The 259810-nt window shown below is 42.7% G+C and overlaps 2 protein-coding genes across 8 annotated transcripts; both read right to left on the bottom strand.

The window, feature by feature from the left end:
* Positions 1–7579: 7579 nt before the first annotated feature.
* On the bottom strand, positions 7580–98164 carry ZDHHC2 (zDHHC palmitoyltransferase 2). 5 transcript variants are annotated; one of them, XM_075258782.1, is made up of 14 exons: positions 97915–98164; positions 73279–73305; positions 49222–49316; positions 38166–38286; positions 33858–33927; positions 31894–31926; positions 28619–28739; positions 26955–27087; positions 20968–21094; positions 20063–20155; positions 19006–19032; positions 16156–16268; positions 8183–8253; positions 7580–8045 (listed from the first exon to the last, which is right to left on the bottom strand). In XM_075258782.1, exons 1-13 carry the CDS (start codon positions 98042–98044, stop codon positions 8213–8215), a joined length of 1131 nt encoding a protein of 376 aa, XP_075114883.1. In that variant the 5' UTR covers positions 98045–98164; the 3' UTR covers positions 7580–8045; positions 8183–8212. The 5 variants fall into 5 exon arrangements, with proteins under 5 accessions (XP_075114883.1, XP_075114884.1, XP_075114885.1 ...); XM_075258783.1 differs by having other exon boundaries at positions 7580–8037; XM_075258784.1 differs by lacking the exon at positions 19006–19032.
* Positions 98165–116008: 17844 nt separating this feature from the next.
* Positions 116009–244719, bottom strand: MICU3 (mitochondrial calcium uptake family member 3). Of its 3 annotated transcripts, XM_075258738.1 has the most exons (15): positions 244384–244719; positions 202793–202946; positions 201493–201524; positions 198655–198733; positions 181686–181733; positions 177464–177546; positions 156329–156400; positions 146566–146604; positions 137965–138060; positions 135269–135369; positions 134114–134285; positions 128416–128524; positions 126528–126685; positions 123863–123931; positions 116009–119325 (listed from the first exon to the last, which is right to left on the bottom strand). In XM_075258738.1, exons 1-14 carry the CDS (start codon positions 244690–244692, stop codon positions 123863–123865), a joined length of 1521 nt encoding a protein of 506 aa, XP_075114839.1. In that variant the 5' UTR covers positions 244693–244719; the 3' UTR covers positions 116009–119325. The 3 variants fall into 3 exon arrangements, with proteins under 3 accessions (XP_075114839.1, XP_075114822.1, XP_075114831.1); XM_075258721.1 differs by lacking the exon at positions 137965–138060 and having other exon boundaries at positions 244384–244714; XM_075258730.1 differs by lacking the exons at positions 137965–138060; positions 146566–146604 and having other exon boundaries at positions 244384–244714.
* Between the last annotated feature and the right edge of the window lie 15091 nt (positions 244720–259810).

The raw sequence follows: 259810 nt of genomic DNA, 5'->3' as shown, positions 1-259810 counted from the left end.
GTCCCAGGCGTTTTATTGCAGGCAGAAGTACAGCGCAAGCCGCCCAAGCCTTCAACGGCCTCATCTATAAACTGCCGGCCCTGGAGATGTTGGTGTTTATGCTTCTGGATACTCAGGCCTTCCATCACCAGATGGCAGCTGTGGCACCTCCCTATGCTGGGCCTAGCCGTTACTACTTCTCTTGGTGTGCTGTCCCTGCCTTGCGCCTGCACGTGTCCCATAACATCAGTCGGGCCCAGAGTTCCACGCTTTGCTGCAAGGTCCACTTGACCACCGACGCATCGAAAAGCGCCTGCGGTCAGGGATGCTGCTTATCTTTAATGACAGGCCGGGAGAATGTAGTGGAGCATGGGGAGATGTCAGCAGGCCATGCTGAAGCTCATCAGCTTGGGGGACAGACATACTGCCTCCGAGGTGAGAGATGCCATCCTGGATGATATGGCAATATGGTTTTCTCCGCTGCACCTGGGCCCAGGCATGTTTGCGTATGTGATAATGGCCGTAACCTGGTAGCAGATCTGGAGCTTGCCAGACTCAAACATGGTCCACACATGGCCCACATTTTCAACTTGTTGGTGCACAGGTTCTTTGAAACCTACACCATTGTGCCTGATATACTGGTCAAAGTGCGGCCATTTTCGTAAGTGAAAAGTAGCCTGTGCTAGACTGAAAACATTCAGAGCACACTCCTGTCATCTTCGCACCGTTGGCTGGTGGAGGAAGACGAGGGGGATGAAGTGGCATTTCATGTCACTGTCCCACCCGAGGCTTGAGGGTAAAGTTCAGTGTATCCCATTGCTTCAGCACGGATGGTGTGAAGGGGAGTGGAAAATGGAGAATGACCCTTACAGTTGGGGGCAGCGAAGTCATGCCAAGTAACACACTGGCACACATGGCTGACTTTATGTTGGGTTGCTTTTAAAGAGACAAAGGCATAGTTTATTGAGTTTAGACAGCTTTACTGAATTGCTGAGTATCCCAGGTAGGTTTGGGGGGGTACAGCATTAAAAAATTGGATTGAGCTTATATAGCGTGACTGAATTGCTGTGTATCACACTTAGCTTTTGGGGGGTAGACCCTTAAAAATTGGATTGAGCATACATAGCCTGACTGAATTTCTGTGTCTCCCACCTAGGTTTTGGGGGTACACACCGTGGATATCTTGATTGAGCATACATAGCCTGACTGAATTTCTTTGTCTCCCAGATAGGTTTTGGGGGTACACACCATGGATATCTGGATTGAGCGTACATAGCCGGACCTAATTGTTCTTTTTCCCTGTTTTTTTTTTTTATTTTTGGGGGGGCACCACCTGGAAAGCTGGTTTGAGCGTATATTTTTGGACTGAATTGCTCTGTATCCCTGTTAGGTGTTTGGGGGGACACCGCCTGCAAAGCTGGGTTGAGCGTATATCGCTGGACTGAATTGCTCTGTATCTCACTTTGGCGTTTGGGGAGACACACCGTGCAAAGCTGGATTGAGCGTCTATCGACTCCTCTCCCTTCAGTATAGCTCTGAAAAGAGCTGTTGTTTTTCTTCCGCTTTTCCCTGCCTATCTGAAGCTAATCCCTATCTAGCCCTCAGCAGCACATCTGTCCCTATGTCTGAAAGCTGGAAAATGACACGAAGATGGCGGCCGCTATTCTTATAAATCAGAGGTCACGTTTTCAGCAGCCAATGGGTTTTTCAATTTTTTTCAATGCCTCCGTTGTCGTAGTTCCTGTTCCACCTCTCCTGCATAGTTATTGGTGCAAAAAAAAAAAAAAAAACCCAGGGAAGGTGGGAGGGGATACAAATTTTTACTGCGTTTGCCGCGTGGTATTCGATTGAATACCTATTCGATCGAATACCTATTCGATCGAACGGCGTTCGCTCATCTCTAGTTGTATGCAATCTTTTTGATACGGATGATAAATCCATTGCTGCCTTGTTTTTTACAACAACTTTATACCACAATAATACATCAAAAACTTGTAAAATACAATTTGTTGTCTAAAGATTAACCATAAGTTATAACCAGGATGTAGGATGGGGTAAAGCATCTGTGACCCTTACCCAGCTCTGTCATTTGTTATATGTAGTTATGAGACACACCAAGTGGGCCCTCAGACTGCCTGTCCAAGTTTACACCTCTGAGCATTAGTAAATCTGGGCTGATGTGTTTTGGTCAGTGATGGTATACCATAACCAAGAGAGGGGACTACACAGAGACATTGAGATACGCTGCGGAAACTCAGCTTTTTTTGTTGCAGATTTTGTCACATTTTTTTTTTATCCAAAGCCAGGGAAGGATTGATCAGAAGGTAGAAGTATAAGAGCTTCCTATATATTTCTCATTTCTTTTGTAGCCATTCTTGTCTTTGGCTAAAAAAAAAAACAACAAAAAAAGCTGTGTTTCCGCAACATGAGACCTTAGCCTAATGGAAAGATTTGCACCTGCTCTGTCTTTTTGACCCACTTCTGGTTTTGACTTGCAATCATTTGAAGAAAATACTGTGACCTATAGTAGCAGAGGATTGGATGCGATCTGCTATTAAAAAAAACCTGCAGTGTCAAAATGGTTGTTATAAACCTGCAGCTGGCCAGTTTCTTGCTGTGGGCTAGCAAAGATTAATACTGGCCCAGGTAATTTCTGCTGCTTTTTGGTATGGCGAGGTGCACTGCGAGATGATACCTTACCAGTTACATGTGGTGTTAGGTTAAGGTTACACAAGGGTCTGTGGGAAAACAACTAGGATAGTTCTATGCTACCCATGCCTACACGGACTCCTTCATTTCCCTCAATGAGTCTGAGAGAAACAGAGAGGAATAGGACTGACCCAGTCATGTGTATGGGGCCATTGGATGATAATGGGTTGGTGTGCTAGAATAAAGCACAACTCTTGTACATGGAGCAGAACAGGGATGTCACCTATGGCAGATTTGTTGCAGAGATTCATGTGCTCATCTCCAACTCTATTCCCATGAATAGAACACATTTTTAAGTTGCAAAAATCTCTACAACTAATTTGCTGTGTGTAATAAGACAGGAAAGTTGAAATCCTATTCTCAGTAAAGAAAGTAAATCCTTTACATACACCAAGGGTTTACGGTTTGCAATGGATCGTATTGGGGTAGACTAACATTCATCTCTAGAAACACTTTGAGTTTTTATTTTATGTGTTCCATCCCTATCCTGCTACTTGTTGATATATATCAGCTACAGGCAAGTATTTGTACTAGGGATCTGTGTGCAGGAGCCCTAAGGCTGTATGGCAGCACACAGAGCCCCCTGCGGCATAGTACTAAGCAGCCAGAAATACTGTGTGCTGCCATATGTTGCTATGTGCCGTGCTAGAGGATTATAGCTTCATAATACACAATCCTAAAAAGCTTGCCATGTATGAAATAGAAGGCTTACCCACGTACAGTACAGCCCCATGGCTTAGTGCATGTGCTGGTAAGTTTGATATTTGGAGTGTAAGGCCGCTCTTTATAAGTATTCTGTCCTCATCACGCACCAGGTAATTTAAGAAAAACACCTACCGGTAACCGGCATCTGTACGGCTCACAATTCTTCATTATGGCGGAATCAGATAAGGGACTCTGAGCGTCCTCAGTGATGTGGAACCGAAGCCATTCTTTCTCATGCATACGGCTTTTTTAGCTGAAGAATTTCATTACACATTCAGAGATTGTGATCTAAGACGCAACTTTGTAAATTCACTAAACATGAGCCATATGCGATCGCCAGATGTTACAATTCTAGGCAATCAATCTGGAAGAAAACTACTTTGGTAATATGTCCTAAAACTTTGCAGAATTTTTCATTTTTTTTTTCCAAGAAATATCTCACAATGTTCAGAAATTTTGCAGCATTTTTTTTTATATATATAGGTAGACATTGGGGGGAAAATTTTGAAGACTGGCATTTTCAACACCAGTTTTTATATACTGTGCCATTAGAGGGTGCACCTGATTTAGGAGGAGATGCACACCTCTTCATAAATCAGATGCGACTTCCGCCATGCCTGGTGCTTACACTGACATCTACGTCAGCTGACGCTAGGTTCACACCTGCGTTCGGGTCTCCGTTCTGTGGTTTCCTGTCAGAGCGGGTCCGGCCATGAGCGGTGGTGAGCGTTTTATGCTTTCCGCCGCGAAACTGTTTTTTTTTTTAAAGCGGACACTGAGTACTGCATGTCCGACTCTGTGTCCGGTTTAAAAAAAAAATGGTTTTGCGGCAGAGAGCAAAAAACGCTCACCGCCACTCACGGCCGGACAGCTTTCAAACCCATTCAATTCAATTGAATGGGTTTGAAAGAGTCCTGCAGGTTTCCGTCTCCTGCTCTGTTTTGTGCAGGAAACGGAAACCTGCAGAACGGAGACCGGGCGCAGATGTGAACGAGCCCCGAGGAAGCTATTTAGGTATTATATAGCAACAACAATCTGCAAGGTCTGGTGGACTTCCTCGCACCCACTATACCCTTGCCATTTTCCCTTCTAGGAAAGTGATATGGGCACCATATAAATGCCACAACATTCATGCTGCAGATTTTATTCTGCAATATGTCAATGGGATTAACCTAACCACTTTACAGGTACAGTAAAACAGCATTTTTCACTGCATTTCTCAAGGTGGGGCCCAGCCATAAAGGGGTTTTCTGGTTGCAAACTTTTTTTTTTTTATACTGATGACCTATCCTGTGGCTAGGTCATCAGTATGTGATCTGTCAGGGGTCTAACACCTGAACACCGCACATATCAGATGTTCTAGCAGCCTCTGGTCGCAGGAAGCTGCTAGAGCAGCACCACTCCTATTCATGTAACAGGAGTAGCACTGTTATGCAATGGAGGGGGCTGCTGCACTGCTCGTATTGCTTGAATAGGAGCAGCCTCCATGAACTTACTGTTCAATAGTTAGCTATTGGTACCCAGAGGCTGCTAGAACAGCTAATACATGTGAGCGTTGGACCGCAGTAGATCACATGCTCCTGTGGATAGGTCATCAGTATGTAAAACAGTTTGCAGTCAGAAAAACCCCTTTTCAAGGTTACAAATATGAAGTCAGCTAATTACAGTTTTCTGGTAAAGGTTCAGACAGTTGTCCTTATCTCCCTATGTAAAAAGAAAGTTAACACTGAGTCCACTCTCTGTAGAAGCATGGCAAGTGTTCTGTACAAACCTGTGTAATGTAATATACATTTGCTGTGTATATTATTTGACATGGATATATCTCTCATGGTAAAGGCATTATCTATATCTACTGAGAAATACTTCATAGTGTACTGTTCATCAAACAGTCACCTTCCACCAGTTTGTGGAAGAATACAGGAAGTGAGAAGAAAAGACAGCAGGCAAAGCTGCTGAGAAAGGGAGATGGGGAAAACCCCTTTAGGCCGGGGACCCACGTGGCCTAAACGCTGAGGCAAGAACGTTTTACAGTCACTTCAAAGTGGAATCCCATCCACACATTGCAGTAAAATAGTGTACATGCAGCAGAACTGGTGCAATTTCCAAAACCACTTTGCTTTTGGAAATCGCAGAATGTCAAATTATACCTACGGAAACGCTGGGTGTTTTCCAATAGGTATAACTGAAGCAGAAAGTCTGCAGAAGAAACCACTTTGGATTTTCTGTGAAAAGAGATGTGGGAAAAACCGTGGCACATTTTCGCTGCAGCCATGAGGCCTTAATGTCACATCACTAATATGGGATAGATCATTGTTTTACACATTTGTACAGACCCCTGCATTTTTAGTCTCTATTACGCAGACATGTAAAATGGACTGTGTTAAAATTTTTTGAAATGTTCAGAAACCAGAAAACTTGATGGTCTTTTTTTTTCTTTCTAGCTATGGCACAGCCGTTTGGTTTTGTGTTGGTCACTTGTAGAGATCACAGATGATGTATGTTGACTTGTACCTAACCAGAATATCTGTTCAGGAATACTTTCCGACAACAAAAGCAGGAAAACATGAGGCAATCAATACAGTCAATGTATGAGAAAATACAAATTTTTATTAGTATACACAAATATACTTATCATACTTTCCTGTATTTTTGTTGTCTATCCTCCCACTAGAGGTCAGCACTGGGGTGAAAATATCCCAATAATGTTAATGTATAGTACTACTTTTGTAACATTTATACATGGATATAAATTACTATCCTTAAATATAATGAAGGTAAGTATTACCCATGTAAGGTAGTGACCAAGTAACAGCCAGTGACAGGGATACCCAGGCCGACCACCCGACGGCCTGGCCGACCTCCCCCTGATGAAGGCAACACGCCGAAACGCGCGTCGGGCGGTAGCCTGGGTATCCCTGTCACTGGCTGTTACTTGGTCACTTCCTTACATGGGTAAGCTATTCATTTATGGTGTATGGCTCGCTGTTGGCTCACTACTACACTCACTCTGAACATGAATTTCAGCATGGCATTGTATAGACGCTAGTGTCATCACTGCAACTTTGGGGCAGATAGATACACTTGTCCTTTTTAGCAATTGCTAAATCTTGCCCTTCATGTAGATGCAGAGCTATTTTTCATATGCTTTCATAACCTGCAGAACGTTATAAAATACTTGGGTATAATTATTTTGTTGCCATCTTGTCCCCCTGCCATGGGAATACTTGTTGTCTGATTAATTATACTTTCAACTGTGGGTTACCGGAGTAAGAACGAGTCAGGATATACTTACCTTCATTATATTTAAGGATAGTAATTTATATCCATGTATAAATGATACAAAAGTAGTACTAGTGTATATATTAACATTATTGGGAGATTTTCACCCCAGTGCTGACCTCTAGTGGGAAATTTCCTGCATTTTTGTTGTCTATCCTTGTCCTTGTTATATATATTTGTGTATACTAATAAAAACTTTTGTATTTTCTCATACATTGACTGTATTGATTACCTCATGTTTTCCTGTTTTTTGTTGCCGGTCTCTATTCTGAGGTAAAATACGATTTTTAGAGGGGTATAGATTGAACTGGGGACTTTCTACTTGGTACATGTAAGTTGCATCTTTCCCCCAATTGTGCTGTTTTTGTTTTTTACCAGGAATACTTTACCTAACTGGTACACGAGTTTAGGGTCCTGACTTGGCCTCCATATTCCGCAGATATGATCAAGCATTCCATATTTTCTGTGCTAGTAATACAAGTCCCATTCACCTCACAATTTGCTGCTCCTAATCTGCTAATGCCTTGGCACCATATACCACTGGACACCCGCAGGGGTCTTCTAGAGCCTCAAAGTTTTAGCATGAGGGGGAGTATACAATATTATATGGATTTAACATTGGCCAATAGTATATGTTTGGTACACCTTTTTTATGATGTACAAAGTATACCAATGTATTCTATTCCATTCCCAAAAATTTCGATGGGACAAAGATTTGGTGTCAGCTGCCCAAACGAAGAGAGCCTGAGAAAGCAAAGTAAAATGGTGGATGTGGTTCACTTACTTCTAGACACTACTACAGAGAACCGAAGTCTTAGAATTTGGAGTTTTGAGTCCTCTTCCAAGTTCTGTGTTCCATTTTTTGCCTGTGGCGCAGGCCCTAAGCAGTAAGGGTATCTGGACTCGGTTGGTGTAGATGTTATTTAATGAGATCATCAATAACATTTCATTGGCCTCATTATGTAGATAAATATGGTTTCCTTTACATATAAAATATGCTGCCATCATTCTTTTCAAAAAAGTGCTTTGCATTCGAGAAAGAGAGAAGAACGTTCCTTCTTGGAAGAGGAATGACGATAATACTTGTTTGTGCTATAATATCATAAACACGGTAATATACAACCTTACATTGTGTACAACACATGACTGCCGACAGGTTACTACAAAGGATTCCTCTTCCATCCGTGACTTCCCGCGTGTTCAAATTCCCTGCGGTTTGCAGTTTTCCACAGGGGAGGAAGTGTCTTTCTGCATGGTTTATAGCGGTAATGGAGAGAGCCAATCAGTGCTGTCGTCTCTGGAAACAGATGTAAAGCTAGCCAATGAGAGCATGACTTCTTCCTCACATGAACATCTGCCTATGGTCTGCAAGCCTAATGGGAGAACACACAGTGAATAGTACAACCTACACATCAAGATGGCGGCTATATATATATTTACTGTGTATATATATACATATATATATATATATATATATATATATGTGTGTGTGTGTGTGTCAGTCTCGTACTTTTTAACCCTCTGCAGCACTTCCATAGCGCTAGGTTTCCTTCTCGATGGTTAATGCTGGGTTACTCATACCTGGAAAAAACAAGTAATGCAAAAATATTAGTCAGGTGTTTAACTTACATTGTATGTTGTATAGTACAGATCTGCACTTTTAGACCACACTGACGTATAAGGATTTCCAGTTCTTGAAAGGGGATATTCAGAATCACAGGATAGGTCATCAGTCGGGGTTCGGCACCTTGGTCCCACACCAATCACTGATGCTATATGTAAGGTATATGGCTGGAGGCAGTCTTCCTATTATTCAAGTGTATGGGAGGGGGGCTGCAGTTCCTGGCGTCACCGCTACAGTGTATATAGGATGGTACACTATAGTGGTGACACTGAGGAACTGTAGCCTTGATCCCATAGACTTGAATATGAACTGGGCTGTTTCCAGCTTCAAGCGGCATCAGCTGATCGGTGCGGGGCCTATGTTGTAACTATCAATTATCTTCAGATCCTGAACAGCACCTTTAAAACGATATGTCTAGGCCTAGGATAAGCCATCAATAGTAGATCAGCAGGGGACAGACTTTCTGTCACCAGTTTTCTCCATTGAGCACTGCACCCCTTTATTTTTTACACTGCTCCCATACTTAGTAGTGGCTGTTCCTGGTATTGCAGCTCAGTCTTATTTTCTTGAATGGGGCCATGCTGAAGTAAGGGTATGTTCACACATCAGTATGCCATCCGTCCGTTTGAATTCAGTTTGACGCTAGGTTCACACCTGCGTTCAGCCTTCCGTTCTGTGCTTTCCGTCTTCTGCATGCCAGAAGACGGAAAGCACAGACCGGGTCTGGCCATGAGCGGCGGTGAGCGTTTTATGCTCTCCGCCGCGAAACCGGATTTTTTAATCTGGACACAGAGTCCGACTCTGTGTCCGGATTAAAAAACCCAGTTTCGCGGCGGAGAGCATAAAACGCACACCACCGCTCACGGCCGGACATCTTTCTCACCCATTCAAATGAATGGGTGAGAAAGACTCCTGCAGGTTTCCGTCTCCTGCTCTGTTTTATGCAGGAAATGGAAACCTGCAGAACGGAGACCGGGCGCAGATGTGAACGAGCCCTGACAAGTCTTAAGTCTTTCTTAAGGCTATTCCTACGTGTCAACCAGAAAAAAATTGTGTTTTAATGATAGGATCCCTTTAATGCACCTTTCACCTCTTCTTCATCAGCCGCTCCCCTCTGCCAATCCCTCCACTGGCTACCCGTTGCCCGGCGAATAGAGTTCAAAATGTTAACGCTGACATACAAAGCCATCCACAACCTGTCCCCTCCATATATCTCTGATCTAATCTCCCACTACCTGCCCACACGTAACCTCAAATCCTCCAAAGACCTCCTTCTCCGCTCTGCTCTTATCCACTCGTCACACAACCATCTCCAAGATTTCTTCTGTGCATCCCCCATACTCTGGAACTCCTTACCAAGACACATAAGACTGATCCCCACAATCACAGGCTTCAAGAAGGTCCAGAAGACTCCCCTATTCAGGAAGGCCTACAACCCCCAATAACACTACTGTCACCTCATCACCATCAGAACAGTCTCTCCTCTCACCTTCTGTCTCTATCCCTCTTCCCTCATAGACTGTAAGCCCTTGCGGGCAGGGCCTTCTATCCCACTGTGCCAGTCGGTCATTGTAAGTACAGTATATTTGTTTGTATATTTTGTGTACTGTATGTAAACCCTCAAATGTAAAGTACCATGGGATTAATATAATAATGTACAGCACCATAGAATTAATATAATAATGTACAGCACCATGGAATTAATATAATAATGTACAGCACCATGGAATTAATATAATAATGTACAGCACCATGGAATTAATATAATAATGTACAGCACCATGGAATTAATTGTGCGTTATATAAACAAACAATAATAATAATAATGATAGCATGCAGAATTGTAAAGAGGAAGCCACTGCTCAAGAAGAGGAATACCTGAATGAACCAGAAATCTACTGTAAGGTACAACCACGTGAGAAAATATTTGCAGTGAAAAAATTTGCAAGAACGTGTGACCAAAAAAAGCCCAACACATAAATTACATGCAGAGACTGCAGCAGATCTGCCCCAAATTTCATCCCACTGACAAAGGAGTGAAATCTGCTGCAGATATTTTCTGCTGCGTGTGAATGGAGATTTGTTGATCTTTCACCCACTTTGCTGGTTTTCCACCTGTGTTCACTTCCAGCTGTATACATTACATATTGCTTCCTGCAGCTGAAACAGTTAATCATTATGGGACCAGGTTTTGGACCCCACCGAGCAGATATTTACAACCTATTCTATGTATAGATAATCAGTATCCATTATGCCTTGGACAACCCCTTTAAACAACCAGTCACAATGTAGGTAACATTTCTGTAGAAATTCAGAAAATTCATTTTACGGACTGTGCTGGATACTTGTCTGTAAAGTTAGATTGACATTATATTTGCTCTCCTGGAGAACATAATTGGGTTTCTGTATATATTTTAGTACAGTGAGGCATGCTGAGATGAAACTACCACCACCGAATCACCTACAATACTATATAATTGTAATAGTATATTGTATAGATTCGGAAAGTAAAACCTATAATACGGTTGTTTTATCCCCCAGTGGTAAGTGAATGGACACGGCATGCATTCATTTGTATGGAGCGCAGAACCCGGCACAATTTCTTCTACAAAGCTGATTAGTAAACTGCGAGGCTTTAGGCGCGGACCAGACTGCAGAAGGTTAATATTCATGTCCACAATGAAATGCTTCGACTTGTAGGACGTTCAGGTCATAGCTACCACCATCTGGCTAGACAGAGAGCAAATATCAGCAAGATTGATGATATTGTTTGGGATGTTCTTCATCAGATCAGCATTCTGTCAATGTAATGGACACCACACTGAATCGTAGACAAGGCAACAACTGTCTGAGTCTTAGATACGGCTGCTCTTGTTTAGTCAGTTCAGCACAGAGCAGGATGTGTTGACCACGTACCTCTTGGCAGTTCTATAAAAAAAACATCTCCTACATAATATTTAGTAGACGTATTGAAGAGGTGCTAGGGTTGCATGTGCTAGATAGTTCCTGCAATATACATCAAATGCTTCACAAGTCCCCATTTACCTGGCAGCGCCAAAAAAGTGCAAAAAAAATCAACTATATTAACTATATTATTAGAGTGGCTTCTAGCAAAAAAAAAAAAAAAAGTATACTATACAGCAATACACTATATATATATATATATATATATATATATATATATATATATATTACATTGAGCGATGTACTGCATGCTACCATGCCTATACCATAGCCTAAGACTGGGGCATTAGGCTAAAGCCCCATGTTGCAGCAAAATCTACAACAAAAAAAGCTGCGTTTTTTTGAGCTAATGGAGAGGAAACATCTATGAATTTCCTATATGTTATCCATTCCTTTTCAAGCCACTCCTGACTTTGGCTCAAAAAAACGTGGCAGGAAATCCTCTACAAATATACAGTACTGTGAAAAAGTTTTAGACGGAAGGATCTGAGCAAGTCTACATCCACAGAAGAGCTCTGCTTAGTTCTCCAAGATGTCTGGAACATCCTCCTTGCCGAGTTTCTTAAAAATGGTGTACAAGAGCACCTGGAGGGATTAATGCTAAAAGCAAGGGGGAAGGGGGGGTCTCACTGCATACTGATATGATTTGTGTTTTCACAACAATTACTGACATGACCAGTGAACCCGAGGGTGATTTTAACGGGACAAAGATACAACAAGCCAGATATATTAAGACTGGTGCTTTGTCCACCTGTCTTAGAGCAAGGCATGCCTAAATTATCAAGAGACTCCAACGTCTTAATATAACAGGTGCATACCCGTGAGCCACAATAGAAGTCTACACTAGTCAGAAACTGGAGTACAATTCCTGTATAACTCATGGCAAGTTTTCTGGCAAGTAGTTGCTGGCTCTTCTGTTTGTCTTAAGGGACACCACCATGAATGCGCAAGGACTCATATAGGCCATGCAACACTCATCTTTGGTAAAAAGGTACGAAACTAGCTCTCTCTGTTGGATGGTAGAAATTCTATAAGTCAATGACCAACCCTACAGATTGGCCTTTGAACATAAGCTTGATGTACATTAAACCAGATACTCAACTTGGCTGCATCAGTGTGAATGCACTTCATCTATACTGGTTTAATAGAGTGAGAGGCTCTAAGATATTTGATGGGGTTCTTACAAAGGAGAAACAGTAGGCCCCAGACCACCATAAGGATCTTTAATCCAGCCAAACTGGTACTCTGCTCTGGCTTACATCCACGTCATGCTTTCACGCCTGTTTGAATGGTCGGACATTGTCTTATAGTACTGCTTCATTCCAAGAGGTGGTGGAAGAGGCGCAGTTCTCACCATTTTCTTTTTTTGAAAGAAAGCTACGGTAATTTATGTGATATTTCTAAATAATACAGATTCTAAATAGTAAACCCATCAGTAGGACTGTAATAGTAGACTGTACAATATTCACATAGGTCATATTTTATGAAGACAATCCCTATCCATATGTCCATATAGACATTACTGTAGAGGGTCTCTGCTCAGGACTCTGCTCTAGGGTGTAGGACCGGGCATACGAATGCTCAGACCTCCACTGATCAGGAAAATAGGGAAGTTTTGTACTCCATTGTGAATGGAGCAGTGGTCAGGCAGCATGGACCCTACTCCATTCACTTCATTGGGAACACCAGCACTGTACTTCCAGAAGTGGCTATCTCCCAAACTCCTACTTAAAATAATGGAGTAGTGTACACACTGCCCAACTATCACCCCTTTCAGAATAAGGGAAATAGGAAATCTCCCATTTTCCTCAGTGGGGAGTGTTTTTTTTCTCAGACCCATAAACTTTCATTGGTGTGAAGGAGCTATTGTAGGTGGGTGGGGGGAGGGTGTTTAGATTGGTGTAGAGATTTCCAGTTATCCCAGACAACCCCTTTAATGCAGAACCTGTGAAATTCATGAATAATGTAAAAGTCACAAATTTTATGCAGAAATGGAAATTCACTAAAAATACAAATCTAAAAAAAATACTCTCCTAAACATTGCAGCAGATATTAGTAGTAAGTCTACTGAAGTTGATGCTGCAGGAAGGTACACCAAAACCAAACCAGTCCTATTGTGCAACAACACAAAGCTTTGCCAACCTTGATCAACTCTGCTGATGTGACAGGACGCTTGGCAGGTTATACCGGGCATGTTGGCCTGTACAGCAAATTATAATTTCTGATAGATGACTGCAGATGAATACAAGATATGCCAAGAGTTCAATAAGATGTTTCTATTGGAAAGCTGCAGGGTACGGTCACAAGCACCTTAACTGGCTTGTACTAACATCTGAAGAATTTATCTTCTTGGAAAAGGTAATATATTTGTTGAAAGGCAACTTAGCCCAACACATTTTAACAGGTTAGCAATATTAAGAAGTGGATTGATGGAGTGTGAGGAATAGATTAACCCTATACACTGATTTACAGCTGTCATTACCTTGCACCCCCAACCCATGACTCTACATTCTGTGCTGCATTAAGTCTCCCAGTATGTGGACTTTCCACAACACCCTCACATATAGATATTAAGTCTCCTTCTAATGTTATGACCCACTACTTCATACAACATGTATCTAGTACTCATATCTTCGTATTGGTGAGAAAAGCGCTAGAAATAATTGTTATTTTTGTTTAACTCCCAACCAAAGAAAGATACAGACATGATTTTGGCCAGTGAACTACTCTGTGGAAGTCAGAAGATGTTATTGTATTTTAGAATAAAGGTTCTGATTGTAGTATTTTCCAAAAACAGCACCATTCTTATCTATGGGTCTTGTTGGTATTGCAGCCCAGCTCTATTCACTTGAAGGCATTGCCCAATGCTTGCAAATTATAAAATGTCCAAAGGATATGTAATAAATGATAAGGACACGTAATAAGGATGCGTAATAAGTTACTTCTTATCGGGGGGGTGCAATCATAAAGACCCCCAACCAATCACTGTGTGCCCTCATTTGAATAGTTAACAGGGATTAAGTTGTAATCTTGGGATAACCTGTTTAAATGGGGCTGAGGTGCAATACCAGGACATCCCATGCTCATAAGTCCCGCTGTTCCTAGGAAACAAAAATGCAAGAATTGTAGTTATTGTACTTTGTTATAATATTTTACTATAAAACAATTAAAGGAGTTTGAAATGGAATTTCCTGCCCACATCTGTGTATGTACAGACAACTCTACATTGCAGTTTTCTCCCCACACACCCAGATTTTTATATATATATATATATATATATATATATATATATATATATATATATATATATATACACTCACCGGCCACTTTATTAGGTACACCTGTCCAACTGCTCGTTAACACTTGATTTCTAATCAGCCAATCACATGGCGGCAACTCAGTGCATTTAGGCATGTAGACATGGTCAAGACAATCTCCTGCAGTTCAAACCGAGCATCAGTATGGGGAAGAAAGGTGATTTGAGTGCCTTTGAACGTGGCATGGTTGTTGGTACCAGAAGGGCTGGTCTGAGTATTTCAGAAACTGCTGATCTACTGGGATTTTCACGCACAACCATCTCTAGGCTTTACAGAGAATGGTCCGAAAAAGAAAAAACATCCAGTGAGCGGCAGTTCTGTGGGCGGAAATGCGTTGTTGATGCCAGAGGTCAGAGGAGAATGGCCAGACTGGTTCGAACTGATAGAAAGGCAACAGTGACTCAAATAGCCACCCGTTACAACCAAGATAGCCAGAAGAGCATCTCTGAACGCACAGTATGTCAAACTTTGAGGCAGATGGGCTACAGCAGCAGAAGACCACACCGGGTGCCACTCCTTTCAGCTAAGAACAGGAAACTGAGGCTACAATTTGCACAAGCTCATCGAAATTGGACAATTGAAGATTGGAAAAACGTTGCCTGGTCTGATGAGTCTCAATTTCTGCTGCAACATTCGGATGGTAGGGTCAGAATTTGGCGTCAACAACATGAAAGCATGGATCCATCCTGCCTTGTATCAACGGTAAGGCTGGTGGTGGTGGTGTCATGGTGTGGGGAATATTTTCTTGGCACTCTTTGGGCCCCTTGGTACCAATTGAGCATTGTTGCAACGCCAAAGCCTACCTGAGTATTGTTGCTGACCATGTCCATCCCTTTATGACCACAATGTACCCAACATCTGATGGCTACTTTCAGCAGGATAATGCGCCATGTCATAAAGCTGGAATCATCTCAGACTGGTTTCTTGAACATGACAATGAGTTCACTGTACTCCAATGGCCTCCACAGTCACCAGATCTCAATCCAATAGAGCATCTTTGGGATGTGGTGGAACGGGAGATTCGCATCATGGATGTGCAGCCGACAAATCTGCGGCAACTGTGTGATGCCATCATGTCAATATGGACCAAAATCTCTGAGGAATGCTTCCAGCACCTTGTTGAATCTATGCCACGAAGAATTGAGGCAGTTCTGAAGGCAAAAGGGGGTCCAACCTGTTACTAGCATGGTGTACCTAATAAAGTGGCCGGTGAGTGTATATGTGTGTGTGGTGTGTAACGCTGAAGACTAAGATTTTCCCCTTGATTGTCTCATTCTTGCCACATGGTAGCACCCTAGCAGGTCACCTCTGCTTACCCCTCCTCCTTGTTCTGCTTGTCCGACTTTGTGTCCTTGCAAAAAAAAAAAAAACAACAGTTTCATGGTGGAGACGCTGCATACGAACATAGGCGGTTTGCTTTAAAAACCCATTGAAATGAAAGGGTTTTTAAACTGACCGCCGACAAGCCGCCCCCAAGCAGTTTTTCCTGTTTTTTTTCGGGGGAATGACAACGGGTAGAGAGCAGTGCAAGTGTGAACGCCCCCTTAGGATCACACCTGATATATTAAGGTTTCTTACCAAGTTTCCCCTTTTCTTCATTGCAGCTGCTCTCGGTCCAGGACTGTGAGTCAGTTAGCAGGTGACTCTGAGACTCACGAAGAGGTTTGGCTGGGAACTGATGATTGTCAGCACTATGATAGAGAAGGAAATGAAATTTGTAACATCGAAAATTCAGACTAATGTATGTAAATTTCAAACACAGTCTACGTTCAATATTTCAGTAGATTAGCCATTTCCCTAACAACAATGTATACATTACGGTCTTAAATTACCCTTGAACACGTTTAGATTCTTGAACACTGCAGTCTGTGGGTATAAGTTTGCTAGTCTGTCGTTTTCTAATCTTTGACATGTCTGTACAAATACAAACAGGATCTCTCTGCACAGACACTGGGGGGGGGGGAATGTATCAAAACTGGTGCAAAAGAAAAGCAGTTATTGATGGCAACCAATCAGGTTGATATTTAAATTTTTTAAAAAATATTAAAAATGCAGGGCACCTGCTATAGGGCAACCTGAGACCATTGCCTCAGACGGCACCTTCTGGCACAAACTGAGGGGGTGGCTTTCTTTTGTTAATCAGACAATAGCAGACAATATTTTACTCACCCATTATCCCTTCAGTCCAGGCCAACCTCCAGAGCACACTGCACAGTATGTCCCGATGCTCAAGAACATCAGTAAGTAACATATTGGCATGTTTCAGGATTGCAATGTAATGTGCGGCACCCTCTGAAAGCCAAAGCAGAGGCCAGCCTGGACACGAGCAGGGATGGGTGAGTAAAATATCAGCTAACATGTCACTGTGGGACTAACATGTCATTGCAGCGATATTGTGGCGGTCACCACGATGGCCAGTGATTGACTGCAGTTGTTTCTTGACCCAAAAAAATAAAAACAGTCAACTGCTCACATCAGAAGGGACCAGCAATAGAAGAGAACAAGCAGCAGCTTCTGGGCCAGGAGGACCTTGGCTTCATGTTTAAGTTTTCCAATACTATCTACAGCAAAGAGGAATATTTTTAAATGAGTCAGAAACCCTTTTTAACAAAGATAGAATTCTTGCACTATTCCAAATACTTGCCCCTGGGCAGTGCAACCGTGTGCACTAGGTCTCTCACTGCTCATTTAGGCCAGGGCTTTGGTTGCTTGACCAAAAATCACCAGGTTGCCCTGTGACTCATTCACTAATGTTAAAGGGGCTCCATCATTAGAAAAAGTCATTTTTAACTAATCACATCCTTGCATAGCCTTTAGAAAAGCTATTCCACACCTACCTTTTGTATGTAAATTGCCTCAGTAGTCTTTGAATAAGTATGTTTTTATTCATATGCTAATTAGCTTCTCCATGCACCCCAGAAGTCTCTTCATGCACTGTCTTCTGTATATGCAGCACAGGCTGCTGCTGCTGACTCCTCCTCCCTGCTCTAATACACAGCACACAGCTAGCTGACAACTTCCTGTGCACGAAGCTTACGCTGGGTTCACACCAGCGCCCGATCTCAGTTTCCAGGTTTCCATCTTCTGCCGACAGAAAACAGAAACCCGGCAGACCGTGTCCGGCCGTGAGCACCTGTGAATAGTTTTGTGCTCTCCATGGCGAAAACGTTTTTTTTAACTGGACACAAAGTCCTGCATGTCCGAGAGAGCACAAAACACTCATAGGTGCTCATGGCCGGACACTTTCCAAACCTATTCAAATGAATGGGTTTGAAAAATGACTGCAGGTTTCCATCTCCTGTCCAGTTTCGGACAGGAAACGGAAACCTACTAAAAAGGAGACCAGGGCGCAGATGTGAACGAGTCCTAATTAGCATATTCAAACACTACTGAGGCAATTTACATACAAAAGGTATGTGTGGAATAGACTTTCTAAAAGCTATGCAAGGGTGTGATTAGTTAAAAATGACTTTTCCAATGAATAAAGTGATATTGTGACCCCCTAGTGTGCTTAGACCACCGTTTCTAGTCACAAAAAATGTTAAGCAGTGTCCGACTCGCGGTCACATTATTGTGTGAAGCTAGTAGTGTTTAAACTCTGATTTTTTTGAGGGGGACGTTTAGTCTGAATGGTACAACTCCAATTTTCTTTTGCCCCAGTTTTGATACATCGTCTTGAGTTACTACTTACCTAAGTAGTGAATGACGCACTGCTTGGTGGAGGCAGGATACAGAACCTCTGGTACCATGACAGGCACTTTTTCTTTTGTTATGGATCAAGTTTTGATAAAACAAAATGAATGATAAGGGTGCAGCAGGGAAGGAGAAATAGAGTATACCAGGAGCAGAACTGTGGGAATACTCATGTACTGGAGATGACTTACAAGGCTCTATATGCCACAATTACATGTAAGGCACACCCATGAAAAATGGACCTGACAAGGAGAGGAGGCAAAGTCAGTCTCTGGGGGTTCTTTATTTTACCAGGAAAATGCCTTTCAAGAGGAAAACTTGGATAGGTGGATTTGTTACTGCTTTCTAATGATGGTTCCTGCCTGCCTCGACAGCAGTGGAAACGGAGATTGGTGCAGGAAGAGGAAGTTACATATAAGTAATGAGATAAGCTCCTGGAGAATACTTGACGAATAAGACACTAGTTATACCTACATTGTGGTCAGCTTCCTACCAGATATGCTGTACATCAGACGTTGTGTTGACCAATGGGCTGAAAGTTGGGTCCATTGGGTTCTGTTGCAGCTAAGCGGACACTATATATGAGCACTATGGTGGATACTGTAGTATGGACACTATCAATGGCAATGAATGTTCTTCAGGATACCGGAGCCTGATTTATATCACTGTGTACTTACAATAATTGTTTGAGGGTGGGAGAATGCTATTGGGTAAAGGGGTACAGTGACCACCTACCTCCAGTGTTGTTTCATCAAAGCAATGCTTGCAGGTTTGAATTTCACAATATTAACAATCTTAAATATAAGTATCCATATACACAAAAAACCCAATAGTTTGGAACATATTCTGAATCTGTAACAATTAAACTAATTATATGTTTAATTTCATTATCTAAATCGCACAGCAAAATTGAAAAAAAGGGTTTCCCTGGCCAAAAACGTAAAAAAAAAAATCTTATATACTAACCTTTCAAATCTTGAGTTGACTAGACTACACATTACCACAGTAACCTGCCACAAATGGTCAGTGTAGTGATGTGTGGCCCAACTAGCTAGAAATAAATGAGTTAGGGTCAGGGAACCCCTTAAAAGTCTACTGTGGAATGTAGATAATGCAACTGAAAATAAAAACCTCTCATAGATTAAAGTCTATGGACACTTTAAGTCAAAGTTTTTTCATATTTAAAAATTAATTTTTGTAATAAATTTTTATTAACGTTTGACTTCATCAGGTTGCATGTATTGCAATACATAGAAAGCTGCAAAATGCCGTTCACAATCATATTCATCAGACTGGTTGTGTCATGGTTTGATCTCAATCTCCTGTGATCTTTCTTAAAACATCTAAGCTGATTCATGACCAAACAGAAGGAAAACAGTGATTTGGTCATAAATCATCTCAGAAGATTGTTCAAGAAAGGAGAGAGAGGGCTGGAGACCGAGTGGTCAATTGTCTAGTCTGACAGATTTGCTAGAGAACGGCATTCTGCAGCTTTCTTTGTAAAATTCTTATTAAATACCTAGTACAAAAATTATTTTTATTGCACCATACAATGTGATTAAATAATAAATTGCTATAAAGGGGATCATAACTTTTAAAATCTTTACAAATGAGTAAAACCCCTTAACTAGTGAGCTAAGGCCATCTGCCTACCTGTATATTCTGTTCTATATACAGAGTATTACAACTACGATATATTATCAGGTTTTTCTTTTTGGTCCTAGGGTATTTCAATAAATGTTATTATGAGGACACTAACCATAACATGTGTAAAGGTGAAGCGGATATCTACCTTTTAGCTGCTACATTAGTTCCTGAAGGTGTAGTCGCTTGCTCAGGATCCTGGTTCACCAGACATGTAGGAAATGAACAGCCATCCCCTAAGCTGGAAAGTAACAGAAATAGTTAATTTAATAGCTAAAACATTTTTTATCATTATAATGCAATGACAATGGTATAATTCACTAGGCCCTAAAATATCTCACTAGAAAAGCTGAATAAGTCCCAGTAGAAGGGTGTGAAGGATACGAACATAGGAGGTCCAAAAAAAGACCCATGAAACCATAGGTTTAGTACGGTAATTAAGGTATATATTAGATATTGAAAGGGAAGTCCTCAGACCTTCTACACAACATAGTATATAGAGATGGAGCAGAGTTCACCCAAACTTCTGCAATTGGTTAAACTTCTGTAGCGGGAATCTTTATGACAACAAAATCCAAATACTTATTGGAAAAAGTTTTCAATTACTTTTTATTGGTTTGTGTTCCTTTCTGTGATAAGATATCATGCTGCAGAAGGCTAACCAATTACAGATATTCGGCTTAACTCTGCTAATGCTAGGTTCACACTAGCGTTCAGGTTTCCGTCCTTTGGGTTTGAAAGGGAGAAACCCTATACACTTAAAAAGCAGTTATGTGCGGATACTAGACTATAGTGGCGTCTACCGAGTTATTCTCTCCACTGATCTGAGACTGGGTCTCGTACAGAGACTTGAATGCTAGTGTGAACCTAGTGTACGTCTGTATAGTAAGATAATACTGAGTCAGGTTAATATATAAAAAAATTATTTCACTCATACACCATATTTATCAAGACCACTCACTAAAAAAAAAAAAGTGTCAGGGCATCAAAGTTTACTTAAGTACACATGTCATCATGGTATGCATTCTTTAATGTAATTACTATTTGCTATACCTTGTAAATATAGGCAACAGCCAGTATTTCCTCTCATCGCCAAATACTTGTCGCAGATTTTTACTAAATCCGAGGCTGAAGCCATTTTTGTCCGTGCCATGCCTGAATACTGGTGATCTGAAAGCCTCTATCAGGAAGAGAAGACACAAATAGTTACACAAGCCATGCAGGGCAAAGAATATGACAACCTTCTTTAGGAAATTTGTCCATACAGAAAGAGTAGATTCACCAAATACACCGATGAGCCAAAGGGTAACAATGTTTGGACCTTTTGACTTTCAGGCTCCATACCTCACCATTCTCTACAGCGTCAAACATGAGACTACCATCATTTTATATATAATTATCTTGGCTAACTCATACATAAATTGTAGTAATATTGAATACTATTTAGCATATGATTAGTTATGCAGATTCTTATCATGTAACTGCATTGTTACTAATTTGCTCCAAAAATCAAAATAATTTTTTTTTAATTATTTTATAAATCCATCTTTGGCTTTCAATACTGTCTGAATCCTTACGGGCATGCTCTTGATCAGATTCAAGCATGTCTCCACTGTAATCTGTTCCCAGGTCTCTTTTACACTTTTCCAATGATGGCGCATACTGGTCGACTCACTTGGATACAAATAAAGCTGTTTCTTCCAGTGTTTGATTGGGTTGAGGTCTGGGGACTGTGAGGTAAAACCAACACCTCTACTTTATAGCCTCTGAACCATTGAGTCGCTAATTTCGACCTATGCATTGGGTCATTGTCCTGCAGGAACACAAAATCTTTTCATAACCATAGTTATATACTCATGTATATGAAGTAACTTGTCTTGTAGGGTAATCACATATAGTTCAGCATTGAGACCACCAGCAATCCTGGTCAAGTATCCAACACCTTTGGCTGTGAAACAATCCCATATCACCAGGCTTTCTCCACTTGACAGGTTCTTCAATTTCTCTGTTAGCCTCAGTGTCCCGTGGTTTTCCAGACCCATTTGCATCCATTAGAGCCTAGCCTAATGACCTTCCTCTCATCATTCCAAATCACCCATTTCCAATCTTCTAATGTCCACTTTTCATACTTTTTTAAAAACTCAAGCTGACACTTCTTATGACAACAATACTGACGAGGTTTCTTCACCTTTTTTCGAGCCACCATTCCAGACTTGTGTAATGCACATCCTATGGTGCTTGAATGAACGTCTGGGATCTCAAGCCACCTCCACTGCCAAGTTTGTTGCGACACACCTGATAGACCTTGTTGACTCTGATATCTTACCTGGACGTCCACCTCTTGGCTTTTGAATGGATGGACAGACTTCATGTTGTATTCTTCCAACTATCCTGGCATTCACATGATGCAGTTTGTCAATTTTCTTGGCCAAGAGATCGCTAGCGATGAGTTGGATGGCTCTGTTTCTCTTTTCTTGGGAAATCTTCTTCATGGCTGATCCTCGATTTGAACCAGAGACCTTACACTTCAAAATCAACCTAATCACACTCTCAGCTATTAGGGAATGGGAAAACTGTCTGTAATTTGTAGTATACTAGAATTTTTTTTCCATTCCCAGGAGCAAAACAGTAACAATGCAGTTACATGACAATAATCTGTATAACTAATCTTATGCTAAATAGTTACAAGTCAAATTGCTGTATAATATAGCCAAGATGACTGTCTATAAAATGATGGTGGTCTCACACTCAGCTGTAGTGGATAGTGAGATATGGAGCCTGAAAGCCTTTTGCTCATCAGTGTTTTAACCATAGGGTAAAAGGTTCATCTGCACTGGCCCTATGGTAGCAGTGGCCCCCTCTGCTGAACTAGACTTAGCGGGAAAGTCCTGCATTTTGAGTGCTGTCTGCCTATTAAGGGCAGCAGGCAACAATTTCAACTTTATCCGCCTCAGCTATTGATGTCTACAGCAGGGAGGTAAACTGGGCACCGAGCCACAGACTACTACAGCCAGAGCCTGCATGAAGCAGCATGGGAACGGGGTTAGGGTATAACTTAATTTTTTTTTCATTTGTATATAATATACTGTATATCTATGGTTACAGAGGGGGCAGGGGGCATTATGTAGGGGGACATACATTATAGGGGATCACACTTAGGAAACTTTTGAACTTCACAAATACCGTGTTTGTGCGCATCTTGAGTTACATCCTATATCTCATCGTGCATAGTTGTAGAGAGCTATCCAAAATTGTGCAGACTCCTAAGCCAAAGACTCCCAGCATTCCCTGCCTGTTCAGTGTTGTATTATCATTATCTTACAAAGGCTTCAATATACTTGACGTTATACAGTTTGTAGAAATAAGAAAACCAGTTTGTAAACATGTAGAATTTCCCAAAACCTAATTTCCATAGTAATTTGATTTTCTTCTAGGTCAAGTAGATTATTCCATTAGGAAGCAAGCAGAAAGCATGAAAGATGTCCCATTTAACCAATCTGTTTCATCTGTCAACTAAGCAATTCCAAGATCAAAGCTGAATACCTTGGAAATAATAATTTCCTCTATATAGCACTAAACATACATTATTGTCACATTGGGAATGTCAAAACAGCCGTGACTCATAAAACTAAAATGTATTATGTACAGCAAACACCTTACTTCTCACACTCTGCGCTCGGATCTCATAAAGCAATGGCACAATGCTAAAATATTCCATCTTTTCATGGCTAATGGGGCCCAACCCCGGGGTCACCCACCATTCCAGAGAATGAAGGGGCTACAGAGCTGCTGCAACCCCTCCAAGTATTTCCCGTCCACCTGCCTAGTGTGCAGAGGACTTGTACCACAAACGGGGTTGGGTGTAGTTTCCTACCGCAGTTCGGAATCAGTGATGTACCCCCTTCAGTCACAGGATCTTGGGCTTCCAGAGGTCAGGCCCGCCACTGATCATAAAATGATTTTATATTAAGGAGCTGCCTAGAATTCAGGGCGCTGATAGGCGGCTCCTGCACAGATTATCTGCACGGGTCCGCTTCCAACCCAGTACTATACCCTATATCAGGTGGCTGACAGCAGTGACTGGGTGCCAGTACTGGAGCTCAACCTTGACTTGTATCGATCAGATATTTATGGCCTATAAAAACCTCAATCCTAGGTTAAGAAGTAAAGGGCTAAGGAACCTTTCAGTAGATGTTTTGTAGAACGTTCAACTAGCAAACAGATACATAAAACTAAATATAACTTGTATTTTATGTAATGCTGAATGTACTCATTCATACAAATAGGTCACCAACACCTCCTCAAAGAAAACCTTGTTCTCCGTCAGCTGATAAAAGAATTCACTTTTTTATTGCAACTTATCTGGATTATACTTGGGGCTAAGTGCCGAAGGGCTGTTAAGTTTTTTAAGTGATTCATCAAATCTTTCATGGAAATTTTGCTTTTCTAGACAGTTTTCCATCACAAATCAGAGACATAGACACATACTAAACAGTACAGACTTTTGTTTTACATCATGACAAAAATGCAATAGAAACAAAAAGACCTCGGACATGAAAATGATGGTTTGTAAATGGGAACTCACTTAAATATCTGGGAAAGCTAAGTGGCAACCAACATGGCCGCCTTTGTAGCTTCCACACAGTAGCTGCATTTCTTTTGCTTCTATAATACTGCAGAATTGTAAAGAATTTCCATTATGGAAGCCAAATCCTAACGATATTGTCTGACACCTACTGAAGCTACTAACCACTACCGATTGTCATTCAGCTTTCCTAGAATTTTAGGAACTTGATAAAAAGATGTCAAATTTTTTTTATTTTAGAGGGAAACTCCTGGTCTTATACAGCTATACATCAATGTGAATTATTCTATAGACTCAAAAGATTGTACACAATATGGTGGCTGTGTAAATCACAGTTGCCATGGTTATAAAAAAAGTCATCCATATTGGCCAAGTTTTTCTTCTGGCTATTTTAACATTCAGTGGTTTGGTGCTTCTACATTCTACATATGCATCTGACACTGGAAAAATATATAAAACATAGTATCTATAGGTCTTTCTATACATTTCTAATTGAAAACCGTAATTTGGAGATTCGTGGTACTTTGACTATAGTGATATTTTTCCAGTTTTTTTTTTAAAGGTTTACAAAAGCGGATAACAACTTGGATGTGCAATGGTGGCCAACTGGTTACCACCCGGAAGTACTAAACAATGGATAAAACTAGGAATTGTTTAAATAATTTTTTCATTTTGGAAAAGGTTTATCTATATGTTACAATGAGCAATATTGTCCCCCATCTTTGACCGCACCCAGACCACACCGCCATCCACTGCTGGGAACCCATTCTAGCTAATAGAACCCCTATGGCCAAAATAAGATTTTGCGTCTTATGAAGTGTACACAGATAACTAACAGGGCAAGTACTCTGACATTTTTGTATCATGTTGGTATTTATCATTTTGTGTGTTGTCTTGATGAGTTCACTGTCTTCAGTTTTTCATTTTTTTCAGATTTATGCTCCCTTATTTGGTCCATTACGTCTGCAACAACATATGCTTCTTGTTCGCGGAGGAATTTTTACTATTTATTTTATTTTATATTTATGGATTAAATATTATATGGTTTTATACATATTTTGTGTGCTCACCTCACTATTTTTTCACTTTCACTCGCACTGCGCACTTTCACCCATCACTATTTTTTTATTTTTATTATTTTTTATTTTTTTTATTTTTATTGCATATTGTGCTTTTTCAATCAATGTCCTTTGTTTGTTGGACATCCTATATATTATATTTTATATGAGTACACTATATGGTTCAAATCATGTCACTTGCTTATACAATATAAGTGTATATTACTTTTGTTCACTTGCCATATATATTTATTCGTCCAGTTTTTTTATTCATATAGTTATTCCTTTGGCGCATATGGATTCGGTTCTTGGTCTTCATATATACTAGATTGGCCACTTATCTACATACCCCTGTTTAAGATCTTTTAACATCATGTACATTGGTCGGGGTTTCACGCGTGCGCGAGCTGAGCTGCCACTCAGACCTTTGTATATGGTTTTGCTCCGTGACTCGCATTCTCTTCTTCGCACATGCGCATTGATCATTTGATCGCGCACATTTATTTAGTTTTTGCGCATGCGCGAATCTAGCGGCCATTTTACCTTGGTCCACAAATGTAGTTTTTCCTCTAGTGGCTCAGATTCTTTATTCGCGCATGCGCACTGACCATCAATGCGGCCATTTCCTGCAGTATTCTCCTTGAACAAGGTTTGCCTCCGTATGTATGGGCCATATTATTGTAATTATATATTATTTCACACAGCTGTGTATTGTAGAGCACTATATATACCCCCATGATGCCCTAGTGCAATATCCCTTGACAAAGCCCTAACGGGCGAAACGCGCGTCGGGTGTGGAAGTGGAGTGGGATATCTGGCCTTAGGGCCTATACGGTCTGTATGCTATCACCTTTATTTTTCACTTTTTCATCTCTTATGGGCCTCTAGGTTTTTTACATTGGCAGGTGGCTAGCAACTGTGGTATGTGGCTGTTGCAATTCTAGCATTATATTCTGCCCTTTCTGTGCTGCGGTTGTGATATATCTGCTGCTTATATTTTTATATACATCTACTACCTTTGGCCTATCATGATGTTTTTTATATTTGTCTTGTATTGTGCATACTTACCGTAGTCCCTATCTTCACTCCTATTTATTGGGTATTTCAGTTCCCCCTCCTTTGTATTTTTGTTTTTTGTTATAAGTTGTATTGTCTTTTTTAATAAAGATTTTGTCACTTTTGTTAAAAATTTTGTTACCTGGTGGTTTTTATGGTTTTCTGTTGAATCACACCAGAGGTTATACCCCTATGTGGTATATTTTTGTATATTTTTTAGTTTTTTTTTTACCCAATTTCCATTGAACTTTTTTCATTGTAATCACCGGGGCAGGGCCAAGTCAACCGATACCAGTAGTTCCACTGAAACCATTACAGAGAGTGATAATACTATGACTTACCCAGTGTTGAGCGGTTTTTACAAACAAGCCAGCAATGATAACCAAACAAGGAGGAAAGACTAACAGAGAACATGGCGGCAGCAAAAAACAAAAACATAATGTGGAATTTGGCTTGTGTGTCAGGCAGACCGTTCTGTAGGGAGAAATAAAAGGGAATGGTCAGACAGAGAAAGGGCAGAATAAAAATACATTATCTATTAGAAGTTCTGACCTTTTCCATTTCAGAGGGAGCAGAAGGGAAGCTGCTGAGCAGTGAAAGGTCATCATTAGCACAGGGTATATATGATACAAGGGCTCCAATTAGAACAGTCCGCATATAGATTTTTATGGCAATTAAGTTTTATATGAAGATGAAAATACATATTTGGTAAAATATCACAGACTGCAAAACTAGATCCACACGGTTATAATACACCAGTATTTCACGGACCATAGACCATAGTCCAACAGCTCGGATTTGTGGCTCTACAGCCAAAGGATGTGAATCAAGCCTAATATTTGCAAACGGTTCCAAAGCATAAGGAGGGCACCAAAATGAAAAACTTTGTCGTAAAGTTGTGGGCCAACCTTGATATTTATTGGAAAAATGCCTATAATTCAGGATGTTTTTCCTTCTCATCAGATATAACGATGAACTTTTTCACACGGGGTGCAGTATGGCATATTTTGGTCCTAATTCTGACACGCGTCAGAATAGGGCCAAAATGCGCCTGCCACGACTGTCGCGGCTTCCTGCTCCAGAGTAGGCCCAAATGAATGAAATGAATGGGCCTAGTCCGGAGGGTGCTGCCGTGAGGAGGACGCCGGGGCTGAATCAGCCGCTGAATCCGCCTAAAGAAAGGGCAGCTCGCTTCTGTTTTCTGTGAGCGGCAACATGCCGCTCATGGAAAAAAAGTAAGCTAGTGGTCTACACAGACCTCTATTGTGAGGGGGTGGATTATGATGTGGATTCAGCGCCAAAATCCGCCCCCTCTTGCCCCGTGTGAACGAGCCCTTATATGGAGACAAACTAAAGAGTAGTTTAAAAATAGAATTTGGAACAAACAAAGCTCAATACAGTTTGCTCCTCTCTGTTCTACTCTACGAGACAATCTAGTAGACATCCGGTATGTTATTGTCGGCCAGATTTGGCCAGCAGGCCACGGTTTGACACCTATGTTCAATGGAGTAGTCATCTCTATGAGCATGGCCAGTATGCATAATATATAGCGGAGCTGAAAATCTGTCAGTTTGTTTTGGATAAGATTGTGATCTTCTCACAGACATGGTCTTTTGTAGGTTTATAGGTTCTCATTGTAATATTTAACATTTTTTACTATTCATAGATGAAATGAAAGGCAATGTAATGGCAGAAAATTACAGACTGCTCAAATCAATGTTTTACAGTTATTATATATTAAGCTTTCCTTACGATTGCAAAAAATATTGCAGTTTTCACACTGACCCTCAAAACAGTCTGACACTTCCTGTTCTGTAGAGAGTACTTTTCAACAGTCATCTCAATATCATTACAGACAGGATCACCATTGTAAAACTGGAGATGGAAAACACATGATCCAGATTAGAAGAATATACTTTAAATTATAAGAAAAATAATAAGGGAATATATTCCCTTTTGCTCAGAAATAAGCAATGCTTTCAGATAGATTATAAAAAAAACTTACTGTCCAGAACTTGATGAAATACTGCAAATCTGTGGCAACAATAAAAAGGCAATACAGTAATGAATAGGCCAAGAAGAGTAAGAAGAACTTATAATTGGAGAATCCAACGCAGTTGTTAACCCTGCAGTAAAAACAGAAGAAGGAAAAAGCTTTTACAAATTACTAAAGAAATCACTACAAGAAATGTAAAACACACTATAACAACCGATCAATACAAAAGACTTTCACAACTTAAATGAGAAAATCTTTAAAACTCAGCAAAATTGTTCATTATTTCTAAATGCATAAATGTTAAACTTTTAATTGTCTACAAATTTAAATATGGTTAATTTTGTCAGAAACCCCCTTAAGCTTTAACAAAAAATATTAAAATAGTAATTATGTAGCTTTCACTGTCTGCTGTCAGGGAACTGAAGCATTCATTATTTACAGTCAGTTGCTGGAAACCTGACCTGATCATGTCCAGATGACACAGCAGAAGGGCTTACTAGTATACACCAACCAAGCCATGCAGCTGGCTGAGCGGCACACCTAATAGACTCATTTGCATCATGTGAATTCACTAGAAAACCGCTCGATGTGCCTTTCATATGGAATCACCATGGCTGCATACAAAGAATCTACAGTGCACCTCTCATGTGGACATAGTCTATATGTGAGCTCTTGTGGTTACTAGCTGGGCCTCAACTGACCAAACATTGATGGCATTAATAAGGGATCTATGTACTGTGCAGTGGCTGCAGCTTAGTCCCCATTCAAATTAATAGGAGCTGAGCTGTAATAGAATGGCATGGCCACTGCACAATGTATGGAACCATTTGCTTCCATATTGTAGAGAACAGCTGATCAATGGGGGTACCAAGCTCCAAACTCTCACCTATTTTAAATTAAAGTGGACCTTTCCCCAGCTTCAACTTTTTGCATCCTTGAATATGTGCCACTCTATTGATTCCGACACAGATGGAAATTTTTCCTCTAGCCCTCACCATTCCAGAGCAAATAATTTTGTTACTTTCAACACAATTATGCTCTTTGCAGTTAGGTGGGTGGTCCCTGTCTGTCTGCTCCAGTCCAGGACTGCCCACCTGACAATAAAGAGCCTAACTGCATTAATTGCTTGGGAATGGTGAGGGCTACAGAAAAATTTCCAACTACCCCAGAGTCAATGTATCAGTGAAGGATGTATAGAGATGGATTTGGTGGAGGTAGTAATAGGTCCTTTTTAACATAAAGATCCTGGACTACAAAGATAGATCCACAGGGTTTTATAGCCATCAGTAGGTTTTGGCTGGAATTTTCCCTAAATACATTTGCAATTATTTAGCAGAATGGTTGCCTTGGATGGTTTAACATTGGGATAGATTCTCCATTTCCCCCATGTGGCCTGGGGTTGTGCAAATAAAAAAGGGACCTAACAGGGGTCTTTGTCACATACCACACTGAAGACCGAAAATCTTGGATCTTGCTCTACCCTACCATATTTTATGTACAGTGAAGTCTCTCCAAAAGACCACCTCTTTGAGAAGACCACTCCTTATCAACTGGATTTTCAATTTTCTATACGAGTCATCTTCTTTGAGAAGACCACTTTTTCATGCAATTTTGGGTGGATGTTTCAAAGAGGTTTCACTGTATATGACTTCTTCATTACTTGGGTAAATCTGCTTTTTCATAGCAATTTTTTTAATATCATGTTTAAGCTCATGGCTGTGTATATGGCAGGTTGTACTTCTTGTAATTGAACTACTACACAGTCCAGTCATATTAATGTGACCACCGCCTTCTTTTGACGCCAACGTTAAATAACCAATCGCAGAAGGCACATGTCATCAGCCATCTGGGTGCACTCATCATTGTGGAAGGCACGATGGATCAACACAAGTATGCATCTATCCTTGCGGACCATGTTCACCCCTACATGCAAATTGTTTTTCCTCAGGATGATGGCATCTACCAGCAGGACAATGCGACGTGTCATAAAGCTCGCAGTGTATGTGTGTGGTTCATGGAGCACCAGGATGAGTTTACCGTACTCCCTTGGCCAGCAAATTCCCTGGACTTAAACCCAATCAAGATCAGGTTGTTCGCGCCATGGATGCTCAACCGCGTAACCTAGCTCAGCTGGCCACAGCACTGGAGTCGGCATGGCTCAGCATCCCAATGAACATCATCACAACATCCCCTCTCTTCCTGCACGTCTCGCAGCAGTCCGCTCTGCGAATGGCGGTCATTCTGGATTTTGACAGGTGGTCACATTAATGTGACTGGACTGTGTATTAGTTCATTATTCTCATTGATTTATTGGTTATTTTTTATCTAAGGTTAATAAATAAAGGCCGTGGCCAATTCATTTTTTTCCAGCTAAAAAGCATTGTGTGTTTATTTCGTTCATGTTCTACCTTAATAGATTTTAAAATGATTTATAATCCCATTGCCTATTTTAAGAATAGATCATTAATTTTCAGTATCGGATCTCCCTATTAATAACCAATTTGTTTGCGACTCACTCTGTAGTTGCTCCGTGTGGCCTTATCCCTAACTTTTGTCATGCATGAACAAATCGAAGACTTTCAGTGTGGTGGAAACACTATTAGGTTAGCCGAGGACAGGATCATTACATTTTCTAATAGTATAGGACAATGTGCAGCCTACCAGTGTCTAAAGGCAGCACGTAAGCAGAATGTCATTGCTTTCCTGCTTATGATGATAATTGCTGCATATGCCAACTTCAAAAATAAACATAATAAGCCGCCTCAGTGAATGTGGCTCCGATTCAGCCAGACACATTACTTTCCTTATGACTCACATGATAAAACTCATGTACCATCGCGCTGTGAAAATCACAGAAATATTCACAAGGCGTGAAAAGCTTCTTGTACTCAAAGCCATGTTATTAGAATTTATTATTATAATTTCTACAATCTCAAACACAGCCGGGAAATTGTCAAACCAGAAGCAGCTTATAACTAATAGGTCCGTATTCTGTTCACACATCTAAAAACTGATAATTAAAAAAAAAACAAAAAAAAAAACTTTCATTATCAAATAAGACCGAAAGGGTCTTAAAAAAGGTTATTTCTTGACAAATACCTCGAATGGAAACCTCCAATGTGTAGTATGTCACTGTACAGACATGTATTGGCCACTAACTCCCCAGACACCATACAGTAAAGGTTTATATGGTAGCTTAGCAGACTACATTACCAAACTACAAAAAAAAGATATGGTGATGCAGACAAATAGTCATTTCTAGGAAATGTTGTGCTGCTACATACCAAGGACAATGATGATCCATTTTCAGAATGCACCTATAGAAAATGAAAAAAAAAGCAAAAAAATAAATTAATAAAACGTACATAACCCTACAGTAGAAGATAATCAAACACAACTAGAACCTTCTATATGGTTAGGGTCAATAATACCCTGGGGCACACACAAATCAGACATAGAAGGTTAGTTTTCTACTACCATCCTTCATACAGAGGGCCTTCACTAATTCAATAGAGGAGCTGATAGCCCATTCTGACGCCCCCGGTCTCTTAATAAGGCATTATCTGACGTTGCTGTTGGTGCATCCTGGAGGTGACCATAAAGCCAGCCATTCATTCATCTTCTCCATACACAACACCAACTTTTAATCCGTATATACACAAGCTGTTCATGCACCTGTGAGGAAGGCCACATCTGGTATAACCCTTGTCTTCCCAGTGGTCATTGCCCAATAACAAAAACATTGACAGTTCATAATGTGTGGAAAGCAAAGGTGAATTTGGTGCACTGCCTTCTAATATTGGTGGCCTATCCTTAAGATCAATATGAGATCTGTGAGGTTCCTCTGCGAGAGACCCCTGCAGATCAGCCGCTCACAACAAGGCTATCAGTAATGTTTACATGCCGAGAATCGCGCTGTTCACTTACTGTACAAAGTGTAGCTGTAGTATTGGCTGCCATATGAAGTCTATGGCTCAGCGCCGCAGTATCCAAAGCCACTGCTACACTTTATAGGGTACGTGAGCCACGTAGCTTCAAAGTGAGTCTATCATTGGAGATTTCCAAAGTCTGTACAAGGCTGTACAAAGTCTATTCTAGTCCTACCTCTCTTTCCCTCCTGCTCACAGCCATTTTTGAAATATATTGTTTTAGGCAAATATGTAAATGAAGCTCAGAAAGCACAGAGGGCATTCCCCTGTGTTCCGAGCGCAGCAGTATCATACCGTTGATGCCGCCTCCTGGGCCGTTCCTTCATGCAGATTAGCTCTTCTCATCATACTCTATACTGCCTATGCAGCCAACTCTGTCTTCAGCGGTATCCAAATCCCGTGCATGCACTGTATGAACAGTCACTTTGGGTTTGGGCTGAGCGTACAGCGCATCATTATATTATTTTCCTACAGCAGTGAACAGCGCATGCGCAGGATTTGGATAGCGCTGGAGACAGAGGGATCTGCATACTCAGTGAAGAGGATGACAAGAAGAGCTAATCTGCAGGAAGGGGATGTGAACGAACGGCCCAGAAGGCAGCATCAACGGTATGACGCTGCTGTGCTAGGAATACAGGGGGAATGTCCCCTGTGCTACCTAAGCTTCCTTTACATATTTTCCAAAAACGCTATATTTCAAAAACGGCTGTGAGCAGGAGAGAAAGAGAGGTAGGAGTGGAACAGCCTATTCCAACATGGGTTTACTTAAAAAAAATTGAATCCCCAATGATAGACTCCCTTTAAGCACATTACCAGAAGTCAGGCTGTTCAGGAGCAGCTGATCTGCAGGGAGCTGGGTGTCGGACCCTCGCAGATGTAATATTGATGACTTATTCTAAGCATAGGCCATCAATATTAGAAAGTAGATAATGACATACAAGTTGCAGAACACTAGAAATGTATAAGCCATCAATGTGTGCATGAAAAACTGTGTAATACATTTCCTTCTTTTCGATGGCACTCAAGTGTTTCCGTCCTCATTCATGTAGGCTGTATGAAGCACCCTTGTGTTGTGTCAGGTATAGATTTCCTCTCCTACATAACCCAATTATTCACTGGGGCTAATTACAGCTTTCTGGCTTCCATTCAATTCAAGGAAATCAACATCAACAAAGACCAGCGCTGTCAATATGCCATCCAGCTGAGACAGACCACTTCATTGAGAGAGGCACACACTGACAGCAATAAGAGCTCGGCTTCTCCTACATCTCCGAGGCTTCTAATCTTCAACAAATGATCAGAGAGAAATGGGTTCATACTTATCACAGACAGAGCAGTGATGACAGCGGTCAGGCTTCACAAGCTGGCATCTGTCACAGTATCTGATAGCTGCGGAAAGAAAGTCAGGGTTAATGCGCATTTTGGCAGCAAATTCAGTCCATGGATTTCAAAGTTTTAAGTAGATTCCATCGCTGTCCAGGATCTTATTATATTCTCACTATCTTTGTTCTGGCAAGGGCTACCAGTGTTTTATAGCAACGTATCTCTTAGTGACAAAGTGAAAAGCTGAGAATTTACAGCATATTGTCACACTGACGCTACAAAGTCAAAGGATATTAAAGGCACAGGGGATTGAAAATAGGCTTTTACACCAAAACATGAAATACTATAAGGAAAATAAATAATAAAATATTTAAGACTTTGTATGAATTGTTAACCGAAGGTATTTGAGAAATATTTTTTTTTTACTGAAGAACCAACCCAGTAAGAAGTTCATCACTGCAAATAAAAAATGGTGAAAATTGCTGGCACCCCTAAGATGTTGCGAACATACAAAAAAATGCCTAAAGTAGCTTAAAGAGGACCTTTCACTATTTTTCACACAGGCAGTTCTATATACTGCCGGAAAGCTGACAGTGCGCTGAGTTCAGCGCACTGTCGGCTTTCCCGATCTGTGCCCGGTGTGAAGAGCTTACGGCCCGGTACCGTAGCTCTTCTATGGTCAGAAGGGAGTTTCTGACAGTTAGCCAGAGACGTCCTTCTGCCTCGCGGCGCCTATTGCGCTGTGCTGTGAGAGCCGGGAGGAACTCCCCCCTCCCTCTGCTCGCAGTGCTCATCCATAGACGAGTATTATCAGGGAGGGAGGGGGGCGTTCCTCCCGGCTCTCACAGCACAGCACGATTGGCACCGCGAGGCAGAAGGACGTTCCTGGCTAACTGTCAGAAACTCCCTTCTGACCATAGAAGAGCTACGGTACCGGACCGTAAGCTTCACACCGGGCACACATCGGGAAAGCCGACAGTGTACTGAACTCAGCGCACTGTCAGCTTTCCGGCAGTATATAGAACTGCCTGTGTGAAAAATGGTGAAAGGTCCTCTTTAATGGCCACTTTCAGACCAATATTGACAAACAAATGTACAATAAAAAGATATACAATTTTCTTTTTTTATGTAGATTGTGAGCCCCACAATATACTTTCTGTATGAATTCCTCGCGGTTTTCTAGATCTCTGCTTGCTGTCATTCATTCTGCTTACCTCTAGAGGATAAAAGTCTGACCATGGTCATGTGATTTACGGTCCATGGTCATGTGATGACGAGCGGCACCTGTGTACTCATCACATGACCATGGTCAGAGTTTTATCCTCTAGAAGTAACGGAATGAAAGTATATTGGAAAATTGTATATCTTTTTATTGTACATTTGTTTGTCAATATTGTTTATCTGAAAGTGGCCAACCCTTTTACCACAAAAAAAAATCTAGCACAATTTTAAAGATCACTTTCCTTTATATATATATTTTAGTATCTTTTTAAATTGGTATAATTTCTTGACTACAATTCTACTCATCCTTTTGTCAGCTACCTCCTTATGGACACAGTCCTTGCCATTCCTTAGGGCCAGTTGCAGACGACCGTGGTCGTGTTCAGTGTCCTAACCGTGTATTTCACGGATGGCACACTGACCCATTCATTTCCGTGAATTACACAGTCACATGTGCGGGCCGACAGTCCAGGCCACAAAATAGATAACAGGTCCTATTTCTGTCCTATTTTGTGGCCCTTGCTTCCATGGCTCTTATTCTTTTAATGAAAGGAGTTGTGGAAGCATGGCCTGTGCATGGGGTCATCCGCGTGCCCCCCTATGTGCCGCCTGTGCCTTTAATTCACTCCCGGCAACACATGGTCATTTGCAGCCCGCCTAAGGCCCCGTTCCCACGGAGTAATGCGCCGCTCATTCTGACACGTAAACACGTGTCAGAGTGAGCGCTTCAAAACAGAATCCCATTGAGTTCAATGGGTGCCAGCTTACGCGCGCTACACATTGAAATCAATGGGAGGCTTTTTAACCCATTGATTTCAAAGTGTTTCACCTGCGTTAAACGGAACCCATTGAAGTCAATGGGATTCTGTTTTGTGGCGTGTTACTCCGTGGGAACGGGGCCTAAGGGTGCAGCATTTTTTATAGTTTGTTTAGTCTTGACATTCCAAAAGCCTTTTTTTTTTTTTTTTTGTCAACATAACCATATGATAGCTTGCATTTTGTAATGCCACCATTTTTGAAACTTTTGACTTCTGTAATTTATTTTAGCAAATTCACCATGTTTTTTTGTTTTTCTATGGGGGGGGCATTTTGTTTTGTAAGGCACTAAATAACATTAACATTATTATGTAGATCAGTAAGATAACAAACTTGTGAACAACAGCATACAGTTTTTTATGTTTTTTTTTCTTTTTGCATAAATAAATAAATATATATACCGTATTTTACGGACTATAAGGCGCACTGGACTATAAGCCGCATTGCCCATGAGCGCCTTATAGTCCGTCTCGGTTCATATATAAGGCGCACCAGACTATAAGCCGCAGTCCGGTGCGCATTATATGTTATTGAAAGCGGCGGCAGGCAGACTTTGCCAGCGGCCGCTTAACCCCCCGCGTGCCAGCCGCTTCTATTGGAAGCGCTCGGCAGGCGAGGAGGGGCTCTATCAGCAAAATCATGCTGATAGAGCCCAACCGTAAACGTTAGATTAAACTACCCCTCCCCCCCCCCCCCCCCCGTTTTAAAATAAAAGCCTGAAATAGAATGTGAAACTTACCGAGCGGTGCAGGGTGGGCGGGCATTCAGGCCTCCTCTTCCTCCGATGTTCCGTCCTCCTCCGGCGCTCGCAAGCTGATAATGGCCAGGGCACATGCGCAGTAGCCGTAGTAGAAGCATTATGATATTGCGCATGTGCCCCGGCCATTATCAGCGAGCGCCGGAGGAGAAGGACGGAACATCGGAGGAAGAGGAGGCCTGAATGCCCGCCCTGCACCGCTCGGTAAGTTTCACGCTCTGTTTCAGGCCGGCGTGACAGCAGGGCTGCCGGACACTTCCCATTCATTTCTATGGGAGCCGGCATGCGAGCGCTCTCCATAGAAATGAATGGACTGCTTTTTTCCATTCATTTCTATGGGGAGCGCTCGCATGCCGGCTCCCATAGAAATGAATGGGAAGTGTCTGTCCATTCATTTCTATGGGGAGCGCTCGCATGCCGGCTCCCATAGAAATGAATAGGAAGTGTCCGGCAGCCCTGCTGTCACGCCGGCGTGTACGGCTGTGATACATGCCGGCGTTCCATAGTGTGAATGCACCCTTACAGTGCCTTTTATGTATGTATGGAAGCGGCACGCAGTCTTTGCCGCCGCTTCCATCCATATATAAGCCGCACCGGACTATAAGCCGCACTTACGATTTCTGAGGAAATCGTAGGTTTTTATGTGCGCCTTATAGTCCGGAAAATACGGTATATCTATGAGACATACATAAGATAGTTATAATGCAAAAAGTGGTACATTCCATTAAATACGTTTTAACATTTTAATTAACTTTTCATTTATCCCACTTGGCGACCTGACCAATGTGATCGCTAAATGTAACATAACATAAGAGTGTTAGAGTTGGTTCACACTACAGTTTTATAATATCCACTGCTCTCTTCTGTCACAGGATGAGAGCAATAGACATTAAATGACAAATGCAGAGGGAGCTCCTTCTGGCTGGATCCATCCCCATATACATATAACACATGATAGATGATGGTCACGTCAGGGTCACGTTTTTACTTTTCAGATGGAAGAGAAAGTTTTGCATTCAGGCCTTTTTTCTTCAATTACAAAAGCAAACAAGTGTATTTTTTACATTATCGTCTATGGGAACGGACGCAAACGGAAAGTGTTCTTCACATTATAGCCAATGGTAACAGACATAGGGAGAGGCAGCTGTGTCTGTCACTTTACCACTAATGTCTGTTGCTTTCATCCCATGACAGGTGACAACAATGGACTGTAGTACCTATAGTGTGAACATAACCTTAGATTTTTTACACTGTGAACGTGTTTTAATAGTCCATAAGCGTGAAAATAAGAATTCCTCCTATGGCAAGCATACTACTAAAGCATCAGAAGAGGCTCTCACCTCTAAAAGTCCCTTATCTCAGATTCCTGGACCCCTGTGACATGGGGGAGCTGTAATACTTACATTTACTGCAGTTTTTTTTATATTTCGTTACAATACAAACACATTGTAGCAGCAGATATATTTATATGATCCAACAGAGAACCTGTCTGCCTGGATGAATTACATACCTCCCGACATTGTCCTGGTATAGACAGGAAGGTCCTTGGCTAGTCTTCTGAGGACATCTTGCTGAGATTCTCCTCTGGGTTCTCGCTCTATAAGTTCTTTGTCAGCATAAGACAGATGAAACTAAAACACAAATTAACAGTAAACCTATAAAACAAAGGATCGGGCAAGTGAAAACCAACTTCCCAATCCTCTCTCAGCATCTACTGTTGAAGGACAACTAGGGGGTCCCTAAACACATTTCATAATGATTTCGAGTACCTGTGGTTACAGATTCCATCCAAAGAAAGTCTCATTTTTCCCACAAAAATGGGACTTCCATTAAATAGAAGCAAAAACTGTAGATACTTGCAGATAGTTATGAATAAACTGTAGAGAAGCCAAAGCCAATATACATTAAATGCTTTTACATAATATATTAAAACAAACTATGCTGCAAAACCATACTGCAGAAAACCATAGTACCATGACAGGCCAAGATGAGAGAACTCCTTGACGCTGAGGTCCAACATTGCGGAATTGCAGCTTTTTTGGTTGCAGATTTTACTGCATGAAGGGAAGAATAAAAGCAATTCCTTTATATTTCCTATTCCTTTTGTAGCCACTCTTGGCTTTGGCTCAAAAAAGCGCAGCAAAAGTTGCAACATAAAGAAGCTGCATTGTCGCAATGTGGGGCCTCATCCTCAGAGAACTCTACCCAGGATCCAAACAAAGAAAAAAAAATTCCATATGACGCCTCATAATATAATCAGATTTTTCTGGGTCTTCTTTAGATTTACATCATAGTTACAGAGAATGAAAAATGAATGATAAAAACAAAAGGTACCCCTTTTTAGGGCAGTACCCATGCACCCCTTCCAATGCTAGTGTGCATTAGCCAGGAAGTATGTGAGGAGTGGGCTGAAAGTAATCTGCACACCTTTTCTCTATACAGAGTGTGTGACTATTTTGTTAGAAGAAATCCTGCACATAACCAACCATATGAAACAGATAAGACATATACAGTAGTAGTGATAACAGTGCCAGCAGTAGTGCCAATAGTACCAGCAATAGTAGCAACAGCACCAACAGTAGTGCCAATAGTACTAGCAATAGTAACAACAGTACCGACAGTAGTGGCAACAGTACCAGCAATAGTAACAACAGTGCCAGCAGTAGTGCCAATATTACCAGCAATAGTAGCAACAGTACCGACAGTAGTGGTAACAGTACCAGCAATAGTAACAACAGTACCGACAGTAGTGGCAACAGTACCAGCAATAGTAACAACAGTGCCAGCAGTAATGACAATAGTACCAGCAATAGTAGCAACAGTGCCAGCAGTAGTGCCAATATTACCAGCAATAGTAGCAACAGTACCGACAGTAGTGGCAACAGTACCAGCAATAGTAGCAACAGTGCCAGCAGTAATGACAATAGTGAATATGAAAGTCCAGCTACGCGTTTCGGGATCCACTCCCTTCCTCATGGCCATGAGGAAGGGAGTGGATCCCGAAATGCGTAGCCATTATCTGTTATGTTGACCTCTGTAGTCACGATGTGACTGTTTTTATTTTGAAAAAATAAAAGTTAAATTTTATCCTTCACGTACGACTGATTTGTAACGAGCTGTGCACCTGTGTGTACGTCACATGACCATGTACTTTATATTATCACATGACCATGGTCATTATTTCCTGCACTAGAGGTAAGCAGAATGAATGACAGCAAGCAGAGATCTAGAAAACTGTGAAGAACTGATACAGAAAGTGTATTAGAATATTGTATAGCTTTATTATACAAACAGTAACATTTGTCTCTCAATACTGGTATTGGTCTGAAAGTGGACAACTCTTTTAATCTATCGACTGCATGTCAGCGTTCAGGACTCTTGCAGGACAGAAGTCTTTAATATTGGAATCTGACAGCTCTCCCCCTTCATAATATTTAGATGTAGACAACTCATCTTCAGGCCTCTCAGGGAACTTACAGTCAAAAAAACCTCCTATTATGTAGGTCAATACTAACAAACTGTTATTAAATACATTCTGCTCATTCAATACACAAATACATCAATCGTTACAGCTATTTGTGTAATGCAGGATGGCACATGGGTGGTAATGTTTGTCTTCCCTCTGGCAGATAAATCCAGCAAAAAGTGAAGACTTGGAAGCTCAGCGGTTTCCGTTTCTGGCATCTGATTTCCATTTAGCAGGCAGAGTAAATATTTAATGCTGCATGAGCATTACTAGACATCTATTTAATTCGATAGGGGAGAGTTACATAAAATACCAATGTCCACCTTCTCAGAGTGCTCAGTATAAGGTTATACTTCCTTACTGAAAGGAAGTCTGTCAGGTCCAAAAAATGTCTTCTAAACCAGTAACTGTGGTATGTTGGGACTTAGCAGCAGAAGCAGCTTTGTGCCAATAAACCTTATGGAGCAACGCAGAGATCTTCTTTTTTTATGGCTACATAAATCAGCCTGCAAGTGAATCAGGGGAACCAGATTTGCCTACAGACAGCTGCAAGTATTCCACTTCTCCCATAGAATTGGTGTCCAAGTTTCCATTTCAGCTGGGACTTACATTTTAAGCATCTACCTGCATCATGGTTATCTCTAAGCAAATTTGGTAAATCAGTCCTGCGCTCAATACACTTGCAGGCTGATTTGTATATATCTATAAAAAGATGGTTATCACTGCATCGCTTCAGTTTGCGGCCATATTTCTGCTTCTATTAAAGCAACAAATATGGAGCTGTCACTGGTTTGGGAGGCATTTTGGACCCAAAAGATTCCCTTCCACCAAATGCAGAGTGTAATAGATGAGGCACATCCTATTAATATTATAAAGGTGAAAGTTTGTGAATGTTTGGATGTTTGTTCCTCAATCACACAAAACCCGCTCCACCGATTTGGCTGAAATTTTCCACAAACATAGTTACTACACTCGATTGCGCAATAGGCTACTTTTCGTCACAATAGCGCACATACGTTTTTCTCAGGACCCCCACAAAACCCAAACTCACATAACTATATCTGCAATCTCACACGCTTTGGACCATAGCAAGCCACAAAATTCATATTACGCTCTACAGCAGAGGTCGGCAACCCCTGGCACACGTGCCAAGAGTGGCACTCCTGCCATATTTCACTGGCACGCCAGCAGCACAGGACCTGCAAGAGTTAAATGAAGTCGGAGCGTCCCTTCAGTGCTCTGCTAGAGCTGAGGCATAAGGACACTCCCCTTTGAGAGGGGTGCAGGAAACCCAGGGGGTAGAGTTTAATCGCTCAGGTCTCTGCCTGCTATAGTGATAGCTCCTGCCGTCTGCATCCTGCAAAGGTTCCCCGAGGAGAAGAGGAAGCTGCTAGCAAAGTGAAAGTAAGAAACACACAGGTCCCTTCCTTTAGTTCCTATTCTCATTAATGTCAGGCATTTGGGGTTATTAGTTTAGTGTTAGTAACTCCATGTGCCTCACATTAATAGTAATAAACCCCATCATGTCCCTCATATTAACCCCTGTGTACCCCATATAAAGGTTACTAATATGTGAGACATATGGAGGTACTAATAAAAGACCTCAATAATGAAGATACTTAATTATTACCTCCAAGTCTCTCACATATCAGTAAATCTTACACAAGGGTTAATATGAGGGACATGATGGGGTTAATTTCTATTAATAAGAGGCACATGGAGTTACTAAACTGTCATACACAGGGCCAGACTTTTACCTACAATTGTGGATACAACTATGTTGCTGTACATTTCAATGGGCCCATACACATAGATCCTGTTTTTGCGGCTGTGTGTCCGGGACAAATTGAGCTGTAAAATATACAGCAGGTCCTACATTTGTCCTATACTTTTCCTACACCTGTCCGTATTTGCAGCCCTGTCAAGAAAACCTTACCCGTGCCTGTATTTACCCACTTCTACAATCACTGCAGACGAAGTCGCGGGTACCAGCTAGTTCCTCATAAGTCAGGAACATTCTCCAGGAATCCATGCATTACTCTGAAATCTAGGCCAGCTCATAGACGATTTCAGGCATCATCTATGACAGATAGCTGGGGTAAATTATGAAAAATCTAGCAGGGGTCCTGCCCCCAGCAGGACCTTGGCACACCTGCGCTTCACAAAGCAGTGATAGGGGTGTAGAACCCCCCCCCCAAAAAAAAAAAAAAAAAACAAAACAAAAAAAAAAACAGTGTTTACACAAATCACAAACCCCTGGTTTGCAACTTTTTTAGTCCAGAAAACTGGCATGGGCAGATAATAACTCTGCCATATTGAGTTTTTGTTGCTGCACATTTTACTGCAATAATTTGAAGGAAGGAGTCACTTCCAAAGTAATGTAATGGAAATGTAAAGGAAGAACTGAATCTTCTCCAGATCACTCAAAGAAACACGGCAAAATCTGTACCAAAAAAGCAACTAAATATAAATGGGTTATCCACTTTCTAATATTGATGGCTTTTCATGATATCATGATATCGCAATATACCAGCAATATATCAGCACTGTTGCAGTCAAGCAATGGGATCCCGAGTACAAATACAGGGGCCACATTTGCATGGTGTTCTCCCTATGTTTCAGCTGGGTTTATCACAGAGCTCCATTCTGTTTATTTGGCTTCCAATAAAACTGATCCTAGTGAGTATGTGTTAGATAGGGAATTAGACTGTGAGCCAAATTAGAGTTGGTGATGGCTGAGAATATTGGCAGTCTCTACAATGCTGCAGAATATGTTATCACTATACAAGCAGCAGGTTATAAAAACACATTTTTGGATTATTTTCTGTTCATCAATGGAAGTTCTACTTGCCTGGCTACTATTAAAAAAAAACAGCTGGATTAGCCTAAATGGGCCCTCAAGTCCACTGTAATCTGTCAAACCCTAAATAATACATACATTATCATTAATAACTACTTACCTGTCTCTAACCTCCCTTTCATCCCCAAAATCTTGGACCGCCTGGTCCATTCTCATCTACACCGCTATCTTTCTGCTAACTCTCTTCTTGACCCCTTACAATCTGTCTTCCGTAGTCTGCACACTACTGAAACAACCCTTACAAAAGTCTCCAATGATCTCTTGACACCTAAATCTAATAGTGACTAGTCTCTTCTTATTCCTCTGAATCTCTCAGCAGCATTTGGCATTGTTAACCACTAGAGATGAGCCGATCCGAACAGCACGCTCCCATAGAAATGAATGGAAGCACCTGGCACGCAGACTTTGCCGGCGGCCGGCCGCTTAACCCCCCGCGTGACAGCCGCTTCCATTAATTTCTATGGGAGTGTACTGTGAGCGTGCAGTTCGGAACGGCTGTTCCGAACAGTGTTCGCTCATCTCTATTAACCACCAACTCCTCCTCAGTCTGCACCAGTCATATGCTCTCTTGGTTCTCCTCATATCTTTCACATCGCACTTTCAGTGTATCATTTGTAGACTTTGCCTCTTCCCCTTGCTGTTTGGGTTCCTCAGGGCTCGGTCCTAGGCCCCCTGCTCTTCTCTCTCTCTCTACACAGCCCTATTGGACTCACCATCACCAGATTTGGCTTCCGGTACCATCTTTATGCTGATGACAGCAACTATATACGCCATCCTGTAACATCACTGCTGCACTGATACAGTACACCAATGACTGTCTCTCTGCTGTCTCAAATATCATGTCTTCCCTTTATCAGATTATCTGAAACGTAATCTCTCAAAGAATGAACTACTGCTGTTTCCGCCATCTAACAGACCTAATCGTGATATCTCCTATTCAGTCTTACCATAACTACTAGGCAGTATGCACGTTGCCTCGGGGTTATGTTTGACACAGACTTTTCCTTTATCCCCCATATCTAATATACTTGCATGCTCATGTCATCTCCACCTCAAAAACATCTCAAGAATCCACCTTTTCCTTACCATGGAAATATAAAAGACCCTAATTGTCGCCCTGATTCACTCTCACCTTGACTAGTGTAACTCCTTACTAATCGGTCAACCCCTTACTAAACTCTCCCCTGTTTAGACTGATAGACTGCCTATTCAATACAGAATACAATAAAAATCAACATTTTCCCCCTCATCTGTCTATCACTCAACCCATGCTCTTTGTTCAGTCAATGACCTAAGATTAACCTCCTCTATTATTAGAACCTCCCACTCCTGTATACAAGACTTCTCCCGAGCTGCACCACTTCTCTGGAATGCTTTACCTCAAACAATCAGATTAACTCCCAATTTCTACAGCTTCAAGTGCAGAGTAAAGACAAATCTCTTGACCAAGCCTATCACAAGTCCTAATCTAAAACCTTCCACAGTTAGAATCCCTAAAACGAACCCTCCTTTGTTCACGTCCCCGCATTATTCCACAGGACACGATCTTGTTGGACTGTAACCTTATATGTCCAGGCACCATCTGCACAGAAAAGGACACGACTGGTGGCGGCTCATACAACTTATTTATATGCATAATAAAAAATAACCTTTATCACAAAAGACGCCAGGACCACTGTTAATGGTACCTCCTGCTATCACTTGTGTCACCCCCTCTACCTCACACATTGTAAGCTCTTACAAACAGAGCCCTCAATCCCATTCTGAGAATTGACTTATTACTCTGTAAAGTCTCATTCTGTCTGTACTTGAACCCTACAATTTGTTAAGTGCTGCAGAATATGTTGGCGCTATATAAATAACATTTATTAACATATTATTTTTATTTCTGCTAGGGCTCTTGAGGACTTTTCGCTAACTGGCATTACCTGAGCTACAAATATTAGTCATATCCATATATGAAAACTTACCGTAGTTTTTTTGTTTTAGCCCTTACGGGACAGATTTACCACCAGATTTGTCCATACGTATCTATCAGTAGTGGTGTGTATAGCAATGCATAAGCATACTAGACATACTCAGCAATATGTCAGTTTGCAGAAATAAAGCTTTTTTTCTTTATGCGAATGAGCTACATGGTGCATTATGGGCTTTCAGGAGGCTCAAGCAAACCTTTTGTGTAACATATAGTTCATTTACATAAATAAAAGCCTTATATCTGCAGACTGACATATCGCTGAAGAACAGGCAAGGTATATATAAAAAGTTTACATTGCATTTCCCTACACACCGCCGCTAATAGCTACATATGGACAAATTTGGTGGTACACTCCCGTTGCAGTGTTTTGCATTTATTATTATTAAAGGGGCTGTTATTAGAACGTGATCCATCGGGCCATAAGCACATTGTGCCAAGTTTCATTGCCAGCACACCTCACAGCAAAGCATTATACAGCATTATATGATATTACATGGTACTATATGGTTTCCATTCAGATGAATGACTGTCCTTGTAATTCATACAAGATGGCTTCAGCCTGCCAAAATAGGAACAGCTCATATAAGGCATCTCTTTGTTCGATGTCAATAAGCCCTTATGATAAGTTTTATGCAGGCAGATTCCACCTCAAAATCCTCCACAAAAAATGACTGACCCTCTCTTCCATTCATTTCAATGAGAGTCAGTAGCAGATTCTTCCATCTAGAGGGAAATATAAATGATCATGTTTTATCTTCAGGTGGATTCTGCCCAAAAAATTAATGAGAGGAAGAAAACACTAGGGGTTTTAGGAGACAGAGCCGTGTGTGGTTGGCAAAAACTATTTGCAAAAACTGCTTTAGGCTAAGGCTCCATGGGCCGTATCCGCAGCACTAAAGCGCTGTGGGAAGAACCGCTGCGTGAACGCATTGCGGTTCTTTCCGCGGCGCTTTGAAGAGAAAATTCACAGAGTTTTCCTCTCCGGACTTTCTCTTAACATTATATCTAAGGGAAAGCTGCCGGCGTTTCCGTAGATATAATTGACATGCTGCGATTTACAAAGCCGCAACGGCTTTGCAAATTGAAGCGTGTCTGCACTGCGTTTTTTTCTGCAAAGTAGGCATGGGATTCGCATGAATCCCATCCACTTTGCAAGCACTGTACAACGCTGTGATTTTTCCCACAGTGTCTCCGCTGCGGGAAAATCATGGCGTTTACGTCTAGTGGGGCCCCGGCCTTAAAAACCTCTTGCAGAGTATGTTCACTCAGAGTTTTTGCAGACGGATTTTGACGCGGAATCCGCCTCAAAATCTGCCTGTGAAAACGTCTTGCATTCATTTTAAGGGGAATCACTAGCTTTTTTTTCAGCTAGCGGAAAAAAGAAGTGACATGCTCTATCTTTCCGTGGCTGAGTCAGGCGGCTCGAGACACCCCCCTGATTAGGCCCATTCATTTGGGCCTAATCAGGTGCGGGATGCCGATGCACTGCATCAGCATTCTGTTACGGCTAGCCGTGCGGAGAAGTCATATGGTGGAAAAAGTTTCTGCCGTGTGAGTATACCCTAAAAGATCACTCAAAAATGCTTCAAAACTCTGTGCAACCACATTATTATTTGTTTTAATAATAACTTGCTGACTAAAGGTACATTCAGAAGACCATAAAATGTCTGTATTCCTCAAACAAAAACCCATCCGCGCAGGTGTGAACTGGGTCTTATACAATCCACATTACGGTTGCCAATCCCATCCATACAACGAGTCTACTGGTCCGAAATAGCAGCATCATAAGGATCTATGATGTATGTTCAGCTCAACAGATCAGTGATCAGGGTGGAGTTTGTGGCTGTAATACAGAACATATACACAGTCCGGTCATATTAATGTGACCACCGCCTACTTTTGACGTCAATGTTAAATAACCAATCACAGAAGGCACATGCCATCAGCCATCTGGGTGCACTCATCATTGTGGAAGGCACGATGGATCAACACAAGTATGCATCTATCCTTGCAGACCATGTTCACCCCTACATGCAAATTGTTTTACCTCAGGATGATGGCATCTAGTAGACTAGTAGGACAATGTGACGTGTCATAAAGCTTACAGTGTACGTGCATGGTTTGAGGAGCACCAGGGTGAGTTTACCGTACTCCCTTGGCCAGCAAATTCCCCGGATTTGAACCCAATTGAGAATCTGTGGGACCACCTCGATCGGGTTGTTCGCGCCATGGATGCTCAACCGCGTAACCTAGCGCAGCTGGCCACGGCACTGGAGTTGGCATGACTCAACATCCCAGTGAACATCATCACAACATCCCCTCTCTTCCTGCACGTCTCACAGCGGTCCGCTCTGCCAAAGGTCGTTATTCTGGATTTCGACAGGATTTTGACTGGACTGTGTAATATAGGCATATTATGGTTGTATGAATGTGATCTAACAATGTAACACAATGCACACAATACAGTTGCCCCAAGAGGGTCCTGTTCTGCCTTACTAAGTCCATATAACAGAGTTCTGTGGACAATGCTGTGCCCCCACCACAATAAAATACATGAGCTGGTCAATAAATTACAGAAAATGAATGTTAGTTACTTTCTTCTATTCTTAGACTAGAAATAAGCATTACCATTAATAATCATTATACCTTCTAGACGGAGGATCCCGTCAATCCTGGTATTATGCGGTAACGGGGAAGCGGCACAGTTTGTTATTTACAAGTGAAACAGCTGAGCAATCCTTTCTCGCTACATCAAAGGGAACAGATATGGAATAAATTGCCTCTGGGAAGAGCGTCCATCGAGCGTGCCAACAGAGAAAGTATTTCTACAAACAATCCCAGATTCAGTATAATTTCTTCATCAAAGGAACAAAGCCAAACTGTGTAATACTCAGCCAAGGCGACAATGGAATGCCAGGCCAAGATCTGACAAGGAAAATACTCAAATTAAATTACCGTATTTTTAGAGGTTTCAAAAAGGATTAAACACAAGAGCTGCTTCTCGAGACACCTCCAATATATTACAAGGTAACAGCTATCTAATCCTCCAGCCTCCTCCAAGGAGAGAAGTTGTTGAATTCTCTCCAGGAAGTTTTCCTCTGTATATACATATTCAGTAAAGCGCCAACCTATTCTGCAGTGCTGCACAGAGATTGTCATCTATCACATTGTCATATTGGGACTCACAATCTAAATGCTAAATTAACCCTTTAGAGTGTGTTTTGTTTTTTGAAGAAAAGAGGAGCATCCAGAGAAAATGCATGAAAACACGTAAAGAACATACAAACGCCATGCATATGAGATAAAAGGTAAGATTACTGAACACGCTTGATACACGAGAAGTGTATGTCCACATGAAACGGATTCCAAGATCAATGTATCCACATGACTATATCTTTGAAGATGCTTCAATAAACAAAGAATTTCCATTATCTGTTATGGGTGAGTGCTATAGGCATCTTTTTCTAGATAAGCACTTACAAAGAAACACTTAATACAGCACCAATACTTAATATATTAATACTGGTCTGTTAACAGGGTTGGGCACCAGGGAAAAAAAATTCTTAAGGCGTCAAAAATAGATTAACCACATGAAAGACGTTCTCACCTTACATGAATCCTTTTTTCAGGTACCGCACTGTTCTGTTTCCTGGTCCCTTCTGACACACAGTAACCAATAATCACCAGTCAGCCACTGGCTGCAGTAGTGACTTGTATTACGCCCGGTTCCGTCTGCACTCGGGTTTCTGTTTGGGACCCCCCTACCCCCGAACGGAAACCTATATGCATTAAAAAGTGGTTACCTAAAGGAAAACCGCGGCCCCTATAGACTATGATGAGGTCCAAATGGTTTCCGCACAAAACACGCGGAGAGAAAACTGCTGCTTGCAAGACTTTTCTCTCCACAAGTTTCATGTAGAAACCGAGCGGAAACCATACGGACCCCATTATCGTCTATGAAGTCCGCGGGTTTCTGTAGGTAACCGCTTTTTTTTGCGTATAGGTCTCTGTTTGGGGGTCCCCAAGTGGACTCCCCACACACAAACCCGAACGCAGATGAGAACCGGGCCTTAGACTGAGCAAGCATTCTCTGTGTGTCAAAACAGGTCAAAGTAGTAGATCATTGGAGACCTAGTAAACAATGAAACGGGTAGTTGCTAATAGAGGATGGATGTGAGCACGGGGGCCATGGTGTGGCAGACCAATGCAATAGAGCTTGAATTTTATCTATAGACCACGTCGATTTAAGCGCTCTAACTTACCTCTTTAGTTGGATTCATCGGTAATGTGAAGATTGTCTTCCAGTAAGACCAAACAAACAGAAGAACAAAGAAGTGATACGATATCAGGCAGAGAACTGGAAAAAATGGGAAATAGACAATCATTTTATTTTTATACACAGGTCTTATCTGGAAGAAATCAAGAAATACAGAAAATGGTGCCATAAGTAAATCGTCCACTGCTGCAAGACATGTCTAATAATTCTTTCCCAGAACATCATATGCCAGATGACCGTAATGCATAAGATACTTGACTGGTCGTCAATGCCCTGTCATCGTCACAAGAGCCTGGTTACAACTTCAGAACTTGGAGCCATCAGAGGATCTTCCATTCTGTCCTTGTCTACCTGACAGTATCCCTTGGTGCTTACAAATAAAAGGCATTAAAAGGGTTGTCCCATCACAAGGATCCTATCTATACTGCTAGTTTATGTGGATACATTGCTTTATCAAAACTGCTTTGTTTGGCCTCTATCTTAATTTATTCACTTCATTGTTGATACTGCGTTTCCATGGCCCTTGGGATTATCTGCTCATTTGTCAAGTGATGTAGCTGCCTGCTCTCAGAGGGGGAGGGAGGGGCTGGGAGCAGCTCTGAGCTGTTTGTGTCTGATAAGTAGCGGAGCTTCTCAGATAGGGGAGGTGGGAGCTCCAGGATTTCTGAGCTCTTATCAGTCGGTTTAATTGAATTTGGCTGATAAGGGCTGAGATAGGGAGTCCATTACCTCTGTATGTAATGCAAGTTGACTCAAATCCAGCTCTGCTACATCAGCTTCACACTGTGGTAATTCATTTACAACCAATCCCGTGCAAGAGTAACCCCGCCCACCTATGTGCCGAGAAAAGCAGGAAGTGAAGAGAGCACAACAGCCTGCAGGTTAGTGAACAAGTGTCATGGGAATACCCCTTTAAGGGCTTGCTGCCAAAAACAGTGCCACAGCCCTCCACAGGTTTTGTGTACTATTGCCTCTCCACCTAATTTACTTCAATGGAACTATAATACAATACTAGACACCACCCATGGATAAGTATGATGTTGTTTCTGGAAGAAAGCAGCCATGATTTCTTAATTGTGGACAACTCTTTAATGAGAACCTTTCACCACATCCACCAATGTAGCTCTTTATACCTATTAATGGGCGCCACATCACACATTCTGGCGCAGTTGGTATTTTTCTTTACAAAAATGGAATCACCGATTAAAGGATGCAAAGAACTACCTTGGTGGAGGTGGTGAAAGGTTCTCTTTAATACAGTGGGGAAATATCTGTACAAAAACCATTGTCCAGAAAATGCATGCAGGAGACCACATGATGAATAAAGGAACAACCTCTTTGGTCCAAAAACATCCTGTCTTGTCGCTTTCCCTTGTTGCTAGTTTTGCAATAAAGCCTGATGTTCCTAAAGGCTCCACATAAACTTGTTTTTGCAAAAACCTGCTTATTATACCGGTAAGAGATAGAGAAAAGTGTGAGCCATAGAAAGTAAGTGTTATGAAGACGCCATAAGTGTTATCACCGTGCCATATGTTCTTAATCCTTATATACTAAAAGTGAAGGAATCTAGAATCTGATTATTTCTATGGGCAGCATCATTTCAGAAGAACATACAGCATGCAAGCAAATATATAGCAAAAAGCCTGGGTTCATTTATCTCTGCATCATATTCACTCAGTCAATAGAAAGGGCAAAACAAATTAAAGTAACAAACAGCAGCAAAAAGTTTCACAGCGAGCGTGTAAGTATTAAACAGATGTTACAAATGCTTTCTGTGCAGGATTCAGACAGACAAGATCTTGCTGTAGTAACTGTAATAGCACGGCATCTGGACACAAAGATTACAGAGTCACAAATAACATGAGCAGGCAGAAATCCAGCAGAGGCTTTTATAGCAAAGCAATAAAAATATAAAGGAGAACTACAAAGATGACTAAAGGATGTTCATAAAATAAAACATGACACAAATGTGCGACACAATAGTGCATTATTCCTGATAAGAGACGCTTGATTGTTGTATTCAGGTTGGTTGCAGGAAAGTGTCCTAATTCCTGACCTAAATACCTACTAGATTTTTAGAGGAAAATCAATAGATACAATAGTTCATTCAAGGTAGTAGTTGAAAGACATAATGCTTGTGCCTTGAAAGTCTAGCATTGTGTATATATATATATACTGTATATATATATATATATATATATATATATATATATATATATATATGGGAATCGCTCAGCTAGGTGCTTGTAGCAGTGCAGGAAACAGGGACACAGACGCTGGATTGCACACAGGTTCAGGCTTTATTCACATGAAGCGCATGCAAAGCCGCAGGATAAACAAAACAAAATCCTTCTCGGCTGAGAAAACTAACTTAAGCGTAAGGAAACTTTTCCCTGACTATACAGGAGACTGGCTACCGGTCTCCCACCTTGACAATAACAATGGGTGGCACAACACCTGCTTCGGAGGTCCGGTCTGGACAGGTCAGCTTTGTCAGTGTGGTGCCACACTGCTAGTCTTCCCACTCAGACTGTTATTAGGGCCAGATTAGTCAGCTGACCTCCCTGGTGTGAATCTTTACCAAACACCCTTTAGCTGCCTAGCTGGGACATAGCTGTCTTCCAAGACCACACCCTTCACTCTCTCTCTCTCTCTCTCTCTCTCTCTCTCTCTCTCTCTCTCTCTCTCTCTCTCTATATATATATATATATATAGTGAAGTGGAGAGGAGTATAGTGTGGGAGAGCCGCTATTTTTCCCCAAGACTGATGCAGTATGCACAGGCATTTAGCTTGTAGGTCCCGGACTGGAGTAAAGTTCAGGCCAGTTCTGCAGGGCAATCCATTCCAGGCTTGGAAACAGACCAGCATGGCATTGTAAGTAGCACAGGTGTGCAGGTTAGTGAGAGAGAGGAGAGAGACTGAAACACTGACACAGTCAGCCAGCCTGAAAAAACTCTGCCAAAAAGGACACTGTTAAAGTGCCGGGTATGTGTACCCCTTGTTTACTTGTAAACCCTGTTTTGTTAGGAGGTCAGCAGTAGGCTGACCCCCTGGTTAGTGAGGGAAGAACTCGTTTAGTAAGCCGCCGGACAGGCGTAGGTCTTTATTTGCATTTGTTTGTTTTGACATGCTGAGCTGCTGAGCAGCACTACCTGTACCTTTAAGCTTGTCTGCTGCAATAAAGACTGCTTTTGGGAAAGAAACCAGAGCTTCTGATTCCCCCGTACATCACAATATATATCTATATATATATATATATATATATATATATCTATATCTATATATATATTATATATAACATTACATATATATGTATTTTTATATATATATATATATATATATATATATATATATATATATATATATTCTTTTTTTTAACGGCGGAGTGTACACTCAATGGAAGTCTGTTTCCACGGATCCCTCACAGTCAAAAGTCTATAGAGGGATTTGTGAGATCGGGCCAAGAAATAACATGTTCTATTTTTCTCAGATCATTCGCACAGGCTGTTAAAACAACAGTTGTGTGAAGGAATCCATTAAAGTCTATTGGGCTGTTGGGCATTAATCCTGTAGTGTGAATGAGCCCTTGGAGATTGTGCCCTTGATTTTATTTTTTTAATACCTCTGCAATGCCCCTGAAGTGCTAGAGACGCATATTACAGTTCTCTGATCGCTGCCTTTTGAAATCACGGAATATCACTATGTTGATGATACAATAGTTCAGCATATGGGGCCTGCTTTTAATTTCGCCCAAGGCCTCGCTCTGTCTAAAACCAGCCCTGTTTCCCAGCACAGCACATCCTGAGCTACTGCTGGGAATAGTATTGTGATCTTATTTCCACACATTTATTCCTGCTACTACATGGTTTAAATTCATTTGCTCAAGTATTCTGTTTTATGAGCTCTATATTTTCATTTGTGGTTTGGGGCCTCCTCCACCCATTTAGGCAATACGGAAATGTCCTCTTTGATGTGGTTTTTCTTTGTATGTCGGTTTTGTAAAATAGTATAATTTCCCCAGACTTCATAAAAGTCACCAAAAGGAATTCTAATCTAGCCTTTCATTTAGATGTTATTTCTTCTCTGTTTCGTGCAGCCCCTGCAAATGGCATAGTACAGTATATTCAGGTCGGTGACCTTCCATAGGCTTCTCTACAAGTTTGGAAATATTTGCGAGATGTTTGGCTACATGCTTTACTCTTCAGTAGGTGATACCTTTTTTAATGGCTAACTCATTCAGATATAAGAAGAAGCAGCTCAGAGGAAGCTTCGAAACGTCATATTCTGTCATCATTATGAGTTAACCATTAAAAAAGGTATCACCTACTGAAGACTTGCTAAGTTTTTTTGTTTTTTATATTTTATAACCACTGGCTAACACGGTACCAAAACAAACATTTTCCTTTTTCCATTTATCTTGGCAATCAGACACAAAGCACCTCAAATACTGTTCCAAAGATTGATTCAATCTCTCTGTTTGACCGTTAGTCTCTGGGTGGAAGGCTGAGGAAAAAGAAAGCGAGACTCCCAACCTGTTACAAAAAGCTTTCCAAAACCTGGACACAAACTGTACGCCCCTGTCCGACACCACATTTGAAGGAATACCATGCAGACGTAAAATGTGGCGGATAAACAACCAGGCCAACAATTTAGCTGAAGGCAATTTTTTCAAAGCAACAAAGTGGGACATCTTAGAAAAACGATCTACTACAACCCAAATTACCGATTTCCCTTTAGAGGAAGGGAGATCGGTAATAAAATCCATGGAAATGTGTGACATGGGTCTATTGGGTAGCGGGAGTGGATGTAAAAGACCCTCTGGAAGTTCATGGGGCACCTTAGATCTGGCACAGGTCTCGCAAGAATGAACAAAATTTTTAACATCTCGTTGCCAAGATGGCCACCAATACGTATGTGATAACAGATTCCCAGTACCAGTAATGCCTGGATGACCTGCCAGAACAGAGGAGTGGATCTCCTCTAAGAGCTCCAAGCGGAGGTGGCTAGGGACAAACAATTTACCTGGTGGTAGCGCACTAGGGGCAGCATCCTTAGTATTGAGTATACGGGTTTCAAGATCCGAGGTCAAAACTGCCACTACCACCCCAGGAGCAAGTATATTTTCAGGTTCCCCATCAGAACTACCACTAAGACCAAAACTTCTAGACAAGGCATCTGCTTTAGTATTCTTTGAGCCGGGACGGTAGGTAATTACAAAGTGAAACCTAGTGAAAAATAGAGCCCACCTGGCTTGACGGGGATTTAATCTTTTTGCCTTGTCTAAATATAATAAGTTTTTGTGGTCAGTCAGTACAGTAATTTTATGTCTGGCCCCCTCCAGGAAGTGTCTCCACTCTTCAAAGACCCACTTAATCGCCAGAAGCTCTCTATTGCAAAAATCATAATTGGCCTCGGTAGTGGAGAACCTCCTGGAAAAGTAGGCGATAGGTTGGAGGTTGGTAAATGGTTCAGTGCCCTGAGACAGGACGGCTCCTACACCTACTTCTGAAGCGTCAACCTCTACAATAAAGGGCAATTCAGGATCAGGATGGACCAGGACTGGGGCAGAAGTAAAGAGTTGTTTTAAGGTGGTGAACGCTACCTCCGTCTCTGGTGTCCAGGAGGCAGGATCCGCCCCCTTTTTTGTCAAATCGGTGAGAGATTTAACAATAGAAGAAAAGTTTCGGATAAATTTTCGGTAATAGTTGGGGAAACCTAGAAACCTCTGAACTTCTTTTAAGGTAGTAGGTTTCTCCCATTCAAGTACTGCAGATACCTTTCTGGGATCCATACCAATGGTACCAGGAGTAAGGATGTATCCCAAAAAACCTATCTCCTGGACTCCAAATTGACACTTGGATAACTTAGCACAGAGGTGGTTTTGACGTAGCCTAAGAAGAACCTCTTTTACATGTTGCTGATGTGACTCCCAGTCCGGTGAGAATATGAGGATGTCATCTAAATAAATTACTAGATATCTACATAACAGATCCCTAAAAATGTCATTCACAAAACGTTGAAATACCGCCGGAGCATTGCTCAAACCAAAAGGCATAACTAGGTATTCAAAATGACCTTCAGGGGTATTAAATGCGGTTTTCCACTCATCCCCGTCTCTTATCCGAATCAAGTTGTAAGCTCCGCAGAGGTCAATTTTAGAAAACCATCGAGCCCCCACCACCTGGTTAAAAAGATCCGGGATGAGTGGCAGAGGATGTTGGTCTTTGACCGTAATTTTATTTAATTCCCTGTAGTCAATACAAGGTCGGAGGCCACCATCTTTTTTTTCAACGAAGAAAAACCCCGCCCCCACAGGAGAAACTGAAGGTCGGATATGTCCTTTAGATAGGCTCTCTTTAATGTACTGGCGCATGGACTCGCGCTCTGGAGCTGAAAGGTTAAAAATGCGACCTTTGGGTAGTTTAGCTCCAGGAACCAAATCAATTGCGCAGTCATAAGGTCGATGTGGAGGCAAGGTCTCCGCACTGAGCTCGTCAAAGACGTCTTTGAACTCGGTAATAAATTCCGGAATTTTGATATCATTTTTGATATTACAAATAGTATTAATATGAGAAGTACAGGAATCTCCCCATCTAACCAACTCCGAAGTTTCCCAATCAAACACTGGATTATGTACACGCAACCAGGGTAAACCAAGAATAACGTCTGCAGCCAGTTTTTTCATAACAAAAAATGACACTTTTTCAACATGTAAACTGCCGACAAAAAACTGCACCTCAGCAGTACGGGCTAAGATTTTCCCTTCAGACAAAGGGGTTAGATCTGCTCCAGATACCTGAAATGGGTATTTCAAGGGAATTAATTCAATTCCTAGAGCTTGCGCCACCACTTCATGGATGAAGTTCATGGCGGCACCTGAATCCACGATCGCCTGACATGCAAAAGTTTAATTACCATTAACAAGAATAGCAGGGAGTAAAAATTTCTCAATATTATTAGGAGGCACCTGTGTGCCTGAGTGACCCTCCCGGAAATCACTCAGGCATTGGCGTTTCCCGGCGGTGGTTTAGGTCTGGTTGGACAGTTTCTCAGGATATGTCCAGGCTTGCCACAATACAGACACAGAGCGTTTTCTAGGCGATATTTTCTCCTAGAGGCGGATGTGGACCCCAATATCATTGGTTCTTCTTCAGGAATAGAACAAGAGGTAGGAACAGCAGAAGGAGGTATAGGTTCCGAAAGAACAGACCAGGATTTAGCTGAGGACCCAGGTTTGCTTAATTTCTCTCTACGCCTTTCCCTAAGCCTCCTATCAATAGAAATAGCCAAGGACATAAAGTCTCCTAGATTTTCAGGGACTGGATGACTTACTAGAGCATCTTTTACAGAATCAGATAAGCCTTGTCTAAAAAGGGTTAACAAAGGTCTGTCTGTCCACCCTGACTGAGAGCTCCACTGACGAAACTCCGTACAATAGTCCTCGGCCGTTCTAACTCCCTGCTGAATAGACAACAGATGGGACTCGGCCAAGGCAACTCTATTAGGGTCATCATAAATCTGACCTAATGTTTGAAAAAACTTATTTAATGAATTCCATTCAGGAGCTCCAGCAGGTAGAGCCAAGGCCCAGTCTTGTGGTGACCCTCGTAGAAGGGACACAACCAGCGCCACCTGCTCTGCTTCAGAAGAAAGGAAATTAAAACGAAAAAATAAATGGCAAGATTCCCGAAATGTTCGGAATCTGTCTGGTTTACCGTCAAAATGGTCAGGCAAGAGCATTTTAGGATCCTGACGGGTATTCAATATGGGAAAAGCTGGTGTTTGAATAGAAGAACCTGCAGCGGCTGATGCTGGATCAGGCATAGCATCCAGACGCTGCGAGACTTGGTTAATTAACCCAGCCATGCCCTGCACCTGCCTTGACAGTTCGTCCAGTCGGTCAGTTACGGAGTGTTCGGCATCCATACTAAACCGCCGGGCGGTCTGCCTAGGGTAAGGGCCAGCCATTATGTAAGGATTGGAGTCAGAGTCAGGCAGTGCTAAGTGACACAGCTGGGAAAGCAACACTGTGCAACTAATGACAAAAGGGGTCGTAGGCCCTGCGGCTATGACTATGATGTAGTATCTGAGATGAGGCAGACCAATGCACTTCCTAATTGAAGTGTGCCTACCACGGCTCCTAACCTTCAATCCGGCAGCTAGGATAAGGGGAGAGGAGGCCCTGAAAGTCCTAGGGACTGGAGTCACGGGGTCACACCTAAACAGAAAGCAAAGTGTAAATGTAATGCAAAACAAAAGACTAAACAGCATGGAACCAGGGAGGACCACAAGTCCCAGCAAGATACAGAAGAGAAGGCGAGGTCAGACGAGCAAGATGTCAAGCCAGGAGATATAATAAAGGTACCGAATCAAAAGACAAGGGATAGCCAAAAATACAAGCCAGGTATATAACCAAGGAACTGACCGAATACAAACAGACAGGGAAACAGACTGAGCAGGGGGACCAGGAAACCCAAAATGAATGGCTGGCAAGGATCCATGCCTGGGTGGGCTTTAAATAGCAGCAGAGAACACACCTGATGGCTAATGACATGGAGACTGAGAGCAAGGAAAAGATTAACCCTAATTAATTAGGGTTATTAATTAATTAATTAATGACCTAAGCACACCCAATAGAACTCCTAACACGTCTCCCAGGGAGACGCCGCGCAGCAAGGAGACCGCGGCGACTCCGTATCCTGACAATCTACTTTCCTCTCCGCATGATTCGTGCGAGAAGCAAATGTCAAGCACACGGACCCCATTATACTCTATGGGGTCCATGTGCTTTTACTGCACCAGCACTTGCAATTGTGTTTGATATTCTGTTCGGGGGGGTCCCCATGCAGACTTCCCCGGACCGAATACCACACAGATGTGAACCAACCCTTAGGCTCCTGTGACCATTGCGGCCAATCATTGACCTCAGCAATCACATGTAGGGTATCGGTGACACAGCAGCAGTGACATCACCAGTATTACATTAGCAAGACAATAGGAACTTTCACAGACATCAATTGAGAACAATCTTAAGAATTCACAGTAGATACCAGTAGCACATTTCTATACCCAATAGCTATTTGGCTCCTTGAATTTGTAGGGACACTGGATGGAACAACTACACACTACAACGACAGGAGCTTTTAAGATGCTCCATTACAAATTGAGAGGCATTAATATGGAGTCAGCCCGCTCTCTGCAGCTAAAAAATCTTTAACATTGGGAAAGGAGAGGAATTTTTGCCCATTCATCCAAAAGAGAATCTGAGAAGTCAGACACGGATGTTGGACTAGAGGGCCCAGTGAACCATCTTCATTCTGGTGTCAGATGGGATTGAGGCCAGGTTTCTGTGTGCGCCAGTGAAATTTTATCACATCAAATTCACCCAACTATATAGTTATCATCCTTGCTTTGGGCACATTCATGCTAGAACAGAAAAGGGTCTTCCCCAAACTGTTCCCACAAAAATGGAAGCACATAATTGTCCAAAATGTCTTGGTATACTGAAGCATTTCCCTTCTAAATAAGCAGCTTACGGATTACGGTTGCAACCTACTGACTGGTTGTAACCTTGGCATGTTATTACAGTGCCATGCTGGAATTCGGTACACGCATGATCCATTGTTTGATAAATATTTCTACAGACACACCGCATGTCATTTTATAAACCAGGGGCTGAATGAAATACCGAAATTCAATGATCAAGAGGTATGCCCAATACTTTTGTCCATGACCTTATACACAGCTGTTTAATACTATTCTGCATGTATTTGCAGTGACCCAGAGCGGCCACTGATAGTGAGTTAGGGCCCTTGTGCGCCTGTGGCCAGTAGCTTACTCCTGGGCACTGCTCCCCAGCACCTCTGTGGCACCCCTGTCAGTATTTAGGCAGATGTATCTCTCTTTTATATAGGTTCTGATGTACTTTGCATTATAAATGTATTGTTATGTACTGTCACTTTAAGTTTCCTGTGTCTGCTAAACATGTGAGTTGTGAGCACCAATCCCTATCCAGTCCTCTCCCTGGGAGGAGCTTCCTTCCTCTCAGGCCTGGAGTCTAGACCTAGAGTCTAGGTAAGGCAGACATACCTGCCACCAGCTCTTAGCTCCTGTGTAGGCCTCAAGCCTGAAGTCTAGGCCTACTTGTTTTCTCTGAAGTTGCAGTGAGACTGCAGGTCTCAGCCGAGACCCCTGACAAGCTGAAATCCGGGTCTGGAAGATATAGCTCGCCGGTACAGCTGGGCTGAAGTGCCTGCACCCCTGAAATCAACTCCTGCACCTTCTACCTCTCCGGACAGAGCCCCGCGAGCTGCGGAAACTCTCCAAGGTCTCCTACCCCCTAAAGTATTGTGCATACTGTTTGCCAGGAGGGGCAACTACTTCAAGGACCCTCCTGCCTTGCTAGTGGCCTTTCATCGGTCCCCGAGCCACTGCACCCCGACATCACCAAACGTGAGTCTTTATCCGTAACGAGCCAAGTTACGAAGCCGCAGTTCTCGTTGTCTCCCACAAGGGCTGGCCTGTCCTATCATCTACCTTCCTACTGTATTTGTACACCTTCACATTGCTAATAGCAACCGTCCTCCCAACTACTGCTAAGGGACATAAGGATTGGTGATTGGTGCCTCACTTAACTCTTCAGTGCCTGTACTGGACTTTGTCACATTGCACTGTGAACCTGCTGCTGCAAAGCACTGTAAGACTGTCGGTTTCTTCAGTAAAGTTAACCTGTTCACCTTAACCCTGTGTGGTCGACTGTTATCCTGCACATCGCACCTGGGTGAATGGAAGAGTGGAAAGGGTTGTGGATAATCAGGGATACACCGGGACACCACTCTGCCCAAACGTGACAACACTACATTGCCCATTGCCCCTGGTTACCACAAGACTCCTTTTTCTGGCGTCACGAACAGGATTTGAACTTTGTGAAAATTGGGCCCCAATTTTTTGCTGGACATTATACTCCATCTTCGCTACCTCTCCTGTGGACTACCAGCCATATCAGAGTGAGTAACGAACTGTTGTGTATAAAGGGGTACTGTACTTTAAAACCGCCGCCATTGGTGTGTGGCCGGTGTGTCTGTGGACTGTATTGCCGCGGGCGCCAAAATCCTCAGGCAGCGCCAGAACCGCCCCCTGGATTGGCGCCAAAAGCCCCAGAGTGTCGCCGCCCCCTCCACAGACTGTGTACTTGCTTTCTGCCAACTCCTCCTCTTGTGGCCTCCGCTCCGGCCGCCATCTTGCTGAAGCCCTGGGCTTCCCCTCTAGTGTTGGGAGGCGTGCCTTCATCTCAGCCGGCCGCAGTGCACTCCTGGGAAAGGAGTAACGTCACGACCAGCCGCGCAGTGAGTAAGCCAGCAGCGCTGGCGAGAGGATGAAAGAGTGAATTGATTGACCACCCGGCGCAGCGCCGCAAGCACGAGAAAAATTTAAAGAGACAGTACCACACTATCCTACTATCATGTCTGACGCGGACAATGCTCAGTTAAATGTTATTCCTGATGATGGATCAGCTGCTGCAGCTACCAGAGTGAACATTCTTCTGGGGGCTCCGCACCTACCCAGTTATCGGGGGGACCCCCACACTTTAACAGACTTTAAGGAACAAATACTCCGGGCTTTTCACTTGTTACCTTTATCCCCACTGCAGCAGGTGAACGTACTGCTGGGCCAGCTGGAAGGAGTCGCCTTCCAAGAAGCTCGCTCCTGGCCCACAGCTGATAAAGACTCTGTTGAAAAGATCTTCACCCGGCTCAAGCGGGAATTTGAACCAAAATCTTCTACAGAGGTGAGACTGGGATTCTTCAATAGAAGACAACAACCAGGTGAGACATTGAGAGACTATGCCTTAGCCCTGCAAACTGCTTTCCGGGCTGTACAGCAAATTGATTCCATTAGTGCGGTTGAAGCTGATAAGATGCTCAAGGACAGATTTATTGAAGGCGTAGACTCCCGGCTAGTGCAAAGCCAACTCCGCATGCTAGCGGTGCAGAATCAGGACGTTTCATTTGCAGATTTCAAGTCGCTAGCCATCCAAGTCTTAGGGACCGAGTCACCTTACAGCCCCCTCCTGTACTCTCACCCTTCCAACTTAGAAAGTGGACCGGTTGTCGCACCTACACCTCTGTTACCTGCCGCTCCAGCTGTTCCTGCTGTTACTCAGGCTGCCCAAGCTTCTACACCTGATCTGGTGGCCTGTCTGAAAGATTGTATGGACAGAATAGTTGAAAGTGCTGTTAAAAAATTAGAGGGACTGACAGTGCAAGCCGCGCCTCCCTCCAGGGAGCCTTCCCTGTCCCGCTCTTCCTCACCTGAGCCACGACAGTACTATCCACGTCCCAGGCGTCCTACGCCTGACAGGCCACCACCTGCAAATAGAACTGTTTGCTCTTATTGTAAGAAATTTGGCCACCATCGCAACCAATGCTTTCAGTTAAACGGGATGCCCCCGAGGCAGAGGACCAACCCTCGGGAGGAATATACAGAGGTCCCTCCAAGGCGCCCAAATTCATTGCGCCCTGTCCGTACATCACTGTCCGAATCAATGGAGTCCCGTTCGAGGCCCTTATAGACACTGGCTCTCAAGTCACTACCCTAAAGAAGTTTGCTTATGTTCAACACTGGGACCTCATCGACCTATCCAAAGACATTGGCGGCCAAGGATTTGATCTCTTAGCAAGTAACGGTCAGCCTATTCCTCAAGTGGGTTATTGGGAACCCACCATCCAGATTGGCGACTGCCGTCTCCCTCAACAAGGTGTCATTGTCACAGGGGTAGAAGAAGAGGGCTCTGCTGCCTTAGTGCTAGGCATGAATGTCCTTAAGAACTGTTTTGATGAAATAATCAGTGCCTTGCACGTGTCTCTCTCCACTGCTTCTTCTTCCCACAGGAAAGCCATACAACACCATGTCAAGGTGCTGGTGGCACATCAACGGTTCGCTAACCGCAACGGAGAGATCTGCCGTGTCCGGATCCGGGACACTCACCCTGTGACTCTGTCTGCCAACTCTGAGACGATCGTCTGGTGCCACGCACGCCCCGGTGTAAAGAACGAAGATTATCAGGCTCTTCTGGAACCCATCCAGCTGGAGACTCAACCTCTGGTGAAAGCTGCACGCAGTCTTGTGACTGTCACCAACGGTAAGATTCCAGTACGTCTCATCAACATGAGTGACACACCTGTGAGCCTTTACAAATTCACACCGGTCGGCCAATTGCACCAGCTGTGCCCTGCAGATATCCTTGCTGACACAGCTACGGCAAAACAACGGGCTGCTGCCACCACACCTTGCACAGATAGGACCAGCCCTTCACCCTGGTGGATGGAGCTTAACGTGGGAGACGCTAACACACCTCCAGAATACATCAATGGTGTCATCAACCTGGCCAAACGTCATCACCACGCTTTTAGCAAACACCCCTCTGATTATGGGAAGACCTCCTTAATTCAGCATCGCATCATCACTGGCGATCATCCTCCCATCAAAGAGAGGCACCGGCCTGTTCCTCCTGCAATGTACCAACCTGTCAAGCGGCTGTTGCGGGAAATGAAAGAGGCCAATGTCATCCAAGAAAGTCAGAGCCCCTGGGCCGCTCCTCTTGTGCTAGTCAAAAAGAAGGATGGGACTATCCGATTTTGTGTGGACTATAGAAAATTGAATAATGTGACCCACAAAGATGCGTACCCTCTGCCACGTATAGAGGAGTCCTTGACTGCACTGGGCTCTGCTGCTTACTTTTCCACTCTGGACTTGACAAGTGGCTACTGGCAGGTCCCCATGGACCGCGAAAAGACTGCCTTTACTACTCCCATGGGCCTGTATGAGTTCAATAGCATGCCATTTGGGCTTTGCAACGCACCAGCCACCTTCCAGAGACTGATGGAGAGATGCTTAGGGCATGTGAACTTCCAACATGTGTTGCTCTACTTGGATGACGTCATCATCTATTCCAAGTCTTACAAAGACCATCTACATCACCTTGCTGAAGTGTTCCAGGTGCTCACACAGCACGGTCTCAAGATTAAACCCTCCAAGTGTCACCTCCTGAAACCTCGTGTCAACTACCTAGGCCATATCGTCAGCGCAGAAGGCGTATCACTTGACCCGGACAAAGTCTCCGCTGTCACGGATTGGAAGACACCCTCTACTGTCAAAGAAGTCAGAAGTTTTCTGGGTTTCGCTGGCTATTATCGCCGCTTCATCCCCCACTTCGCACAGATTGCCGAGCCTCTGACAGAGCTGCTTCGGGGGTGCCCCAAAGAAAGTTACAACAGAAAGCTGCCAGTAGAGTGGTCCCAGAGACAAGAAACCGCCTTCCAGGCGCTGAAGGCCTTGCTCACCCAGCCTCCTATCCTAGCTTACCCAGACTACAGTCAACCCTTCCGGCTGTATACTGATGCTAGTTTCCAAGGACTTGGTGCTGTGCTGTCTCAGGTGCAAGACAACCGTGAAAGGGTGATCGGCTATGCCAGTCGAAGTCTCCGAGGAGCTGAGAAAAACGATAACAATTATAGCTCCTTCAAGCTCGAACTCCTGGCTCTTGTGTGGGCTATCACTGAAAAATTTAAGGACTATCTTGCTGCATCGTCCTTTGTAGTCTACACTGACAACAATCCCCTGGCGCACCTGAACACCGCACGGCTTGGTGCACTTGAACAAAGATGGGCTTCTAGGCTGGCAAACTACTCCTTCACTATAAAATATAGAAGCGGAAAGACGAACACAAACGCAGATGCCCTGTCACGACTCCAAAATGGAGAAGAGTCTGCTGTCCCAGATGAATGGGAAGAAGTCGAGATGCCACCTTTCTATAACAGATTCGCCCAGCAAAATGTCATTACTGCTGCTGTAGAAGCAGAAGCGTCACCATCTAACTCAATTGATCCTCTACAGGAACCTTCCAAGTGGCTGCTGTTGCAGCAAGAGAGCCGCAGCCTAGGTGAGATACACGACTACCTGCTCACCGGAAGAACTCCTGTCCGCCTACGTCAATCTTGTCCAGACCTCGAACTCCTTCGTTTGTGGTGGCAAAGAAAGCGTCTCTTCCTCCAAAAGGGGCTGATCCTCCGAAACACCCTAGATCCAGTGTCCAACCAACGACTTCATCAAATTATTATCCCCAGGAGAGATGCCAACATGGTGCTGGACGCCTACCATGACCAGTCTGGTCACTTCGGGGTCTATAAGACCGAAGCTACAATCCGCCGCCGATTCTATTGGATTGGGATGAGATTCGACATTGAGAAGTGGTGCCAGGAGTGCACCGCCTGCAACTTGACCAAGGCAGGAAGAAGAGACCAGCGTGCACCACTTCACCCCATCCAGACTCAAAGGCCTAACGAACTCGTTGCCCTGGACCATGTAAAATTGGCCCCTACTAGGGCTGGCTACTCCTATGCTCTCACAATGGTAGACCACTTCTCCAAATGGACTGCAGTTGTCCCTGTCAAAGACCTTACCGCCCGCACAACAGCTGCTGTCTTCTACCATGAGTATGTGAAGCACTATGGCTGCCCGGAGAAAGTCCTGACAGATCGTGGTTCTGCCTTCGAATCCCAGCTGTTCCAGGAGTTATGCCAGTACCATGAGTGCAAGAAGTTACGAACAACTGCCTACCATCCCCAAGGCAATGGGCTGTGCGAAAAGGTTAACCAGGTGTTCATCAACATGCTGCGCACAGCCTCAGTGGCAAAACAACAAGAGTGGCCTAATCTCCTTGCTGAGCTGGTGGAAATCTATAACAACACCGTCCACTGTTCCACTGGCTTCACGCCCTTCTACCTGATGTTCGGGCGACAAGGACAACTCCCAAAAGACCGAGCTCTTGGGATACAGATACCCGACTCTACAAATCCCCTGCCAAGGGATGACTGGGTTACGGAACATCAGAGGAGAATAACAGAGGCACAAGAAATTGTTAATCTCCGAATGGAAGAAGCTCGCCGACGTCAGGAGGAAGATTTCGACCAGCGAGCGCATGCTGTTCCCCTCCAGATTGGAGACAAGGTCTGGCTGAAGAAGGAGCACCGTAGCCACAAGCTAGAACCTCTGTGGGAACCAGAACCATATATCCTCACAGCTGTGCCTTACCCTGATGTATGTGAGATCTTTAAAGAAGGAAGAGCTCCCCAAGTCGTTCACCGAAACCGGCTAAAGCCCTGTCACAGGGAAGAACTGTACATTGCACCGGTGCTGCCACCGAGTGAAGCTCCTATCAGGTACCCTCTTCCTGCTCCAGAGGTATCTCCTCATCCTCCTTCTACCGCCTTCAGAACTATCATTCCCATCAGTGAACTGTGTCAGGAAACCCCTTTTCTCCTGACAGGGTACTACCCATCTGCTCTACAGCCTGCAGCCATGCCTCCGGCTGTACCAACTTTGCCGGCTACACAGCCACTTCTGCCTGCTGCAGAACCTCACGGACTTCCCCCTGCTGCGGAGATTGCTCTCAGGAGGTCTGAGAGAAGCACAAGAGGTGTGCCTCCTGCCCGCTACATGGATTAAATTCTTTATCTCCTGCATGGACTCTAATGCATCTGAGCCTGCAAAGACTTGCCCTTGTTATGGACTTTTTCTTTGTTATGCAACGTTTAAGCTGTGTGCCTGGCTCTGCCATGAACGTTATACATCTACTGACCTTGCCCCTTTTACATGGACTCTAAAGACTATGAGCCCCCTTGGATCGGCACTTTGATTTTTATGCTTTTATGTATTTTTCTATTGTTTACACATCTATGCCAATAGGTATACTTTTGATATTTAAAGATGTATACCTTGTTTGCATTACAACTGTTTACATATATTGGAGTGCCTAACTTCTTCCTTCCTCAGGTTCTCTTAGGCCTAGCCTGCAGGACCTCTAGGGGCCTGATGGTCACAGTAAATCCTGAGTCGAGGTGACCCAGAACCCCTGCCTTCTAGTTTGGGGACTAGACTGTCCACCAGTCGCCCTCGAGCCCTGCGCCGAGGCCGGCTTTTGTCAAAGCCCGGGGGTGTGCAGTGACCCAGAGCGGCCACTGATAGTGAGTTAGGGCCCTTGTGCGCCTGTGGCCAGTAGCTTACTCCTGGGCACTGCTCCCCAGCACCTCTGTGGCACCCCTGTCAGTATTTAGGCAGATGTATCTCTCTTTTATATAGGTTCTGATGTACTTTGCATTATAAATGTATTGTTATGTACTGTCACTTTAAGTTTCCTGTGTCTGCTAAACATGTGAGTTGTGAGCACCAATCCCTATCCAGTCCTCTCCCTGGGAGGAGCTTCCTTCCTCTCAGGCCTGCAGTCTAGACCTAGAGTCTAGGGAAGGCAGACATACCTGCCACCAGCTCTTAGCTCCTGTGTAGGCCTCAAGCCTGAGGTCTAGGCCTACTTGTTTTCTCTGAAGTTGCAGTGAGACTGCAGGTCTCAGCCGAGACCCCTGACAAGCTGAAATCCGGGTCTGGAAGATATAGCCCGCCGGTACAGCTGGGCTGAAGTGCCTGCACCCCTGAAATCAACTCCTGCACCTTCTACCTCTCCGGACAGAGCCCCGCGAGCTGCGGAAACTCTCCAAGGTCTCCTACCCCCCTAAAGTATTGTGCATACTGTTTGCCAGGAGGGGCAACTACTTCAAGGACCCTCCTGCCTTGCTAGTGGCCTTTCATCGGTCCCCGAGCCACTGCACCCCGACATCACCAAACGTGAGTCTTTATCCGTAACGAGCCAAGTTACGAAGCCGCAGTTCTCGTTGTCTCCCACAAGGGCCGGCCTGTCCTATCATCTACCTTCCTACTGTATTTGTACACCTTCACATTGCTAATAGCAACCGTCCTCCCAACTACTGCTAAGGGACATGAGGATTGGTGATTGGTGCCTCACTTAACTCTTCAGTGCCTGTACTGGACTTTGTCACATTGCACTGTGAACCTGCTGCTGCAAAGCACTGTAAGACTGTTGGTTTCTTCAGTAAAGTTAACCTGTTCACCTTAACCCTGTGTGGTCGACTGTTATCCTGCACATCGCACCTGGGTGAATGGAAGAGTGGAAAGGGTTGTGGATAATCAGGGATACACCGGGACCCCACTCTGCCCAAACGTGACAACACTACATTGCCCATTGCCCCTGGTTACCACATATTGCTCCATAGAATTCATAATTGTTTTGCTTGCTGAAAAACCAGAATTACTGTAATAAAAGCTTATAATAGTTCTACCAACGGAAATAAAGAAAGCTCCTAAAGCACTTATATGGTGGTGAATGGAGTGACAATCACTAAGTGCTTTGTTACTGTCAAAAAAATAAACCTTTATTCCATATACTAGGACTGAGTGATTATAACTTACGGTAAGTTAAAATCACAATTGAGCGAATATTTTACCTTGATTACGATTAACAAACGATTATTTTAAGACACTCCCCTTTTTACATGCCAGAACCCCCCCCCCCCCCATTTATATGTAACACCATGCCACTGAATTCTGGTTTTGGTTATTCATACCAGCAATCCTTATTGGATAATATACAGTAGAGATGAGCGAACACTAAAATGTTCGAGGTTCGAAATTCGATTCGAACAGCCGCTCACTGTTCGAGTGTTCGAATGGGTTTCGAACCCCATTATAGTCTATGGGGAACATAAACTCGTTAAGGGGGAAACCCAAATTCGTGTCTGGAGGGTCACCAAGTCCACTATGACACCCCAGGAAATGATACCAACACCCTGGAATGACACTGGGACAGCAGGGGAAGCATGTCTGGGGGCATAAAAGTCACTTTATTTCATGGAAATCCCTGTCAGTTTGCGATTTTCGCAAGCTAACTTTTCCCCATAGAAATGCATTGGCCAGTGCTGATTGGCCAGAGTACGGAACTCGACCAATCAGCGCTGGCTCTGCTGGAGGAGGCGGAGTCTAAGATAGCTCCACACCAGTCTCCATTCAGGTCCGACCTTAGACTCCGCCTCCTCCGGCAGAGCCAGCGCTGATTGGCCGAAGGCTGGCCAATGCATTCCTATGCGAATGCAGACTTAGCAGTGCTGAGTCAGTTTTGCTCAACTACACATCTGATGCACACTCGGCACTGCTACATCAGATGTAGCAATCTGATGTAGCAGAGCCGAGGGTGCACTAGAACCCCTGTGCAAACTCAGTTCACGCTAATAGAATGCATTGGCCAGCGCTGATTGGCCAATGCATTCTATTAGCCCGATGAAGTAGAGCTGAATGTGTGTGCTAAGCACACACATTCAGCACTGCTTCATCAAGCCAATACAATGCATTAGCCAGTGCTGATTGGCCAGAGTACGGAATTCGGCCAATCAGCGCTGGCCAATGCATTCTATTAGCCCGATGAAGTAGAGCTGAATGTGTGTGCTAAGCACACACATTCAGCACTGCTTCATCAAGCCAATACAATGCATTAGCCAGTGCTGATTGGCCAGAGTACGGAATTCGGCCAATCAGCGCTGGCTCTGCTGGAGGAGGCGGAGTCTAAGATCGCTCCACACCAGTCTCCATTCAGGTCCGACCTTAGACTCCGCCTCCTCCGGCAGAGCCAGCGCTGATTGGCCGAAGGCTGGCCAATGCATTCCTATGCGAATGCAGACTTAGCAGTGCTGAGTCAGTTTTGCTCAACTACACATCTGATGCACACTCGGCACTGCTACATCAGATGTAGCAATCTGATGTAGCAGAGCCGAGGGTGCACTAGAACCCCTGTGCAAACTCAGTTCACGCTAATAGAATGCATTGGCCAGCGCTGATTGGCCAATGCATTCTATTAGCCCGATGAAGTAGAGCTGAATGTGTGTGCTAAGCACACACATTCAGCACTGCTTCATCAAGCCAATACAATGCATTAGCCAGTGCTGATTGGCCAGAGTACGGAACTCGACCAATCAGCGCTGGCTCTGCTGGAGGAGGCGGAGTCTAAGATAGCTCCACACCAGTCTCCATTCAGGTCCGACCTTAGACTCCGCCTCCTCCGGCAGAGCCAGCGCTGATTGGCCGAAGGCTGGCCAATGCATTCCTATGCGAATGCAGACTTAGCAGTGCTGAGTCAGTTTTGCTCAACTACACATCTGATGCACACTCGGCACTGCTACATCAGATGTAGCAATCTGATGTAGCAGAGCCGAGGGTGCACTAGAACCCCTGTGCAAACTCAGTTCACGCTAATAGAATGCATTGGCCAGCGCTGATTGGCCAATGCATTCTATTAGCCCGATGAAGTAGAGCTGAATGTGTGTGCTAAGCACACACATTCAGCACTGCTTCATCAAGCCAATACAATGCATTAGCCAGTGCTGATTGGCCAGAGTACGGAATTCGGCCAATCAGCGCTGGCCAATGCATTCTATTAGCCCGATGAAGTAGAGCTGAATGTGTGTGCTAAGCACACACATTCAGCACTGCTTCATCAAGCCAATACAATGCATTAGCCAGTGCTGATTGGCCAGAGTACGGAATTCGGCCAATCAGCGCTGGCCAATGCATTCTATTAGCCCGATGAAGTAGAGCTGAATGTGTGTGCTAAGCACACACATTCAGCACTGCTTCATCAAGCCAATACAATGCATTAGCCAGTGCTGATTGGCCAGAGTACGGAATTCGGCCAATCAGCGCTGGCTCTGCCGGAGGAGGCGGAGTCTAAGGTCGGACCTGAATGGAGACTGGTGTGGAGCGATCTTAGACTCCGCCTCCTCCAGCAGAGCCAGCGCTGATTGGTCGAGTTCCGTACTCTGGCCAATCAGCGCTGGCCAATGCATTCTATTAGCCCGATGAAGTAGAGCTGAATGTGTGTGCTTAGCACACACATTCAGCTCTACTTCATCAGGCTAATAGAATACATTGGCCAATCAGCGCTGGCCAATGCATTCTATTAGCTTGATGAAGCAGAGTGTGCACAAGGGTTCAAGCGCACCCTCGGCTCTGATGTAGCAGAGCTGAGGGTGCACAAGGGTTCAAGTGCACCCTCGGCTCTCCTACATCAGAGCCGAGGGTGCGCTTGAACCCTTGTGCAGCCTCGGCTCTGCTACATCAGAGCCGAGGGTGCGCTTGAACCCTTGTGCACACTCTGCTTCATCAAGCTAATAGAATGCATTGGCCAGCACTGATTGGCCAGAGTACGGAATTCGGCCAATCAGCGCTGGCCAATGCATCCCTATGGGAAAAAGTTTATCTCACAAAAATCACAATTACACACCCGATAGAGCCCCAAAAAGTTATTTTTAATAACATTCCCCCCTAAATAAAGGTTATCCCTAGCTATCCCTGCCTGTACAGCTATCCCTGTCTCATAGTCACAAAGTTCACATTCTCATATGACCCGGATTTGAAATCCACTATTCGTCTAAAATGGAGGTCACCTGATTTCGGCAGCCAATGACTTTTTCCAATTTTTTTCAATGCCCCCAGTGTCGTAGTTCCTGTCCCACCTCCCCTGCGCTGTTATTGGTGCAAAAAAGGCGCCAGGGAAGGTGGGAGGGGAATCGAATTTTGGCGCACTTTACCACGTGGTGTTCGATTCGATTCGAACATGGCGAACACCCTGATATCCGATCGAACATGTGTTCGATAGAACACTGTTCGCTCATCTCTAATATACAGTAGTCACATATCCTTTATCCAACGCAGTGAATGGGTTTGAAACATGACTGCAGGTTTCCGTCTCCTGCCCAGTTTTGTGTAGGAAACGGAAACCTGCAGAACGGAGACCCGGGGCGCAGATGTGAACGAGCCCTTAATTGCATGGTGGCACTTTTGTCCATCAACACAAAAATGCAACGCAGTTGCATTCACTTGATTCAAGCTGTGTAACTGATTCCAGCATACTGTGCTGCTGTGCTATGCAAAAATCAGAGGAAACTAAGACCCTTCTTTCTGGTGAACACTTTTAATAAAGTATAACGACAACGTTTCAGTTTTCTGGTAGGAGTTCTCATTAATATATTTTGTAGCATACTGGAGCCATGTGAAAAATACAATTTCCAACTTTTAATATGATACCAAGATAGCAGTTCTACCAGATGGAAACACAGGGGAAGAGCTGCAGATGTCTATAAATATGCTAACTGTTTTCAAATAGTAATCTCTCGGAAAAATTTCACATAGAACTGCAATCTTGGTGTCATATGAAAGCTGACATTTTTTCATATCACACCAGAAGCTTCCTATGTGTAATAAGGGCCAAGAGATAACTTTTCTTCAAAGTCAGGGTGATCCAAAGGTATGGAGATACCTGAATGAATGGAAAATGGTGATTGGAAACAACAACCTGTGTGTTGCATTCCAGGAATCTGAAGGGGGTAAGTCTGTATGGGACGGTATCCAAAACGGTGGCAATTTTGAAAGCTACCATCTTGGAACCAAGTTTACTTTTAAAAATGGGAAAGGGTACATGTGAGATATGTATCTGATAGGCATAAATACACATACACAACAGTGTCCATACAGCAACATGCCACACACAGGGATAGCGATTCCAATCACTGCTTTCCATTTATTCAGATGTCTCCATACCTTTGGACCACCTTGGTGTCCATGCCCTTACGCTACCCTATATTATTTTGGCTACAATAAAGGCATGAAGATATATTAAACTAAATCCACAAAGCTATGGTACAATACAAAGAACCACTGAAACATGTAAGCTATACTATAGTAAAACAGGTACAAGCTTTCCATAGAATGCACTAAACACAGATATATAAAAAGCATTAGGGAATATATGTGACCTTTCAGAACAATGCCGTTGTCAATGAGTTGCAGCTTCTCAGTTACTGCTGTATAAATAACCTTAAAAGTCACAAAACCAATCAATAGCATTAAAGTACAGAAACTAAACTTCTCGCAATCTCAAAATCATACTTTATGTACTCCCTTCACTGTGAGAAATGTCAGTTTAGAAGAATATAATTATATGACACACGAGCCGAGGACATATAACAAAATGTTCACTAGAAGATAGAAAAAAAACTCTTCAAGTATATTTCATCGAGTTGGCTAAACAATCATGTAAACCTGTAAAAAACCTTGAGGGGGCAACATGGTGGCTCAGTGGTTAGCACTGCAGCCTTGCAGCGCTGGAGCCCTGGGTTCGAGTCCAACCTGGAACAACATCTGCAAGGAGTTTGTATGTTCTCCCCGTGTTTGTGTGGATTTCCTCCTATTCTACAAGACGTATTGATAAGGAAAAAAAAGTACATTGTGATCCCTATATGGGGCTCACAATCTACATTAAAAAAAAACCTTGATGAAGCTAGAGTGTTGACTGTCCTTATTAAGAGAAGTGGTGGTAAGATAAAGTACTGTATTCAGTTCTCTTCATTAGGAGCACAAACAATGACAGTTCCATTTTTTCATGGCCAAAATTACAAGTCAGAGATGTTCATCAAAAGATTAAAAAATATGGAAAAACAAGTCTAGGATAATTTGGAGGTAATTTGAGGTAGACGGTCTCAAATATGTCTTGAAGTTCTGATTAATCTCACAAGTACTGGGAATAATCAGCCGGAGCCTCACACATGGAACCAGCCAGAGAGTCTTTGACAAGATGAAGGACCCTTCTTTTTTCAGTGCTCTCAGTTCACTGCAGCAGATTCTGGAAGGATTTTGGAGCTGATTTTGAGATGGAAACCATAAAACAACTGATCCATTAGGTTACCCAAAATAAAAATAACCCCATCTATGTAGGGTCTCAATATCAGATCAGCGACATCTCCACCAATCACCTGCACAGTTCAATCCTTGTCTCTACGCTATCCATGGTGCTGTGCCCAGTGACCAGTGAAAAGGTCGCAACACTCGCCCAAGTACCACTGCGACTTCAACCGGCTGATCGGTGGGGCTGATGTTGATAACCTGATATCGATAGGAAAAGTTCTATAAAATATGGCTGGGTCTCAAAGACCTGAAAACATTTTGATCATAAAAGGGATACTAAAACTTTATTGTTATTCTGCCATATGTTTGTACCATGGGTGATTCATGAGTCCTGGTAACTTTGGAAATGTGCCACATGAACATTGTGTAAGCAAAGCAATGGGTGCTGGAATACTAACTCACCTTTCTCTCCAATATTGTCCATGGACACTGAAAAGACAAAAGCAGACATTGTAACATTACCCACCACTTAATACACCGAAAACTAACAAAACTGTAAATCAATAAAATATTATTGTAACTTTAATACTGCTAAAGGACAAAACTGATGGTGAACTTCAATAGCCAATGGAACCAATATATTTATCATAGCCCTCTATGGAAAAAGGAAAAAGTGAAGGTCACGGGCTAATGGGCCAAATGGACCTAATACAAGAAAACAAGTGCTTATGTATGCTTTAAATACAATATATACAAATAATTACTATATATATATATGGAGTCATTGTATAACCCCTTTTCCATATATGCAGTCATTTTACATCCCCTTTGTCTTCCTACATACAGTATATAGGTATAAATCCAAAAGTCAGATTATCCCTTAAAAAAAAGCAGAAATCTGTGATGATACTACATGCAGCCTTTTACATAAGTGAAATATGGTGACTGGGGGTGACTGTTGCCCCTAGTTCACACCTGTTGTCTAGTCGCTGACTGTGGGCAGATACTTTTTATAACTCCTGATACAAATTCATCTTCTTTTAACACCCCGCACAGTTACATGTGAATTATATTTATCTACCCCATCTGCTAGCCGCGCCGAAGCAGAATGTTTAATCCCAGCCTTTTAAACAAATGAATATTATGATTCATCTGACAATTAAGTTATTACAATTGGATCTTGACCAGGAATCTTGACTCCTGCACAAACAGAGGAAAAGCTGGCGACAACGCCATATTAAGCCTGCCAGCCCCATGCAGATTCCTGGTTGCCAAATCCAGTTTCTCATATAAAAGAACCTATTCTAGAGGTGAATAGTTTACAATATGTGTATTAGTTATTGCATTGTAGGATAGCTATAAGATGCTCTGGTAAAAGCCTGCCACCACTGAATATGCTATCTGTATCTTCCCATTACCAAGGTGTCTCATAAAAGCCTTAAAATAAAAAATGGAGTGTGTAATATTGTCTGCCACGGCTTCAAACATGTCATTTTGGGATTACCAAACATTTATTTTTTAAAAGGTTATATATATATATATACAGTCCTATGAAAAAGTTTGGGCACCCCTATTAATCTTAATCATTTTTAGTTCTAAATATTTTGGTGTTTGCAACAGCCATTTCAGTTTGATATATCTAATAACTGATGGACACAGTAATATTTCAGGATTGAAATGAGGTTTATTGTACTAACAGAAAATGTGCAATATGCATTAAACCAAAATTTGACCGGTGCAAAAGTATGGGCACCTCAACAGAAAAGTGACATTAATATTTAGTACATCCTCCTTTTGCAAAGATAACAGCCTCTAGTCGCTTCCTGTAGCTTTTAATCAGTTCCTGGATCCTGGATGAAGGTATTTTGGACCATTTCTTTCTACAAAACAATTCAAGTTCAGTTAGGGGGCGTTCACACTACCGTTGGTGTCCGACATGTAGTGTCCGCTCCTAGTGTCCGCTCAAAATCTGTCACGGACACTAGGAGCGGACACTAGATGTGTCCGTGACACCTGTCATTCACTTTAATGGGCATCGGGTGCGTTCTTTTGCACTCCGTGCCCGTCCTTCCCTGTCCGCAAGAGAAGATGTCCGACTTCTCAAGCGGACAGAAAAACCCTGCATGCAGGGTTCCTCTGTCCGCTTGAGAAGTCGGACATCTTCTCTTGCGGACAGGGAAGGACGGGCACGGAGTGCAAAAGAACGCACCCGATGCCCATTAAAGTGAATGACAGGTGTCACGGACACATCTAGTGTCCGCTCCTAGCGTCCGTGACAGATTTTGAGCAGACACTAGGAGCGGACACTACATGTCGGACACCGACGGTAGTGTGAACGCTCCCTTAAGTTTGATGGTCGCCGAACATGGACAGCCCGCTCTCAAATGATCTGAAAACAAAGATTGTTCAACATAGTTGTTCAGGGGAAGGATACAAAACGTCTCAGAGATTTAACCTGTCAGTTTCCACTATGAGGAACATAGTAAGGAAATGGAAGACCACAGGGACAGTTCTTGTTAAGCCCAGAAGTGGCAGGCCAAGAAAAATATCAGAAAGGCAGAGAAGAAGAATGGTGAGAAGAGTCAAGGACAATCCACAGACCACCTCCAAAGAGCTGCAGCATCATCTTGCTGCAGATGGTGTCACTGTGCATCAGTCAGCAATACAGCGCACTTTGCACAAGGAGAAGCTGTATGGGAGAGTGATGAGAAAGAAGCCGTTTCTGCACATACGCCACAAATAGAGTTGCCTGAGGTATGCAAAAGCACATTTGGACAAGCCAGCTTCATTTTGGAAACAAAGATTGAGTTGTTTGGTTATAAAAAAAAGGCGTTATGCATGGCGTCCAAAAAGAAACAGAATTCCAAGAAAAACACTTACTACCCACTGTAAAATTTGGTGGAGGTTCCATCATGCTTTGGGGCTGTGTGGCCAATGCCGGCATCGGGAATCTTGTTAAAGTTGAGGGTCGCATGGATTCCACTCAGTATCAGCAGATTCTTGAGAATAATGTTCAAGAATCAGTGACGAAGTTGAAGTTACGCCGGGGATGGATATTTCAGCAAGATAATGATCCAAAACACTGCTCCAAATCAACTCAGGCATTCATGCAGAGGAACAATTACAATGTTCTGGAATGGCCATCCCAGTCCCCAGACCTGAATATCATTGAACATCTGTGGGATGATTTGAAACGGGCTGTCCATGCTCGGCGACCATCAAACTTAACTGAACTTGAATTGTTTGTCCAAAATACCTTTATCCAGGATCCAGGAACTGATTAAAAGCTACAAGAAGCGACTAGAGGCTGTTATCTTTGCAAAAGGAGGATCTACTAAATATTAATGTCACTTTTCTGTTGAGGTGCCCATACTTTTGCACCGGTCAAATTTTGGTTTAATGCATATTGCACATTTTCTGTTAGTACAATAAACCTCATTTCAATCCTGAAATATTACTGTGTCCATCAGTTATTAGATATATCAAACTGAAATGGCTGCTGCAAACACCAAAATATTTAGAACTAAAAATGATTAAAATTAATAGGGGTGCCCAAACTTTTTCATAGGACTGTATAATGACTAGAAATATACAGGGAGAATAACTATATTAAATGGATATTCCAGCCATAAGAATGCATCAACTATCAAGTGGAAAAGCGATAATGCTGTATTAGTACGGGCCAAAGACTGGGGGCTCACTGATCAGGAAGGGGGACTCCAGAATTTTAATGAGGCTCATGCTTGACCACCCCTCTATTCAAACTCCTTCTATCAGTGATGTAGCTGGGGAAGACACGCATGACCCCCTTACTGGAATCAAGGGAAGTCCCAGTGGTTAGAAGCTCACAAATCCAGTAAACGGGTAACAAATGCTTTTAGGCCGGGTTCACACGATGTCTTTGGCACGTAATGTGCCACGTAGACGCCGCGGGAGCTTTTGCGGGCCATATATGCTCCCATTGTTTTCAATGGGAGCCAGTACCATATATGCGGCGCTATTTTGCGACCACCGCAAAATCACAGCCGCAAAATAGCACCGCGTATACGGTACCAAAAGACACCGTGTGAATGCACCCTCAGGCTGCAGAAACAAAGTGTTTTTTTTGTTGCAGATTTTGCTGCGACTTTTTGAGCCAAAGTCAGGAGTGATTCAATAGAGGGGAAGAGTGTGCTTCATGTTTTCTAAGAGCATGCATCATATTTTCCACTCCTTTTTATTCTTACTGACTTTAGCTTAAAAAAAAAAAAAAAAACCTCAGCAAAATCTGCAACAAAAACACTGTGTTTCCCCTAAGTAGGGCCATAGCCTAAGGGAGCCTTCACACGGAGTTACGCTTCAGTCATTCTGAACGTAAAACTCGTTCAGAATGAGCGCATAAAAACCAGATCCCATTGATTTCTATTAGAGGTCCCATTATAAGAACCATTAAACTTGAAAAACAGATGAGAACACAATATCATAGTATATGGGTCAACTGCAAAATACCGTGCCAGCCATTGTAAAGACAAGTTACATTTTCTTAAACTGTGACTATGACTTTAATTCTGTTCTTCCCTTAGTTATATATTAGACTGATGAGAGGACAATGTATCAGACGTTCTTATTCCTGTGAACTTCTTGGAACGTATTCCACATACTAATGGGAATGTGAAACATGAGGAGCATTTCATCGAGGAACCTGATTGCTTAAAATAAGTCCTCGGCTACATGAAAAGTGACATCCTGCTAATCTGTGCTAATGAGCAGAATGAGGTGAGAAGTCGCTGGTGTCAAAGTATTTATGCACGACTGAAACCGCACTGCTGGATCAGGATCGCTATTTAATGCAAATGGATATTTTTCATTGTCTACCATCATTCTAGTGTTTGCTGAATACTACGAAATAGAACTATCCCCTCAGAGAAATTGGAAACCATTTCCAGGGGTATAAAACACCTAAGACCTATAATAATTCAATCTTTGTAAATGCAGACCTAAAGTATAGGTTGCATCTGATATTCTGGCAATAGACTAGGTCTCCAAAAGACTAACTTCTTGAGATGACTAGCCACTTATCCTGGCCAGACTTCCTATGATTTTCAGTTCCACCATATTTGTTCTATAATAGTCATCTTCTTTGAGAAGACTATCCCAATAAAGACCACTTATCAATGCAACTTTAGGTGGTTGCGTCAAAGAGGCCTAAAACCCCAAAAATAGACAATTAAGTTGTATGATTTAAAAGGAATGTGTCGCCATTTTTTTTATTCCTTTATTAAAACCATATAGTGAAATATATCAGTATATCTAATGCTAGGTTCACACTAGTGTTGAGCTTTCCAGTCTTTGGATACCCGAAAAAATGGAAGCCTGTCCGATTAAAAAGACTATATAGAGTATAATGGGATCCGCTGGGTTTCCGCCCGTTTTCTGATGATTTTCCAGTTTGCAGCATTTTTCTCTCAGCTATATGGGGGACACTAAATGCTAGTGTGAACCTGGCGTAATCTGGTTTTATTTTTGGATTGTAGATTTTTTATTCTATTTTTGCATATGTTTATGGGGTCTGCCATCTCGTCTGAGCTTCTGCACTGCTAACATCATTTCGTCATATGCTTTACAGCATAGTCATGGCCATTGACATCAGCAGACTGGAGATGACTGATTGAAGTATATGGGAGAGTTTTCTAGACATGCTCTATGTATGGAGTCGGAGTAGATAAGAAGTTACATTGTCTACTGTCAGTAGTAGATGCAATGATGTGGTAGTATAAATAGAGGTGTTAACTTCTATTGTAATACGTTCTGTCTTATTTGTGATGTAAATGAGGTCATTGCTGCAAAGAAAACAATTAGCACTGGTCAATCTCTTATTAGATTTAGTGAGCAGACTGAAAATTGGATGATATATTACCTAAAAAGAATTAATAGTGACAGATTATTTTTTAAAAATGATCAAAAAATCTTTAAAAATATGTCGATCTAAAATAAAAGACATATTCCCTTTAGCATAATATATTTAGAACACCTAAAGACATCTACTATTTTTCCAAAATTGCATCTTTTAAAAGAAAAATAGGTTTGGAAATAAAACAACTGGAATATTCTGTACAGTAGGTTTAGCTATGCTTGTAAAAGCGTGCAGTCTAAAACCCTGAATCATGGCACAGCTGTGACTATAATCCGACACTATCAGGACAAATGTTGGATTAGTCACGTCAGCGAGGTTAGATATATAATTATGTGAAGGCGCTCATCTTCAAAAATTAGCTTCTGACTCCGCATTGAAATCACAACTACAAGATGTCACCGCGAACCTATAATACAGAACAATCAGCTAACGCGTGGCAAGATTCTACAGCTATTTTTAAGATTTCTATATTTGTTCCAACTACAAATATATGCAGCAGTACAGTATAAAATAATACTCTCAAATTTTACCATACCCAATTTGCTTCAGTTTAGGAGGAACAAGGAAACCAACAGAGAGAAACGTTTGAAGATCTTTTACTTGGGATCTTTAATCCAAGATTGTCACCAAAAGATTACGTAGTCTAGCCAGTACCATGCTCCCTTGCCTTACTTTGGATATTTTTCTTCTAAATGAAGCTGATGAAACATCCTAACATATTGTTACCAATGCCACTGAAAAGCCATCAACTTGATAGACGACAGAAACCAAAGGTTCATGGCTCTGCAATCACCTCTAATCTTTTTTTATCACTCCGCATAACCTTTTACTAGCTCCTGAAACATGGTAAAATTGCAGAAATACAGGACTGCTCTGACTGCAATGCTAAAATAGTCTGGACTTGGCTTGGGTTCAAATACAGGCAGAGCAGGGGAGGTGCAGGAAGCCTCAGCCCCGCCCATGCTTATTGTTTCCATGCTCTAAAACCAACAGGTAATCATAGAAAAAGCAAATTAACGTTTCTGTTTTCACTTCCTACCATTTGGTTTGCAATATTAGCAAACTTAGGGCCGTTTCATTTGTAGAATTAAGTGAATGGACAAAATAGAAATCTAACTCAAATCAGTATTTGGTGTGACCACCCTTTAGAGGAGATGTCCTGGAAGTCATGATATGGCCCCCACAAAGCGCTGATCTCATCATCATCAAGTCTGTCTGGGAATACATGAAGAGACAGACAGATTTGAACAAGCCTACATCCAAAGAAGATCTGTGCTTAATTCTCCAAGATGGCAGAAGCAACCTCCTTCATAAACTGTCTGCTAGTGTATCTAGAATTGATGCTGTTTAGAAGACAAAGGGTAATGACACCAAATATTAATGTGATTTAGATTTCTCTTTTGTTCATTCACATTATTTTATTAATTGACAAAAATAAACTATTAGCCTTTCTTATTTTGAACTTGCTTTGCAGAATTTGTTTCCACACCTGCCTAAAACTTTTGCATGTTACCATATAAATATATGTTTTGAGTCATTACAAGCATCACTTTTATTAAAGGGGTTGTCTAAGATAAATTGAAAATGAACCCCTAAACTGAACCTCCTTCCCCCATCTAACTTCTAATTTACTTTGTTTAAAAAAAAAATAAAAAATCTATAATTACCCATATCCCTGGTGCGGTAATGTGACCGCCCCAGGAACACTTTCTGATAATCCGGTGACGTTCTGTTTCGCCATTTACAGAACATCACCAGTACTCCCCCCCCCCACCCCCTCCCCTTGATACGTAAGTGTCTTCCTGTGTAGGAACAGCTCCTCCTCCTGATTTCATGCTGCTGGCGCTTGTGCCATCTGGAGGTACCTCTGACACATGCGCAACTGAGATTGTGCGCGCACCGAGTTGCCATCTGTACTGCACAGGCATCTCCAGCCTGCACACAGCCAGGAAAGCAGTAATAATAGGAGGAGCCTTTCCTATCTAATGAGGAAGATAAAGGAAGGTATGATGTGGTGGTGGTGGTGGGGGGGGGGCTGATTTAATTAGTTGGGAAGGGCTAGTAGTGTGCAGAATAGGAAGTGAGAGAGGAGGGGGGGAGCAGTGACAGGGAGGTAGTTTGGAAGCTGGGCAGGAAACTACGTAGCAGGAAGCTACACCAAGTTAACAAATGCAGAGGCTGCCAGGAGCTCCCAGAGAAACCCAGAAATCACTCAAAACACGTATAAAGGTATTTGGGTGCATTTTTAACCCATTAATAGCACTAGATCTAATAAACAGCTGTATGGGGAAATAAGAAAAAGTGAGCAGGCTTGACCTGTATGAAGATGGACTATGGGACGTATAGGAGATATACAATTTGGCTAAATACTTACAATGAATAACAATGATATTTTGCAAATGACTTTTCTATGACTTTTGTTGTTGATTACTCCTTTAAGCATAAGAGCTATGTGCATTCTCTTCTCTATGCATCATGTCTAAACTCCTGGAGAACCCTTTTATAAAATGTTTCACCTTGTTAACATAAGCTATTCAGTGAATCTGTCATTCTTGCTGCCAGACAGAAGCTGCCTTATTGAGAACAAAGTCAGTTTCTGCTTCGGAAAATCCTTTGAACAATTCAGGATATTAAAGGTTGGGTGTTTTGTGAAATAGCAATATAGATACAGGAAAACCTCTTGAGGCGGACAGATCATTTTCATGCATTGGAACATAATGAAGACATATTATTTGGCTATGAAAGTGTAAGAGTGGTCAAGACAATGTGAACAATAAGGACTATCTGCACTTCAGAATTGTTCAAAGAGGTTCATGCAAAGCAACATAAAGAACGGTAGCCGTGAGGAGGATGCCAAGATTTTGGAAATGATACATACTCATGGAAAGAGAACTAGGAAACAGTGGGCTTCCCAACATGCATAAATCTTCAGTGCAGCCCCCAACTAAGCCCATTGTATACCAATACACTGTATACCAATACACTGTACACAGCCTATACATGGTACACTCACTGGTAAGGATATAGCTGAATAGGAATTGTCAAACTATAGACAAATATTCTTTGTCCGTCCTGCCGCTGACTCAACAGAAAAGCTAAGCTATATCCTTGGGGCGGAACCGAAAATACAGTTTTCAAAGAAGTCTGGTTTTTACTACTTTTTAATTTACCCTTTCAGGGCACAGTGTAGTTTAGTTCTTAACAAACAGGGTTCTGGTATTACAGCAATGCCCCATAGCAATGGTGTAGCATTGCAATACCTAAAGCTGCCACTACAGTTTTCCCAGCAAGTGGGCAGTAACGCTCCTGACATGTAAACATTACCAGGGGCCAAGCTGTCCCTGAGTAAGAGATCTGTGAGGGTTAAGGGTGTTGGGCCATCACAGATGTAATATTAAAATATTACAAACTGATTAACCCCTGTGATGTTTTGGGGGGTCCAGAAGTAAAAAAACAAAAAACAATTTTTTTGCGCTTTGCTTTTATGACATTTCCTGCATTAAAAATGCAACGGTATCTTTGTCTATTATTATTACAGCAAGATAATAACTATATAAATTATCATTATATTTTCCATTTTTACTGAATAAAATATCATTTTGTGAAAATAAATGGTTTGGCTGGGGGCACTGAATTCTGAGAGCCAGAATTTTTTTTTTACTTTTTTTTGCTAACTCAGCTTTAAGTATCTTTTTTTTGTGGGCAAGCTGTAAGTGGTACCATTGTCTAGTATATACACGTTTTTGATCACTTTTTCTTGCTATTTTGGGGAAGGCAAAGTGATTAAAACACATTAATTTGTGAATTACATTTGTTTGTTTTTTTACTGCATCCACCATACAGAAAAAATAACTTTATTTTTGGACAGTTCAGAATTTTGAATTAAATATTTATTTATTTAATATCCGAAACTTCTCAATTTATTTATATTTTGCACTGTCCCACACAGGAACTGGAGACTGCTTGATCCCCTATACCATATACTGAAAGAATTCTGTACTGAAGTATATAGTATATGATTGTCTATATGTATTAGGCTAAGGCTAATACACATCTAATTATGGCAGCTAGGAAGTCTTGATCGCCATCCTAGCTGCCATGTCAATCCCTCGGAACCAGGGGGTGACAGAAGGATTTGGATCTTTTTGCATTGTACTTTAAAGTAATGTCTTATCTTCTGTGACATAAATGTGTTAATCACTTGTTCCAAATATTACAGCCATTTGGACTGTGCACAACAACTTGTAAATGTGTAGTGAAAAGTAAGTGTGCCCAGGGTTTAGATCAAGGGTCGGCAACCTTTTTTGTAGGGTATGCCGATTTTGAAAAAAAAGTAGTGAGTGTGCCATGCAATAATTCAAAGAACATCGAGCCCTACATGAAGGTCATAGAATACAAACCATAAGAATAATAGATTTGTCTATCAAACTTCAGTGTGGTCCTTGTCCCTGACTTGTTTTTTTTTTTTTTTTTTAGCAATGATGATCCTTATCTGATGGATAACACTTTTGGTTGAACATAAGGCTGCAGTAAGCCTGTTCTGTGGGTGGGGCAGGTGTGCATCGTCCATAAGGTAATCTGAGGTGATGGTCTCAGGTGGCGCCATATGGAATAACTTGGAGAGTGGCATTTTTTTTAATCGGCCACTACCTATTGAAAATATGGTTTTATTTCAATAAGCAGCTGACAATAATTTTAACTCACCTGTCCACGCTCCTGTTCTGGCCACCCTCTACAGCAGTCTCTAAGCAGCGCTACACTTACATCACAATGCTAAAGAATTCGTGACTTTACGTACAGCGTCCTGGCATTCTGCAGCATCGGCTATAGCGCACCCTGGAGGCGGCAGGACAGGAGCGTGGATAGGTGAGTAAAAATTATCAACTGCTACTCTGTATGGGGAAAAGGGGGACATATGCTGTGGTTGGGCTATTAAAAAAGAAGTCATAGTGTGTGTGTGTGTGTGTGTATCATAAATTGCATGAGGGTACTATATGCTGTGTACTATATGGGTAAAAATAATGGGGTCATACACAGTGTGGGGGTCATAAAAATGAAGTCAAATACTATGTGGGGGGCAGAAAAGGGTCATATATTGGGGGGGGGGCATAAAAAGCGTGGTCATATACTGTGGGTGGTCAAAAAAAGGGGGTTAAATACCATGTGGGGGCTAAACAAAAGGGGATCATAAACCATGTGATAGGACAAAAAACGTGTGATTGGCCAGAAAAAAAGGGGTAATGTATCATTTTGTGGTCCAAAAAACAAAGGGAGTCATGGCACAGTGGGGCAATAAAAAAAGGGGTGTGTTATACTATATAGGGGCCAAATAAGGAGATTTTTGATCTGCCAATGGGAGGGTGTACTAATGAGAGAGGCCTCATCACATAACCAAAAATAGCTGGGTGGGTATAATTTTTTAGTGGGGTGGGCGCCTTTCTATAGTTTGCCTCAGTCAACAGGTTTGGTTCACCCCTGGAAGGAGGGGGGAGAGGAGATGTCTCATACAGCCCAGTCTATAATGAGGAACTCTAAAGAAATATTTCCAGCCTTGTTGAAAAGAACAAAGGCAAGTTTATCTACCATATTATATTTAAAAATTAGATTTTTATTGAAGAAAATTTTTTCAAAATACAACAAAAGCAAAATAACAATGGGCCAAAGGGAGGAAAGACAAAAACCTGTGGCCGAATCGGGCCGTACAGTACTATGCGTCAAGTACAATAATCCGAACAACCTCTTATCTAATATAGACACTCAGGAGCATACACGGTGGTTACAAAAGCATGAACAGTAGTCTTATCAGTTCTCGAGTGGCAGCCAATAACGTTCCAAACAGGGCCTGGGGCAAGGTAAGGGGTGTGTGTGTGTGGGGGGGGGGACGAGAGGGAAAGGGAAGGTAGTGGAAGAATAGGGAAGGGTGGAAAACAAACATTGTTAAAAGTAAAAACAAATTTGGCATAATAAAGTCAATAAGTATCTAAGGACCCCTTCACACGGCGTAAGCGTGCCGCTCATTTAGATACGTATACACGTGTCTGAACGCGGCGCTTCAAAACAGGGCCCATTGATTTCAATGGGAAGCACGCGTATATGCCGATATACATACGCTTCCCATTGAAATCAATGGGCTCTGTTTTGAAGCGCCGCGCTCGGACACGTGTATATGTATCTAAATGAACGGCGCCCTTACGCCGTGTGAAGGGGCCCTAAGAGCAAAAAAAAAAAAAAAAGAAACACAGCACGTTCAGAGCAGAATGGTGCAATTCAAATGGGAATGGCAATGATAAGGAGGTCAGTATACAAATAGAAGTGCAAACGGCCATAACAATTGGAGTACCAACAATAATATTAGCAACAATGATCCGATGCACGTGACCCGTTATGGAATTGCACTAGGGGTGGAGAGGGGAGTCTTGGCCTGGGGATTTCTCCTATCTTCCATAAAAGCGGACCAGAGGGCCCATCTGGAGCAGAAACTGGAGAAGGTATGGTTTTTGGTGGCCAACATCGGCTCCAGGGTGAAAGCCAAGTCCACATGATGGATCAGCTCATTTATTGTCATACACGGTATAAACTTCCACTGCCTCACTATCATGGATCTGGCGGCTAGAATTATCTGACCCAGCACCACATGCATACCCGTGGGGAAAGGCCCAGTATCTAGAAAGCATAACGCCAGCCCTGGGGAGGGGGAGATGGGGAGACCAGCTACAGAGGAAATGAAGCCGAAGACAGCGGTCCAAAAGGCCTGAACTGGGGGGCATTCCCACCACATGTGCAATAGAGTGCCTTCATGTGCATCAATATGTGCCAACTGTACAGCAGATCTGTACCAGCATAGAAGGAATTTTTTGAGCCGTCTCCCAGTGGGCCGCACCCTTCGACACTCGCTTAACAAACCCACAGGCCTCATACCAGTCAGGCAGAGAAATAGATTTGGCAAGGTCCTCCTCCCACCTTGAAAGGCATAGAGGTTTGATCCGCTCTGTGGGGGTGGAGAAAAAAGTATAAAAAGCTGAGGTGCCACCTTTAGGAGGTGCGGTTCGTCTCCACAGTCTCCATCCAAGTCTGGGAAAACAAGTCTCGATGCTCCGTGGGTTTGAAGAAGGTGCCTAAGTTGCAGGAATTTGAAAAAATCCTTGTGAGGGAGATCATATTCCTCCCGCAATACAGAGAAGGATTTATCTACCATATTATACTTTGCACAAGCAGTTGCTATCCTCTGACTAGACTACCCCACAGCCCAGTCACATAAAGCCTCACACTCACCTCCCCCATGTATCCTCCCTTCTGCCTGAGAGAGATTGCTGAAGCAGCACTGCCATGTATTATGACAGCAGAGAGGGCCCTGTGCCAGGCATTGCCGGGGTTGTAGACCCCTGATTTAGATCATGAATTGCAACTTTTTAAAGATTCACTTTATTAGGTGTTGGCATAAAAATCTGTAAACAGATTTAAAGATGTGACAAATTTATTAACATTATGCGACATTTTGATAAATTTGTTGTTCACAACGGCAATACTGTCTTCAGCAGAACTGACATAAAATAATAAGTTTCCCCTACAACTGTATACACTAGACACTCCTTGTTTTTGTGTATCTACATACATTTCTTCACTTTTAGGGTATCTAGTAGGGGACCCGGGACTGGGAAATGGTGGCCAGGACTGAAGAGGGTTGACATGGAGAGAAAGGAGTATCCCAAGGTCTGATATGGGGGCTGTAAGGGCTGGTCTGGTCTCAGGCCCCTAAGAAAAGGAGGTCTACTGTCTGTATAAAGGAGGATCTGGTCTGATCTGGTCTGGGTTCAGTATTAAAAGGCTTACCTAAATTCAGAAAAAAACATATAAGAATAGAAAAAGTTGTTCTAATAGTCCCCTGGTAGTTGTTCAAAAAAGCCCATAGTATCAATGCTGCAGCCATTCAGATGCCAAAAGGTGACCTTGCACATGGCCACTGAGTGCACCGACTGGTTGTATCTAGTTGTGTGCTGACCACTTGTAAGCAAATGGAAACCATCAGAGCATCTGCGCTGGACCAGCAGAGTTTTAAAATGGGCAATATAAATATTATTGTTATTTTATAAAATTGGTTGTTCTTATTTTAATTTTTTTTAACTTGTTGAATAACCCCTTTAAGAGGAATCAGGTCTGTGTTACGTATTAATAGGGGCCTTTAGGGTGTTTATAAGCAGGCATGTGTAATTAGGGTAACAAATGGCAGAATAATTATTAAAAAAAAAGAGTTATTATTGGCACTTCCTCAAACTGAGTCACAGATACCATTGGGGTACCATAAGATGCAGTGTTTGACCTCCTTTTTAATATGTTCATTTAATGGGGTTATTTCCCCACCAGTTCAGTTTTGGTTATTTCAACCAGCTCATATCTCTGGAAATAGTAATAGAAAGCATTGCAATCTCCTCTTTCATATGACACCATATGTCTGAGATATAGTATGAATCAACCCTTGCCCACCCTACGTTTTACACAGCCCCATACTCCATACATAATAACATTCAGTGAGAGGTAGAAACTAGAGATGAGTGAGTAGTATTCGATCGAATAGTCGAATATTGAGGTCTACTCAAATCGAATTTCGAATTTCACTACTCGCTCATCTCTACTGTATAGGTTTTTTTTTAATGCCTACATTGTCCTAGTTCCTGTCCCACCTCCCCTGCATAGTTATTGGTGTAAAAAAAAAAGCGCCAGGGAAGTTGGGAGGGGAATCAAATTTTTACTGCGGTTACCGCGTGGTATTCGACCGAGTACGAGTATTTTGAATACCGTAGTATTCGATCGAATACCTACTCGATCGAATACTACTCGCTCATCTCTAGTAGAAACAACTCTCAATATAGAAACAAGTGAAAGAGTGAAAAAAATGCAGGATTTCACAGAAAGTAAAGAAAATCCAAAATTTGTTAATTAATAAAGTCATAAATTTATTTATGACACAAATACTGGCAGAAAATCAAAAGTTGGGGGCGTGGCCTGACCGTGTTAGCTTACAGACGCTCGTTTCAGAAGCTCCTGGACCACAGGCAGTTCTAACTTACCTTGGGGTAGTTCAGCCTTCATCTCTCCCTTTCTGCAGCAATGGTCCGACGCCTGGGCCACAAGAGAATCACCTCTGCCTGTGTGGAGTCGCAAATCGCAAGGTTCCTGCAGTCCTCGGTCTCCTCTTCTACTCCTGCTGGCGATTCCAAGATGGCGCCGGCGCGTGCAAGTGCTGCCACGGAAGAACCATCCCCCCTGCAGCTGCCGGCAAGTCCTCCGCTTCCTCAATCGACCTCTCCGACAGAGCCTGCACAGTCCATGCCTCCGCAGCAGCTTGAGGGAGGACCGGCTCCCTCGCTCCAGGTACCGGTCCCCCTCCCTTCCACCTCCCAAGATGGCGGCCGCCATGTGAGTGAGGCACCACGGCCCTCTGCCTCCATCCTGCACTAATCACCTCTTGTGTTGCTGCCCTGCACCCTCAGTGACGCTGCCAGGAGGCCTTCCCATTAACTCCTTGTTGCAGGTCTCAGGGACCCTCTCCACCTCCACCCTGCCACTCTCAGTCCCATGGGGAGACCTCAGTTGTTGGCCTTAACAGTTCACTCCACAGTGCCTGGAAGCCTTCTGTGGGCCCCCCCCCTTGTCAACTATGGGGGTTATTGACTCGGTCCACTCTGGGCAACCTCAGCGCCCCTTTATATCTGGCACCCCTGGCGTGATCTCTGTTCTGGCGAGCTTGGACCAGGACTTCTCCTCCACCCTGGCGGCACTGCGCTCGCCTCCCTCCTCCGACCTGTCCGATGCCTCGTTGCAGGGCACTGTCCCACTGTCTCATCATCAGAAGCGCCCCAAACTGGCGGATGTATTGGATCTAGTTTGCACTATGCCTACTAAGTCGGATTTGGAGGTGATTATCCATAGAGTTGAGGAGAAGCAAGAGAGACTCCTGTCAGAGTTTAAGTCTGAACACCAATCCTTGTCAACCCAGGTTGCAGCTCAGCAACAACACACTGCTTCTATTGATCAACGCCTCACCACTGTGGAGCACTCCTTGGCCTCTCAACGTACCCTTAACCGTCACATCCTCCTCCAGATGGACGATCAGGAGAACAGTGGTCGGCGCAACAATATTAAGCTGAGAGGCATCCCTGACTCGGTTCCTCCTGCTGAGCTCCGCACTGTCTCCTCTATCTTTAACAAGGTTCTCTCCTGCCCCATGGATACGGACATCACTCTGGACAGAGTTCCCCGTGTGCTGGGCACTCGACGCTCAGATACTTCTGGGCCGCGGGACGTCCTGTGTCGAGTTCATTTCTTCCGAGAGAAGGAGGATATCCTACCAGCGGCCTGGTCCTGTGGCTTTCATGGACAATCCAGTGCAGCTGCTCTCTGACGTTTCCCGTCAAACTTTGTCTATGCGCAGACTCCTCAAACTGGTTTTGCAGGCTATTCTGGACTCTGGAGCCACTTACTGGTGGGGCCACCCCTTTCACCACTAGATCAGGCGTAATGGTGCTCTGTTTGTTTTTCAGTCTCCTCACCAAGCTGCTTCCCTGGCACAGTTCCTGGATATACCTGACTTGGCCTTGCCGGACTGGTTGGACCATCCTCTGCCCTCTGTTTCACTCATAAGTTTTTATTTCTGCCCCGGCGGTGACTGTGGCGGGCCTTGGCTCGTCTTAGTCCCGGACGGTGAGATTCGCCCTCCTCCTTTTCTTCCTGTGGTGCTCCGTGCAGCATTTTGTGGTCCCCTGGTTCTGGGGCCACTTCTCGCCGCATGGATCACATTTTATTGACCAAGTGTCCCTTTGGTGCTGTCCTTTCGTCTTTTGCATTGGACCCCCATGTTTCATTGTTCCCCTCTTAGGCCTGTAGTTCTGCTTACTGGGGAATGGGTGGCACCCTGATGCTGCTCCACCTTCTCCCGTTAGTTAGGTTTGGCACCTCTCTGGTAGCGTACTGCGGTGTGCTCCCAAGAACTGCTTTAGTGGGGTTTTCCCACAGCTTTTTGTGACCCGGTCTTAGTCTAGCTTTGACTGGGAGTCAGTGTTTATTGTAGTGAGGTATTTTTATGCTTTACTGTCTCCTTTCCCCGAGTCTGTCCTTTGTCCCCCCCCCCCCTTTTATTTATTTTTTTGGATTTTTCTTCTCCTTTCTTACTTTCCTCCCTTTCTTCCTACAGTACCCTCTCAGATGCCCTGCTGCGCATCATGGTTGTTCTCTTGAGTTCAAACCTGGGGAGATTACTATTCTCATTTTCTCTCCTCCCTACCCACTTCCCTGGGATTTGAAAGTTCGCTTACGAAGTTTGAGGAGGTTAGCTCTGAGTCCTCCAGATTGTTGTCCCTCCTTCCTGGCCCCACAGAGCTTAGGGATGCTACCCCCCCCCTCCTTTTTTTTTTTTTTTCTCTCTCTTTCTTCTCTCTTCCTTCCTCCCCTCTCTCTCTTCTTCGTTCTCTTTTATCTCTCCCCCCCTTCTCTCTTCCAGTGTGATCCTACTTATGTCAATATCTTATGTTTTCCATTGTTCTGTTTTGTTGTGTCCGCTTGGACGTGTCCATTTGTGTCGTTGGTTTTGCGGGCCCGATTGATTGGGTCCTGCTTTGTCATTGTTTTGTGTTTTTGCTTATTTGTAAATTGTTTACAAATAAAGAATTTATAAATAAAAAAAAGAAAATCAAAAGTTGTCCGAAATTTTAGTTTAAGTGTATATGCACACAACTGTAAGCATCCGGTCCATGATGAAATGGGACGGACAGCACACGGATGATATCAAGTGAATGCCTATACCAGTGGCGTAACTACCGCCGTAGCAGCAGAGGCAGCTGCCACAGGGCCCGGGAAATTAGGGGGCCCGGCGACAGCCGCTACCGCTGCGTTTTTTTCTTTTTTCTTAATAGGCCGTTACCGGCTGGAGTTACTCCAGCCGGTAACGGACCCTATTTACTTACCGATCCTGGCTGTACACCTGTATTTGGACACCTGTGGTAGAATAAACCCAGCAGATGCTTCCTTACGGATGGTATTGATCGAAACAATACTCCCAGATGCCTGGTGAAACTCCTGGTGTATGTGAGCCATCGGTTGGGTGCGGTTTCTCTTGCCAGCACTCGTCGGTCTCTATCTTCCAGTTTCGGGGGTTTGCCGACTCGAGGCACATTCCAACAATCACCGTTCACCTTCCACTTCGTAATCACATAGGCCACTGTCGATTTTGGGTAATTCAGTTTGCTTGCTATGTCCCTTAAGGATCGACCATTTCTGTGGTACCCCACAATTATCCCTTTCTTGAAATCGGACAACTCTACACTTCGTGGCATCTTGCAAGCGACCAATACCAATGCACTAATGCCAAAGCTGGTTCCTATTTAACGTCAGAAGGCGTGACGTACATCACAACCGCAGATATCTTCATTTGCATGGGTGTCCAAATACTTATTGATAGACAGTGTATGTACCAACCGTGCTGTTCAATCACGGCCCGGCTACATGAACATGGTAATGTCCATGTAGCCTAATGCTGATTGCAAAACTGCAGCCGTATCGCCCACGTACAGTTAGGGCCAGAAATATTTGGACAGTGACACAATTTTCGCGAGTTGGGCTCTGCATGCCACCACATTGGTTTTGAAATGAAACCTCTACAACAGAATTCAAGTGCAGATTGTAACGTTTAATTTGAAGGGTTGAACAAAAATATCTGATAGAAAATGTAGGAATTGTACACATTTATTTACAAACACTCCACATTTTAGGAGCTCAAAAGTAATTGGACAAATAAACATAACCCAAACAAAATATTTTTATTTTCAATATTTTGTTGCGAATCCTTTGGAGGCAATCACTGCCTTAAGTCTGGAACCCATGGACATCACCAAACGCTGGGTTTCCTCCTTCTTAATGCTTTGCCAGGCCTTTACAGCCGCAGCCTTCAGGTCTTGCTTGTTTGTGGGTCTTTCCGCCTTAAGTCTGAATTTGAGCAAGTGAAATGCATGCTCAATTGGGTTAAGATCTGGTGATTGACTTGGCCATTGCAGAATGTTCCACTTTTTTGCACTCATGAACTCCTGGGTAGCTTTGGCTGTATGCTTGGGGTCATTGTCCATCTGTACTATGAAGCGCCGTCCAATCAACTTGGCAGCATTTGGCTGAATCTGGGCTGAAAGTATATCCCAGTACACTTCAGAATTCATCCGGCTACTCTTGTCTGCTGTTATGTCATCAATAAACACAAGTGACCCAGTGCCATTGAAAGCCATGCATGCCCATGCCATCACGTTGCCTCCACCATGTTTTACAGAGGATGTGGTGTGCTTTGGATCATGTGCCATTGCCTTTCTTCTCCAAACTTTTTTCTTCCCATCATTCTGGTACAGGTTGATCTTTGTCTCATCTGCCCATAGAATACTTTTCCAGAACTGAGCTGGCTTCTTGAGGTGTTTTTCAGCAAATCTAACTCTGGCCTGTCTATTTTTGGAATTGATGAATGGTTTGCATCTAGATGTGAACCCTTTGTATTTACTTTCATGGAGTCTTCTCTTTACTGTTGACTTAGAGACAGATACACCTACTTCACTGAGAGTGTTCTGGACTTCAGTTGATGTTGTGAACGGGTTCTTCTTGACCAAAGAAAGTATGCGGCGATCATCCACCACTGTTGTCATCCGTGGACGCCCAGGCCTTTTTGAGTTCCCAAGCTCACCAGTCAATTCCTTTTTTCTTAGAATGTACCCGACTGTTGATTTTGCTACTCCAAGCATGTCTGCTATCTCTCTGATGGATGTTTTCTTTTTTTTTCAGCCTCAGGATGTTCTGCTTCACCTCAATTGAGAGTTCCTTTGAGCGCATGTTGTCTGGTCACAGCAACAGCTTCCAAATGCAAAACCACACACCTGGAATCAACCCCAGACCTTTTAACTACTTCATTGATTACAGGTTTACGAGGGAGATGCCTTCAGAGTTAATTGCAGCCCTTAGAGTCCATTGTCCAATTACTTTTGGTCCCTTGAAAAAGAGGAGGCTATGCATTACAGAGCTATGATTCCTAAACCCTTTCTCCAATTTGGATGTGGAAACTCTCATATTGCAGCTGGGAGTGTGCACTTTCAGCCCATATTATATATATAATTGTATTTCTGAACATGTTTTAGTAAACAGCTAAAATAACAAAACTTGTGTCACTGTCCAAATATTTCTGGCCCTAACTGTACTTGCTGTCTTCTTTTTATACTAGACGGGTCTTTTGAGGACTAACAAAGATCTGGCAGATTTACAGATAATTTGCAGGTCGAGAAGTACGTGAACCAGAGGCTGCAGAAACGTGAAGAAAATGGCACTCTCAAAGTAAAGACCTAATAAAAAGTGTCATGTACAGACATGTACTCCTGACTTATTAAAGAGATTTATGCTGTAAATAAGACCATTAGAAGATGAAGAAAAGGCCATACTATATAACTTCCAGCAACAGGAAACACTTAAGTAAATATTTGTTAAGGCGTGCATGCCATGGCATATACTTAGGTGCCAGAGGGCATACCTAATAGTGCCAACAATGCCCCTAAATCAGAGCCAGCAAGGAGAAGTAGAACATGAAGAAGTGCTCCACCTTTTATAAGGGTCCCTAGGGTACAAGTTCTACAAATGTGGAGACTATACAATAGACAAGTGGTTGTACTGTACTGTATTAAGTAGCACAAATAAACACTGATGCTGTAACAAAGTATCTGGTCATGTAGAAATAACTTGTGTCTAGCTCGGATTCCGCTTCATGTTTTCTGATGCATCCCATGTAATCTAACATGTTGTATACAGAATATTCTGGCACCATACACAATGTATGAGGAATACAGAATCTACAGCCTGGCGTATTAGCATTACCGCATATCTAAGTGTTTTAAGACGATACAATGAGGAAACATCCTTGAGTGCAGAATATTTCATTTTAATGGAAGCCATTTACAAAAGCTGAAGGGGCCTGGAATTAATGGATGACTACAGAATGTAATTTTCTTAGTGACAGTAAAGGCTGCATCTACTCCTAAAAGGCTTTACTACTCTGACGTTATATTCACACAAGTTCACTAGAGTTCATTCTAGAAAACAGTGTTAATAATCTGCGTTATATTGCTAGTACATGCTCTGTTCACACTAGTGGGATGCTTCTGGTAAGACAAGTTATCAATATGTGGGGGCAACATGGTGGCTCAGTGGTTAGCACAGCAGCCTTGCAGCGCTGGAGTCCTGGGTTTGAATCCCGACAGGAACAACATCTGCAAGGAGTTTGCATGTTCTCCCCGTGTTTGCATGGATTTCCTCCCATTCTACAAAGACATACTGATAGGGGGCTCACAATCTACATTTTAAAAAAAAAAGGTATCAGTATGTCATTAGTTGGGGGTCCAATGCCCAGGACCTCCCCCAATCAACTGCTTTAAGACGCCACAGCGGGACTATTTACTGTGCCAATGACATCGCGTTGATAGGTCACATAATACAGCAGCAACTCAGTCCCATTCAAGTAAAAGTGGCTGAGATGCAATACCAAACACTATCCCTATGCAATGTACAATCAGGTGATTTGTGGGGGGTCCAGGGTATCAAACCCCCACCGATCACATATATAGATGACCTATCCTAAATAAATAAATATGTAAGCCTCAGAAAACTCCGAATGAATATCATTAATATGACTTAAAATGTTGTCCATTTCCTAAAAGGTCCAAAGATTTCTACACATGGAACGCATACTCTATGCCAAAAATTGGAACCTAAACGCCCCAGTTGGCTCAGGAATGCCCTGCCCAAATGCTCACTTTTGGGTGAGGTTTACATAAACCCCATCTCTTTTTTATTTTGGTTCATAGTACAATCCCTGCAAAATCGGAGCTGTTGCCAAGTATAAGAGGGGAATTTATTAATTTCAGCGTGTGCTGTGTGATAAGTAGTAGCTGGGCTCTTTCCCTGGTGATGGCAGCTGCCAGTGGGTCAGAGCTTCTCTGCTGTCTAGTGACAGCTCTCCTGAGTGACCACTTGTTGGACAACAGTACCTACCGTATCAGAATAGTTAGAGTGGGTCACATTTACCAGTCAATAATTTTTACCTGGGACTACCAGTTTTATTATTCATCATTCATCTTTCCCTTCATTTCAACAGAAGGGATGGAACCCAATGGACCCTACTATAGTCAATGGAGTTCGCTGAGCTGTATTAGTGGTCCGCCTCTCCATTGCTCAGGTCCCCAGGTGGAGCCAAACAACAGAGCAGCGATGCTAGTGTGAACCTAGCATAAGCCTATTTTGATGATAACTGTCCGGTGTAAACAGGCCTATAGTCTGAGGCTAGAGTCACATGTATTGGAGTCTCCGCCGCAGAATCAGTGAGAAAAGTCCTGCACAGAAAAACCTGATGGACACCCTGCAGACACCACCATAGTCTAGTGGAGTCCGCGGGTAAACACTTTTATTCTTAGCCGACTCTCAATCTTTCGGGTCCCCATGCAGACTTGAGCAATGGAGAGAAGAATGCTAGTTGGAACCTGGCGTCAGTCATTCAGCAATGAGAGGAAAGTCACAGGCAAGGACAGCCAGCTGAAATATCCTCCAGCTACAAACCTATGTTTCATGGGTCCACATACTTCCTTACAGATGCCCATACAGAATAAACTACAGTAGTCTCGTGGCAAATGTTTAATATAATTTCTTAAAGTTAATGCCAAATCTAAATCACAGAAGACCTGCAGAATACCAACAATATAACCAAGGGAAAAGTGGAGCAGTTGTCTGTAACGGCCAATCAGGTTGCTGCTTTTATTTTCTCATGCGGCTCAGTAAAATGATAGCTGTTATCTGATTGGTTGTTATGCTCCAGTTCTCCCTTGCACTAGTGTATACCCCTTTATGACCATGGTTACAGGGTAGAAGCTGCTTTATAACCAGCACACATACAGCGATGTATCTATGGATGTATATCATGCCCATAGGTATCTATATGGATAATGTGAAACAATGCTATAATCCTTCTGCCATTATTAGTAACAGATAACTCAGCCAAAATAGTGATATTTCCTGGATAATACAAGCACCACCTCCAGGAACAATAGACCCTCCTAAAAAACAGCAGTCCACTAAGACTATGTTCACATCTGTGCTAAGTGTCCACCCAGAACAGATCTGTCAAAAATCACCAGACGAAAAAGTGCCACAAGCCCAATTTTTTCGTCCAACAATTTCAGTTAAAAAAGCAGACACCCATAGGACCCCAGTATAGTAAATTGAGTCCCTCAGGCTCTGTTTGCGTCTATTATTTCTGGGGTCTGTTGTTCATTATCCAAAATAAAAGCAAAGATGTGAACATAACGTAAACTAGAACAGTACTGCATCCATACAGAAGGCAAATGCTTAAATATTGCTATGTTTTCCTACTAAGGTATGGGGGGCACAACAATATCGGAACAATTTTGGAAGTTAATATAGAAACCATGATATGTAAAATTGCAAGCTTATATCAATTCTCTTTTCAGATCCAGTTGCTTTTCAAGATAGCATGCTTTAGTTTGACCTGCCCCCTCACCCCAGAACTCTCCCAGGATGCCCTGACCGCACCATAGCAGCACATGAGTATACAGTATATGGCTACAGATGTACCCCGGGACCTAATTATAGCAGGTGTTATAGGGGATACTGGACAAGTAAGATATGCACCAAAGCTATTTATCTATACCAGCCCTTCCTTGCAATCCCAAAGACATACCAACCCTAATAGTGACAAATACTTGTGCATATCCAGCCTAATGAACCCCTGCAAGTAACAGCTGGGCCGGAGTACACTAATTCGGTCGTACATCTTTGTGTGTCAGCCAGCTCATGGCGATGTTGTAGTCCATAGAAGGGAATAGATAGCATCATTAATGCAACATACAGCAAAGCTAACCTGTCTAAGTGGCAAGCGGGTTGTCTCGGTCTCACAGCTGTATTTTAACACCATATAGGCTAGAGAGAAATGAAGTGTTTGCCTAGCTAGGATTGTGGCTACTTGCTTTCTTGATGTAATATGGTAACTATTCCACTGCAGTTCTGCCGCCCGTTACTATGCCACACGTAGGTGGGACACAATGTGACACCACAGTTAAACTTGAAAGGATATTTCCGCAGCCATTCATCACATAAAAACTATTCCAACAAAAGCTACATGTGACTCCATGTAAAGCAATAGCTGAATGCTGCTATTACATAAGAGAAGAAGTGAGGCTACAGCTACATGAGTATACACACAATATGCATGACACAAGTTTTATATACAAGTTATGTGTCCAGGCTCCATGCGCGCGACCATAGTACTGATCAGTGTGCTATCCATTTTTATTTTGGTTGCACTCTATGGCCCAATACACATGACCCTATGGCCGCGACTACAGACAAAATCTCAGGACAAGTCCTATGCCTGGTCATTTTGCCGTCCGGGCTCGTTCATTGAAGTATAGGGGGTCCATGGAGAATATGAACTGCATATGAAAGCCACCCATGTGCCATCCCATCCGTTTCTCACGGGTCTATACAGGTCTCACCTGGTCGTGTACATGTAGCATTAGGTTAGATGCAGATTGTGATAAATGCTATGCGTGTTCTTACTGCATGAAGATTTCACTTCCAATAACTCTGCAGCATGTGGCATATGCAGATTCTGTTGAGGTTTTACCCTGGGCATTGCATAAGAAAGTACTGACACATTGCAGGTTTTACAATCCACACCGCAGGTCAATGTATGCAACATGAGATATACGGTATACAGTCACATCTACATCGCTGGCCCTGGGTTATACACACATGTAGTATATTCACACTCAATAAGTCAAGGGAATTGCTCCTATACTTGAGGAACACTGTATGAAGTAGCATGCAACTAGAGTGTTGTGTCACCTATTCTAAGGCTGGATTCACACAGGCAGTTATTGATGCAGTTTTATTTTATTTCAGACATGTAACAGAAGGGCTTGTACTGCTCCTGCCTGCTGGATCCATGTCTTGCTGTGCCTTCCAAAACTGCATGAAAACTGCCTGTGTGATTCCAGCCCAAGACTAGAAGTGTTGACTTTAGTAAGAGGCAGCAGCCCCAGCAGTGACATGATGTATCACACGGGCTGTGTCAGCACAACTTGTGTACACAGCAGGGCATAGGGTGAGGGGTGTCTAGGGGGTCTCACCTATACAGAGCTGGATGACATAGGCGTAGTAGGACCAGCACACGATGATGGAGATGAACAGCACCGGGATCCAGTACAGGCACCTCCTGCACCTTCTCTTCACGCTGCTAGGGCCCGACGGCGCCATCATACAGCCGGGGCCTCTTCATGGGCAGGGGAAGATCAGGTGTGATGCCCGCTGTCTGGTGCCCACAGCCCGGGCAATGCAGGAGCGGTGCAGCGTATGAGTGTGTGTGTTTGTGTCTGTGCTGGCCCCGCCCCGCGCTCCTCCCCCTCCCTCTCCATACACCAGGCTGCTGCAGCCTCTGCTGCACCTCAGTGACGGCTGTTATGTATAGTAGTGCCCACCTCGGTGCCCTCATCTGTGCCACCTAGTCACCATCAATATTACTCACCTTACTCTGGAAAATCATTGGGATTGCAGGGCTGGAGCAGAAGGGCAGACACACTCCTAAGGCAGAGTTCACACGGAGTAAACGCGCCGCGCATTGTGGCGCGTTTACGGCGCGTGTACGCCGCGTTATTTTACGGTGCGCGATTACGCCGCGTTAACGCCGTGTTTACGCGGCGCTAACGCGGCGTAATCGCGCACCGTAAAAAACGCGGCGTACACGCGCCGTAAACGCGCCACAATGCGCGGCGCGTTTACTCCGTGTGAACTCTGCCTAACATTGGCACCAATTCTGTCACATTGGGAAGGGACTGTACAAAATGTGGGGGTCGTGTATTGGGTCTGGTAGTAAATATCTTTCTTGTTAGGGGCGTAACTTGAGGGGGAGCCGGGCATGTGCCCCAAGAAGCTGGGTGAGGGGATACCATAAGGCCACTTTTATGTATTTAGGGATAGACTAAGGCCAGTGAGCTCATTTTTGCGCCAGGTGACACTAAGTTCACACTAGCTGTCTGTTGACGGATCAGAGCAATGGACAGGCGGACCGCTAAAATTTTATGATTACATACAGAGCCCATTGGACCCCATTGTGTATAATGTCTATTGGTTTTAAACCAAAAGCAGGGGACGTACATTTGCGTGCGAGGACTTTTTCTGATGCTGATTTCAGGTGGACATTGCGATAGAGTCTCTTAGGGCTAGTTCACACGGGGCATGGAATGGCGTATTTTGGTCCTGATTCTGATGCGGGAAGCTCAATCAGAATAGGACCAAAATGCATCTGCCGCGACTGTTGCAGCTTCCGACAGTTGCGGCTTCCGACTTTGGAGTAGGCTCAAATGAATGGGCCTAGTCCGGAGGGTGCTGTCACGAGGTGGATGCCGGGGCTGACTCAGCTGCAGAATCCGCCTGAAAAAAGGACAGCTCGTTTCTTTTTTCCGTGAGCCGAAACATACCACTCACGGAAAAAAAGGAAAGTTGCGGTCTACATATACCTCTATTGTCAGAGGGGAAATTCTGAGGTGGATTCGGCGTCAGAATCCACCCCCTCTTGCCCCTTTGTGAACGAGCCCTTAGTCTCCTACATAGCATGACTGAAAGCTCAACTGTAGCTCTCCCTCTGAGAAAATGTTGGAAATTTACCTCAGTCCTATAATATAAAAGTATTAAGTTAGGGCACATATTGCACATACAAAAATCCCAACACCTAATGAAAGTTCTCGTGGTCATGTTGCGATATGTGAGTTGACAGAAAACCAGCAGATTTGGGTCTCTGGCAACTGTTGTGTCAGAGTTACAGCATCGGAGGACCAGAACAATGGTCAGACAGGCTGCTAAAATAGCAGTTAAGGAGCTTGATGGACCCTATGCATTTGTCCGCCGATTTCAGGAGATTCCAACGCAAATGTGAACATAGCCTTAAGTCAGAGATAGTTCCTGTAGCAAGTAAATCAGTTTTTATATTGACAACTTTTATGGATAGATAGATAGATAGATAGATAGGAGATAGATAGATAGATAGATAGATAGATAGATAGATAGATAGATAGATAGGAGATAGATAGATAAATAAATAGATAGATAGGAGATAGATAGATAGATAGATAGATATTGGCATCTTTAACCCTTAATCGCTGATATAATAATCTCACATGAGAGCAAATAATGCTATGAGACCATGTGAGGACAAAGGGGTAGGTGCCTGAAGGCCTCCACCATTCACATATAAGTCACTCTTTGACATTTTATTTCCCTGATGTTGTCTCCCGTGAGGCACTGTCACATATACATCATAGCTGTGAGTACACAGGAGCACAGCAGCAGCTGCCGCATAATACACTGAGACAGCAGCAGCTTCATGATAGGTCATACTGAGGACCATTCATTAGGATTATCAGTAGGTTATCCATATAAGAATACCCAGCATCTCCTCCAATAAGCTTATTATATTAGGAGCCGCAGTCATTGGAACCAGCACAGTTAGACTGAGTGCAATGACCATAGAAACACCAAACACCTCCCTCCCGGCACCTGAGATATACTATCTACAAATGAGGCACATGACAACTTGTTGTGGGTAAATTGTGGGGGTCAGCCACAGCTTTATTAACAATAAACATATTAGCAGAACCCTGCTACCCCATGACGAAACATAAGGCACGTCACCAGAATGCCCCGCCGCCGCTGCGGTGGGCATGTGAGAGATGTTCCACGGGTGACACGCCTCTCCTCTTCTCACCGTCTTCCACAGGGGAGGGTACAAGGTCCTGCCAACATGTCAGCTGTGACACCTAAGAAAACAATAAAGACAAATAAACACAAAAACGGCTGGAAAACAGCAACAAAAAAAGGAAGCACAGAGCACAAAACAGCAAGACTAAATAACCAATAAATATCCATCGACGGAACAAAAAAAAAAAAGAGGAGGGAACCAAGTCCATCGGCGCTGGCGGGGTTCCGAAAGGAAGTCTCCGCCCACCGCCGGAGGTTAAACACTCCTCCTGGGGCTTCGCCCCCTCCCCCGCCCACAGCAGCGTCAGCCGAAGGAAGGGGGAGGCGGAACTGAGCAGAATTACGCCCAGCCGGCCGGCAAACATGCTACATTCAGACTACTGAGTTGCCCAATGGCTATGAAAAAGGTTAATTTTTCATGACCATCTTGCTTCAGAGGGACACCTTTTTCACCCATCCCCAATACATCCAGGGTCGGACTGGCCCACCGGTGAATCCCCCAGTGGGCCCCTCCCCCGACTATACTGCAGCTCATTTTAACAGTCTAAAATCATAGGCAGGGGCCCGATCTGCATGATCATGGGATGGTTAGGGGCCCGATCGGGGCCCTGACATTCCAATCGGGCCCCTGCCTATGATTTTGTGTGTGTGTTTGCAGCATGGGCTAATAGCAGCCAGCGCAGGGCTGCAGCTGTGATAGAGGACGCTCCGTGCTCAGGAAGCTTTCCCCTCCCCCCTCCTTCTCTGGCTGCTCTCTGCCCACCAATGAGAGGGTGAGGAGAGCCCAGGAGGCGGGGCTTATCCCTACACAGAAGATGGACCCTGCCGAGCTGCTGCCATTTCCTCCTGCACAGAAGAGAAGGAGCCGAGGAGAGCTCCAGCAAAGTGAAAGTAAGAAAGAAACCACCAGGTACATGAGGTTACTCTGCCTAGTAATGTCAGGCATTTGGGGTTATTATTTTAGTAACTCCATTTGCCTCATATTAATAACAGTTAACCCCATCATGTCCATCACATTAACCCCTGTGTGCTTCACATAAGGGTTACCTCCATGTCTCACATATCAGTAAAACTTATGTGAAGCACACAGGGGGTTAATGTGAGGGACATGATGGGGTTAACTGCTATTACTATGGGGCACATGGAGTTACTAAACTGTAATGTACATGACCAGACCTTTTATCCTCAATTGTGGCTTGTTTTGTTACTCTGTTTACGCTGGGTTCACACCAGCGTTCGGGTCTCCGTACTCAGGTTTCCGTCTTCTGCATGCAGAAGACGGAAACCTGTAATGCCGACTCCGGCCGTGAGCGGCGGTGAGCAATTTATGCTCTCCACCGCGAAACCGCTTTTTTTAAACTGTACACAGAGTACTGCATGTCCGACTCTGTGTCCGGTTTAAAAAAGCCAGTTTCGCGGCGGAGAGCTTAAATCGCTCACCACCGCTCACGGCCGGAGACTTTTCAAGCTCATTCAAATGAATGAGCTTGAAAAGGTGTCGGCAGGTTTCCGTCTCCTGCCCCTGTTTTGTGCAGGAAACGGAAACCTTTCAGAACGGAGTATGGGCGCACGTGTGAACGAGCTCTTATTTTCTTATAAAGAATTTATTAAAAAAAAAGTATGGACTATTATATTTCAATGGTCCCGTACATACGGCCATTGTTTTTACGGCCGTGTGTCCTGGCCAAATTGAAGAGCTGTAAATTATGGAGCAGGTCCTATATCTGTCCTATACCTAGACCTTTCATGTCCTCAGAGATGGGTGGTATTATATACTACTAGAAAGACGACCGTGCAATGAATTCACTGCGCTGCCAGTAGACGACCGTGCACTGAATTCACTGCGCTGCCAGCTTTCACGGTACGTGCCCCTGTGCTGGAGGTATTGGTGCTATTAATTTCGTTCAGCAAGATCTCTCCACTGTCAGAAGAGTGGGTCTCATAGCTCAGCGCCATTGCCGGGAAGAGCCAATCGCGCTGTGCTGTGAGAGCCGGGAGGAACTTCCCCCTCCCTCCCTGATAATACTCGTCTATGGACGAGTACTGCGAGCAGAGGGAGGGGGCGTTCCTCCCCGCTCTCACAGCACAGCGCGATTGGCTGTGCTGTGAAGAAGGACGTGTCAGAAACGCCCTTCTGACCATAGAAGAGCTACGGTACCGGACCGTAAGCTCTTCATACTGGGCCCAGATCGGGAAAGCCGACAGTGCGCTGAACTCAGTATATAGAACTGCCTGTGGGCAAAATGGTGAAAGGTCCTCTTTAAAGGATTTATCCATGTTTCTAATATTGATGGCCTGTCCTTAGGATAGGCCGTCAATATTACATCTGTGATGATACAACAGCCAGGACATCTGCAGATCAGCTCTCTTCCAGGACAGTGTGGCTACAGGTAATGGTAACATTTCTAGGAGCTGCGCTGTTCACTTTCCATACAGTGTGTAGCAGTAGGTTTAAGTAGTATGTTGTTACACATTGTATGGCAGGTGAGCAGCATGGCTCACAAGATGGTATTACCTTTAGCTGCCCTGTCTTGGTATCGCTGGTCTGCAGGGTCCTGGTGGTGGGCCCCTAGAAACAATTCCACTGGTGGGCCCCAGACACCCCAGTCCGACCCTGAATACATCACAGTGAAAACAGACAAAAATATGACCATCAAAACAACAGTCAGTGAATACCCTCCATTCACTGAATTTAATGCTGCCGTGTGACGCCTATTAAAAAAAAAACGGACATTGCACGGCTATGAATCCCTGTGTGAATGTAGCTCTATGCCGGGGCCCCAAGTAACGTTAAATAGTCCACGTGGCCACAGCGGAAATGCCGCAGCAAAAACCACTACATTTAACAGCCACTCCAAAGTGCAAATCCCATCCACACATTGCAGAAAAATAAGCGTAGCGTAAACGCTGTAATTTCCAAAACCAATGCGATTTTGGAAATCACAGTATATCAATTATACCTATAGAAACTCTGGCAGTTTCCCTATAGGTATAATGGAAGCAGAAAGCCAGTGAAGGAAACCTTTCTGTGAAAAGCTGTGATGCGTTGTTGATGCAGTTTTTCCCACAGTGCTTTTATGCTGTGGCCTATTACATGGCGCCTTAGCCTTAGGGGGCATTCACACGGAGTAAAGTGGCGCTGAATCTGCCACGATAACTCGCAGAAGAATCAGCGCTGATAAAAAGCCTCCCATTGACTTCAATGTGTTCCACGTGTTAGTCTTTTTATCAGCGCTGATTCTGCCGCGAGTTATTGTGGCAGATTTAGCGCCACTTTACATCGTGTGAATGCCCCCCTAAGGTTGCCTGTTAGCCACTGACACACCTGCCCAACTGGTTTTTAACTCAGGAGACAGGTGTAAGTAAAAAAAAATTGAAAGCTAAGGCCCCATGTAGTGAAACAAAGCTAAAAAATGCTGCTGAAAGAAATGCAGTGGAAACACATTTCACATTCCCCTATTAAATCTATTGGAAAAAATGTGATTGTGCAGCTAAAATTAACATCCTTCGATTTTCAGCAATGAATCAATGGAAGATGTTTTCAGGTGGAATTTGAAGCTGATTTTGGCCGGGGCACCACAGAACAGAAATGCTGCAATTAGCCTGCGGCGGGAAAAATCACAGTGTTTTACAGTACAGGCAAAGTGGATAGGATTCTAGCGAATCTCATGCCCACTTTGCGGTAAAAACCGTCGTGGAGACACGTCACGACCTCCATAAGTTTTGGAAATTGAAGCATGTCAATTATACCTACGGAAGCGCCAGCAGTTTCCTCATAGGTACAACTGTAACAGAAAGTCCGTGGAAGAAAACTCAGCAAATTTTCTGTTTAAAGCTCTGCGGGAAGAACCACGATGCATTGCTGCCGTGGTTTTTCCCGCAGTGCTTTATTGTTGTGGGATGTCCCGTGGGGCCTTATCCTTTGAGGCAGAATCCGCCTTAAATTCAACACCAAATTCCATCATGTCAACATATCTCAAGTGGCTCATTCCCATATAGTACCTTGTCTCATTCTATAGCATACACCGGGCCTCACATTGTGAAAATGCTGTGTTTTACATCACCTGCAAAGTGGATGGGATTCTGTCTAATCCCATCCTCATATTGCCATATTGCAGAAAAAAATCATTAACGGCACAGTTGGCCCATGGCGAAAAAGGCCGCTGAAGAAACCGCAATGTTTTACAGTCACTGCAAAGTGGATGGGATTTTAGCAAATCCCACTTTGTTGGAAAATATGCTATGTGAACACGCACCGATTTCCAAAACCGTCACAGTTTTGGAACTTGCAGCATGTCAGTTCTATCTATGGAAACATCGGCTGCTCCCCTATAGATATAATTAACCCCTTCCCGCCGATGGCACTTTTTGACTTCCTGACCAAGCTCGATTTTTCAAAACTGACATGTGTCACTTTATGTGGCAATAACTTTGGAATGCTTTAACTTACCAAAGTGATTTTAAGATTGTTTTTTCGTAACACATTGTACTTCATGTTAGTGGTAAATTTTGGTTGATATGTTTTGTGTTTAATTATGAAAAAATTGGAAATTTGGTGGAAATTTTGAAAAATATGCATTTTATAAAGTTTTAAATGATGTGCATTACATACAGATAGTCAGACCGCCAAAATTATATCATAAATCTCATGTCCCAGATCTCTGCTTTATGTCGGCATCAAACTTTAGGCGCCCTTTTAATTTTTACGGACATTAGAAGATTTACAAGTGAAACAACAATATTCAAAATTTTCAAGAAATTTCCAAAACCCATTTTTGAAGGGACTAATCCAGTTATGAAGGGGTTTTGAAAGACCCTTGTATTAAAGCCCCACATAAATCACCCCATTTTCAAAACTGCACCCCTTAAATAAGCCAAAACAACATATACCTAGTACTTTAACCCTATAAGTGCTTAACAGGAATTAATATAAAATGGAGGTGAAATTTTCAAATTTGAATGTATTTTACTAATATTTTCGTTTAGCCCTAGAATTTGCACATTCACAAGGGGTTAAAGGAGAAAACACATCCCACAATTTGTTAGGCAAATTCTCCCGACTACCACAGTACCCCACTTGTGGGTGTAAACTAATATATGGACACACAGCGAGACGCAGAAGGGAAGGCCAAAGAGCTTTTAGAGGGCAGATCTGGCTGAGATCAGTTTCAGGAACCATGTCGTATTTACAAAGCCCTTGAGGAGTCAAAACAGTGGAAACCTCTAGAACAGGGCTGCCCAATACGTCGATCGCGATCTACTGGTAGATCGCAAAGGACGTATGGGTCGATCGCGGGATGCAGGGATCCCCGGTGTCTGCTTGCTCACAGTGCAGGCTGAGTCATCTCCTGACACTGGCAGGCGGGGCTGCGGCAGCCACAGCCTGCCAGTGTCCAGAGATAACTCACAGCCTGCGCTGTAAACAGACACCGGGGATCCCTGGGCGGCCACAGAACGCCGTTTCCTGCTCTCACGATCAGTTCGGCTCCGCCCACATGCCCGGCCCCACCCGGCCCATATGCCCGCCTCCGCCCCGCCCACAGGCCCGTCCCGCCCCCGCCCACAGGCCCGGCCCCGCCCTAGTAGATCTTTTGCCTTGGTCAGCTAACAAAGTGGCTCACACACTGAAAAAGTGTGAGCACCCCTGCTCTAGAAAGTGACCCCATTTTGAAAACCGCACCCCTCAAAGAATTTATCAAGTGATGTAGTGAGCATTAGTAACCCAGAAGTGAATGTGTAAGCTGTGCAGAGTAAATTGGGTACACCAAATCCCATTCTATTTTCCCACTAGCTCCTATGACGCGGACGGGGAAGAGGGGCATTCTGGGGATCAGCGTTGGTGTATTATCTCTCATAAGCTATAAATATGGGGTGTCCCCTGAAAACGCTCGCACCGCTTATACATTTCCTTCTAGTCGCAGCCACTTATGTCCTAATGATTTGGCAACTTTTAGGGTTTTTGTCTTCACATTGTACAAGGTAGATTTTTATTTTTATCTTCTGGCAATGTGGCCATATGAGGGCTTGGTGTTTGCGGTATTAGATGTACTTCTCAATGCCACCATTTTGGGCCCTGTAACTTATTGACTACATTTTATTAACTCTTTCTGGGTGGGATATAAAAGGAAACATCAATTCTGGCATTGCTTTTTAGCATTTTTTTTTTTCCCGTGCAGCGTGCAGCATAAGTAACATGTTACCTTTATTCTGCGGGTCGGTACGGTTACGGCGATACCTCATTTATATTATTTTTTTAATGCTTTGCTATTTGTGCAGAATAAAATTCAATTTAGAGAAAAAAATCAATTATTTTTGCATCGCCATCTTCTGAAAGGCATAACGTTTTTATTTTTCGCTAGACAGAGCTGGTTGAGGGCTTATTTTTTGCGGGAAGACCTCTTCTTTTTATTGGTACCATTGTGGTTTTCATCTGACAATTTGATTACTTTTTATTGAACATTTTGTAAGGGAAAGGTGGTGAATAATCATTATTTTGTGCGGTTTTCTACGTGTTTTTTTTACGACGTTCGCCGTTCAGGTTAAATAATGTTTTAATTTTATTGTTCAGGTTATTACGGACGCGGCGATACCAAATATGTAATGTTTTTTTCTATTTTTCTTTATTTTACATAATAAAACATTTTATATGGGGAAAATGGGATTTTGGGGGCTTTATTTATTTCTATTTTATTTTAAACTTATTTAAACTTTTTTATTTTTACTTTTTTCCAACTTTTTTTTTCCTGTCCCCATGGGGGATTGAAGCAGTGATCGGCTGATCACTGCTTCACTACATATACGCTGCAATACACGTGTATTGCAGTGTATAGGAAGCTGTCAGCCTGTGTGGACGCACAGGCTGACAGCTTCCTTTACGGCAGGATCAACCAGGTGCGTGAAGGGGGTAAGTGATGGGTCAGACCCCGGGCTGCCCCCTACGAACACGGGCACCCCCCGAAACTGGCGCGGGGGGTGCCAATCGGCACCATTTTAGAACGAAACCCCGGAGGTGCCGGCGGTCATGTTGACCGCCGGCATATCAGGGGTTAACACCCGCGATCGGACCCGGTTCCGACCGCGGGTGTTACGGAGCATTGTCGGCCGTAACATACGGCTGTCACCCGCAGCGCATGGTGCGCACACAGGTTCCGCATAGGTATAACGCAGTAATAGTACGGCGGTTTGCGGGAAGCCCTTCCCGGCAGCGCCGTACTATTACGGCGAATGTCGGGAAGGGCTTAAAGCAGAAAGTTCAGATAGGAAACCTTTGCAAAATTTCTGTGCAAAGTGGGGCCACACATTGGTTCAGTGGTTAGCACTGCAGCCTTACAGCACTGGAATCCTGGTGTTCAAATCCTGCTCAAGGCCAAAAAACCATCTGTAAGGAGTTTGTATGTTCTCCCTGTGTTTGCATGGATTTCCATCCCATATTCCAAAGACATACTGATAGGGAAAAATGTACATTGTGAGCTCTATGTGGGGCTCACAATCTACATTTAAAAAAAAAAAATAAAAAAATGCTGTGGGAAGAACTGTGTTGCTTTGCTGCCGTGTTTTTTTCCTGCAGCGCTTTTTTGCTGCAGGACGCCACATGGGGCCTTAGACTAAAAGCTACTTTTTTTAAATTGTGAACATTTTTGAAAATGTATGGCAATTATATTTACGGAAATGCTGGTGTTTTCCGCATAGGTATAACGGGGGCAGAAAGTCCGCAGAGGAAAACTCTGCAGACTTCTATTAATCTCATTATTCCATTAATGGCCTCCTTACTACCCTAAAGATATGATTTACCAAATATTGCTCTATAACCATCTGGTGTAATACTCTGTTGGACATTAGGACATAGATGATGATAGAGATTTACGCTGGGTTCACACCTGCGTCTGGGGTCTCCGTACTATGGTTTCCGTCTTCTGCATGGCAGAAGACGGAAACTATAGATCGGGTCCGGCCGTGCGCGGCGGTGAGCGTTTTAGGCTCTCCGCCGCGAAACCGGATTTTTTTATCCGGACACAGAGTACTGCATGTCCGACTCTGTGTCCGGATTATAAAACCCGGTTTCGCGGCGGAGAGCGCAAAACGCTCACTGCCGCGCACGGCCGGACAGCTTTCTCACCCATTCAAATGAATGGGTGAGAAAGTCTCCTGCAGGCTTCCGTCTCCTGCATCTGTTTTATGCAGGAAACGGAAACCTGCAATAAGGACCGACGACGCAGATGTGAACGAGCCCTCACATAGTCCAATCAGGCAGTACATACATACTGAAAAGAAAAAAAAACTACACATCATCTAACAATGAACTCTAATGAGAGAGAACCTTGCCTTTACAAATGTGAATAATATACATGAACAGTTTACAACAGTAAATCATCGAAACCTTTCCTTAGAATATATTAGTGAATCTATATTTGGATGGTGGAAAATAATGTATTTATATATGCACGTTTTCATTCTGCTAAAAATACATTCTTGCCTGCAGAGTTAATTATTACCAATTGTACGCTTCACCAGCACCGTCTTATAGGTGGCACTCCGCATCTCAGACTTGGTGCGCTTGCTTTTTGCATTTGATAAAATAAATGCTCTTTGGGAAAAAAAGGAACGTTAAAAACCAATAGTAGAAAAGATTTAGGGTCCATTCACACTGAGTTTTCTGGCGCAGGTTCTGACGCGGAATTTGCATCAGAATCTGCACGGGAAAAAAAGCCTCCCATTTACTTCAATGGGTTCCTTCTTCTGCGAGCAAAATTGATAAAAAAATGGTAACAAAATAAAAAAAAAGAGGTTTTTCTTAATGTATGTTTGTACCATGTTGGAACCATTTGTGAGGCAATAGGCTTTATAGCTTTCAGATTTCCCGGAGAGTGCCACTAGCATGGTTTGGGGACTTCAACTTCCACAGACTTTTCACCAGAAGAGCTTACCCAGGATAGTTCTGGCCATGACTGCTTGGTTATGTGTCTGTTACATGTCTTTGTGCTATCCATTACCACATAACATGCAAAGGATAGAATCACCACCTCCGCCAGAGGCGTAACGTGAATCTCCAGGGACCAATGAATAATCTGGAATTGGACCCCCACTTAGCATGCGTTATCTATAATTCTGGTGTCTTCCTATGTTATACAGAGACATTTGGGATTCCAGAGCACAAAAGTATTTGCTACATGGCATTTAGCACCTTTGGGGTCACATTGTTAGCATACTCCTCCCTTTCATGTTTTACATGTTTACTTCTGGCAGGTTATATCATGTCACCATTTTTCTTCTGTTGAATACATATGGAATTGGTATACATTATAGATTAAATATAAGGAGGCACAGTATGGCTATGTGCAATATATATATAGTGAAAAGGTACATTCACATGTAGGAATCTACATGTTTTCAATGGAAGGCAGAAATCGCAGCAGGACGTGTAAAATAATCAGTGTAGTGCTGGATGTTGCCGCAGATACTCTCCGCTCATTACACCTATTCATCAGGGCCTAATCAGAATTTGAAAGCTGCAATGCAATGCCGATGCCTTGTCGCAGAAAACCCAAGACCAAATACGGCAGTGAAAAATGAAGAGGAAGTTCTCTTCATTTTCCACTGTATGAACATACCCTAAGATTACTATGAAGTTTACCTTATTGGGTATAGGAGATTATTATACATAGGTATACTGTACTAGAGGAGGAAAGTCAGCAGAGGAGAACTCTGTGGAGATTCTCTGAAAACTGCTGTGGAAAGCAAACGTGAGGCGTTTCCACCGCAGACTTTTCCACAGCGCTTTTTGGCTGCTGCTCTCTACGTGGGGCCTTAGCCAAAAGCAGTTTTTTCCTCTGTGTTTTTTAGGTTCATTTCACTACGTGGGCCCTTAGCCTTAGGCTAAAGCCTTGTATTGCTAAAATGCTGTGTTTTACATTACCTGCAAAGTGAATGCGGTTCTGGCTAATCCCACCCACACGTTGCTGAGTTTCGCTATGTGGGGCCTTAACTTGAAGGGGTTTTCCAGAAGTTTATTATTTATGATCTATCAGAACAGATCCAGTTTGGACACCCCCAATAAGAAGCTATCCTTCACAGAAACATAGCTTTCTCTTCACAGACCAGACCCATTCAAGTGAATGGGACTGAGCTGCAATATCAAACAAATTTGCTCCACAATGTATGTTGCTGGGACAAGGCATGAAGTGACCCAATAGTGGTTACATGTGTAGGACTGATTTCTATATAACCATAGCAAGAATATGGCCATTATCACATCTACCTGGGCAGACATGACATTATTTCCAGCAGTGTCATTATGTATGAAAATAGGCCCATAGAGTAAATGTTCTTGCCCTTGACAGCCCGCAAGTGTCATGTATCTATCTGTACATCATTCTGTCTGTATTGATATGTATTCAAAATGATATAAGATGTAATATAGAAAACATTGAGAAGTAACATTACTTCTGGTGACAAGGACAGGGCGCACCAGAACACTTGTAATAAACTGACTTGGTGCAGGAAGGCTCCTTGAGTTCTGCACACTTGCAGAAAGCTCGATCTAATGTTGTGTGACAGCATATTTCATTGAGCTTCCAGGCCTGGAGATGGCACATTTGAGCCCAAGAAAGCCTGGAGTCTGGCTTTTAACCCATAATGTATAAAAAGCACCATTATATGCATTCAAGATCATATTCTCATTTTCAGACCTTTTTCAGACCATAATAATTCTTGTCTATATTAGGAAAATGATACTTTGATGTCTAATGGAGGTGCCAATATAAAAGTCATATTATACTAAACCTTGCCAGCTATGTCAATTGCATAAATAGCTATCACCCAATATAACAAGATATTACATGGTGTTACTTATACTTAGCCTACATTCACATGAGAGTGATAATTCATCAGTCACATGGCTGCATTAAATTCAGTGCACGTGAATGGGGGGTTTTCACATGACTATTTTAATGGACCATCAAAAATTGGGTTGTGTCCAATTTTTGTCTATTTTCATGGATCACTCAAAATGCTCAAAAATATTAAGTATCTATGTAGTTATACGCCTCTCGGGTGCAAAACGTTGTGTACCATAGTCATGTCTATATAGGTTAAGGGCTAGATTTAGATAAATCTTTAGGCTGGAGACCACAAATGAAAATAGATTCTCAGGCAGACCTGGCCAAAGCTAATTTGAATATGGTCAGGGTTTCCCATCATGCATAGCAATAGCTTGGAGCCCCAGAGAAAAGTGAGACCCCCCCCCCACTGACCATAATGGTCGTCTTGTCCCTTGCAGCTTCTGTTTGTCCATGCATTATACTTGCTAGTGTGACAGGAGCAGAACCGCGTATGGGAGGGTCACAGACAGGACAGTCACATCGGGTCACAGACAGGACAGTCACATCAGTCATACTCGCATACAAGATATTGGTCATTTCTAGCAAGCCTAGCTTGTACGTCAGAGGATTACTGAGGCTGGTGTTCAGTGTCGGGGCATCAGAACCCCCTTCTACCGCACTCAGTGTGCAACCAGATGTGACCGCAGCCATTAATTCCTCAAGGCTCCTTTGGGCCTTGCAGCTGATTTACCAAAATGCTATAGCTTATTAGGCATGGCTGTTTCATGGTATGTGACACTGGCTTGTGTTCACCAGGTGATGTTGACAGCCAAGATTTGGTACTGGAAGCGAGGATAGCTGTCAGTGTTTTTCAGGTCTTCTGCTGAAGATATGTTAAATTATATTTACAAAAAGAGTGTCTTGAGCTTACTCTGCACTTACTGTTCACGTTTCCCATCACTGTTGCTCCAAGAGAAAGAAACTTCTCCTCTATAAAGTTGAATAAAAATTTCCTGCACTCCCCCATGTCTGAAGAAATACTTGAGACATGTCTTAGGCCTCGTTCACATCTGCGTGGGTATTCTGTCTGTCTGTGGGAGTCCGCATGAGGACCCTCCCTGAAATACCAAATGCAATTGCAAGCGCTGTGCAGTAAAAGCACACAGATCCCCATAGGCTATAATGGGATGCGTGTGCTTACCGCCAGATCTCCGCAGAGAACATGCAGACAGGAAAATAATTCACAATCTACTTTCCTGTCCACATGATTTGTGCGGGCAGCGCGCGGCAAGCACACGGATCCCATTATAGTCTATTGGGATCTGTGTGCCTTTACTGCACAGCGCCTGCAATTGCGTTTGGTATTCCGTTCAGGGGTCCCCATGCAGACTCTCCCGGATGGAATACCAACGCAGATGTGAAGGAAGGGTTAGAAAGATTTTCCTAAAGAAATGCTTAGCAATGACCTTGTCTGAGCAGTGAGTCTGTAGATCATCAAAGATGGAGAGCGGAATCAGGGCTGGTGCTGAAACCAAAATCAGGGTGCTTCAGATGTGACTGCAGGAAGAATACAAAGATTGGGCAAGGTGGGTACATATTGTATTCTGCTGTAAAGAAAAAAGTATTTGACTGGAGGACCCCAAACATCAATGTGCTTGAGGCTCCAGAAATGTCAGATCCCTGCATACGGATTAAAAGTTAATTTACAAAAAAGGCACTAAGGGGAGCCTAAGGGGCACTAATATTTGGGGGCCTAATTGGGACACTAATACTTTTACTGTTACATTAAGAGAGGTGATGTTAACATGGGAGATCTAAAGGGGGGAATATGACTTTGGGGCACTAACAGGAACACTATTACTGCGTATATCTATTGAGGGTACTCTTATTATTTGGGGGTACTAATAGAAGTATTATTACTATTTGGGTATAAAATGTGATGTAGTTATTATTTGGGTCCACTAATAGGAATGCTGTTACTGTTTGGATCTAAACAGGGTATTGGGGGGCACAGTTACCATTTGGGTCTTAAGGGGGCATGGTTATTTTGGGGGGCATTAACAGGAGCATTGTTACTGTTTGCAATCTAGTTGTTTATCCCTTTTGATTCAATAGAAGATATATAGGATTATAGCTGCATGCTCTGTCAGAAATATGTCAAATAATCCCACCAAATATTAATTCCTTAACATCATTTACACCTTGTCTTAGAGGCGATAGCTCAGCATTAGCTCACATTAGCGGTCAGCAGGCAGATCATTGTCATAGCTAAGCATTACCTTTACCCGGAGTAAAGATGCAGTTTGTAAAATTCCCTTGCAAAGGCATTAGGGCTTGTTGGTGCTCTCTCTGGCACCCACAACACAGGGCACATGCCAGGGCCTCTTAGCAATGCCGCGACACAGCAGACTGGTTGCAGTGATCACTAATGAAATGTTACACACATGACCTACTAAAGACAAACACAAGTGGCCCAAAGAACAAAGCCATGAGCAAGTTTTAGTAGAAGTAGAAAATATTCAGCGATAATAACAAAAATTATAATGATGTCAAATATTAAGAAATAGGTCAAACTCCATAAAGTAAATATCACAGCTCAGGAGGTTTTGGGGATGTCAAAAGGGAAGCACACACTTGGGTCATTGTCACTATACAGTATGTAATGATGATTTGCCACTGTGCTCATCATTTGTTGCCCCCTAGTGAAATATTTACATACTGCAACAGTTTTTTAAATAAATCACTAGAGATGAGCAAACAGCGTTCGATCGAATACATGTTCGATCGGCTATCAGGCTGTTCGATTTGTTCGAGTCGAACACCAGGTGGCAAACTCACTAAAAATTTGATTCCCCTCCCACCTTCCCTGGTGCTTTTTTTGCACCAATAACTGCGCAGGGGAGGTGGGACAGGAACTACGACAACGGAGGCATCAAAAAAAAAAAAATCAAAAAAAGTAATTGGCTGGCTAAATCAGGTGACCTCCAATTTATACGAATAGTGGATTTAATATCCGGTTCATATGAGACTGTGAACTATGTGATTGTGAGATAGGGATAGATGTACAGGCAGGGTTAGCTAGGGATTACCTTTATTTAGGTGGGAATGTCACTCACCCAGCTCTTTGGGGCTCTATCTGGTCGGGATCCCTATCAGCTTGCGAGATGCGGGAGTTGACTTTTTCCCATAGAAATGCATTGACCAGCATTGATTGGCCGAATGCCATACAGAGTACAGCATTCGGCCAATCAACGCTGGTTCTGCCGGAGGCTCGTCTGTGAGGAGGCGGAGTCTAAGATTGGACCAGAATGGAGACTGCTGTGGACCAATGTTAGACTCCGCCTCCTTGGCAGAACCAGCGTTGATTGGCCGAATGCTGTACTCTGTATGGCATTCAGCCAATCAACGCTGGTCAATGGATTCCTATGTTAAAAAACTTATTCTTTATACTGTATAATTAAGGTTTTTTTTTTCATCAATTTTTGTGTTTTTACTGCAAACTATGTTAAAGATTTTTCCTTGTTCTCAGTAAATATAACATTTACTAACATTCAGAGGCTGAACGACAACCTAGTGCTGAACATAAAGCTAAAGCATTGTTATAATATAGTAGTCTTAGCACTGGGCACATAGGGTGGGTGTAAAAAGCAGCCTGTATTCTGCTGATGGGCTTGCAAGACGAGAATAACACTTATGCTTCCTCTATGAAGCTTGCAGAAAAGAACATACCTCAGATTCTCTATTCTGGTTCTTTGTTAAGAGACCATAAAATTGTATAATAGTGAGAAACATTTTGGCTGGAAATATCCTATAACCAACATAAATTGTTACAGATTACTTCTTAAAGCAGAAGATCCTGGTACTGAAAGCTAATGGCAGGCATGGGGCTGTGACAACCTCTCACTCATATACATGATTAAGTCAATTGCTTATTACCAATGGATATGGAATAGCTGTATCTGCAGAATAGCCCTGGAGCCATTCATACAATATTATTAGCAATGACAGACATTTTCACTTGGCTTTGTATCCAATTATACAGAAAGACAGCATATGAATGCACCTTTTTATAGTTCTGTTATCTGCCGTACTAATAGTACATTCGGTATACTTCAGATGAAAAGAGCCCCTTTGCCAGAGAATGTGCACTTGAGCAGCCCTGACAGCATGTCTGATGTGACCCTTCTGTGTAGCCTTGATATATCTCCACTCAAGAGGTATTCAGCAGCATATACTACCATTACACCATTCTCATTCAGTACGTCATCGATAACTGCAGGACTCAATGTTAACCTGACAAAAGAAATAGAATGAGCTTGTCAAGTCTTTGCATCCACAACATCCTCTGAATTCTAAAAAAACCAAACCTTGTCGTATAAATCTTTTCTTTCCACATTTGAGATACTCTCCATAGTCCGACACTGATTATCATTATCATCCCAAAGCAGTGACCGCTGGTTATGGTTTCACCTCTTTATTGTGACATCACTATGCATAGTATATTATCTCTGATTGTATTTATACACTAATTCAGAAAATAATGTTCAGAAATGGGATCATGGGATATAAATAAAGCTGTAGAAACAAGGGTGACCCTAAATACCGTAATGTAGTGGTCACTGGGAGCGACGGCAGTCAAGACATGAATTGCACATTTAGTATTAATAGTTTTATTTACAGCATTTATTTCAATAAAAGTGCAACATGCAATTCAATTAAAACAGAGGTGAAGCCTTTCATGACCTGCAGTTCCTGTACTCATCTATATTGTAGTGTTGTAGTACAAACAAAATGTAAGATATATAACATATTGTACCCAGAGGTGAGGTAAGACTGTAGCCATGTTCATCCTCATAGACTATAACTGTGTTCCTATGAGCTATAATACAATGGAGAAGGACTGTGCTCAGTAGCTTATTGCCGCACCCTGCTAGTGGTAGATCTATATCTGATTCTGCATATGTGATGAATATGATAACTTATATCTGCTGTAATGATGAATTGGCACAATTCACATATGTGAGTTACTGCATTGACCAGGCTGTAAGATTTCGTACCCTTGGTGACAATGAATGGACAATTTAATTTACTGCCATTTGTACCCTCTGCTGCCAAGAAATCCTCTGCAATATTTGACCGTGACTGTAGTCCCTGCTAAATCTGCACTCAAAATCAATGAATGTGTAGTGTGAAGAGACCGCACATTACAGGGTTTATATATATGTGTGTGTGTATATATATATATATATATATATATATATATATATTTGATAAAATCATTGCTGTAACAGATAACTAAATGTGCTCATTAGTCATAAAAAATCTGGTTAGTAAGAGCGGATCTGTATAGGGTTGTGTATATGCTCGCACTACTTACACAAAGACGATGGTTAGGTGTATCAATGGGAGCATGTCCTGCCATGCAGTATATTAGAAAGGTTGAAGACCATCTCTCTATAGTACAGTTCCTCAGTTATTCCTCCTAGAAATTGTGAATTATGAATTGACATCTGGTTGTTACTGTCCCTTTGTTAAAGTGGTGTGTCCCTACACAATCTGTACAATGCCAGACAACGCAGGGATATACCCACTTTTACAAAAGGGAGAGTAACACACAGATGTCAATTTATTAATAAATTTATAGTAGGAATAATAGAGGAACGGCACAATATAGAAGTATGAGGTTAATTAAATGATGATTGGTTGGGGGACCGATATCCAGGACCCCCGCTATAAGACTTTCTAAGAGACTAATGAGAACAGTGTGGTACATTGTATATATTATATTCATCAGGAAGCGTCTCTTATATAACAACTGGTATTTTGGGTCACTGTAATGGGGTCCCCCATGCTCTCCCAAGGTTTATATGATGGCACGTCATATTCTAACGGAAGTCTATAGAGAATAAAATATGTTTATGGGAAATGCTTACCGGGACTAATATGTGCAGCTGATAGACTGAGGTATGTGTGTCCTGAATATTGCTATCAAGTGACTCTACCTGGCCTGTTGAATTACCAAAGGACTGTCTTTTTATTTGCCATTGTACATATATTTATCCTTTCACTTTAGGAAATCTTCACTCATAAGACATTATAGTCAATGTGCCACGTGAGTTTAAGACTTGAATAGGATTTTCCACAAAGTGCAAATTATACTTGGTGAACAAAGCTGTTAAAAATCAATGGATTTTAAAGAATATCTCCATGACTCAGTAGTGTGAAAATAAAATACCTGCTGTGCATTTTGTACACAGAATCCCCTGCCGCCCCCATGTGGCCTCTTCCTCCCAGCTGTTAGTAGTATTACGGCTACATTTTAGCTTCCAAATGATGAGGGCAATACCCGGTCCCTAAGGATCCACTGAACTGAACTCAGGACAATTGGTGTATTACAGATGTGAAAATGGGTCCACAGGACAGCCGTGTAAAACCGCCCTAATATGCAGAAGTATAAAAGAAGATCAGCTCAACTGGTTTAAGGAGTTCAATATTGCGACCCAAAAATCCAGGGCAGTAAGAATACATGGTTTAATGTTAAAGGGATTATTGGGCAAGCCAAAACTGCCGGCAGTGCATTCATTGCAGTAGGAGCTGAAATCTACTAATATAGACAGACATCATCATTGCGATGGTTAGGAACATTGCCTGGGGGCTGGAAGTCTTCTCCATTGGCTTTCCTGATGACACGTCAACTCTCTATCATGTGACAGACCCTGCTCTACTCCAAGAACAAGCAGGAAGAGTAGAGCAGGGTCATCAGGACTCCTGGCCCCCAGCAGCACCCCAAAAAGCAGTTCTGGCTCCCCAGATAACCCCTTTAACATAGAAGTATTGGCACAGTATCCAAAGTAAACCATAACAGCCACCTTTATTGTGGAAATAGCCAAGCTGTTGTAGCTGTGTGTTTTTACACGTGCTTCTTTATGCTCCTTTTATTATACACTTTAGATATGTTGTGCTAGAACTACTTTTGGGGTGTACCAATAGTCAATAGGTGTGGTCACAATTATTAAGGCTAAGGCCACAGGATAACTTTGGCTGTGATTCCTGCCACAAGACCAAAAAATCTCTGTGTCACCTTGTGGTGAAAGTCAAAGTCGCTGTAGCCTTATTGAGATCAGCACAGGGGACTGCAAATGAGAATGACAGGAAGACAGTGCCTAAGCAATTGCAGGTACAGTGTCTAGTAGGAGTTAGGCCTGGTTCACATGGGGCACGGGACCGCGTATTTTGGTCTTGATTCTGATGCGGGAAGCTGCGTCAGAATAGGACCAAAATGTGCCTGCCGCAACTGTTGCAGCTTCCAACGGTCGCGGCTTCCCGCTCCGGAGTAGGATGTATCTTACTATATGTACTGGATCACTCATGTATTCACACCGGGTGCCGCTCGCAGCCTACTAGCTACCTGCTCAAGCATTATTACTATAAAAGTAGAGTAGTTGTCTATTACAACAATGCAAGTTAGAAAATCTAAGTATTGATCTATAATGACAACTGCTTTACTTTTCTACTGCACCAGCTTTTGTTCATGGAGTCCCATATTGTATCCTATATTTAAAATTAAGAATTGACATCAGATTACCCCCTATACAGCCTGAAACATACACAGCATTATGTAGATGTGCTGGATAATAACACAATGGATGTGAGTCAATCAACTTATAACTTAGTATAAATATGTAACAAAAATACATTCAAATAAAAACATGCTTTTTGTGAAGTTCAACAATAAAGATAATAATCAGTGCAAAATCATAAGTATGTGCTGAAACTATCTCCTAATGGGGGCGCTACATTGTCTGCATGTGGTCATGCCTGCCACACACTCTACATGAATCAAAGTGTAAGAGCAGCATTTTATCTCAATGTATCTCTGCTGCGGAAGCTCCGGAATAACTCTCTGAAGTGTTTCCTTGTGACAGAGGTCACACATGTGTAGTAGTCCTTCAGGCCATGCTTTGGTTTATCCTGGTGGTAAAGACATATAGATTAGTATAGAAAATATATGCAAAGAAAATGATAGAAGATTAATATATATATATATATATATATATATATATATATATATATATATATATATATATATATATATATATGCCCTGTTAAAATACCTGGCGCCCTTCCTTTTCATCTTTCTGGTAAGATTCCTTGTCCCCTTTTAATTTAAATTAAGACCTTTCCCTACTTCTGCAAATTCCAGCTCTTTGCATCATTTAATAGGTGCCTCTTTATTGATTCCAGTCCCCACCAATGAGTGCTCTTAGTTTTGGTGACTGATATGTTATTTATTCTCTGTACTGTCAGGAGGACGGTGTCAGGTAGGTAAGACAAGGGGTGAGATTCTGAGCTCTAAATCAAGCATTTTCTCTATAAATTTAACAAAAAAAAAACGAAAAAAAAAAAAAAAAACAGGCAGCACGGTGGCTTTATATCACTGGAATCCTGGGTTCAAATCCAGCTAAGGACAACTTCTGCAAGGTGCGTTTGTATATTCTTCCCAAGTTTGCATTGGTTTCCTCCCACACTCCAAAGACATACTGATAGGGGATATAGATTGTGAGTCCTATATGGGACTGTGTTGACAACATCAGTATAGAGCTGTGGAATGTATTGGAACTATGTAGGTAAAATAAATGTGTTATGCGACCATATATTACTGCTCTGAGTAGGAGGCCGTGAGCCCACAGCAAACCTCAGGACGGTTCCTATTCCTATCTGTTTTGCAGCCCAAGCTTACGGCAGGTAATGGGTCAAGGACAACAAATAGATATGATTAGAGATGAGCGAACAGTGTTCTATCGAACACATGTTCGATCGGATATCAGGGTGTTCGCCATGTTCGAATCGAATCGAACACCACGTGGTAAAGTGCGCCAAAATTCGATTCCCCTCCCACCTTCCCTGGCGCCTTTTTTGCACCAATAACAGCGCAGGGGAGGTGGGACAGGAACTACGACACCGGGGGCATTGAAAAAAATTGGAAAAAGTCATTGGCTGCCGAAATCAGGTGACCTCCATTTTAGACGAATAGTGGATTTCAAATCCGGGTCATATGAGAATGTGAACTTTGTGACTATGAGACAGGGATAGCTGTACAGGCAGGGATAGCTAGGGATAACCTTTATTTAGGGGGGAATGTTATTAAAAATAACTTTTTGGGGCTCTATCGGGTGTGTAATTGTGATTTTTGTGAGATAAACTTTTTCCCATAGGGATGCATTGGCCAGCGCTGATTGGCCGAATTCCGTACTCTGGCCAATCAGTGCTGGCCAATGCATTCTATTAGCTTGATGAAGCAGAGTGTGCACAAGGGTTCAAGCGCACCCTCGGCTCTGATGTAGCAGAGCCGAGGCTGCACAAGGGTTCAAGCGCACCCTCGGCTCTGATGTAGGAGAGCCGAGGGTGCACTTGAACCCTTGTGCACCCTCAGCTCTGCTACATCAGAGCCGAGGGTGCGCTTGAACCCTTGTGCACACTCTGCTTCATCAAGCTAATAGAATGCATTGGCCAGCGCTGATTGGCCAATGTATTCTATTAGCCTGATGAAGTAGAGCTGAATGTGTGTGCTAAGCACACACATTCAGCACTGCTTCATCAAGCCAATACAATGCATTAGCCAGTGCTGATTGGCCAGAGTACGGAATTCGGCCAATCAGCGCTGGCTCTGCTGGAGGAGGCGGAGTCTAAGGTCGGACCTGAATGGAGACTGGTGTGGAGCGATCTTAGACTCCGCCTCCTCCAGCAGAGCCAGCGCTGATTGGTCGAGTTCCGTACTCTGGCCAATCAGCGCTGGCCAATGCATTCTATTAGCCCGATGAAGTAGAGCTGAATGTGTGTGCTTAGCACACACATTCAGCTCTACTTCATCAGGCTAATAGAATACATTGGCCAATCAGCGCTGGCCAATGCATTCTATTAGCTTGATGAAGCAGAGTGTGCACAAGGGTTCAAGCGCACCCTCGGCTCTGATGTAGCAGAGCCGAGGCTGCACAAGGGTTCAAGTGCACCCTCGGCTCTCCTACATCAGAGCCGAGGGTGCGCTTGAACCCTTGTGCAGCCTCGGCTCTGCTACATCAGAGCCGAGGGTGCGCTTGAACCCTTGTGCACACTCTGCTTCATCAAGCTAATAGAATGCATTGGCCAGCACTGATTGGCCAGAGTACGGAATTCGGCCAATCAGCGCTGGCCAATGCATTCTATTAGCCCGATGAAGTAGAGCTGAATGTGTGTGCTAAGCACACACATTCAGCACTGCTTCATCACGCCAATACAATGCATTAGCCAGTGCTGATTGGCCAGAGTACGGAATTCGGCCAATCAGCGCTGGCTCTGCTGGAGGAGGCGGAGTCTAAGATCGCTCCACACCAGTCTCCATTCAGGTCCGACCTTAGACTCCGCCTCCTCCAGCAGAGCCAGCGCTGATTGGCCGAATTCCGTACTCTGGCCAATCAGCACTGGCTAATGCATTGTATTGGCTTGATGAAGCAGTGCTGAATGTGTGTGCTTAGCACACACATTCAGCTCTACTTCATCGGGCTAATAGAATGCATTGGCCAATCAGCGCTGGCCAATGCATTCTATTAGCGTGAACTGAGTTTGCACAGGGGTTCTAGTGCACCCTCGGCTCTGCTACATCAGATTGCTACATCTGATGTAGCAGTGCCGAGTGTGCATCAGATGTGTAGTTGAGCAAAACTGACTCAGCACTGCTAAGTCTGCATTCGCATAGGAATGCATTGGCCAGCCTTCGGCCAATCAGCGCTGGCTCTGCCGGAGGAGGCGGAGTCTAAGGTCGGACCTGAATGGAGACTGGTGTGGAGCGATCTTAGACTCCGCCTCCTCCAGCAGAGCCAGCGCTGATTGGCCGAATTCCGTACTCTGGCCAATCAGCACTGGCTAATGCATTGTATTGGCTTGATGAAGCAGTGCTGAATGTGTGTGCTTAGCACACACATTCAGCTCTACTTCATCGGGCTAATAGAATGCATTGGCCAGCGCTGATTGGCCGAATTCCGTACTCTGGCCAATCAGCACTGGCTAATGCATTGTATTGGCTTGATGAAGCAGTGCTGAATGTGTGTGCTTAGCACACACATTCAGCTCTACTTCATCGGGCTAATAGAATGCATTGGCCAATCAGCGCTGGCCAATGCATTCTATTAGCGTGAACTGAGTTTGCACAGGGGTTCTAGTGCACCCTCGGCTCTGCTACATCAGATTGCTACATCTGATGTAGCAGTGCCGAGTGTGCATCAGATGTGTAGTTGAGCAAAACTGACTCAGCACTGCTAAGTCTGCATTCGCATAGGAATGCATTGGCCAGCCTTCGGCCAATCAGCGCTGGCTCTGCCGGAGGAGGCGGAGTCTAAGGTCGGACCTGAATGGAGACTGGTGTGGAGCGATCTTAGACTCCGCCTCCTCCAGCAGAGCCAGCGCTGATTGGTCGAGTTCCGTACTCTGGCCAATCAGCACTGGCCAATGCATTTCTATGGGGAAAAGTTAGCTTGCGAAAATCGCAAACTGACAGGGATTTCCATGAAATAAAGTGACTTTTATGCCCCCAGACATGCTTCCCCTGCTGTCCCAGTGTCATTCCAGGGTGTTGGTATCATTTCCTGGGGTGTCATAGTGGACTTGGTGACCCTCCAGACACGAATTTGGGTTTCCCCCTTAACGAGTTTATGTTCCCCATAGACTATAATGGGGTTCGAAACCCATTCGAACACTCGAACAGTGAGCGGCTGTTCGAATCGAATTTCGAACCTCGAACATTTTAGTGTTCGCTCATCTCTAGATATGATGTATGAGCTGTGCATACTATTATCCCATGGACCCATAGTTGCATATGCTGCATGTAGCCACTGGGCTACACAGCGGGTTAGCCACTGTCTATTCTCTGGAGTATATAACCTGATGTGATGAACAGTAATGGCATAGTCAGTGAGATTTCACAAAATTTCATCCACATACTGAGAAAAACCAGCGGTACAAAGTCTTGATAGAACTGCACCGCTCTGCATAGTATACTCTGAGAAGAAGGCATATGGAATAGGAGAAACCGCAGCAGAAACATGAAAACAGAAGGTACCAGGGATTGTAACTTTTAGCATTTATTGTGAAATGGTTATGCAGAAATAGAAAGTTCCTTTAAACATACAGAAGGGGATGACCTGTACCTTTCTGCACTACATCAGAACACGGGGCATGGAGATATTTATGCTGAGCACCAAATCTATTAGGTTACAAAGAGGCAAAGGTACTTTTGTAAACAGGTTTTGCTGCCAAAAGCAGAGCCCAAGTTAAAATCCCTTCTGACAGAATAGTGATCACACATAGAAAGCTTCCATAAGATCATGACACACACTTTCCTGCAATCTGACAGGACTGTAAGAACCCAACAGTCTAGAAATGGAAGTACTATCTCACATATGTATCACATCAGATCATCTTGAAGACAGACTAGCAGATTGCATGCAAGTGCACTGGAGAGAAAGAGACAACGTACTTATCTGTTATTAAGCTGTTTCTTCAGACAGGCTTTAAAAGTGGTGTATTTCTGGACAGTTTTGTAGCCCTGTGAAGCAGAGAAGATAGAAACGTGCAGATCATGGAGCAGCCACAGAGTGTGCAAAGCCAAGGGAAAAGTGACATTGCATAGATTCAACGTGAAAACGGTGCTCACTATTACTAATGCATGCTATAGTCAGTGCACAAAAGTGATGTGTTCAATGGTTTGTAGGTTAATATGAGAATCTACATGTTGTTTCATATATATTAAAGTCTGTCTATCTATCTACCTACTTATCTATCTATCTATCTATCTATCTATCTATCTATCTATCTATCTCTCATAGATAGATAGATAGATAGATAGATAGATAGATAGATAGATAGATAGATAGATAAGTAGGTAGATAGATAGATAGATAGATAGATAGATAGATAGATAGATAGATAGATAGATAGAGCCATTCCAGGTTATTGCACCTCAGCTCCCATTCAGGACCTGATTTGCAGTAGCCTGGGACATCCACTACACAGTGGGCAGATCTGTCTGCTTAAAGCTGTCAATAGGCATTTCAGGTTTTGGCAAACCCCACAGATCTGATATCGATGTCATATCCTAAGCACAGGTTATCAGTATCAAAAGGCAGGACAACTCCTTACAAGAGAAAGATATGAGACTGAAAGACAGACAAGATAGATACCATATAAAAATATAAATGGATCTGAGATCTGCATATTTAGCTGTATTTGCTATAGCACTTTTTTTTCATCCTTTCAATACTGATCATAACTTTCAGCTTCCCATCTCTTTTCTGTTAGGCCTTATTCACGACATTTTGCATTTGATGGAACAAATGTTTATGAAACATGGATGTACATGTCCATTTTTAATGGCTGTTTGCATCCATCCACGTCCATTTGTCCATTTTGTGATGAGCAAGTTTTAGCAGTTTTGCAATTTTTAGTGGTCCGTAAAAAAAAGCATCCATAGCCGCTTGAAGGCTGTGAAAAAATGATAATCACGCTGTTATATCTCACTGCTTGTGAATAATAGCTTACAAGATATTTTCTAGATCTTAGCCATGAACCTTTATGATCACATATCAGTAATTTTTTTGCTCATGTGAAATAGTGCAGCAGACTGTGCTATTCCAAACATAGACATCCAATAAAAAAAAGTTATACCATGTAGTAAATGTTATTCTTAATATGAACACCTATCGGTGACGGACGCAGATACTGTATGTCCATCGAGCAAAGGGTGGCAAACCACAGCCACAAAAGACCACTAAGTAGTTCCAACCAGTTGACAGGACCCATGAAGTAGTCTATAGGCTGTAGAGTGGAGGTGGTTAAACAAGTGCAGTTGTATCTATTATTATAGTTTATTTATCTGTAAAATTATAAAAGATATTGGTCATTGTGCAGGTTCCCTTTAAAGGGGATTTCCCATCAAACCAACTTATCCCCTGTCCATAGGATAGAGAGTAAGCTGCAGATCAGTGGGGGCCCAACACTCAGATCCCCACCAATAAGGAGAATAGGGGACTTTCATGGTAGGGAAGCATGCACACTACTCCACTCATTTCAATGGGAGTGCCATAGACCAGTGTTCAGCTTCCTCTAGGACTTCCAATGAAACGAATGTGCTTAAACATGCAGGGGGTGATCAATGCTCCATTTTGTCCCCTGTGCTCCTGATCAGTGGGGATCTAAGGGGATGGACCACCAGTCATCTGTAGGTTATACCGAAAACTTGCTTTGATCGGAAAACTGTTTAAATATTTAAAGCACTCAGGTGCAATGGCCTCAGCTTGGTCAGCAGGTGGCAGCATAATACAACTAAAAACTCAATTAAAGCTCTAGTCATTAGTGAATGTTTCCTTCATATGTTTGAGGAAATGCAAAAGGTAAGTAACTAAAAGTACAGAACTTCATCTGCAGTTATATTCAATCTATTCATTTATATCTACTACTGCCTTTCAATAACACCTACATACATCTGTATATAATAGTTACAGGGGCCGTCCAGTTTCAGACCAATATTGAGAGATTTAAATACTATTCTTTGTATAATAAGTTGTACAATTTTCCAATATAATTTTTGTATCAGTTCCTTACAGTTTCTAGATCTCTGCTTGCTGTCATTCAGTCTGCTTACTTCCAGTGGATAAAAATCACTCTATGGTTATGTGATATACAGTCCATGGACATGTGGTATATACAGTCCATGGTCATGTGAGATACACTCCATGGTCATGTGATGGACACACAAGTGCACAGCTCGTTATAGTCACAGCACAGTAATCAGACATCTGCCTGGTAACGAGTTGTGCACCTGTGTGTGCATCACATAACCATGGACTGTATATCACATGACCATGGACTGTACATAACATGACCATGGACAGATTTTTATGCACTGGAAGTAAGCAGACTAAATGACAGCAAGCAAAGATCTAGAAACTGTGAAGAATTGATACGGAAAGTATATTGGAAAATTGTACAACTTTTCATTATACAAAATAATATTTGTCTGAAGCTGGACAACCCCTTTAAACCAAGACCAGAATACTTTATATAATAGTACCAAAAAAGCTGATCGTTTTATTGTGATGTTAGTGGCAATGAATTGGGCGCAAGACATAAACTTGGCTTCTTACCCTGAACCCGCGATGTAGCCGGTCTTTCATAATACCAATAAATTCTTTATAACTTAATTGATCGTCTCTGTCAACATCAAAGATTTTGAAGACAGTGTTGACTAGATGTGGAGACAACTTCAGGCCTGTAGCTACATACACGGCACGCTTGAACTCATCTGTGGAGAAACAAGACATCAAAAGAGTCAAACCAATCATTATGATAAGAGGAAAATCTCCCATCTTGTTCTTTGTCATTCACTGTTCTTCAATTGGTCATGGAGAAACAAGTCAATGTTTTATCATGGAGCAAACCCATTCCTCTCTTCAATTCGGTTTTGTGATGTGGAGTACATATGGCGCAGTCCCTGACTTCTCACTACAAGTAGACATATAGACATGATGCAAAATGACTTTTTAGTAACTCCCTATGTCCAATACAAAATCCTGGAACCCAAAGTCAGAGCTGTGCTTGTCGTCTGCCTTCCCTTAAACAGCGCTTACATGCTAGCCACTTCTACCATATTACCACTGGAGGGAAGCAGTACTCTGAAAGTCAACTATTCAGCCCTAACATCATATACAAAGTGACTGACTACAGAAAATGTACAGCTATTTTTCCAATGTCTGACTAACATCATGTAGGGTCAAATATTTCATTGGTCCTCTATTACTGAAGGGGATCTAGATATAACCTTAGTATGACACGGACATCTTATTATCTCATATAGCACCCAAGATCTCTGCTAAGTGGGACTTTCTATCTATGACTTGGTTGGGTGTGGGATACTGAACACATATAAAGGGGCAAACCTTTTTGGAACACCAGCTACACCTTCATTGCTCCAAAAAGCTTATTTGTGTATTGACAAAAAAGCAATATCTCAGCAGAAAGACACCAATTCACAAGGGGAAATCACTGTGACCCAAACCTATCTAACTACAGGGCTGGGGTGATATGCTGGATTCTAATGATGCTAATCCCATCATATACATTTATGCCATATTCACTGGATCTTCCATAACTGTCCTTGATGGGAATAACCATTTATTGAAGGTGAAACACAAATATGTAAGTTTAGATTGGAAAAAGCCTTTGATAACATTTGAGGCTCCTGCCATTCATGATACATATCTGTGATTTGTGTTTTCAGACTTCACATGTGATTAAAAAAAAATTAGGGCACCCTACCAAGTCAATATTACCAAAATATTTTAAAAGTCCAAAGAACACAGATAATGTGGCATGAAGACATGCGGTCATCTTCCTAACCAAAGCGTTGCAGCCCTTTGGTGGATTTCCAAGGCACCTCTGGTGGGAATTATTGACATAGAGTTTAGAATATAGAATATATATATATATAATGTATAGAATATAGAATATTTAGAGTTTAGAATATAGAATATCTGGGCTGAGTTTATCTGATGTGGGTCTAGGGGAGCGCTGGTTCTCCTTGTGGAGACTGTCAGTTGGTGGAAGGAGTTAAAGGCCATGCAGTGCTCCCTGGGAAAAAAAAGTATGCAAATATTATCCAGAAGGAAGAAAGATGCCTATTTAGTGCCACCTACTGGAGGTAACTGTCACTTTCTTATGGTCATCACAGTCCATGCCATGTCTGTTTCTCAAACAAGCATGCTACATCTAGAGTCAGCTCTAGGGGGTGCAGTGGTAGTCCTGGATTCTGAGGGGGCCCCAACAGAACCCCTGACACATACAATATATCACTATTGTGAATGGCACAAGGTAGCTAGTGGTCAAATGACAGATTGCGCACTGGGGCCCAGGAACTCAAAGCTACGCCTCTGGTTACATTGTTACCTCTAGTAGTGAAATACCCAAAGTACACAACAATATAAACTATATAAACTATATGTAATTTTAATGGGCCTCAGACCCGCCATTACTTACCTTGACCAATGGATCGACTGGCAAAGTTGTACATTTGCATTGCAATGGCAAAATCTTCCAAGTTGTTCAAAAACTGGAAGAAAGACCTAAATTCATCAAACGAGATTCCCTGAGAAGCAGAGCAGAAAGGCAGCGTTAGTTCCTCCATGATTTTATCTAGATAAGTAGATGAAAGTATCAGCAGGCGATGAATAAAAGTCATTTAGAAGGTTATAATATGGAACATGATACTTCCTGTACCTGTCTAACAGAGTGCTGCAGCCAGAACAAAGAGCTTAATGCATCAGAGACACTGTAATATGTGGCATATGAGAAGGATAGGGACACGTTTATAGAGTAAAATCATCAGGAAAGGAAATATTTTCTGCACATGACACGCCTTCACATAAGGCGCTCATCTTCTTAGCAGGTCCCTATTCTAATCCATCCTAATACTATGGTACCTGTCACTATAAGTTGATAATATATATAATATTGTGTTACACTGGCTCCTAGGTCTGCCTGCCTCATAGCAACTCTCTGCTATGAGTACGAACCTGCCTCTATGATATCCATATGGAAGCGACAACCGCCTGGACAGTGTAAGCTCTAAAAATTATATTTATCAATTCTTTTTCTCTATGGGAAAACAAATAATGTTACCCAAGTGTCCAAGAAAGGAGTTTAACGCATAAGAAAAGAACGGATGTTTAACTAAACAGGTATTTTCATCATTTACGAGCCAGGGAGAAAGAAGAATAAAACTTGAAAGGACGCTTCAAAACTGTGTTTACTTACATGAAAGACACACTGGGTAAACATGTAAGTAAACACCTTCCTTACATTCTAGTACTGGCAATTTAGTCTGACCGAGGAGATGTGAGGCCGCAGCCATAGACAGAAAGCAAAACATTACAGCTAAGCAGCTGTAGTGCAAATATGATGTCAGCGTAATAGTGATGTGAAACGCGACGGGAAAGAGTCAAACTGCGCTGTTTGCTAGTATCAGACAACAGAGACACTGCGATGATGTCATGCTAACACACTGGGGGATGGGGCCTAAAAAATGAATTTACACCAATCTACCTATATGGCAGAATGTTATACGGTACATGAAGCCCCTGTGCTACTTTTTCTAGTACGAATGTATCTGAAAAAGTGGAGTTTGTATGTTCCCCTGTGTTTGTTTGGGTTTTCTTTGGATACTCAGGTTTTTTCCTATACTAGTGAAACATAGTGGAATTTAGATTATAAGGGCTAGTTCACACGCGGCTTTTAGCGGGGATTTTGATGCAGAATCCACCTCAAAATCCGCTGCCAAAAAAGGCTCCCATTCATTTGAATGGTAGCCGCTCGCTTCTTTTTTTCTGCTAGCTAGTAGCGGATAAAAGAAGTGTGCTGCCCTATCATGCCGCGGATTCCACGGCTGAATCAGCCACGGTGTCCGCGGCGCGAGGCTCCGGCCCATTCAATTGGGTCTAATCCGGAGCGGCAGCATCAGTATCTCGCCGCGGCAGCCGTGACGGAATGTGTACATGTGGAACTCCATGTGAACTCAAGGTCTGATGTGAGTGACGACACAGTCTACGTACCGCGCTGCTGAATATGTTATTGCTATATAAACAAGTAAATAATCTCAATTATCAATGTTTTAAGGCTGAAATCAGACATGTACTTATTGGTGTAGGGTTTTTTTTTTTTTTTTTAGCAAAATCAGGAAGTACTTTAAGGCTAAGGTCCCACGTTGAAGAAAGGCTTCTTTTTTTGTTGCAGATTTTGTTATGTTTTTTTTTGAGCCATAGCCAGAAGTAGATTGAGCAGAGGGGAGAAGTCCAAATATTTCCTATATATTTTCCATTCCTTCCGTAGCCACTACTAAGTTTAACTCAAACAAATGCAGGGCGGGTTCACATCTGCGCCCCGGTCTCCACTTTCAGTTTCCATCTTCTGCCCAAGAAACTGGACAGGAGACAGAAACCGGCAGTCACTTTTCAAACCCATTCATTTGAATGGGTTTGCAAAGTATCCGCCCGTGAGCGTTTAGTAATATTGTTGAATATCCCATAAGCATAAAAAAATGACTCACTTCTACTCAGACCCTAGCTTCCAGCTGATATCACCAGTATTGTCAAATTTGTGCATACTAAATACACAAGAACAAGGGCAACAGACTAACATCGTGACCAACTGGTTCAGTAGGATAGAGGGCCCTGTAAGGGGGATACAGACAGTAGCTGGGGGATTTAGTGAAGTAGCCCTCGCATCAAGATAATGGTGCCTCTTCTACATGTAAGACCCTAGTATTACAAATGACATATGTAGGTGCGGGCTCTGTTACAGGGGGACTCTGATTTTGCACTGGGATGTAGACACTCCAAGTTCTGCCTTCAGGATCGATGCTGGCTTCCATTGTAGCAGAATACAAGGTGTTAGGCTGCATGCACACGGAGTTACGCCGGGCTTGTAAAAATACTCATTCACAGCCGTACACGCGAGCGCTGCGGATGGCTCCCGAACACTTCCCAATCACTTCAATGGCAGCGCTCGCATGTACGGCTGTGAATGAGGATTTTTACAAGCTCGGCGTAACTCTGTGTGCATGCAGCCTACTTTGAAATTGACTAGAAAACTTTACAAAAATGTCTGGTTTTCAGAGTAAGGCATTGGATCCATGCCCAATGATAGACAGCTGATGTAAACCTTGACACAGAAGACTAGTCAGGAATGACTGGAGTCAAGGTTACACATTTACAAGTGTAAGAATGGACAACGGTAAAGGTCAAAACTAGAAGCAAAGTGAAGGAAGTGCAGGACAAACACAGATGTGACAGTGAAGAACATTGCTGCCCGCTGTCTGAGGCCGTGACATCACATTGTCACACACTATATTTACTGATGACAATGGAGACACAAGGTGGAGAAGTTCCCCACAGCTGCAGTTCCCTGCTATCCAAATCCTTCCCAGGGGATTACTGGGGTAACAGATGTATGTTAGGGAATTGCTTATACATAAAGTTTTATAGCCGGCTATATTCATCACACTGACTTATTGATAAAATTTGCTGTTTTCACTGCTTTTCTGCTGTATTTTTCATCTTTGTATCCTATCCTAAGTCTAGGTAAAATTAACATGAAACGTTTTTGATAACGCAGTTTTTCTGATGGTTTTTCTTCCATTAGAGACTCCGCTGATCAAAATGGCGAAAATCAGTTTAGAAAAAAGTCTTACATGGTCCCTGTTTCAGTATAGAAATGTTGGAGAAATAGCCACCAAGGATCTGAAGAAAGAGTTGCATTATTTTAGCGCACAAAACTCTGAAACGTGTTATCAATAAAGCTTTGTCATTTGCCATATCTTCTTTCTGTTGTGATATTGAGGTGTGCGCCCCCTGGTTGTTTCTACTATTCTGCATAACTTCTGAGCTGATATTACATTATGGAGAGAAAAAAAGGAAAGACATGGACATCCCAGTATTATACACTGATCTTGTGCTTCTCAGCAAAATCTACAAAATGAAACATAATATTCTTAGTATACATATTAATCAAGGTGTATAAACCTACTAGCCACTTCACGGCCACCTGTGTATAGTGGGTCCATACCCTACTGGGTGCGGCGCTGTACAGCAACCATCTTCACCACAACACAGTACCTATAAGGAGAGCAACAGCCCTGCAGCCAGGCTAAGCCCCCAGACTCTGGGCCACACCACCCCGCAAGAACAGTGCTACAGCAACGGCAGACAACGCAACGAACCATGCAATCAGATCTCATAAAAGTTCACCTTACCATATAGCCTCAGTCAGAGAATTAATAGCCATTAGAAGGCTCCCTTATGTCGCTAGTGGGCTTATATAACTTGATCGATATCTATGCTAAAAACCTCACGTTCATTTTTGTACATTTTTTATGAGAAGCATCTCATCAATGTATAATAGCCGACCATAACATTGCTTTTTTTCTCTTCTGTCTTGATCCTGTTATTTCACTAAATGTTGCTAAATTTTTGTACAAATAAGCATAAATAAATTACAAATCCCTAATCTGCTAATTTTTGACACCTGAATTTTTAGAGTGAAAGGTTTAATAAATTCCCTCCCATAGTTCATTAACAAGTTATTGTCACTGTTATTCGATGGGTTCAGTCAACTATCTGATGTTTATGAGGGCCTATCGGTTCTCCCGAGAGAGTAGACTTCAGGGGAGAGAAGGATTGGGCAGTTGGACTTCAACAGCCCGATCCTCTTGTTCTCAGAAGATAACTCACTACTAGAGACGGTGACTTTGCCGGCGGCCGGCCGGCATCACAGGTGCTTCCATTCATTTCTATGGGTGCGTGCTGTTCGGATCGGCTGATCCGAACAGTGTTCGCTCATCTCTACTCACTACCATAGCAGGTGGGTAGTCGTGTTCTCTTCTCCCCAAGTTTGGTACACATGCGCCACTTGGCCAAGCCGAGCGCGCAGGTGAATGCTGGAGTAGGCCAAGCTAGTTATCTAAGGTGCATGGCTGGCTTAAGCTTAGTCATTACTGATCAGACCAAAAGATTACTAACACTCACTACTGTAACGTAAATCTGTAACGTAAGCAGCAAGACAAGGTAAGTATAAAGCTGGGTTAGCACACGGCCTGCCGTACATACAAGTGGACAACTTTCAATCCTCAGTCATTAACATTTCAAACACAACCCTTGTGCTTACATGACAACAATCCAGTAAGACAATGAGGTGTTAAACTGGAGGTGAAAGCCAATAAATACGATGTTTCACATACTTTCTTAAATTATACAACAATCCTTGTTTTTATACGGTGAGAAGACATGAGAAACCATTTACACACTACTCAATTATAGGCCATTCAGCTTCTGACCAAGACGCAAGATGAAAGTCTCCTTAACAATAGATCCTGCACTAAGTACACTTTAGGTTTTCTGGTTTCTCAAGCTGCACTGTCAACACTGCCAAAGTGTAACCATTTCAGGCAAAGACAAGCTGTTTGTGAGTTTTCCTTAGAAAGGATTAACCTGATCCCACCACAAATACAAACAGAAGAATACATCCAAAACATCCCACGCCTCAAGGACTGCTTGTAACATCAGCTCTATTGGTTTCCATTGAGGCATTTTTATGCCAACAGCTTGTTCTATTAGCCGGGTACCAGGCTCACAATTCATCTGTTACACAAGAAGTGAAGCAGTCGGATACACAAGCTTCTAAGCAATCCTTCATTCATGGCGATCTCTTTGAAATCCTCCCTTTTGCAATAGGTAAACTGAGAATAGTCATCAATGTAATCCATCTCACCTTATAAAGGCCATGTCTGTCGGCCGAAGTCTTGGGATTTACTTAATCTCATAGATATATATATATATATATATATATATATATACAAAATAACTCTGTTTTAGGAATTAACGTATTTTATTATAGCTGTAGTGTGTTATTATATTTATTCTTTTCTGTAGATTATAATGAGTGAGCACACAAAACAATACAAAAACATGAATCCCCTTTACTTACAGTGATCATACAACAGAGAAAATCTTCTACCGGTCCTATTACTGGACTATAAGATATACTATAGAGGACCTCACATTAGCTGGCCATGGAGGGATAGATTTGTCATGTGATGTGTAAATTAAGAAGCTTCCTAACATCATAACCAATTCAGACAAACGAGCCAGAAATCTGGTGGATCTGAATGTTAAACAAAATTAACCTTTTCCTCGGGAATCCTGAACCGCACGTTCTCCAAGTAACTTGATGTGTTTTCAACATTTGTGTATCTTAAGAGAATGTGGGCGAAATCTTCTTCACTGATCGTATTCATGCCTTTAGAATAGGAAAGGAACTCGATTTCCAGTACCTCAGTCTGCAGGTTATCCATGAACCTAAAACAGAAGTAAAAATGTCGCTGATCAATCACTATTTCCATCCTTATTTTAGGTATTGCAGGGTACGTGAAAGATTGGAGTTGCCAAAAACAGTTGAGACAGAACACATCCCACTTAATATGAGTGTCCAGTTTATTAATATCTCTGTTTTGTGTTCCATTTGTTCATGCATTTACATATTCACGTTTGTATGTTGCACTCCATGTTTGTTCTGTAAATGATCTTTGTTGTGTTCTATGTCTTTGTGTATTCATATGTTCTCTTTTCCATGTTTATTTCATGTGTTCCAAGTCTTTGCACATTCATATATTCCCTTTTCCATGTGTTCCATGTTTCTATCATTGTTTGTGAACTACTTGTGTGTCTATTGTTTATTCTTTGAGTTTAATTTTTGTTGTTTATGTTCTATGATCTCTCTTGTCATTTGTCATATTTCTATGATTGTTGATGGTATATTGTGTTCTATTAGATGTCTTTTACATACATCAAATATTCCAGGACAAAATGGCACAACATACTGCATCATTTTGTGCAATGAAATGCCAGTTCCTTGATAGAAACCCGAAGGACCACAGTACAGTCAGTGCAGTCCATTCGGTAATGTTCATATACATATACAGAGTTTCTGTTGTTTTCCTTGCTCTACAACTTGAATGAAGAGTGCAAGTATCAGCAGATGTGAAGCGATCTCTATGCTTTTATATTCTATATGTCCTATTTAATATTATATAGGTTAATTTACTGTCTTTATTGTTACTATGTTCTTTGCTACATGTAAGTTCTGCGTGATTGAAGCATATGTGTCCTATAACCTGTATATTATATCATCAAAGCTATACTGTACGTGGAACATGTAGTGTGGGCACAGATAACAGCATATCTTTATTATTATTTCACAACAATTCAGCTTCCTGAAACATTTCCTTACATTACTACATATAAGTTATTTGCGTGTATTAATAGGCATGTAAATTACTAACCTGTAAAAGTCTTCAAAGTTAAGTTCGATTTTTCCTTTCTTCCCAAAAAAGTGTACAAGCAGCGTAGTATGTATCATGGAGCTGGTAAGCTCATCGGCGCCCTTCGTACAGAACATACATAATGTTAATATGTAAAGATTACTAAACATATTACAAATGGGTTTCTTTCATGAGTCAATCAATTTATGAATTAGCCGAATCAATATTTTCATTGTTTTATGACTATATCTCTAATAGAGTGAATGTGTCATATATTGCCTGTAGCACCTATCACAAAAGCCTGGGGTCATTTACTCACCATCATATTAACAGAACATATTCAATATACTGCAGGACAAGTAAAAAAGTTCACATACTTGTATTAATGTAACCAATAAAATCACTGGGAACTCGTCTCATATAACTATAAGTTTTATACATTATCAGGCGGTGCCTTTATAAAGTCTTTGGGTCCTAGTAATTTCATGTGACTCAGACCTCAAAACACAAAAAAAAAAAAAAAAAATCAGAGAGGAGCAAGTAGACCTCACTGAGAGATTTCAATCACAATCTGTTTGATCCTGACAATATATTGAATTGATTCATTTACCAAATTTGCAGTTCTCATTTGGCAAAAGTGACCACCGGATTCTATTAGCTGTTGCATTGGCACATGAGATGGAGCAACTGAGTCATCTCTATTCTCTATTTCTAACACAGTCTCCATTGTGGTCCAATTTTAGACTCCGCCTTCTCACAGACGAGCCTCCGGTTGATTGGTCGAATGCTGTACACTGGCCAATAGGATTGAGACGATCTTGACTTTTCAGGATCTATTTTAAAATCCGATTTCCGATCATTTTTCATTCGAACCCGATCTCGATCCCAATTCCGATCCCAATGCAAGTCAATGGGATTTTTTTTATTAATTGGAGATCGGATTTTAAAAGCAATCCTACCCCCTGGTGTCCACTTACCTCCAGAGATGGCTGGTCCGGTGCCCAGTGCCTTCCTTCTTCTTTGCCTCGCTGCCGCTCCACGCTGCTCCCTGCCCCCTCCCTGCCAGGTTAGGAAAGTGTGGGCGGGTTAGGAGAGTGAGGGCAGGTACTGGGAGGGGAGACGTCACGTCTCCCCGCCCTGTACCCGCCCACACTCTCCTAAGAAACAAGCCCCGCCTACCTAGCGCTTTAAACACTAACCTGGGAGGCGGGGCAGCGAGGCAAGAAGAAGGAGGGCACTGGAGCAGCCATCTCTAGAGGTAAGTAGCTGCTAGAGATGTTTAGTTTAGCCTCCCATTCAAATGAATGGAGGCAGCCGGCGCGCAGGGGGTTAAGGCTCTACTCGAAACAATTCTCGAAACTCGAATATTTCACTGTTCGCTTATCTCTAATTATTATTATTATTAGTAGCAATAATAATAATAATATCTAGATAAAGCTGAGCAAAGAATACTACGGTAGTAGTAGTCATCCAACTTGTTAATGCAGCTTTAAATTACAACACATGCTGTAACCTGTGGAGGAACAATGCTAATTATATAAAGAAATATATATAGAGTTACTACATATTTTGTACATTCATTCTCTGCATGAACTGTGAAATGGTGTTTAAAGATGACTATAACCCCATCAAAATATGGATAGTTAAAGTCACACACATTCGGAGAGAATATAAATGTGAACTATAGTATATATATTACAATATTCTTTTGCTACTATACAGGGTGGAGGGTACTTATATCTCCAGTAACATCAGGTGTAGATATATCTTCTAAAGTTCCTGAACACAATTATGGGACTTTTATACTACCACATTTACACAAATATACACATAATATTTTATATATATACATATATATATATATATATATATATATATATATATATATATATATACACACACATATACACACACTTATATATATTACAGTAGAGTAAGAGAGGGAGCAGCAGTCACATGCAGAATACATGCACATCAGCAATGAAACATACCGTACATACTCGAGTATAAGCCGACCCGATTATAAGCCGACCCCCTAATTTTACCACAAAAAACTGGGAAAACTTATTGACTCGAGTATAAGCCTAGGGGGGAAAATGCAGCAGCTACTGGAAAATTTCGAAAATTTAAATGGTCGGAATTTTTGGGTGCAGTAGATGTTGGATGCTGGGAAAGGGGAGGAGGTGGTTTGGTTGTCTGTCTGCCCCTTCCCTGAGCTTGAGGACTGGGTTTTCTTCCCCCACTTGGAATTCAGTCTGGCTGAATATAGGGTATTTGCAGTGCTCCTATTAACCCCTTCCCGACGGAACAAGAGCACTGCAGATAACCTATATTCAGTAGACCGGGCACTCTCAGACACAGGGATACCCAATGTGTATGTGTTTCACAGTCATTTTCTACTTTTGTATCTATTCTAGGGAAAGGAGGGATTTAGAACTTTTATTTTTTTTAAATCTTTTTGTTTTGTTTTTTGCACTATTTTATAGGAGATTCTATACATTAATATTGTGGCTGGTCATAGACCCCCCCCCTCCTAAAAAAATAAATAATTTTTTTTATCTTTCTGACTCGAGTATAAGCCGAGGGGGGCTTTTTCAGCACAAAAACTGGGCTGAAAAATTCAGCTTATACTCGAGTATATACGGTAATCCAGGTGATGCAGGTTAATAAAATCCTAATGAGATGTAATATGGCTCGGACCAGAGGTTTATTTGTACCTCTGCAAGGTCCGAAAATAGGGCTTGGCTTGTGCCACGTCTCAGAGTATCCCAATAGCTTCTGGAGATTTGATCTTGTGCATCTGCTTTATGTACCTGCAGAAGTTGTAAGAAGATAAATACTTGGAAACACATACAAAAACGTATTCAACACAACATTATCCTTATAATCCCTATGTTAGATCAACTTCTTATGTATTGAGCAGGATAGTACAGTAAGTGTAGACTGTGATAATATAATACACAAGTGCTGTGAATATATGTATAACTATAGGAAATATCTATAATTTATTGTCCATATAGTTGTAACAAAGTGGTAGTCCAATGGTACAGTATAGGCCAAAATATTTCAAAGGGGTTGCCCTTTAAATTTGCTGCAGGTCTAGAACACAAGATCCTGGCAGGCAAATGATATTATCTGGGTAGGATACTGCGGGGGTATGTATTACCTCTGCGAAGGAGGAGTAATATTACATGGCAGCCATTCACATGGCCTCCACCATAGCTCAAAGATGGCTACATGCTCTAATACAGCATATAGACAGGGATTGTTCTGAGTAAGGGGCTTCTTTAGCTGCATACTTAAAGCCCTTATTTTGCATTTTAAAATTGCTTGTTTTTCTACATTTATTTTTATATTTGATATTTATGTATTGCTTCCCCATGCCCTTATTTCCATGTAGCAGTCTACGTGGATTTACTTCAGGGTGTCCCTTTAATACTCACGTATAGGGCTAATAATTACTTCACCTTGTGATACCTTGAGTGACTCCACTAGTTTTCTAGTATAAGGCCGGTTGCAAATGACCGTGCTGAAATGTAAAGCACAGGCTGCACATGGGGGGACACAGAGATGTCCCCATGTGCCACCGTGCATGGGCCGTGCTTCCTTTCATTAAATGAATATGAGCTACAGAAGCATGGGCCGCAAAATAGGACAAGAATAGGACATGCCCTCTCTGATGCGGACTGTCAGGCTGCACACGGGACCATGAAAATCATGGTCGTATGTATGGGCCCATAGAAAAGTAGGGGTCAGTGAACTACAGATGCACCACATAAAGTCTATGGGTCCGTGAAAATTAAAAACAGATGTCCTTTGTGTATCATCAATTTCTCAAAGATCCACAAACCTAGAAACAATAGGAAATAAAAAAGTTGTCCTGTTTTCACCATGGACAGCACACCACCAACAAATAAGAAGGTAGGAGCACTCGCCGTCAAAGTCACATGCTCACAAAATGTAGCTATGTGAATAAAGTGTGAGCAAACAATTCATTATTCAGATGTCATTTTTATACTACAAGAGTCCTTACATATATTATCATTACTTGTGTATTATACACCATTTTATGCAACTTTTTAATACTAATTCTAAGTGTAAGGTTTTATCCAAAAATATGTTGAATATAAAAGGTCTTTAGAGAATGGAAGGGATAATTCCATCTGTGGCCATATTATGTAAATGTATGACATTACACTCCTGTGACTGGCACAAATAACAGCAGTCATATCTATAGCCCCTATCGATGGATCTGTATGTAAAAACCTAATGATGGACGGAGAGTCATATGAAGTAGTCTTTTGTTTGATCAGTTATTTCCACAGGTATCTCAAACATGAGAAGCTCTATGAAAATGTATGAAAAGTCGGCATTGTGCTATATTCCCTCCCATACAAAAGAGAGAGAAAAGCATGCATGTTATGTAAAAAAGATTAGTGGAGCCTGGGAAAAAGAATGTGGAAAGGCGGCAAATGTGCTGGCGTAACTACCGTGTTAGTGGATTAGTAGCATGAATTGTTAGGTCAGCTAAAACATCTCACATTTACAGAAAAAGATATTAAAAGAAAGATACCAGAAATAAACATAAGAGGAACTGAACTGTAGGGATTGTAGGGTTATAGGTTGGACTTGATGGACTAATGTCTTTATCCAACCTCATCAACTATGTAACCAGACAAGACAAGTCCTGTGTGCGGTATAGGGTTGGCAGTGGCTCTCCTACTCCTACCTGTAATGGACTTACTTAAGCTGAGTTGGGGGTATGAACCAGAGTTAGGGTGTGAACCAGAACTAGAATAAGAGTAAAAGTCATATTTTGGAATTTTTCCCATGGGCTCCTTATTCTTTATGTATTCCAATTTCCGCCAAAGTCTGGCATCTGCACCTCCTTTGTTTAGAGTAGACCAATGTAATAAAGCAGATAAGTACTGGTACATCCCCAGGGCCTGTAAATTTCCATGTTAAGCCAACTGCTAGCCTGGTGACTTCATCCCCGAAGTGCAAAATAAATAAATATATATCTATACACACACAGTGTATACAGTACAGACCAAGTTTGGACACACCATTTGCTTTGATTACTACTTTGCACACTCTTGGCATTCTCTTGATGAGCTTCAAGAGGTAGTCACCTGAAATGGTCTTCCAACAGTCTTGAAGGAGTTCCCAGAGATGCTTAGCACTTGTTGGCCCTTTTGACTTCACTCTGCGGTTCAGCTCACCCCAAACCATCTCGATTGGGTTCAGGTCTGGTGACTGTGGAGGCCAGGTCATCTTGTGTAGCCCCCCATCACTCTTCTTCAAGGACAAATAGCCCTTACACAGCCTGGAGGTGTGTTTGGGGACACTGTCCTGTTGAAAAATAAATAATGGTCCAACTAAACACAAGCCGGATGGAATAGCATGCCGCTGCAAAGTGCTGTAGTAGCCATGCTGGTTCAGTATACCTTCAATTTTGAATAAATCCCCAACAGTGTCACCAGCAAAGCACCCCCACACCATCACACCCCCTCCTCCACGCTTCACGGTGGAACCAGGCATGTAGAGTACATCCGTTCACCCTTTCTGCGTCGCACAAAGACACGGTGGTTGGAACCAAAGATCTCAAATTTGGACTCATCAGACCAAAGCACAGATTTCCACTGGTCTAATGTCCATTCCTTGTGTTCTTTAGCCCAAACAAGTCTCTTTTGCTTGTTGCCTGTCCTTAGCAGTGGATTTCTAGCAGCTATTTTACCATGAAGGCCTGCTGCACAAAGTCTCCTCTTAGCAGTTGTTGTAGAGATGTGTCTGCTGCTAGAACTCTGTGTGGCATTGACCTGGTCTCTAATCTGAGCTGCTGTTAACCTGTGATTTCTGAGGCTGGTGACTCGGATGATCCTCTGCAGCAGAAGTGAGTCTTGGTCTTTCTTTCCTGGGGTGGTCCTCATGTCAGCCAGTTTCTTTGTAGCACTTGATGGTTTTTTGCAACTGCACTTAGGGACACTTTCAAAGTTTTCCCAATTTTTCGGACTGACTGACCTTCATTTCTTAAAGTAATGATGGCCACTCATTTTTCTTTACTTAGCTGATTTTTTCTTGCTGTAATACAAATTCTAACAGTCTATTCAGTAGGGCTATCAGCTGTATATCTATCTGACTTCTGCACAACACAACTGATGGTCCCAACACCATTTATAAGGCAAGAAATCCCACTTATTAAACCTGACAGGGCACACCTGTGAAGTGAAAACCATTTCAGGTGACTACCTCTTGAAGCTCATTAAGAGAATGCCAAGAGTGTGCAAAGCAGTAATTAAAGCAAAAGGTGGCTACTTTGAAGAACCGAGAATATAAGACAGATTTTCAGTTGTTTCACACTTTTTTGGTAAGTATATAATTCCACAAGTGTTAATTCATAGTTTTGATGCCTTCAGTGTGAATCTATAATTGTCATAGTCATGAAAATACAGAAAACTCTTTGAATGAGAAGGTGTGTCCAAACTTTTGGTCTGTACTGTATATAAAAATATCTCGGGAAGAATTCCTGTTGTATACCTCCAAAGGAAGACTCCAATATATCCTACTGTATAGACATACATAAAAAAATAGGCTCCCAAGATGGAGAAAAGTATAACACTTGGAATGAATTTTTTGCAGGATGCCTCTATACAGGGAAGCACAACAAACTCTGATTTCTTATACAGTTAGAAAGAACGCCCTGACATACGTCCACCTAGCAGATGGAATCCATCAGGTAGATGGGTTCCTATAGATGTGTTTCATATATACCAGCACATACTGCCCATCAAATAGATGGGAGAAATGTAATGTGAACAGGGCTTTAGGTATTAACCAATGCATCCAAAATGCAAGGTTCTTGGTGGTAAACATGTGTCAAGCCCGAATGAATCTTTACTACTGACTTATGAAGTGTCCAGTAGCTATAAGAAATATGTATGTAGTTATGTATTCGATAGTCTAAGGAGAGACTATGTAGAAACTGAAGATTCAGTCTAGTATTACACCGCACTATAGTGAGCAGAGCTGAAGTCTTGGCTTGGATGAAGTTATATGACATCAGTAAAGAGAAGTCAGAAGTGAGCGGTATGGAAACAAAAGGCATTCACATTACCGCTCTGGCTTTCTGACAACTACATGATACGGTGGCACTGAACACCACTTTGTAGCTACTTACAAGCACTGGGAAAGTTGAAGTGTGCAATGTATCTATGGTCACAAAGAAGCCTATTGAATTGCCAACATAAAGGATTCCTTATTGGGGAAGCAGGTTCATGTTTTCCACTGTTTGTAGCTAAACTAATGCGTCTTCTACTGTAATATTCTCCTCTTTCTGGATATCAGTAATAACTGGCCAAGTTGGCTAAAAGTTTTTCAAGCAGAGGAAGTGTTGTCATAGGGACACAGGCCGTCAAGAGCATCTCACTGGGAGCTGGGCATTTATACAGGCAATAAAAAAATGAAAAGATGGGGTTCACTATTTTTCTTTAGAGACAGACGACTACACTGATAAAATATAGATGAGTGAGCAATATTTTAATACCTGTATATTAGAGGTGTATGATGTCCTGTTCTCTACCAATGAAGTTGTGAATACAGGAATATCTCGTTACGGTATGTTCAAAGAGAATGTTTTGCAGGCGGGTTTTGAGGCAGAATCCGCCTTAATAAACACCCCCAACTCTCTCATTCATTTCAGTAGGAGTCAGTAGAGAAGAAAGAAGTATCAAGACCTATCTTCAGGTAGATTCTTTCTTGTAAAACTCATTGATATGAAGGGGAGGCAGAAAACAACGCTAGCAGGTTTTGCAGTGGTTGATTGATGTTTTTTTTCTTGCAAAAACAGCTGCAAAAAAAGAAAGCTAGCGTTTTTTGGTGGTTTTTTTTTTTTTTTGCATCCCATTCATTTCAATGGGCTTTGCAAGGAACAATCTGCCTGAAGACAGATCATGATGCTTTTTTCCCATTAGCTGAAAAAATTAGCTAGCCAAATGGGAGAGTGAGGGCCCGTAGACATGGAGTAAACGAACGTGTATTTTGACAAAATAGACGTGTAAAAAGTACACGTGAAAAAATAAGACTCCCATTGACTTCAATGACATTTTACATCTGTAAAAAAATGTCACTGAAGTCAATGGGAGTCTTATATTTACACGTGTATTTTTTACACGTGTATTTTGCCAAAATAAACGCGCGTTTACTCCGTGTGAACGGGCCCTTAGGGTAAGTTCACACAGGGTTTTTTGGTCAGGATTTTGAGGCTGTATCCGCCTCAATATCCTGACCAAAAAGACTGCTCCCATTGAAATCAATGGGAGCCGGTCAGTTCTTTCTTCAGGCTGATTCGCCTCACGATTCGGCCTAAAGACACTCCCTCCTCCGGACTAGGCGCATTCATTGGGTCTAATCCGTAGCAGAGTGCGCGGCTGGATGCCGGTGCACTGCACTGGCATTCAGTCGCGGCTACCCGTTTTTTGATCCGGAACCTGAGGCGGCCTCCGCCTCAAGTTCCAGACCAAAAAACCCTGTGTGAACCCGGCCTTAGGGTAAGGCCCCACGTAGCAGGCCACAGCGAAAAAGCATTACAGGGAAAAACCACGGCGGTAAAGCATTGTGGTTTTTCCTGCAGCGCTCTTCACAGAAGAGGTTTCCTTAAACTTCATATACAGAACTTTTGCTTAAACTTTGTTTACAGAAAAGGAGATATGGTAGCTGTTCATTTAGTGGTGCTGTCCAGGTGTTTTACTCTATATGTGCCTGACCCAGTCTATCCAATTTGTATGGGAACATAACTTTTGAGAAGAAGCTGACTTTATTTAGTTTGTCCCCATATCTGTATGGTATGTATGTTCCTAGTGTGCATATAAACCGTTTGCTGTAGGCCCGGGCCCGGTATATAGTAGTGATTCAGGAGGAATACTGGTACTGTACTATAATCATAACATAAAGAAAGATCCCTATGGGAAAAGCAGTAAGAAAGACATGTCCTATTTTACTGATGTCACTGTGAATGAAGGAGAGAACCGCTGAGCAAAAATAACAAGTAATTAGCAACAGTAAAAATATTGTCATATCTTCATTAAATACCAATCTGAAAAACACTTAGAAGTGGACTGTAAGGAACGCTCCAGTGACTAGAGAAAAAGGAAAGAAAACAACACTAACTTTTGACATCTGGGAAACATGCAGCAGCAGGCAGCGGGCATTTACTGACGTTCTCAGGTGGAATTGACACTACCAAGTACTAACAGGGGTTTTGGTAACATTTCAGTTGGAATAAATGGTGTATGACTTGCATAGTAATGTAAGAAAGTGAACTGAAAGCAACCTTCTAGTTCACAATAGAATAAAAAGCTTAATGCATAAATAAATACCTGCTGCCCTCTTGTTTAATCTTTCTGGTGCGCTTCCTCAGATTCACAATGCGCTCTTCATTTCTGTTAAATAGCCACCAGTTTCTTAGACTATTTTAGGCCAACTCTGCATTGGTAGTTTGAGGCACTACCTCCTCCTCTGATGGACCGGCTGAGACCAGGGAGAAATGGCTCAGACTAAGACCGAGGTGCAAAACAGCCACTTCTCATGGCCCTCTTGCACCTGAGTGGCACCCATTTTCATGGATCCTTCATACATTTCGGTGTATGGAGCGTTCTGTGAAAACGGACAAAAATAGACCATGACCTAATATCAGCCATGTGAATGGATCTCATTCACCAATAGTGATGTTAATGCTGACAATATTCGCTGCTGTGTGAATCTAGTCTTAGACTGTGCCATGCACATTGTACTTTGGCACTAAGGCCGGGGTCCCACGGGCCAGAAACGCCTCGGTTTGCACGCAGTGTTATACAGTACAGGCAAAGTGGATGGTATTCATGTGAATCCCATGCCCACTTTGCGGTTAAAACCGCAGCGCGGACACGCTGTGATTTCCAAAACCGGTGGCATTCCCATAGATATAATGGTAACAGAAACTCCGCGGAGGAAAACTCTGTGAACTTTCTGTTTAAAGCGCTGCAGGAAGAACCGCAATGTGTTCCAGATCGTCCCGTGGGGCCTTACCCTAAGACACAGTGCAGAACATTTACTAAAATTTACGTGAGAGGCTGATATAATTCTCGCTCAACTCCGTGGCAGATCTTTTGCTAGGTTCACACCTGCGTTTCCGTTCTTCGGGTCCCCCAGCAAAAATAGAAACCGAATCCACTTATAAAGCGATTACCTGCGGAAACCTGTGGACCCCATAGACTATAATGGGGTCTGCCCGGATTTCCGCTTACAAGACTTTTCTCTCCGCATTTTTCAAGTGTAATAGAGAACGGAATCCCCAAACCGAAACCGGGAGCAGGCGTGAACCTTGTCTTAGGTGGTGTACATTACAGTTTATGGTGCACAAAGGACCAGAGTTGTATACAGACGATCAAGTCTGGCATATGAAACATAAATCACATTCACCTCAGCCTATGGATTCACCAGTTGAGAAGGGGAGTGTCTTAGACCTCCAAAGGCCAATGGTGCATATTTATAACGCCTTGTACACCAGTTATCACAATTTTCTGCACAATTTGACGGTTTGCACTAAAAATGACATTTTTGCTTCTATGCCGCCTTTGCCACTTCCACAAAAAGGGGGCGAGGCCATCATGAGATTTATCATAATTTACACCAGACATGCTCTGAGAAGCAGGCGGCCATTTTACAGAAATCAAGAATCTCTGTATAATATGTGTGAAGCCACATGGGATTTCTAGACTTGTATTTTGCTGACTGAACAGTTACAGATGAAAATTAGAAGGGTTATCAGGCAAGCAAAGTGACAAAATATATTAAAAAAGTAACTCACCTTACTGATTGCCGGACACTCCCATTCCAATACTGACCAGGTCCCTGCTGGTCTCTACTTGCTTTTCCCTCAGTCACTAACTGAGGTGGATCATGGATGTGGCCATTGACTGACAGAGCAGAAAGGTACCGGGAAACTGGAAACAGAAAGTCAGTGGGACTCAGGAAGAATCAGAATAGGAGTGGCGGGAATCAGTGAGGCGAGAATGTAGTTTTACAGGCCCGACAACCCCTTTACCCATGGAGCTAGCACTTCTGTTAACCTGTACAATGTATATACAAGTCTATAGCATACTCTAAAAATTATTAGTCTTAAGAAAATTGGAAAATGCATGCAACTGTCTAAAGTTATCAGACGCTACAAGTCATCATAGAACGTGAACATAAAGTGATTTATCATAACAAGAGCAGCTGTTCTGGTTAGCAGTGACAGTATTCACAAGTAAGACTTGCACATTGCATGTTAAAGTACATACACCGTTAGTTGTTGCAAGGTATCCATAAAGTTGTAGACGCTTACATACACCAACAAGGCCCAAGTGAAGTGTCACATTTCAGAGTCAAGTCGTGAACAGCAAGATAAAAGGAAAGAAGACAAACAGAATAGGTTAAGGCATGCACATCTTTCAATATTTACAGACTATAGAGAACAGACAGATGGAGCACAATTTACAAGATACAGGGATCGAGACGCTTTACATTCTCATTATAATGACAGCATTTCCCATCTAGTTCAGTCTTCATTCAGACGAGCTGAACAACAGGGAAAAACTGTATACACAACTTACCTTATATGTAATAGCTTCAATAACATTACAAGAATGCACACGGATGATTCCAAGTCTAAGATCTAGGAATGGGAAGTCTGAAATTTTATGTGACCCCCTACATTGTAACTAGTGCTCATGGTCACTATACAGTATACAAAAACACCATCACTTTGACCTTCGCACTACTACAGAATGGATATTTTTTGGTGATGCTAGAGACCATGGTTTTATTTACTGCATGTCCTAAAAATACCCACTGGGAAGATTTACGCTTTGTGTTTTTGCAGCTAGAAGTAACAAGTGATATGCAGATAAGATGATATAGACTTAAAAGAGAGGGGTCACCAAAGTTCTTTTACATGGGCGATGGGCTGCCCATAAAGATAATGCAGAACACCGTTTGGTGCTGAGGTGGGAGGTATCACTATCAGTGTCTGCAGTCTCCATACAGTGTCCCACCCAACCTCCTCCATAAGACTGTCAGCCTGGTAATAGAACCAACGGAGACAAAAATATGAAAAGACACCAAGCGTGCTATAGTCTAGATCCATTTAGGTAAAATATACTGGTGGTATTATACATAAATATTTTATATATAGCAGATTACAAAGGACCAGTTGGTCCCTCACCTTCGGGTGTTGTGAGGTAGTCACGACACCAATATTACGTACCAAAGGTGATATCGGAAGCTGATATCGGAAGGAACCGTACAGTAACAAACCGAAGAGTTTGCCCCTCTTCAGTTTCATAATAGAACCAAGACAGGTTCCTGCAAACTTTGTTCTCTTAAATCTTTCTGTTTCTGAAACTGGCCACACACATTATATCAAATGTGAATGAGGTTGTATTATTGTTAACTTAATGTAAAGATGTATCAGACATGTTGGATTGCTTGTTGTTGGAGGAGGGGCTGGCAATGGGCTATACACCACTGCCCAATAGTTAACTTTAGGATCACTTTTTCTGGCATCCTCATGTTCAGGTTCATAGATGTCCATTATACATTTCCAAATGTATCAGTACTGAAATTCCATTTCATTCAGAAATATTGTGTCTCCAAGGTTACAGACTACGAATAAGCTCTGTGTAGTCTGATACAGGCAAACTCCCATCTGTAACCGAGTACGAAGGGTACAGATAAGAGAGAGTACTGCAGGATCAGACGCCACAGGGTTAGTTAGTAGTCTGTAACCATACAACACATAAGGTTACATACTTACATAGGACCTCTATATTTAATATCAAAAATTTGCCTCCTAAAGCACTAAATTGCAAATGACTGTATGGGAAAGGCAATACAAAAGTTACTAATGGTTGCCTATATCTATTTGAAGTCATATTGCATCGGTGCTACAATTTTATAGGCCAGTTTTTAATAAGCTATATTAAAGGTTATGTTTTAAAAAAAGATTTGTTCCTACAGTGACCTTTCTAAAGCACTAAATTGTCCAAACATCAGATTCCCTACTAAGATCATATCAGTTAAAATAAAAAAATAAAAAATCAAATGTAAATTTCCAAATGCTTATTATTTTTGCTATTTTCACATAAAAGAAATTTTAAAAAAGTAAATACAGTATAGGTGGTAACAAAAATATAAATACTCTAAGCTTACACAATGATAACCTGCTGCAAACATGGCGAGCTCTATAAAACCATTGAACAGGTGAGGGGAGAAGGAAGAAGATTTCCCACACGGCAGTGCTTGTCCCTTACAGTAAATGCCGGCAATCGCATTTCTCATTCTTATGGCAAAGTTGTTTTTTCCCTGTGGTGTTGCCCGTTTGCTAGGCACCATAGATACAAGTCTTCCGCAGTTATTAGGCATCAGGTAATTGCTGTAGTGCTCAGCTGGTTCACACATGCTGGGTGGTCCCAAACAGAAACCTCCACAGAAACCCACTGGGCAGCAGCACTTGTACGGACTGCTCTTCTATGATACATCTAACACCTTTCCGAGCCGCATGTAAACTTCTGAGACATTTACAAATCATATTGATAAGTGTATTTAATATAATGTAAATCTGGAAACATTTTGTGTTATCAGACAACTTCTTTAATTTGACACATGTAACATTCACTGGCGACACAACTAAGAGGGCCCGCTAACACCTAGGGTACAATTAGTGATATCTATGGATGATGGATGGGGGAGTGAAAAACTAAATGAACCTCCATTACTGTACTGGGAAATCATAATATATACATGTGACATCATTATAATTAGTTTCTTTTGATGGTGTGATGTCACAGTGTACACAGTGAAATTTTTGCTTGTGCATTGCTCCTGTGCTATAATATCATAGTAGAAATGAATCCCAGTACTGTCATTACTCTGTTTATTATCCCTCTACTGTGTCATCACTTTTTGTATTATCCCTGTATTCTGACAACATTGTTTATATTATCTCTATGTACTATGACATCGTTGTGTGTAATATCATTGTATTATGGCATCTATGTGCATTATCCCTGTACTGTGACATCACTATGTGTATTATCCCTGTACTGTGACATCACTATGTGTATTATCCCTGTACTGTGACATCACTATGTGTATTATCCCTGTACTGTGACATCACTATGTGTATTATCCCTGTACTGTGACATCACTATGTGTATTAACCCTGTACTGTGACATCACTATGTGTATTATCCCTGTACAGTGACATCACTATGTGTATTATCCCTGTACTGTGACATCACTGTGTATTATCCCTGTACTGTGATATCACTATGTGTATTATCCCTGTACTGTGATATCACTATGTGTATTATCCCTGTACTGTGACATCACTATGTGTATTATCCCTGTACTGTGACATCACTATGTGTATTATCCCTGTACTGTGACATCACTGTGTATTATCCCTGTACTGTGATATCACTATGTGCATTATCCCTGTACTGTGACATCACTATGTGCATTATTCCTGTACTGTGACATCACTATGTGTATTATCCCTATACTGTGACATCACTATGTGTATTATCCCTGTACTGTGACATCACTGTGTATTATCTCTGTACTGTGACATCACTGTGTGTATTATCCCTGTACTGTGACATGACTACGTGTATTATCCCTGTACTGTGATATCACTATGTGCATTATCCCTGTACTGTGACATCACTATGTGTATTATCCCTGTACTGTGACATCACTATGTGTATTATCCCTGTACTGTGACATCACTGTGTATATTATCCCTGTACTGTGACATCACTGTGTGTATTATCCCTGTACTGTGACATCACTATGTGTATTATCCCTGTACTGTGACATCACTGTGTGTATTATCCCTGTACTGTGACATCACTATGTGTATTATCCCTGTACTGTGACATCACTGTGTATTATCCCTGTACTGTGACATCACTGTGTATTATCCCTGTACGGTGTCATCACTATGTGTATTATCCCTGTACTGTGACATCACTATGTGTATTATCCCTGTACTGTGACATCACTATGTGCATTATCCCTGTACTGTGACATCACTGTATTATCCCTGTACTGTGACATCACTATGTGCATTATCCCTGTACTGTGACATCACTGTGTATTATCCCTGTACTGTGACATCATTATGTACATTATCCCTATACTGTGACATCACTATGTGCATTATCCCTGTACAGTGACATCACTATGTGCATTATCCCTGTACTGTGACATCACTGTGTGCATTATCCCTGTACTGTGACATCACTATGTGCATTATCCCTGTACTGTGACATCACTATGTGCATTATCCCTGTACTGTGACATCATTATGTACATTATCCCTATACTGTGACATCACTATGTGCATTATCCCTGTACAGTGACATCACTATGTGTATTATCCCTGTACTGTGACATCACTATGTGTATTATCCCTGTACAGTGACATCACTATATGTATTATCCCTGTACTGTGACATCACTATGTGTATTATCCCTGTACTGTGACATCACTGTGTGTATTATCCCTGTACTGTGACATGACTATGTGTATTATCCCTGTACTGTGATATCACTATGTGCATTATCCCTGTACTGTGACATCACTATGTGCATTATCCCTGTACTGTGACATCATTATGTACATTATCCCTATACTGTGACATCACTATGTGCATTATCCCTGTACAGTGACATCACTATGTGTATTATCCCTGTACTGTGACATCACTATGTGTATTATCCCTGTACAGTGACATCACTATATGTATTATCCCTGTACTGTGACATCACTATGTGTATTATCCCTGTACTGTGACATCACTGTGTGTATTATCCCTGTACTGTGACATGACTATGTGTATTATCCCTGTACTGTGATATCACTATGTGCATTATCCCTGTACTGTGACATCACTATGTGTATTATCCCTGTACTGTGACATCACTATGTGTATTATCCCTGTACTGTGACATCACTGTGTATATTATCCCTGTACTGTGACATCACTGTGTGTATTATCCCTGTACTGTGACATGACTATGTGTATTATCCCTGTACTGTGACATCACTGTGTGTATTATCCCTGTACTGTGACATGACTATGTGTATTATCCCTGTACTGTGACATCACTATGTGTATTATCCCTGTACTGTGATATCACTATGTGCATTATCCCTGTACTGTGTCATCACTATGTGTATTATCCCTGTACTGTGACATCACTATGTGTATTATCCCTGTACTGTGACATCACTATGTGCATTATCCCTGTACTGTGACATCACTGTATTATCCCTGTACTGTGACATCACTATGTGCATTATCCCTGTACTGTGACATCACTATGTGCATTATCCCTGTACTGTGACATCACTATGTGCATTATCCCTGTACAGTGACATCACTATGTGCATTATCCCTGTACTGTGACATCACTGTGTGTATTATCCCTGTACTGTGACATCACTATGTGCATTATCCCTGTACTGTGACATCACTATGTGCATTATCCCTGTACTGTGACATCACTATGTGCATTATCCCTGTACTGTGACATCACTATGTGCATTATCCCTGTACTGTGACATCATTATGTACATTATCCCTATACTGTGACATCACTATGTGCATTATCCCTGTACTGTGACATCACTATGTGTATTATCCCTGTACAGTGACATCACTATGTGTATTATCCCTGTACTGTGACATCACTATGTGTATTATCCCTGTACTGTGACATCACTATGTGCATTATCCCTGTACTGTGACATCACTATGTGTATTATCCCTGTACTGTGACATCACTGTGTGCATTATCCCTGTACTGTGACATCACTGTGTACATTATCCCTGTACTGTGACATCACTATGTGTATTATCCCTGTACAGTGACATCACTATGTGTATTATCCCTGTACTGTGACATCACTATGTGTATTATCCCTGTACTGTGACATCACTATGTGCATTATCCCTGTACTGTGACATCACTATGTGTATTATCCCTGTACTGTGACATCACTATGTGCATTATCCCTGTACTGTGACATCACTGTGTGCATTATCCCTGTACTGTGACATCACTGTGTGTATTATCCCTGTACTGTGACATCACTATGTGCATTATCCCTGTACTGTGACATCACTATGTGTATTATCCCTGTACTGTGACATCACTATGTGCATTATCCCTGTACTGTGACATCACTGTGTGCATTATCCCTGTACTGTGACATCACTGTGTGTATTATCCCTGTACTGTGACATCACTATGTGTATTATCCCTGTACAGTGACATCACTATGTGTATTATCCCTGTACTGTGACATCACTATGTGCATTATCCTTGTACTGTATATGGTATATCCCATAGATTCTGTCTTTCACCCTCCCATGTAATTGAGTTAATAATTCTGTGTTTATTCCTAGTCATAGCATAACTGTGCTGCCATCACATAGAAACATTTACTAAAAAAATTTTGTATTTTCTGGAATTACATTAAAACATCATTTATAGCAGTAAGACTGGAAGATGGGTTGTTTAGTGGATGAAAAATCTACAGCCGTTTTCTTCCAGTTTAACTCGCATTCAATGTTTGCTTCAGCAAATGAAAAGTTTTTTATTTGGCTGTTCCTACTGTACAAAATAACTGGAGCATAAATACTAATCCCATCCGAGATGACACATCTGTCCTATTGTACATTAAGCAAACAAAGCTTCTGAAAAACAATGTACAACAAAAGGAAGCAGTTCATGTAGTGAGTGTAGGTTTCCACATAATGATTGTAATGATGACGTACAATGGGAAGGAAATGACAACCAGGTATGCCGTGTAACTCTCTCTGCCGTGAGGTTTTATACGTACAAATTATATTGAGGAAAACGAAAGTGTAAAAAATCGACACAAAAAATATCGAACATTTTTCTGCATTTCAAGTGACAGATGGATCTCAATAAGCAACTGTGATAAAGAAGTCTTTCCTGAGCTCGCAGATGGGGAGGAATCGCACATGCAACTTTTCATGGAATCAGGACTGGATCCAAACAGAAGGAAAAATATAAAGCCGGGTTCACACAGGAGTTTTTTGGACCGGATTTTGACGTGGTGGCCGCATACAGTACACCCGCATCCAGTCGCAGCACTCCATTCCGTATTAGGCCCAAATGAATGGGCGTAGTCGGGAGGGAGTGTCGCGAGGCGGACGTCTGCAGCTGATTCAGCCGCGGAATCTGCCTGAAGAAAGGGCATGTCGCTTCTTTTTTCCGGGAGCAGGAACAAACCACTCGCAGAAAAAGGAAATGACCAGCTCCCATTGATTTCAATGGGAGGCAGTTTTTTGAGCTGGACTATGACGTGGATTCCACGCCAAAATCCAGCCCAAAAAACCCTGTCTGAACCCGGCTTAAGGCTTCCTGCACACATAGTTTTTCTGCAGCATGCTTGTGGGAATGTGCAGATAATGGCAGATGAGGTTTCAAGGAGATAAATCTGAGGTTATATATTTTGGGTCAAAAAATACACATGGTAGTTACACCCGAAATGGATCACCATAAAAATAAATTTGAGTGTACAGTGGAAATGGATTTGGGTGTAATTGGTGATAATAAACTAAATTATAGAATGCAATGGCAACAAGATATTGTGTTGTATAAGGAACGGCATATCTTCTAGAGAGGAAAGTTTTATTTTACTCCTCTATGAAGCACTAGTGCAATTGCAATTCCACTGCTTATCTAGTTTTGGGCATCAGTTCATAAAAAAAGATGTCACAGAGCTGGACAGGGTTCAGAGAAGGGCAACCAAATTAATATGCAAAATGGAAGATCTCATGTATGAAGATAGGCTACCAAATATACATTTATTAAGTCTAGAGAGGAGAAGGCTGAGGGAGATGATATCTTCATATAAATATGTAAATTGTCACTATAAAATACAATGCAAAATATTATTTGTTCCACGGACCACAGAAAATGGGGTTACTTCTTATATATTTAAAGGAAGTGCAATTTCCTCACAAAGTTTGTAAGCGTTACTTTACTGTCCGAATCTAAAATTATGGAACACGCTCCTGTGGGAATTGGTAATGGTGGAAATGTGCGAGTGTGAAAAAAGATAGATACTGTCCTTGTAAACCACAATATGTACGGCTACTGGTATAACGGCAGCAGAGGTCAGAAAAGGATTGTTTTCTAGTTTATGTTGAACTGGGTCTCTGCCATTAACAGACTGGTTTTTGTCTTCCTCTGGATCAATTTCTAGGTATAAGACGGTTTGTATAAAATAGTTAAACTTTTTCAAGCCGCTAGTTTTGTAACCATGACATATAAGACCAGAAAAAAATGTGACAATAAAGCATCTTCAGTTAACACTTGTGAGCTCCATTTGGAGGTGAAGAAACACATGAAAAATGTTAATAAAAAACTGCAAAAAAATGTTTTGCAGAAACCTGCATTTTGTGTTGGAGCTTTTGCTGCTGTTCTTTGAGACAATGCTAGGTGTGGTTTCAAAAGGAATGGAAAATATAAAGGAAACATTAAGGCTGCGTTCACACGGAGTTGTTTGGCTCAGGAAGAATGAGCATCTCGCTTCTTTTTTCTGGGAGTCGGAAGAAACTCCTGAGCAGCTCCCATTGATTTCAATGGGAGCCGTCTTTTTGCTCAGGATTTTGAGGCGGATACGGCCTCAAAATCCTGACCAAAAAAACTCTGTGTGAACTTACCCTTATACTTCTCAATATTGCTAAAGCCAATCCTGGATTTGGCTCAAAAACAAAGCCAATTCTGCAATAAAATACACAGCTTTTCTGCAACATGTGGTCTTAGGCTAAACAATAGACTTGCCTCAAACACTGCACCAAAAATTGCTACAAAAATTGCATGTGTGATTCAGTATGGAATAAGTAACATTTGCAAACAGTGGGGAAAACGTATTAAGACTGGCATATTGTATTCCAGCCTTAATAAGTGGGCCGACTGGTGCGTTGAACCAGAAATTTATGAAGAGTTTCTGGTCTCTTCATAAATCTGTCAGATGTCCCAGCGTCAGAATGGAAACCTTTGCCAAGTAGGAACTAGTGTAGATTTCCATTCTAAGGCTAAGGCCCCACAATGTGGAGACAATGCATTTTTTGACTCAAAGTCAGGAGTGGATTCAACAAAAGGGAAAGGTCTAAGAGCTTCCTTTATATTTTCCATTCCTTTTCAAGCCACTCCTGACTTTGGCTCAAAAAAAGCGAAGCGAAACGTGCAACAAAGCACACTGCATTTCTGCAACCAGCCAACCTAACTCAAAGCAGACAACTGGTGAGACCTATAATAAAGCAGTTGGGTTGAAACGCCTCCGCCTTGGCCTGCCATGTAAGGTGAGATCGGGGCTTGTGGTGCACATTTGGTACGGGAAAGGGCATTGCACGAAATGTGCACCTCAATATCATCTCTCTATGCCAGTTTTTGGCTTTTTCCCTATAGGTATAATAGATGCAGAAAGTCCACAGAGGAAACCTCTGCAGACTTTCTGTGAAATGCGCTGTGGGACAAACCGCAATGCGTTGCCGCCAAAATTTTTTTCCCACTGCGCTTTTTTGCTGTGGCCCACTATATGGAGCCTAAGCTTAATGTAGGTTTAAAATCTGAAGCATGTCAATTACTATTGAAAGTCTTGCGTGTAGATTTTTATAAAACCACACAGGGTTCGGAGAGCAACCTGCAGGTGAGTCGTGGTAAAAACCCACCATATTACAGGTGTTCAGGCCATAGTGGCTTGTACTGTGTGACCCTGGCTTATAAGACAAATAAAAGAAGATGTTCATCATAACCAAAACATTCTTCTGTTGGAATCATCTTCATTTTCACCAATCCCAATGACAACCCCAATAACAGTATAGGGAGTTGTTATAAGAGGTTGTCCAACCTACACTAAACAATATTATAGAGATGTATACAATATTAACCAGTATTCTTTTTTGTATTATTATGTGGGAAAAATGATTTGCAGAGCAATATTAAACATGTTACCAGCTGAGCACACTTTTCCTCTTCTCCTTTCCGTTCTTTCTTTTCATTTTTCTTTCTGAATATTTCCTGGAGCTGGAGAAGACATAAAACATATGATACGCCAGTTAAACAACTTCATGCTGTAAAATTAAAATCTTATGACCCCACTTTTTTTGTTGCAGATTTTGCAGTGTTTTTTGAGCCACAGCCAAGAAAGGATTGAGAAGAAGGTAGAAGTAGAAGAACTTACTATATATTTCCCTTTCCTTTTGTAGCCATTCTTGGCATTGGCTAACAAAAATCCGCAACTAAATCTGCAACGCAAAAAGTTGCGTTTCCACAATGTGAGGCCTCAAACAAGTTGAGAGCCTGAACAATGGTGACACAGTGCTGATGCAATTTTGCCCTATTTGCAGCTCTTTGACATGCTGAATAAGATCTCCCAGTCTCCTGTGCTAGACATCTCAGAGGTTTCATATGGGACTGCTCCAAAAGATGCTGCAAGTCATCGATCGTGTCCGGGGGAGTCGGCATGGGGACCCCCCCGAATGGAATACCAAATACAATTGCAAGCGCTGTGCAGTAAAAGCACACAGATCCCCATACACTATAATGGGGTCCGTGTGCTTGCCACCAGATCTCTGCAGGGATCATGCGGACAGGAAAGTAGTGCACAATCTACTTTCCTGTCTGCATGATTTCAGCGGGCAGCACGCAGCAAGCACACGGACCCCATTATAGTCTATGAGGTCATTGTGCTTTTACTGCACAACGCTTGCAATTGCGTTTGGTATTCCATTCAGGGGGATCCCCATGCAGACTCCCCTGGACGGAATACCAACGCAGATGTGAACGAGGGGTTACTCTGACATGAGGGCATTCAAGCCTTATTAGGCTAGGGCCCCACATTGCAGAAACGCAGCTTTTTCTGTTGCAGATTTTGCTGCGGTTTTTTGAGCCAAAGTAAAAAATGACTACAAAAGGAATGGGAAATATATGGGAAGCTCTTATACTTCTCCTTTCAACTCAATCCACTCCTGGCTTTGGCTCAAAAAACTGCAGCAAAATATGCAACAAAAAAGCTGCGTTTCCGCAATGTGGGGCCTTAGCCTTACAGAATATTTGGGGCCTCTTTAGGGCTCGTTCACACGGAGTTAACGCGGCACACAATGTGCCGCATGTACGGGAAGTTTGCGCCACAATTGTGACGGTGCTAACGCGACTGCAAACATGCACCGTCAAAATCGCGGCGCAAACGTCCCATACACGCGGCACATTGCATGCCACGTTAACTCCGTGTGAACGAGCCCTTACAGTGAGTGTCCCTGTAGTTTATGTTGAAGCTATCCCAGATGCTGGTGAGTATACTTATTTAATTTCTGTACATTTCTGGTAACATCATGTCCTATGCAATGCAGCTTCTGGCACGTCCTTCACAAATAAATTACGATAAATAAAATAATCCTAATTTTTGGAAAGAAGAATACTGGCATGCTGTACAATGGAAGGGATTCAAAGAAGAACAAAAATGAGAAATGTAGAACATGATGTATACTGATCACCCTGCTTACAAACCCTCTATTCTGCTGAATTCATGCACAACGTCTGTGTAGATGGTGTGACTTGCTTTTAACTACTTATATCCGAGACTCTGCAGTTGGTTGGAATTAGTATTTTGTAGAAAGCCGTGTTAATCTGGGGGAATACTATGCTGAGAACCAGCAACTCAGATATCATCTCTCCACACCGAGTCATTTGTCTGCATAGTACGCACCGAGCATACCTACAGATCTTTTTTCATACTGTCAGCACAATTCAATTAAATGATTAAGATTTTTGTATGTCCGTAAGATTCCTTTGTGGTGCTGTACAAATCATTACTTAATGAATGTGCAACTTTTTGAGGCGGCTTTAATAAACATAAAAATTAGTTAAAAGGAGAAATACAATAACCATAATTATCAAAAAAAAAGAAAATAATCAAACTGTAATTGTGACTCCCTATTTCAAGTCATTTACATTAGGTCATCTGTTAATAAGCTCTAAATTAATAAGTGAAATACAATAAATGCACAAGAAATGTTCTTTTTTGTAATTTGTTAATTTGGCATTTCCCTGTATCGAGCTTCAGCCAAAGGGTGATGTGGGAAAAACCATGGCGGAAACATATTGCGTTTTTTTTTTTTTTTTTTTTTAATGTAGATTGTGAGCCCCATATAGAGTTCACAATGTACATTTTTCCCTATCAGTATGTCTTTTTTGGAATATGGGATGGAAATCCATGCAAACACGGGGAGAACATACAAACTCCTTGCAGATGGTTGTTTTTGCCCTTGGTGGGATTTGAACACCAGGACCCAGTGCTGCAAGGCTGCAGTGCTGACCACTGAGCCACCGTGTGGCCCCAATATTGCGTTTTTTTCCTGCAGTGATTGTCACAGAAAGCCCACAGAGTTTTCCAGGAAAAAGTTGCAGTCAGTTTACCTGTAAAGGTAATGTAGTATTACATATTAGGGCGGGATCTGCCATTCAAGCAACTGCTACCAGGACTTGCTAATAAAGGAACCGATCAATAAATTCAGTGTATATAAATAACAGTGTATATGGTAAAGGGGTGTCCTGGTAATATAATCGCTATCACTTAATAAATTTTCTTGGGTGGAAGCAATGTTACCAGAAATATTTTCTCATTAAAGATCTGTATTTTCTTGTGGGCCCTTATAGGTAGATTTCACCCTACTCCCCCCCCCCCCAACAAAAAAAACCTGTTTTTTATTTAATTTAATTTGTTTGTTTATAGGACATGCTATTAATCATGGTGTTGGTCAAGAGCTGCAGCCTGTTCCCATTCCCTTAAAACATCTGGTCAGCACAGGGTCTGGATATCGGACCACAACTGATCTGATACTGATTACCTGTCCTATGGATAGGTCGTCAGTATCCAACTTTATTGGGTCATGGACAACTCCTTTAAGGGTCCTTTCATGGAGGTCGATGATCGAGGAAACGAATGCTTGTCCAAATGTTCAATCCCCAATGCTCATTGTTGTTAATTGACAGGCTATATCGCCAATCGGCACTCATTATGGATAAGATATCTCCCTATGTATAAGAAGCCGTAACATATGAAAAATGACCATTGAGCCAATAAAAGACATACTTGCATAAGGTTACATCTTTTTTTTTTTTTTTTTGCACTGACGTAAAATTGTGATGGGACTGTCATGTGGAAATGAGCTGGAGAGCTGGCTGTTGGTTTAGCGAGTTTTTCTTGTCTCTCCATTTCTTCTATTATATACAACACACTTCTGGAATCTGATCGCCTCATGCTCAGCTTGTAAAGTGCTGGTTTTAGGAACCTCTCTCTAAATTGCCATCTTCCATGAAAGCCCCAAGAATGTTTCTTTTTCACATTCCTCACGACCGTCATTATCCATCAGTCCCAAACAAATGATCCTTTTATTTTTCTTTTTCAGAGTTCATTTACTGCCACTGAACATTTTTGGATTTGTCAGCTTCCATGTCTGCTTTTTTGCACTGACTCATTCACTTTCTGATCGCTGTCTTTCCCTCTAAACGTCTTGTATTACAGACATCAGGGACAGTGTTCGGTCACTGCTGGGTGACTTAGATGTAGCTAATTTAGTTTCATTCAGACGTGGCCATTGTTGTTTTTTACATACATCTCTTTCATGCATTATCTCTTCAAAGGAGACGATATAAATAACAAGATGACACTCAACTTGGAAGTCTTGCCAACTCTGGTTGATAGTTCGACATCCACATCAATGTAAACCAGAGAGCCAAAGGTTACCAACCTCGGCCTAGAGATTATTCATAAAGCTGGCCACACACAGGTTGATCCTGTTTAGACTACTAGGATTACTTTTCATGTTGGCTGCCTGGGACATAGCTGAACATCTAACCATTTACATGGCAGTGATCCCCTATCATTGTAGAAGTGACCAACTCTTCAAGTTAACATCATTTTTTCTTTTTAACCAGCTACAGATATCACGCTCACAGCAATCCTATACAGAAAGAATCACAAATGTACTATGTAAACAATTTACTGCTGACAGACTCCCTTCAATGATGGAGATGTTAGGATGGCTAACATGCATCCTGAAATTTGTGTTTGGAAAAAAAAGCAATACTCTTAGGAAATGATCTACAATATAGATCATTTTTTTTTCGAAGGCCTCTAACTGCCAACATTCACACCATGTGCACAAAAAAGTGGAGTACCACTAAAAAAAACATGCACAGGATGCTTTCAGCTGTGGGTGCCCATCCCAAAAGGCAATAGGCTCCCGACTTCTCAAGGCTACTGGGCCAAAAGGCATCAAGCAGCCAAGAGCCACTAAGGACAGACTGCCAAAACAGAGAGTCCAATTTGCTCTTTTCCCCTTTGGCTGCCACCACCTAGGGTACTCAAAGCCGATCCCTCATCCAGTTTGTCCCTGGGCTGCCACCTCCTGGGATACTCCTGGATCTCAGACCTTGACTACCTCCACCGAAGCAGAGGAAGGCCTGCTCAACGGAGGGGAGAGCCCATTACAGACTTGCAGCCCCTCCTCTAGACGTCGGTAAGGTCCCAAAAGGGCACCACATCCCTTCATCCCCACAAAAAGACGTGACAGGGTGACAAAAACAAAACGTGACATAGAAAAGACTAAACAAGTGAATAGAGTGCCCGGTAGGGCCTGGTCTATCCGCCGGATCAAAATTTCCCAGCACTGGATAAATCAGGCATAGGGTGTGTGCTCAAAAAGTGTGTATTAGTGCAATAGCAATGTGCCGAAACTCAGTGAGTCCCCCTCAGCCCAGTGAATTAAGGCACCCCAGGGGCCACCCGGCACCCTCAGGACACTGCACTAGAAGACTTCGAGACGCTCCCCGGCCCCCGACCAAGATCCCCAGGAACCAGTCCTGTTGGTCACGTTGCCAGCTCCATGGCCTTCGTCGGCTCCCAAGTGGGTTCCCTGACTCCCACTGGCTTCACCAACTACTAACCACTTCTCCCAGCAACGTGCCTCAAGTGGTTCTCTGCATCATCTCCACAGTTTTCAGTCTAATCCTGCCATTGGGTTGCTACGGACCCTCCAGACAGGATGCACTTACTTCCTGCTTCTGATAAGAAAAGCTACTACACTTGATCTTACCCAAAAGGCCGAAAACTGATAGAACAGGTCATCATTCTACACCTGGAAGAACCTAGTGAGAAGTTGGTCTCCTCTTCTTCTTCATGGTGTAGGATGGCGTTGACCATGCATGCCACAGAAGAACTAGCTCACAGGGACGATGAACAGCTGCAAAGGATCTTGGGACAGGTAGTAGAGGTAGGCCTGCTTGCAATGCTCACCGGTGCTCAGCCACACCCCCAATGCACTTTCGGCTCATTTGTGCATCTATGGAAAATGAAACTCCCATTCTCAAACCACATAAAGGACTGTGATATTTGCACAGGGCACTATAAGCTACTGGGGCTGACAGATACCCTTTCAAAAAAGAAAACCTAGTTCCATCACCATCAGTAAACGTTCCCATTTGGCTGGGATAATAGGACTTTCCTAGATTCCAGGTTCTTTAGTGTGGAAATGTGGCAATGATGTTTCAGCATCTGTTTTACTGTATCTTTTAAGACAAAAGGAACCGTGACGTGGATGTTTATGAACGGAGCCAGTGGCGGATCCAGGGTTTGCGGGGCCCTGGGCAATTGACTTTGGCGGGGCCCTACGTGCAGCGCGCCGCAGCAAATTAGGCCCCGCCCACTTTTATGTTGACTCCACCCATTCTCATTCATTTTTCATGTGATTCCACACAGTATAATCCTCCTACAGTCACCCGTAAATTATATGTCCCCCCTCCATCTCTCCCCATTTTCATATACACCCTTCATCTACCCCTAGTTTCATGTCCCCCCCCATCTCTGTCCCCAGTTTCATGCCATTCTCCCCCTTTATCTGCCCACAGTTTCATGTCCCCCCCGTCTCTGCCTCAGTGTCATGCCGTTCTCCCCCCCTTCATTTGCCCCAGTGTCATGCCATTCTCTCCCCCTTCATTTGCCCCAGTGTCATGCCGTTCTCACCCCTTCATCTGCCCCAGTGTCATGCTGTTCTCCCCCCTCCATCCACCCCAGTGTCATGCTGTTCTCTCCCCCCTTCATTTGCCACAGTGTCATGCTGTTCTCCCCCCCTTCATCTGCCCCAGTGTCATGCCGTTCTCCCCCCCTCCATCTGCCCCAGTGTCATGCTGTTCTCCCCCCCTCCATCTGCCCCAGTGTCATGCTGTTCCCCCCTCCCCTTCATTTGCCCCCCAGTTTCTTTGGGCCCCCTCCATCTCTGTCCCCAGTTTCATGCCGTTCTCTCCCCACCCCCTTCATCTTCCCCAGTGTCATGCCGTTCCCCCCTCCACTTCATTTGCCCCCCCCCCCAGTTTCATGGCCCCCCTTATGTTCCACCTTAATATTTAATACAAAACAAACACTTACACTCACCTTCTATCACTCACCTTCCATCGTTCCCCCGACGCTCCTCTCTCTCACTCCAGTGATACATACGTGATGCAGGAGCTGTGACCTCAGCTCCTGCTTAGCTGCGGCCCGGCTTGCGTGTGTAAGCGTGATGACGTCATCGCGCCTACACACGCAAGCCGGGCCGGAGCTTTAAAGCAGGAGCTGAGCTCACAGCTCCTGCTTTAATCGTGTATATATTCCAGCTCATCGGCGGACGGACGCCGATGAGCTGAAATCGTGACAGGCAAGTGCCGGGGGGCCCCAGAGGCTCTGCGGGCCCCGGCACTTGCCCGACTATGCCGAGGCTGACCAGGACCATTTTGTTAGGGCCGGGCCGCGGGGCCCCGCTAAGCGCGGGGCCCCGGGCGGTTGCCCGGCTCGCCCGGCCCTGGATCCGCCTCAGAACGGAGCCAACCTTACAACGAGTAATGTTTCTCAATCAATAAGTGGGGATAAGAGGAGGGGACGACCTTTGGAGAATACTTCATCAAGAATCTTCTCACTTCTATGTTAAGACTATTTGAGAATTTGTAGTTTAGTAATAGAAATAATTGGAATAATCTTAATAGTAAAAAGTGCTATACGAAAACCCTACCAAGCCTAACATGGATTCCAGTACAGTTTACACCGGCGTAATAATACACAGAGAATGAAAATGATGAGATTCTATGTAAAAAACTCGCCCAAAGAGTGCTATGAATTAGGTAAATATGTTAGAGGAGCTATTTTTGGCCAACTATCCCTTTCATGTAAATCTAGCTGTACAATACGTTGAGTGGTTTAAGGTCAGCTTTGGAAACTCATGGAAACCAGGTATTACTAATGGAGGTGAGGACGTACTGTAACTATCAGGATAGCAGATAAAGAGGCTGCTATGGGAACCAACAACTGAGAACTAGCGTGCAATTTATAATAACTGTAGATGACCATAGAGTACATGAAAAACTGAACTTTACTGGAAAATCATAATACCTGCCTATGACATCATTATAATAACTTTCTTTATATGCTGTGATGTCACAGTGTATACAGTGATCTGTTTATGTGGGCATTATCCCTATGTTAGGATATCATAGTGAGTATTATCCCTGCACTGTGACACTACTCTGTGCATTATCCAGGTACTGTAACATCACTGTTTTACTGTTTTACTATGCCTGTGCTGTGATATCTTTGTGTAATTTCCTGATACTATGAAATCTCATTGTGTGTAATGTCCGTGTACTATGACATCACTGTGCATATTATCCCTGTACTGTGACATTATTTTGTGCATTATCAGGATACTGTGACATCACTGTGTACATTATCCTAAAACTGTGACATCTCTGTGTGCATTATCCCTGTACTGTGAGATAACTGTATTTATTACCGTGTTGTGACATCACTGTGTGCATTATCACTGTACTGTGAGATCACCGTATTTATTACTGTGTTGTGACATCACTGTGTGCACTATCCCTGTACTGTGAGATAACTGTATTTATTACCGTGTTGTGACATCACTGTGTGCATTATCACTGTACTGTGAGATCACCGTATTTATTACTGTGTTGTGACATCACTGTGTGCATTATCCCTGTACTGTGAGATAACTGTATTTATTACTGTGTTGTGACATCACTGTGTGCATTATCCCTGTACTGTGAGATAACTGTATTTATTACCGTGTTGTGACATCACTGTGTGCATTATCACTGTACTGTGAGATAACTGTATTTATTACCGTGTTGTGACATCACTGTGTGCATTATCACTGTACTGTGAGATAACTGTATTTATTACCGTGTTGTGACATCACTGTGTGCATTATCCCTGTACTGTGAGATAACTGTATTTATTACCGTGTTGTGACATCACTGTGTGCATTATCCCTGTACTGTGAGATAACGAGTGATTATGAAGATAATCTTGTTTCCCTTAGTCCTAACAGCGGCACAATGTGGGGTATTTCTGCCCCTGTGTGCTGGTAGGACAGGCGGATATTGAATTAGCCAATCAAATGCGTGGCAGGCCCTATAAGAGGGCACAAGAACCTCCCCTCTGCGTGTAAATACAAAAGTACCTCCATTACATTTATATACAGTTTTATACATAAGATATGATTCCCAGGGTGGGAAATCTTGTGCCGCTGTTAGGACTAAGGGAAACAAGATTATCTTCATAATCACTCGTTCCCTGTCGTCCTCAACAGCGGCACAATGTGGGGATATAGCAAGCAGGTCCCCAAGATGGGTGGGACAAACCCATGACCGAACTTAAACTGGTCTGGGCAAAGGCAGTGGAATCTGCCACTTGGTCCTTCAGGCGGTAATGCCGAATGAAGGTGGATTCAGATGCCCAAGAGGCAGCTGCATATATTTGGTCCACAGACAAAGCACTTCTTTCTGCCCGTGAAGTGGACACTGCCCTGGTTGAATGGGCATGAAGGAAAGATGGAGCCGACAGCCCTTGGGCGGTATAGGCGACTCTAATAGTCTCGGTAACCCACCGGGTTATTGTAGCTTTGGCGGCTTTGGCGCCCTTGTTTTTCCCCGTGTAGCTGACCAACAGGTTTTCAGTCCACCTAAAGTGGCGAGTGCGCTGCAAGTAGATCTGCAGGCATCTAACCACATCCAGCTTGTGCCATCTTTCTTCTTCAGCAGAAGAAGGGAACGGAAAAAATACTGGAAGGGAAATCAGTTGGTTCCTGTTTACAGCAGATGGCACCTTGGGACGAAACCCAGGGAGGAACCTAAGCTGTACATGGTCAGAGAAAAAGGTGGTATATGGCTCCTCAGCGGACAAAGCTTGTAGTTCACTAACGCGTTTGGCAGGTGTGACTGCCAATAGCAGCGCCATTTTGCCGGTTAGCGACTTGAGGGAGACCTCTTCCAGAGGTTCAAATGGCTGGCCACATAGGGCGTTCAGGACCGGAATAAGGTCCCATTGGTGGACAGGGGTGTTTACCACCGGTCTCAGCCTAGTTGCCCCTTTAATAAAGGTGCTCACTAAAGGATCCTGAGACAAACGCCTCCACAGATAGGCGGACAGGGCCGCTACGTGTACCTTGAGTGTGGCCGCAGCAAGACCTCTGTCTAGTCCGTCTTGAAGGAAGTCCAGGATCGCCTCCGTAGGGGGATCGGTGGAGTCCACTTGATGCTGCAGACACCAGGCATTAAAGATGTTACCTATTCGACGGTAGTTCCTGTTAGTCGAATCTGCTCTGGCGCTGGATAGGGTCTTCAAGACGGCTTGTGACAGTCCTCTATTTCTCAATAGGGACTGGTCAACCTCCAGGCTGTCAGGTTGAGTCTCCTCAGATCCTGGCATCTCAGCTCTCCTTGGGTTACCAGGTCTGGGAGTGGGGGAAGCCTCCAATATATGCCCTGACTCATTTGTATGAGCTGAGCAAACCAAGCCCTTTTTGGCCAGAACGGGATTATGGCTATTCCCGAGGCTTGGTCCTGTCTTATTTTTATCAATACCTTCGGTATGATTGGAATTGGAGGGAATATGTAAAACAGCCTGAACCTCCATGGGATGGACAGGGCATCCACCGCCAAGGGATTGTCCTCCTGGTACAGAGAGCAGAAGGTCCCCACCTTGGCGTTGAGTCGGGTAGCCATAAGATCGACCTCCGGGAGACCCCATCTCTGGACGATCTGTTGAAATACGTCTGGATTGAGAGACCATTCTCCTGATACGGTAATACCCTGACTCAGCTGATCCGCTACTATGTTCAGGGAGCCCTTTATGTGAACAGCGGATAACTGGACCAGATTCTTCTCCGCCTAGGCAAATATGAGATTCGTCTCTCTCAGCAAGGTTGGTGACCTGGTGCCCCCTTGTTTGTTTATATAGACTACCACCGTCATATTGTCTGACCGGTTTTTGACAGACTTGCCTTTCAATTCTGGGGCAAAGTGTACTAGGGCCAGGTACACTGCTCTGAGTTCCTTGAGATTGGATGACCCCAGCTCCGGACATCTCCATCGTCCTTGTACAGTTTTGTCTTGACAATGGGCTCCCCATCCCCACTGGAATGCATCTGTTGTCAACAGGGTCCACACTGTCGGGACCGTGGACCTTCCGTCTTTCAGGTGTATCCACCATCTGAGGGAAAGACGGGTAGCGGGAGAAAGGCAGATCTTCTTGTGCAATCCCCGTGGAGACCTGTTCCAGGTTCTCAACACTTCCATCTTCAGGGGATGCAAATGCCATAAAGCCCAAGGCACCGCCCTGGCCGAGGATGACATCAGGCCCAGGACTCTCATGGCGGTCCGGATGGTTACCTGCCGAGTGCGCAATAGGAATCGTGCACTGGCTTGGATTCTTTCCTTCCTTGGACTGAAGAGGAAGATCTGCATCGCTTCTGAATCCACTATAAATCCGAGGAATTTTCTTCAGGTGGATGGAACGATTTCGGACTTCTCCCAATTGATAATCCTAACTCCTGTAGGAAGTTGATGGCAAGGTTGAGCTGCTGGAGGAGGGCAGCAGGAGACTGAGCTTTCAATAGCCAGTCGTCTAGATAAGGGACGATGAAAAGACCCTGAAGTCTGAGGGCCGCGGCGACCGGAGAAATCACCTTGGTGAATACCAGTGGGGCGGATGTGATGCCGAATGGCAGAGCTGTGAATTGATAGTGCTCCCTGTGGCCGGCCATAGCGACGGCAATCCTGAGGAACTTCCTGTGGAAATGAGCAATGGGGACATGTAGATAGGCGTCCTTCAAATCGAGGGTAACCATCACCTCTCCTGGCTGAAGAAACACAGCCACGGAATCCACGGTTTCCATTCGAAATGACCTCTTCCTGATAAACCGATTGAGGTACCTCAGATCTATTATCATCCTCCAGCCCCCGGTGAACTTGGGGACCAGAAAGACGGGGGAGTAGACTCCCAGACCGAGGTCTGAGGCTGGTACCTTCTCCAGGGCGCCCTTGGTAACATATTCGGCAACCAAGGCTTCTAGACTGGCCTGCTGAGAAGGTGGAAGAGTTTGGGTGGAAACGAACCGATCTGGAGGTGGAAGATGAAAGTCGATGTGATACCCGTGTTGTATGATCTTCAACACCCATGGGTCTTGGATATCGGTGAAACATGCTCTGGAAAAGGAGGAAAGACGTCCTCCCACAGGAAGGGGGGCCACAGGGAGCTGCCCCACGTCAAAACTCAGGCTTCCTCTTGGTGTCCTCCTTGGAAGTGCCACGACCAGCTCCCCTAGGGCGATATCTAAAACGCCGTTGTTGGGAAGGGCGTCTATAATTAGAGGAAGAACCTCTGCCTCTAGAGGGAGCACGTCTGCCCCTGGATGCTTGAGGTAGGGACCTTCCGCTACCTTCAGCTAATCCCTCCATAATGGCGTCTAAGCTTTGGTCAGACACCCTTCCCGGCTCAAAGGGGAGAGCACAGAGTGCTGCTTTAGACGCAAAATCTGCCCGCCAAGGCTTTAGCCAAAGGGGTCTACGGGCCGCAGTAGACAACGCCATAGATTTGGCGGAGATTTTTAATTGATGGCAGGAGGATTCCGCCAAATAATCTGCAGCCCTATGAACTCTTTTCATAGAGGCCAGAATCTCATCTCTGTCTACGCCCAAGTCTATATCCCGCTCCAAGGCGGCTAAGCGGTTGCGCAAAAAGTCACCAACCATAGAGGAGGCTATGGCCACAGAGGCTTGCGCGGAGGAAGCTGAGTAGACCTTCTTCAGAACGGAGTCCGCCCTACGATCCAGAGGGTCCTGAAGATTTGAACCATCTTCCAAGGGCACCAGGGTTCTGCGGGACAGCTTTGCTACGGCCAAATCCACCTTCGGGGGAGGCCCCCAGGAATCCCACTGGGTAGTGTTAACAGGAAACAAACTCTTGAAGATCCTGGAAAGCGAATGTCCTTTCTCTGGCTGTTTCCACTGCTGCGCCATAAGGTCGGTCAGCGTGGCGTCCGCATGGAAGGCAATATGTCCCCCAGAGGCAGACGTGGAGGCTTCCCCGTCAACATCTCGGCCCACTGTAGACCGGATGGACTTCAGCAGCCTGCCCGTTTGTTCATAATGGAACGCAGTTCTGCTGGAATAACTGAGTCGTCCTCGGAGGAATCATCCTCTGCCACCCGCAGGTGTTACAAGGGGGGGGGGGGAGAGACGAGGAACGGAGCTCAGAGCATGGTCTCCTGGTGAGCTGAGACAAGGTGCAATGGATCCCTTTGAGGGAATCATCCTGCAAAACAAAAAGGAGAGTACAAGCAAGGGAAAAACTATTTACCCAAGCGATGCCCAAACTCACCATCTCCTTGAACCATGCCATCATATCTCTGGGAGAGGGCTCCACAGGTGGAGGACCTCTGCACCCGCGACAACGGGCCCACTCATAGCCTGAAAATAGGCAAGTTATAGGACCAGTAGTACCCCGCAGGGCACAACCTTTCAAGCCGCTACCTACCATCAGGGAGCGGTGTGTCGCAATCGAAGCAGGAAAGATGTTTCCTCTTGGAAGAGATTTTCCTCCTACCATCCCCAGGAGGGGTAGTAGAGGATGACATATCCTACAGAGAGAGAAAATAGACCATGCAACACTGTCACCATGACATCATACCAGCTTTTAAAAAAAGGGTAAATCTTACCAGGTCCTGTAGACCGAACAGCGAGGTGACGGATCCCAATAAAGTTTGCAAACTGGAAAAGAGTTCAAGATCAATGAACACCACAATCGCACGCCTTCAGCAGATACTGCAGGAAGGTCTCTGACACCAGGCCAGCCAGCCTCTTAATTCTGGCCGGCTGGAAGTGGGCGGAGCCACAATCAAAGCAGGTGAGGCAACCTGCCCAGACAACTAACCCTGTAATCAGGGGTCTGCAAAGATATACATTCCCCCCCACCAAGAGGCCCTTAACACGGGCACTTACCCCCACATCTCCCCGTCTTTTCCGGCCTTTAATAAGGCCTGAATCTTCCCTGAGTGAGCGGCCGCCAGCGCCAGGCCGTTGCCATGGCGCTATGATACTTCCGGCGAAACCGGAAGTGCGCGCTTACAGCGGGGAACAGGATACACAACAGTGTGGTTCCACCCGCCGGCAGTCCGCGCGGCCACCAGAGGCGGCATGCGGAGTCCCCGGACTCTCACCAAAATGTCAGGTAAGTCACAAGGAGCAGGGGAAGCGGAGGAGAGGGGGGGCAGGGGGGATAGAGGGGGGTAGCCACACATGGCTAACAAGCACCTTCTCCCCGCAGGGCACAGAAGGTGACAAGAAGAAAACAACCGCTCAGGAGGTGAGTGATCCTGCTGAGCTTCTCTAAGAGGACACAAGTCCTCCCACCTGTCCTCTGTCCACACAGGACAGAAAAAAACACGCAGAGGGGAGGTTCTTGTGCCCTCTTATAGGGCCTGCCACGCATTTGATTGGCTAATTAAATATCCGCCTGTCCTACCAGCACACAGGGGCAGAAATACCCCACATTGTGCCGCTGTTGAGGACGACAGGGAACTGTATTTATTACCGTGTTGTGACATCACTGTGTGCATTATCCCTGTACTGTGAGATAACTGTATTTATTACCGTGTTGTGACATCACTGTGTGCATTATCACTGTACTGTGAGATAACTGTATTTATTACCGTGTTGTGACATCACTGTGTGCATTATCCCTGTACTGTGAGATAACTGTATTTATTACCGTGTTGTGACATCACTGTGTGCATTATCCCTGTACTGTGAGATAACTGTATTTATTACCGTGTTGTGACATCACTGTGTGCATTATCACTGTACTGTGAGATAACTGTATTTATTACCGTGTTGTGACATCACTGTGTGCATTATCCCTGTACTGTGAGATAACTGTATTTATTACCGTGTTGTGACATCACTGTGTGCATTATCCCTGTACTGTGAGATAACTGTATTTATTACCGTGTTGTGACATCACTGTGTGCATTATCCCTGTACTGTGAGATAACTGTATTTATTACCGTGTTGTGACATCACTGTGTGCATTATCACTGTACTATGAGATCACCGTATTTATTACTGTGTTGTGACATCACTGTGTGCACTATCCCTGTACTGTGAGATCACCGTATTTATTACTGTGTTGTGACATCACTGTGTGCACTATCCCTGTACTGTGAGATAACTGTATTTATTACCGTGTTGTGACATCACTGTGTGCATTATCACTGTACTGTGAGATAACTGTATTTATTACCGTGTTGTGACATCACTGTGTGCATTATCCCTGTACTGTGAGATAACTGTATTTATTACCGTGTTGTGACATCACTGTGTGCATTATCACTGTACTGTGAGATAACTGTATTTATTACCGTGTTGTGACATCACTGTGTGCATTATCCCTGTACTGTGAGATAACTGTATTTATTACCGTGTTGTGACATCACTGTGTGCATTATCCCTGTACTGTGAGATAACTGTATTTATTACCGTGTTGTGACATCACTGTGTGCATTATCCCTGTACTGTGAGATAACTGTATTTATTACCGTGTTGTGACATCACTGTGTGCATTATCACTGTACTATGAGATCACCGTATTTATTACTGTGTTGTGACATCACTGTGTGCACTATCCCTGTACTGTGAGATCACCGTATTTATTACTGTGTTGTGACATCACTGTGTGCACTATCCCTGTACTGTGAGATAACTGTATTTATTACCGTGTTGTGACATCACTGTGTGCATTATCACTGTACTGTGAGATAACTGTATTTATTACCGTGTTGTGACATCACTGTGTGCATTATCCCTGTACTGTGAGATAACTGTATTTATTACCGTGTTGTGACATCACTGTGTGCATTATCCCTGTACTGTGAGATAACTGTATTTATTACCGTGTTGTGACATCACTGTGTGCATTATCACTGTACTATGAAATCACCGTATTTATTACTGTGTTGTGACATCACTGTGTGCACTATCCCTGTACTGTGAGATAACTGTATTTATTACCGTGTTGTGACATCACTGTGTGCATTATCACTGTACTGTGAGATCACCGTATTTATTACTGTGTTGTGACATCACTGTGTGCATTATCCCTGTACTGTGAGATAACTGTATTTATTACCATGTTGTGACATCACTGTGTGCATTATCACTGTACTGTGAGATAACTGTATTTATTACCGTGTTGTGACATCACTGTGTGCATTATCACTGTACTATGAGATCACCGTATTTATTACTGTGTTGTGACATCACTGTGTGCACTATCCCTGTACTGTGAGATAACTGTATTTATTACCGTGTTGTGACATCACTGTGTGCATTATCCCTGTACTGTGAGATAACTGTATTTATTACCGTGTTGTGACATCACTGTGTGCATTATCACTGTACTGTGAGATCACCGTATTTATTACTGTGTTGTGACATCACTGTGTGCACTATCCCTGTACTGTGAGATAACTGTATTTATTACCGTGTTGTGACATCACTGTGTGCATTATCACTGTACTGTGAGATCACCGTATTTATTACTGTGTTGTGACATCACTGTGTGCATTATCCCTGTACTGTGAGATAACTGTATTTATTACCGTGTTGTGACATCACTGTGTGCATTATCCCTGTACTGTGAGATCACTGTATTTATTACCATGTTGTGACATCACTGTGTGCATTATCCCTGTACTGTGAGATCACTGTATTTATTACCGTGTTGTGACATCACTGTGTGCATTATCCCTGTACTGTGAGATAACTGTATTTATTACCGTGTTGTGACATCACTGTGTGCATTATCCCTGTACTGTGAGATAACTGTATCTATTACCGTGTTGTGACATCACTGTGTGCATTATCCCTGTACTGTGAGATCACCGTATTTATTACTGTGTTGTGACATCACTGTGTGCATTATCCCTGTACTGTGAGATAACTGTATTTATTACCATGTTGTGACATCACTGTGTGCATTATCACTGTACTGTGAGATAACTGTATTTATTACCGTGTTGTGACATCACTGTGTGCATTATCCCTGTACTGTGAGATAACTGTATCTATTACCGTGTTGTGACATCACTGTGTGCATTATCCCTGTACTGTGAGATCACCGTATTTATTACTGTGTTGTGACATCACTGTGTGCATTATCCCTGTACTGTGAGATAACTGTATTTATTACCATGTTGTGACATCACTGTGTGCATTATCCCTGTACTGTGAGATAACTGTATTTATTACCGTGTTGTGACATCACTGTGTGCATTATCCCTGTACTGTGAGATAACTGTATTTATTACCGTGTTGTGACATCACTGTGTGCATTATCCCTGTACTGTGAGATAACTGTATTTATTACCGTGTTGTGACATCACTGTGTGCATTATCACTGTACTGTGAGATAACTGTATTTATTACCGTGTTGTGACATCACTGTGTGCATTATCCCTGTACTGTGAGATAACTGTATTTATTACCGTGTTGTGACATCACTGTGTGCATTATCACTGTACTGTGAGATAACTGTATTTATTACCGTGTTATGACATCACTGTGTGCATTATCCCTGTACTGTGAGATCACTGTATTTATTACCGTGTTGTGACATCACTGTGTGCATTATCCCTGTACTGTGAGATAACTGTATTTATTACCGTGTTGTGACATCACTGTGTGCATTATCACTGTACTGTGAGATCACCGTATTTATTACTGTGTTGTGACATCACTGTGTGCACTATCACTGTACTGTGAGATCACCGTATTTATTACCGTGTTGTGACATCACTGTGTGCATTATCACTGTACTATGAGATCACCGTATTTATTACTGTGTTGTGACATCACTGTGTGCACTATCCCTGTACTGTGAGATAACTGTATTTATTACCGTGTTGTGACATCACTGTGTGCATTATCACTGTACTGTGAGATAACTGTATTTATTACCGTGTTGTGACATCACTGTGTGCATTATCCCTGTACTGTGAGATAACTGTATTTATTACCGTGTTGTGACATCACTGTGTGCATTATCCCTGTACTGTGAGATAACTGTATTTATTACCGTGTTGTGACATCACTGTGTGCATTATCACTGTACTATGAGATCACCGTATTTATTACTGTGTTGTGACATCACTGTGTGCACTATCCCTGTACTGTGAGATAACTGTATTTATTACCGTGTTGTGATATCACTGTGTGCATTATCACTGTACTGTGAGATCACCGTATTTATTACTGTGTTGTGACATCACTGTGTGCATTATCCCTGTACTGTGAGATAACTGTATTTATTACCATGTTGTGACATCACTGTGTGCATTATCACTGTACTGTGAGATAACTGTATTTATTACCGTGTTGTGACATCACTGTGTGCATTATCCCTGTACTGTGAGATAACTGTATTTATTACCATGTTGTGACATCACTGTGTGAATTATCACTGTACTGTGAGATAACTGTATTTATTACCGTGTTGTGACATCACTGTGTGCATTATCCCTGTACTGTGAGATAACTGTATCTATTACCGTGTTGTGACATCACTGTGTGCATTATCCCTGTACTGTGAGATAACTGTATCTATTACCGTGTTGTGACATCACTGTGTGCATTATCCCTGTACTGTGAGATCACCGTATTTATTACTGTGTTGTGACATCACTGTGTGCATTATCCCTGTACTGTGAGATAACTGTATTTATTACCGTGTTGTGACATCACTGTGTGCATTATCACTGTACTAAGATATCAGTCAGTGCATTACCCTGGTACTATGACACTACTGTGTGCATTATCTGTATTGTAGAATCACTATGTCAGTCATACCTATGTGTAAAGTAGACATGGTGGTCATGGTAGAGTGCGGCCCTATTACAAGCTTTGCTATGGGGCTCCCCTGGATGGAGGAAGCTACTTCTAGCCATTCACCCAGGGTTAACATAGATTTGCATGCAGGAGTGCAAACTAAGGTTAGGTTCACATCTGCGCTTGGATTTCTGTTTGGGGAGGGGGGGGGGTGCTGCTTGGGGACCCCCAAATGGAAACCTAATCCGCATAAAAAAAATAAATAAAAAAAAATCAGTGATGAAAAGCCGAAGACCCCATAGACTATAATGGGGTCTGTGTAGTTTCTGCTTGGAATCCCCGAACACAGATGTGAATCGAACCTAATCTTCATATATAAAACAGTAACCATGGTATGTTTTTTAATTACATTTTTATCTTATGTTCAGCACGCAAGCCTGAAATATCTACACTGTACATCTGTAGGCTGTGTAGTATGAACAATTACCCTGAATACCTTCATATAGCATTTCACGGTCACACTAGAGCTTTTGTGTTGTTTATTGTGGGATGAGTCTGTAAGCTTTCCACACTTTTGTGTGTCAACATATTTCTGTGCGGGAGAGGTGCCAACACTAAGCTGTCAGCTGTTCAGGAATTTCCACACGCTCTTGGCATGACAATTACATCAAGTTCAACACCAGTATTACTTGACCTGCCCAGACTCTGCACTCGGTAGTTATTAGTCACTGGGAAGACAAATCATTTTATACAATGTACCTACATGCTGGATTAAGACCACAATATCCTACGGCAACTAAGACTACATTAATCTCAGTATCCCATTCATATTACTGCATTGTTGATGCTGAGATATGACGTTACTGCACACTTTATCTGCCCGATAGTCATGTCCTACACTGGCAAGGAATAGCCAAAAAGGCTCTCCACTAAAAGGGTCCAAGCACAGGATTCCTCATACCCTATGACACTTCCATATCCCCTTACAGAACGTATGACTGTGAAATAGATGGAGGAAAATACTTAAAAAGACCGCAGCCATAACTATTTTACTAACTGGGTCCCATACAGGATGCATCATGTGCGTTCAGTGCTTGGTATGGTAACTGATTTGGTTTCCACATCTGTCCGACTAAGGAGAGTGTGTCTGGACTACCCTTTTACATGATGTAATATTCAGAATTCCCAGGTATGAGATTGTTCCTGTGAAATGAAAGTAATATACAGCAATATACAGCAGATGTCCAGATGTGATCTTACAATGATTTACAGGTCTCTACATAATTGGTGTCAATTATTTTAGTATTGGCTGATTTTTATTTCTACCACATTTGGGTAATAATTCGGCGTTACGAGCGCTCCCATTGAAGTGAATGGGAAGTGTTCGGAAGCCGTCCGCTGCGCTCGCGTGTACGGCTGTGAATGAGTATTTTTACAAGCCTGGCGTAACTCCGTGTGCATGCAGCCTTAGGGAAGGTTCACACTTCTCATATACTATGCATTGCAGTTCTTCTTATTCAGATTGGCTGCTGCTTGTAAGTACAAGCTCTCCACAAGCAGCAGAGAGGGCTGTTTTTCTTATAGCAAGGGTAGAATATCTATAAAGCAACTGAATGAAGTATTCCTGATGCAAGGGAACTGGAGTATCTTTCACAATGAGGATGTAGGGGGACTTTCAGTCCCCAGTTCTTTAGATCACTGGAGGACCAAGTAGTTGAAACGCCAGTGTTGTGACTCTTTGCCTTCATCCTTTGGATAGGGAAAACGTGTCTGTAATGGGGCAACCTCTTTAAGCACTGACCCTTTTGCTAATTCCAGTCTCCAGGAGGATATCAGTAGCAGAAAAGCCCTTCACGATTTGTACAAAACTGTTTATGTCATATTGTGGTCTGACAAAAATCAAGTAAAGGTACATTTCTTTAGCATTTATTCCCAGGTTTAATTTAAGGAATTATAGAAATGGCAAGTGCCAAATATATTAATATTATTATTTACTCCTTCTTGTGTAGAAAACGGTTCCAATAATAGTTGGAGATTAAAGATAGGCTGTTAATTTAATCCTAATACCAAATTACAGCTATGCTCAAACATAAAATAAGTAATATTGTCTATTTCAGGGAAACTGTGTTCTCCTCGGCAGGGGATGGTACGTTAGAGTCTTCAGGGTGATGTGTCTACATAATACCTGGTAATTACTAACCAAACAAAGAATGTATTTTCATAGCTAGTGGCATGTTCCATTTAAATAGACGTCACAGCATTATATATCTTCACATAACCTTATATTTACTAAAATAGACAATTCTCTGATCTTCTTCAGAAAGTCAAAGCCGTCTTCCTTTTGATGTTGGAATAAGGCAAGTCCCACACTTTGATTACAGACAAACCTGTCTGAAACAGAAATTATCCATTGGAAAAAGGAAGCTGATAAAGAATGGCCAGTTTCCAGACACGGCAAGTAAACATTAATCTGTCCAGCCCTATCGGAACAAGTATGAATACAAAGTGAAGGATGCCTACCTTCTGCAGCTGGACGCCCTTTAATGTTCATCCACTTACCTGTAATTAGCTCTTCTCACATCTGGACATCTTAATCTGCCTTACTGACTGACTTAAAACCTATTTTATTTTCTTTTGATATTAGAACTTGAAAAAAACAGTCTTGTGATGTGGTTACGTCTAAAGCAGGGAAGGACTTTGATACTCAACAAGCTGTTGAAAAGCTGAAGCAAGAGTTGGCATCAATGGGGCAGCTGTAGTCCTCTAATGTCGACTTAAGCAACAAGATATGGCTGTGTATATATCAATATTTCTACTGGCCGCATGAAATGGGGCTCCAAATCCACAATGTGGTATAAGAGGCATGGCACTTACCACTAAGAACTCCTCCCTGTCCACCATCTGATTCCCATCGGTGTCAAACATGTTGAAGGCAATCTTGAATCCGGCATGGGGTTCTGTTGAGCGTTTAAAGAAAATGTGAAATAGTTATGCAAGATACATAGATTACAATGATGTAAACAGAGAATGATATATGGTCTCAGCTTGTCCTAATTTTGGAACTATTGTATATACAGTACTGTATGAAAGTTTTAGGCACGTGTGTAAGAATGCTTTCAAAAATAGAAGTGCTAGTAGTTTGTAGGGGAATAGGTGGACTGGAGTACAATGATAGATTAACAAACTTGGAGTTATTCAGTTTAGAGAGAAGACGTCCACGGTGAGATCTAATAACAATGTACAAATACATGAAGGGACAATACAAAGAACTTTCTAGGGATATTTTTACTCCTAGGCCAGTGACGGTGACAAGAGGACATCCCCTACGTCTGGAGGAGGGAAAGTGTCACCAGAAACATAGAAGGGGATTCTTCACAGTAAGAACAACGAGGCTCTGGAACTCTCTGCCCCAGGAAGTGGTGATGGCGGATTCATTGAGCAAGTTCAAAGAGGGCCTGGATGCCTTTCTTGAAGAGAAAAATATAACAGGTTATGGACTCTAGATTTTAAGGACACGTTGATCCAGGGTTTTTATACTGACTGCCAGAATTTTTTTCTCCTGAAATAGGGCAATTGGCATGGGCCTCATGGTTTTTTGTTTTTTTTTTACCTTCCCCTGGATCAACACTGTAGGGGATTGTAGGGTTACAGGTTGGACTTGATGGACTGATGTCTTCATCCAACCTCATCTACTACAGTATGTATGTAACTATGTATGTTTTTGACAATTAACAAAATTAAGCGAATGAATAAAGAAAAATCCAAATCTCATCACTATTTGGTGTGACTACCCTTTGGAGGAGGAGGCCTGGAAGTGATAATCCGGCCCCCACAGAGCCCTGATCTCACCGTCATCCAGTCTGTCTGGGATTACATGAAGAGACAGAAGGATTTGAACAAGCCTACATCCACAGAAGATCTGGGCTTAGTTCTCCAAAAGGTTTGGAACAACCTCCCTTCCAAGTTCCTTCAAAAAATGTATACGAGTGTACTGAGAAGAATTAATGCTGTTTTGAAGTTGGGCCCTGTTCACATTTTGTTCCAGCCTTCCATTGGGAGGATTTCCCAATGTATACCTCCAAAAGGAAATCTTCATGCATGCCACTGTACATGCATATAACACCAATGGTCTCCCATCATCAAAAAGTATGTCATGTGATATAAATCTGTTTATGCAATACCTCTCCATAGAAAAGCAAAGTGGAGTGTCCTTTCTTGACAGTATGAGAGATGTCAAAAGGACTCTATTTTTGGGAGCTTCCCAGTACATATTCCAGACTTATATTGCATATGCAGAGTGACCTTAGCCAAACCAGGCTTCTTGGATAAGTATGGACAAGGAAGATGTCAGCAGTCTTTGTCACCTGCTAGCATTCATTGAATGGGAAACCCAGGGTTCATAGACTTACCATTACATATGGCAAATCTCTTAGTGACAAGTTAAAAGTGTCAGGCTGGCCATATATGGTAGATTTCTGTTGGCAGAAATCAGTGATTTGGCCATTTTATCTAATAAATAGACACGTAAATGTCAGTCATAGGTTGCTCACAGCAGACTATAAATCAGATTGGCCATGCTGGATTCTTTTTGCAGGCTGTTGGATGAAAATACCATTGTTTGTCATTAGCCAATGTCTGGAGACTTTGCTTCTCTTTCCTCACTGTCCCCTGATTGATAGTTAATATCTATGGTCCAACCATTTGTACAATCTCTCCTATAATCAATGAGCTAGTTGCAGCGCCGCACCTCCCATGAGGCGACCTGAAGCGACAGCTTCAGGCGGCACTATGCCAGGGCCCCGGGGGAGGGCGGCATTTTTGCTGACCTAAGCCAGTCCAGGACAAGCTGTCCTGGACTGGCTTAGCGTCACCGTCTCAGCAGCCTGGCACGGGAAGCGAGCAGTGGATTGGGGCGGCGCTGTGGACGCAGCGCTGCTCCAGTGGCCGCCCCTCACGCTTAGCAGAGAGCAGGTCCTCTCCCTGCCTGCTAACGACACTTGCTCCGCTCGGCCCCGCCCCTCCACTCGGGGGGGGGGGAGGGAGGGGGATGGCTTTCTGACCCTAGGTTCACCCCTGGCTAGTTGTATGATGGGTGTCCAAAATCTAAATGTATGACGTGTATGGCCAGCCTAAGACCCTGTATGATTAGATGGTGAAACTACAAATTCATGAAGTGTTACATATCCTTTATGTGGAACGGTGTGGGTCCTTTATGTAGATTAGAGATTTATACTTAATTCTTTGTTCTGGCCAGCAATAGGAGATCTGAAAAAGGGCTAAGCAGCCAAAGATACTACTGAAAAAATATGTTGGCAGCACATTAGGAATTTGCAATCAAATGTCAGCTGATTTTTGCATGTAACTATATAGTAGGCCCCCAGAATGAATGGCCCTAGATACCCAAGTCTGACGCTCCCTATAGGTATATTCACTCCCAGGAAATTTGTTGCAGAATGTTCTGTAAGAGTCCTAATCATCTGAAAGGGACTGGTAGAAATCCATGGTCTTGCTGCCATAACCTCCGCATTTAGGTGAATGAGATTGATATTAAATTGCCGACATTGGATCTGTAGTCTTTTTTTTCTCTCTCTTTTTATTTTTTAATAAATCTTTGAATGTCTTTTCCATTTTTCAAAGCCTATTTCCAATCCACAGCGGCACATCTGTATGACATGTCCGAAGCTGCATGAAATCCTAATTCTCCTGTCTTTATACCGTCATCTTTCAAAAAGCATTTTAAAAGTTTCTGGAGTTCAAAGGCTAAAAATAAAAAGTCTTTGCTGCCGGCTTGTAGGTAAAACTTGCTGTAAATGAAGTGGATTATTCAGCACTTGAGTAGATGGTAAAATCTGCTACTGCATATGGAGCACTTTTTACTTTCAATTAGCAGTACAAGATTATCTCATCACAAGTGAACAAGGTCTGAAGAGACTACACTTTAGTGCTCGCACCCTTACCAGGCTTGGATATATAAAATGATGAAAACCTACTTTGTGCAAGAAAAATTTTCAAGCAATTTAGAAGTATGAATCTAGTCAAGGGCAACCTCTGCATGGAGTTTGTATGCTCCTCCACGTGCGCAGATAATGGATATACCAATGGAGAATATAGATTATGAGCCCTACTTGGGACTTTGAGCCCTACTTGGGACATCGAGTAATGACAATGTCTATAAAGACCTGCAGAATATGTTGTTTCTTGAAGATAAGTCCTGTCCATAAGCCCTATTAAGGCATATGGATATCACAAAGGATGGTTCTTTGCCTAGGAACCTCTCTATAAGCCAAAACCATATTAGAGATTGTTCTAGTGGACTGAAGTCGTTCTCACTTTACAAAGCGTGTCATTAATCTAAATGGTCACCATGTCATTGTACATTTTACTTGTAGGCAATGACTATTTTATGATTGTGTAAAGGATTACTCACACGATCATTGTGTGTGTGTGTGTTAACACTAGTTACTCAGTTGCTTCACCTCCTTACATTAAGCGAGTTACATGTACGTTTGCTCCTTTGAGTTCTATTTATGAATCTTTAAGCCGGGTTCACACAGGGTTGTTTGGGCAGGATTTTGACGTGGAATCTGAGTCAAAATCCGGCTCAAAAAACCATCTCCCATTGAATTCAATGGGTTTCTTTTTCCACGGGTGGTTTAATCCAGCTTGCAGAAAAAAGAAGCGACATGCACTTTCTTGAGATGGAATTCCGCAGCCAAATTCGGTGCAGAGTCCGCGGCGTGAAACTCCTTCCCAACTAGGCCCATTCATTTGGAATGCCGCGACTGGACGCCAGAGCACTGTATGCACTACACTGGCATCCAGTCACGGCTAGCTGTTTTTTGCACCGGATTCTGAGGCGGCCTCCAAATATAATGAACTGAATGGGTATTTTAGTATAAGAAACATTTACAAAGATTGTACCCCTTCTTAGGTCTTGTTTATTTTCATGTCACCAAGAAATTATCATGCTCTCCTTACTTCTGACTGGCCAGCTGCCATTTGCTACCACTTTTCAGGATATAGTGACAATTTAGGGCAAAATGATGCATATTTTTTGCTATACACACCATTTAGAAGTGTATTGAGTTGCACTTACTTGTTAATATGCAGAGCAGGAAAAGATACTCTGTGTAGGAAATCATGCCTAAAGGGAAGAAAAAACAGTGACAAAATATTTTATGTGATCCTGCTTGTGCCTAGAGAAAATTCATAATATAAACAATAAATAGATTATAATAAATTAAAATTGTAGGATGGTGAAGGTGGTGAAAGTTATTCTGCTCTCCTTTATGATGGCATACAGCAACCATTACATCAGGCTCTACTATTACAAGGCTTGAGAAACAATTGTCTAGTAATTTATCATATCTTGAGGAAAGTCAAGGAGCTTTCAAGATTTGATTTATTTTTGAGGGTAAGAGGAGTTCTTAGAATATATATTTTAAAAGATAAATAGATAGATAGATGATTGATAGATGATAGATAGATAGATAGATAGATAGATAGATAGATAGATAGATAGATACTGTAGATAGATAGATAGATAGATAGATAGATAGATAGATAGATAGATAATAGATAGATAGATACTGTAGGTAGATAGATAGATAGATAGATAGATGATAGATAGATAGATAGATAGATAGATAGATACTGTAGGTAGGTAGACAGACAGATAGGTAGATAGATAGATAGATAGATAGATAGATAGATAGATAGATAGACAGACAGACAGACAGACAGACAGACAGACAGACAGACAGACAGATAGATAGATAGATAGATAGATAGATAGATAGATAGATAGATAGATAGAGTCATCATCGACTTAAAATATAAAATAGAAAGTGATCCTCCGCCACTCCTGTTCTAACACAGACTCAGTTACCGCTGGTCTTTACTTCCTTGTCATGTGCAAAATGGGAAATGCCTACTCAATGCCTACTGATCCACCTCAGCTAGTGATTGGCCAAGTGGGCTGAAAAGGACCTAATGTTAGACACCAGCGTGGACCTAGTAAGTAACATCAGAGAAGTGACAGAAGTAGTGAAGAGAGTACCACGTTTTAATTTTGTTATGCCATGATGACACTTTTAAAAAAATATTCACTGTTCAAACTCTTTAATAGTATGAAGTAGGTACAATTGGCACCGTACTAAACCATATGGTACCGACTGGAGCATCAGATAATGACTAGGTATAGTTTGGGCTAATATTGACTATTGCTGATACAACTGAGTGATACTGTATGTCATCTGTAAAGGGCGCTACTGAGCTTGAGAGTATTGACCTCTGAATGGTAGGCCAGGCTACATTTTTAAAGATTTTTACTAACCATCTTAATGGTGATAGTCTTTGGTATTGATAGGATGACAATTGACACAACCATGAATGAAGAAACTTTCTATGATCAGGCACTTGTCAGAAACCCAGCCATGATTTCCTTGTTGTGGTCAGGTTATCTTCTCATGCATGCGCTGTCCCTGCCCAAGGACATCATGGCTGGTTTTCATGGTTGGATCCATTCCGAACTGATCGTCACAACTTTTATATTTACTAATATTTGCGTAAAAGTTTACCCTATAATTGTCTACAAATTTAGTTATGATTTGGTTATTGGGAAACCCCTTTAAGGTTTTCAACGAATCTGGATGCATCTTATCATAAGACAGAGAGACTTTCAGTGCAGACTAAGCCCCCAGCATAGTTTCCAAAAACTGTTTGCACACTAGGCATAGAAATGCATAAATTTAATTTAATACATGGATATATGAAACCTAATAGAAATAAAGATTAAGTGGAAAGTTAGGGGAATAAAAGAAACCCCTACCTAACAAAACAAATTAAGAATCATCAAAAACCATCAGGTGAGTCCAGGTTTAGGGGGCTCAGGGCACTGCCCTCTTAGCCCTTCTTTCACCAGCCTATGGGTCTTGCTCTTAGAATGCTTTGTTCTTTAGCGTCATTTGCACAATGTTTCAGGTTTTCAGAGAGGATCATGTTGTCAGTCAATAATGCTACAACCGCCACACTAAGCACACTGATCCTATGACGGCTTTACACCTTAAATTGAAGGATTGTTTTCTAACAAACACAAACATACCTCCTACTCTACGCAGCCTTATGTTTGGTATCACCTTGCAGTAAGAGGGCATTAGCCACATAACTGACCTGAGACCGAATAGACACATGAGGCAGAATCTCCCTTGGATATCAGATACAGGGGCGTTTTGATAAAGTGGTGTGAGCCTAACTTTAAGAATATGTTAAACCCATTCATTTTATAGCTGAATCCCTTTGTTTGATGCCACTCTCTTTGTTGTGAAACAAAGACAAGCTGAGCAACTGTCAGGCGGCATGTCAGCAGAAGTGAAGGCCGCTATCTAAGAGGTCCTGAAAGCATTCCCTCCTTTTGTTTGCGACCTTCAGAAACAGATAGTTCTGCTTCAATGACCTGACTTGTTATGGGAGAAAGATCCTGGAATGGTTATGGCTCAGTAGACAAGTCCTCTGCAAGGATGGGACTGGGGTCACAAAGGAAGGACTCCATGTATTGTAGAGTACACTAAGGCATAATTGTGTAAGAAATACATATTTCTCCTGCTATAACAATGGGGGGTAGATATAGTAAACACTACGGGCAACCTAGTAACGTAACATTGTTTTATTGCAGCGCTGTTGTCCTAGTTTGATGCCATCAACATACCGTCTGTATATTTTCCTACCACACCACAAAGATATTGATAGGGTTACTGAAAACCTATAAAACTATATCTAGTGTATGTGCACGGAATTAGTTTGTGAACACCACTGTGGACCGGGGTGGATGTGAATGCTGAAGATTATGTTGGAATGGTGTTAGACTGGCCCACTAGGGGTCTAACACAATAATGATCCGGCAGATGAGGGTACTATAGTCTATTTCATAGGGGATGTTTCTGCACAATCATTTAATATGGTGGGTCTAAAGACCTTCAGTACAACACAGCATTGGTAGTATATGAGTAATACTATAGTACTGTAGTACTCAACTTCATTTCTAGACTACTGGACTTGCATGAGCTCATTTCAGTAGTCTTAACCAAAGCTCATCTCCAGACTTGAAGTAGTTTCTGAGCCACTTATTCCCAGTTTCAAACATCATGTCTAAAGATGGACTATGAAATTTGTTGGTCCTCAGAAGGTGGACATGTATTGTTACATTAGACAGATTTATCGACCTCTTGAATCTCAGAAAGTAATAAGAATATTAAAAATGCCACCTTGTAAAACATCTACTGTGGTCAAGAGCGAGAAGAAAACCAACAAATATGTCCTGAGGGGCCAATGTGAGGCCAACAAATGTGTGTACAAATGTTCATCTAGTGTGTATGTGGACATAAAAATACTCACTGCCTGGGAGAACGTCTCCCCATGTGTACTGGACATGTGCTGCTGACAGATGTATACTGGGAACAGACAACTGTATTAATGCTCAGTTGTTCACATATGATGACTACTGCATGTAAATAACAAGGAACACACACTGATCCACGTGATATATTGGCAAATGGTGCTCATTATTGTCAGAAAAACTGCAGTGTGAAAGCTGGCCATAAACATTAGATTTTAGACTTCCATTATTATCTGAAATGAACTGTGGTTGGTTATATGACCAACTGTTCCATACACATGAACAACCACAAATTTAACGCTAAAGAAGGTCATGATGTCCACTTTGTGGGAAAACACCCCCCGAGTCGGTCAGTGTTGCCCATACACAACAAATCATGACAGACAGATGACAGAAAAAATCCAACTACAAATTTTAGTTCTGACCAGCAGCCAAAATCTGCCACTTTAGCAGTCTAAAATCTGATGTGTATGGCCATCTTTAGGTATATAACAACTATAGCGTCTGACTGAAAAAACCCAATAAGGGACCAAAAGTCCAGTGTGAGACTGCTCTCAGCTCTGCAGAATGACTGTAGTAAGCCAGTCCCCAGATCACAAACTAAATGGCCCTTCTAAATATGGAAGGAGGGGATGTATAATCCATCCAAACACCAAACTGTACCGTTAAATATGCCTTGTGGGAAATATGACCGTAAGTAACCATCTGCTTCACCCCAAGTGTGAGAAGGAGCTATCGCAGGTCCTTCCTTCCAACCGCGACCAGGCTGTATAATCTACATCAGTCCAAGCGAAGATCACTCCGCATAGAAAACTAATGATTATGACTTTGAAGTCTTCCTTCTTTCTTCTTCTGTTCCTTAGCTGCCATGGACTCCTAGTACATCTTCTCAGCTTATGTGTGTCTACGTCTGTAATATATTACTGTGTATTATCCTGTATCTGAATTACTATGCTGCTGTAACATACTGAAATTTCCCCACTGTGGGACTATTAAAGGATTATCTTATCTTATCCTATATGTATGACGTACAGAAAATCTGGCACATTTCAGATTAACAGCTACTCTGGCCAGGAAATGTCCCATGATGGTATAAGCTCTTTCTATTATTATATAATAGGAAGAAAGGAAATTAATAATGCCATTTGTATTGCTTGGCCAATATCCTTGTAGATTGTAAGCTCTTGTGAGCTATTACATGAATTGATTCATTACTCTGTAATGTCTCATTCTCTCTGTATAGGAACCATATAATTTGTACAGTGCTATGGAATGTATCAATGATATATAAATAATAATGTATTATTATTATTGCCAAAGAGGCCTCGTATATCTAAGAACCGTGAGATGTCTCACTGCCATTCACAGTAAGACAGATTACAAATCTATAAAAGAGGCCACTGTGAGAAAAAGCTCATTACAAATTATTGTTGTTCTTAAAAACATATACAACAAGGCTCTACTATACAACACTATAATCCTACTAATATTAGTGAAAGTATGTGTGTTTGGATGTTTAGATGTTTGGATGTTTGTTCCTCAATCATGCAAAAACCGCTCAACCGATTTGGCTCAAATTTTCAACAAACATAGTTCCTAGGCAGGATTGAACGATAGGCTACTTTTTCGTCACAATCGCAGATGTACGTTTTTGCCAGGACCCCACAAAACCACAACTCATACCACCAGCTCTGCAATCCCACACACTTTTTAGCATAGCAAGCCACAAACTCCCTATTGCCCTCTCAGGCCTAGCTCCTAACCCCAGGCTGGGAAGGAGGCCGAGGCCGGGGTTGTGGAGGTGGGTGCAAAGGGGTCGGGGGGGGGGGGGGAGGGGGATTGGAAAGGGGATGCAATGACACCTAGACGGGCGAATGGATTTGGCTGAAATTGTGCACATACATACCTTGGGTCCCGGAGTGAACGATAGGCTACATGGAATTCCCGTACACCACCGCAATTCACTCCCGTGACCGATGCTTTTCACTTTTGAATTCGCTGCAGGACCTGGGATGACGTCATCCCAGCTTCATCAGCAGCTCACCTGGATGGGTGCAGCTTCTCTATGTGGGTGGAGCTATCGGCTGGCCGGCGTCCACAAGAACATGGCGGCTCTCAGAGGTCCAGAGCGTCCTGAACCAGCGCCCGCACTCTGGGGAAGCGAGAAGCGCGTACGCTTCCCCGGGGACATGGGGCTAGGGGGGAAAAGGGGCACGGGGTAGGAGAAAGAAGCGAGCACATGAGGGAGTGGGTAGGAAAAAAGGGGTTGGCAGGTGCCAGGGGGGAGATGAGGAAAAGGGAGCCGCTGTGGACACAAGACAAAGGAAGAAGCCTGTGCGGCGCTACAGGTGGGTCGCGCAGGGGGTCAGGGTTCCGCGGACGAAGTCGCGGGTACTGCTAGTATATTATATGTATGAAGAACTTTAATGTGTGTTCACAATGACATATTGGTTACCTTTTAATATAAAGAGTTCTAGGCAGTAGAAGATTACCTGTGAGCAGAACCCAGAATATCAACCCAGCCCCCAGAAGGATAGGTTAGAGTCACCTGAATCAAATGCTGTTATCTCCTTATGCTTCAATTGCCGATTTAGTTGTTTGCAGAAGTGAAGGCGTTGCTGCTTACCTCTTTGGAGCAATGGCAATGCCAGCAATATCTCAGCAATGGAGGCATCTATTTACAAAGAGATGAGGCAGTTTGATATAGGTAACTCTAGCCTATCTATCTGAGGAGCAGGGTTGGTATTCTGGGGTCTGGTAACAGACTCCCTTTAAAGAAGAAATTCAATATTGATTTATTGACACCAACGCAATGTCACTAATGCAACGTCACACTTTGAGAAAGAGTCTTACGTGTCTTGGGATGTGATATCATAGTACTGGTGAGAATAAAGCAACAGAGAATTTGGATGGTGCTTCACCTCTTAAACTGGTTACACTTGAGATCTTCTAGGTAGAGCCATCCTTGACCAAGCCAGTACTTAAAACAGGAGGCAGCAAGTATGTCACTGAAAATCAATAAGCTATAAGGTTATAAGACAAAGTAGAAGGAATGTGCTGTTTTTCATGTCAGCCCGGAGATAGTGACACAGATATTGAAGATGTCTACTCTGACTGAATTCATAAATCAAAGCTTAACACAACAAGGTCTATAGTCAGTGACCACCCACACTCTTACCTCCTCCTCTTCTCCTTTCAATATACCAAGTCTATTGTTCCCTCAGATACAATTGTTTAGAATGGAATATAACGGGTGAAAGATATTGAACTCTTCTAAGGCTACATAGTAAAGGTTATTGCCACAATACTTACAATAAGGTTTAATGGTACTTACAGCACAATGGTATCATTGTAAAAGGAGATCAGATCAACAAATGATGCAGGGAAATTGACAGTAAGATGCCGTATTACATACAGCCTTGTAGTAGCTTGACTATACAACTGACTGGAGCTGTCTCCTGAAAAGGTTAATACTATATAAGGACTCTCATTGAGAACTAAACAAATTAAACATACTCTTTACATACATAAAGCGGCCCATTGTTATGTACAGTTGGTCATATGTGTTAGGTGAATGTAATCAGGGGAAAAAAAAGGACATTTCCCATTTTTCTATGACCCGTTAAAACAGACTCGCAAAAATTGTCCATTTGAATAGCCCCATACAAATAAATTGATTTTAATACAATTGTGTGACAGTCCTTACAAAAACACAGAAACGTCACACTGCAGCTAACAACATTCATGTGAATAGAGCCTTACTCTAGTGGTCTTTTCCCATGAAGTGGTTCCCCGATGATGGACTATGATGGAAGTATTTAGTAGCCTCTAGCCCTTTGCACCTCAAAATGAGCTGCCTACACAATTTGCTTGGACTGATGATTTTACCTTTTTAATATAATATCAGCCTTAAAGAGATTATGCCATAGAACATATTCATCCTTGACCACTAAAATGGTGTGACCACTGAGAGCCCCTTCCCGATCCTGATATATGGGTTGTTGTACCTTCACTGTCAACGCAGCTCTGGGAAATCAGCCAAACCCTCTGATGGATATGGCCGTGTATCTGCTCCTATTTGCTCACATTAAAGTGATTGGCAATTTATCTTCTGTCCTATAGATACTGGATAGATTTGTTTCATGGAATAACCCCTTTAACATTGGTGGGATCTAAGCTGTCTCAAAAATTTGCATCAACTAATGAAAATGGTAGCACACAACTAAAGTTCATGTTTCTATGGGGGACTGGCAGAGTACAACACTACTACAGTGAATGCAAGACTACCTGCCTGCAGACCTAAAGGGGCGTTCACACTATCATTGGTGTCCGCTCAGTAGTGTCCGTGGCTATTGTCCGTACAAGATTTTAGCAACGGACACTAGCTGGTCCGTTTGCAATTTCCATTCATTTCAATTGGATTTTATCTTGTGTCCTTTAGTGTCCGTTTGTGTCCTTTAGTGTCCGTTTACACCCATGTCCGTTTTTTCAAGCGGACAGAAAAATCCTACATGCAGGACTTCTCTGGTCATTTGAATAATCGGACAGTAAGTGTCTTTTTTTTTTTTAACATTGAGGTCTATGGACAATGGACATATAACGGACAGAAACAGATAGCCGTCCGTTACTGTCCATTTGTGTCCGTTATGATAGGTGTCCGTTTTTTTGAGTGAGCATCAATGGTAGTGTGAACCCTACCTGATAGTTTTACATGTCAAGGATTTGTTACAATGTATCTAGTCTAGACAATCTTCTGTAGTACAAATCAATCTCTTTCCTGTCCTGAGGGGTTGTAATATTTTACAGCTACAACCCCTGTCTATGCCTAGATAGATACAACAATGCTATACCCCATTTACTTGACAGCAAGCAGGGATTGTGAAAATGTACATTCTCAGCAATGGCGCTTCTTCTTTGTGTGTGGGCAATTCGTAAAAATATAGAGAAAGCGCAAAGACCTTTCTTTCACGGATCAAAGGTATACCACCACCAAGAAGTGTGCTAAGCCCAAAGCTCCCTAGCAGACCATAACAAGGCTAGTATGTCTGCAATGCACATAATGCTCGTGCTTGAAAAGTTTTCCTTGTCAAGTGACTGACAAGAGCATTTATGTATTAAAATGTTGTGAAAACATCCAGCCAGTTTGCTTATCCCAAAGTGTGATTAGTATCTCTAAGTATGACACAAAGCTTGCACTTACTTTAATATAATGGCACTGCTTTCTTTAGTGGCAGGACCATGTACTGAATTGGATAGCTTTACGCTTTGATGAGTCTGGTTAAGGCTTAAAAATCCAGAGGAAGAAAAAATGTTTTAAGGACAAAAAAAAAAAAAAAAGTTTTGTTTCAAGAAATGAAATACAATGCCTCTCTTTGACTTAAATCTGTCTGTGATAATCAGGGGAATCACATACAACTGTCTATCTGTGTCCAAGAGGCTAAGGGGAATGTCAACATTTTTTCATACCTTTCTAAAGGCGCTTTGTTTTGGGGGAGCCTCCTCTGCTATTCTGTGGAGACTTGCTGTGGTTTGAAACTCAACACCAGGATTAACAGGTTTCATCCCAGCATAGGTATTTGGCCAGAGTACAGAAAGCTCCCTACCGCCTAAATACGCGCTGCACATGGGTTCGCATCTTCAAAGATCTGAAATGAGTGGAATCTGGATACACCAAATAAAGTAAAGCGTGTTAATCACCTGCGCTGCACAGACAGCAAATTCCTGCAATTGGACTTGGTTCCACATAAGTAAAGGTGAGAATACAGCATTTGGGATATAAGTATACATTAGCTTATAAAATAGAAAAGAAGACGTTCTGCGCGGTCTAGAACAGATTACAACTGATAACTAAGGGTCCCTGTAGCAGGAAAACCTGGGATCAGCTCATCATTGGTCAGCACTAAATCCTTGCAGCGCTGGAGTCCTGGTCAAATCCTGCCAAGGACAACATCTGCAAGGAGTTTGTATATTCTTCCCATGTTTGGCTGGGTTTCCTCCCACACTCCAAAGACATGCTGATAGGGAATATAGAATGTGAGCCCTATATGGGACAGTGACTGACAATGTCTGTGAAGTGCTGCGGAATATGATGGTGCTCATGGGTGTACCTACCGGAGTAGTGGCTGCCACAGGGCCTGAGAAACTAGGGGGCCCTGTGGCTACCACTGCAAATTTTATTTTTTTAATAGGCCGTTACCTGCTGGAGTAAATCCATCAGGTAATGGGCCCTATTTACTGCAGCAACCGGTGCTGCCTCCTTCACAGTCTATCTTTCAACAGTAGTGAAGCCAGCAATTGCTGGCTTCACTATTTTACCCAAGCAGGAGCTACCTGCTGTCCGGGCCCCTGCCTCCTGGCACTTGCATGGTGACAGCAGGCAGGAGAAACGTCTATCTTCTGCCCGCTGTCCCCAGGCCCTGATTCCGCCGTATGTGAGCAAGAGGAGGGAATGGGCGTGCAGGCTGTGTGTGAGCAAAGAGGGTGACATGGGTGCTACCCAACACAAAGAGGAAGCCTCAGGACAGAATTTATAGATTACAATGGATGTTCTATACCATCTGGTGACCAATTCAAAGCTCAACTCTTGCAAGCGTATATATCTAGACGGGCCCATGGAGCGCTTGAAGACAGAGGATATTTCTCCAGGGGTGAGGGACATTTTTGCCTCCCATTTTTGAACATATGAGGGAAACTCCGTGCCCAGTTCGTGCAGAAGGTTGGAGTAAAGAGTAGAAAGAAGTCTTGGTGTACTTTACTTACGGAAAACAGAAACAGAAACCAGGAGGGCTTTTCTCTCTACTGATTTTTGGTGGATTCTATGGAAGAGTGAGAATCTAGCCAATTACTAATTTTCCACGGAGTTATGGTTTTAAGTTACAATAATTTCAAGTTACAATGGTCATTCCTTAACAAATTAATTTTGGATATCTCTAGATATGTTATCAGTATCAGACTGGTGGGTGGTCCGCATAACCATACATGTGATATTGATATCTGCTGAAAATGTTTTACTACAAGTTTATAGGTTACCATAAGAAGGAGATATAAGGACAAAATTTCTAAAAACAAAACCTCAGTCCAGCTTTTATTGCATGTACCCATCAGGAAGCTTACCGCCCCGTATTATAGAAGCTACTAAGAACATGAAGTCATGAAGTAAGGAGGAAATACCTTCTGAATTCTCAAAATTTAGATAGGAAATAGAAAATGCTTTATTAATGCTGAATAAATGTTATCCCATAATACCAATCATTATTCTTATTATTAGCTTAGCTGTTTAGTAAAAGGACATAAACTATTCTATGGCCTGAAGTGTTCCCTTACACTAGAATAAGAATAAAAGTTACTCTAACCTGACAGCACCATAGAGTTGTCTGATGTCTTCACAGGTTACAACATGCGCCGGCACAGGTGAGGTGTCATTTATCATGATCTGATAATACCTTAAATTGGGTTGAAACATGTAAGGATTTCTTAATTTTTTTTCCAGAAATGCTAAATTACACAGATTTACACTGTGGACATGAGTCATGGACAGCAATTGTAGAGAGCGGAAGCCCCATAGCGTGACATCACTAACAAGTCACATTGTGTTCTCTCCTGAATCAATGGTTTCAACTAAAACCCATATCTCTAGGATTAGGTTATGATACTATTGTACACAGGAAAAGGACTGAAGCCATTGCACATTGGTCTAGGTCTGTGATGGTGAACCTATGACACACATGCCTGAGGTGGTACTCAGAGCCCTCTCTATGGGCACCCATCTGTGGAACACTTTGTACTGTGTTGGGGACACTTTGCAGCAGATTGTACTGTGTGGAGCAAATTGTACTGTGTATGGACCACTGTGGAGAAGATTGTACTGTGTATGGACCACTGTGGAGAAGATTGTACTGTGTATGGGCCACTGTGGAGTACATTATACTGTGTGGGGGCCACTATGGTGCAGATTGTACTGTGTGGGCGTCACTGTGGGGAAGATTGTACTATGTGGGGGCCCTTCACTATTTTTATCACACAGTATCTGTTTATAGCAGACAAGTAATATTATTACAGACTGTCCATAAATGTCCACGCTTGTGGATCCGTACAGTATTAAGGTTAAATTGCCATGTTGGCACTTTGTGATAAGTTAGTGGGTTTTGGGTTGCAGTTCGGGCACTCGGTCTCTGAAAGGTTTGCCATCACTGCTCTAGGTAATACATTTTAAGAATATTAAAGAAAGGAGATCTAGCTTACTCTAAAAAATCAAGTGAAGAAGTTGATGTATGTCCCCGCTCCCACATTTCCCCACATGATATGATGCCATTTCAGGCTAACTTTATAGGTCCAAGCTCCATCCACATGTTAAAGGACACGACTGGTGACATCTCATAAAGTTTTATGTTTGTGTAATGACAGTAACCTCTAGTACAACATTGTCTGACCTCTGTATAAGCAATGCTGCCCCTGCTACCTCTTGTGTCACCCCCTCTACCTCATAGATTGTAAGCTCTTGTGAGCAGGGCCCTCAGTCCCAGTGTGTGAAATTACTTTCTTTGTAATGTATCTTTCTGTCTGTATTTGAACCCTAAAAATTTTACAGCGCTGCGAAATATGTTGGCGCTCTATAAATAAAATTTATTATTATTATTATTATTATTATCTAGATGTATCCATAGCCATATTTTAGATCTCACCAAAAAGACAATTTGATCCTCAGCAATAAACTTTGGACATTACCAGATACGTCCGACCTATGAGAAGAATTTAAGTCCAAAGAGAAGACTTATCTTGGAGTAGAACTGTCTATATACTGTATACTGTATAGCTCACCATGACTAAATCATAGACCATGTCTTCTCAGTCAGATTCTGGATCTTCTGGTAGATTTCTCCACCAGTCTCAGACATGTAAAGACTGATTGTGATGTGACATGTACTCATTAAATTTTCTTGTGTTGTGACAGAAGAAGTACTTGGTTGTGAGTACTACAATCAAGGAAATAATTTTTAGGTATTACAAGCTCCCATACAATATGGAAAAAGATATGCCATCACTTTATAAACAATGGGTATCCAACTTCAGGGAAAATGAAGGGGCTGCAGAACTGGCTGAAAGGGGAAGTCCAAGATTTAGAATTTGATGGGTGGGGGTAACATTCAGCCTCACAGTAATCAGTGATCTGTTTAGACACCAGTACACAATGCAGGGTCAGACACAGATAGCTCTGAATTTCGATGGGAACTGAGCTGGGGTACCAGCTCCCAGCCTCTATATAGGGCATTGAGTCAACTGTTTCCAGGCTTTGTGGTGTGTATAGTATGAGCATTGGAAGCTGCCCCCTACAGCTTACTGGTGGGAGGCGGGGGCAGTAGTGGTTCCCCACCGTTTAGATATTTATGGCCTATCATAAACCTGAACAAACCTTCTAATGCTACATTAACTTCACTGTATGTTTCTGCATGCAATACCCCAGCCACCAGCTATGTGTTAAGAGCACCTCCATGGAAAGAAAACTTAGAAGGGGACACATGGCTCGAAACCCCATCAACATTTAGTGGCCTATGCTCCTAGATGTGTACCTTTCACCAAAATGGGGGAAGTCCTAGCAGAACAGTAACATGGCAGTAAAGGTGTAATCTTTGTAATTTGTATTATTTTACAGTACGCTCTTTCTCTAGAGTCCCAAAATTTTATTTCGGGATCCGATTTAGATGGGGGGTAATGATCCTCCTTTTGGAGAGTGCCATGTAGGGTATAAGGAGCCTTATAGACCATGTAATAACCTCTGAGGAAAATGTAAATTTGATCCCTTTCCTGATAAATAAAAGAAAGCTGTGATTATAGTGCCATCAGTTGACTTTACAGGGTAGCTATCTCACAACAAAAAATGACTAGGATGACTAGGATGTAAGCAAAGAATCATGTTTCAAGACCTGTTAAAGGGTCAGATACTGACATACAGGGTAAGTATCCTCTAATAGATGGCTCTAGGCATACAGCTTTCTTTCCTGTGCAAGTTTACATACACATTCATTATTCTTATCCTATATATGTATATAGGTATTGTATATACAATAGAAGCTTCCCTATAGACCACCACTTTAAGAAGACCGTCCCTTATCCATACCAGATTTTCTGTGACAGATTTTGAGTCTCACAATATATACCGTGTTATAGAGGGTGCCCATCGTCTTTGAGAAAACCACTTTTCAATGTAATATTGGGTGACTGTCTTAAAGAAGTGTCACTGCACACAGGAATCTCCTTACCCATATATTATTAGAACTATATATGGTGAATGGGTGAGAGTTTCCTATACCAGTACAAAGACAATGTATGGTTACAGTAAATAGTTCAGTGTCTGCTGACAGGACGTAGCTGATGGAAACCATAGAAATATGTTAACTATTTTAGATGAGCTTCTACCATCACATATTACACAACACAGACTCACAATAGAGGAACTAAGTAATATCACACTGCAGACAGCATACATTAACCCTTGTGAACAGTCTACATGGAGTCTACAAGGAGATCGCCAGATAGCCAGGTTACTTCCACATACTGCTAGGCCGATGAACCCAAATATGTAATCTTTACATCAGTACTCAATGATATTCTACTATATTCAGTCTATGAAGGGTCTATGAGCCAAAAAAAGTTGAAAAAGGCCCTAAGAAGTGGCCCCTGGACTCCAAAGGCCCTCAGCCTCCTGAGCAGGTAGAGTCTGCTGTGGCCCTTTCTGTGCAGCGCCTCCAGGTGATCAGCCAGTCTAGTTTATTGTTGAGGAGCACACCCAGATACGTATAGGTCCTGACTATCTCAATGCCCGTCCCTTGGATCTCCACCAGGGTCAGAGCACTTCTCCGTTTACTACAGTCCACCACCATCTCCTTGATCTTCCCAGCATTAATCCTGAGCTGGTTCTGCTGGCACCATTCAACAAAGTCTCTGTATTCCCTATCGTCACCATCAGTGATAAGGCCTACTATAGCAGAGTCATCGGAGTACTTCTGTAAGTAACAGCTGGATGAGTTGTACTAAAGTCAGCAGTGTACAGTGTGAAGAGAAATGGGGCAAGAACTGTACCTTGTGGTGCCCCCGTACTACAGATCACAGTGTCAGACACACAGTCCTGGGCTCTCACATACTGAGGGCGGGTTGTCAGGTAGTCTAGGATCCAGTTGGACAGGTGATGGTCCACACCACCAAGGTTCAGCTTCTCCCTCGGTAGCCCTGGCTGAATGGTGTTGAACACACTGAAGAAGTCAAACAACATTATTCTCACAGTGTTTCCGGGTTTCTCCAGGTGAGAGAGAGCTCTATGAAGAAGGTGGATGATGGCGTCATCTACCCCAATGCCCGGCCGGTAGGCAAACTGGAGGGGGTCCAGAGCGCAGCACACTAGGGGGCATAGGTGTGTCAGGACCAGTCTCTCTAGGACCTTCATCAAGTGGGATGTCAGTGCTACAGGTCGGTAGTCATTGTAGTCCATTGGCTTGGGTTTCTTTGGTACTGGTACCACACAAGATGTTTTCCACAGTTTAGGTACCACTCTCAGCTTTAGACTCATATTTTACATGTGCGTAATAATACCACACAGCTGGTCTCCGCACATTTTAAGAACTCTCACGCTCAGCGAGAACAAGGCTGAGACAGTGGCTACCAGAAATAATACGTTTTGTTTTTTTTTATCTCACTACAAGTGCTTTATTCTTGTCAATTCTATTCAGTACTTCTCTATAATGTCCTCCATATGGCCATAATAGAGTTCGTTCAAATAATAGCTGAATGAAGGGACACTTGTACTTGGACTGCCACCGATTTCATATAGGTGACCTATCTTAAGGATAAAACCATCTATATAAAACTCCTTTATGGTGCTCTTGTATAAAATACTCCTGAAATCCTACATGTACATATTCATTAAATAAAACCAGAACTGTTGAAACCTATAAGATAAATCCCAGCCATTTCCATATGGGCCAGTGTAGACAAGCCTTCTGTGCATCATAATATGTCTCCTATAGAAAAGCAAAAACTAACAAGCTCAGCGTTCTGATCCGAGTGTGTAGCGAGTTTTACAGCCCAATCAATAGAAACATCCTAAAATAACAAAGGAAGCAATAACATGTTTTTGGCATGAAGATAAAGAAGGATCTTCTCAGGTGTTTGACTGGAAGTCAATGTAAGGTTCTTACCAGAGAGCCAGTAAGTGACAGATTAGAAACAGCAGTGATTGTTAACACATCTGGAGATCAGGATGAAGGGGTGGCTATCAGAGTCCATTCATGTCAGAGCTGCCATATTTTTGGGTGTGTAGAGGGATAAAATGACACAATACTGTATCCTATAATAACAGGTATTCTCCCCATTCCTCTTATGTAGATAATTCACTGTTATGAAAACAAAACGGCACTTTAAACGTCCGGGCTGACAACAAGCTACTTCAAAGGACAGCCGAGGACTGTGCTGCTATCTCCACTACATGCCTGGTACAGCTGGTATTAAGGCATAAAACACATAAAATGTTCTAAAATCAATGCAACAAGATTAGTTTCGGCCAGGGCAATGTCATCGCAACTTCAACTGTCCAAAATATAGACTCTCTGAGGTGGTTGTGACTTTGCTTCCCATTGTGAAGTTGTATTGTGAACAATTCACACAAACTTCATGTAGAACCGGTGATCAACCATAACCAACCAGAATGAAAGGGATCACTGCGGTGAGAAGACCTGCAGGGGACCCCAGTATTGACAGTGGGGAATTTGACTGGTTTAAATTTTTAGGATCTGAAAATCCTCCTTAGGCTAAGACCTAACACTGCCAAAATGCAGCAGCTTTTGTGGCTACAGAAAGAATGGGAAACATCTAGGAAGTACTTATACATCTTCATTCTGTTCAAACTACTTCTAGCTTTGGCTCAAAAAATCTACAAGAAAAAATACTGCTTTTCCACAACGTGGGGCCTTGGCCTCAGTTGTATTGAAATGTGTGCTCAGTACAGACTGTACAAACAGTGATAGAGGGATGTACTGCCCACTGGACTCTATAATGAATAAAATCCAAGTTATATCAAATTTTTCCTAGATAACTACAGTGAAACTTTACTAAAAGACAACCATTGTGGAAGACCACCTTACCTTATTTAGACCAGCTTACCTGCTGTAGATTTTTAGTTCCAACACATACAATGAAACCTCTTTGAGTTGACCACCCAAAATTGCATTAAAAAGTAACTTTCTAGGGGTGGTCTTCTCAAAGAGGATGGTTAACATGGAAAACCGAAAATGTGGTCTTGGTAAGGGGTGATCTTCTCAAAGTGATGGTCTTTTGGAGAAGTTTCAGTACATTACATAAGCTGGCCATCTTCTCCGTGAAGACCATCTCCCTAGTTGACCACTTTTCAATGTTGGATGATAGTCTCTGAAAGGTTTTGCTGTGCACATAAATCTGCTCCATTCCTTCTGCTCCATGTCATGCTGCTAACAGATCAGACATCCTCTTAAATGTGACAAAGTAGTTGTAGAAATTCAACACAATAAATGAAAGCTATGTGAATCCATGAAGTCATAAAAACTGAAAAGAATGGATGAAAGGAGGCCCAATAATGGTTCTTCTAATCATATAGTATCTAGTGAATCCTGAAAACCCAAATATGGTAATATCACTTATGGAAACTTACCTTTATCTCCAAGAGTTCTAAAAAATCTGGATGAACCCTTCCATACTGGTGGTGTATCTATTAGCAGCTGACTCAAGTCCTGGAATATAGAAATATTTGACACTATTGAAGCCATATGCATTAGGTGTATTTGTAGCTATTATTCCTATATTTAACTCCTATCTGAGTGATTTCACTCAACACAAGCTGTGTCAGTTTACAATGCAGTCTATGGAGAGGGGAGGAGAAGATCGAGAGAGAGATATGAGGCCATTTCCACCATTAAGGGATAACGTCTTTCCTTAGGGAGAGACCACCTTCTCAGGTGTGTGGAGACTTATACAGCCATAGTTGCTCCACTGCAAAGCAACATGGGAAGAATATGCAAATCTGTCTCCCAAGATGTAAACAGGGAGACAGTGCCTCTGTTATGCTGCCCTCTATAGCAAGCACCCTGAACAACATGCCCGACTTCCCAGAAGCCTTTACTGCATGATGCAAGGTTATAACCAAATCAGTTTCTCAGCTATGGACGGCACCGCTTCTGGGAAGTTGGGCATGTTGTTCAGGGTGCTTGCTATAGAGGGCAGCATAACAGACGCACTGTCTCCCTGTTTACATCTTGGGAGACAGATTTGCATATTCTTCCCATGTACCATTAAGGGAGTCATTTCTGTCAGGATAGTAGTTCCTGATAACGCAGCTGTGTAGCGAAAAAGAACTGTCTCTTTACAGTATAGATGTCTCTCTGTATTGAGGATCTCTCATCTCCCCCCCTCACCTCCATAGACATCTATTGTACAGATTTGATCAATGGCAGAAGGAGGTAAATAAGTGAAGAAATAAGCACTTTTCTTTAAAAAACTATATTCCCTTCACCTACACTATGAACTTACTAAAAAACCAGAAAGGTATGCTTACATTTTAATGCATCATCATAAGGGGCATTGTAGGTTGTAGCATCTATGCCTGTATTCACATCTGTGTCAGAGGCTCCATTAGACGCCTCCCTAAAAAATGATGGAAAATTTGCATACCGGTACATTGTCTGGAAAAATGCCGGGCACCATAACTGAACCGTACCCAGTCATAAAGTATGCATCACTGTTGTCTGTCAGGTGATGGATCCAACACTGCTATCATGGAGCAGAACCATGGATATAAACAATAAAGATGTGAACAATGTCTAAGTCTTTATCCTGCAGAATAAACAGTACATTGTAGAAAAATTCGGCAACCCCTGTGGGAACTGCTTCTCAGTGTTTTCCCAGAGATATATATAACTTACAACAGATGAAAATCATTTGTGACAGTAAGACCAAAAAGGATACAGATACTGCTTATTTTTTAAAGAGAAAATAAAGCATTTTTCTGAAATATTGGCGCTTCCTGCAGTACAGTCCTGGTCTGGAATACTTCAGAATTGGTTTCATATTGACTGCAACTATAATAGATAAGTACAGTGTGGAAAAAAATAAGAATAACTTCTTCCGCACATGTCTTTCTTCTCGGCCCCGCAGAGAACACTCTTCTTATTGATATACAGAACTGAGGACAGATGCGCTGTAGATAGAGGGCTCAAATCCCATCATCACTTCTTTCCAATTTGTCAGTCTATTCCCTTAGCGAATGGCCAGAAGCGATTTCCACCATTCCTAGATATTTCAGTATTATCAGATGCATATTTATTATTCATTAGAGCCAATGCTCGAAACAAAAATGAAAATGCATCACACTGAATTATTCACCAGTTCCCTTCTCGGTGTTTGAAGAAATTAAATCAGGATTATAAAGTCTTATTTCTAACAATTCATTGCAGAAATCTGACATTTCCATTAAAATGCATTAAGCCGCCACGAAAAATACCAGGAAAGGATGGATAAATGTAATGCTGCTATAATTGTAGAGCAAAACCTGTCCTACAAATATCTATATGCAATAGCAAAAATTCAAAGGATAGGAAAGCTGGGTATGAAAGGGGTGGTCCAATTTCAGCATTTGGATACCCCCTTTAAGAAAGGAATACACCCATTTAGGGTATATGTACATGTTGCAGAATTTTCAGTAACTGTGATAAATCTGCCAGATGTGAACATACCCTTATGGCTCTACAGAACTAAAAGATAATGTTATTGGGTATATTCGTGTACATATCTGTTCATCTATTTCTTTCTATATTTGTAAATAAACAGATAGATAGATAGATAGATAGATAGATAGATAGATAGATAGATAGACAGATGACAGACAGATAGATAGATAGATAGATAGATAGATAGATAGGAGATAGATGGATAGATAGATAGATAGATAGATAGATAGATAGATACTGTAGATAGATAGCATAGATAGATAGAATAGATATATGATAGATAGATACATAGATAGATAGATAGATAGATAGATAGATAGATAGATAGATAGATACATAGGAGATAGATAGATGATAGATAGATAGATAGACAGAGAGATAGATAGATAGATAGATAGATAGATAGATAGATAGATAGATAGATAGATAGGAGATAGATAGATAGATATAGATAGATGATAAGATAGATAGATAGATAGATAGATAGATAGATACATAGGAGATAGATAGATAGATGATAGATAGATAGACAGAGAGATAGATAGATAGATAGATAGATAGATAGATAGATAGATAGATAGATAGATAGGAGATAGATAGATATAGATAGATGATAGATAGATAGATAGATAGATAGATAGATAGATAGATAGATAGATAGATAGATAGATAGATAGATAATGCTAGGAAGTCTACAGTCTAGTACATTATACATAACCATGACAAGTCTGTAAAGTGTACAGACAGGGAATATTATAGACACTTACTTGTCTTGACAGAGATTTCCACTTCTTAGAGTCTGAAAAAAATCAATAAAGAAACAATTTAAGAAATATATTAGTAATAAAATACTTACTAGCCAAAAGGGACTTAGTAACCAAAGATCTTTTGGGCACCAATGTATGACTGTGGGCAGCTACAGATAATGTCACAATTAGAGATGAGCGAGTACTGTTCGGATCGGCTGATCCGAACAGTACTCGCTCATCTCTAGTCACAATATATTCTACATAAATACGAGATGACTATGATGATTAAATGAACCAATTCTGCTCAAGTGTAATAGTACACTGGTATTCCTCTAAGTGACCCCAATTATGAGCAGCCACTGTGCCCCTTAGGAGTTCCTGTAAGTGCTAGTGAGACTCCACATAGGTTTCAGCCAAATGTATCATTGCTAGATTTCTCTCATAGGTGTTTTCCAGGATCTATTAATAATGGATCATCTTAATAATGGGATATTAATGTAAGAATGCTGCGGACCTTCACTTCATAGCACTACTCTCGTCTATGTCAAGTACCACAGAACCCTTACAGATCAGCCTCATTTGCTTAGAGTACCAAAAACAGCCACAGACGCATGCATGGCAGACACCTTCTTCAGTGAGTTAGCTGTTCCAGCTAGTACTCTGCCCTCTCCATTTGTTGACCAAGGGATTCAGGTGTACCAAAAACAATCACACAATGATGACCTATTCTAAGATAGGGTTGAGGGGATATTGTCACTCCATAGGGAGAGAACCACCATTTAGGTGTGTGGAGTCTTATTAAGCCATGAGTACTCCACTGCAAAGGAACATGGGAAGAATATGCAAATCTGACTTCCATGATGTAATTAGGAAGCCAGTGCCTCAAGAATGCACACCAATAGAGGGCGCTCACTGAGAATGTGCAAGTCTATCTTCCATGATGTAATTAGGAAGCCAGTGCCTCAGTCAAGACATCCAATAGAGGGCGCTCCCTTTAACATCATGCCGACCTTCTCAGAGGCCTTTGTTTACAATGATGTTGGGATTTTACCAGGTAGTCTCACAGCCACGGACAGCTGTTTTGATGTTCATGCATCTCATCAGCTTGGCGCAGAGAGGACTGACCTGGCAGAGGTGAGATACTGAGCATGCTTCTGTGAAATATTTTTTTCAGAATTTCTTCATGTATGGAAGATGTTTTAAGGCCCAAGGGGTTCATAGTCTACATATTGCTGAAATCTGTGAACCTTCCTGCCTCAAATCTTCACAACTGGTGTTAAAAGTATAATGTACTGTGTCAGCGATAAGTACTACTTACTCCTTGGTTCATCTGTAGTGACAGATTCTAAGAAATCCCTTGGCGTCATGTACAGCTGCCCTTCAAATTCTAAAGATGCAAAAACACGAAACCTCTGCTCTCGGGAGCTAGCAAACATGTCCAAATCCTCAAATTCATTTTTTTCCGCTGAGCTCTGAAATGAAAGAAAACAATTTTATTAAAATACATAGATTTTTTCAGTTTTTAAAAATCTTTTAAGCGTAGATTCACATGGAGGAATTTGAGCAATAGATAGATTCCTTTTGTTTGACATTTTCAACTAGAAAACCCCCCCAGAAGTGTCCTGTCTGTTCTTTAGGCTAAGGCCATATGTTGGGAAACACAGCTTTTTTTTATGCAGATTTTGTTGCGTTTTTTTTTTTTTTAGCCAAAGCAAACAATGGCTCTAAAAGGAATGGAAATATAAAGGAAGCTCTTATACTTCACCTGCTGCTCAATCCACTCCTGGCTTTGGCTCAAAAATACACAACAAAATCTGCAATAAAATAAGCAGCTTTTTCGCAACGTCAGGCTTTAGCCTTAGGCAGATTCTTCTTGAATCTCCAATTGAGATCAATGGGTATTAGATTTTCGAGCAGTTTTTTTAAGTGTTTTTTTCAGTGCTTCTTCAAAAATATACATCAAATGCCTGACCAAGTTTTTTTCTCCGTAATCGCGTTCCTTCGTGTAATTATATCCGGAAAAGCTGGGTCATTGATAATAGAGGTGCCATAATACCTCCAAAAGATTGTCACACAGTATTCCCAAACTCATCAGAAGTAAGTACACCTAGTCAAGCAGTGCTAGACCCTCTTTTCCAGTTCTGCAAGCTTCATGGCTTTAGGAAAGCATGCTGAGAGAACAGAAACAATAAGGCTAGGGTTACATCATCATTTTTGGCGGTGACCACCATCATGCTACCAAAGTCCAGTGTGTCACCCTGCCATTCTTTCACTCATGTTATGAGTTGCACTGCAACCCCAAGGATGCCACGGCTGCAACTCAACTTCCAGTTTCAAAAAGATCTAACAGTGTCCAATCTTTTTGCGGCTAGAATTTGCGGTCATGTCACACTCGGAATCGCAGTGCAACTCCATTCACTAACATACGTGAAAGAGTTGAAAGGTGGCACGGCGATATTTGGTTGTGCAACCAAAAATCCCGTGTAACCCTAACCTAAAGCTTCCTAACACTTAAAGCAAGTAGAGATCTTGTAGATGGTGAAGAACTGAAATACAAAGTATATAAGAAAGTAGAGTAATGATTACAATAACGAGATTTTATTTAGGTGAAACCAAACACTCTTTAGGGAGTATCATTTCTTTTTGATGAACTCTCGATAGCACTCAGAACAGTGCTGTCCGGGCTGAGAATTTAGCAAACAGCCCGGCTGTCATCCCTGCTTTAGTGGCCTCACAAATATATCACTTAGTTTGTTTTGTAACCTAATTGATTCTGAAGCTATTGAATGAAAGGCGGCAATTAGAGGATCTTTGAACTACCGTCCATGCTTCTTTACAAGCCAAGCGCAAAGTACGGCACAGAAGAAGTTTGTTGCTAGAGAGGACACATTGAACAATGGGAACAAGCTCAAAAGATGTTTGCAGTCAGTGTCCAGCGGCAGATCACTATCTCTTTAAAGCCGCTGTTCACACGCTCTATAGAGAGGAAAACCTCCTTTCGATAATGACAGCTGTAAGGTCAGGTTCACACAGGGCAGTTTGGTGATTTTATTTTTAACAAAAGCCAGAAGTGGATCCTAAAGGATGAAAAGTATAAAGCAAATATAGATACATCTCATCATTATCGTCTCCACCCTTATTTAGGTTAAAAAGCACAAAAAATGAAAAAAAAAAATTCAAGAACCCAGCCTAAAGTTAGCCATACACATTTGATGAATAATGCCCAAATCCACCTGCTTTCTAACTTGTATGGCCAACTTAAAAAAGGCCTCTTCCAAGTCCACCTCTTTGGATCTTTCAATAGGAGCTGCTCCATTGATTTCGGCGCAATTGGGATTTTTTCAGTACCTTCCACAGTTCCCAAGCAATTATATTTATTAGTTTCAGAACAATTTTGCTCTCTGCTGTCAGGTGGGCGGTCTTCAGCAGGAGCAGACAGCCCAGGACCACCCACCTGACAGAATAATTATGATTGCTCAGGAACAACAGGAAAAAATACAACTTTGCCAAAATTACTGGACCAGCTCCTATTGAAAGATACAAAGAGTTGGACTTGTTAGAGGTGGGAAAAGATCCTCTGTGAGTACCACCTCTGGGTAGAGCCAGGACTATTTTCGGAAGTCCCATAAAAGTGAATGGATATTGCAAAGCCCTCTAGATATAGCTATAAATACGAAATGGGAATACCCTTTTAACAGGGTTGTCTCGGGATATATATGGGTAGCATATTGCAAAGTGGTAGCAGCGCTAGGAAATAATCGGTGTTCATACAAGCAAAGTTACAAAATTGCGTCCTCCTTACAAATATAATGTATAGTATCACTGTATTGTATTGCTCACATATATCAGTAGTAAGTTTTTTGCTGTATTTTACTCTTCAAAATTGAGTCTTACATGGAAATGTTAAAATCTAAAATTTCAATTCTTTCCAATATTAGGACAATGGTCATAAAAGGGAAAAAAATCAACAAAATACGAGATCGGTTGGAGACAAAATGGATTTACCTATGATGTTGCAGATATCATCTATGGGCACTGCACAGCGACTATACGTTACAATGTTAATGTCAGTATTGGTAAGAAAAAATGTAATGTTATTTTGTCTTCCATGTAAATTCCACGAAAATTCTAAAGAATGCCATAAATACATGGAGAGACCTTGAAAATTATAGTTTATTTCTTTTAGTCCAACGAGATCAAACCCTACAAGGTATTTTGCACCTTTCTCAGTTGTTACTGAAAGTAGTCCATGGTGTTAGATATGGGGGATTCTAAGCAAACCTAATGAGACACATCCATCTACCTGACTCTAGGTGCTCACCGGTTATGTTACTTCATTATCCTATAGGTAAGAAGAGAAAAGGTTCACCGCCAAGGCATTGTCTCACATTACGTTAGGTCAGTAATTCAAAAGTTTCACTCAGCGGGCAAAATATTTGGTTTTCCCATACAGACAAGATTAAATGCCAGATAAGGGATTCACTGGCTGACAGAGGATACCGATGCCTACAAGCTGATAATATACTAAACAGGTAAACTGAAACAATTATATCAGCTATCTAGGCCCTACACAATACCCCGTCTTTCATCGTTCCAGAGATACCTGCAAATGATCATCTTAGGGTTGGAAGGTGGGAAAGGTTTGAGGTCAGAGCCTATATGATGGAAGTGTATTACCAGTAATTGCTTGGCTGGTAATGAATTCTCCTCACTTTGTAATATGATGGTGATCCTTACCTCTATCCGACACCCAATGTAGGAAAATGCGCCCAATTGAAGCATCAGACGATAATACTGTATATTACTTATGTTATAACATCTACATATGAATAAATATATATATATATATATATATATATATATACAGTCCTATGAAAAAGTTTGGGCACTCCTATTAATCTTAATCATTTTTAGTTCTAAATATTTTGGTGTTTATAACAGCCATTTCAGTTTGATATATCTAATAACTGATGGACACAGTAATATTTCAGGATTGAAATGAGGTTTATTGTACTAACAGAAAATGTGCAATATGCATTAAACCAAAATTTGACCGGTGCAAAAGTATGGGCACCTCAACAGAAAAGTGACATTAATATTTAGTACATCCTCCTTTTGCAAAGATAACAGCCTCTAGTCGCTTCCTGTAGCTTTTAATCAGTTCCTGGATCCTGGATAAAGGTATTTTGGACAAACAATTCAAGTTCAGTTAAGTTAGATGGTCGCCGAGCATGGACAGCCCGCTTCAAATCATCCCACAGATGTTCAATGATATTCAGGTCTGGGGACTGGGATGGCCATTCCAGAACATTGTAATTGTTCCTCTGCATGAATGCCTGAGGATTTGGAGCGGTGTTTTGGATCATTGTCTTGCTGAAATATCCATCCCCAGCGTAACTTCAACTTCATCACTGATTCTTGAACATTATTCTCAAGAATCTGCTGATACTGAGTGGAATCCATGCGACTCTCAACTTTAACAAGATTCCCGATGCCGGCATTGGCCACACAGCCCCAAAGCATGATGGAACCTCCACCAAATTTTACAGTGGGTAGCATGTGTTTTTCTTGGAATGCTGTTTCTTTTTGGACGCCATGCATAACGCCTTTTTTTATAACCAAACAACTCAATTTTTGTTTCCAAAATGAAGCTGCCTTGTCCAAATGTGCTTTTTCATACCTCAGGCAACTCTATTTGTGGCGTACGTGCAGAAACGGCTTCTTTCTCATCACTCTCCCATACAGCTTCTATTTGTGCAAAGTGCGCTGTATAGTTGACCGATGCACAGTGACACCATCTGCAGCAAGATGATGCTGCAGCTCTTTGGAGGTGGTCTGTGGATTGTCCTTGGCTGTTCTCACCATTCTTCTTCTCTGCCTTTCTGATATTTTTCTTGGCCTGCCACTTCTGGGCTTAACAAGAACTGTCCCTGTGGTCTTCCATTTCCTTACTATGTTCCTCACAGTGGAAACTGACAGGTTAAATCTCTGAGACAACTTTTTGTATCCTTCCACTGAACAACTATGTTGAACAATCTTTGTTTTCAGATCATTTGAGAGTTGTTTTGAGTAGCCCATGATGCCACTCTTCAGAGGAGATTCAAATAGGAGATCAACTTGCAATTGGCCACCTTAAATACCTTTTCTTATGATTGGATACATCTGGCTATGAAGTTCAAAGCTCACTGAGGTTACAAAACCAATTTTGTGCTTCAGTAAGTCAGTAAAAAGTAGTTAGGGGAATTCAAATCAATAAAATGATAAGGGTGCCCATACTTTTGCACCGGTCAAATTTTGGTTTAATGCATATTGCGCATTTTCTGTTAGTACAATAAACCTCATTTCAATCCTGAAATATTACTGTGTCCATCAGTTATTAGATATATCAAACTGAAATGGCTGTTGCAAACACCAAAATATTTAGAACAAAAAATGATTAAGATTAATAGGGGTGCCCAAACTTTTTCATAGGACTGTATATATATATGTAGCAGAAGGACATGGCTTCGCATGGGTATATATCATTTTTTGTTTGTATAGTGGTCCCATAAAAATTGGCACTGGTCTATTTTGTATGCCGTTTGAGTGTACCTTAAAAGCGTTTCAATTTATCAGAATGCTGACATCTAGTATGGTAGTCCAGCATAGGTACAGTCTATTTATGGCTGTGTTGTTATGGATACCTGGTAAATGAAATGTGAAGTTATATTAGCTGATACACATCATACGACTGAATATTTGAGGACCTGCGAACTACTATTGACTAGTAGAGGTTCTAAATAGCTTGCTTGCTATGGAAACCTGGTGTAAAGCTGTGTGTATGTCAAGACTGAAGAACCTGAGAGTTTCCATTGGTCCATAAGTGTCATGTGATCATGTGTATCTCAGTTGGGATATGTGTGAAAAACCTGCGATTGGTTGTTATGGAAACCTAGAGTAAAGCTGTGTGTATGTGACCTTGTGTAAGTGTCATCCACAGTGCTTTGCTCTTTTAAAGCTAACCTACAGCAGTGAACAAAAATGGCTGGGTTGTTTTGGAAACCTGGAATAAAACTGTGTGCATGTGGAGACTAAGCGCCTGTGAGCTTCTTTTGGCTGATAAAGGACATGTGACCGTGTGTATGGCAGTTGGAAAATGAGTGAAAGACTTGAAGGCTGCTGTTGTCTAATGAAGGTCATTCTTTGGGAATATTGTATCTCAGGAACGGAACATCCTAGAGAGCAGAGACCCAGTCAAAACCTTCTTGGACACCTGATGTACCTGCTAGCCAAATTTGGTGAGGATCAGTCCAGTCGTTTGGTCACGTATAAAGAACAGACAGACAGACAGAAACTAATTTATAGGGATATTTACTTATATTATAATCAACAGCCATACGTGATCTGTGAATTCAATAACCTAACTATATTTAGATATTTATTACCCAACACGATATGATGCCATTTCAGGCTAACTTCATATGTCCAGGCACCATCTGCATGTTAAATGACATGACCGGTGACGGCTCATACAGTTTTATGTTTGTGTAATGACAGTAACCTCTATTACAGCATTGTCTGACCACTCTATAAGCAATGCTACCTCCGATGCCGCCCCTGCTACCTTTTGATGTCCCTGCTACCTCTTGTGTTACCCCCTCTACCTCATAGATTGTAAGCTCTTGCGAGCAGAGCACCCAGTCCTATTGTGTAAAGTGACTATTTCTTTGTAATGTATCTTTTTGTCTGTACTTGAACCCTACAAATTGTACAGTGCTGCAGAATATGTTGGTGCTATATAAATAAAATGTATTATTATTATTGTTATATAGACAGCTTAATGATTCATACAGTGCATCTTTAGGGTGGTTTAAATATGGAACAGTAGAAGCATGTAGGGTCCAGGTAGTTGTACCATGGACCCTTAAAGTGGTTGTCCATGATTTATTTATGGATTATCCTTAGGATGGGCCTTAAATATTTGATTGTGGCGACTGAAAGCTATTCAGAGTTGCCTCTGGTCGGTGCACTATAAAGTGCATGGAGCCAAAATCAACTGGCTCGGTGCCCTGTATAGTAACTGGGTGTCAGTACTGCAGCTCAGCTAATGGAAGCTATCCTAAAGATAGGTCATAAATAAAAAATCATGCGCCAAGGACAAACCATCTGCAAGGAGTTTGTATGTTCTCCCTGTGTCTGCATGGATTTCCATCCCATATTCCAAAAAGACATACTGATAGGGAAAAAATGTACATTGTGAGCGCTATGTGGGGCTCACAATCTACAAAAAAAAGAAAAAATCATGGACCACCCCTTAAAACAGGGCTCTATTATGATCATTAAAGGGTATTTATTTTTATGACATTTAAATTGATGTCCTATCCTTAAGATAATTCCACGTTCCCTGAACAAAAGTACAATACTGTGCTTGGCAAGTACCGAAGAGACTTCAGTGCTCACTAGGGTTGAACCGATCTTGAGATTTCAGGATCGATTTTAAAATCTGATTTCCGATCATTTTACAGTCGATCTCGATCGTGAAATTTGCTCGATTGCCGATCGGGATCCCATCTTTGAATGAATAGGGTTGAACCGATCTTGAGATAACCTCTGACCTCGATCCCGCCAAAAAAGTTCGAGATCAGAATTCCAAACGCGATCGTGAAATTTACTCAATCTCCGATTGGAATCCGATCTTTTCTGATCCCGATCGCTCAACCCTAGTGCAGCTTCTTCAAATAGCTGTGCCCTTGTACAGACTGACAGTCATCACTGACTGGACAATGAGTACCCCAAATGGTAAAGCTGGTTGTTCCTTTCTAGTTGGTATAATAGTGAAATAGCACAAGACAAAGTCAAGATAAAATTGCTCCAGAATTGCTATATTATGGAGAATACAGATATTTATTAGCGGAGCTAATGGGATAACTACTCTGCTGCCTGTAGACACCTGTTATATTCCACTTTATCAGGTTTGTGCTGCTATCACTTAAAGTATTCCAGAACTGAAGATCACACCGTATAAAACAATAGTCTTTTATTACATCACTTTGTATTAGGCAGATTAAATGAAAAAAAACTTTGCCAAGTGCAGTACTACTGAGCTGTTCTTCCTCTGTAGCAGAGATGGTGTCATAAGTCCAGGTCTGAAAGTGCAATGAAGGGTCAGGACACGAGCATGGAATACCCACTCCATGTATCTGGCTGATTAGGTTACCCTTGCCTTTATATAACCCTGAGAGGATAAAGTAGCGTGCAAGCAGAGTACACTAGGTGCAAGCATTCAAGTCCAGCAGATGCTGTAGCATATATAGAAAACATCAGTCTGTCAATGATATATCAAATCGTACAATATCTGTGTGTAACATGGATATAACATGCTACAAATTTCCAGGAATATCAGAAGCAGAGTGAGGGAAGATAACTAGTATATAACTCCCATAGGATAAAGCCCCACATTGTGGAAAGGCAGTGTTTTTTGTTGGAGATTTTGCTACGTTTTTTTGAGCCAATGCCAAGAATGGCTTGAAAAGGAATATTGTATATATAGGAATTACTTATACTTCTACCTTCTGCTCAATTCACTCCTGGCATTGGCTCAATAAAGCACAGCAAAATGTGTAACAAAAAAAAGCAGTTTTTCCGCAACATGGGGCCTAAGGCTTGGTTCACTTCTGCACATGGGTCTCCGTTCAGGGGGTTTCCAAGCAGACCTAATCCATATAAAACAGCAGTTACCTTAGGAAACCTGCAGACACCAAAGACTATGATAGAGTCCACATACTTTCCGATCGTTTTTTTCCTGAAAAAGGGCTAAAAATGTGGAAAGAAAAGCACGGCTTGCTGCACTTTTCTCTCTGCATTTTCATGCGGAGAGGAAAATGGAATGCCCATACGAAGACTGGGCACAGATGTGAACGGAGCCTTAGCCATAAAAGCATGTCAAATTGTCCTAAAAGAGGCTAAATAATCCGAACTTCCTGACCCCACATGGTAATCTTTCTGGATCTACATAAGAATGTACAAGTGCTTCTCAATATATTAGAATATCATCAAAAACTTATATTTTTTGAGTCATTACAAACAGAGTGAACTATTTGATGATATTCTAATATATTGAGATGCACTAGTATATTTGGTTTTTGATTTCAGGATTAACCATGAATTTGGGGGAACCAAGAATTTCCTTCTTCATTATGTTTAACCAGAGGAACCAATACTATAGAATACACTATTATACAGGGAGATAATTCTGTAATAACTCTCTACTAAACAATGTGAAGGAAACAGTGTGCAATGTGCTACTAAACAATAGTTTAACAATAGAGATGCGCGAACACTAAAATGTTCGAGGTTCGAAATTCGATTCGAACAGCCGCTCACTGTTCGTGTGTTTGAACGGGTTTCGAACCCCATTATAGTCTATGGGGAACATATACTCGTTAAGGGGGAAACCCAAATCCGTGTCTGGAGGGTCACCAAGTCCACTATGACACCCCAAGAAATGATGCCAACACCTCTGGAATGACACTGGGACAGCAGGGGAAGCATGTCTGGGGGCATCTAACACACCAAAGACCCTCTATTACCCCAACATCACAGCCTAACAACTACACACTTTCCACATTCAATACCACCTCTCTGACAGTAGGAAAACACCTTGAAACATGTGTATTTGGCACTTGCAGTGAGGAGAGCTTGTCACCAGCAGTGAATTTGGCCCTTGTAGTAAGTTGAGGATGGCACCAACATTTGTTTTGAAAATCAGGGTGGATTGAGCCTCTAACCAGCAGAGTTTGGGCAAATTCATGGTGGAGGGAGCCTCTAAAAACCCCAGTTTAGGGGCCACACGGTGGCTCAGTGGTTAGCACTGCAACCTTGCAGCGCTGGAGTCCTGGTGTTCAAATCCCGCCAAGGGCAAAAAACCATCTGCAAGGAGTTTGTATGTTCTCCCCGTGTTTGCATGGATTTCCATCCCATATTCCAAAAAAGACATACTGATAGGGAAAAATGTACATTGTGAGCTCTATGTGGGGCTCACAATCTACATTATAAAAAAAAATAAATAAATAAATAGAAAAAAAATAAAAACCCCAGTTTGGGCAAATTCATGGTGGAGGGAGCCTCTAAACAGCAGAGTTTGGACCAATTCATGGTGGAGGGAGCCTCTAAACACTCCAGTTTGGGAAAATTCATGGTGGAAGGAGCCTCTAAAAACCCCAGTTTGGACCAATTCATGGTGGAGGGAGCCTCTAAACAGCCCAGTTTGGGCAAATTCATGGTGGAGGGAGCCTCTAAACAGCCCAGTTTGGGCAAATTCATGGTGGAGGGAGCCTCTAAAAACCCCAGTTTGGACCAATTCATGGTGGAGGGAGCCTCTAAACAGCCCAGTTTGGGCAAATTCATGGTGGAGGGAGCCTCTAACCAGCCCAGTTTGGGCAAATTCATGGTGGAGGGAGCCTCTAAAAACCCCAGTTTGGACCAATTCATGGTGGAGGGAGCCTCTAAACAGCCCAGTTTGGGCAAATTCATGGTGGAGGGAGCCTCTAAAAACCTCAGTTTGGACCAATTCATGGTGAAGGGAGCCTCTAAAAACCCCAGTTTGGACCAATTCATGGTGGAGGGAGCCTCTAAACAGCCCAGTTTGGACCAATTCATGGTGGAGGGAGCCTCTAAAAACCCCAGTTTGGACCAATTCATGGTGGAGGGAGCCTCTAAACAGCCCAGTTTGGGCAAATTCATGTTGGAGGGAGCCTCTAAACAGCCCAGTTTGGGCAAATTCATGGTGGAGGGAGCCTCTAAAAACCCCAGTTTGGACCAATTCATGGTGGAGGGAGCCTCTAAACAGCCCAGTTTGGGCAAATTCATGGTGGACGGAGACTCTAACCAGCCCAGTTTGGGCAAATTCATGGTGGAGGGAGCCTCTAAAAACCCCAGTTTGGACCAATTCATGGTGGAGGGAGCCTCTAAACAGCCCAGTTTGGGCAAATTCATGGTGGAGGGAGCCTCTAACCAGCCCAGTTTGGGCAAATTCATGGTGGAGGGAGCCTCTAAAAACCCCAGTTTGGACCAATTCATGGTGGAGGGAGCCTCTAAACAGCCCAGTTTGGGCAAATTCATGGTGGAGGGAGCCTCTAAAAACCCCAGTTTGGACCAATTCATGGTGGAGGGAGCCTCTAAAACCCCCAGTTTGGACCAATTCATGGTGGAGGGAGCCTCTAAACAGCCCAGTTTGGACCAATTCATGGTGGAGGGAGCCTCTAAAAACCCCAGTTTGGACCAATTCATGGTGGAGGGAGCCTCTAAACAGCCCAGTTTGGACCAATTCATGGTGGAGGGAGCCTCTAAACAGCCCAGTTTGGGCAAATTCATGGTGGAGGGAGCCTCTAAAAACCCCAGTTTGGACCAATTCATGGTGGAGGGAGCCTCTAAAAACCCCAGTTTGGACCAATTCATGGTGGAGGGAGCCTCTAAACAGCCCAGTTTGGGCAAATTCATGGTGGAGGGAGCCTCTAAAAACCCCAGTTTGGACCAATTCATGGTGGAGGGAGCCTCTAAACAGCCCAGTTTGGGCAAATTCATGGTGGAGGGAGCCTCTAAAAACCCCAGTTTGGACCAATTCATGGTGGAGGGAGCCTCTAAACAGCAGAGTTGTGGGAAATCAGGGTGGAGGGAGCCTCTAACCAGCAGAGTTGTGGGAAATCAGGGTGGAGGGAGCCTCTAACCAGCAGAGTTGTGGGAAATCAGGGTGGAGGGAGCCTCTAACCAGCAGAGTTGGGGGAAATCAGGGTGGAGGGAGCCGCTAACCAGCAGAGTTGGGGGAAATCAGGTTGGAGGGAGCCTCTAACCAGCAGAGTTGGGGGAAATCAGGGTGGAGAGAGCCTAGTATTAGCAGAATTGTGCAACGCTTATGGTGGATGAGTATGAGGATGCGGAGGAATTGGAGAGGTTGAGCACAGACATGGAGTTTCATGTTGGGGTGCTTTACACAGGTGGGCACAAAAATGAAGGCTCTATCCAGTGGTGGTTAATTTTTATCAAAGTGAGCTGGTCGGCACTCTCAGCTGACAGACGGGTGCGCTTGTCAGTGATGATGCCACCGGCTGCACTGAACACCCTCTCAGATAGGACGCTGGCGGCAGGACAGGACAGCACCTCCAAGGCATATAGGGCAAGTTCAAGCCACAGGTCCAACTTCGACACCCAATACGTGTAGGGCGCAGAGGGGTCGGAGAGGACAGGGCTGTGGTCGGAAAGGTATTCCCGCAACATGCGCCTATACTTCTCACGCCTGGTGACACTAGGACCCTCCGTGGTGGCACTTTGGCGAGGGGGTGCCATCAAGGTGTCCCAGACCTTAGACAGTGTGCCCCTCGTTTGTGTGGACCGGGGAGAACTTGGTCGCCTACTGGAGGAACTTCCCTCCCTGCCGCCAACGTCACATGCTGGAAACATCTCCATCATATTCTGCACCAATTGCTTGTGGCAAGCATTGATGCGATTGGCCCTCCCCTCTACCGGAATAAAAGAGGACATGTTGTTTTTATACCGGGGGTCAAGGATAGCAAAGATCCAGTACTGGTTGTCCTCCATGATTTTGACAATACGCTTGTCGGTTGTAAAGCACCCCAACATGAACTCAGCCATGTCTGCCACAGTGTTAGTTGGCATGACTCCTCTGGCCCCACCGGAAAGTTCAATCTCCATTTCCTCCTCATCCTCCATGTCTACCCATCCGCGCTGCAACAATGGGACGATTCGAAGTTGCCCGGAAGCCTCCTGTATCACCATCACATCATCGGACAACTCTTCTTCCTCCTCCTCCTCTTCCTCCTCCATTAAACGCGATGAAGCGGACAGATGTGTGGACCTACTCTCCAGCTGTGACGGATCGGATGCTATCCCTGACTCCTCTGTGTGATCTGAGTTATCCCTGATGTCAATCAGGGACTCTCTCAGAACACACAAGAGCGGGATTGTAAGGCTCACCATCGCAACCTCAGAGCTCACCCTCCTTGTGGACTCCTCAAACACCCGTAGGATGTCACAAAGGTCTCTCATCCATGGCCACTCATGGATGAGAAACTGAGGCAGCTGACTTTGTGGCACCCTAGGGTTTTGTAGCTGGTATTCCATCAAAGGTCTCTGCTGCTCAACCACTCTATTCAACATCTGAAACGTTGAGTTCCAGCGTGTGGGGACGTCGCACAAAAGCCGGTGTTGTGGCACATGCAGGCGTTGCTGGAGAGATTTTAAGCTAGCAGCAGCTACTGTCGACTTGCGAAAGTGGGCGCACATGCGCCGCACTTTCACCAGTAGCTCTGGAACATTGGGGTAGCTCTTTAGGAAACGTTGCACCACTAGGTTGAAGACGTGGGCCAGGCATGGAACATGTTGGAGTCCGGCAAGCTCCAGAGCTGCTACCAGGTTCCGGCCGTTATCACAAACGACCATGCCTGGGCCCAGGTGCAGCGGCTCAAACCATATTGCCGTCTCATCGAGGAGGGCATCCCTCACCTCGGAGGCAGTGTGCTGTCTGTCCCCCAAGCTGATCAGCTTCAGCACGGCCTGATGACGTCTACCAACGCCAGTGCTGCAACGTATCCAACTCGTAACTGGGGTCAATCGAACAGCGGAGGAGGAGGCGGTGGCGGAGGAGGAGGCGGTGGAGGAGGATGTTCTTCTCGTGTCCCTGCCAGGAATGTTAGGCGGGGAGACGAGGTACACCGGGCCAGTTTGGGAAGCAGTCCCAGCCTCAACTACATTCACCCAGTGTGCCGTCAGTGAAATGTAGCGTCCCTGTCCGCATGCACTTGTCCACGTGTCGGTGGTCAAGTGGACCTTTGTGCAAAGCGCGGAACTAAGGGCTCGCCTGATGTTGAGTGACACGTGCTGGTGCAAGGCGGGGACGGCACACCGGGAGAAGTAGTGACGGCTAGGGACGGCATAGCGAGGTGCCGCAGTTGCCATCAGGTCCAGGAAGGCGGAAGTTTCAACAAGCTGGAACGCCAACATCTCCTGGGCCAGCAGTTTAGCGATGTTGGCGTTCAAGGCTTGCGCGTGTGGGTGGTTAGCGGTGTATTTCTGCCGCCGCTCCAATGTCTGAGAGATGGTGGGTTGTTGTAAAGAAGCGCCTGATGGTGCCTTTGATGGTGCAGGAGAAGGAGATAAGACAGGAACAGGGGAGGATGAGGAAGAAGTCAACAAAGTGGCGGAGGCAGATGAAGTGGTGTCCTGGCTCGTCCTCTGGAGTGCATCGCCAGCACAGTCAGCAGTGGCAGTGGCAGAGGCGTGAATGGCAGGAGGCCTGCCATTGATTCCAGTGCTTGGATTCCAAATGACGGCGCATTGAAGTGGTGGACAGGTTGCTCTTCTCAGAGCCCCTAATCAATTTCGAGAGGCAAATTGTGCAAACAACACTATATCTGTCCTCGGCGCATTCCTTGAAAAAACTCCACACCTTCGAGAAACGTGCCCTCGAGGTGGGAGTTTTTCGGGGCTGGGTACGAACTGGAACATCTTGGGAGATTCCGGGTGTGGCCTGGCTTCGCCTAAGCTGCTGACCTCTACCTCTGCCTCTAGCTACCCTTTTTGGTGCTGCACCTGCCTCAACATCCACACTACTTTCCCCGCTTGACATCCCCCCTGTCCAGGTCGGGTCAGTGTCCTCATCATCCACCACTTCCTCTTCCAACTCCTGTCTCATCTCCTCCTCCCGCACAATGCGCAGGTCAACTGGATGCCCTGACGGCAACTGCGTCACATCGTCGTCGATGAGGGTGGGTTGCTGGTCATCCACCACCAAATCGAACGGAGATGGAGGAGACTCTAGTGTTTGAGCATCTGGACACAGATGCTCCTCTGTTAGGTTCGTGGAATCGCGACGTGGAGGGGCAGGTTGAGGGACAATGAAAGAAGCGGAGAACAGCTCTGGGGAGCAGGGACAGTTGGGGTTATTGTTCTGTGAAGCTTGGGAATTTTGGGAGGAAGGAGGACAAGACTGTTGGGTAATAGGAGGAGAGGAGGCAGAGTCTGACTGGCTGCTGGACAATGTGCTGTAAGCGTTATCCGACATCCATTGCAAGACCTGTTCCTGGTTCTCGGGCCTACTAAGGTTTGTACCCTGCAGTTTAGTTAATGTGGCAAGCAACCCTGGCACTGTGGAGTGGCGCAATGCTTGCTGCCCCACAGGAGTAGGCACGGAACGCCCTGTGGCTTCACTGCTACCTTGCTCCCCAGAACCATTCCCCCGACCTCGCCCACGGCCTCGTCCACGTCCCTTTCCGGGAGCCTTGCGCATTTTGAATTCCCAGTCAGAAACTGGCACTATATAGCAGTAGCAAGAAATGAGGGTATTTGTAAACCCAATATATTCCTGGAATTCCCAGTCAGACAATGGCACTATATGGCTGTAGCAAGAAATGAGGGTATTTGTAACCCCAATATATTCTTTGAATTCGCAGTCAGACAATGGCACTATATGGCAGTAGCAAGAAATGAGGGTATTTGTAAACCCAATATATTCCTGGAATTCCCAGTCAGACAAAGGCACTATATAGCAGTAGCAAGAAATGAGGGTATTTGTAACCCCAATATATTCTTTGAATTCCCAGTCAGACAAAGGCACTATATAGCAGTAGCAAGAAATGAGGGTATTTGTAAACCCAATATATTATTGGAATTCCCAGTCAGACAATGGCACTATATAGCAGTAGCAAGAAATGAGGGTATTTGTAAACCCAATATATTCCTGGAATTCCCAGTCAGACAATGGCACTATATGGCAGTAGCAAGAAATGAGGGTATTTGTAACCCCAATATATTCTTTGAATTCGCAGTCAGACAATGGCACTATATGGCAGTAGCAAGAAATGAGGGTATTTGTAAACCCAATATATTCCTGGAATTCCCAGTCAGACAAAGGCACTATATAGCAGTAGCAAGAAATGAGGGTATTTGTAACCCCAATATATTCTTTGAATTCCCAGTCAGACAAAGGCACTATATAGCAGTAGCAAGAAATGAGGGTATTTGTAAACCCAATATATTATTGGAATTCCCAGTCAGACAATGGCACTATATAGCAGTAGCAAGAAATGAGGGTATTTGTAAACCCAATATATTATTGGAATTCCCAGTCAGACAAAGGCACTATATAGCAGTAGCAAGAAATGAGGGTATTTGTAACCCCAATATATTCTTTGAATTCCCAGTCAGACAAAGGCACTATATAGCAGTAGCAAGAAATGAGGGTATTTGTAAACCCAATATATTCTTTGAATTCCCAGTCAGAAACTGGCACTATATGGCAGTAGCAAGAAATGAGGGTATTTGTAACCCCAATATATTCTTAGAATTCCCAGTCAGACAATGGCACTATATAGCAGTAGCAAGAAATGAGGGTATTTGTAAACCCAATATATTATTGGAATTCCCAGTCAGACAATGGCACTATATGGCAGTAGCAAGAAATGAGGGTATTTGTAAACCCAATATATTCTTGGAATTCCCAGTCAGACAATGGCACTATATAGCAGTAGCAAGAAATGAGGGTATTTGTAAACCCAATATATTCTTGGAATTCCCAGTCAGACAATGGCACTATATAGCAGTAGCAAGAAATGAGGGTATTTGTAAACCCAATATATTCCTGGAATTCCCAGTCAGACAATGGCACTATATGGCAGTAGCAAGAAATGAGGGTATTTGTAACCCCAATATATTCTTTGAATTCCCAGTCAGACAATGGCACTATATGGCAGTAGCAAGAAATGAGGGTATTTGTAAACCCAATATATTATTGGAATTCCCAGTCAGAAACTGGCACTATATGGCAGTAGCAAGAAATGAGGGTATTTGTAACCCCAATATATTCTTAGAATTCCCAGTCAGACAATGGCACTATATAGCAGTAGCAGGAAATGAGGGTATTTGTAAACCCAATATATTATTGGAATTCCCAGTCAGACAATGGCACTATATGGCAGTAGCAAGAAATGAGGGTATTTGTAAACCCAATATATTCTTGGAATTCCCAGTCAGACAATGGCACTATATAGCAGTAGCAAGAAATGAGGGTATTTGTAAACCCAATATATTATTGGAATTCCCAGTCAGACAATGGCACTATATAGCAGTAGCAAGAAATGAGGGTATTTGTAAACCCAATATATTCTTTGAATTCCCAGTCAGACAATGGCACTATATGGCAGTAGCAAGAAATGAGGGTATTTGTAAACCCAATATATTCCTGGAATTCCCAGTCAGACAATGGCACTATATGGCAGTAGCAAGAAATGAGGGTATTTGTAACCCCAATATATTCTTTGAATTCCCAGTCAGACAATAGCACTATATGGCAGTAGCAAGAAATGAGGGTATTTGTAAACCCAATATATTCCTGGAATTCCCAGTCAGACAATGGCACTATATGGCAGTAGCAAGAAATGAGGGTATTTGTAACCCCAATATATTCTTTGAATTCCCAGTCAGACAATGGCACTATATAGCAGTAGCAAGAAATGAGGGTATTTGTAACCCCAATATATTCTTTGAATTCCCAGTCAGACAATGGCACTATATGGCAGTAGCAAGAAATGAGGGTATTTGTAAACCCAATCTATTATTGGAATTCCCAGTCAGACAATGGCACTATATGGCAGTAGCAAGAAATGAGGGTATTTGTAAACCCAATATATTCTTGGAATTCCAAGTCAGACAATGGCACTATATGGCAGTAGCAAAAATAGTGGGTGTACATAGCCCCAATTCTATTGCTAGGGGACTTGCAGGGTATTTCTGGGGTGAAGGTGGGGGGGGGGGCACACCGTTGGAACAGGGATTTGGGGTGTATATATGGGGTATACGGGAATACACTGTCAGTGTATTCCATTCAGGATGCTGGGAAAGCTGGGTTGCGGCGATTGAGCCCGTCAGTGCCACGTTACGCTGACAAGCTTCTCCCTGGAATTTAGCTCTTACAAGAGCTGTTGTGGTTGTCTTCTCCTTCCTATCCTAGCCTGTCCCTGCCTACCCAGAATCTAAGCCCTAGCTAACTGGACGGAAATCTCCGTCCCCGGTGAATTGCAAGCTCAGAATGACGCGAACCTGGGCGGCGCTGTTCTTTTAAATTAGAGGTCACATGTTTTCGGCAGCCAATGGGTTTTGCCTACTTTTTTCAACGTCACCGGTGTCGTAGTTCCTGTCCCACCTACCCTGCGCTGTTATTGGAGCAAAAAAGGCGCCAGGGAAGGTGGGAGGGGAATCGAGTAATGGCGCACTTTACCACGCGGTGTTCGATTCGATTCGAACATGCCGAACAGCCTAATATCCGATCGAACATGAGTTTGATAGAACACTGTTCGCTCATCTCTATTTAACAATATATAAGCAATTTACCCTTTTTGTAGCTCTTTGACATGTTGTATATGACTTCCCAGTCTCCTGTGTTAGGCGTCTCAGCGGTTTTTGTTTGTGACCTGCCTGCACTTGAGAAGGGATCAATGATCTCACTGTTTCCAGTTTCTGTCCCATCTTCTAAATAATATTCTTTGAGGCTAAGGCTGCACAAAGCCGACTATGAAGCGCTGCTAAAAAGTGCTGCTGGAAAAAACATGGTAGCAACGCATTGCGGTTTTTCCCACAGCGCGTTTTGCTTCCATTACACCTATATGGAAACCTCCAGTGTTTCTGTAGGTAATAGTTTTAGAAATCACAGCGTTTCCACTGCACATATTTTTCTGCAATGTGTGGATGGGATTCACTAGAATTTTATCCACTTTGCAGTGAATGTAAAACGTCGTGGTGTTTACGCCACATGGGACCCCAGCAAGAGAGTACATCACCACCGCACATCTGATCGCTGAAATGATCTGTTGACCCAGTAGGATCACACTATGAAGACGGACTGCTCAATATGGTATACCACCCCCTGATGGAAAGTGAAATGACTGAAAGAAGGAGTAAGGGGGTTAAGAGCCCTTTATCACGACCAACTCTCATCCACAAAAAACGGTCCATATGTGACCTGTATTTACTACGGTATGATGCAGCGAGCTCCTAAACGGCCTGATCCCTATAGCAATAAACTTATACCATTATATACTATAGCCCACACACAGACGGGACTTGGTTGTTTGGAATGGCCCTAAATGCCGCAACATCTCCATCTGCTGAGGAGCATATTGCACACTGTTTCGTTCGGATTGCTTCATCCTAGTGAGAGTTATTACCAAATATTCTTTCGAGTGACTCTCCCTGTACATAACAGAGAATTTATTCCTAAAAAGTATATAGCATACTTCTTACAAAACATGAAAGTCTCAGTCATTCCTGGGAAATACATTAAGACAGTGGCACATGCAGTTGTAGGATTAGTCCATACAATCGCTTCCTACTTTGCACTAAATTACTCATCTAGAATTAGTGTAAAGTTACTGTCCGGTATCCTGATCACACTTGAACACTGGCTGCTTTCTTCTGTTGCTAAAGTCAAGGTCACCCATGCGTTAGGACACAGATTGCTTTTCCGAGTCCCTTGCATTGGAAATATTAAGATGTGGGGTATCAGTAATGGCTATGCTGGCAAGATCCTAGTATACAGTGATACCTGGCTACAGCCTACCTATTGCCTTTTTACACCTATATGCCAGTTTTGTTTAGCTTGGATATTCAATAAATATGAATATTACCTCCATGTATTAATATCATTAGGAAGAAAATTTACTATCTTTGATATCTTGCAAGATGCATTGCTGATTTGTGACAGGAGTTTTCTAAAAGATATATTCTCACAATACAGATTTTTGTGACAAAAAATATCAATAGCAGAAAAAAGCGTCAGAAATCAAAATGGGCTGCTGATATAAAAAAGCTAATTCAGATGAGTGAAATGGTTAATGCCAGTAAACCTGCTACATGAAATTTGGTTGTTTTTTTGGCTAGATTCATATAGATCCGTATGTAAGAAAAAGAAATCTATACGGAGGTCACAATAAGTCATATACGTAGCCCTGCTTCTGTTTTATAGCAGAATTAGCTCAATAAGATATGCCATGCCTTGGTAGACTGGTCATGTGACTGAGGATGTGGATTCTCATGGCCCCTTCACACGAGTAAACGCGCGTGTATTTTGTCAAAATACACAACAAAATACACGTCAAAATACACGTGTAAAATGTCATTGAAGTCAATGGGAGTCTTATTTTTACACGAGTATTTTGCCAAAATACACGTACGTTTACTCCGTGTGAAGGGGCCCTCACGGCCATAACACTGGTAACCCTGTATGTTCAAGATACTGCATGTAGCCAAAAGGAAGAGTAGCACCTTAAGGGTATGGCGGAAAATGGCTTCCGCGTGTGAACATACTGGGCCTAATCTGTGGCAAGATACTATCTACTAGCTAGCGGAAAAAAGAAGCGAGCGGCTCCCACCGAATTCAATGGGAGCCGTTTTTGGTAGCGGATTTTGAGGTAGATTCCACGTCAAAATCCGCTGCCAAAAATTTCCGTGTAAACAGACCTTTATACACCCCAATTCCAATGAAGTTGGGAGAGTGTGTAAAACATAAATAAAAACAGAATACAATGCTTTTCAAATCCTATTCGATCTATATTCAACTGAATACACTAAAAAGACAAGATATTTAATATTAAATGGATAAACTTTATTGCTTTTTTTTTTTTTTTTTTGCAAATATTCACTCATTTTGAATTTGATGCCTGCAGAACGTTCCAAAAACAGCTGTGAGCAGGTTCATTGGAAACAGGTGAGCGTCATGACTAGGTATAAAAGGCCCATCCTCAAAATGCTCAGCCAATCACAAGCAAGGATGGGGCGAGGTTCACCACTTTGTTAACAACTGCATAAGCAAGTAGTCCACCAATCTGGACAAATCTCTGCAAGTAAGCGGCAAGGCGAAAATGAACATTGAATGCCCATGACCTTCTCAGGCGGAACTGCATCAAAAACCGACATTATTCTCTAATGGATATTACCACATGGGCTCAGGAACACTTCAGAAAACCATTGTCAGTGAACACAGTTCTTCGTTACAAGTTAAAACTCTACCATACAGTGTGAAAGCCATATATCAACAACACCCAGAAACGCCGCTGGCTTCTATGGGCCCAAGCTCACCTGAGATGGACTGATGCAAAGTAGAACAGTGCCCTGTGGTCTAACCAGTCCACATTTCACATTGTTTTTGGAAATCATGGACGTGATGTCCTCCGGGCCGAAGAGGAAAAGGACTGTTCGGATTGTTATCAGTGCAAAGTTCAAAAGCCTTCGTCTCTGATGGTATGATGGTGTGTTAGTGCCCATGGCATGGGTAACTTGCACCTGTGAAGGCAACATTAACACTGAAAGGTACATACAGGTACATATGTTGCCATCCAAGCGATTTTTCTTTTTTCAAGGATGTCCCTGCTTATTTCAGCGATACAATGCCAAGCCACATTCTGCACGTGATACAACAGCGTGGCTTTGTAGTAAAAGAGTGCTGGCACTAGACTGACCTGCCTACAGTCCAGACCTGTCTCCCACAGAAAATGTGTGGTGCATTATGAAGTGCAAAACACAATGGAAACCCCGGACTGTAGAACAACAGAAGTTGTACAAGAAAGAATGGGAAAGAATTCCACCTACAAAGCTTCAACAATTCATAACCTCTGTTCCCAAATGCTTAATGAATGTTGTTAAAAGGAAAGATGACATGACAAAGTGGTAAACATGCCCCTGTCCCAGTCTTTTGTTGCTCCTGTCCCAGCTTTTTTGGAAGGTGTTGCAGGCATCAAACTCAAAATGAGAAAATATTTGAAAAAAAAACAACCCAAAAAGTTTATCCTTTTTAACACTAAATATTTTGTCTTTGTAGTGGATTCAATTGAATATAGGTTGAAAAGGATTTGAAAATTGTCGTATTCTGTTTTTATTGATGTTTTACACGATGCCCCAACTTCATTGGAATTGGGGTTGTATATTCATTTATGATCTACACGTGGACTTAGCAAAACAAAACAAAAAAATGCATGCACAAATGTCAACATGTAAATGTATCCTAACGCTGCATGCACACGGAATTACACCGGGCTTGTAAAAATCCTCATTCACAGCCATACACGTGAGTGCTGCGGACGCCTCCCGAACACTTCCCATTCACTTCAATGGGAGCGCTCGCAACGCCGGCGTTACGAGCGCTCCCATTGAAGTGAATGGGAAGTGTTCGGGAGCCGTCCGCTGCGCTCGCGTGTACGGCTGTGAATGAGGATTTTTACAAGCCCGGCGTAACTCCGTGTGCATGCAGCCTAAGGCTGGTTTCTGATGGCCAGGTTTAGTCTGTGAAATATGGACACAATGTTGTCGTCGTATTTATGGGAACGAAAAATGTCCAAGGATCCAGGCTCCCGGCATCTTTGCCTCCCCACAGAACTCTTGTACAGAAAACATAATTACACTACAAGATAGTAATCCTACAGGGTATTAGGGACTCCAGACATCTTAGATGACTACAATGCTGGGAGTCCAGGGCCCTGCACAAAGTATAGTCCAGGAAATATGGCCGTTGTGCATTCTGTATTTCACAGACTGAACAATACTCACCTTACTAATCCCCTGCCTCTTCTGTGCTGATGCTTTTTAGATCCTCCTCTCTGTTACTTAGGTCCCATTTATGGAAATGATTCAATGTTACGGAATAAAAAGGGATCTAGAAGATGGGTAAAGACGTTTTCTAAGCACAGGGTGTTTGTTAGTTCATTGCTCGAATCACTTTATATCCATGTTATTAGGTGCAATTTAGCAATCAGTGCACAATGGGCCAGGGAAGTGCTGTAATACACGATGTGTTTTCATGTATCTTTAGTACGTTATCACCACAGTAGCGTACGTAAACATGGATTCTGACACTATACTGTCACAGATCACAAGTACTTATTCAGGTTATCTACTGTGAAGCAATGCTTCCAATGTTAGATTAGTGAATGGCGGTGAAACTCATCACAAGGCACTAACCCAATAATGTACAGTTTACATGCTACTGTTCTGAATTAGGAGTTACATAGATATAGGGTCTTATCTATACAAGTCAGTACCACAGACACATTACGCTTAGGGCTTGTTCACACGTGGTAAGAGGGGGCGGATTATGGCACTGAATCCACGTCATAATCCGCCCCCTCACAATGGAGGTCTATGTAGACCGCTAACGCTCTTTTTTCCTTGAGCGGCACGGAAAAAAGAAGCGAGCTGCCCTTTCTTCAGGCGGATTCTGCGGCTGATTCAGCCGCGCGTCACCTCACGACAGCACCCTCCGGACTAGGCCCATTCGTTTGGGCCTAATCCGCAGAGAAAAGCCGCGATGGAATGCCGTGCACTGCACCGGCATCCCATCGCAGCTTCCGCGACGGAATATGCAACCACGGAAGCCCATGTGAGCCCTTACAGGGATGCCCAGTCTGAAAAGGTTGGAAAACACTGATCTAAAGGTTGTGAGAAGGTGACAGGTGCTGGAATCTTGCTATATCTCCCCAAGGTTTTTAACTTATGTGTGGTCCAGGGCAGGTCTTGAGTAGGCCTCAGCTCCAGGTGTAGATCCTTGGCTCATTACTGGGCCAGGAAAGGCTGCAGCTCCTACATTGCAGTGCAGTTCCATGAGATGAAGGAGGTGAATGGTTCTTTCCTGTAACCCTGAGTCCGGTGAGACAAAGTTGTGCTTGTTTTGTTTGTGTGGCTGGCAGTAAGCCACATGTATAGTTAGGTTAACCTACTGTCTAGTTAGTCGCTCAGACGAACAGGTATTTTATTTTGTTTTGCCTGAAGTTAAGGCTGTATTTTATTTTTCTCATTTTGTGCCAAGGTTTATTTATTTTCCTGTTTTTCACTAAATAAACCAGTTTGCTGTATATTTTGTGTGCCTGTTTTGACTATTTGGGTCTGCACCACTGCTTCTACCGAGCGAACTTCCCCACAAGGTTAACAATCATATAATGAAAAGTTCCGTAGATCTCTCTTTTCTTCATTCACTTCATTTTGACGATTGACAAAAATAAACTATTTACACTTCTATTATTGAAAGAATTCACGGATTCATTTCACCTTTATATATCAGTGTAACAGCAAAAAACGTGGAAATTAATGAATGTATTTTACATGAATACTAAATGAATCAAATAATAATATCTACCAAAAACCTAATCTGACCATAAAGACCACTTGAGTTACTGGTCTTCTTTTAACTATCATCAAAAAATAGGGAAAAACTCCACTTTCTAAATATGTTGTGAATTGTGACACGTCTCGTGAAAGTCTACATTCTAGCACGGTTTTGTGTTCTCACTGGCTTGTCGGCCCCTCCTATTCTGGGTCATTTGGAAATAAAAGTCATTGCAGCAATTTGCACTGTGGATTGCAACAAAAGAGCTCATTTGGTTTTACAAACTGCTTGGGGCTATAATCACTCTGACAATCCATAGCAGGGTTTTCTCACCTCATGTAAGGTTCGGAGTTACCAGCTGTCTGTCTTTCATGGAGGTCAATATACAACCTGCAGACAATGTTCGGGGCTGGTTGAAGTCATCCCTATTTAGCAGGTCATTTACTGTAGGTGCATCAGAAAGAAGAAGAATCACACTCTAAAGCCGCACATAATAAAGTAATGTTAATGATGGGTCCTAGTTGAAAGAATCCTCATTGCGGGATAATTTAATTAACCAGTCCTTGAATATTCATGGCCTTAAACATCTATATTAAGAGTGAATGTGAAACTGAGAGTTGAAAGGTCATCTAGAAACCATCGCATAAAAGTTGAGAGCTTTTCTTTTTATTCCTAGATAAGATTTTAGGATTTTCGATGTTTCCAAGTGTTATAATAGATAATGAAATTGCAAGTTATAACTATGGTGCAGATATAGCTTGATGCCCACATATAAAATCTGTACCAGAGTATCCCCCTAACTTTCATCCACTGCCAATAATGCCTATGGGCTCCTTAGGAATCAACACTCAAATCCACATTCTGCATGCCTAATAGCGGCATCATTGACACTATACCTGCAACACTATATAGACTCTCTTGAGCGGCTATCAAACAAAATAAGTATGTAATAAAGAGGACCTTTCACCACTTCCACCAACTCAAGCTATTTTCATCTTTTATTTGGCACCCCTGCACTGATTTTTGGCGCAGTTGGGAGTTTTTCCTCTGTCACCTGCTGATGTCAAGAAAGCAATTCATTTGGTTTTGGTGCATGATGTGCTATGTAGACTTACTAATGTCAAATGGGGGTGTCAGGAAGGAGTAGGCAACGGGGTGGGATCCTGAGCTCTGACCCTGTCCACCTCCGAGTCACTTATAAAGGTTGAGACAAGTATCCTCCACGTATAAACCTTCTATCTAACGCAACCAAAAACCCTTCTCTAGGATTTATTGGGCAGTTCTCTTGTATTGATTTTGCCTTTACCATGCCTTGCAGTTGGGCATTCGAGAAAGTTATTACCCTAAAGCTTCATGTATAAAGTATGGATAGTGGAACCATTAAGAGCCAGGGATCCACGTTTCAGTCACACCAAACACGCTCAAAACAAAACTGCTATTATTATACTGTGGGGTCTCTTCAGATCCTAGAGTATAGTAAGTGGAGCCAAAGGAGAAGTGATCAAAAATTAAAGGGGCTCTATCAGCAAAATCATGCTGATAGAGCCCCACATATGTGTGCATAGTCTTTAAAAAGGCTATTCAGGCCCTGTAAATGTTATATTAAACTACCCCCCCCCCCCCTCCCCCGTTTAAAAAAAATAACCTAAAAAAGAATGTGCTCTGCTTACGGATCGTGGACGCTGGACGGGCATTCAGGGTGTGTCTTCATCTTCATCCCCGCCTCTTCTTCCTCCGACGTCCTCCGGTCCCGTCTTCTTCCGGCGCTCGCTCATGGACACTGATATTAAAAAATGGCCTGGGCGCATGCGCAGTAGCATGCGGCTTCTACTATGGCTACTGCGCATGCGCCCAGGCTATCCGTTCGTGAGCGCTGGAGGAAGACGGGACCGGAGGACATCGGAGGAAGAAGAGGCGGGGATGAAGATGAAGACACACCCTGAATGCCCGCCCAGCGTGCACGTTCGGTAAGTAGAGCACATTCTTTTTTAGGTTATTATTTTAAAACTGGGGGGTAGTTTAATATAGCTTTTACGGTGCCTGAATAGCCTTTTTAAAGGCTATTCACGCATATGTGGGGCTCTAGCAGCATGATTTTGCTGATAGAGCCCCTTTAAAAAAAAACAATGTTACTCACCTTCCCTGCGCTCCATGGCAGCTCTGTTCTCTTTGGTGCTTCTGCTTGAAGTAAAAGATCACTGAGAGTGCCTCAGGGGTTACTGACTTCAGGCAAAAGCGTTGAAGAGAACAGAGCTGCCATGGAGTGCAGAGAAGGTGAGTAACATTGTTTTTTAAGTTTGTCACCTCTCTTAGCCCAGTCTGAAGAGACCCCACAGTATAATAATAGCTAGCAAGTGGCAAAAACTGGGATATTATAAAAGTTGGAATATTATACTGCGTGCAGGGGTCACTATGGGACATTAGACTATGGGACATTATACCATGTGCAGGGGCCTCTATGAGACATAATACCGTATGCAAAGGCCGCTATGGGACATAACACCATGTTCAGGGGCTGCTATGGGACATAATACTGTGTATAATAGCCACTATGAAAAAGAATACCATGTGCAGGGGTTGCTATGGGACATAATACCGTGTGCAGTGGCTGCTATGAGAAATAATACAATCTGCAGGGGCCGCTATGGGACATAATACTGTGTGAAGAGGCTGATATAGGACATAATATCGTGTGCAGGGGCTGATAATGGACAAAATACCGTGTGAAGGGCCTCTATGAGACATAATACCATGTGCAGGGGCCTCTATGAGACATAATACCATTTGAAGGGGCTCTTATGAGACTTAATACCGTGTGCAGGGGTTGCTATGAGAAATAATACTGTGTACAGGAACTGTTATTGATATAGGAAAATAATACCGTGTGCAGGGGCTTCTATAGGATATAATACCGTGTGCAGAGACCGCTATGAAACATAATGCTGTATGCAGGGGTCGCTATGGGATATAATACAGAGTGCAGGGGCTGATATGGAACATAATACTGCATGTAGGGGCCACAATGGGACGTAATACCATGTGCAGGGGTCGCTATTATTCTGATTTTGCACAAAAAAACACAGGCATTTTTTTTTTACGTATGCAAAAAAACATGGGAAGAGTATGCAAATCTGTCTTCCATGATGTAATTAGGAAGTCAGGTGCCTCAGTGTTGCAAACCAATAGAGGGCGCTCACTGGAATGTGCAAGCCTGTCTTCCCTGATTGCACATTCCAGTGAGCGCCCTCTATTGGTTTGAAACACTGAGGCACCTGACTTCCTAATTACATGATGGAAGACAGATTTTCATATTCTTCCCATGGTCCCTTGCAAAGTGGAGTGCTAAAGGCTTAATAAGTCTCCACACACCAATATGGTGGTCTCTCCCCAAGGAGTGACGATATCCCCATAACCCTACAAAAACACACTACGTGAACGCAATTTTACATCAAAGTAAAAGTTCCAGCTTTCCAGTTCCAGGAAATAGCAGTAAACGCATGCGTCCTAAAGCATCTGGTGGCAGCACTTCTGTGTTATGGTTTGTGGTATATGCCATACAAATATTGACCAGCACTCCGAAGACCTCATTTTTGATTTTTTAATTTAAATCGGCACGTCGAACAAAAAAGGTTACCTACCCCTGTGACATACAGCCCATGGTCATGTGATGAACACACAGGTGAATGGCTTGTTACCAGGCAGATGTCTGATTACTGTGCTGTGACTATAATGAGCTGTGCACCTGTGTGTACATCACATGACCATGGACTGTATCACATGACCATGGACTGATTTTTATCCATTGGGAGTAAACAGAATCAATGACAGCAAACATATACCGTATTTTTCGGACTATAAGACGCACTTTTTTTCCTCCCAATACGGGAGGAAAATGTGTGTGCGTCTTATAGTCCGAATGCAGCGTGTGCAGCGTCTGTGTCCCGTCTGTGAGAATCAAAAGGAGAGCAGCACGGTGCCTGCCTGCTCTGCCCCTCCTTCCCTGTCTGTGTCGCATGTTTGCAGGAGTGAGATATGAGAGGCAGGGAAGTAGGGGCGGGCCAGACAGGTGAAGGAAGCGTGGTTTCAAGCTTGCCGAGAAAACCACGCCTCCTTCTCCCGTCTGGCCCGCCCCTCCTTCACTGCCTCTCAGATCTGGCTCTTGCAATGAAGCCACACAGACAGGGAAGGAGGGGCGGGCCAAACGGGAGGAGGCGTGGTTTTCTCGGCAAGCTTGAAACCACGCCTCCTTCACCCGTCTGGCCCGCCCCTACTTCCCTGCCTGTGTGGCATCATTGCAGGAGCAAGATCTGAGAGGCAGTGAAGGAGGGACGAGCCAGACGGGTGAAAGGGGCGTGGTTTCAAGTTTGCTTAGAAAACCACACCTCCTTCACCCGTCTGGCCCGCCCCTTTTTCTCTTCTTGCATAGCTTCACTGCAGGGTGTCTCTTTCCATCCATGGATGAGATTAGATAGATAGATAGATAGACAGACAGACAGACAGATAGACAGATAGATAGATTAGATAGATATGTTCAAATCACCCCCATATCCCTAGAATACATATAAAACAAAAACATTACTGTGAAACACATACACATTTGGTATCCCTGTGTCCGAAAGCCCCCGGTTCTATTTACATTGGTGAAATATTATATTATTAGGTTATTAAATATTTCACCAATTTTTTTTTCCTTAAAATTTTTTTTTCCCTATTTTCCTCCTCTAAAACCTTAGTGCGTCTTATGGTCCGGTGCGTCTTATAGTCCGAAAAATACGGTAACTAGAAAACCGTGAGGAATTGATACAGAAAGTATATTGGAAAATTGTACAACTTTTTATTATACAAACATTAACATTTGTCTCTCAATATTGGCCTGAAAGTCGACAACCCCTTTAAGAGAATAAATACAATGATTCTGCTAATGTATGGAGAAAATACGAGTGTATGAGTCCTTACTATGTAAAGTACAAACTACAGTATATACAGTGGGGAAAAAAGTATTTAGTCAGCCACCAATTGTGCAAGTTCTCCCACTTAAAAAGACGAGGTCACACTGTAATTTACATCATAGGTAGACCTCAACTATGAGGAACAAAATGAGAACACAAATCCAGAAAATCACATCTGATTTGGAAAGAATTTATTTGCAAATTATGGTGGAAAATAAGTATTTGTTCACCTACAAACAAGCAAGATTTATGGCTCTCCCAGACCTGTAACTTCTTCTTTAAGAGTCTCCTCTTTCCTCCACTCATTACCTGTAGTAATGGCACCTGTGTGAACTTGTTATCAGTATAAGAGACACCTGTGCACACCCTCAAACAGTCAGACTCCAAACTCCACTATGGTGAAGACCAAAGAGCTGTCAAAGGACACCAGAAACAAAATTGTAGCCCTGCACCAGGCTGGGAAGACTGAATCTGCAATAGGCAACCAGCTTGGATTGAAGAAATCAACTGTGGGAGCAATAATTAGAAAATGGAAGACATACAAGACTACTGATAATCTCCCTCGATCTGGGGCTCCACGCAAAATCTCACCCCATGGGGTCAAAATGATCACAAGAACGGTGAGCAAAAATCCCAGAACCACACAGGGGACCTAGTGAATGAACTGCAGAGAGCTGGGACCAATGTAACAAAGCCTACCATCAGTAACACACTACACCGCCAGGGACTCAGATCCTGCAGTGCCAGACATGTCCCCCTGCTATAGTTAGTACGTGTCCGAGCCCGTCTGAAGTTTGCTAGAGAGCATTTTGGATGATCCACAAGAGTATTGGGAAAATCTCATATGGTCAGATGAAACCAAAGCAGAACTGTTTGGTAGAAAAACAACTCGTCGTGTTTGGAGGAGAAAAAGAAGGCTGAGTTGCATCCAAAGAACACCATACCTACTGTAAAGCATGGGGGTGGCAACATCATGCTTTGGGGCTGTTTCTCTGCAAAGGGACCAGGACGACTGATCCGGGTACATGAAAGAATGAATGGGGCCCAGTATCATGTAGATTTTGAGTGCAAACCTCCTTCCATCAGCAAGAGCAATGAAGATGAAACGTGGCTGGGTCTTTCAGCATGACAGTGATCCCAAGCACACCGCCAGGGTAACGAAGGAGTGGCTTTGTAAGAAGCATTTCAAGGTCCTGGAGTGGCCTGGCCAGTCTCCAGATCTCAACCCTATAGAAAACCTTTGGAGGGAGTTGAAAGTCTGTGCTGCCAAGCGACAGCCCCGAAACATCACTGCTCTAGAGGAGATCTGTATGGAGGAAAGGGCCAACATACCAGTTAGGGGGTGTTCACACTACCGTCATTGTCCGACAGGTAGTGTCCGTTGCGAATGTCCCTTCAAAATCTTGCATGGACATTAGCAGCGGACACTAGCTGTGTCCGTGACATTTTTTATTCATTTAAATGGACATTGGGTGCGTTGTTTTACACTCCATGCCTGTCCTTAAGTATCCGTTCCTACAGATGTCCGACTTTTCAAGCGGCCAGAAAAAACCTACATGTCGGGTTTTGCTGTCCTTTTGAAAAGTCGGACATCTTTAGGAACGAACACTTAAAGGGGTTGTCCTATCACAAGGATCCTATCTATACTGCTTGTTAATGTGAATGTAAGACTTTTCCTAAATACACTGCTTCAGCAAAACAGCTTTGTTTGTCCACCATCTTACTTTATTCAATTCTTTGTGGCCACAGCCCTGACTTAGCTGCTCATGAGTCAAGTGATGTATCTGCTGCTCTGAGGGGGGAGGGAGGAGGGGCTAAGTGCAGGGGAGCGAGCCTGTGTATCTAGCTATTCCTGTGTCTACACCATGTGACCTAGGTCCCTGCTCTCAGATAGTGGAGAGGAGCTGCTTTCATTTCTTCTGTTCTCCCAGTTATCAGGTTAGCTAACTCAGTTGCGTTCATTATGGCAGAGACAGGCAGTCTCTGTATGTAACACAGAATGGAGTTGCTGCTGCCTGTACTTCATAGTCCAATATGGGTGGGCGGAGCTACATGATAATTTGGAGGTGGAGCTAAACCGCAAGTTGCACGTGAAACCCCGCCCACCAAATGATGCAAGAAACCAGGAAGAAAGAAGATTTTACAGGAGTGAAGACTGGTGAGTATGCGACGTGGGAATATCCCTTTAAGGACAGGCACGGACTGCAAAACAACGCACCCAATCACCATTTAAATGAATGAAAAATGTCACGGACACAGCTAGTGTCCGCTGCTAATGTCCGTGCAAGATTTTGAACGGATATTCCCAGCGGACACTACCTGTCGGACACTGACGGTAGTGTGAACGCTCCCTAACAGTGTGTGCCAACCTTCTGAAGACTTACAGAAAACGTTTGACTTCTATCATTGCCAACAAAGGATATATAACAAAGTATTGAGATGAACTTTTGTTACTGACCAAATACTTAGTTTCCACCATAATTTGCAAATAAATTCTTTCCAAATCAGACAAAGTGATTTTCTGGATTTGTTTCTCATTTTGTCTCTCATAGTTGAGGTCTACCTATGATGTCAATTACAGTGCGACCTCATCTTTTTAAGTGGGAGAACTTGCACAATTGGAGGCTGACTAAATACTTTTTTTTCCCCGACTGTAAAGCTAGAAGTAGCTAAACCAATACAGTCTATATATTTATTTTACTTTATCTCCACGTCATAGCACATTTGCAGTTAATGTGACATTATTCTGATTAACAGATTAACCTAGCTGGGATTTGGAGAACAACCGCATAGGTGGTCAACAGGGATGGAGCTGAGAAACAATGCATGCAGAAGGTTGGTATTACTATAAGGCTCCGTTCTCAAGGAGTAACGCGCTGCTCATTTAGACACGTATACACATGTCAGAGCGCGGCGCTTCAAAACAGATCCCATTGAGTTCAATGGGAGCCGACTTACGCGCACTACACATTGAAATCAAAGGGAGGCTTTGTAACCCATTGATTTCAATGTGTAGCGCACATAAGTGGGCACCCATTGAAATCAATGGGATCTGTTTTGAAGCGCCGCGCTCTGACATGTGTTTAAGTGTCTAAATGAGAACGGAGCCTAAGTATACAAAGTAGATAGAATAGGTGTCATAATACGGACCAGAAGTTCCATGACAAACATATCAATCCAATCTCAGGTATCGACTCATGGAGACAGGGCCAGACTACGCATATACGGCCAGTATTTGACAAATGGGTACAGGAGCTGTTGATTAAATTTCCATCTGTAATGAGGTCTCTATTGCCAATAGCTACTGACCTGCACAGTTTTCCATTGAATAGTGTAAAACACCTATGGCTGCCAACACTGCTGTTCTGCAAATAAAACTTCTCAGTTTAAGGCAAATCTGATATTTGCTGTACAGTAGGATTCCTTGTGAAACTTCAGAAAACAAGTACTTGATTTACACATGTATGGTACTGCAGGTGGATGGTGGCCTCATTCACACGTCTATTGTACGAGGTATGAGGTCCCTGTTACTTGTGGACAGCAAACAATCCTGCTCAATTTCAGGCACTGTACAGTTTATGGTTGATTGAATCCATTTTTTTTTTTTTTTTTTTTTTTACTTTGTTATACTTTTCTAGTATTTTCTAGTAACCATAGACATTAATGTAGCTCCCTGGTCCAATTGATTGCTGGATAGGTAACAAATGTATGATCGCCAGGGGACAAACTTCTGGGAACAGGAGTCCAAGAGTCCACTTTGCACATGACCAAGTACTGCTCATTTATGACCACCACCCAAATCACTTTTAGCAGACTGACCATACCTGTCTACATTATCTCTGTCATCCTCACTGAAGTGAATGGTGCGCAATTGCACAACACCCTCAAAGGCAACACATTTCATGTGGAAATGTTTTTAATTCCACAACATGGGTATGAGATAACATAAAATCTCATTCACTTTGGATCAGTTAAAAAAACCCAGACACATTAACATCAGTAATGCTAGAGTCACACTTGCACCTGGTATAACTAAAAAAAAACTGGTCCATTTGTGTGTTTTTTTTTATATATATATCTGTTGTTTTTTTCTTCTCCTTCTTTATGCGTGCCTACATCATAAATAGACAACATATTAAATTTAGTCTAATGCTAGGTTCACACTAGCGTTTGGGTTTCCATCTTTCTAGTTCACATGGGGAAAATGGTGGAGAGAAAAGTCCTCCTTGCAGGACTTTTCTCTCCGTCAATTTTACGCGAAATGGGGGACGGAGTCTCGTATAGAAACTCCAATGCTAGTGTGAACCTAGCGAAAAAAAGGCTCACTTTGGAAAAATATATGAAAAAGGTACAGATGATATATAATCCCAATGTCTTCATTCTTTTGTGACATAAAAATCAACTGTGTAGTACTGTGAGAGATATGGCGGGTACTTTGTAGTACACCGCTACTACTGTCATCTAAAGCAACTGGTTGTGAACTGATTTTACATATAAGTCAAGCCTGAAAAAAGTTGTCAGTGTGATCCTAGCAGTAGTGACACAGATAGATGTCCCCTTGATGAAGACTACTATGCCCTGCATGGGCGATGTGGGGAACCTAATTACAAATATCAGTTCAGGCTTTCCTATAAAGTGGGCACCAGCATCTGCTTGGTCATTCCAGTCTGCAGGCAAGAATATAAGAGTTAGGACACAGAGATTAGGTGTTTTTTTTGTCTTCCAGGGGAGTGGTCTTCTCAAAGAAGATGGCCGAGATACATAAAAGATGGCAATAAATAGAAGCCTATAAATACAAGATATAGAATCACTCATGAAACAGCTGCTCATAAATATGTTCTTAATTTCTATATTATTGGCACCAGCATGAGTATACCGGTACATACAGAGATTGACAACGTCCCGAGGTGAACCCCGAACCAGGTATTGCAGTGAATAGTAAAATCCATTCACTTCCATTACACTATATTATAGAACTATGGCAATGACAAGCCTGGGGGCCTTCAATAGGCTCAGTAACCATCCACTGTTTATGGTGTTCAGGATTAGTAACATTCATGGTTTATATGTCAACAGCAAAGGTTCTGGCTGTCCTGTGTCTTATTTTCCTTCAGGTTGTTCAAGCATAATTTTCTTTTGTAATGGCCAGATCTTCTCATAGTATGTCCCAAATAGTCTATCCAGTATGTAGTAAGTCCAAGGGGCTACATGTTTGTTTACTTGCTGTTTTAGGTGTTCCTAATCCCTTAATGACCAAGACTTTGGGGCCTTGACTACCAAGCACAGTTTGGTGACATTTAGTACATGCTGGGCTTACAAATGTAAGGTGCTAAGTTTTGGGAGAGCATTATCAGTAAATGATAACACTAAACCGACATATTTATCCAAGGGAGACACAAAGCTGTTAATGCGTGAAGCGATCTGGTCTGATCTGAAGGTAGTTGTCACGACCTGAAGACTTGTATAAAAATTGTGTGTTTTTCTGGTGGGGTTTTGATCCAGTGGTCTGGGGTCTTCCTTGCCACTGGGCCATCTGTTTGGGCATTGAGTTTTAGCCTTCAAAATTTACTTGAGTTTTTTTGGATCGAACCTCAGGTATTGGTTGTTACCATTATCCTATGAGACGATTCTGGGGCCTTTATTAGGAGGAGGGCTGGCTTCACTAGTTGCCGTTTTTTGTTGTTACCAACTGGAATTTGTGGCTCTGGGAGGAGTATTGTTTTGTGGAATTACAACTGACTAGCAAGTGGTGTGAGTGTGGCCTTGTGTCTGAGTCTGGTTTGTCCCTCCAAGTTTTATTAATAAAGTTTGAGCCACATAGAACGGACATGTTTTTGTACTTCATTCAAAGTTTTGCCCTGACACTAACTCATTGCCTAACTGACTCTGACATGCTGTTTCACCTTTCCCAGTCTCTAACCCACAGTGAGTAATACCTCTGTATACCCAGCGTAAGGGATTGTGCACATTAGCACACAGCCTGTACAGTAGCATATGGAGTCTGCATATGTAGAGATAGTCTCCACTAAAACCAATGCCTCTAGGTCAGACTAAATCTCTACAGAAGTCTGATGAAGCATACCACAACATTTTATCTATCAGATTCACATGAAATCCGACAGCAAAAATCCATATGAAGTGGCAGGCACAGGGAAGTACAGTAAAGGACTTACAGACCTCTATAGCAGCCCTATTACAGCACTGTACAAGCCAGCAGTGTGCATGAGCCCTTATACTCATGCAATCATTCACTATGTTAATAATTTTCAGTATGTTACTAATAACTCACTTGGCAGAGCTGTAAACTTCAGCTGTCCATCTTAGAAATATAAGAATTATTTATAGTGTGCCACATGATCTTACCGGGGATTCTACTTTGGGCTTCCTTTCAGGTGCAAAATTTCATACCAACTATCTTATTACAAAGACCTGTGTAATACAGACCCATGACCTCGGAGCCCGGTAAATCTCAATGTGAATTAATATATAATCTGTGTTGTTTGTAAAGCACAAGGACTACCCCCAGGATTATCATGGACTTGGCTGCTATAACAAATACATCCTGTACATTACAGATGACCCTGCCGGACCTGACACATAATTCTTCTGCAGTTACACTCACATAAGCTACCACTTTATTACTGACACTAGTAAGGGCTGCCGCTGTAAACAGGAGTACAGCTGTGTCACATATCACAGTGTCAGCAGCAGACATAGACCACAGCAATAAATCCTGTGTGACCGCGGGGTTTACAGCATATGCTGATATGCTGCAAAGACCTAAATTGTGACCCCAGCTTATTGATGATGATAATGATGAAATGAACGCTGTCACAGACAGATCCTTCATCAGTGTATAAAATATTACTCTCAATACAATCTCAGGATAACTGTGTGTACTACTCACCTAACTAATTCCCTGGTAATACTGAAATACTCACCTCACTGATCCCCTGGCAATACTCACCTCACTGATCCCCTGGTAATACTCACCTCACTAATCCCTTGGTAATACCCTCCTCACTGATCACCTGGCTATAATTCATGCCATAAAACGGACATGAGTTATACCTGAAATCTGCACCATCCCCATGCTAGCATATTTCGATAATTATGGTGCACAGTGTGCATATTTTTTCACAGCTAGCACACTGACCCATTATTCTCTATGGTGCCATACACATGCCCATGTATTATCATGGGCCTAAGTTATGGGACCGTGAACCCTGGGCAGAGATTCGCTGTCCGGATCCCAGTAATGGTTAAAATTTTACATTTGAAGCCTTCACATCTGCGTTCGGTATTCCGTTCGGGAAGTCCCCTTGGAGATACCCCGAACAGAATACCGAACACATTGACAAGCGGAGAGCAGTTTGTTTTATGCACGGTGTCCACATAGAACATGCAGAGAGAAAAGTACTTCATGAACTACTTTCCTCTCCGCATGACTCGTATGGACACCGGGCGGAAAACACATGGACCCATTATAGCCTATGGGGGTCCGTGTGCTTTCATTGCTCACTGCTTGTCAATGTGTTCAGAATTCCATTCAAGGGGTCCCCAAGTGGACTCCCCGAATGGAATACCGAACGCAGATGTGAACCAGGCCTTAGTGTATGGGGGCAGTATTCAAAACCCACTGCTGTAAATCATGCGGGAGCAAGTCTGTCCTTGAACAGCAGACCTGCGGGGGGTCTTGAATGTTACCCTTTCAAATCTGATATTGATGATCTATTCTACAGATGGCCATCAATAATGAAAACTGGATAACCATTTAATACCTTGCAGCACTGTCAGATGTGCTAGAATTATTAAGTAGTTTCAGCTTCCTATTAATTCTGGTGCATTTAAGAAGGTACCATGCACCAGTGACTGCTGTAGATTTTGCTTATGATGTGTGTTTTATGGCAGCAAGTTCTAGTAAATCTTGATCTGCCATTATACCTGTCCCATTCTTCAGAACTTTGACAAAAGTGGTGAGTATAGCAAAAAATGCCAAAAACGTACAATTTTTTTGTGCAAAAAAACTGCACTAAAAATTGCAACTATGTCATGCCTTGTATGATAAATAAATGCCATCATGTCATCATTTCCAAGATCTCTACTTGCTGTCAGTGTACTATATTGCAATACAAAGTTAGCAAGTTGCATAACTGTTTCATGATACTGTAACTAAAGTGTAACATATAACGGAAACATGTATAGTGGAGGTTCCTGAGATCCCCTCTAATTCCTAGAATAAAGGGACAAATGCTTTCCTAGGTTCACTATATCATTTGGCTCTAGTCCCTTTCCCCAGCAGGCAGCGTATGGTCATTGGTCTTATCATGTCAGAATCTGGACCCGTCATAAAACCCGGGATTGGTGTCGTGTCTATATGACATTCCTGACATGTTTAGTACCTGCTGCACACATGTCAGGGGCCACACGTGGCCCTAACTCACTGATGGGGACTATTTCTGTAAATTATTATATATAACTATTATAGTTTAGGTATTACACAATCCGGTGTGTTCCTGTTGAATGCTCATCTATTACATAGAAATTGCTCTTTAATAAGACAATACAGGGTATATACATTGTCACATTTTGAGGTCACATTACACAATGTCCTACTGTTCAGTGCCTGCTCCAAAAGTATCAGGAAGTTGTGGCAGCGCTGAGCACTGTATGTCCCAGCCACATTGTGTCGCCGCATTAGATATGTATTATTAGGCTATACATGGCTTCTCCCAGCTGAGACCCCATACTGTCCCAGTGAAGGGCCCCTACAAAGCCCACTGTACAATTTACGCCGCTGAATTACTACAGAGGAAATGAGCAATGTGTAGGGGTTATATGGACATTCTCTAATGGCACCTCATTTATCAAAACTACCTCAGAGAAAGAGTTTCAGGCTACCAATAGCAACCACAGGCCATACTCCATTTTGTCTGTAAAATGAAAGCTAGACTGTGATTGGCTGCTGTTGGCAGCGGGGTCACTTCTTACCTCAGGTAATTTGATACATTTTCCAAAGTGCCTCTAAAAATAAAAGGTTAATTCTGATTGGTTGCTATGGGCAACGTCTTCACTTTTTACACCAGTTTTACTACATACAGTATCCCCCGTACCCATTGAGTGTAAGTATTCATTTGAATGGATTTTTAATGCAAACCGCCAGGGTCCATATGCAGTCTCTCCACAGGGAAACTGTTTTTTTTTTTTTGGCTGGACACAAAATCCTGCATATCCGACTTTGTGCCCGTGCAATAAAACGGTTTGACTGCAGAAAGCCTGCAGGCGGACATCGGCGGTTTGCTTTTAAAACCCATTCAAATGGTCTGCCGGGAAGCCGTCCCCTATGCAGTTTATCTGGGGAATAGAAGGGAGACCCAGCAGGTGGACACGGGCGCAAGTGTGAACGTCCCCTTACCTGTATTCTATGTTTCGGAACAAAAATCTAAAAGTTTGCAAAAAACGATTTTCTCTTAAAATCACCATATTCAGACACTCGTAACTTTTTTATATTTCCATGTACGGAGATGCATAGGATGTCTTTTTGCGGGGCCAGGTGTACTTTTTAGTTACAGTCCTATGAAAAAGTTTGGGCACCCCTATTAATCTTAATCATTTTTAGTTCTAAATATTTTGGTATTTGCAACAGTCATTTCAGTTTGATATATCTAATAACTGATGGACACAGTAATATTTCAGGATTGAAATGAGGTTTATTGTACTAACAGAAAATGTGCAATATGCATTAAACCAAAATTTGACCGGTGCAAAAGTATGGGCACCCTTATCATTTTATTGATTTGAATACTCCTAACTACTTTTTACTGACTTACTGAAGCACAAAATTGGTTTTGTAACCTCACTGAGCTTTGAACTTCATAGCCAGGTGTAATCATGAGAAAAGGTATTTAAGGTGGCCAATTGTAAGTTGTTCTACTATTTGAATCTCCTCTGAAGAGTGGCATCATGGGCTACAATAAACCTCATTTCAATCCTGAAATATTACTGTGTCCATCAGTTATTAGATATATCAAACTGAAATGGCTGTTGCAAACACCAAAATATTTAGAACTAAAAATGATTAAGATTAATAGGGGTGCCCAAACTTTTTCATAGAACTGTATACCACTTTGGGGAATGTCTATTGCGTTCATCATATTTTATTCATATATTTATCAGAGGCGAAAATGCGAAAAAATGGTGATTCAGCACTTCTAATCTTTTTATCGCTAGTGTTCACCGTTTTATAAATTTGTAGATCAGGTATTTTCAGACACAGGGATACCAAATATGTGTGTTTCACAGTAATTTCTTACTTTTTTATGTACTTTAGGGAAAAGGGGGTGAGCTAAACTTTTAACGTTTTTTAAATTTTTATACATATATTTTTTTATACTTTATTTATTAGACCCCTTAAGGGTCTTGAACCCCAGGGGGTCTGATCAATAATGCAATGCATTACAAAGCTAATACATGAAAAAATACTGTAATTTGTATGACAGGCTGCATAAAGTAACCTGTCATATAAGTGAATGCCAGGAAAGACTGAGAGCCTTCATTTGGTTCCCAGGACAAGCAGCAACAGAAGTTGTTCCAGGTGCTGATGATCCTACCAAAAATGGTGCCACGGTTGGCTATCACCAAGGTACCAGGAGCCTTAAAGGGATTCTACAATTAGGGCTCATTCACACAGAGTAAACGCCAGCTTATTCTGAACGTAAAACACATTCAGAATCAGCGGCGTATAAAGCAGTTCCATTCATTTCTATGGGAGCGGGGATACGAGCGCTCCCCATAGAAATTAATGGGCTGCTTTTTTCACTACGAGCAGTCCCATTGAAGTGAATGGGATGTGCTCGCGTGTATGGCTAGCTCTGCTCATGCCAAACCGTACACACAGCGCTTCCCATTCACTTCAATGGGAGTGCTCGTAGTGAAAGAAGCAGCCCATTCATTTCTATGGGGAGCGCTCGTATGCCGGCTCCCATAGAAATGAATGGAACTGCTTTATACGCAGGATCGAGAATAACTTTCTGATTATTGGGAGTAACAAATGGGACCCCCACTGATCAACATGTTATCGTCTATCCTATGGATAAGGCATAACTTGAAATTATTGAAATACCCCTAATACTGTGTCAGGCACAAGGTCTCACACAACCAAGGTCCTTGATGGTGTGATTTGGTGGTTATGAATAGCTGGGTATCCCTGCTCATACAAAGGCTGTTGGTGGGTACATCGCTGCCGCTGTTGTAGAGATGAAACTTTACAACAGCCACACTAGTTAGTGGGGTTATAATAGGAATACTGATCTTACTAAAGTTTTTTTCTATCTGAGCCTATAATAAATACCACAGCCTGATTTTATCCAGTTTATCTGGTGTCGTTATTTATTATTAGGATATTCTGTATATATTCATTGTTTATTCATTGAACTAATAATAAATATTGTTTATTATAATATTGTTTATTATGCTAGCAATTGTGATCTTATGTGAACACATTACAGCAAAGCCGCCAATCCTGTGGAATTTAGCAGGACCAGGTGACTACCTTCTGGGTACAGGTGACTCCCAGTAAGATGGATCTGGTATACTAAATTTCAACATCTCACCCTTTTACTCTCAGGGAACATAAGTTGCCATCAGATGTGTGTGTCCAGGTTCAGAAGAATATAGAGCGATAGATGTTACTGTTTGTATAATGAAAACTTCAAAAATTTTCCAGTGTACTTTTTGTATAATTTCCTCACCAGATCTCTGCTTACTGTCATTCTTTCTGCTTACTCCCAGTGGATATAAATCAGTCCATAGTCATGTGATATACGGCCCATGGTCATGTGATATATAGTCTATAGTCATGTGATATACAGTTCATGGTCATGTGATATATAGTCCATAGTTACGTAATGTACAGTCTATGGTCATGTGATGTACAGCCATGGACTGAACATCACATGACCATGGACTGGTATATCACATGACCATAGACTGTATATCACATGACCATGGACTGTACATCACGTGACTATGGACTGGTATATCACATGACCATAGACTGTATATCACATGACCATGGACTGTACATCACGTGACTATGGACTGTATATCACATGACCAGGGACTGTACATCACATGACCATAGACTGTATATCACATGACACACCAGCCAAGCCAAGTGCGCAAACTGTAGTGTCTGATAAGTGTCTGTATGAAATCAGAGTTATACAGAGGTACAGCAAGACCCCACAGACTTCTATAGGCAACATATTATTATGGTAGCCATATTGGATATCACCCAGCTTTCCTATGAGTCAAATACCACCTAGGAGATTTTCAAACTCAGCAGATTTGTTGCAGAAAATTATTGCAACTGCAAATCTATTCATTATAATGAGATTGTTCCAACAGAACTGAAATCCCCATGAATGGGACAATTGCAAACATTTCTGCAACAAATTTGCCCTGTGTGAATGTAACCTTAGAGGACAGTCCACAGCTGTGTGTGGCATACACATACATGACAGGTATATACAGCAGTTACATAGTATGGCACAGCTTGGTATACAGGGGAATAGACTGAATGTGAGCAGCCATGATCCGCCTCACAGGTGACAGGTGCAGCAGGTGGCAGTATATAATGGGCAGCCTCCAGGGCATAGTATTAGCAGTGCCCATATATCAAGGTATTGATGTGCTGTATACAGTAGTATAGATGTCCTTGTCCTGGCAGGGCTTGGCATGACCTGCAGGAAGGTGGCAGTGCCAGGAGGCAGGGTATATAGCAGCTGGCACCTCCTCCGCCATATACATGTACACTCCTCTTACCGTCTCCTTGGCAGCACTGACAGGCACCAGGATGCCAGCTCCTCTCAGACCTGGCATTATCTCGCCCGACTTCAGGCCCTTGTCGCGATAGAGTCGCTCTCCCCAGTTCTGAACGCGGCCGTCACGATAGATGGCATAGCAAGCCAATGCCAGTCCTGCCCCAGCTGCCCCGGACACCAGTAACAGCAGTGAGGACCTGGAGGAGGAGGAAGAGCCCGGGCTGTGCACGGAGAAAAGCCTTGTGTGTGCTGGTGGGCATAGCTGCTGCTGGGCACGGAGGGCACGGAGGAGCCTGCGAAGAGCAGCCATCTGCGGGAGTGACAGCGGGGGAGGGGGCGAGAGGAGCTGCAAACATCGCGAGAGGAGGGAGCTGTCACCACGTGCGAGAACTCTGCGGATGGGATGCTGTGCACAGCACCACTGTACTATGTATATATACACACACATCTATGTATATATGTATACCCTGCCCGGTCTATATACAAGTGTCCACAACCCCTAACTACAGTATATACCCTGCACTGTGCATATAACTGCTCTCATCCCCCAAATAAAGTATATATTCTGCAATGTCTATATAGCACTTCAAATCCCTCCAAATACAGTATATAACCGTACATGTGGAAAGTTATATACTGTATTTGGAGGGATTTGAAGCGTCATATAGACATTGCAGAATACATATGTATAATATATATATATGTATATATATAATATATATTTATATATATATATATATATATATATATATATATATATATATATATATCTGCACACATGTTCTAATTACAGTATATACCCATTCACTCTACATTCACATCCCACAAATGCAGTATATATTCCGCAATGTCTATATATTATTGTTCACATCTCCAAATACAATCTAAGAGTTATATATATATATATATATATATATATATATATACACACACACACACATACATATACATTATATGCACCGTATAAACCGCACAAGTGTTCTATGTACAGTATATACCAATTCATTGTACATCCTCTAAATACAGTATATAACCTTGCGATGTGTAGTCGCAGGGAGATGATGAAACTAGGTTTTGATCAAATTCCGGAAGATATTAAAATAACAACTCTGTGGGGTCATTTCCCTAAAGAAAGTCAGTGATTTGATCAAATCCCCGAACTGTTTGACAAGTATTTATTTATTAAGCAGCGTTATTACATGTAGAGCCAGTAATACAATAATAGTCATTGAAACACAAATTATTTATTCAAAACTAATTAACAAAATAAATAGGTACTTAAGCAGATATTTTTTAGTACCTACTTCCATAACATGGTAATTGTTTTCCATAATAGTCCTGTGTATGTGTCCGTTGTAGTCTAAGTAATTGCGGCTAATTGTAAACTGTTCAATGACTGTGAAGCTTCTTCTATCCTTTCGCAAAGGTTTTTCTTTATCATGCCGCTTATTCAAGACACATCCTGATCTTTCATTAAACTGTTCTACAGATACAAATTCGGTCAGAGTTTGATTTTTCTTTCTATATCTGAACGCATTTTTCGTGTGCAATACGTCAGAAGTGCGGTGCGCTGGCCAGCATGGAGGCCGGAGGGGAGCGGTGGTGCGAGTCCTGACTTGTGTTATTTCATCATTTCACTAAAACAGTTCAGGGATTTGATCAAATCACTGACTTTCTTTAGGGAAATGACCCCACAGAGTTGTTATTTTAACATCTTCTGGGATTTGATCAAATCCCTAGTTTCATCATTTCCCTGCGACATATATGTGTAGAGCCATACAAACTTTTTAGCGACAATATATACCCTTGAGTTTTTCATATAACTACCCACATAATCCAAGTACAGAATATTCTCTTTCACCCTGTATATAACTGTCTACAGTTTTTAAAATAAACAGTGGAATATACTCCATCATTGTGTATATATAACTTTTCACATCCTTCACATACACTATGCACTTCTGTGTCGTTTATATACATACTCTAAATACGGTATATAACTGTCCACCAGGGCCGATATTAATGGGGAAAAACTGGGCATTTGCCCAGGGCCCTCTTCCCCAAAGAGGCTCCTGGGATCCGGAGCCTAATGACTCCATATACTGGAGTCAGTCCCAGCCATATCAATATCAGAAAGGGACCCAGCGTCATGTGCTGCATGGCCCCTTTCCAAGGTGAGTAAAAATAACAAACATTTTTTTTTTTTTTTAATGTAGATTGTGAGCCCCATATAGAGCTCACAATGTACATTTTTCCCTCTCAGTATGTCTTTTTTGGAATATGGGATGAAAATCCATGCAAACACAGGGAGAACATACAAACTCCTTGCAGATGGTTTTTTGCCCTTGGCGGGATTTGAGCACCAGGACTCCAGTGCTGCAAGGCTGCAGTGCTAACTACTGAGCCACCGTGTGGCCCCTAAAAATAACAAACATTTTTACATAACTGTCCTAGGCGCCCAGAGTCATTTTCTGGCCTCAGCGGTTACGTGGGGTGTGCTGACAGTGTGCCTCATGTAACCACTGAAGCGTCCAGAACGCGTGATGTCAGCCAGCCGCAGAGAACAGGAAGCCAGCGGCGAGGTCAGCGGAGCAGCGTGAGGAGGCCCAGGAGAGGTAAGGCAAGGTGTGTATAACTATTTGTTATTTTCCCTTACCTCCCCTGGGCCTCCGATTATTATACTATGAGGTGTAGTGACCCCAAAGTATAATATATAGTACTGAGCCTGTAGTGCCACTTTGGAGCATTATACTGGGGGCTCCCTCTGGATAGCATATCATACTGTGTGAGCCAGAGTGGAGCAGTATACTGGGGGAGGGGTCCCAATGGAGAGCTTGTTATATTCCATGGGGCCTCTGTGGAGTATTATATGGCGGGCTCAGCATGTTATAGACTGTGGGGCCACTGTTGATCATTATATTGGGGGGCCGCACAGCATAGCATATCATACTGTATGGGGCCACTATGGTGCATTATACTGGGTGAGGGGTCCCTCTGGAGAGCATGTTATATTCTGCGGGGCCTCTTTGGAACATTATATTGGCGCACCACTCTGGTGAGCATATTATACTGTTTTGGGCCACTGTGGAGCATTATACTAGGGGGGGGACTGTGGAGCATTATACTAGGGAAGCTCACTGGGGAGCATATTATACTATGGGCCACTTTGGCGCTTGATATTGGGGGGAAGGGGCAGTGTGGGGAGCTTGATATACTGTGTGGGGCCACTGTGGAGTGTATTATATTGTGTGGGTCTTCTTGGGAACTTCTTGAGGCAGTATATTATACTGTGTAGAGGCCATTTTGGAGCATGTTATACTGTGTGGGGTCTACTGTGGAGTATTATACTGGGGGGGACGTTCTGGGGAGCATAATATATTGCGCGGGGCCAATATGGAGAATTATTTAGGGGGCGCACTAAGGAGAATTATATAAGGGGGTCCTCTGGAGATCATATAATACTGCGTGGGTCCTGCTGTGGAGCATTACACTGGGGGGGATGCTCTGGGGAGCATAATATATTGCATGGGACCACTGTGGAGCAATATACTGGGGGGCACTGTGGAGCATTATACTAGGGAAGCCCACCGGGGAGCATATTATACTTTGGGCCATTTTGGAGCTTTATATTGGGGGAAGGGGCAGTGTGGGGATCCTATTATACTGTGTGGGGCTTCTCAGCAGCATCCTCGTGGGGCCTTTGCAGAGCATTATACTGGGGGGCACTGTGGGGAGCATATTATACTGTGGGGGACCACTTTGGAGCATCATACTGAGGTAACTCCTCTGGGGAGTATATTAGTGAACCAGGCTGCCTGAACCCCCCGATACCTGGTTGATCCTGCCGGGTACTAAGGAAGCCAAGCGATGCATCTGCATCCTTTGACTTCCTGTTACAGACTGGAGACATGTGCAGCCTGTGTCTCCAGCCTGTAACATTGATTCAGCAGTGAAATCATTGCTGAATCAAGTGTCCTAAAAGGGACACATAAAAAAGTGAAAAAAAGTAAAAAATGAATAAAGTTATAAAGCCCCAAAAATTCCCTTTTTTCTATAGAAAATGAATTATATAAAAAAAAAACCTAAAAATTAATAAAAACAATGCATATTTGGTATCGCCACGTCCATAACAATCTGTACAATAAAACTGAAACAATATTTAATGTACACAGTGAATGATGGAAAAATAATAATAGAAAAAACTCGCCGGAAGTAATGATTTTTCGCCATCTCACCTTCGAAAATATGCTATGCCAGTCCGTGTCTGGACTCTCAGGGCCCGCACTGCTCTGCTGCCGCCCACGCCGCTGTCCAGCAGGATTCCTCGGACGGCTCCCCTCCAGATGCCCTGACACCCAGCCCTCTTCGACCGGCTCAGAATGCATATTTTTTGTGCACCCCACCGGTGGCAACATCTCCAGGTACCGGCCGTATGAACTGTGGGGCTGCCTCCCCCTCCCCCAGGCCTACATCCTGACCTCCGACCTCGATTGGCCCTCTCTGCCTGCTTCTCCTGTGCTGGCTCAGTCTCAGGCAGATCTGTGCTCCTCTGCCCCCCAAGCTCAGCCATCAGGAGCTTCAGCCACCCAGCCTGTACAGATCTCGCAGTCCTCCCTGCCCTGGCCTGCTGCCTCCCCCATTCACCTGCCTGCACGTGCCCTGGCTTCCTCCTTCTGGCAGACAGCCTTCGGGCTCCTCTGTGGCCCCCAACCAGCTGTTTCAGGCCCTGTGGATTCCGTGCCTCCCCTACGTTATGCCCTGAGTGAGTCGCTTAAGTGCTACTATCAGTACCATTCCCACCAAGGCAGATATGGAATCTTATGTACGGAGACTGGAGCAGTCCTACAAGGCCGAACTGGCGGCTGTTTCCTCCTCTGTTAAACGTCTGGAGCACTGTGTTTTGGCGGTTGAGGCCTCATCCTCCGCCACTTCTGTTGTATTGGACTCCCATGCTGAGGCCTTACAGGCTCATACCCAACAGTTGCAACGCCTCTAGGATGCTTATTGGACGACTTGGACGACTTATTGCTTTATGTCGCTCAGCCCTCCCGTTCCCTCCCGGCGATTCTTGACGAATTCCGTTGGTTTGGCGAGGCCTCCAACTTCCCGGTCAATCTATCCAAGAGCGAGGCCCTTAATGTCTCCCTCCCTCCCTCCCTCCCTCTGAAGCCTCCCTCCCTCCCTCTGAAGCCTCCCTCTTATCTTCCAAGTTCCCCTTTTGCTGGCAGTCTCATGCCATTAAATACCTGGGGATCCAGGTCCCTTCCGACCCCAAGGATTTGGTGGACCTGAATTATTCCCCCCTCCTTGAGAAGACCGCCTCTGACTTGAGTTCTTACGGCTCCCTCGGACTGTCGTGGTTTGGTCGCATTAACGTCCTGAAAATGGATGTCATTCCCCGCTTCCTCTATCTGTTACGCTTTAGGACCCTTACTAGGCGTAAATCCACGGGGGCGGAGGGGTTGGGTTGGGGGCAGCTTTACCTGACCCGCTCCTCTATTAAAGCGCGGCGGTCCTCCTCCGCCTTATAGACTGGCGCTACAGACGTGGTGGTAAACAATGTTTTTACCTTGAAGCGAAACTCACCTCCTCCCATCTCCCTTCCATCCCCTGGGTTCCTTCTCATTTTCATCCTGTCTCCATTCGCTCTTCCCAGTTAGCTACTCACTTCCTGTCGTTATTGGATAACCTTTGTAGGTCGTCCGCCCTAGCCAGGGTCCCCGGTCCACTGAGTCCGCTGTTCAACAATCCCATGTTCCCACTAGGTGTCTCTGCTCACCGCTTTCTGGGTTGGGCTGTATCGGATGATGTCCGCCTGGGGTCCATTTGCAGCTCCTCCCCCTCCCTTCCCCCTTTTTCCCAACTTCAGTTAGTATGTCCGGATTCTACCCTCTCTTGGTTTGAATATCACCAGCTTTCTGACTTCTGACACCGCTACTCAGTCCGATCCCTCCTTTCTTCCCCGCTCTTATCTCTGGAAAGTCTGCTGAGAGGGTCTGGGCCCCCCCTGCGCCCTCTCCCTCTTGTATGACATCCTGATGAATGCCGCCGTCTCGGGCCCTCCCCCTATGTTAGGTCTTGGGAGTTCGATCTGGGCGCTGTTCTGTCTGCCGCTGATTGAGACCGTTGATTTCTCCTCTCGCACAAGCTGCCCTTACCCTCAAGTGCCCAGGAGAAGAATTACAAATTACTGACCCGATGGTATCGTTGTCTCACCCTCCTTCACAAAATCTACCCTTCGGTCTCTGACCATTGTTGGCGCTGTGGTATCGCGGAGGGCTCCCTCCTTCACATTCGATGGGATTGTGTGGAGATTCAGCCCTTCTGGTCTTCCGTGTTCTCACTGTATGGGAAAGTGTCTGGCCGCCTCCTGACCCCTACTCCGCAGATTGCTCTTCTCTCCTTCCTCCCTGGTAAACTTTCAAATGTTAAGGGTGATCTGTTGCGCCACTTCCTCATGGCCGGCAGAACGGTTATTCCTCGCCACTGGCGCAGTTCAACCCCTCCTTCCCTGGTGGAATGGTTGCAAGAGTTCCTGCTTATACGTAGGATAAAATATCTTGTGGCAATGGATCTGCCTGATTCATCCAAGTTCGAGGCCCTCTGGCGTGGGTGGTGTTTCAAGAATCTTCGGAGTTCTCTGCCCTGTTTTCCTGACTCCCTTGGTGTGTCCACTCCCTGCTTTTCGATGTTTGCCCTTTTGTTGCTGTGCCCCTCGCTTGTCTCTACTTCCCTCCTCCTCATACTTGTTTGTTTTCTTGTTCTTTCCCCCATCTGCCCCTCTTTCCCGGCTCTGTCTTGGTCCTCCCCCTCCCGTTCTCTCTCTTTTTACTCTTTCTCTTTTTCTTTGTCTTTGTGATCTTGTGAGACTTTGATTTACCTGTTGGGGTCTTACCCCTTATCTTTCACTTTGCGTTGTGGCCCTGCGCAGCCACCTTGTTGTTACTTGGGATATGTTGTTCCCCCCTTCATTTGCTTGTTTTTTGTTTGTGTATATTACATTATTGTTCCCAAAATCTTTAATAAAAATTGATTACACCTAAATCTGTACCCCAAAAGCTAAAAAGTGCAATGCTCCTTCCCTTCTGAGCCCTGCTGTGTGCCCAAGCAGCAGTTTACACCCACATATATAATTTTTTGCCCCTCGGGATGGCCCAATTAATAGTTTTAAGAGTGCAGGTCTCTGACAACACAAAGTTGGTGCAACGTATTGGGCAACAACATATTGGGCATATTTCTTTAAAAATTTAAATTTTCATTTTGTACATTAATTTTTGGGAAGCATTTTTAGACTAAAAATGATAATACGCCTTGATACATTCCTTGATGTGTGTAGTTTTTAAAATGGGGTCACTTTTGAGGGGTTACCATTGTATTGATACTTTAGGGGCTCAGCTAATGCGACATGGCACCTGAGAACTATTTCAGCAAAATCTGCCCTCCAAAATCCAAATAGCGCTCTTTCCATTCTGAGCCCCACCAAGTACCCATACAGCAGATTATGGCCACATATGGGGTATTGCTGTGTTCAAGAGAAATTATGTAACAAACTGTGGGGGGTCTTTTTCTCCTTTAACCCCTTGTGAAAATGAAAACTTTGGAGATAAATGGACATTTTAGTAATTTTGAACCTACACATCCCAAGGTTAGTAAAATCTGTGAAATGGCTATAGGGTCAAAATGCTCACTATACCCCTCAATGAATACCTTAAGGGGTCTAGTTTATAAAATGGGGTCATTTATTGTGGTTTGCAATTGTTTTGGTAACTCAAATCTTGTTTGAATGTGCAATGGGCATGAGGAAAATGTTTGTTTTTGTACCGTGTTGAGTCTTCAGTAGTTGATACCTTTTTTAATGGCTAACGAATAATGATGACAGATTACAACGTTTCAAAGCTCTCGGCTTCTTCTTCAGGTATATCTAAAAACAATTTCTGAAGGCTGCATATCTATGTACAAAAGGACACTCAGGGTTATTGGTACATACAAATAAACAATTCATCAGTTTGCAATGTTCTTATCAGTTCAGAGAGTGTCTTTATGGCTGTCTCAGTTCAGTGATTTCTGTAGGATGCCATGAACTCATGTGACAGATTCATCCCTTCTTGCAATGTTTGAAGCAAGGTCATAAACTTGTACTCATAAATCCGTCTCTCTTTCCTTGATTTAAAATTCTCTCTTAAAACCAAAATTTTCATGTCATTGGTGATATTATGATCTTCATTGCTGTAATGTTTTGATACGGGAAGGTCCATTCTTTGTTCTCTAATTGTATGACAGTGTGAGTTCATCCTCATTCTAAGCTTCTGGCCCATCTCTCCAACATACAGATTTTCAGTGGAACATTTTTTGCATATTATTAAATTCACTATATTCGGTGTGTTACAGGTGAACGTACCTGGGATTTTATATTCCCTGTTAGAATTTGGTATTTTTATCTTGTCGGTGGTCAGTATGTGAGGGCAGGTTTTGCACCTTTTCTGTCCACATGGTAATGTTTCTGTGTTAGTTGGAGGTGACAGTTAGCTGCTAATCACCATATTCCTGAGAATTGGTGGCTGTCTAAAGCACAGGACAGGGGGTCTGGAAATATGGATTTAGATGGTCGTCTTTTTGCAGTAGTGGATGTAATTTGCGTGTGATTCCTCTAAGCATTTCCAGGTGAGGGTTATATGTGACAACCAGGGGCACCCCAGGAAAACAATCGGGTGCCCCTGGTCGTCACATATAACCCACACCTGGAGATGGAAAAAATCACATACTCAAAATTTCCAAAATTTGCTTATAAATTTGATAAACTTCTAAATTGTCTAAATCACTCAAATATGTTAAAATTATTTCAAATATGCTTAAAACACAAAAGGAACATTTGGAAATATATAACTACTAACTTTTTTGCCCTGTATTATTGTGTATATGTGAGATGACAATGCAAAACGTTGAAAAATTTACAAAATTTTCAGTATTTATGCACATTATATTAGTCTAATTTTACCTTCTCAGTAAAGTACAACATGTCACGAAAAAACAATATCAGAATCATTTGGATGCGCTATACTGTTACAGAATTATTCACTCACGCGCGTATCACATTGAAAGCAATAGGGAAAAAACCCTCCCATTGATTTCACAGGCGTATGCCGGCACCCATAGAAATCGATGGGATCTGGTTTTTACGCGCTCATTCTGAACGAGTTTTACGTTCAGAATGAGCGGAGCGTAACTCCGTGTGCAGGCTCCCTTATATTTGAAAAAGTTAATAAAATCTGATTACACATAAATTAGGACTCTCAATCTAACTTCCCTACCTGTATGTATTTGGCGTGTGGGAGGAAACCAGAGTACCCAGTGGAAACCCACACAAACACAGGAAGATATACAAACTCCTTGCAGGTGTTGGTCAGATTTGAGCACGAGGACTCCAGTGCTGCAAGGCATTGCTAACTACTGACCCACTAAAATCTATTCCATCATTAGGAAATTTATCCTGACCTAGTTATTCCTGGCCTTTACAACTATTTAGTTATTGGACAGTTTTCCTTCAAACAAAGCCTGATTCATTTTTATATAATTGGGAACATTTGTCACTAATGTATGGCCAGATACTTGTATCGTCATCTACATACTTATACGTTCACCAGGTTTGGGGCTCAAATCCTCAGCAATATATAGACACATTGTTGGTTTAGGGACCACAAACCTGGTGACAGGTTCTTTTATGGAAGACCAAGTGTGCCTGGCCATAACATGAGAAGTAGGGATAACTGCATTGCTTTCTGTCAAGTTGGAAGCTTGCGCTGGAGTCCCATTTATGGCTCTTCAGAAGGAATAGCAGTCTCAACATGTCTGCAGAAGCCAAACTGATACTTGCCCGCCAACCTGCTCTCAACTGAAAGGGGGAGAAAAGGCCAATGGTTGCAAACTGGTGACATATTTCCCGTGTTACGCTATCCGGGTTCATTTTGGAATTAGCAAAATAGACCTCTGATCAACCAGGGTGACTGTCAGCCAAGATACAGCGGCACCATTCAATGACCGCCATTCTCTGGTGCTCACAGCTGATTTGTTTTATTTAACACTGATTGTTCACACTTAGATGGTCATGCATTTGTCTTGCAATACTTGTATACTAGTGTTTACACCAGGATTAACACATTGCTGTGTCCACAGATTTAATCAACCTCCAGATAAAACAATACTGACACCTTGTTGTATTATTGCTGTTCTCACCTACTACATTCTTATTCAAAAATGGGTATTGACTAGAGATGAGCGAACAGTGAAATATTCGATATTCGTTTCAAATAGCCCCTCAATATTCGACTATTCAAACGAATATCGCACCCCATTATAGTCTATGGGGAAAAAATGCTAATTTCATGGGAAACCACTATTCGACTCAGGAGGGTCACCAAATCCACTATGACACCTCAGCAAATGATGACAACACCTCTGCAATGCAACTGGAACAGCAGGGGAAGCATGCCTGGGGGCATCTAATACGCCCAAGTCACAGTTTTACCCCACCATCACAGCCTATCAACTACACACTTTCCACACTCAAAAAAAACCTCTATGAAAGTGGAAAAATACCTGGAAACCTTCTTTCCTCATCAATTGTATGGACAGAAACCCAAATTTTAAGCTAAAGAAACATTTGCATGCACCCCTTTAAATCACAATGCCCATGACAACCACAGATGGCATAGGTACTGGGAAATCCAACAGTACCCACCCTGAACTGTCATTTATGGATGTGTGTGTGTGTGTGTGTGTGTGTGTGTGTGTGTGTGATGTGGTAAGTCCTTCAAAAATTCACTTTTCTGGCCCTTCCAAATTAAGTTAGAGTCCCTTAAGCTGAGCTATCAGCAGAGATTGAGGCCCCTGAGGTGACTTGAGCCTTTTACCAGCAGAGTTTTAGGCCCTTTAAGTTAGTTCAGCCTTGCACCAGCAGAGTTTTTTGCCCTTTGGGTGAATTGAGCCTTGCGCCAGCAGAATGTTAGGCTCTTGAGGTGAGTTGAGTCTTGCATCAGCAGTGTTTTACTTTTTGGCCCTTGGAGTGAGTTGAGCCTTGCACCAGCAGTGTTTTAATTTTTGACCCTTGGAGTGAGTAGAACCTTGCACCAGCAATGTTTTAATTTTTGACCCTTAGGGTGAGTAGAGCCTTGCACCAGCAGTGTTTTAATTTTTGGCCCTTGGGGTTAGTTGAGCCTTGTACCAGCAGTGTTTTTGTCCCTTGAGGTGAGGTGAGCCTTTAAACAGCAGAGATTTAGTTTTTGGCCCTTGAGGTGAGTTGAGCCTTACACCAGCAGTGTTTTACTTTTTGGCCCTTGGAGTGAGCTGAGCCTTGCACCAGCAGTGTTTTAATTTTTGGACCTTGGGGTGAGTAGAGCCTTGCACCAGCAGTGTTTTACTTTTTGGCCCTTGGAGTGAGTTGAGCCTTGCACCAGCAGTGTTTTAATTTTTTGCCCTTGGGGTGAGTAGAGCCTTGCACCAGCAGTGTTTTAATTTTTGGCCCTTATGGTGAGTTGAGCCTTGCACCAGCAGTGTTTTTGTCCCTTGAGGTGAGTTGAGCCTTGCACCATCAGTGTTTTAATTTTTAGCCCTTGGAGTGAGTAGAGCCTTGCACCAGCAGTGTTTTTGGCCCTTATGGTGAATTGAGCCTTGTAGCAGCAGAGTGTTAGGCCCTTTTAGTGACGCCTAAAAATTGATTTGCAGGCCCTTGGGGAGGAGCCCTAAAAAATTAATGAGGCAACCTCAGTGAGATTTTTTAAGTGTTACATTAGGGTGAAGGGGCTGGGGTTGGAGGAGGAAGAGAAGGATAATGAGTGAATTGGGTGCTGGCAGCCCCTCTCCAATACCTGGACTGTGGACTGGATTCCCAGCTCGATTTCCACGTCCACGTCCTCGCCCCCTTCTGCTACTGACAAGGGGCACTGCAGGCAGCCCCTCTCCAGTACCTGGACTGTGGACTGGATTCCCAGCTCGATTTCCACGTCCACGTCCTCGCCCCCTTCTGCTACTGACAAGGGGCACTGCTTGCAGCCCCTCTCCAGTACCTGGACTGTGGACTGGATTCCCAGCTCGATTTCCACGTCCACTTCCTCGCCCCCTTCTGCTACTGACAAGGGGCACTGCTGGCAGCCCCTCTCCAGTACTTGGACTGTGGACTGGATACCCAGCTGGATATCCACGTCCACTTCCTCACCCACATCCCCTGCTGCTACCCTGCTGCATGATTGGCAGGTTCACTGTATGTGTACAGTGTTCCTGCAGTGTAGCCCTGAAAAGAGCTGTTTTATAAGAATTTTTTCCTGCCTAGACAAGGCTAAAATAAGTGTATCACCCTGAGACCAAGCTCTCTCTATCTCTCCAAAACTAAAATGAGACGAACATGGCCGACACTATTCTGATGAAACAGAGGTCACCTGATTTCTGTAGCCAATGGCTTTTTCAGATTTTTTTTCAATGCCTACGTTGTCGTAGTTCCTGTCCCACCTCCCCTGCAGTTATTGGTGCAAAAAAAGCGCCCAGGAAGGTGGGAGGGGATACAAATTTTTACTGTGTTTGCCGTGTGGTATTCGATTGGAATCGATTACCTCGAACAGCCTGATATTCGATCGAATACCAACGCTGTTCGCTCATCTCTAGTATTGACACCCTTTTTTACCCATTTCACGCATAACACTGACAATAACAATGCAAACAGGACAAAGACATACTGAGGAAAATGGTGTGGAATTTTAGTGTTGAAAAAAAAAGTCTTCTACTAGGGAAAAAAACCCCAATGCAAACAAGTTCTGTAAACGAAGATAGTGGAGGTGCAGCACACAATCCGAAAACAAAAACTCCTTTTATTGAAGTATCAGCTGTGGACATACAGACAGGCCATTTTGCGCTTCCGATAAGATAATCCTTTAATAGTCCTCCCATGGGGAGGGCAGCATAGACAATACAACAATAATATAAAATACAAAATACAAGTACAAAAAGCTCCACAGTAGAGGCATTCAAGTGACAGTAGGTACACATAAAAAGATAAAGGTAAAGAAGATAATAGGAGGGATTTCACAGCTTAAGGATCTTTCAGTTCTCTGTATGGAGTGATCTCCGCTTAGCTCAGTGTTGGTTGTACAGCCTAACCACAGCGGGGAAGAAAGACCTTCGATAACGCTCCATCTCACACTTAAGATGAAGCAGTCGGTCACTGACAGTACTGCCCTGTGCTGTCATGGTCTCATTCATGGGATGGGAGTTATTTGCCAACATGGAGCTCACCACGGACAGTATCCTTCTGTCACCCACAACCTGTACTGGGTCCACTTCAACCCCTCACCTCTACAGGGTTGACAAAGATAAGTTCTGTAAACCTCCACTTACCAGAAACCTATTAAGGAAAACACTGCACAGATTGTTCCCAAATTTTACTCTGTCTTATTTGCCATTAGATCTATTGGCATTGTTTTCAGATGCTTTTATTTTGTCTACTATGAGGGCTCATGCAGGCAGCAGAACCTGCGCAACAGCTGACAGAGTAACTGTGGTTGTGCTCAGTGGCGTAACTAGGAATGGCAGGGCCCCGTGTCGAACTTTTGACATGGGGCCCCCCCTGGCCGACGCCAAAGATCTCAACCAACTGACCACTACCCCGCCCGCATTTCTTCGCACACTATAATGCCCCATAGTGGCCCCTGCACACAGTATTATGCCCCATAGAGGCCCCTGTACACAGTATTATGTCCAATAATGTCCCCTGCACACAGTATTATGCCCCATAGTGGCCCCTGCACACAGTATTATTCCCCATAGTGGCCCTTACACACAGTATTATGTCCCATTGTGGACACCCATAAATAATTACTATACTGTGGGGTCTTTTCAGATTATTATAATAATTATAATAATTGGAGACCCAGGGGGGAAAAAAAAATAAAAAAACACTGTTACTTATCTATCTCCCGGCTCCGCTGCATTTTCCGCCTGTCGGCCATATTCAATGACGGCCGGGACGTCATGTGACCGGGGGACCTGCGTCGCGATGCATAAGGACGCAGGCCCAGTGATGTGATATCACGCAAGTAGGCCCCAAGTATGCCCGGAGCGTGGAGAGGTAAGACCCCCGAGTACAATAGTGCTTGTGGGGCCCGAGGCGTCACTTACTGATCCCAGCCCCTGCCAGGATCGGTAAGTAAGGCCTGTTACCGGCTGGAGTAACTCCAGCCGTTAACGGCCTATTAAAAAAACAAAAAAACAAACAGCAGTAGCGGCTGTCGCCGGGCCCCTAATGTTACAGGCCCTGCGGCAGCTGCTACTGCTGCTACCCTGGTAGTTACGCCACTAGTTGTGCTCTAAGGAGCTGTAGGCATTGCATTATAGGGACTCTGTATGGCACCGTACTATGGAGGGGTTCTCCGCCACAAGCAGTCAGTGAGAATAAGCTCCATATGTCTCTATATGAAATTGAATGCACGCCGAAGAACCATATGGGACCACATATTTATAACTGATGGATTACTGTGACCAAAAAATTTGAACTTGTACAGAGTTGTCAGCTTGCATATGTAAGCAATACCAAAAACTGTGCTGTCTAGCTAGGCCATCAATGTTAGAAACCAGATAGCCCCTTTAATGTTAGCATGCCTCCGCAATAACCACGGGATGTAGACTACAAACTTAGGATACTTGCCCTCGACCATGTACATATAGTAGGTGGATATAGTAAGAATTCCAGCGGCACCAGAATCAGTGGAGTCTATTGAAGGATGGAAAGAGCTAGAATTGGAGGTGGTAAGATCCGCTCTAGAGAGGCTTTGTACCATTATCTGCATACAATTGTGCTCAGTGCATTGTAATGACTTATTCACACCTAGATGAAAGTTGGGTGTGAGAAGGAGGTGTTTTTGAGCACCCATCACACAGGTTTCAATACCCATGAATGTTTATTCACAAGTCCGTTTTTTGATGGACCACTTTTAACCAGATGTTATCTATGGATGGCACATGGATAACATCTGTGTGCCAACCTTGCCTAGACAGTCTAATAATAGTTTTTATGCCATACTTTCTTTTGTACTATACATTTAGCTGTGTATACAAATATTTCACAGCACTGAAATACAATAAAAGTCTGAAAAATGTGGAATCTGCCCAGAAGAACAGAAAAAATAATGAAATTATTATGTACCATTTGGAATGTGATGTTTTAATGGGAGGTTTAACAGAAAATTTGGAAAGACTTGGAAATATGATGTGATTGCCTCTCATTAAATCACTATTACAGTGTTGGCCAAAAGTATTGGCACCCCTGCAATTCTGTCAGATAATACTCAGTTTCTTCCAGAAAATGATTGCAATCACAAATTCGTTGGTATTATTATCTTCATTTAATTTGTCTTCAATGGAAAACCACAAAAAGAATTGTCAAAAAG

The sequence above is a fragment of the Leptodactylus fuscus genome, chromosome 1 (genome assembly GCF_031893055.1).
Source record: "Leptodactylus fuscus isolate aLepFus1 chromosome 1, aLepFus1.hap2, whole genome shotgun sequence".
Lineage (NCBI taxonomy): Eukaryota > Metazoa > Chordata > Amphibia > Anura > Leptodactylidae > Leptodactylus > Leptodactylus fuscus.
The sequence above is the reverse complement of the archived record's forward strand: the minus strand, read 5'-3'. Positions and strand labels throughout refer to the sequence as shown.

What these genes read in the sequence shown, in the direction of transcription:
- ZDHHC2 (XM_075258780.1), bottom strand. Translation starts at nt 98,044, where the DNA reads ATGATGGCGCCGTCGGGCCCTAGCAGCGTGAAGAGAAGGTGCAGGAGG. An exon ending in CACTGCTCTGTCTGTGATAA is followed by an intron (nt 31,927 to 33,857) that starts GTATGAACCCAT and finishes CATTTTCTATAG; the next exon opens with GTGCATTCTGAAAATGGATC. An exon ending in TAAAAACCGCTCAACACTGG is followed by an intron (nt 21,095 to 26,954) that starts GTAAGTCATAGT and finishes TCTTCCTGATAG; the next exon opens with AGGCTTTCAGATCACCAGTA.
- MICU3 (XM_075258738.1), bottom strand. Translation starts at nt 244,692, where the DNA reads ATGGCTGCTCTTCGCAGGCTCCTCCGTGCCCTCCGTGCCCAGCAGCAG. An exon ending in AGGAAAAGTGTGCTCAGCTG is followed by an intron (nt 146,605 to 156,328) that starts GTAACATGTTTA and finishes GGTGTATGTAAG; the next exon opens with CGTCTACAACTTTATGGATA. An exon ending in TCAGGATTCCCGAGGAAAAG is followed by an intron (nt 128,525 to 134,113) that starts GTTAATTTTGTT and finishes TCTGCTTCTCAG; the next exon opens with GGAATCTCGTTTGATGAATT.